At 39.4% G+C, this 283,507-nt stretch overlaps 23 protein-coding genes, 5 long non-coding RNA genes and 2 pseudogenes across 47 annotated transcripts; 16 read left to right on the top strand and 14 right to left on the bottom strand.

Annotated features, from left to right (window-relative positions):
* The first annotated feature begins 5,887 nt into the window (after nucleotides 1-5,887).
* Nucleotides 5,888-12,437, top strand: LOC146480295 (uncharacterized). The gene is made up of 4 exons (XM_085109464.1): nucleotides 5,888-6,115; nucleotides 9,998-10,060; nucleotides 11,027-11,308; nucleotides 11,399-12,437. Exons 2-4 carry the CDS (start codon nucleotides 10,001-10,003, stop codon nucleotides 11,756-11,758), a joined length of 702 nt encoding a protein of 233 aa, XP_084965590.1. The 5' UTR covers nucleotides 5,888-6,115; nucleotides 9,998-10,000; the 3' UTR covers nucleotides 11,759-12,437.
* A 4,345-nt stretch (nucleotides 12,438-16,782) lies between these two features.
* On the top strand, nucleotides 16,783-26,243 carry LOC146480294 (uncharacterized). 2 transcript variants are annotated; one of them, XM_085109458.1, is made up of 7 exons: nucleotides 16,783-16,876; nucleotides 16,983-17,051; nucleotides 17,895-17,960; nucleotides 18,784-18,850; nucleotides 19,430-23,026; nucleotides 23,761-24,156; nucleotides 24,382-26,243. In XM_085109458.1, exons 4-7 carry the CDS (start codon nucleotides 18,791-18,793, stop codon nucleotides 24,832-24,834), a joined length of 4,506 nt encoding a protein of 1,501 aa, XP_084965584.1. In that variant the 5' UTR covers nucleotides 16,783-16,876; nucleotides 16,983-17,051; nucleotides 17,895-17,960; nucleotides 18,784-18,790; the 3' UTR covers nucleotides 24,835-26,243. The 2 variants fall into 2 exon arrangements, with proteins under 2 accessions (XP_084965584.1, XP_084965585.1); XM_085109459.1 differs by lacking the exons at nucleotides 16,783-16,876; nucleotides 16,983-17,051 and adding an exon at nucleotides 17,113-17,262.
* Nucleotides 26,244-29,776: 3,533 nt separating this feature from the next.
* On the bottom strand, nucleotides 29,777-64,984 carry LOC146480293 (protein dachsous-like). 3 transcript variants are annotated; one of them, XM_085109455.1, is made up of 42 exons: nucleotides 64,761-64,984; nucleotides 63,028-63,084; nucleotides 60,746-60,876; nucleotides 58,850-58,909; nucleotides 58,425-58,514; nucleotides 57,611-57,709; nucleotides 56,987-57,094; nucleotides 55,988-56,107; nucleotides 55,017-55,092; nucleotides 54,004-54,110; nucleotides 53,080-53,247; nucleotides 51,998-52,126; nucleotides 51,699-51,857; nucleotides 50,777-50,979; nucleotides 50,163-50,292; nucleotides 49,447-49,538; nucleotides 48,715-48,802; nucleotides 47,594-47,722; nucleotides 46,610-46,680; nucleotides 45,897-46,140; nucleotides 45,226-45,343; nucleotides 45,055-45,119; nucleotides 44,373-44,588; nucleotides 43,616-43,750; nucleotides 42,984-43,108; nucleotides 41,407-41,525; nucleotides 40,958-41,092; nucleotides 40,325-40,420; nucleotides 39,764-39,813; nucleotides 38,840-39,061; nucleotides 38,093-38,181; nucleotides 37,733-37,804; nucleotides 37,542-37,610; nucleotides 36,720-36,920; nucleotides 36,325-36,390; nucleotides 33,688-33,753; nucleotides 33,464-33,512; nucleotides 32,554-32,579; nucleotides 32,387-32,438; nucleotides 31,778-31,809; nucleotides 31,597-31,648; nucleotides 29,777-30,914 (listed from the first exon to the last, which is right to left on the bottom strand). In XM_085109455.1, exons 1-42 carry the CDS (start codon nucleotides 64,864-64,866, stop codon nucleotides 30,324-30,326), a joined length of 5,013 nt encoding a protein of 1,670 aa, XP_084965581.1. In that variant the 5' UTR covers nucleotides 64,867-64,984; the 3' UTR covers nucleotides 29,777-30,323. The 3 variants fall into 3 exon arrangements, with proteins under 3 accessions (XP_084965581.1, XP_084965583.1, XP_084965582.1); XM_085109457.1 differs by lacking the exon at nucleotides 43,616-43,750; XM_085109456.1 differs by lacking the exon at nucleotides 56,987-57,094.
* A 2,266-nt stretch (nucleotides 64,985-67,250) lies between these two features.
* Nucleotides 67,251-78,550, bottom strand: LOC146480292 (uncharacterized). Its single transcript, XM_085109294.1, has 5 exons — nucleotides 78,423-78,550; nucleotides 77,335-77,418; nucleotides 75,674-76,171; nucleotides 75,410-75,545; nucleotides 67,251-67,463 (listed from the first exon to the last, which is right to left on the bottom strand). The coding sequence occupies exons 1-5, from the start codon at nucleotides 78,505-78,507 to the stop codon at nucleotides 67,343-67,345; spliced, it is 924 nt and encodes a 307-aa protein (XP_084965420.1). The 5' UTR covers nucleotides 78,508-78,550; the 3' UTR covers nucleotides 67,251-67,342.
* Nucleotides 78,551-87,903: 9,353 nt separating this feature from the next.
* On the top strand, nucleotides 87,904-91,836 carry LOC146480291 (substance-K receptor-like). The gene is made up of 2 exons (XM_085109291.1): nucleotides 87,904-88,069; nucleotides 90,067-91,836. The coding sequence occupies exon 2, from the start codon at nucleotides 90,225-90,227 to the stop codon at nucleotides 91,341-91,343; it is 1,119 nt and encodes a 372-aa protein (XP_084965417.1). The 5' UTR covers nucleotides 87,904-88,069; nucleotides 90,067-90,224; the 3' UTR covers nucleotides 91,344-91,836.
* Nucleotides 91,837-94,961: 3,125 nt separating this feature from the next.
* Nucleotides 94,962-95,688, top strand: LOC146480290 (uncharacterized; annotated as a pseudogene).
* A 1,892-nt stretch (nucleotides 95,689-97,580) lies between these two features.
* Nucleotides 97,581-101,431, top strand: LOC146480289 (uncharacterized). The gene is made up of 3 exons (XM_085109454.1): nucleotides 97,581-97,898; nucleotides 98,142-98,244; nucleotides 98,662-101,431. The coding sequence occupies exons 1-3, from the start codon at nucleotides 97,677-97,679 to the stop codon at nucleotides 98,823-98,825; spliced, it is 489 nt and encodes a 162-aa protein (XP_084965580.1). The 5' UTR covers nucleotides 97,581-97,676; the 3' UTR covers nucleotides 98,826-101,431.
* LOC146480287 (uncharacterized) lies at nucleotides 98,805-105,536 on the bottom strand. 3 transcript variants are annotated; one of them, XR_014864687.1, is made up of 4 exons: nucleotides 104,648-105,536; nucleotides 102,543-102,629; nucleotides 101,433-101,514; nucleotides 98,805-99,686 (listed from the first exon to the last, which is right to left on the bottom strand). It is a non-coding gene; the product is annotated as an uncharacterized LOC146480287 (long non-coding RNA). The 3 variants fall into 3 exon arrangements; XR_014864688.1 differs by having other exon boundaries at nucleotides 102,543-102,626; XR_014864689.1 differs by lacking the exon at nucleotides 102,543-102,629.
* Nucleotides 102,544-104,554, top strand: LOC146480288 (uncharacterized). Its single transcript, XM_085109452.1, has one exon. It carries the CDS (start codon nucleotides 103,088-103,090, stop codon nucleotides 104,432-104,434), a length of 1,347 nt encoding a protein of 448 aa, XP_084965578.1. The 5' UTR covers nucleotides 102,544-103,087; the 3' UTR covers nucleotides 104,435-104,554.
* Nucleotides 105,537-107,500: 1,964 nt separating the features above from the next.
* Nucleotides 107,501-117,317, bottom strand: LOC146480286 (large ribosomal subunit protein mL38-like). Its single transcript, XM_085109451.1, has 8 exons — nucleotides 117,081-117,317; nucleotides 116,760-116,885; nucleotides 112,826-113,022; nucleotides 112,171-112,243; nucleotides 112,037-112,082; nucleotides 110,022-110,180; nucleotides 108,617-108,750; nucleotides 107,501-107,806 (listed from the first exon to the last, which is right to left on the bottom strand). Exons 1-8 carry the CDS (start codon nucleotides 117,193-117,195, stop codon nucleotides 107,703-107,705), a joined length of 954 nt encoding a protein of 317 aa, XP_084965577.1. The 5' UTR covers nucleotides 117,196-117,317; the 3' UTR covers nucleotides 107,501-107,702.
* On the top strand, nucleotides 117,260-120,805 carry LOC146480285 (uncharacterized). Its single transcript, XR_014864686.1, has 3 exons — nucleotides 117,260-117,389; nucleotides 118,294-118,347; nucleotides 119,747-120,805. It is a non-coding gene; the product is annotated as an uncharacterized LOC146480285 (long non-coding RNA).
* A 137-nt stretch (nucleotides 120,806-120,942) lies between these two features.
* LOC146480284 (uncharacterized) lies at nucleotides 120,943-129,695 on the bottom strand (annotated as a pseudogene). Its single transcript, XR_014864673.1, has 9 exons — nucleotides 129,429-129,695; nucleotides 127,298-127,588; nucleotides 126,060-126,510; nucleotides 124,912-125,516; nucleotides 124,455-124,567; nucleotides 123,870-124,027; nucleotides 122,835-123,117; nucleotides 122,251-122,398; nucleotides 120,943-121,687 (listed from the first exon to the last, which is right to left on the bottom strand). The product of XR_014864673.1 is annotated as an uncharacterized LOC146480284 (transcript).
* Nucleotides 129,696-132,201: 2,506 nt separating this feature from the next.
* LOC146480283 (Golgi-associated plant pathogenesis-related protein 1-like) lies at nucleotides 132,202-134,501 on the top strand. Its single transcript, XM_085109450.1, has 4 exons — nucleotides 132,202-132,335; nucleotides 132,636-132,656; nucleotides 133,124-133,355; nucleotides 134,140-134,501. Exons 1-4 carry the CDS (start codon nucleotides 132,287-132,289, stop codon nucleotides 134,381-134,383), a joined length of 546 nt encoding a protein of 181 aa, XP_084965576.1. The 5' UTR covers nucleotides 132,202-132,286; the 3' UTR covers nucleotides 134,384-134,501.
* A 6,118-nt stretch (nucleotides 134,502-140,619) lies between these two features.
* Nucleotides 140,620-145,188, top strand: LOC146480282 (uncharacterized). Its single transcript, XM_085109449.1, has 5 exons — nucleotides 140,620-140,799; nucleotides 141,103-141,123; nucleotides 141,591-141,822; nucleotides 142,980-143,597; nucleotides 144,351-145,188. The coding sequence occupies exons 1-5, from the start codon at nucleotides 140,751-140,753 to the stop codon at nucleotides 144,742-144,744; spliced, it is 1,314 nt and encodes a 437-aa protein (XP_084965575.1). The 5' UTR covers nucleotides 140,620-140,750; the 3' UTR covers nucleotides 144,745-145,188.
* A 3,445-nt stretch (nucleotides 145,189-148,633) lies between these two features.
* On the top strand, nucleotides 148,634-158,537 carry LOC146480281 (uncharacterized). Its single transcript, XM_085109448.1, has 6 exons — nucleotides 148,634-148,871; nucleotides 151,859-152,137; nucleotides 153,024-154,767; nucleotides 155,355-155,607; nucleotides 155,781-155,951; nucleotides 156,693-158,537. The coding sequence occupies exons 1-4, from the start codon at nucleotides 148,803-148,805 to the stop codon at nucleotides 155,510-155,512; spliced, it is 2,250 nt and encodes a 749-aa protein (XP_084965574.1). The 5' UTR covers nucleotides 148,634-148,802; the 3' UTR covers nucleotides 155,513-155,607; nucleotides 155,781-155,951; nucleotides 156,693-158,537.
* A 2,042-nt stretch (nucleotides 158,538-160,579) lies between these two features.
* LOC146480280 (uncharacterized) lies at nucleotides 160,580-173,278 on the top strand. The gene is made up of 7 exons (XM_085109373.1): nucleotides 160,580-160,756; nucleotides 161,953-162,213; nucleotides 163,317-163,813; nucleotides 164,355-164,871; nucleotides 169,448-169,723; nucleotides 170,322-170,815; nucleotides 171,335-173,278. Exons 1-7 carry the CDS (start codon nucleotides 160,712-160,714, stop codon nucleotides 171,858-171,860), a joined length of 2,616 nt encoding a protein of 871 aa, XP_084965499.1. The 5' UTR covers nucleotides 160,580-160,711; the 3' UTR covers nucleotides 171,861-173,278.
* Nucleotides 173,279-174,001: 723 nt separating this feature from the next.
* Nucleotides 174,002-177,714, top strand: LOC146480279 (xaa-Arg dipeptidase-like). Its single transcript, XM_085109446.1, has 3 exons — nucleotides 174,002-174,375; nucleotides 176,390-176,875; nucleotides 177,338-177,714. Exons 1-3 carry the CDS (start codon nucleotides 174,042-174,044, stop codon nucleotides 177,712-177,714), a joined length of 1,197 nt encoding a protein of 398 aa, XP_084965572.1. The 5' UTR covers nucleotides 174,002-174,041.
* Nucleotides 177,715-179,609: 1,895 nt separating this feature from the next.
* On the top strand, nucleotides 179,610-182,935 carry LOC146480278 (xaa-Arg dipeptidase-like). Its single transcript, XM_085109447.1, has 3 exons — nucleotides 179,610-180,044; nucleotides 181,342-181,827; nucleotides 182,353-182,935. Exons 1-3 carry the CDS (start codon nucleotides 179,711-179,713, stop codon nucleotides 182,715-182,717), a joined length of 1,185 nt encoding a protein of 394 aa, XP_084965573.1. The 5' UTR covers nucleotides 179,610-179,710; the 3' UTR covers nucleotides 182,718-182,935.
* A 2,623-nt stretch (nucleotides 182,936-185,558) lies between these two features.
* On the bottom strand, nucleotides 185,559-186,564 carry LOC146480277 (uncharacterized; the record flags this gene model as incomplete). Its single annotated transcript, XM_085109371.1, has 2 exons — nucleotides 185,559-185,907; nucleotides 186,039-186,564. Coding segments are annotated over 2 exons (693 nt in total), but the record flags the coding sequence as incomplete, so codon positions are not given.
* A 2,326-nt stretch (nucleotides 186,565-188,890) lies between these two features.
* On the top strand, nucleotides 188,891-192,654 carry LOC146480276 (xaa-Arg dipeptidase-like). Its single transcript, XM_085109445.1, has 3 exons — nucleotides 188,891-189,265; nucleotides 190,599-191,084; nucleotides 191,810-192,654. Exons 1-3 carry the CDS (start codon nucleotides 188,932-188,934, stop codon nucleotides 192,190-192,192), a joined length of 1,203 nt encoding a protein of 400 aa, XP_084965571.1. The 5' UTR covers nucleotides 188,891-188,931; the 3' UTR covers nucleotides 192,193-192,654.
* LOC146480275 (uncharacterized) lies at nucleotides 192,254-193,997 on the bottom strand. The gene is made up of 2 exons (XR_014864685.1): nucleotides 193,659-193,997; nucleotides 192,254-193,499 (listed from the first exon to the last, which is right to left on the bottom strand). It is a non-coding gene; the product is annotated as an uncharacterized LOC146480275 (long non-coding RNA).
* A 2,607-nt stretch (nucleotides 193,998-196,604) lies between these two features.
* On the top strand, nucleotides 196,605-230,983 carry LOC146480270 (uncharacterized). Of its 2 annotated transcripts, none has more exons than XR_014864684.1 (2): nucleotides 196,605-196,775; nucleotides 230,452-230,983. It is a non-coding gene; the product is annotated as an uncharacterized LOC146480270 (long non-coding RNA). The 2 variants fall into 2 exon arrangements; XR_014864683.1 differs by lacking the exon at nucleotides 230,452-230,983 and adding an exon at nucleotides 197,887-198,259.
* Nucleotides 203,581-269,740, bottom strand: LOC146480269 (F-actin-uncapping protein LRRC16A-like). 12 transcript variants are annotated; one of them, XM_085109421.1, is made up of 44 exons: nucleotides 269,563-269,739; nucleotides 269,330-269,427; nucleotides 267,397-267,450; nucleotides 265,393-265,452; nucleotides 263,642-263,763; nucleotides 262,265-262,383; nucleotides 261,614-261,684; nucleotides 261,046-261,119; nucleotides 259,210-259,285; nucleotides 258,408-258,496; nucleotides 256,441-256,535; nucleotides 256,139-256,225; nucleotides 255,123-255,183; nucleotides 254,716-254,758; nucleotides 254,398-254,475; nucleotides 253,816-253,892; nucleotides 253,122-253,161; nucleotides 252,735-252,805; nucleotides 251,865-251,934; nucleotides 251,680-251,761; nucleotides 251,024-251,117; nucleotides 250,804-250,858; nucleotides 249,864-249,967; nucleotides 249,406-249,474; nucleotides 248,759-248,827; nucleotides 247,770-247,854; nucleotides 247,553-247,654; nucleotides 246,815-246,943; nucleotides 245,880-245,981; nucleotides 245,372-245,434; nucleotides 245,138-245,250; nucleotides 244,170-244,257; nucleotides 241,169-241,255; nucleotides 240,042-240,279; nucleotides 239,278-239,467; nucleotides 237,657-237,795; nucleotides 237,204-237,235; nucleotides 236,856-236,962; nucleotides 236,225-236,315; nucleotides 236,128-236,146; nucleotides 235,639-236,088; nucleotides 233,767-234,779; nucleotides 233,134-233,306; nucleotides 203,581-203,696 (listed from the first exon to the last, which is right to left on the bottom strand). In XM_085109421.1, exons 1-43 carry the CDS (start codon nucleotides 269,600-269,602, stop codon nucleotides 233,147-233,149), a joined length of 5,106 nt encoding a protein of 1,701 aa, XP_084965547.1. In that variant the 5' UTR covers nucleotides 269,603-269,739; the 3' UTR covers nucleotides 203,581-203,696; nucleotides 233,134-233,146. The 12 variants fall into 12 exon arrangements, with proteins under 12 accessions (XP_084965547.1, XP_084965548.1, XP_084965542.1 ...); XM_085109422.1 differs by having other exon boundaries at nucleotides 236,225-236,312; XM_085109416.1 differs by having other exon boundaries at nucleotides 233,767-234,407; nucleotides 234,447-234,779; nucleotides 235,639-236,315.
* LOC146480274 (uncharacterized) lies at nucleotides 203,711-204,735 on the bottom strand. The gene is made up of 2 exons (XR_014864682.1): nucleotides 204,333-204,735; nucleotides 203,711-203,870 (listed from the first exon to the last, which is right to left on the bottom strand). It is a non-coding gene; the product is annotated as an uncharacterized LOC146480274 (long non-coding RNA).
* On the top strand, nucleotides 210,866-213,950 carry LOC146480273 (uncharacterized). Its single transcript, XM_085109411.1, has one exon. It carries the CDS (start codon nucleotides 211,008-211,010, stop codon nucleotides 212,277-212,279), a length of 1,272 nt encoding a protein of 423 aa, XP_084965537.1. The 5' UTR covers nucleotides 210,866-211,007; the 3' UTR covers nucleotides 212,280-213,950.
* On the bottom strand, nucleotides 217,618-219,541 carry LOC146480272 (uncharacterized). Its single transcript, XM_085109410.1, has one exon. The coding sequence runs from the start codon at nucleotides 219,414-219,416 to the stop codon at nucleotides 218,361-218,363; it is 1,056 nt and encodes a 351-aa protein (XP_084965536.1). The 5' UTR covers nucleotides 219,417-219,541; the 3' UTR covers nucleotides 217,618-218,360.
* LOC146480271 (uncharacterized) lies at nucleotides 222,270-227,007 on the bottom strand. Of its 2 annotated transcripts, none has more exons than XM_085109434.1 (2): nucleotides 224,619-227,007; nucleotides 222,270-224,464 (listed from the first exon to the last, which is right to left on the bottom strand). In XM_085109434.1, exon 1 carries the CDS (start codon nucleotides 226,968-226,970, stop codon nucleotides 225,996-225,998), a length of 975 nt encoding a protein of 324 aa, XP_084965560.1. In that variant the 5' UTR covers nucleotides 226,971-227,007; the 3' UTR covers nucleotides 222,270-224,464; nucleotides 224,619-225,995. The 2 variants fall into 2 exon arrangements, with proteins under 2 accessions (XP_084965560.1, XP_084965561.1); XM_085109435.1 differs by having other exon boundaries at nucleotides 222,270-225,731; nucleotides 225,762-227,007.
* Nucleotides 269,741-271,080: 1,340 nt separating the features above from the next.
* On the bottom strand, nucleotides 271,081-274,121 carry LOC146480268 (uncharacterized). Its single transcript, XM_085109290.1, has 2 exons — nucleotides 273,862-274,121; nucleotides 271,081-272,698 (listed from the first exon to the last, which is right to left on the bottom strand). The coding sequence occupies exons 1-2, from the start codon at nucleotides 274,033-274,035 to the stop codon at nucleotides 272,378-272,380; spliced, it is 495 nt and encodes a 164-aa protein (XP_084965416.1). The 5' UTR covers nucleotides 274,036-274,121; the 3' UTR covers nucleotides 271,081-272,377.
* Nucleotides 274,122-276,310: 2,189 nt separating this feature from the next.
* Nucleotides 276,311-277,306, bottom strand: LOC146480267 (uncharacterized). Its single transcript, XM_085109370.1, has one exon. The coding sequence runs from the start codon at nucleotides 277,304-277,306 to the stop codon at nucleotides 276,311-276,313; it is 996 nt and encodes a 331-aa protein (XP_084965496.1).
* A 1,215-nt stretch (nucleotides 277,307-278,521) lies between these two features.
* On the bottom strand, nucleotides 278,522-279,283 carry LOC146480266 (uncharacterized). The gene has a single exon (XM_085109369.1). The coding sequence runs from the start codon at nucleotides 279,281-279,283 to the stop codon at nucleotides 278,522-278,524; it is 762 nt and encodes a 253-aa protein (XP_084965495.1).
* Nucleotides 279,284-283,507: the final 4,224 nt, after the last annotated feature.

Raw genomic sequence — 283,507 nt, 5'->3', positions numbered from 1 at the left:
GTATGGTTTTTCGCCCAATTTTCGTCCTAAGACTACGCTCTTTGATTTCGGCCTAATTTTCATCATAATAGTAAAGACTATAATTTTCCGCCTAATTTTCATCCTAATACTATACAATCTCATATTTTGCCTAGTTTTCAACCTAATACTATAGACTATGGTTTTTGGCTTAATTTTCGTCCAAAGACTATGCACTTTGAATTTGGCCTAATTTTCATCCTAATACTATAGACTGATCAGGTTCTTGGCCTAGTTTTCAACCTAATACTATAGACTATGGTTTTTGGCTTAATTTTCGTCCTAAGACTATACACTTTGAATTTGGCCTAATTTTTATCCTAATACTATAGACTGATCTGGTTTTTGGCCTAGTTTGCATCCTAATATGATGCACTTTGATTTTGGCCTAATTTTCATCCCAATACTATAGACTATGGTTTTTGGCCTAATTTTCGTCCTAAGACTATACACTTTGAATTTGGCCTAATTTCATCCTAATACTATAGACTGATCAGGTTTTTGGGCTAGTTTGCATCCTAATATTATACACTTTGATTTTAGCCTAATTTTCACCCTAATACTATAGACTTTGGTTTTTGGCCTAGTTTGCATCCTAATATTATACACTTTGATTTTGGCCTAATTTTCATCCTTATACTATAGACTATGGTTTTTGGCCTAATTTTCGTCCTAAGACTATACACTTTGAATTTGGCCTAATTTTCATCCTAATACTATAGACTGATCTGGTTTTTGGCCTAGTTTGCATTATACACTTTGATTTTAGCCTAATTTTCACCCTAATACTATAGATTTTGGTTTTTGGCCTATTTTGCATCCTAATATTATACACTTTGATTTTAGCCTAATTTTCACCCTAATACTATAGACTTTGGTTTTTGGCCTATTTTGCATCCTAATATTATACACTTTGATTTTGGCCTAATTTTCATCCTAATACTATAGACTGATCTGGTTTTTGGCCTAGTTTGCATCCTAATATTATACACTTTGATTTTAGCCTAATTTTCACCCTAATACTATAGATTTTGGTTTTTGGCCTAGTTTGCATCCTAATATTATACACTTTGATTCTGGCCTAATTTTCATCCTAATACTATAGACTGATTCGGTTTTTGGGCTAGTTTGCATCCTAATATTATACACTTTGATTTTAGCCTAATTTTCACCCTAATACTATAGACTTTGGTTTTTGGCCTATTTTGCATCCTAATATTATACACTTTGATTTTGGCCTAATTTTCATCCTAATACTATAGACTGATCTGGTTTTTGGCCTAGTTTGCATCCTAATATTATACACTTTGATTTTAGCCTAATTTTCACCCTAATACTATAGATTTTGGTTTTTGGCCTAGTTTGCATCCTAATATTATACACTTTGATTCTGGCCTAATTTTCATCCTAATACTATAGACTATGGTTTTTGGCCAAATTTTCGTCCTAAGACTAAACACTTTGAATTTGGCCTAATGTTAATCCTAAGGCTATACACTTTGAATTTGGCCTAATTTTCATCCTAATACTATAGACTGATCAGAGTTTTGGCCTAGTTTGCATCCTAATGTGATACACTTTGAGTTTGGCCTAATTTTCACTCTAATACTATAGACTGATCAGGTTTTTGGCCTAGTTTGCATCCTAATATTATACTCTTTGATTTTGGCCTAGTTTTCACCCTAATACTTTAGACTATGGTTTTTGGCCTAATTTTCACCGTAATACTATAGACTGATCAGGTTTTTGGCCTAATTTGCATCCTAATATTATACACTTTGATTTTGGCCTTATTTTCATCCTAATACTATAGACTAAAGTTTTTGGCCTAATTTTCGTCCTAAGACTAAACACTTTGAATTTGGCCTAATGTTAATCCTAAGGCGATACACTTTGAATTTGGCCTAATTTTCATTCTAATACTATAGACTGATCAGATTTTTGGCCTAGTTTGCATCCTAATATTATACACTTTGATTTTGGCCTAATTTTCACCCTAATACTTTATACTATGGTTTTTGGCCTAATTTTCACCGTAATACTATAGACTGATCTGGTTTTTGGCCTAATTTGCATCCTAATATTATACACTTTGATTTTGGCCTAATTTTCACCCTAATACTATAGATTATGGCATTTGGCCTAGTTTGCATCCTAATATTATACACTTTGGCCTAATTTTCACCCTAATATTATAGACTGATCAGGTTTTTGGCCTAGTTTGCATCCTAATATTATACACTTTGACTTTGGCCTAATTTTCACCCTAATACTTTAGACTATGGTTTTTGGCCTAATTTTCACCCTAATACTATAGACTGATCAGGTTTTTGGCCTAGTTTGCATCCTAATATTATACACTTTGATTTTGGCCGAATTTTCACCCTAATACTTTAGATTATGGCAGTTGGCCTAGTTTGCATCCTAATATTATACACTCTTACTTTGGCCTAATTTTCACCCTAATATTATAAACTGATCAGGTTTTTGGCCTAGTTTGCATCCTAATGTTATACACAGTGATTTTGGCCTAATTTTCACCCTAATACTATAGACTTTGGTTTTTGGCCTAGTTTGCATCCTAATATTATACACAGTGATTTTCGCCTAATTTTCATCGTAATACTCAAGAATAAAGTTTTTGGCCTAGTTTGGAACCTTATGCTATAGACAATGGCTTTTTGCCTAATTTCATCGTAATACTATACAATTTGATTTTGGCCTAATTTTCATCGTTATAGTATATACTAGGGTTTTTGGTCTAATTTTCAACTCTAACACTATACACTTCGAGTTCGGCCTAATTTTTATCCTATTATTATATACTATGGTTTTTGGCCGCCTAACTTTAGGCCCAGTGCTGTACACTTTGATTTTGGCCTAATTTTTATCCAAACACTATATACTTCGATTTTGGCAGACTATGACAGACTATGGTATTTGGTCTAATTTTCATCCTAATGCTATACACTCTGATTTTCTCCTTATTTTCATCCAAATACTATGGACTACGGTTTTTCTCCTAATTTTCATCGTAATACTATACACTGTGATAATTTGACCTAATTTACATTCTAATACTATACACTTTGATTATGGCCCATTTTTCATCCTTATGCTATAGACTATGGTTTTTGGCCTAATTTTCATCTTAAGGTTATTCACTTTTATTTTTTGCCTAATTTTCATCCGAATACTATACACTTTGATTTTGGCCTAAAGTTCATCGTAATAGTATAGACTATGCTATTTCGCCTAATTTAAGTCCTTATACTATACACTCTGATTTTTGTGCGTAAGTTTTACACTTATGCTATAGACCATGTTTTTTTGCTTGATTTTCATCCTAATACTATAGAATGTGGTTTTTGGTCTAATTTTCCTTCTAAGACTATAGACTTTGATTTTGGCCTAATTTTCATCGTAATGGTACTGGAAATCAAATTTTGTTTTTATTATCTCATTTGGGATCAAGTACAAATTCTTAAACGTTGCCCTCAGGAAGTTTTTTTTTTTTTTTTTATCATCGACAGAGCCATTTAAAAACACAGACTAACACACAAACACAGGTGGTAAACTTTTGGGAAAACATTTTTTACTGAGAGGTTTTCAAGCAGAATCCAATCCGTGAAAATAATTGGAAAAACACGATCACTTACAGAGCAATTGATAAATGGTTTATTGCCGTGTACCAGTTTTCAAATCGATCTGATACGAGTAAGAAATTTATTGATATTTGGCATTTTAAATAATTTTTATTGTGACGTCAACGCTCAAGTAAGTGCTCAGGCCACAAACATACCTTAAAGGAAAACATATTAGGGAACTTAAGCAACGACGACGGCAACGGCAACGAGAACGTCACTTGAAAATATAACTTCGCGTTACTTCTATTACTTCGCGATTATTACAATTGATTCACCTTCTACAATGTGGCCGAAGTATCCGAGAACTAAATTGGTAAGAACAGCGTTCAAATAAGGAAGGAAAATGAAAAATTCACCGTCGTGTGCTCACGTTCTCCACAAAACCTTGAATTTGGTCATTTCACGTTGTTGTCTTGCTGATGCCGGCAAAGAAATATACAAAAACATATAACGCACGTGCAGAGCGATTGTTTTTGCTCATTAAACCTATTGTTTTGTGGCGTTCTCGTTGCCGTTGCCGTCGCTTAAGTTCCCTATTGACGTCACGACGGCAACAGCAACGATAACGCCTCAAACAATAGGTTTAATGAGCAAAAACAATCACTCTGCACGTGCGTTTTACATTTTGGTACATTTCTTTGCCGTCCTCTGCAAAACAACAACGTGAAATCCCCACATTTAAGGTTTTGTGGAGAACGTCAACGGTCTCAACGGACGACGGTGAATTTTTCAATTTCTCTCTTAACTTGTACGCAGCTCCCACCAATTTGGTTCCTGGATAGTTCGCCATTTTTGTAAACGTCGAGCGAGTTGAAATATTCGCGAAGTAGCACAAATGAAATAAAGTTATATTTTCAGGTGACGTTTTCGATGCCGTTGCCGTTGCCGTCGTCTCTGCTTAAGGTCCTTAATAAATAAAGGCAGTAGGCGACCTCGACCGGAATCGGAATCAATGCAAGAAAAGCCTCTGGTACCCAGGGTGCAATATAGGTGATATAGAGTATTTAGTTTCGATGTCGGCCCAAATACCCCAATCATTTTCCGCGTGCGAAACATGAGAAACAATCCAAGAGAATTTGAGATCCAGTTTCCCTCCTTTTGTCAATGTCGTTTGCAAGCAAAGCAGGCTGCCTGATGAGTGTGTGCTTTGTCTAGTCACTTCCCTCCAATTTTCCCTTCGAACGTTTCTCGCGTGGAAATTTTCTGTGAGGCGTTCGACAAATTTCGACGTGATTATGCTATGTTTTCCGTGCATAATCCGTAAAATCTAAACAAAGCCACCCATCGAGCGTTTGATGATTATAAAACAACCTTCCAGGGTTCCTATTGAGTGTGGCAGTAGGGACTGAATTAGCAAATCCAAAATATTTGCTTCATAGTACAATGCTTGAACGCGTTTAAATAAAACCTTCTGTGCAAACCACTTGATTGCTTCTCTGGGTCAGTGGGTTTTCAAAAATCTCATGATGCGCTCCGAGGCTGAGGATGTAAAAATCAGTTCTGTTCTACAACACAAAAAGCTCGTTTTGCTTGGAAGGCTTTTCTTTCTTTCTCTCAGATTACGGGCTGAGAGAAACAGAGAAACAGTTATATCGAGCAAGAGAATAACAGTAGCCGATTTACAGGTAAGGTAAGAATCAAACAGCGGAGGGTTTTTAATCAGTGATTCAGATTTAGCCGCCTTGGTATAAGAGAACTTCAAGAAATTGAACAAAAATATGATCTTCAAACGAATTCAAAAAACGAGTTTTGTAACGTTAATCAACAATGCGATGTGAACGACAGTTACGTAGGTGTTCTCTAAAATTTCTGTAAGGTAAACGAGTTTTTCCTGCCTGAAAGCGGAATCTGACAGGAAGTGACAAAAAGCACAAAGGAAAAGACCTCTACAAATGGCTTCAAAACTCCTGGTGATCATTGCAAGTTTTCGTCACCAAATTTTACCATGAGGTGACTTTCTACCGTTTAATTATTTGATTTGAAAACGATGTGATCACGATTATTTGGAATAGATACTACGGAAAGATTCCTCTTTTTTTGGCGAGGAAGTCCACATTATCGCATCCAAACGTGATGACTTAAAAAGACCACTTTATGAAGACAAAAAACTCAACACTTCAAGATACTTTATTCATGAAAATTCTCCAGTTTTTGGAAGGTAACAATCGTTGTTTATTTTGTCCAAGGACGGTGACTGAATCACTCAAAAATCACACCGTGTTAACGCAAACTGGTGCCTGGCGCGCACGCTCAGTGACTACATTGTTGGCGGGTAAGTGGCGGTACGTGTCGCGCGCTTGAGGCATGACGTAATCAAGTGACAAGTGGAGCCGCATTACCTAACAGCTCCGACTGCAACGGTGATCAAATTGGACCGGCATATCGGCGTCTATTTTCCATAACTTTTGAATTTTTCCTTGGACTTCCTGGCCTTGGATTCTTGAAAACAGGTAAGAGCCCTTCGAAACCGCGTTTGAAATCGCTGAACTATTTAAATTATCTGAGTTCTTATCTCTGACATTGGAGATTCAAGAGACAACATGAAATAACCCCGAAGTTCACTGAAGCGAAACGGTGTTCTTTTCGTAAAAAAATAACGCAAATCCTCACACTCAGAGAATCAGATGATTTTCTTGATCGCTTTTCTCTGTTTTAGTGTTTATATCTGCTCTGTTATAAAGCAGTCAAGATCTTCTTCGCTGGGAAATGATATCCGAAAACATTACTGTCAAGTCAACCTTGAAAAGGGCGTTTGACTTTCTTTACGTTCATTTAGTTTCTTCTCCGGCCAAAACGATTTGCAAACCTATAAAAGGAAGTCGTTTATTAAAAGACGTTTGCGGCAAAAGAAAATGCATCGTTCTTTCACATTTTCGTGTTCTCTTCTATTATTTTTATCTTAATGTTTGTTTCGAAGGAGACCTGCGTGATTTGATAAACATCATTGAGCAATGACAAATGATATCCACGAGTTCTTCTCAATATTATTACTAATTAGCCTTGTTTTCTTTCAACTTCACAAAACATAACCAATGCGTTATTGCTGGCAAATATGTTTTGCAAACTTTTTCTTTTCGTGGAAACGATGGAGTAGAGCATTTTATTTTTGTCGACGAAGAAGAATTCACTGAACCGAGTGATCTAAGACCCCGTTGTCAATCTACTTTTATTAAGCGAACTGTCAAAGGCTATTAAAACAACCGCTAAACGGATCAGTGATTAAAAATACGTTTCCGACTACAACACCGATTCATATTAGGTAGCAAAGAAATTTAATACGCGAAACGAAAAAGGCACGCGCGAAAACGTTTCACCCAGGTGCATCCAAGTTTCGCGCCCTTAAACCTCTCTCTCGCACGCGATTTTCATCAGTTCTCGTTTGATAAATTCTAAGGCCGGAAACAAAGTATACGCAGATTTTTATATGAACTTTTTGTAGTTTCTTACGTAAATTATATATAGGTATTGACTGTACCAAAAAGTATGCCAGTTTTTGATTTGTTGTGTTTTCCTCGTCCTGGTTTGATATAGCGTATGGAGTTGGTGTCGATTTCCGCCATTTTGACTCCAGAAGGGAAATACGTTTAAGTAATGTTTTCGTTATTTAATAGGGTAGGTAAAGAAGGGTGATGGTCCGTAGCCTAAACTATGTACACAACACAAAATTCAGACGAATACGCTATTTCCTTTGGGAGGTAGGCGGTCAGAGGGAACTTTTTATCTACGTCAAGACTTTTCTGTTTACTGACGGTACCAATAGACTGCTCAAAATTCATTTTTACTGCTATGCTAAGTTTTCAAGGATTTTTCATGCGTTCTTTACGTTGTTAACACACTATCACTGTGTAAAAATTATTCAAAGTTCTGGTGGTGATTAGTTTGTAGCTTGAAGTATGATAATTGGCAACAGTGGCTGAACTCCTAGAGCTTCCTATAAGGCGCGAATTTCGCGCGCCCGGATTAAAAACTTTTCAACTAGAATTTAAAAAAAAAGTGAATTCAAAGTGAAAAAGTTCAATACTGGGGCCCTTGGAAACTGAGAAATAAAGCGTTTAGGGCGTGCAAGATTTGAAGCAAATCTATTTTGCGACCAATTTGGGGTTATATGAGGATCTTAAAAATGCTTTCCAGTCCATATTTTCTCTAAGAATAAGGTGGGGGGCCCTTCCACTAGATCCGACCTTTTCTGCTTTGACGTATTTTGTGTAATAGATAAATTTACTGAAGTGTCCGTTTTATGCTTTCGGATGCAGTGTTTCAGGCTAAATTATGGTGTTACGAACAAATGGAATTAATAAATATGTGCTTAGTTGAAAATGACCCGCTACATTATTTGTGTACCACCTGTTTGGTTCGTTCTGTGCCGGTATGATGATCTGTGAGCTGACTAATTGAGTGGAAAATTCGTCCAGTTATTCTTGAAACCTTCCCGAGGACACCAGAACTAAATTAAAAGAAAAAAAATACCAAATTTGGTTTTGTTCACGGCGGCCATACTGGAAGAGCGAAACAATATAACGATTTTCCTTCGGGAAATAAATTTTATTTTTATGCAAATATCTTTTATCGTTTGGCTCTTCCAACATGGCCGCCACGAACTCACTCTATGAAAAGTCACATGGCAGGTAATGATAAGACTACAACAGAGGAAAGGTATCGTAAGGACCTTTCATTTGAAGGGTCATATCGTATGAGAACCACGTAAACACGACAAATTAAAGGCTTGACAGAAAGTTTGAAAGCGTTACATGGTTAGCAAGCTGTTAGCAGGCATACCTCTAGGTTTACCAGTTCGTTAGATATTTGTAAATCGTGCGGTTTTTTTCATTTTTGTCATTTTTATTTCTTCCGTATCCTTCTGGGAAAATCTGATTGGTAACACCAGCGAAGAGTTTATGAAAAAGTTCCTGACTAGTTTCAGTTGCGTTGAGATTGCGTCTGATAAACGTTCAAATCACTTTTTATAGGTGATGATCTTTTGAAGTTACAGACTGGTCATGCTAACTATAAATATAAAACTGCCAAGACGAAAAACTGATGAAGAAAATTCGAGTGTTTGTACATAAGGGCATCACTGGCTTCCGGTGTGTGGCGAAATTTTGTCTAAATTTCAGAAATCAGTTTTGAATCAGTGACAGGACGATATCTCAAGAAGAAACAAAGAACGGAAGACTAGTATATATTAAAAATTCACACTTTCTTCCTCTCTTAGTCTCAAATCCACTAGCGCTGTAGTGAATTTACTCTATCGAATGTATAAATAGGGCATCTATATTCGAACCTTGCAGATATTTGTATGTTTTCATATTGTTTAAGCCTCTATCTTCTTTACATGCGGACATACATACATACAACCTTTATCTATACACGATAAAAATGTCAAAGCTCACAAGCTTGTGGGGTCGTGTACTAGTAAGATACATAACAAAACTACAATTATTAGATAAAAACAATTCTTACAAAATAAAAATTTTGATAAAAACGAATGAAGTCAATAGTTAAAAAAATTTTAGTTAAAAATCTTTAACAAAGATTATGACTCCAGTAGAACACTAAGCTGTCTTCGATGCTCTCATTCAACTGTCACCGCATCAAAGAAATTCAAGTGAACTCAAAGGGGATAACAAGTTATTGCCATGAACGGATTTGATTATTTATAAGTAGTATGGGTCAAACACTAATTGTAAACAACAATGAAACTTACACTAGTGTCAAATGAATAGCATGTACAGCTTGTTTACTGAAGAGAAAAAGACAATTAAAAGCTATGCAGGCGATCAATTGGCTAGCACCGCAAGAATATACTTTCAGTTTCAAGAAAGGACAAACAAAGTGCTTTAAACAATTCAAATCTGCGTAAGATTTAAAAGTGTTCGACGATTGTTGTGACATTTTTCAGTACAGACGGTAGAGATATCTTGACCCAAAGTTTGGTGTCTTTTTTTAATCGTCTCGATCGCTAACGAATTTTCAACTGTCATGTATTCCATGATAAGAGAACACAGTCGAATAAAAGGATATATTTTTTTTGGTTTCACTGCCAAGGCCAATCTCTGTAAGATTTTCAAATAAAGACAAATCTGAGAAAGTCTACACAAATCTATGCGGATCTTGTTTTTTGACAATTTTATTCCCAATAAAGAGCTATTCCTTGGGTAACGAAAATAAAAAGCCTAACAGAAAACGTTTAAGGCGAGGGCGCCATATTATATTGATGTCTGAATGACGTCAGTTCTTCCCAGGATATAACTGCAGGTACCCGTCACGCGCCATCGACGTAAGTGACTTAACCGGAAACTAACCTTGTTTCTGTCTTTTCTCGTTTTGTTCAGGACATGAAGGCTGATTCAGGCCTGCCGAGGCTGGCTTTTGGCCTCGCCTTATTTTTAGTAGCGGTAAGTACTTTTCAAGCAATTGATACACATTTGCGGGGGACTGTAAGGTTTTGAGATAACATAGTTTGACTAACTAAGGTCATGTTCAATTTACCGTGTGCCAGAATGAAATATTTGTTCAGGTACATTTGCACCGTAAATCTTGCCTATATATCGCTCACTAAGAAAGCGAGTCGAATGTTCAGAGTGTCAGGCGACGGACCGCTCAATTCAACAATAATTCAGTTATGAACTCTTGTAGGACGAGATATTAGAGTGCAATAATTGTTTATAATTTAGGCAACCCATGAAGTGTGTCGTAAAAATACAACTAAGAGAAACATTTGCATAGAAAGAAGTATTTTCACCCTCTTATTTGGGAGGCTTCTTTATTGGTAAAATATTAGCTGTTTCTAACCAACCAGAGCACATGATTGTTCCTATCTAGGTAATGTCTGTTCATCATTGCTGTTATTCTAACACAGAATCATTGGATAATGCATTCTAGAGTTTTGATTGGCTTAGCGGCCATTAAATTGTCTTCTGGTCGTTCTTGCAAAATTAGATCAGCAAGACCAACCTTTTTTTTTTCTTTTGGTTCTTTTTTCATAAAACAATTATTCCACTCGCGCTTGTTGGATATGAGATGATTATGGCCAAGGAGGCGTGCATCGATCATAAACGCGTGCTAGTGTAATAAGCGTAAAATAAACGATATCCAGAGTATCTTAAGTTTTCCCGTGGCTAAAATTTTGATAGTTTTGTTTTTGTTCGTACTCAGTGTGGGATTCTCACTGTGGAACATGTACAACCAACAAAACGTACCCGGGTGTTTTCACGGTAAACTGAAAGGTTTGCGGGAGCTCTATTTCTAGTTTGCGTTTTGATGAGCGCGAAAATGAAATAAACATAGCCTAATACAGGCAAAATCATTTGTGCTGTATGTAGCAGACCGGACAACAAGATTACACTCTATTTTTCTTTCAGCACTGTTCAGTTGTACCACGCAAGCCGCGACTTGTGAAAAGGAGTTCGGAGGCTGCTGATGCCCTACGCTACTACTGGAACCAGCAGCTACCCCTCGGATTTTTTGTGAATGGCCAGGGTGGCTTGATGGGACCTCCGGGTCCTCCTGGACCACCGGGACCTGGTGCTTACTACGGAGGAAGTGGAAGTGGAAGTGGTGACGCTGTTGCCCGTGGGGGAATTCCAGGACCACCGGGTCCGCCTGGACCCCCCGGGCCCCCTGGAGCTGGAGGCTCTCTTAGTGTGAGTAGCGATTGATCTAAATGAGATAATTGAGTTGAAGCTCAATACAATACTGTGATGGAAACTAACTCTTGTTTCTGCCTTACCCAGGGCCCTGAGGAAACTATCACATGCGAAGGAGAGAAGGAGTGGATCGAGTGTCCTCAGTACAGAGTTATCAAAATCAATTCTGCTTTCTGGGGTCGCGATGACGAAGGTACCTGTACTTCAAATGGTGTCCAACACGGCCTGAGCACCAGAGACATGTGCCCACAAGACGAGTCTAACACCATGACCAAAGTGGAAGGACAATGTAAAGACGAACGCGCCTGCGAGTTGGCCGCCACTTCAACTTTCTTCGACAAGACTGACTGTGGAAATGTTTATAAATATCTCCGCGTCAACTATGCCTGTCTACCTAGCGAATCCAGAGTCAAGGCAGCTATTCAAAGATCAAGAATGAACGGCTAATTTGACTGTCTGACTGGTTCATTGATTGACACTGCTTCTATAACGTGTAAAGTCGTAAACGTTTTCACCGCCTAATTTTTGGTCTGCAGCATCCGAGACTTCAGAATCTATGATAGCGTCATCATTGGCAAGCGCAGTGGCTGGCAAATGCTTATTAGATTGCGGGGGTGAAATGCATGAGTGTAAAGCTTCGTAAAGACAGTACAAATTACGTCTCTTTACACGAAGTGCAAACGTCCGAAGCCGGACTTCAAAATTTTTATTCGTCACGTTAGACGGTGGAAAACGTTTTGAGGATAATTGGATTAGAAGGAATTGATTTTGGACATGTTATTCTTGTTCAATTTTTCAAAGAATACTGTGTAAAGCATTTTGTTAAGTAAGAAAGCAGTTCCTTCCCTTCTTTAACGCTACACATAATTTTTAAGTTTGAATGTGTATATAGAAACATTTCTACGATACGTTTCACTTATTTTGCGACAGAAAAAAACCCAGTGAATCCACCAAAACACGCATGCGCGCTGCCTAAGCATTATCGTTGTTAATAAACCCTAACATGTGGATAATGACCAACTAAAAATAGGACTCACTTACATTATTGCAGATGTCGCACGCCCGTGTAAGGAACGCCATTAACAAATATTTGTGACAGTAAAGCATTATGATGTTTTGAAATGTACTGCGTTTGACTGATATGATGAGAAATAACGAATTATTTTTAATTTAACGACAGTAATGGGGAGATGCAACGCTTTCTTCATTCTCTTGCAAGTTGCAAGTTCGAAACTGGGTACAGGTATAGTTTTGAAAAATACGTGAATAGCTTGAAAAAATTGTAACACCAAAAAAGAACAGCCCAACTGATTTGACTGGTTGATGCCGGAACACATGAGAACAGTGGGGGAACGGCGGTAGCGGGGTACTCCTCAGAAGTTTTGGTGGGGGTGTTGGGCTCGGTTCTCCAAACTCTGGCCCTGTTTTTGACCAAAATATGTAAATTTCTGGTACCCCTTTTCCAGACCTGGCCTCTAAAATTCATTCCCATTTTCGGCACTAGTTTCTTGAATCCATACCCATTTCAGTAAAATTCATACCCGTTTTCAGAATTTCAGGTCAAAATTGTTAAAATCTATATCTTAATTCAGACCAAAACGGCTCAAAAACCATAGCCTTTGGAGCTGCACTTACCTATATGCCTTATGTAGGGGATTGCCTCTCCCCCACCCGGACACTTGAGGAAGTTTGGGGACGTTTATCTCAAGCCTTTTTAATCAACCCGCAGGGATTGTGTAAAGTGCAAATTACTCCGCAGGCTTGTACGAGGAGTAATTGTCTCAATTTTTATTTTAGCCTTGAATAGACGCTCAAAAGTAAATAACTGAGTCCCACCAGTTTAAAAAACGAGCAGCAGTGTTTTATCGGGTTTAAAACCACAAGGCGCAGCCGAGTGCTTTTACACCCGATAAAACACGTGCTGCGAGGTTTTTGAACGGCTTCAAAAACATTCCTGGAAAAGCGTGTGTCAAAAGAGTTCATAACAATTATACATTTGTGAACGTTGGAAATTAGCACACGACAAAAACACCGTGTACTAATGAGGAGTGTTTTATCAGCTGATAAAACACCGCATACTAATAAGGAGGAGGTTAATCGATATAAAGTCACTGCACGTGATCTATTATCGACCATTTGATAGGTCAATGGGCTTATGAATTATTAATGAATTTTTGAAGAGCTCATTGCTCACCGAATTGCTTATGAGAAAGTTCATTTAATGAGCAAGAGGAGCAGCTGTCCCGCCTTTCGACTTGGCGACTTCTCTACTCGTGGAATATTTAGTAACCGTAAACATGTTTGGGTGCCTCGGGCAGTATCTTCCGATACACCAGCCAAAGATTGTCTATAAAACGAAGAGCTGACCAGAAAGCGGGGCTTCGTCGCAACTGTAAACAGCTTTGAGTACGATCCCTAAGCCTTGGCATTATCATCCGATATAGCAGTAGGCCGGTTAGGATTATTTCTCCGCCTATAACCCCTGAAACACACGCCTTTATTGTGGAAAAGACAAAACAGCCAGTTGTGGCCACGATGTGATTTCCGGTAAATAAATGCAACCTGGCTAGTTTGCTCGATTTTATTACACTCTGCGTAGATTTAAAAAGTAAAAACCTAGATACATGACTTTTTTTGTAAGTATCTCTTCGACAAATTCGTACGACGGTTATCGTCTGATAACTTCCCTCCGAGTTTGAAGCACCTGCATGACGTGGCTTGCCCATCAATCGGTGAGTTGTGAGAGCTGATAGCTTAGTAGGAAAGGGCCAGCCACAACGCGCGCTTGCGTACTTCGGGGAGCGTCTCCATGTAACAGAAGATACGCATGCGCGCTTAGGCGATAATCAGGCTATATAACGTACTTGAAGTACCATGCAAAAATTCATTTATACTGCATCTGTCGCTTTGGATACAAGATCTCTTCAAACAAACGAACAAAATATGCCTAGGAGGGAATGTACATGAAGCGAGTCCAGAAAATGTTTTTTCTTAACCAGCTATGTACCGTACAACTATTATGTGTTCCGACGTACTCTTATCTCAGTACCATACGTATCATTCCACATTCGGCAAACTTGCCAACTCTCACAAGTTCCACATAGAATCTACCATGATTCATTGGGCCACCAAACGACCTTAAATGTTACTGTTTGTGCCGCCCTTTCAAAACCAGTGTGTATTCCTTGAATAACTTACAAAGTCAACATCTAATGTTTGCTCCAAGTCACATTGCATTTTATAGCTTTTAACTTCGGAAAACGTAGTTTTTAGCCTCTTTTGCACATTGCCTTGCTCGTGGATGCAAAATACTTATAGCCATTATCCAGACCAATGGTTGCTCCAGCTTCTCACTCGAAACCTCATTCACTGTTCATAGAAAGAAGTAACACTCTTGAAGCTATCTAGCACCCATCCCGCTCATCATCCTACAGTCGTAAACAACTTTCAGAAACTTTGGAACTCCGGGACACAAAGACCTCTCAAAGAAAACATCGGACACTGGCACTCCACAAGATGGCTGCGTCTCGCACACGGAACGTAACTTCTTCAAGGCATACTGTGGATCAGTCGGAGGACAAAATGTCAGTGGCTTTGATGGTTTGTCAGGAAGACACGTTTTTAGATCATCCCTTCCCCAGTATGCGGAGTTTATCTTCAGTCCTTCTTCTTGCCCAGCGCAAGAAAGCGATAACATGTTCCCTTCACATCCCAGTGCAGTGGCGTTAGCGAGTCTGACCCAGTTAGTAAGCGTGCTTTCGAAAGGAAGACTAGAAGCAAGCATAAGAAAGGAAAAACAGGAGAATAAAATCCATTCCACCAAGCGACACATTCTGCGCAAAGAAACTTCAAATTGGCACCATAAACTACAGGCAAAAAACAAAAATGGTGATACGCTCTCTAGTTTTTAACGGAACAGTTGTTTACTGAAACAACGGTCAAGGTTTAACAGACACGTTTCATTATTAACTAGTTTTCTAAACGCCACTTAATTTTCGTGTTAAACCACCAGTTGTAGTAAAATAGTGGCCATCACCTCGCTTGGATTCAGTGAAGGGGTTAAGGCTTTGATTCTTATTTGTCCCAGTTTGTCAATTAGGAGACGGGAAGTGATCACTCTTGCACCTCATACAATCAACAAGACGGAGTGAACCAGTGTTGGACTCTTATTTTCAGGACAGAAAAATCAAGAAATCTTTGCATAGGTAGAATAATTTCTTTCAAAGAAAACAATCAGAGAAAAGCGGGGAAAGAACTCGGACAATTGGAAACGTCTCATTTTTTAGTAGTCTTGTGTTGTCCCTAACTCGCAAAATCTTTTTCTTGGTGTTTAATTTTCTTACTCGTTCGGGAGCAATGAGCTCTCTGTAATTATTTGTTCCTTTTGAAATTTTTTTCAAACGCTATTTTTCCTGTTTCCTGTTTGTGTCGCTTGTGTGGGAATTAAAAAGAATAGAGGCATGAGCTTCATCTTTTTATAACGAATCGGTCTGTTGAGTTATGACTTTAAGGTTGTCCCGTAAAACACTACTTCAATCTTGACGTTTCGGTGCTAGTGCATCTAAGATGAATAAAATGTAACAACCACAGATTTTTTGGCAAAAACAGACAGTTTTCAGCCCTCCGATTAATGAGAGAAACCACGAGCCGTATGATGTAGTTATGAAATATATTCAGTCGTGGAAATCTTAATTAACGCCACGAAATGAAAGCTAGTGGACGGTGCTCTCCATTGGTGCCCTTTTTTATGTTGTATAAGCTGTTTGAAGTCCGTGAATTAAATCCTTAAGTGTGAAGATTTAAATGAAACCTATCGAACAATACTTTCCTGTACTACTGTTTGTTACGCTGTGTAAGGTAGTTCTTAGTTTTGAGCCTAAGGATAAAATCCTTAAATGTGACCATTGAAACGAAAGCTGTTGAAATATACTTGCTGCGCTGCTATTTATTATGGAGTACAATGTGGCTCTAACGTTTGAGTCTGTGAATGAAATCCTTAAGTGTAACCATTGAAATGAAAGCTACTGATAAGAACTTTCATGTGCCGCTGTTTGTTTGTAATCAGTTTTCGGAGGCACAATTTTTGAAGAATTCTAAAATTTGTTCGGTGAAAGCAAAAGGTTGAAATAAGAAAGCCCAGGACACTATCACAACAGCGTTCGTGTTCCTTTCCCGACGTCAGATGTATAATGACAGTGTGACCTGTGTTTTTAGAACAACGCGATGATCTGATCACAAACATGGCAGGTGGCGAATTAACCTGCGTAAAATACAACGATGATCGATTATTTTTCGTAAAAAAGAAAATCCTCGCTTATCACGTGAAATTATTAAAAAGATTTTCTCGAAGCTTATTGTCCCTTCGCAATGTCATACGATTTAGACGCCAAACGTTTAACCGAAGGTGAAAGACGAGAAGCGCGCATGTGCACCTCTGACAGCCCGCATACCTTGTAAATGAGATAATTACGTAAGGGAGAGAATGACTTTATGAAAACAGCATTTGCACGCACCGACGATCTGTCATAATTTTGGGAAAAAATTAGGAAATTCTCCCCGTCCAAGGTAACTTTTGATCGATTTTTTAATGCGTTTTTATTCTAAATTTACCGGGAAATCGTTTTATCCTGACATGGGGATTTGATCGTCTTTTTTTGTGTCTTCCTCTTAGCCGACGCGGTTTTGGTCTGCTCGATTTGCTGGTCACCCGGGAAGTCTACCTGTGACTTCATATTACAAGGTAAGGATGGAAATGTTTGTCCATTTTCATGTGATAACCAGGTTTAGAAATCATAGATATCCTTTGGAATTATTACGTTTAAATATAGCTTGGTGCCTTCAACTTAAGTCCTATTTCAGTTTCTGTGGCAGGTTATGTTGATACTGCATTGATCGATTTTAGCTCGCTACCTACGCTTGTCTGATCGTAAGGTTAATTGACTTCTCATACGGTAAGAGGTAGTTATCGTATACGATAGCCACTATAAACGAGACATTCTTATTTACTGGTTAACATGAAAGTCTGTGCGATTCCTCAACTGAGATGAATCAATGTATAGTGAAATTTAGTTTTCGGTTTGATGGTACAGATAATCTGCTATAATTATGCGTCTCTTCGTTGAGTAAGTTTCCGGCCTAGACACCTTTTATTTTCGCTACCATATACCTGTTTTATGTAAAGGAATTAGACTGAGTTTTATCCTTACGATCCTTTAAGGAAACACGAAATTAACAAACTAAACGGAAGTAGATTACATTAGGGCAACCTAAGGATACTTCAGATTGTGTTGGAAGAGCGAAGTACGGAAGCGGAGAGGTTAAGAAAGAATCCGTCTGTTTCTTAACCGCGATATTTTTTCTATTCGCGTTACTTTTCCTCTCCCCTTCTGACTGAGCACTTCCAACAGTCAGTTGTGTTTTGTGCCAGATGGCATTGCTTTGCTTTCTTATTCTACTGCAGTGCAGGTAGCGAAGCTATGCAAGGAGCAGAAGGATGTAATAACCACGAACCATCTTGTGGTGTAACCTGTCTGTTCGTACCTACAAGGAAGCGTTAGTTATGGAGTTTCTCTTTTCTCCGCAGAACTTAAGCGAAACTGGCCAGAGAGCAATAAGCAGACGGCAAAGGGTGCCGAGGGCTTAAGAACAGGTATGATACCAAACATGTAGATTAGGTTATGTAGAGAAATTTGCACTGAGACGAACTTCATCTACAAAAAAAAAAAAAGAAAAAAAAAAACCGATAGAAAAAAGAAAACAAGAAACCTACCAGAGGTATAGGTGTCGTCTGCTTTGACGACCAATACTTAGGGTCTTAAAAAACTGAGAAGGTGCTGCCTTTGCTTTGTCATCTGCAAATGGTTAGATCTTCACGTGGCTAGGATGACCACGTAGAAATGGCGGTCTGGTTCTTTTTCGTCTCTAAATTGGAGACGACTGAGGAGGACCTAACGCATGTTTTTAAAAGCTCCCGCCAGCATGTCTTAGTGAATGAGACCAGAACTGTGTATAACAGCCAGAGGTCAGTGGGATTTGCTGAGGGCTGGGAAAACAGGAAGAACGTAGAACAATCTGGGATGGTAATGCTTTCACATAGCTCAAATACCATATCGTTACGTATAACTTCAAATAGGCCTTACAGTTCTAATAAGGGGGGAGTTCGGATGCAAGCTCATAAAGACACAAAACAAACAAACAAAAAATTCAGTGCAAACAGCGTGTGTCTTGTTATAGGGCTAGATTTAATTTCTGAAGATCGTTTCCACAGATCTTTTAACTGCAGTCATAAATGTCGGTAATTTACCACTAACTTGGAACTAACTTACAAGATAATCGAACCGTCGTTTTAATCTAATCAGTAGACACTGGCATTTGAAACGGACATTTAGATAATTATAACTTCGAACTCTAGAAACTGTTGGAAGAAAAAGGATAAAAACGAGTTGTGTTTTGTCCTATGATTTTCCTTTCAGCCTAATTATGACGCTAGTGCTAACAGCATTGACAACGATTTTACTTGTTACTTTCGCCGAGTGTAAGGTTAGTAAACAAAATGTTGCGTGTTTGGTAACTATGGTAATAGTCCTGAGTCAGTCATGTTGAGGAATACGTTTCTTCCAACGTGGGATACTTTATTTGACCAATTTACCGTTGCCTTTACTTAATACGAAAAATAAGTAAAAAGCCAAGTGAACGCTATTTAGTAATCAGAGTCTCCTTAGCCGCAAATAAGAATATTAAATCTCCTAACTGATTGCTATATATTCCTTGGACTATGCTTTCTTAGAATTTCAAGGTAGACCATGAAAATGCTTCAGTATTGATTTTTTTATTATTACCTCTTCTATACTTATCAATGTAGTTGTATTCTACGAAGAATACTGTTGATCATTATGCAGACCTTGAGAGGAAAATACTGTCATCGGATGAATAGCAAACTTGTGGTCATAGCGTGTTATCTTACCTTTGAAATGGCAACATATTGCGAGACAAGTGCGCCAAACTTTATAGTAAACACTCTAAAACCCCATACAGATTAGCAAGCATAACATATACTGTAGAAACGTTTGCTTTTGTTATGCAAAACTGATTGGTGTTGCATTTGATCCCACGCTACAGCTTAGTGATGTTCCCGACAATGTTCAACTTCAAAAGGATTCAGACATCAACCTAATGGAAGTACTAGAGAGCCTCGCGCCAATCCCCAGCGAGGAAGTGGTAGCTCTAAACCCCAAGGGAGAGGGAATAGAAAGATTTAGGCGAAGAGTGGAGCCCGCTAGTGGAGCTTCCTCCCTTCCGTACCTTCCACCACCTAAAGAAAATAACCCCATCTTCAGTCAGAGACAATTTTCGGATAGCAAAGCTGTACCTTCTTCGGGAGAAGGCGAATGGGACAGCGGGCATGCTGCCTCGACAAACACAAAGAAGAGCGTAATAGCTGGAGAGGATGCTTCCGGTTCTGGCGAAGCATCAGGAGCAGTGGAACAGGCAAATGATAAGCCTGTTAAACCAGATGAACCAGTAGTAGTAAAACCTGCTGAGTCAGTTGCTGAGAGTACAGCTGGCAGTGCGGAAGAGAGTTCTGGAGTTCCTTCTGTTATATCTGCTGCTGCCACCGAAAGGCTGTCGCCTTTATCTCAACCACCACCAGTCGCAATTTCGCACAACTCCGTGGACAAGGAAACTTCTTCCGCTGCTAGTACTGCATCTTTTAATGCAGCAGAGCCCGAGGTAACTGACAAAGCCTTGAGCCAAGCTAACAATGTTAGTAAAGAGACAGAAACAACAAATCCTACTACTCAATCTATGCCTGCAGCTAGTGGATCAGGCGAAGAAGCTCATCCAGTAACCTCTGCTGATGCTAACCAGGAACGTGTAGCTGCCAATTCAGAGGCTAGCGGAAGTGGAGTGAGCGCAGATGAGCTCGCGTTCATTGCTGGTCTTCAAAAAGCAAAGAAACAACAGAGCACCGAGGCAGAAACACAGAAGAAAACTAAACTACCAGGTAGCGTAGGAAACGATGAAGATGATGACAGCGATGATAGTGATGATACTGAAAGTGGAGATGTTAGCGGAGAGGTGTCTGATTCCAGTGCAAGTGGAGACCAGGATGATGAAGCGACATCATCTGGATCAGCGGAGAGGAAAGACGTTGAAGCAAACCAAAGATCGGAAGTGAAGCAATCATCTGAAGAGGAGGCATCGGGAGAAGACGAGGAAGATGATGAGGAATCAGGTTCAGGTTCGGCCTATGACGAAGATGACGAGGACGACGACGATTACTCTGGAGAAACGAGCGGTGATGAATCACAAAAAAGGGACACTATTATAGACGTGGCTAGTGGCTCAGGAGTTAGCTTCATCTCGGGCGTTAGCCAATCAGAAAGCGATGAAGGTTCTTCAGAAAGCTCAGGTGAAGATGATGAGCCTGAGGACGGCATGCCAGGTAGTATTGGTCAAGTAAAAGATATTGAAAAGATTGAGCAGAAGCCTGCAACACCAGCAGCTGCTCCAGGTTTTGCCTTTACGTCCGGATCCGGTGCACCTGTACCAAGCAACGTAGAACCTGCGTCAGGCTCTGGTCAGCCTGCAGTAACTAAAAGCCAGGACTTATTGTCACGGCCAGTACAAGAACAAACAAAAACAGCGCCATCAACAGGATCAGGCGAGGAAGAACTTCCCGGTAGTGTTGGCGGTATAGCTGATATTGCACAACTTGAAGCGCAAAGCCATTCTAATTCAGAAGCATCCGGAAATTCTGTATCTTCTGCTTCTGGGGATTCACCATCAAGCTCCATCCACAGTCACATTACCCCAGGGGAATCATTGTTACAACAGGTATTGTCAGATGCATCGTCAGGGTCCGGAGAATCTGACAAGGAGGAAGAAAGCCTCCCTGGGAGTGTTGGTGGGCAAGTTGACCTGGAAGAACAGCAAGACTCCTCTAACTTGGGATCCGGAAAGGGAGCGGTACAGATAGTAAATCCCACAACAAACATTCAACACGAGGGATCTGGAGTTGTAACAACAGAAGTCGGATCAGGAGAAAGTTCGAAGAATCTTGCTAGTGTTTCTCTTGACTCCATCCTACAGGCGTCTGACAGTTCCGGATCAGAAAGTGAGGAACAGCCAAGCGGCTCTGGAGTCACGGACAACTTTCAGTCTCTAGAGATACCATCCTCCGAAGATGAAACCCTTCCTGGCAGTGTTGGAGCCGTGGGTCCTAATCTCATGACCATGGCTTCTCCAGAAATCAAAGCAGGCTCTGGTATGGTGGACCAGTCTGGTGCCGCTTCTGGAATTGGCTCTGGGATGCAAGAAGAACTAAATACAGTGAAGGCATTTCAGTTTGCTGACAGTTCTGGATCTGGTTCAGGACAAGTCGAAAAGAAGCAGAGCGTAGCAAAGGACACTGTTGTGAGAATGAAAGTTGCAGAACCTGTCGTGGCTCTCAGTCATGAAAATGAAACAGCGGCAAAAGCCAACAAATCTACCATTATTGCTCAGAAGAAAACGAAGGATTTAGAAACCAGTGGAGGATTTGGATTTGGACTTGGATCGGCACTTGCGGATGAATCATTACCAGGTGGATTTGGTTTTGGCGATAGCAGTGACCTTCAGTCTCTCGCAGGATCTGGAGGTGAGGATGCTTCAGGGTTCACATTCCAGTCCGGAGTTGGTTCCAGCCTAATGGATACAGGACTCTCTGCATCGGGATCAGCATTTTCAGATGCTACGTCAGATTCAGGAAGCAGTAGCAGCGGTAGCGGCACATTTTCGGTGGTTGAAATGCCTGACGTTCTGTCGAAAAAGGACTATACACCCGTAGCTTCAGCCTCAGCATCCGCAAGTGCAGAACAAGATAGTGGAATGAGTTCTGGATCTGGCTCGCAAGCACTGCCAGTTGTAAAACACACCTTCCTACCACATCCGAAGAGAGTAGGGACAGGAATTTCGTCTACAGCTTTAGCATCTCCATCGGGATCTTCATCCGCGTCTGGCCAATCAGACTCTGGCGCAAGTGCACTTCCAGGAAGCGTTGGTATCGAGGAGTCGTTTTCAACTTCAGGATCTGCAGTCTTTGATGCCTCTACGTCGCTGAATGAGGGATCGGGTTCCGGTTTCTTGCCCAACATAGCGGAGTTTCCGGCAGAAGATTTGCTTAAAACTGAAGAAAGTTCTGCTTCTGGTGATGAAGTGGTCAATGTGATTGAGTCTGGAGCCGGTGAGGGGTCAGCTGTACAGTCATCTGGTGATGACGGTATTGAAGAGACGAGCCAGCGATCCGATACAGGAAAAGTAAAGACCTTTAGTTTCAACCTGAACTCTGCACTGAAAGCCGATGCTATTTCAGACACCTTAGCAAAAATACCAATCAGCTTGGGTGTCGGATCGGGTAGTAGCTACGGCTTAGGTTCTGGTACTGGAGTCGATTACGGCTCCGCATCAGACTTCTTATCAGGTTCAGCCGGTAGCGGCACACTGGAGCTGACTCCAGCTACAAGTCCCTCAGATGCTATTGTTGATCTGTTTGGCAACGCAATCAGTAACACCGAAAAAGAGAGTGATAGTGAGTCGAGCAGCAGTGCGTCTCTGAGTGGAGAGGGATCAACTGTTAACCATTACAAGAAGGGAAAGAACAGGAACCGAATCCCAGTCAGTGGTGATTTCTCCGATGAGAGTAGCCTTTCTGATGAAAGTGAAGAAAAAGAGCAGGTTAGATTTCTTAATGCGCGACTTTAGTACTGAGCTAAATTAGGTACGTTTAGCTATCAGGCAAAAAAAATCCTTTTTTTCGTTCAAGAAAGTTTGAATTATTGGGAACCAGCGGTGCTTACCATTTACATGGAAATCCAGAAATTTCAGTTGAAAAATCAAATGGTACGCATCACACCATATGAAGTACTTCTGAAATTAAGGCCTCCTGGCCAAACTGATGCATTTTTATTGCTCCTTTTGGGGTTTACAGCTGATGTTTATACATTTTGCATGTTATCGATCTTCTGTTAAGGCAAGCTAAATCATTTCGTATTTATGCCGAAAATTTCCATCCGGGTGGTTTGCGTTAATGGTAAGCACCCCAGATAATAGAAAGCAGAAAATGGAGCTCAGTGCAAGTTAGCGAGATGTTTTAGCGTTGAAAGATTCGAATTATTAAGATTTCACTGTACAGTAGTCCAACCAGATATGTTTCAAGACGCTGTATGCCTCTCTAGCACTAAGCTTGAGCTGCGCAAGAAGTTAAAGGAAACAAAAAGGAATTATTTCCTAATAAGTGCGTACATCCTTGATACATTCCCAGTTATAAAATAATACCCCTGCTCTTAATAACTCATCACTCAAACTACTTGAAAAAATAATACTTTTTTGCTAGAATAATTAAACAAGAAAGTATTCATCATAATACATAAAAAGAAATTAACCCAACAAAGATACTTCCTCACTTTCAGGTTGAATATGATCTGCCCAAGCCAGGAGAGACAGTAGATCAACAGCTGCTGGACCGCTTCATGATCAGTCAAATCTTAGAACAAAATCTAACCTTATTCTACGGTGGCCTTGCTGGTCGCCCTGGAAAACAAGGTCCTGAGGGTCCTGTGGGGGCCCCTGGCCAACGGGGAATGACGGGAGCTCTTGGTCCCCCAGGCCCTCTCGGAGATGTAGGAGCACCCGGTGCTGATGGTGAGTCCGGTATAATTGGTCCCCCGGGACTTCCTGGTGCCCCTGGTTATAAAGGTGAACAGGGTCCACCCGGTCTTATGGGATTAGCTGGAGAACCCGGAGCCCCTGGACTTCCGGGTCCCTTGGGTGGTGAAGGACCTGCTGGTCCGGAAGCAGTAATGCCGGTAAGTGTTTTAACAATTGACCATTTACCTGGGGGGAGTACGTGTTTCAACGACGAACTTTAAACGTTGATTACGCACAGTGCGCCAGGCCATTCTGTGATTTACGTTTCACCACTGACAGTTTTAATGGGGAGCTCCGTTTCTGTCGCTATCGAGGCGATTCCCTTATATATGGCTCAATTTTAACACCACACAATTGTTTTTTTTGTTTTTTTTTTTTCGTAGAACTGCTCCTACATCTGCGAAGGCGAGAAGACTTGGCTCCAGTGCAAACAGTACGAAACCATCAAAGTAAACCGTGCTTTCTGGGGACGTGAAGAAAACGCATTTTGTCCCGAGGCTCCGGTTGGACTTGTCACAGACAAACCGTGTGAGACTGACCCAGAAAATACATTCAGGAAAGTCGAAAGCCAATGTAGACATAACCAGGCGTGCGAAATCGTGGCTTCCAACACTTTTTTCGACGATCCGACGTGCAAGAACACGTTCAAGTATCTTAAGCTTTGTTACGAATGCATCCCAGATGAGGTACATGCTACTGATGTTTTGCTTGACCAGGGGAAACGAAGAAAGAGAGGCACACGTCTAGACGATGTACTCAGAAAGCGAAGGGAAAAATCCAGGGAAAAGCTAATGAACGAACTGTGGGAACATCCATATCATGGCACAGTTGTATAAATGGGTGTTTTCATATTTAGGACTTGATACGTTGTATCAGATAATTAAGAGTTCTGTACATAGCCGATGGTTTTCTGTTTTCGCAAGGCTAGCATAAGTTGGTTTGGCTACTTGACAAAATGATGCGACTTGAAACCCTAATTATTAACCTTGTTAGGGATTAAAAAATGACAAAGCTAGGTTTGGGAAAAAGACTCACTCATAGTTATATGAAATGATACCTATTCCCTTCGTTACATAACAGCTGTTTAGTTAATAAGTGGGTAACTATTGATATTTTCAATGAGTTTCCGGTCTTAATTAGATCATTCTTAAGTAAGGGTGAATATTACACAACAGCTGTTTTGAATTTTACGGGAACGGTAGGACGACATGGTGACATACATTCACACCTGAAGTGTGAACGACGTTTTGAAGGAAGCAAAGAAATACACGATGTAACATGGAATTTTCTACGATGAGATTGACATCTAACATTCCTATCTTATGTGATGGAATATTTTAAGACGGGTGAATAAATGAGAATGATGCATTATTCAGTGAATGACACAGGTGAAAGGTGTTCGTCATCGTCGGTTTGAAATCAGTGATAACTGAGCTTAATCGTTTGTCTCACATAGATGTGGATCGCATCTATGTGACTCAATCGTGAGATAAACGATTAAACTCACCTATCACGACACGGGCATACTCGGAAAAAGGAAATCCGAGTGTTCCTATCAGGAGTCCAATGTAAGGATCCTAAGCATCCGAACTAGTAATCGGAAGGTCTTAGGTTCAACTCCTGATAGGAGCACTTGGATTTCCATTTTCCGAGTTTGCCTGTGTCATTCACTGAATAATACATCATTCTCATTCCTATCTTATGTTATATCTCTTTCCGAGTCAACTAGGACAAGTGTAAAGACATTTTTTCACCAAATATTGAACAACTGAAATATAGTTGCATTCGTACTAAACAAATTACGCGAGAATCAAACAAACAAACAAACAAACAAACGAACGAAAGAATAAAAAATATTCAATCAAATAGAATTGAACAAAAAAAAAATGTTTTTCTTGAAGGTTCTAAACTCCTTCAAACTCTACACATTGAATGCGAAATTCTTTCACTGTTTTCCTTACCGGAAAATACACACAATGATTTAATATGTACAATAAATTGGTTATTTTATATTAAAGACCAAGCTAGATGGCTAAACAGTTAGTATTGTAAATAATGAAGACGTGTCGCCCTTGTGGTAACTGTGAAAAACGGATTCTGTCGAAGTGAAATAATGCATTTGCCACAATGCACTGTAAGACTTGTAATGTTAATGTTGTGTAATTATTACATACATAGGGGCGTTTATGCGTCTAGGGTGTTTTTAAAAGCATTTCCTAGAATAAAAGGTTTCCAAGAAAATAGATCTGTCGTTGTGAGATTTAAATTTGGATTGGTTTGATACATGTTCACGGAGGGTGCGTTCGATCGACCCTATTCCGGAATAAGAATACATACAATGATGACAAGAAATCCTTCAGAAGAGGTTTTTGGGGTCACTGGAGTACAAAATCGATGTTAAATTATCATATGTCAGCGAAAGTTTGCAGAATTGTCTCCCTAAACGTACTTAAAAAGGGAAATCTAACAGCTATTTCGCTTATTCTTATTCCGGAATGCGGTCAATCGAACCCGACCTAAATGAAATGTGATTTGGAGAATTCTCAGCTAAACAAAAGACTACGAAAAAAAGAAGAAGGGTGGACATATGTACATTAAAAATACTCTTCGTACGTCACAGACAAATGCACCATATGGCACCGATTTCGTACAAACTTTCAAACCTACCTGGCCCAAGGTCAGATTTTCACGAACTATTTCCTAATAACGCTCTCTTAAAAAACCACCTTGAAAAATTTATACGTGTCAAACAACTCTCTTGTTGGGAACCCGAGAGGTGACGCACTTTTTTACTCGGCCAAAAACGGGAAGTTCAACTGGAGATGAGCCCTGTATTTATAAATTGTTAGTCTTCGAGCAAGCTCTCTAATCCATGCACCGTACGGAAAATACCTTGCAAGCCTAACACAGCTGATAGGAACACGGTAAGCCATATTCTGGGCGAAATTTGTCCCTATGCTTACATCATTTGTGTATGCTAGGTTTGAAGGTTTTAGAACTTTTCTGTACGTTTTTATGAGCGTTTTTAGGGGTAATTGTAAACTAAGAATTGTGGGTAAATGAAAGGGTCTCGTGCGAGATTTATTTGGGGCGCGAGCGGCAAGCGAGGTAAAAAGCGGTGATCCTCGCGCGGCACGCTTCGCTCGCTTGCGCGCCAAATAAGTGTCGCGTGGGACCAAATTATGGTTTTCAGGATTAACCGTCCTTGATTGAGCACGTAGCTTCAGCATGTGCGGTCTTAAAGCAAACTGATTATAATGGTCACAGATGTTACTTGTTAAAACGTGGATCATTGGATAGTACAGTTCCAGCCTTTTGATTGGCTTAGCGGCCATGGGATATCAGCCATTATACCATTTCCTAGAACTGAATAGTGGTCATCAAACTACCTTCTTGTCTTTCTTGCAACATGAAATCAACAAGATCTACCGATACATAGTGAATGTTTTTAATAAAACAATAATTATTCCATTCGCACTTGTTGGCCTCTTAAGGGTATCTTCTTTACCCGAAAAGCGAACAACAATGAAAATCTTGCGGGAAGTTTTCTTGCAGCCGCAACTCACAGAGTTTAACAAGGCAAATAAACATAATTTGGCGCGGTGATAATTCGGTGAGGAATCAAAGGGTTGTATAGCGGTTTCTCCCGCACGCGCTCTCCGAGTACAATGTCCTAGCTTGAAGAATACCAAAATCGGCTAAATACAAAAAGTCAGCAAATTTTAAAACCTTGAACTCTACAACAAAAAAGAAAAAAAAAGAGAGCAAGTTGAGAACGTGTCATATCTGGTTTTTGGTTTTTACCTGGTCGTCAGCTAATGAAAGCGTTGAGAAATAGGAGCGGGTCGAGCTTGGGTGAGAGCATTTACAATTTGATTTTATAACCCAGTATTTTTTGCATCTCTCTTGCCATGCCAGGCTGCATCGTGCTGCAACATCTTTTCTTATTGGCTGAACGTCCCCGCCATATGCTTGGGGAGATTTTGTACGGCTGCGCGGTGAGAATGAAATGACAGAATAGCTTTCCCAATTATTGCAGTGATCTTTGTGTTTGCCTGAGACGTTGTGATCGATACCATTAACGGAATACACGTGTGATGCAGTTTGTGATAGTCTCGATGCACTCCAGACATCGTCCTTTGTAAAGATGAGTTCGGCAACCGGTGGTGGCTGAATCTTCTTCAACCATTTGCCTTTTCTGCGGGTGGAATTGTTTGTGTCTCCGTTGTTTACTAACCTCGTCTTCCTGGAACAGCTTTGATCAACTTTAAATATGTGAAACTGACACCGTGGTACGTCCTCCTTTTCAACGTCAAAAAGATTACTCCACACTTGTTGCACTGCAAAAATGTCATTTATCCCCTCACGTAAATAATTTAAGTTCAAGCCTCCCCAGTCGCCATGGAGGAAATCAAAAAATTCCCGCACTAAACTGTAACAGTACATTGACCAAAATAACGGCGGACACGTAAACAAGAAAGTAAGAGACGAATAAATGAGGGCTTGTTTGATCGTTTTCTATTTGTTTTTCAATTTACAACGAATCTCTATTACGTCACTTAAACGCCATCAAGCAAGCACACGATATGCGCGCGCAATCCGAGCTCATTCCCAGATTCCTCTCGCAGTTAGAATCGCGCAACGCGACACAACGGATCACCTCGACTTTATGATAGAGGTTTTCGATTGAATGTCGGAAAACCAAAACCAAAGTAATTGCTCCGGCAATCACAACAGCAGCCAGTCAGAATGCGAAGCAAATTCATGTAACCAGCGTAAAGAGCCGGAAAACGCGTGCGAGCAAGTGGCGATAGGTTTTTCTTCTCATTGGTCGAGAAAGTGACGCTAGTTTACTAACCAGTAACACACCGTAGTAAACCAAAACAAAACTGAGTGAGCGAAAAACTATTTTCGACACTGAATTGAAAACCGCTTTAATAGCTTTATTTAATTTGATAAAATGTGAGTTATGTTTGTACTTTTTCGTCTGATTTCCGAATGTGCATTTCGCAACTGGAGGCCAGAGTTTAAGGTCAGTTAGTTTAGAAAAGGTCAATACGCGAATGAAAGAAGAAAATTAGGAAGGAAGAAGGAAAGAAAGAAAGAAAGAAAGAAAGAAAGAAAGAAAGAAAGAAAGAAAGAAAGAAAGAAAGAAAGAAAGAAAGAAAGAAAGAAAAAGAAAGAAAGAAAGAAAGAAAGAAAGAAAGAAAGAAAGAAAGAAAGAAAGAAAGAAAGAAAGAAAGAAAGAAAGAAAGAAAGAAAGAAAGAAAGAAAGAAAGAAAGAAAGAAAGAAAGAAAGAAAGAAAGAAAGAAAGAAAGAAAGAAAGAAAGAAAGAAAGAAAGAAAGAAAGAAAGAAAGAAAGAAAGAAAGAAAGAAAGAAAGAAAGAAAGAAAGAAAGAAAGAAAGAAAGAAAGGAATAACCGCAGGGTGGCTCGCAGTTCCAGCTTCCCGTCCTTTTCACATTTTTGCGTGGAAGCCTGATAACCTTTAAAATGAACAACACAGTTGCAGCCTGTAAAGTTATTTAATAATTACAATGCAAAAACATTCCTTACAAGAGATGAAAAAAGCCATGTTAGCACCGGAACGGTTCTAGGCGGAAAATTTGGAATGAAACAACAACAGCAGCAGCAACAACAACAGAAGACGAACGGTTTGCTATTTGCGATGGGTTAGTGCAATTTATCTTGCCAAATTGATGTTTTTTAACAGACTAAAAATCGTCATCTTCGTGCTAGAACGATAATTTAAGTGCAAACACAATGGTTACAAAGTGCTTATAGAACGTTCTTGTTAAGGTTGATCTTTAATGAGGAAAACTAATAATTTACATCATCATTAAGGGACTGATTGCAAAGATCCACTTGAAATGCATATATTTGCCAAGTACATCCCATCCAAAAAAATTTAATTTTAAAAGTTTAGAAAACGTGAGGAAACTAGCTGTCAAAGTAAAAAAATACTACAAACAAAAAAAAAGGGATACCAGATTTGAAATAAAGCAAGGAAAACGGCTTATGAATTAAGTGCAACAGACTCAACTATTTTCCAATTTTTGTACGGGGTAATAACACGCTGTAAATCAATGGGCAATGGATGAATTCTGCAATCATCTAGACATGTCATGAAGTTGTTATGGGACAATTTTAAATAAGGTACAAGAAAGAAATACTCCATTTCGCTATGAAAATGTCTTGACGACAATTGAACGGTGTGACCACACTACCTCGCTATGAATTACATGAATTACAATAACAAGAAGGTGAACATAAACTTATCTAGGACACAACAAAGCAAACCCCCCTTTGTGATTGACAACGTCTATCATATTTCCACCACTGTTCCTTCTTCGTCGCTCACTGCCGACATGCGCGGAGAACCAGGGCTCTGAGGAGGATTACCCATGCTTGAACCACCATCAAACACAGACGTGATATCAGCTGGTCTATTTCCATCGTCATCATTATTACCATCCTGATCATCCATCGCTTCTCCTCCCTTCTCCCTTTCATCCACCTTCATTTTCGCGCCTCTGGTTCCCTTCTCTGTGATCACTATAATGTCCGGCACATGCCCCATGACTGCTCGTCTCTTTTTTCTCTCTTTCCTGTCTACACTGCCGCGCAAATCAAACCTCACTCTTCGCTCCTTCATACTTGGCTCCTTTTTGGCCGGTTTTTCGTCGTCAGTTTTTGAAATTTCTTCCAGGTCTCCCACATCTACGGCTCTCTCTTCGAACTTTTCCTCTCCCTGGCAGTCATCAAACCCTGCGTTCTCGCGACTTTTAACGTTTTCCTTAACAGCCGTTGCGTTGCTCGTCACACTTTCCACTGTGTTGTATATTTCTTTGGATTCCTTGTGATATGTAGGTGGACTCGGCGCCGAACCGTAATGATTCAAAGCAACTGTTTCCTTCTGTGGAAACAACAAGAAAAGTTGTACCTACAAACCATAATGATCAAAAATTGAGGTGAAGTGCAGAAAAAGTGAGAAGCATTTGTGAGTACAAAACCTTGAGTGCGCAAATTCATCGGTCATCATTCTTGATCTTCTATGTATCTTCGGGTGGTGCTTGTGTTTTTGTCCGCTCCACACAGCGCTTATCATGCATCGTCTAAAGTCATATCGGGTGACTCATATGGAGAAAGGAGACCTTCTGACAGCTGAATTTAATTTGTTGGACGAACTTAGGCTAAGTATTTAGTGCAGCTTTATTCAGTTCATAATGTCTCCACTTAATTACCACTGAGTACAATTATAAACCCTTTCAATCAAGATTGGGTTCGGTGAGATAAAGGTCATAAAGATGATTCATTTTACACAGCCCTCTGCCGAAAGGTTAAGAAAGCAGTATTCGAAACGTTTTAGTCGTGTGCACCAAGTGTCGATGCTGCGGTGTTGATATCCGTTGAAGCGTTTTTGTGACAGTGGAGCTCTAAAATTAAATTTTCGGTTACAACTTCGCGTTTCAGGCAAATTTATGGCGCTATCAAAAGAATGTGGCCATAGCTGATGGGTCTCAGTTCAGATTGATAATATGTTGATCTTGTAAATAGAAATACGATCTTAATCACTTGAAACCTAAACTGATACATACCTCTGCCTCTTTCTTGGGGCCGTTTGTCAATTTGTAGGTTTTACTTGATCTTCTGTTACAAAAATTGAGATATCCAAACGTTACACAAAGTGACATAAATCCATTTAATTTACACAAGACCAAAAGGGATTGTTTTATAAGAATTAAGAAACAACAAACAGATCACAACAAAAATACTTACAATGGAGTGCGAAGTAAGGATATGGACGGAATCTGAAAGAAAGGACGTCAGATAAAATCGCCATTTTATCAAATTCACCAAGGTATCCTCTACAACTACACTGCACATTCAACACTAACTAAATTGAACTGACTCAGTCCTCAATATCATTCATTTGTACCTTCTTTTCAGTCGATCAGTCACAACCACCGTCTTTCCGCCAGCAATTCAATCATTCAGACAGAGAGACCTTAAGCCATCAAGCTTGTCAGTCTGTACAGTTTGTAAATTATTGAGAAATTAGTGAGTCGTTCAGTCAACTGGTCACTCAGTTGGCGTGCCTGTCAGCCACGCACGTAGTTTAAGACGCCTGTGGTAGTCGGAAAATTCCCGGATGTTCAGACTCCATCCTGTAAGCTGATATCATTTTGATTTTTTTTTTTGCGATAGTTGGGACCTCCAAACAATACTCCTACTTTCTTTCAGTAATTCCAGCTCTGGTATATCAAGGTTACATGGCCCTACTTGATAACTTTCTTTGTTCTTTCCACCTGGCCTCGATGACAACTTGTTGCTCTAATTAAGAGTAATTACAAGTTGGTCACTCTTTAGAATCAAACTGATAAGTACCTCTACTTCTTTCTTCGGCCTGTCTGTCACCTTGTAAGTTTTGCTCGATCTCCTGTTAAAAAACGAATTGAGATACCAGCATGTTACACTAGTAAATGGTGACACGGCTCATTGTAATTTACACCAGAAATGAATTTTCCAGAAGAATTGAGCGTTTCGAAACTTACAATGACGTGCGAAGTATGGACTGACCCTGAAAAAAAAAAATTAAAAACATCAGATAAAAATAGTCATTTAATCATATCCGCCAGCAAGCCGGTCGAACAGTCTGTCATTTGTCAGTCCGTCCGCTCATTCATCATTCAGCCCGCCAGCCTGCAGTTTAGAAAACTTTCCACTCTTGAGTACTACATTCAACCTTTATTGTCTTACGACCCAATAACAATCGTTTCTCTCACAAACTTGGGTTTACAATCCTTTTGCGCCCGTACAATGCACTCACAACCTCGTACAATCTGTACTGCGGTCAGTCAGTCAGTCAGTTATTTTATAAAACTTTCCATTCTTGACGACTGTACTCAATCATCACTGTTTAATGATCCAACAATAATCGTTGTTCCCACAAACTTGTGTTTACAATCCTTTTCCACTCGCACATTGCACTCGTAACCTTGTCCAATCTGTACAACACTAACAAGCGCGACTTAAAGTTTCAAACGATACAACTGTTTAAAAATGAAACATACCGAGATCGCACATGTTTGCAGTGGATAATACAACCTTTATATTTCCTAAAGTTAGTAAACCAATCAGTTATGTTAGTCAGTCGGTCTGTCACTTCTCCACTCTCACAGAGTCTTTCAAGCCAATAATAACGTCACACAATCCACCCTACCGAAAAAGGTGGCGATTGGTCCATTTACCCATGATTCTAGCGAACGAAAACCCTAAAAACGCTCATAAAAAGGTACTTAAAAGTTATAAAAACTTCAAATCTAGAATACACAATGTTGTTAGTACTGGGACGAATTTTGCCAAAAAACACGGCTTTCTATGTGTTATTTGCGTAAGGTATTGTGGTAAAATGTAACAGCCCCCATCTTTTCCCTTTTTCCGTACGGAGGATTAACAACATACCGAAATACCAGGCTGTTCCTTTCGAACCGTATACTTGGTATGTGATCTCCTGTAACGAAACAAACATTGAAAGTTCAGCTTTACGGCTTTACCGAAGTGCATTAAGAAATAACGAGTACGGAAGTTTCAAATTGTTTTGCTAAACTGACAAACTCGTTTCCAGGGAAATCGTTGTTCAGTGGTGGAGAGGAGAGGGTAGGCTGGGAACGAGTTTGTCAACTTACAGAGATTGTGGAGTTCCTTCTGCTTTGGAGTCAATAAATGCTTCTATCCCAGGAATATCCACAGAGCTGAATAAAAAAGTAAAAATAATATCATTAAGGACGGTGCCTACTAACAATGAAGTATTTTTGTGTGGTTAAGGGACCGTTCATTTTTTATGAGCATGGGGGGGCTGGTGGGATTTGGTTAATTGCCACTACGAAACTGTATGACCCCCCCCTAGCATGCAATTTTTTTCCACATGGCCCCCCCCCCCCAGCAGAACTATTTTTGTCTGGTGACCCCCCCCCCCCCCTCCCGCCCAACCAGAAACAAATCATACTCCTAACTTTAACAAAACGCTTATGTACTGTTTATATCAAAGATAAACGTAATTGTTACTGTGATTTCTTTACAGTACTATTAACAAGTAACCGTTCTCTACTTAGGTAAAGATTTCTCTTGTTTAAAAAAACGTTTTATAGATAGCAACACGTTTACGGCAACGACAAACCCTAAATTTCCATTTAGATTCTCAAAGAAACTATAAAAAATAATCAAGCAAATGGTTAACGTGAAATTACTCCCCTTCGAGTAGAAACAATTAATACACGTACAGATCTGACTAACAAAATACGGATCGAAGCATACCAATCAACGATTACGAGTCATATTAAACAGAAAAAAACAGCGGACGCACAGATATCAGTCACGTAGGTAAGGGTTAGATAGGGGTGTTCGTTGAGCCCCAAATCTTGCTTACTAGGGGGGTCCGGGGGCATGCTCCCCCGGAAATTTTTGAAAATCTAGGTTCCCAGAAACCTCATTTCCTGCATTTTGAGACCCATTTTAGGCAAATCACAGATTTGTTTTACAGCAGCTTTTTGAGCTATATACATCATTCCTACGGCATAATTGTTTCAACTTAAACAAGAAAGTTCAATGTACATTCCGCGCCCTGTCGAGTTCTGATAGCTATTCGATCTACTGATAGTCATACACCAAGCTGGTAAACTGCATCATTCTCGGGTGTAGGCCTTCGAACAAATTGACTATCTCGTCAAAATTGACAGGCATATCATATTTGATATGCATTAGAACCAGGGCAGACATTCTACTCTCTCGCATGGTACACCTCATGTAATTGTTCAACCTCCTCATTAAGTGCTTTTTCTTCCGCCATTACTGATCTGTAAAAGGGGTTCGTTCGAACCCCTCGAACCCCCCCTCCTACGCACCTGGATATTAAAGTACTGCTATTAAAAATGACAGTTACAAGCTTTTCTGAAGATGGCTTACGGCTCAGATTTACCGTCAACTGAAGTCACCAACAACAGTTCTATTATTAAAACTAATCTGGATGTTCACACTAGGCATACTACTGAGTCTACTGATACTCCTGGGTTCAAATGATTTACTAATCAACAGTCTTTATAAAAGTGAGTACTATTAAAAAGAACATTAAACAATCTATTGATGTAGTTCAGAGTACAACCACTTTGTAGAAAACTACTCCCCCAAGGATGATTCAATAGTGAGACTGATAGGTTTTTATATTAATTTGAACTTGTACAAACATAGGTGTCTACCTCAGTTTATATTCATTATTGCTTTTCCAACAGATATGCTTCATTTCCTCAGTTGTTGTTAATATAAAATGCAGATTTCGACCTCAGTATGTAAAACAAATTAAAAGTGGTTTGGAAAATCGCATTAAATAAAATTGAAATAATATTCAATTTCTTCATCTGTTTCTGTGTTGAGCCACTTTCAATTTTCCCTACTAGCCAATTATTTCTGGTGACCCCCCCCCCCCCCCTCTTTCACTCATTTTTTTTTGGTAGCCCCCCCCTTTAGTGCCATTTTTTTTCTCGTGGCCCCCCCCTAAATCCCACCAGCCCCCCCATGCTCATAAAAAATGAACGGTCCCTAATGACTATGCACATGCTAAGTTCTGCTTTCTCCGTATAGTTTTAAACCGCGCAAAAATATCCCTGTATTAGTAGGCACCACCTATAGGAAACCCGACTATATCGAGATGCGCAGAAGCGCAGTAACAAAAGCAGGCACCGTCCTTAAAAAAACAAAAAAATAACATTGTAGGTTAGCAATGTAATAACGACAACTTTAAATCGTATTTCACCTTGCAGAAGACAAACAAATTTTGCAGAATTTTGCAGAGCAATGATCGGTCCAAACGTTTTATTCGCCACCCACAGCACTGATTTCTGTGTGCCAAGTGCGATGTCCTCCATTTTCTATACCATCAAAATTCAAGATTTTTCCACAGTGAATAGAAATCCTGCTACATCCTCGCTAATAAAGCCAGTCAGAGTTTTACGTTACCACCATGACCTGACATTAAGAGCGGTTTTATTCGATCGATTATTTGTTGATATTGTTATTTTTATCATGAAATTTGTGATACAAACTCTAGAGTGCAATCGCGTTATAACTCTTCTTCGCGCGGCAACTCAAACAAAATTCGAGCCTGTCGCAAGAATCATCATTGGAAGACCTACACTGAAGTTCAGTGGGCTAAGTTATGCATTGTAGCAACCGAAGAGTAGTTATGACATCAGTTGGAAATAGAAACGTAATAAATGGGTCATTTATGCCACGTTTTTACTCAGTACAATGTATGACAACGTCCTACTTACTACCAGGCTGTGGCATGTGGGAACGAAGATTCTCTAGTGTCAGTGGTCTTGTAAATGGTCTTGTCACTGCAAAAAAGAAAAAGAAAAAAAAAAGGTCAGAGAAGACGTCAAGGTTCTTTATAAGAGGCATTCAATCCCAGAGAACGTAAGATTATAGTTTGAGCTTTGGTCGAAAAAGTTAAAACTAACAAAACTACCACAACAGGAGCAGCAGCAGCAGCAACAACAACAACAAACAAACAAACAAGCAATCAAATGAGCACAAATAACATCACAACGTGATAATTTAACACACGTCTGTTGGAAAAATAGGATCTTCACAGCCCTTCCGTTAAAATAGAATCAAGACTGGAGAAGCTTACGATTACTTGCTCCAGGCGAAGATATGATCTTACCGTTTTCTTTTGCGGCAGGCGACTACGATGCCGATAATTCCCGCCACACCAACACCGACCGACAGAACCAACATGGCGGCTACCAAAGCATTGAACTCCTGGGTTGAGCTTCTGGCTTGAGCCGCTGGCCCTTTAGATGGCGTGTGTATATTCCACTTTTTAAAGACGCCGTTGATAAGGTCAGTCTCGTTCAGCAGGCGGCTATAAGTTATCACATAAGTATTGTTATAAGGTTATAAAAATCAAGAGAAGACCGTTAGGGGCTCAGGGCACTAGTACGAGATTGAAAATTTGTTTGTAGTCGCTTTGATATAAGCAGTAAAACTAAAATTAACATGGCAACCGGCCAGTGAAAGTTACATAATGACTACAAGCAATTGCAAAAAGAGTTGAGAGGCACTCTCTGTTATTGGGTACTTTTAGACTTTTAGACACTCACCATTGCCCTCCCCCCCTCCCCTCCACTGACGTATCAATGTTGAACGGAATTCGCAATGGCATTCAACCAAGCAAGCGTCAACATTGAAAGGGGGAAGGTGGCGGGGAGGGGGGGGGGGGGGAGCTGGAAGTGTTTTACATTGTTCATCGGCCTTTTAGAGTGTGTTATTTGCAGGAAATAGGAAAAATGCTGAGTGTGTCTCAACCTTTTTAGAGCTGCTTGTAGTTTTACATACATCCAGAAACTGGACCGTCTTGTTCTGCCAGAGTAGGGCATTTTTTTTACATAAATAGCGGAAAACGACATCACTTTAGAATCTTGGCCTCTTAAAATACATTTACATTCCATTTTTGGACTGAAAATATTCTCTTCTTGTGATTTACCTTAAGAAATCTTCTTGCTTTAACACATGCAATGAATCATCGTCAACGGCATGGAAATAGATTATTGACCTGAAAAATAATTCAAACAAGGAAACGTTCTTGTCATAAGGAAACCAGGAACCGGATATGAACACTTTCAGGTAACGGAGAAAACAAACAAGCTTCTACATCCTCGTGCAGTAAACACTTACTTTCCATCACCAATTTCTTGAATGTCTTTCATATGCATTATTACGGTCGCTCCAGTAAGATTGTGCAGCATACTAAAGACAAATTAAAGATAATTTAGTTTGAGAAAAAAATGCCTTACGTACAAAGAATGTAAACCAGTTTTCAAATCGGAACACGTTCCCTTTTTTAGCGAATGCACGAGTGTCATTAGACTTGCTACAAGAGCACTTCCTACGGCGCCGGAAGAGAGCATTGCGGGGAACGGAGTCGCGAGGAGACTGGCTTGAAGAAAGTCTAGAGTGTCAGTTTCAGTCAACGCTCGAGTGATACACTCGTACGAACCCCAAACAGGAGTATATGTTACGAGTGAAGTAACATACCTGTTAATCTCGTTTATTTTCTCTTGAGCGAATTCAGGACGGACACCAATCACAAATGATAACTTATTCGAATCTGAAATAACAAAAATCTGAAAGAAAGAAAGACAATTTGGGGCTGGGTTTAATAGGCAAAGAAACAAGCCACTCTTGAAGACAAACTAAGTACGATAAAAGGGGATAGTATTTGCTTCACATCAGCCTCTGGGGTGTGTTCAAAGTGAAAATCAAGACGTCTTTCAATCGTGGCGCGGGGTTTACTCGAGCCACCATTCTGTAAACTACGTATGCTTTGAAATCTCATGAAACCAAGTGCAACTGTGGTATAATCCTTTTGTCACAAAAGTGTTAAAAGCTCAAGCCCTGTTCAGACTAGGTGATGGTGCCAGGTGCAGGTGCCCTGTAGCCAGGCATTGAGAAGGACGTTGTTCAGACTCATTGGTACCCAAGGAGCAATCGCGTTCTCGTTCGTCAATTTAGTGCCCGCCATTTTGTTTAATGTATTGCAGGGAGACATGAGGAAAAAGCGCGGGAACTGGCCAAGTCCTGTTCAGACCAGTGCCTGTGCCAAAGACCGGTGCCCGAGTACTACCCTGTGAGGTAGTGACCGTGGTCGGGAGGTTGCCAAGATTTTTGCTCGGGTACCAAAAAAACAAGCCATGTTCAGACTAGTGCCCATGCCCCGAGCACCGGACCTGGGCACCTACTCAGAACGGACAGTAATACGTTGTTTCAATGCTAAAAACTCACGTGAACAGAAGCGTTTTGTTTGGCGCTGTTATATGGAGCTTCACCCAGGTTATCTGCGGCCGAAACTGCCAGGGTGTATTTGCGTTTTCCGGAGACTAGTGCTGAAAGATTGAACAACGTAACTTCACCGGTGATCGGAGCGAGAGAAAAAAGCCCGGGATTCTCTGTCTGCATAATGGAGTACTGCACGGATCCGTAAGCAGCCAAATCTTTATCATACGCCTATGTCAGAAAAAACAGATTAACGCTTTGAGTTTGAATCTACCTTCTCAAACTCATCAATAATTCATCAAGCCAAAACAAAGCAAATCACTACCGTGAAGGAGGTTTAGAAATGTGATCTTAATTATCATAAAATTTTGTGAAATTTTGCTTCGAATTTCTCCAAGAATTATCAATGATTTGAGAAGCTATATCAAACACTCGAAAGAGTGTTTCCTCCTATTTCCAAACACCTCGAAGTTGGTTAAAAAAAACTCGGCTACGCCTCGTGTTTCCAACCTACTTCTCGGTGTTTGGAAATCGGAGGAAACACTCTTCCTCATGTTGGATCCTGAACTTTTAACAGACTGTTAATTAATTACATATTCCTGCCAAAACTGCTGAAGAAGAGTTAAACAAGAAAATTGCGTTAGGAAAAACACCGGACACTTTTGAGTTTTGAAGCCATTTTTCGGACGAGGAACATCCGTGCCATAAGCAGCCTGTGCTTACGTTTGGCTGACCCGTCTGTAAAATACAGGAAAAATTCCAAAGATACAGCAAAACAGAGAATCATCAAATTTCTGGAGTTACAGATTTGAAATTCTGCTATGTATGCCATGGAGATGTTGGTGTTAAATGCAAGAACTTGTCAAATTGGCAACCGTAAACAGTAACAGGATGACAAAATAGACCGTATACGAAGAGCTTAATTTAAATTACCTGAACTTTTGCCACGACAGTCGTCTCATTGGCTTCTGCTTCATAAAAAGCTAAAACGAAAGAAAGAAAAATAAATAACAAATAAAATGAGTTAGTGAGTCACCAAAGCAACATTAGTTACAATAATCTACCAATAAATGAATATGAATATATGAGCTCACAATATGGCCAGCTCCCAGTTGGCTTGATAGCCCAGATGGTAGAGCACTCCACCGGTATCACAGAGGTCATGGGTTCGAATCTCGTTCAAGCCTGAATTTTGGAATTCCTTATCAAACGATTTCAGACTAGGTGCCCGTTCCCGGTTATAGGGCACGGGCACTAGTCTGAACAAAGCTTTTTGTCGGTGCCCGAGGAAAAATCTGGGCACCGTGCCCGGGCACGGGCACTACCTCCAAAGGTAGTATACAGGCAAAAGTAGGCATCGTCCTTAAGTTATGTAAATAACTGCGACGGTCTTTCTTCTACTTAATCTACTATTAGTACCATATTTAAAACATGCCCAAACTAAAACAAGCAACTAGAAATATCAGTTCTTTTGCCAAGTAAACACATGTTCACCTCCAATGAAGAACTCTCGAGTGAAGACAGGGGCATTGTTGTTTTCATCCTGGACGTCAATTGTCACTGTGACCTCGTCATAATCTTCATCCTCGGCTTGATAGAACGGAGGAAACAATATAAAATGCATTGGTTAGAGAGTTTCTATACAACCTGGTGAATTAACTTGATGGAACGATAAAACACAGTCAGCAGACGATTTTCTTTCTTTTTTTTTAGCATTCGGCATATGATTTCGTTCGCGTTCTTTTTGGCTTCATATCTGAACCTGCCATGCGGCAATATTAAGATGATGGCTCTGATAAAATGGAGTCGAAGGTCCATGAAACTTGGAGCGTTCGGTCGGACATGATTCAGTGTAATTGCGTTCACTCTGATAGAACGAAAACTGACGCAAGTGTTGTTGTCTTTGCTAGGAGCGCGCGCATGGCCATTTTAATTTATTTTTACTTGTGCCCAACTAGTGCCTACTAGCGGGTCCGTTTTCTAGTTTAAATAGTTGACATTTCCAACTTTGCCTTGTCTCGCGTCTCCGTTTGGCTAATCATGTCTTACACACTGCGTGGAAGAAAACGAGCTGGGCTCTGCCGCTAGGTAAGCCAATCAAAGTGGGTAAAAAGAGCTATCATTCACCTCTTCGTTTTCTGCTACCGAGGCCCACGCGTGTATCACGTGCTGTTATAACCAGAAGGTAGGTTGCATTGGTGTTTTGTTCCAAAGTCCGATTGAGGTATATTGTCCCCAGATCCTCACTGATATTGAAAAGACCTGGAACGAGCCAAACATAGAGACAGCAGTGAAAAGCATCGACTCTCAAAGAAAATGATAAGGAATATAATAATCAAGGAGGAAAAGCAAGATTGACTTTGTAGAACGCAAAAGGAAACAGTCCCTTTCTGTTTATCGTTTTAAGAGAAAAAATAATGTGAACTACCTTTTAAACAACGACAGAAATGAAGAGGCAAACAATGAACAAAGGATAAAAAAATTGGAAAGGAATTAACCTGAGGAATAAAACATATCAGTGCATTTGCAAAATTTCATTGGTTCGTGCCGTAAAAGATTCGACATTTATAGCACACCTTTCTCGTTACCGCCTGTTACCGAGTAAAATACGTTTGCCTGGCTGTTCGTATCTTTGTCCACAGCTTTCACTTGTCCAATGACGTCACCAACATGTGAGAGTTCACTCGTGGTAAACCTGAATACAAAACAAGGTGGAGTTGATGCGCTCAGAAGGTTCAATATACCTGCCTTAGTAACTCTCTGATACACATTGCAGCCAGCACACTGCAAAGTCCTTTGTTTTGCAGCCAGCCCGTTTCAGACCAACTGGACTACCCTTTACTTTAATTTTATCTTTAGCAATAACACTATCGCAGTTTTCGAAAAATGTTTTTAATACTGAGATTACTTTGAACCACAAAATGTGCCTGTTGGTCTTAAGGCAATTCAGCTAAATAAACCGAAACTGCTGAAGCGCGCGCCACCATGCAATCGGCATATATGTCTTGTTCGAATACGGAATTATCTTATTTAGAGATTAACTTTAGGGATTAGCTCAACTTAGAATCAAGCAAGTGAATAGGCCAGCACTAAGCGGGTCCTTAAAGATCTTGGTCCAATGACCTCTAGACCTTAACACTGGTGTATGACAATTCCCTGAGCTCTATGCGTGAGTAAGGGGCTGTTTACATGGAGGGAGGAAGATCCTAGAAGGCGTATCATCCTAGCGCCATATGTTTTCTGTATTCAGTTTACATGCAAAAAGTTGTACTTGGCCCTAGTGCTAGGATCTTCCTAGAGATGGGATCTTCCTAGCTGAGAGATAGGAAGATCCTAGTACTAGGAAGATCCTAGCTCCATGTAAACTACCTTTGCTCGGAAGATCCTAGTACTAGGAACAAAAAAGAACAAAATGGCGGCAGCCGAGCGTTAACCTTCTGAAGGCCGACAATTTTTCTTCTTTTCCTTCTCCTCTTGGTAACCACTCCGATCGAAATTTCTGCATGTAAACCAAATGAAAAGTTGTTTCGCCTTCTAGGATCTTCCTAGTGCTAGGATCTTCCTCCCTACATGTAAGCAGCCCCTGAGTTTTAAAGTGAAGTTATACTGGGGTCCACATGGGAAATTTTGATGAGACACGTGCAGTACAGCTGGACCATGGCTCCTGGATACTTGAAATGTGTAACGTAATCCCGCACGAGTGCCTTAAACGTGATGAAGTCGGAGGGCGATTTTTTAATCACTTTCATTTTGCAAGAGAGAGATCAATGGGACTGGTACTGGGCATTGAATAGTTACCATATATTTATATTTTTGGGCAACAAAATAAACAAATAGAGTTCCACGGTCTTTCAGTCACTTTAATTTCCTATACGGCTATTTTAAGTTCATTATGCCGTAGAAGGTGGTTCTAAGTTTTGAGTGTGTGGTTCAAATACTCATGTGGGACCATTCAAATGAAAGCTGTCGAGCAGTCCTGTGGTGGTGTGTATTATGTATTAACCCTTAAAGTGTGAAGATCGATTACTTGTAAGTAATTAAAAGCGCTACTTCTCAGAGCTATCGAAAAGCAGTGGTAGTGGTGCGATGTCTCTTATTTTATCTAAGCAATTGATAGATAAAACCAGATTTGACATTGTTCTGATCAACTTACCGGTAACTTCTCAGTAGAAAACGTGGCGGATTGTCATCCACGTCAGTAACATTAATAAACACGGGCACGCTGTTGGAAAACACTTCTGGGAGACCCGTGTTCAGCACTTTGGCTTGTACCATTAACTGCCAAAATGACAAACAGAACAAGAACAAAAAGAAAAGAAAAAAGAAACAAGATGTTACAAAAAAATTGTGAAACTGTCATTTGAAGAAGTAAACGCTGCAAGGTAAAGTTATGCAGCAAATCCACATCAAGGGTTGCCACCCAAAAGGCAACAAAATGTGGCCGACTAGAAGAGACGGACGATAACAATAGTTTTCAAACACATTACTTTCACGGAAAATGGCAAGATTTGGTATCGTGTGCAATAGGCCATTTTCACGATGGCGTCATTAACTAAAACTACCAGAATCCTTCAGTTTGTTGTTTTTTCTTGCAAATTAGCGAAATTGTTTTCTAAACCTCACTACGATTATAAAATTTAAATAAGAAAGGAAAACTCTCTCGGGTAGTTGTAGTAAAATAACTTCATCGTGAAAATCGCCTAATGGTTGCTTAAGATAGGCGCTCGCTCTGGTCAGCTGTCTGGCTTAGATTGAGTTTGGTGGGTCGAGACTTGAACAACTTACAGTGTAGTTAGCAGTGGTTTCTCGGTCCAGCTGTCCTTGTGTTGTGATGAGTCCTGTTTCAGGTTCTATCACAAATTTTCTTGAACCCGCACTGCTTTCATCGTACAAAATTTTGAACACAAACCTAGAGGCCGCCTACAAAACAGATTTACACAGACATTAACATGAAAAGGGATCGACTAAATTGGGGAAATATTGCAGCTTAGAAACGTTAGCTTTTGTAACCAATTACCTGTCAGCTGTGATATTAAATTCTAACTGAATGTGTTCAGAGGCTTAGCTGGGATATAACATGCACATGGAAATGTTTTAAGCTCACAGCTAAGATTTACGAACTCTCTGTCTAACCTATGAGAGCAGACGCCAACGTTTTCTGGCTCTTGTATCACGGGCTAACCGTTCTCTTAAACGTTCGTTCCCTGTATCGATTCAATTCACAGCGCAAACTAGGAGATATAACTAGACTATAGAGCGGTTTTCAATTGAGTGTCAAAGGCAATTCGCATCTGCTTTAATTTTGCTTTACTACTTTGTAATTGGTTAGTAAAGCTCGCGCCCCTTTCTCAACGAATTTGCTTGCACGCGTTCCCCCATGCTTTACGCCAGCTACAAGTCTTCTCTTCGAATTCTGATTGGTTCATTGTGTTGTTTACGTCTGCTGTGGTTTTCCAGAGAAATTACTTTGGTTTTGGTTTTGGTTTTACGACACTAAGTTAAACACTCTATTGACAACTTTTGTTTTTCTAAATTCTAATACCTGTTCGCTATTGGTGACGTTAATTTGAATCACCGATGTCCCGGATGCCACCGACTCCGCAACCTCGGCTTTGTATTCACTCCCGGTGAACTGCGGTCTGTGATCACTCACATCATATACAATGACATGAAGCGTGACGTTCGACGACAACTTAGGAGAGGCCAAAGAGTTCTCGGCGATCACAGTCAGGTTGTAGGTCGATTTCTCTTCTCGTTTCTGTAAAGAAATTTGATAATGAGGTGACATTTTTGTTGAAAAATTAATTTCAATTTACGTTTAAATTTTTGCAGATTGAGCTGAAGGCCGACGACAGTTATGTTAGATCTATTTTTTCAGTCAGTGACACAAGCATACTCGGAAAAAGAAAATCCGAGTTCTCCTACCAGGAGTCGAACCTATGATGTTGTAGGATGCTTGCTATTGCTTTAGAGGGCGTGAGAAACTAAACGTTATCCACTCTTAGAACCGGGGCCAGGTGAAAAGCGGTGGACTAACATTTCATTGAAGGGGGAGCAGTTAAACTCCCTAGTTGCTTGCTCTGCTCTGATCCCAGTGCTGCGATCCTCTTGGCATCCGAGGCGCTGGCCAAAAGGATGGCATCTCTGGGGAAGACAACGGGAACGTTTTTGACCTGAAAGTAACTTTACCTTTTTCCTTATCCTGGTAGTAGTCAAACACTCACCAGTTGCCGATTTGTTCGAATTATCCCAGTCTGACTTGCAATGGAGAATACCTCAGAACTATTACCTGGTAAAATTTAACAATAAGAAAATAAAAATAGTTTTAAAATTGCTGGCCGGGCTCTCAAAAATGAATACAATGAAGCCACAGTAACAAACGAGTATCTAACTACCTTGAATGCGATAAAATATCTTGGCGTTCACAGCATCTTCGTCTTTGTCAAAGGATTTTACCCTGCCGATCTCGGTATTGGCTGGCGTGAAGTCTTGAACACGGATAACAATGGAATCCTGTTTAGAGAAAACGAGAAATAAAAAATACATCAATAAATGGCGCTTTTCCACATTTTGTATCCATTAGTTTTTAACGTATTAGGAGCGAGGTTAGTTAGTGCCTTTAGGGTAAAAAATATTTCTCCGAAAAACAATACGAGCTTTGGTTTCTATTACACGGCCTTCAACGAGTTCTGAGGTTTTTTTCTTCTCTGAAGACGGAAGTGCGCTTTTGCCCAACATTATACCAGTTTCTCAAAAAGTTATTTTTATTAATCAACGGCCACATTGCCAAAAGTAGTCAACGTTAAGTCGATTTTCTTTGTTTAGCATTTAATAACAGGGAAAACCGTACGTAACTCACACAGCCCGCCTCGATTAGCTCTGCTATATGCGGGCTGTGTGTATTCCTGTAAAAGATATGAACATTTAATAAAGTTGTTGTTGTTGTTGTTGTTGGTTGCAAGACTGATGTACAGTAACGAAATACAAAGCCTTCTCGAGACAACTAAGTTGAAGTTTGAAGCTAGCCTGTTGGTAACAAAAAAGCTGGAAAAGATCAACTACAAACCGTTACGTTGTAAGTTCCACACAATAAATTATTTTCTACTGTGTCCAGGTCAGGTTGGCCCTCGAAGAATTTTGGTGCGTTGTCATTGACATCAGTGACATTGATTGACACTGGGACCGCTGTTCTTATTGATTGCGGGACGCCTTTGTCTTCGGCTTGTATAATCAGCAGATGAGACCGGGAGGTTTCATGATCCAATGCTTCAGCTGTGGAAATGACGCCAGATGAAGAATTTATCCTAAAACTAAAGAAACGCAAAGCATCTGGTGAAAATCAGGAACACAGAGGAACCTTAACTAACAGCCATTTCTCTCACTGGCATTTAATGAGAGCTTCTCGATTCACTCAACTACAGTAGAACATTTCTGTAACAGCTAATCTTGGACAGAATCGTATGGTGTTTCTGCAGAGTGCAGGTTGAACTGCAGTGTTAATGAAACCTTTCCACTACAGCACCTCTCTACAACTTACTTACTTTGGCTCTTTGCGCATGTGGCGTACATAAGGCCTCCCAACAAAGGCGCCGTTTTTATTCCCGCGGACTTCCTCTTCTATTCATTAAAATACTGTTATTAAAAAACCTGTAAATTCTGTCCGCGAGTGGTCATTTGCGGAAGGTTCGACCGTAGTGTAAAAAGGTTTTGACAGCGAAAAAAAAAAAAAATTGGGCACCATTGATTTGCTTTTAATTTTATTGCCTCACAAGAGTGTACCTGTTAAACGCTGGTGTTGGCATCAACGAGTAGCTGATTTCCGCATTTTTTCCCGCGTCGATGTCCGTCGCCTTAAAGAGATTAATAATGAATACACACGCTGTCATGTGAAAGTTCTGAAATATGTAATAAAACCTTAAATATTTTTGATATTAGCCGATCCATCAAGCCACTTTTTGCTGAATAGGCCATGTCCGAGTTGCTTTGAACCTCATCATGGAAGCGAGGCTTCGTGCATAGTTTTTGTCATGAACATTAGTTTTCATTCATATTCAAGCAAAACTAATTTCACGTTCAAAGCTTTGCACTTAGCCTCGTTTCGAAAAAAGGTTCAAAGCAACTCGGAAATGCATGCATGGCGTATTGTCATTTCATAAAACAGACAACAGGGAATATTCTTACTAAGAGAACCAGCCAAATTTTCACATAGGATCACTATAATGACCTGTTATATCAAAGGAACAAAATAAGTTGTTACTTTATTCCATAAAGGAAATAGAAACGTTGTGCCCCCTAAGGAAAACTTGGTGTAAGAAGAATTACTATAGGAAACTACACAAGTTTGTGCTAGAAGAAATTGAATTTCAGGCGATTAAATATAAGTTGCTACGAATATTAATTATCCTGCAATTTTGTATTTCTGCAACACGAGAGCGTCCTGTTTATTACTGGCCGTGGGGCATTATGGGTAGTGCTGTGGTATATAAGCCTTGTACGGATAGCATGTGTTGAATAATTCTAGGCCGAAACCGTTTTTCCCTAGTCGAACCCTAAGCCTTTTTTTTTTAATTTATAGCCTTGTGAGATGGGTTGCTTTGAACGTAAGCTTCGTTCCTACTCAAGTTGACTTTCCGACAGTTTTTCTGTTATATGCAGTCTTGGTGTACGGCCAAAACATACCGAAATAAACCTAAATGGTAAATATTTACTGTTTTTTGCATGGTAATTCTAAAAGGGAACACATATTTGAGTTGCAAATTTCACCTTGACAGTGCCCACAGTCAATCCAGCGGTCCCCTCCAAAACAGAAAACTGGTAGCCATCGGGTGAAGTGAACTGGGGCGAGTTATCGTTGACGTCGCTGACATAAACAGTGACATTTACAGTTGTACTCTGCAAGGAAATTCGATGGTAAGACGACAACAAGTTCAAATACAGTTGAGCCTTCCGTAAACGGACAGCCTTGGGGCCAGAAAAAGTGTCTGCTTAAGAGAGGTGTCCGCCTATGGGAGGTGTTCGTTACCGGAGGTTCGACTGTAGTCCTTGTTTCAATCTTGAGGAGGAAACAATCGACAAGACGTTTTGCTTTACTGGTTTTCAAATCTCTCAAGTTCTTTTTCTCGTTGCCTAAGCACTTTTCTATGGATTGATGTTCTGGTGAACGTAAGCACAATAGCCTGTTCCAGGCGTTCAGATAGTGTGGAGCGGCGCGAAGAAAATTGCGATGCGTGCGAATAGCAACGGCGACGAAAAATATGGCGAGAAGGACCAAAAAACCCATCAAAATTGTCAGTTGGCTCCCCTCTATCCGAACAGGCTATAAATACAAAGTCGACCCCTTTCTAATAAGGAGATCCGAGGGATTATGCCAGGTTTCTCTATTATGAAGTTGTCAGCGGTATTGAGAGTCCGCTTTAAAGTAAAAGAGTTCGTGACTCTCTAGGTTGCACGCATAAAAAAATGCTTTTACACTAACAGCTTATAAATACATGCATTATGAACATCACTGTCAAACTTCTATTCTTTTTACTCACACTTAGTACAGTTACTTTTAGTGTTAAAACAAAAATAAGAAATAAGCCACTTCCGAGTTGCTTTGAACCTCATTACGAAAGCGAGGCTATGTGCAAAACTTTTCAATCGAGAATCAGTTTTGTTTGCTGATGAATGAAAACTAATTTTGATAATATCAACTATACACTATATAAAAACTATGAAGCGTCGCTTTCAAAATGAGGTTCAAATCAGCTCGAAAAATGGCCTATTCGTTTCCAATATTGATTTGAAAAACCGAGAGAGTTACTCGGCGTTACCCTTCCGATCTAAAATTCAACTCAAATTTGTCTGATGGGATGGTATGTTCGAAATAAAACAGCAGCACGCACCTTGTTTCCTCCATCCTTAGCTGTGACAACCAAACTGTAATTGCTTAATTTTTCCCTGTCAAGGTATTCTGCAACACGTATGGTACCCCTGAAACAATATTGAGAATTATGGTAAAGTAAAGTGAGACGGAATCGAACCTGTAGTTTAACGGACTCTGAAGATGGAGGGGGCGTCGTTCAAGTTATTTAGAGTACAGAATTGATTATGAGTGCCATTTTTTAATTTTAAGCCATTTTAAGTCACCTTTCCGGGACCCTAGTAGTAATAAGGGCCCAGTTTTCAAAGCCCGATTAAGCTAATCCTGGATTAACCTGAACTTTGTTTCGAGCTTAATTACTAATCAACAAAGATTCTCCAAAAACATTTTTGTCCCTCACTTTTTACTGAGACTTTACTTTACCATTAGCTTCAAATTAGCCTTTAAAAACATTTTTAACGAGCGTTAATCGGCTTTCGGACAACCTAGCCCGGTACTGTAAAGGGGAAAGTGCTGAAAAAGGGAATGAAGCATGTGCGCATTAAGTATACGCTCCATCTTTGAAATGTTGTGTTTTTACTCTCTCTCCTACCAGTACACTGATATACATCCTCAGGGGAACGGAACATAAGACCAGGTGAATTTCAAAAGAAGAATGCAAGTTGCTGCAAGTTAAAAGTATGACCCGGGCCACACTGGTGGGAGGCGAGTGCACCACCACTGCACCACCCCTGCTCCTCACAACTTTGCATACCTTAAGTAGTCAATGTTGAAGGTATTTCCGATGTTCCCGTCATCCAGGGTGTAAGTTACCTCGCCATTTGTTCCAGCATCTCTGTCAGTAGCCTTGAAAATGAAAAAAGTACAGCAGGCCTATTAACACTGCATCCAGAAATCCCACCATCCGTTGTGTCCAAATATGTTATTATTCGAAAAATTGTGCCCGGTGTCGTCTTCTTTTTAAAAAGAACTTTGCAACTTTATCTTCCGGCTTTGGCAATCAGTATCCTCGAAGAGCTATTGAACTAACACATATCGTGTAATAAATCATTAAGAAACAATCAAAATGCAGTCTACACTTCTTACATAAGGTGATCGAAACGCAACCTAAGATAAATGCGGATCTCAACTGATTGACTGATTTATTTGTTGACTTACTTTTTGAGATGATACTATCAGTTCGTGTCATTTTTCATCGTGTTACGTACAACAATACTAAAATATAAAAGTTTATTATTATCTGTTTCACGATGCAAGGGGTAGATCACGACTATTTGACTATCCTTACTCAGCTGTCCTCCAGTCTTCAAAAACCACCAATCACAGTCAACCTTGGTCATAAAAATGGCGACGCAAAACCAGTCGACCTCATCGCCTGATGAATTCTAGCAGCAAGCAGTTGAAACGTGACGACGTCGTAACGGGAACTATAACACGTTTCATCATTCTTTGCGTTATTTTATCATTTACCTTAACTGCTAAAATAGATGTGTTCAGGGTCGTAGCTTCTGAAACCATGACAGTGTAGAACTGTTGGTCAAATGTAGGGACATTGTCATTGATGTCTTGCAAGGTAACCTTCACTGAAACGGTACTCGACCTAAGAAGCAAAAATACAACTGAGAATGATGTATTATTCAGTGAATGACACCGACATACTCGGAAAAAGGAAATCCGAGTGCTCCTATCAGGAGTCGAACCTAAGATCTTCCGATTACTAGTTCGGATGTTCTACCACTGAACTACAGGAGACTCGTGGGAGCTAAGGCCATTAAACTAGGTTCATAGGACAAACATCCTGCATACTGCTAGGATTGGAATGTCAATGTGTGACATATACGCAATGGAATAAATGTAATGGTATATTTTAAGCCTGGTGAATGAACGAGAACGATGTATTATTCAGTGAATGACAGATACAACTGTTGTCCCTGATAGCTGAGCACAGGCATATTCTCCATACAAAGCATACACAACTATTCTAGCTACATCAGATGATATGTGTTCATTCTCTGAGGGTAACACTCTCCTCAAAGATTTATCAATTTGTAAGACTCCATTTAACGCCTTCACAACATACAAACCTCCTCTGGTCTTTGGAGGCCCCGTCCTCTGCTTTAACTGTCAAGAGGTATTCACCGATGTTCTCACGATCAACCTGCTTTGCGGTTGTTATTGATCCGTTTGTTGGATTAATATGAAAACCCAAATAATGATCATTGACGTCTGGAACGAAACTGTAAGTGACATCAGCGTTCGATGAAGAGTCACTGTCATTGGCGAAAACCTGGAACGAAAAATAGCAACCCTAAATATAAAAAACAGAAGACGAAACAAGGCATTTAAAAAGATCAGCATTAGCACTCATAGCAGTTACTGCGTTCGACGTATAAAGAACGCACTCCTAATACACATTGGAGTCGAGATTGTATGGGACGCACAACGTTGATTGTCGTGAATGAAAGGATCTTGGGACGCGTATCTGGGATCCCCCTGCAGATCATGCAGGGGTGGATGACATCATCACCAACTTGGCAAAGGAGAGGAGAGGCAAAGGAAAGATCGAGATAATCGAACGCACTCCTAATCCTGGATTATTTCTAGTAAAGATATTTTATTGATTTAAGTGTCCTACTTAAACATACATCTTGTGGAGGCGTTGTTGTGTAGTGGTTAGCACGAGAGACTTTACATGTAGGTGGGAAGATTGGAGGGTCAGTGGTTCGAGGCTAGGTTGATATCTGGATTCGCTTTGACAAAGGGATACCGCTCGAAATGTATGTCAAATTACGTTGTTAACTCAGTTGAAAAAAAAAATCAAATATTCCTTTTCACTGAACCACAGACGCAGCACACAGTTTCTTTTGGAGCTAACCCCCTTATCTACCCGTATGACAAGAAACTATAATCCAAGCAATCTCTCTCTCTTTAACGTGGTGTATAAATGACTAATGGCGACAAATGCTGAGGGTTACCCTACGATGGACTAGCATAAACTTGTCATACCTGTACAACTGGTGTTCCGCTGGGTTGTTCTTCCTTCAATGTCACGTTGTAGAAACTTTGAACAAAGTGAGGAGCATTGTCATTTCTGTCTTCCACTTTGATCGTCATGGTAACATTGCTGCTGTACCGCTCAACTGTTTGTGTTTCTTTGGCAAAAATCTAAAATAAATTTATTGCAAAGAGACAAATTATGCTTTCGAGAGTCTTAATCTTACTGAGGCAGCTCAGATTTCGCCAATGCCATCTACAAACGGTTAATAAATAATCATAACTGATAGCGGAGAATACTTTTTCCTCACCACAATGCTGAAGGTTTCTTGTTTTTCGCGGTCTAACAAACCGCTCACGGTGATTACACCAGTAAGTGGATCAACAACAAAACGCTCTTCACAGCCCAGCATAGAATACACAAAAGTGGCATTGTCTCCCTGCGGCAAAGTACAAAACATATGTTGGCATGCCGTATCTATAAGAATAAATCCCCCCACCTTTTGAGATGTATTCTTTAAATTAAAATAAAATTTTTAAATTTGTATTGCGCATAATTCCACAAGGAGATGATCAAATGCGCTTTACAGTATGGGGACACTCTTCAGATCGAATTGGAATTGGAAATGTTGGTTTTTGAGGAGAGGGAAAACCGGAGTACCCAGAGAAAAACCGCTCGGAGCAAAGATAAGAGTCAGCAACAAACTCAACCCACAAATGACGCCGAGTCCGGGAATGGAACCCGGGCCAATTGGTGAAAGGCGAGTGCTGTCATTACTGCCCTATCACTGCTCCCCGTTTTCGTATCATTCTTTTCTACAAAAAAAAAAACCCTTGCCTGCAATACGGAGAAGTAAAAAAAGGCTTATGACATGATTGAAAAAGAAAAATGCTTATTCAGACCATTCAGATATTTCCACCATAAACAACAATTTCTGTTTGCCTAACTTTTCAGTCTTTAGTATATCCCCCTCCCCTCCCACCCCAGAAGGAAATCTGTTTTTATTAAAAGCATTGGGCGAAAATACGTTGCCAGTTTAGGAATGTTATTGAAGCGTACAGTCTACTGATGCAGTATTCTTATAATGAGGTAAAGCAAAAGCGTTAATGTACAATACACAGGCATGACATACCAAGTTCTGACAGAAATACTCCTAAATAGTAATAATTATTATATAATACAATTTAAGTTGATGTTTGTTATCCCTTTGATTTTGTCTAGTTTCTTGTCTAGTATTTCTTAACTTGACTTGTTTAAATTATTCTCAGCCCGTTTTCTCCCAAAAGGACCAAAAGTGCGTGTACTTGCAAAGAAAAATTTTAATACTCTGCAAGTAATGACAGATGGCGGACATTTACCACCAACATAGCTAAGCGTGCCTCGGTTACTAACTTGGTCAGCATCAGTGGCCTTTACTTGATCAACAATGGAGCCAGTCCCAGCATTCTCCACAATTGCAAACGAATATGATTGGTTGCTGAAAAGTGGCCGGTTGTCATTGACGTCACCAATATGAATTACAACTGTCACATGATCAGGAAGATGAAAAGTTGAATGAGCCTAAGAGTTAGAAGAAGGGCAATACAAAATTAACAAAGACAAGAAACAAGTTATCAATAGAGTCCTAAAGTGTGACGTCACAAATATTTGAATTTCTGAAATTATGGGATTTGTTAGTATATTCGGAAAGAACATGATTAAAAATGCCTACTTGCCAAAACTCAGCATCTTATTGCAAATGTTAAGAACTGAGACATAATTAGAAGGATTTGTATGGGGCATAACGGGAGCTAATATCTCAGCCCCCAATTGCAATAAGATGACGTCATCACTTTAGGACTCTATTGGGGCAAGTGTTTATTGCGACAGCAAAATAAGCACACATGGGCCAGATTCACGTATCCTTCTTAAGTTACGATGTATGCTATGCATTTTACCTTAACAATAGACTAACAATAGGCTATTGTTAAGAAACAATACTTTGGATAAGAAAAAATATATACCATCACATTCACTCCGATACTTTGGAAGGTAGGAAGGTTCCTAGATGCTAATCTTAAATGACTGTAAGCTATACCATCATGAGCAGCGTTTTTGCCAATCAGATCCATTTTCATTATGGAATTTAAATACAGCAAAGACAATTATTGACGAACTCTGAAGGGAGTCACCGCGTCATCACGAGACGTAAGGAATTGCAAGTCACGCCAATATTACATGAGTTTCAATTTATAAGATGCAATGCTCTTTATAACATTAACTCTGCCGGTCGTAAACCGCAGATTTACTCGGATGTAAAGCCGCTTTCACACTTACCAATACTCGCAGCTTGTACTCCTGTCTGGACTCTCTGTCAAGCGTACCATTTAAGATGATCATACCAGTAGAGGCATTGATAACAAACAAAGCTTGTTTGTCGCTAGCTGAAATAGTAAGTTTAAAAGCAAGAGCAAAGTTAAATAGCAACTGTCAAGGCCGATAGGTAGGTAAGTAGGTAGGAACTTTATCTCGATTTGGATTATAGAGTATCAAGACAATGCTAGTATGATATCTCGATCAGCTGGCAGCCCAAGAAACACTGATGACATTTTTGATAAGGTGTCTGTTTTTCTGTACCATCACGTGATCGGCGGTACATGGTTTCTTTGGGCGTGAAAGGAGTAATGAGCGTGTTGCACTTAAAGGTTGCTACTTGCTACCCACACAGAGTTCACCAAAGCGTTTCATATCCGATTTGATTTGAATACTACAGATACTGGCAGTTTTTCCCTCAGTTCAGGTTATCATAAAGAGGTGAATTTGACTCACGCCCATATCCCATGTTCGCCAAATCATAAAAAAGGAACAGGCCAATAAAAAATGAAGGCAGTTGAACCAAAAAAAGAAGAAAAAAAAAATTCGTCAGATATAGATTCAAACCATAGTGGTACAATCAGTGATGTGTGCTCAGCATGCACCTACCATGCTTTGTCAACAAACTTGTCCAAACAGACAAAATATAAGTATTATTAGTAATTGATGGTGTAGAAAAAATCTGAAAGTGTGTCAGTCAGCAATCAGAACTCAAGTCAAACACAAATGTTGGTAGGTGAACGGAACATTACAAAACACAAAAGGCATGACACGCTGGTTTTCGTTTTTGCTGGAAAAGGCGTAAAATTAAAGCAGAAGGAAAAGCAACACCAGAACTTATACCTTGTTCGACAAAGGCGTGAAAGCTTTCGAGTTACTGACCGAGGCTCCTTCTACAAGTACCCTTGATTTCTAAATTTCCAATTAATGACTTTGTTCAATGATTGTCTTCATGTACAAATGCTTTTGGTACTTACAATCCACTATCTCATACGTGACTGGAGCATTGAGTTTGTCTTGATCAGTTGCAGTGACTCTAAGAACGGAGGTTCCCTGTTGAAAACGAATCGGCAAAAAACAAAGTAACAACAAATATTGAGGAGGTGGGAAATTGGAGCAGAGACGGGGAGACTTTTAAATGCTTTTCAGGTAATTTGTTCAACGTTTCAGTTAAGTGTGGTTAATTCTGCTGACCAAAAAGTGACTACAATGAATAATTTTTTTTTTTCACAACTGCCATGGATCTAAGATCTAATGATGTACTTTAATTAACAAGTTCCAAACTAAAAGAGACTTTAGCGGATCGCACTGTGGTCCCTAACCTCTGAAGCCAGCTGCCTGTGGACATTCGTGAGGAGGGCAATTTTAACAAGTTTAAAAGTTTATTTTTAGGCGTTTTTTCAATTCCTACTATTTTTTTCTTCCCTTTTGAGGTATTGAATTTAGTTTTGTTTAATTTTGTTTTGTAATAACTTTTTGTAATTTTACTTGGGTTTTAACCATAATGCGCTTCTGATTATATTCATATACATGTAGAATTAGCATATTATAAATTTTAATGATTAATGACCAAATTAATTGTGTAGCAAATGTTTGATGAAGTTATGGAAACTTCAAACATTGGTAAAATGTCACGTATCAATTCTTTAAATCCGCTGATGTTGCGCCCCTTCTTACTCCATTCCCAGGTTATGTAAGCATATGCACCATTTTATATCCTTCTCATGTGAAAGAATAATGTAGTGAATAGACATGGTCATTGTGTTCTTTGGTGAGTCTGGCCAATTCGTGCTGGTTTGAATTGAAATGTGTCCAATTCCGGTAATGTTTGTAATAAGACAGCTGGTCACCACCATCTAAACTTCAATGCAAACTTACCAATAAATGCATGTTATTTGTCTTCATTCTATACATCATCATGTAAAGGATAAGCTTACATGACTCTTACCACAGCCGCATCTTCTCTAACCAATGCACTGTAATCATAGGTGGAAAACCTGGCGGGAAGGTCATCCTCGTCTGACACTGATATTGCAAGTACTGTCCAATTGGAAAAGCTGCTTTTATACTGTGATGAAGAACAGAACAACATTTTGTAAATACGCAACAGACTAGAAAACATGTACAAACCCAATGACATAGTCTTGGCAAACAAAAATAAGACATTGAGAGGGCAAACAGTGGAACCTCAAACCAAATGAACAACCAAGTTAATACAACCACTTGACTGATAGCCAGGCGCAGTGTTTTGGCTTGAACTAAGGATCTAAAAGCTTGACTATTCATAGTTATATTTCTGGTCTGTAATTATAAAAGATATCTAGAACAGTATCTACTATCATGGTTCAGATGACATGCTGTTTTCAAACTACACTCACAACTATTCCCAAACCTTAAGGCTGAAGATAAATGAAAATAATCTTTGAGTAGACCACAAGCAACTCGAAATGTTGGTTCAAGCTCAATTCAGTGGTCTGTCTCAAAGCAAGGTGGGCTTTAAACCTGGGCCTCATGCCCTTTAAGACATTTGAAAGTCAATATTGACTGGCAGGCATTTTTTGTTTATCAAAGGGATTTGTTTCTACAGTTGCTGTGGAGAAGATATTGCTAACATAAAAAATGAAAGAACAGAAATTAGACATTTAAGAAAACTACGACATTTTTTAGTTTTGAAAACATGTTTCAGATATACAACATATCCATCGTCAGTTCAAGGATGTTATACAAAATAACAGTAATTTTTTCACACACTTATATTATTGTTGTATTTGCCAACAAATTTTTATATATACATTCTGATTTGTATAGCATTTTACCTTGAACTGATAATGATACAGTGTATCCAAAATATGTTTTCAAAACTCAAAAATGTCTTAGTTTTTCCGAAAATACCTTAAAAATAAAACAAAACGAAAAAATTTAAATTAGGAAGTGAATTCATGCTAACATTTGAGGCCGTAATGTTCAACAGATATGAAGACCTAGACTCAAAGTCCAGAGCCTTTGCCACTAACACATTGCAGCGATAAGCATCTTGCAACTTAAACATTCCATCCTTGCAAATGAAAAATGAAACAGTGTTACAGACATTTGTCAAATTGTGTAACTCTAAATGATTTACCAGAAAATAACAAGTCACATTGTTTCTTTAATTTTCATATACTACTTTCATTTTCAATTTGTTTGGTGTAATAATAACCATTATTTTTAAGGAGAACAACTATACAATCAGAATTCCAGGAACGGTTTTAAATTTACAACTTTAGTCCTGGCTTAACTTGAGTTAGTAACGAGTTCTCTCGAGTTCTAAATTTTGTTTCAACAAGTGGAAAGAGCATTCAAGTGTACAAAAAAAAAATTGCATAATTAAGGTTATTACCTCTTTTCACTATTAAATTTCCTGCATGTTACATGGTTAACACTATTGTCTCAGGAGGTAGAAGATGTTTAGAGTGGCAACCACACCCACCTCACCCTGGGTATTGTTTATTTGATATTCACAGTAATTTCAAACAAGCACACATTCAATAACTTTTTTGTATTTGAAACAGTGGTTATATAATTTATACACCTCATTTCCATCAGTTATCTCATAGAGAATTTCTGCATTTGCCTCCAGATCCTCATCTTGAGCTGTTACAGAGAATATCTGTTGATTGATGTCAATGCTCTGATGGAACGTCATACAAAAGAAAAATGTATTAGATAGACTATGGGCAGTCCCCTATTTTTCTTTGAGATAGTAAAGCGAGCAAACAACACGAACGAGCGTGAAAATTGCCTCCCATGAGGGGACATGACACACTGTATACTGAAAGAAATGCCTCACATCTCCTTGTGGGACACAACTTCTGTGCAAGCTCATGTGGTTTGCTTACTTTACTATCCCTAAGAAAAATAAGGGACTGCTCGTAGTCTATGTATTAGATCTCTTCTTTTGGCTCCGTACTGTATAACATTTATCACAGGCAATCCCAAGAATAACAATTTATAGGGCTTGATCAAAAGCTAATTGTATTGGCAAGAGTAAACTTAAAATATCTTGACCTAGACTTGCTTACAAGTCGAGCTTAGAATGAGAAGCGAGCGAACGACTTTGAGAAAGTGTTATCTTGACCTAACTGATGTATTCGATGGTTGAAATATGCTAAACAAAGAGAGCCAATATTTAAGGTTAAATTTCCCCTACTCAAAACTTTGTGAAAGGACTAAATAGAACTTTAAGACCTGGAAATAAATGCTCCACTTTATTTAGGCTAATGAAAGTTAAAGAAAATATAGTGAAGTTTATGAATATGTGGTTTTATAGACTTTGTGTGCTTTGTGACCTGGAAGTGGGGCTGGAGTTGCCTTTGCTTTTCGGTGGGAGTTTACATTACACTTACTTCTCCAACTGTTATATTGAAGTACTGGCGTGGAAAGCGTGGCAAGTGGTCATTGATGTCAATGATCCAATAATGAACACTTGCTGAAGCCTGTTGGAAATAAACAAAGAAAAATCAATTAGCCTTATGGACTCAGTAGCAGAAACGTTGTGTGATATTGCACTGAGGCAGGAAAACATGATGACTGAAAACACACTGACTATATTACTGACATAACTTTGTGGCATATACATGTAGATTGTTGAACTTTCCATAGCATATGGTCAGTGGACTAACATGATTATATTATTCTCCCAAATGTTTGTTCTTATTTTGGGACTTAGGTCACACTCTAAAATGCATGCTATAAAATATAATAAATTATAGATGTATAGTAACATAAAAGAGTATTCAACAAAATAAAACAACGTCAACAAACTGTTTACCTTGTCACCAACATCATCAAAGGCAAATACTGTAAATTGACCATCAGTAGAATTCAGCACCTTAAAAATTCAGTTGACATCATAAGAAATTACTAAGAGTTTTACAGACTGTAACATTTCTTGCACCCATTTGGCTGAAAAGAAGTACATAAAATGACATGTATATGTACGAGATCATGAATTTAAAGCCACCTAACAGTTAGCATGTGGGAAGTGCAAATTCTGTTGTCAAGATGAAATATACACTTAGGCCTGTTCCAAATGTAGCACTACTATTACTATTACTATTACTATTACTATTACTATTACTATTACTATTACTATTACTATTACTATTACTATTACTATTACTATTACTATTACTATTACTATTATTACTATTACTATTACTATTACTATAATTACTATTGCTATTACTATTATATTACTATTACTATTACTATTACTATTACTATTACTATTACTATTACTATTACTATTACTATTACTATTACTATTACTATTACTATTACTATTACTATTACTACTACTATTATTCATAAATTATTTTAATGTGTTTTGGGTTAATTTGCTTGTTCTGCACATTTCTATATTTTAGGATTTGGCGCGACTGAATTAAATTTCATGTTTGAAACCACTGCTGTAATACTGCCGTGCCACTGCCAGGTCAAATTGATTTAAGTTTGGTATGGCAGTAGCACAACGTTTGGAACAGGCCTTTGCTCATGTTTGGTTGACAAAACATTGGCACATTCTTGAAAATGGATTTATTATGTAGCTACGGTCAGGGGGCATGGTCATACAACAGTGAGGTTTTCAAAGATGCTCTTGTGTGATGATTTCTGGGGGGCGGGGGCGGGGGTGGGGTGGAGGCAGCCACATTGCCAATTGCAAGTGAGAACAACAAATATACAAGTACATTGCAAGCATATCCACCAGGGGTCCTTAGGGTACCAGTCTGTAGAGTATGGTAAAACTTGATGAGATCTCATGTGTGCAGATGCATTTTCTACAAGCAATGAACCGAGGATTTTCTGAAAACTTGCGCATGCACTTACCATGCTCTGCAAGACTGGTTGGGGTATGCTTCTACAGAAAATTGTAAAATATTACAGACTGTAAATGAGTCATTCCCTTTGTTTTAAGCTTCTTATGGGTGGGGTTTGCAAGGAGATACAGCCCCCCTCAACCATTGAGATAAGGGAGAGGGAGCAGTGTAGTGATCAGAGTTGAAATTGAGCACATATCATTGCACATGCACAGGGACTATCCATTACATGCTTAAATTGTTTTCAACCTGACGTTGTTAATCTATATTTCAAAAACTCATTAATAATTCATAAGCCCATTGACCTATCAAATGGCCGATAATACATCATGTGCAGTGACTTGATATCGACAAACCTCCTCCTTATTAGTATGCGGTGTTTTATCAGCTGACAAATGTTCACTCCTCATTAGAGTGTGGTGTTTCTCTCCTATGCCAATTTCCAACGTTCACAAAAGCATAATAATTATTATGAACTCTATTGACACACGCTTTTCCAGGAATGTTTTTGAAGCCGTTCAAAAAACTTGCAGCACCTGTTTTATCGGGTTAAAACCACTCTGCTGCGCCTCGTGGTTTTAAACTGGATAAAACACGCCTGCTCGTTTTTTAAACATTTCTTAAAATTGCCATCATCGCCAGCATGAAACTACAAAGGATTAATTATAAAATTAATGTTCAACGCGCGCTGCTTGTCTCAGTATTAATGATTGATATAGTCTTGCTGTACATGTATCGCCTAGATTACTCGCCGTGCTCTTATTTAATGCAACAGGGAGGGAGCAAAGCTAAATCGTGGCATTCTTTCCAAGGAGGTAAATTATTACTCATTAATATACGATACAAACCTCTCGGTCAAGATGAGCTTGTACTGTAATGTTCCCTGTTGCGCTGTTGATAGCGAAGTTTTCTCCTGCATCAGAGCCGAGCTTGTATGTGACGTTTCCTGGACCTGCACGGGCTCGCGCTACAAACGATCCTAAAGAACGAGAAACACGACGCTAAAAACGATTGACAAGCAAGCACTTCAACACAAATCTCTCAAATGTGCACAATTGTCCGCCATGTTGTAGCTTAGTGGCCACGGCTTCATGAAAATGTGGCGAGAAGTCTGAGTCTCAACTTGATCCCCAAGAATGCAGCCAATCAGAAGGCCGAAAATCTGCTTCACCCGTTCGTTTTCTCTTCACTTCAAACACAAACAACTAGCCCTCTACGACATTTGTACTCCCTGGCGAAACATTATTGTTTCGCCTAGTCAAATTTTCGGCCTGTTTCATCAGTTTTTGGGGAAACTGAACAATGGTATCGTTTGTTCAGATTACATCACGGTGACGTGAAATCTATTGATTGGCACGAGAGTGGTTAAACATATTTATAGGTCATGAAAACAGCGTCCTTCCCAGAGTCTTTCTTCCATGCAAGGGGCCAGTTCAGTCAAAGTCCGATTAAGCTAGCCCTGGGTTAACATAAACTTTGATTCAAGTTTAATTACTGAATAAATGAAGATTCTCCAAACGAGTTTTTTTCCTCAGTTTTGACTTACAATTTTTCTTTATCGCTAGCTTAAAATGGGCTTTTAAAACATTTTTAATGAACGAGATGACAACCTCGGTTAATTAGTAATCGGGGATTAGCGTTAATCTGCTTTCGAACAATCATCCCCAGGGCTCTGTGAACGAGATTGCTGTAATCAGTTTTTCTTCATATTCGAGTAACGTCCTTACTCCACAACGGGAGATCCGAAAACTATACCATTAAAAGTTACAGTCGAACTTGTATATAACGGCCACCCTCGGGACTTGAGTAACTGGCCGCTTAATACAGGATCACTAAAAATACTCACTGGGCGTGGTCTAATGTCAATTTTAATAGCGTATCATACAAAAACACTTCATGCAAGGAAACAATAGGACAATCAACACTCTTTCAAGCGATCAATACTTTAAAGTTCAGTGCCAACTTCTAACTTAACGATATAATATACGTAACATTGTGTAAAAGTACTATGCAATAAATTGTCCTCTACTCTCCTACGGTATACAGTGCTCTATTTCTGTGACTTACAGTTCACAACAAAATACCTCATTCCGTCATTTCATAGTTCTTACGCTCAAGGTTCAATGTCACATGGCTGAAGAACAAGTTAATTAAAGAGGAATTTCTTGCTAAAGAGTGAAGCATATTCAAAACAAACTTTTTTTTAGCGTTCGTAATATGGTATTGTACTTCAGCACATTGCGGACATCTGAAAAGCGTTAACTATATTAAACGGCCGAGTATCAGCTTACAGTAGCTTTGTACTTGTTATTTCTTTATAGTGATGCTTGATCGCATTTTAAACACAATAAAATACCGCATAAAATAACATATGGCTTAGTTTCCATTCAAGGGTGGCCGCTTAATACAGGTGAAAATAACAAAGAAAGACAAACATACGACTGCTACAGGGTGGCCGCGGCCGCTTAATAGAGGTGGCCGCCTAATACAGGTAACAAATACCGCGTTTTTATGAGCAAACAATCGGGACTTTGAAAACTGGCCGCCTAATAGAGGGTGGCCGCTTAATACAGGGCCGTTATATACAGGTTTGACTGTAGTTACAAGAGACGAGATGTACTGATGTGTTTTATATCGTGTCCCCAGTTAGTAGAGGGTGGTACCCGCATTTATGTACTTCCTGTCACTTCACATCAGCTAGGCAGTAGCACAGCGCAAATGAAAAGTCCCTAAAAGTCATAACTCTTACAGTGACATTAATAAACCCATTAATAATTCATAAACCCATTGACCTATCAAATGGTCGATAATACATCACGTGCAGTGACTTAATATCGATAAACCTCCTCCTTAATTATTATGCGGTCTTTTATCACCTGATAAAACACTCCCCATTAGTATACGGTGCTTTTCTCGTATGCTAATTTCCAAAGTTCACAAAAGCATAATAAATTATTGCTATGAACTCTATTGACACACGCTTTTCCAGGAATGTTTTTGAAGCCGTTCATAAAACTCGCAGCACGTGTTTTATCGGGTCTTAAACCACTCGGCGTTTTAAGCCCGATAAAAACACTGCTGCTCGTTTTTTTTAAACATTACCTAAAATACTAGAAAATAAACTACCTACCTGCCGGTTCCTCTTCATAGATTGTAACATAAATGAATTCTCTCCAAAAGTTGAGCCCTATAGTTTTTTGAGAAATAAAACAGAATTCATTAATCACTTCAGTGGTGTTTTCATAATGAGTTGCCTGATATTTTTAATAACCTTGAACGTATTATTGTCTTATCTTTATTTATTGGTCCTTTAACTTTGTTTGACTGGTTGAAACTAGAATTATTTTTTTCCTCTTGAAATTTAAACCAATCGAGATCGTTCGGTGATTCAGTTTTTTTTAACAAAGAATTAAAATTCTTTCATTTTCCCGCAAATCCTCCAACCATATATAATTACAGCCAAAATTGTGATCCTGCTAAAACGCTGTAAACTCTCGCAACTTTTCAGTGGTCTTGAACAATAACGTTAAGGAGATGAGATGTTTCAAAGTGGTGTAGACTACTGAGAAAATAATCTAAGCTTTCTAAGTTTTTATGATTAAGGATTTCCTTAACTCCCGCAGCACAGTCAAACATGGATTCAAACCGTGTCATTTAAAGTTTTAAAGTTTGATTCTGTGGACTTAGAAATCAGCCCAAGCTAAGGTTTGAACATGATGTGTTGCAACGGAATGATTGTATTACAATATATATATTCTTTTTTTCAAAACAAAATTTTTAGTGGTTTCGTGCCGTCCCGCGCTATTCAGACTCTCAATACAGCCAGGGGGACCCCGCTTAAATTTTTGATCTGCTTGCCTGCGTAGCCTAAATCAAAAGAAAAATATTTGTTTTCTAATTTTGTTGTCACTTAGGTGGCGTTGTTTTCAGTCTGAGAGACGCCAAATTTCGCGGAAAAGTATTTAATGTTCAGCACAAAAATAACTGCATGTATCATCTTCGGGAGTTTATCTTATTGTTGAAGGGAATTTAAATTGTCATTCTTTTAATAATTCCAATGAATACAGAACTAGAATACTGCGCTTAAAAATTCAAATCTTTACAAAGTGGTTAATATTTAATGATGTGAAACAATTATACTACAGCTGAATTATCTAGCGGACAAAGGCAAAAATTAAAAGAATAGGAAGGATATTCTCTTTGCAGCTTATTCTGCTGAGCAATATTAGAAGAGGTTTCGATTCATGTATCAGAGCATAAAAAGTTAGTTCTTGTATTGTCTTTTCAAGGAAAAATTAAAGAAAGGCGAAAATATGTGAAAGGGAGCGAGTTGATATCCATTTGTGCAAATTTAATGACAGCCATCAGATCACAAGCGAACCAGCAAAGATTACAATTGAAATTACACTTCACAATTGACTTCAGTTTAATCTTAAAATCTCGGTTAGTGAAAGCTAGGCTTGTCTGTTGAAGAAACTTATTTTAAAAAAAAAGATTTCTGTACTTTTTTCAGTTTTCTTTTAACAGATATATGTAAATATGAATTCCAAGATCATTGTCCGTAAGACCGGATTTGTGAATTAGATAAATGGTTAAGAAAAATTTGTGAATTAACGGAACGGCAGATTAAAAATTTGCAAGTTGAAGAAATTCTGGTAAAACGGTAAAAGTTTTTTGACTTTTATAAGGAAATGTCTTTAAAAAGAAATATCTATATAGTTTTCATTACTTTCTCAAAATATCACTGATGAAGAAACGGTTGTACCTAGGTGTGTTATTAAGTTGGCAACACTTTTGAGTGAAATCACTGTGTATAATAAAAAAAAACTGAACCTCACACATTGCATGTAAGAGAGAACCTACCTTGACAAACTTCAACGAGGCACAGAAGTAAAGAAAAAGTTATCACTTTCTTCATATTTGACAAATTATCATCTCTGTTCCATGACTTGATCTCAAACACTGCCATTTGCCATTTTAGTTGCCTAATTCTCTCATGCAACTGTTAAATCATCTCAGAAGGTTATTTACTCTTTTCTGTATCGACTCAATAATAGAGTACAATTTCACAAAAATATTTCACAAAGTTAGATACGTTAATCGAAAGCCCGATAAGTCGAATTAAAAATTTATAACTCTGCTGCATTCATTCACTCAGCAGGACCTTAATTACAATTTTACCTTGGGGCTTTCATAGCAACCCCGCCGAGGTTATGCTACTGCTTTTGTGGCACAACGTTCGTGACCTTTTGTGTGTTTCGTTACTCTTCTACGGTTCTTGGACATTCCTAAGGGGGGAAAGTGATTGTAATTTCTGGCAAATGCAGATAGTTCGTTAGGGGAATCATGGGAGGGAGAAGGGGTGTGTTCTTCATGAGATCAGGGGGTGGGGAAACTGCGATCCTACGGTTTTACTTCTCGGCAATTTGGAACAGAGGTGGAAGTCGCAGAGGACAAGGCCGAAGTTTGATCTATAATAACTCATCACACTAGTGGTCTAAAGTGTTTCAGCACTGAAAACGTTGGGAATCAGGGCGATGCTTACAAGATTTCTTGGCTTCTCAAAGTTTGTGTACTTATTTCAATTATATTTCCGGGAAACGTATGTTTTAATTAAAAATACCCTCGTGGACTATTTGGTTTATGGTGACCTATATTGGCCTGTGATGACCCATATAAGTCAATATTGGCCCATGATTACTATATTGGCCAATACGAACCACAGCATGTTTTAGCTTAGTTTTTTTTTTTTTTTTTACTTTTTCTTGTCCGTTTTGGGCTTTTGTAATGTTTCTGTTGTTTTATATGATGAACAGGAAAACTTAGAAACTGTTCACACAAGCCAGAAAACTTCACATTAAAATAATTAAAGACAACTTGGTCACCAACAAAGACAAAAGCAAACTAATTTTTTTGAAAGAAATGACCTGCGAGTGTGCATCACGCTCGTGGCTGTCTTTGCTACTGGGGATTCCTGTAGACATGTACAAATGAAGATTCATCCCGGCCATGGGCTACACATTTCCAGCATGTTTTCAGTATCATTTTGAAAACCGTCTCGCTGTTCTCTAGTATTATTATTAAAGAGAAGGTCACAGCAACACTGCCGCATGTACTATCGCTAGTAAGCAAACGTCAAAAATACACCCTCCTCTCGGTTTAGTTTTGGTTGTCAATGATTCACTGAAAATGTAAGAGCTGTTATAAGGGACATACAAATCATTTATTTTCCACAACAGATTCCTTCATTAAGCCGTGTTGATGTTCATTTAGCGAGTCAAGCGCAGAAGATCTACTGCGCGCACTTGATTGCAAGGGTGAGCCTTTACTAAAACGTCTAAAACGTAACTAAGACCTTTAGTCTGCAAAGTATATAGAAACCCACTCAACACTAAACAACAAAAACAGGATAACAAAAATTACTTATCGTACTGTGAAATGCTGATTCAAAGAAGTTGAAACGCGGTGGACTCGAATGCACTGGTGTCTTGTAGCTTTGTGAATCAAGCAGCATTCACTTTCAATCAAGCCAAGATCAGAAGTTACCGCTAGTGAAAACGAATAACTTGTCATCCCGAATACTGCTTTATTAGTGAATGTATGATATACTATAAACTTCATTCTTCGCGCATTCCTACGAGCCAGGCTAATTTTTCTTTTTGTTGGACTGACTGTAACAATGGACAAGTGATGTGACCAAAGTTATCAGATGATAATTTGGTAACCTTTACCAAGGAAACTTGTGGAATGACAGATATTACGATTGACTGAAAGAATGATCAAAAGGCGGCAAGTGACACTAATTATAAAGAAACGACTCACAATAATGATGACAATTTGGAATATACGGATATGATTTAATGCGGGCGTTTTCCTTGACTTTTATCGAAGAGGAGCTGAATGGGTACTAGTCATAGTGAATTGAGGGACTGGTTATGAACTTTGCCATGAACAGAATGGTGTTGAAATTTATGTTGGAAGGGCCATGACAGTGCACAATCCTTTGTTTGAATGTTCACACTACAATTGAATATCTTAACACGAACGTTTCTATTGGTCAGTTGCTCCAACACATTTCACCTGGGGATCGAGGTTGGGGCGATTTATGGGCGACACTCCATGACGGGATTATCAACGGTCCCTTTCATAACCGAAACGGCATTCCCTTTTGCTCAAACCAAGATCTGAACCAAAGCGTTAAATACAGCTGGGATGTTTGAATAGGATAGACGTCTCTAATGAGATTTATCAGACCGAAATACAGGAAAGGATTTGTTGAATAAAGGAGTGCTCAGTACAAATCCTGGTATTTCTCCTCGTGATACAAGCAAAACAGGCTAATTTAGTAAGGCAACAAGTTTTATTAATAAGAAAAGTTACAAAACAGACATCTCAAGCAGATTGCAATAATCTTGCAAAACAATGTTTAGTTCCATCAGCGATCCTTAAAGTAGTTTCTTCTTGTGTCTGTTTTTCTGGTTGAGGATTGACGCCCGTTTTCGTTTTCTCGCAGCAGCAGCTAAACGTTCAGCGGTTTCCTTGGCTAACTGAGCCTCTCTTTCCATTCTGTAAAGACTAAACCAGAAAAGATTTAAATAATAAATTATTTTTACCAAGAAAGCTGCTTTCAGCGAAGACGTTTTCGCGAGTTCAGTTCGTCGAAAAACGTGAAACTTCTCAGTTTATTGATGTTATGGCATGGCAATTTGGCTTGGCAATATACGGTGGTTATCAATGTACTCGGAATTTTACACAGTTTTCCTAAACCTACTCTCCACTTCAGCTGTAAACCTGTCGTCCCACGCTGCCCACATTAATTAAAAGACACAGCTGTAACGGCTGAACAGCTTGTCAAGCTCAAGTAATAAAGGTGATTCTTTCGAAATTGATTGACGTACATCTTTTTCAGAGTCACTGATTGTTCACTAGCGTTTAGTATCAGTTCGAAATATGCAATATAATGAATAGATCATCATGCCCATGCAAGGGAAAAGAGAGGCTATCCACTCACCCCGTAATTGCTTGCGATCTAGAATTCAAATATTGGTCTATTTGGTCAGTTCTTAGCTATGTCTTGTTTGAACAGGAGTAACATATATGAAAGAGAGCTTCTGAAGCAACATTATACATTGCGTTGAGTATATACGAAACAATTTAAGATATTATTCTTGGCCGAAATGCACAGCAATGATCAAGAAAAACTACCTTAAAAGGTATCTGGCGTGCGCCTATCATGCTTAAGATCATGATTTTATGCCTACGAGCAATGGGCGAGCTCGCGTTTCTAGCGATAATTCATTCTCCTGACGAATCACTTTTTAAAATATCTTTCACTAAGAAAGCGAGGCTGATGCGTATTCACTGGGTTAAACTAAAACTAATAGTTATACCACCGTACTTGTTTCAGGGGCACCCAACGACAGTTTTCTATGAAATATCTGTTCGGAGAAGCAAGGTTGCCTAGAATTTTCGATGGCTCGAGAACAGCTAAAATTTTCGATATGTCCTGCTGTGGCTGTTTCAAACATCTATGATTTTCGGAAACTTTCCCCTTACTTCGCCTACGATTTTCGAGACACTGGAACTTTCTGGAATTATGAACAGTTTAGAGCTAGCATTTTCTAACTTTTATGGGCAAGATTAGTTCTCTAAAATTTTCTGCGTCTTTTGTCTGGAGGCAAAGCCGGCGCCAGCGACCGAAGGCATCTGTATCCTTGTACAAACGTAGCAAGCAAGTGTTGGGTCTTAATACTTTAACTTTAACTTTAAAAACCTAGCGTCTAGCATCCTCTCTTCCGCTTCCTCACAAGGGATTCTTAATTAGGGTACCTGACCGCAGGTTATGGTGAGGGAAGCGAACATGACGCCATTTTTAACCCGTCTACCACGCTCAGAAAGCACGACCTTTAAATTTTTAGGTAGGGTTAGGTGATTTTACAGCGCTTTGTTTTCTGCAATGGGCAGGACGCAATAAAAGTGTTATCACACCATGTGTTATCAAGAATCCTTCAAAACGTTATAAAATGTCTATGGCCTTTTTTGGAAAGAAATATATATATTTTTTTCCAGATTTCTACTGCTTCCCAAAATAGGTGACGTCACCCTATTTTTAAGTTGTACCCTATCATGTGACCCAGGTCACCCCCAAACAGATCCAACCAACTACGTTTAAAAAGATGAAGTACTTCTTCTAGACTAACAAATAGACCATTTTACAGCTGTGGCTGTATTACCTGGCTAATGGTTGGAAGCGAGGCTGCTGGTGACCTTGTTTTAATAAAAACCTCTTTGCTAGTTAACGTCACAACAAAAATGATATCTGTATCAGTACAAGGTCACCGGCAGCCTTGCAGCCATTCACAGGCCGGGTCATTGGGTAAAAAGCTGTAAAATGGCTTTATTGGCGCCTAACGAAATGGGCTGAAGTACGACGTTTAGCCCGTTTTTAACTACGGTGAAGATTCAGCGCAACACTTTACCCTTTCAATCTCACTGGGCATTCTTCTACTGATCTTAATGTTGTAATCCAACATGAATGGGTCATCTTCAGTGAAAAAAAAACGGACAAGATTTCCTTAATAATTTCATTATGCAAGCTGTGATTTGTTTTACAGATTTTGCCTTTTTTTTCCGACTTCAACAATGTCCCCAATTAGTGTTCTGTGCTAAATACATTGACCCTTAAGAAAGTGAATTATTTTAATTATTTATTTTATACGTGACCCTCGAGCTCCCCAGGTTGTTCAGCTTAGGTAGCCGATGAACAACTTTTCCAACTGCCGCTACAAGTATTTTGTTCCTTGGAATTCGAGGTTTAAAGTGCAACGAACTCAACCGGGGCCACCCAATCACAGGTCACGTTTACAATAAAGGAGTCTGGCTTTGGTAGTTTGTAAACCAATCAAAAACGAGACATTTGTCTAAATTTCAAACTGTCGGTTTTATCGGTGGCCCTGGTTGAGTTTGCTGCACTGTAATAAGCTTAGATTCCGAGTATAGTGTTACAGTGCAATCATAAACAGTTGTTAATTACAGAGAGTTTTATTTTCTCAGCAAAATATACTCCTCAGTTATACACACTGTTTGCCACTTTAAGGTATTTGTGTCAAATGAGTCTAACAGTAAACAACAATTTGAAAAATGACTATTACAAGTCATTTCAGATTAAGAAACAAAAAAGATGTTCCAAGTATACAAGTCAAATGGTATATGGTGAGGAAATTTTTCCTCCCTTTTAAAAGCGTCTCTTAAACAATGAAGGACCATTTCTGTGCCACAAACCCCGGACGTTGAACTTTATTTTAACGCAAAACCTAACTGATGTTTAAGAAGATAAACCCGATAAACATGAAAAATGCTCTAGTCACAGAATACTCTTGACATAAAAATGATCTTTTCAGGGCTGCATATTCGTTCCCATTTTTACTCTCCGAAATTCTTTTTTTTTTTTTTTTTTTTTTACATTAAATTTAACACCAGTGTGATAAGGATCTCCATACTGCTATTTCGATGGACGTTGTTGGATGAAACCTTCCATCTTAAATGACAAGAACGCAAGGTGAGATTCTGATGCAAAAGCACCTTTCCTTCTGAAAACTTATGCTACATTTCAGAAGCTTAGAAATGAATATGCTATAAAAATGTTGCAGATGTTGGTTTTCTTGTTAAATGCTTATTTTTTTGGCAATCACCATTTTATCTACTTGGCTGAAACAGCCAAATAAAAATTAAAATACGCGGTTGGATGTGCATGATACAGTACTCTATTTACAAGTTAGAAAACTAATTTCAGAGAAATTACTGAAAATCAAATGATGATTAACACTGCGAAGCAGATGATTCCTATTCATCACTAAGTCATTCCTAACAGGTTTGACCAACAGGTGGATAATTCATAGGCGCTGTCAAACTTCTGACAGCCGCGAAATAGTAGAATGTTTTGCAGCCACCCATAATTATTACCTTGCAGCCTTTCCATGACTGCCTGAAGCTTTTATCTATTAAGTCCTAAAATCTCAAAAACTGCTTTTGGCTAGGGTAATTCTATGCACATTCCTGATTCGTTTTAGGGCCTTTTTTCGCTCACGTTTCGTTCCTTCCTGGAAAATCCACTTTACTTCACCTATTAAGCACCGGTAATCATTTGACTCATGACCGACCCAACGAGGGCACGTGGGGTAAAAGTGAATTTACCAAAAAAAAAAAGAAGTATATCTTTACAACCTGAGCAGATTTAGATTTTATCTCAAGACATATTTTGAGATTAGGTGCGCTTACTCCCTACTTAATTTCATTGTAACATGCATTTTAAAATTTTTCTTGTAATCACAAAATGGCTAGCTTTTGATAGTAAAACCAACATAAACAAAAGAATTGGATCGCGCGAGTATCCCATTCAATCAACAATTTCTTCACACGATCTCTCAAGCCACATCCTGTGCTTAAGTAACATAAAATTAAAGGGACTGTGTCACGGTAGTTTGGGTGCTTCGAAGAAATTTTTAATTGACCACAAGTTAATAATGGCGAAAATGGTAATGTTGAATTCCTTGACCAGTACAATCATTGTGCATGACAAGAATGAGTCTGAGGAATACAAATAAATATCCAGGAGAATTTTACGTATCTTGAACAAAGTCGGACCGCCATTTCATTGAGTGTTACCCACAAGCAATCAGTTTTTGGCCAATATACCTCTTTCCTGCTCTTGGCTTTGTTGTATTTCTTTGATGTTGCTCTATAGTTTAAATTGATTATTGTGATGTTTTATTCCATTATCTTGACACCTTGCGATTATTACCCGCACATTGCGTGACATAGCCCCTTCAACGATTTACTAGGCCCCTTCATATCAGAGTACGAGTACAAGATTGAATGCAACTTTTAAATTTCAAATCAGTCACATCCCCAGAACTCTCGCTCCTTCACGTTGTTTACTAGCAGATACGAAGACCCAAGAAACAAGATTGGTGTGACAAGCTGTTATCTAAACCACGCAAACTAGTTTTGAAAAGTTGTAATCGTACTCAATCTCGTACTCATTCATATCTGAAGGTCCCTATTTTTTATTAAATTATGATTAACTTATCATTATTGACTGCCTGTAAGTTAATCCTGCGAAGCAAGTTCTTGTATTCGGAACATAATGTCAGTGCGCAGTTGCATAACTGCATCATGACCGAACTTCGGTGTCCAATGGGGCCACTGCTTTGACGGAAGATCTTTCAAAAATTCCACAAAAACCTTCATAGCGTAAACGCCACAGTCCGTTGAATTTGGCTGCTGGGGGCAATTAGGGTACCGCACTTCATCAAATGTAATTTTTCTTGACTTCGGCTGTTGTTTTGATTTTGCAGCCCATTCATCTTGTAGGTAATTTTTAACCATGCGCTCAACAGATGGATGCCGTGTCAAACCTGACCTTTTTGATGATTGATTTGCCGAGTCAAATATCACCACGGAGACATCGATTCCGTTGTTCATTTTTACGATCAACAATAACCAGTGACATCCCGTACAAACTGGAATAACAACAAAATCCTTGTGGAATATATTTACACGCTTGGTCCAGTTTCTGATCCCATTAGGATCAAAGTCTGTGAGCTTTTTGTAAAAGCAAGAGCTAAAAATGTAAACGGAATTATCGGGAAAGTCGGCACTCTTTTCCTCAGCTTTGGACAACAATACAAAGTCCATGAGGTTGTCATCATGATCAATTAGGTAACCATGTTCTAAGTTTTGTAGATTGCCACTGTCAAGTTCGACATATCCAAACTTAGAAGTGTACCTAACAAGCACGACAGAAGGTACAAATGTGACGCGCATTTCATCTTGGCTGCTGGTGGTTTTTCTGGACATCTTCCTCAACACCAATGCTTCGAATGATGTGTCAGCCGTGTTACTTTGGAATTCACTTATGTGTGCTGCAAGTGCTGCAGAATTAGGAAAGTTTAATAGGATGGCCTTCCCATTTCCGCAAACCATACCGTTACTGTTCCTTGCATGCGAATCAAAAAGAAACCATTCACTAAAACTGTTAACACAAGCAACACAGTAATCTTGGAATCGAAGAACAATCCCAAAGGCATTGTTCTGGACGCAGTCATCAAGGACCGTCTCCAGCACGAGTAAGCCATTTTCGTTTCCTTTCGCTTCTCGACTTGTTGTACCATTGCTTTATGCTGTTTATGGTCCGATGGAGGTGTTGCTGGTGTTGGCCAGGAATTACAATGTACTGTGTTCTAAGGCGACAACGAGTAACTGAGGGTTGATAATCATAACTACGAAATCTACAAAAGTACGTAAGCAAAACTGACAACATTTCAAACATTTGGAGGTGTTTTTGTGTCGTAAGATATCTCAGGGGCACCCAACGACAGTTTTCTCTCAAATCCTCTGAAACGCAATTTTAGGCTATCTGGAGTGCTTTTAAAGCTCTGTAGGTTCAATTCAAGCCGCGCTATAATATTTTTATCTGTTCGGTCATTCTAGGGGAACTTGAGTCTTTTCGAAATTATTAGGGCATTTTTGTCCATTTTCCGAAAACCTTAGGTAAAACATCCCGAAACAGCTAATCCGGGTGTGACTAATTATAATAATTAAATTGTTTATTTCTATTTATTTAACTAGGGTACAGAACAGTTAAAGCTATTAAAATAAAATGATACATAAAAGCAAGATCAATTCGAATCGTTTAAAAAAACATCCTACTAGTATAAAATACTTATTAAAATTCTCCTAACGTTTACCGGATATTCAGCGAGACATGAAGCAGATGAAGACACAAAAAGGACTCTTAAAACAAGAACATGAAGTATAAAACAGAGTTATTGCTCTTTAAGAGATTTACCAGTTACGACGCAGAGCGTTTAGAACTAAAAGATCTAACTGTGAACACGCTGTGAACAGGTGCTTGTTTTTTGCGTTTTATATTCTGCTGGTAAAGTGTTCCTTCCTCCCTTATCTGACTTATTTTACTGTTGTAGCGTGGCATTAAAAAATTAAGACCTGAGAACCTATTCAGCATAGTATCATAGTATCTTTATTATTTCTTGAATTCTTATATACAATGTTGAGTACTTTGAAATGTGACTACGGATCTAAATACATTCTGTACAATGGCATTCTATTTTGTTGAGTTAACAGTGAATTAAGGCACGGAAGGCGCTCTACAGGCTGTAGACTGTCTAGACTCCGCAGACTCCGTTTTAGACTCTGCATTAAAATCTGATTAAGTAACACCCTGAACACTCCCGCTGCTGTAAGATCCTGTGGATCCTCAGGACAGACATCAAAATCATTCTGATCATTCCTGATTCCTTAGAACCTGTAGGTACCCAAAAAACACAGTCACTGCACAGTGAAAACACTTGCTGATGTATTTATGAAAAATAGTATGAGCATCGCGTTATAGTAAGTTATCTGAGTTATAGTGTTATAATTCCTGATAACTGACTATAACTGTTAAAGTGAAACATTCTTTGGCAGACATCTGACACCTGATCTGAGACATGCCTCCAAATTCACATCCCTTTTCGCTGGCATACTTTACTCATTAATTTTTTTTTTTTTTTACTGTTTTTTTTTTTTACATTCTACTGATTCTATCTGCATTAGCATGATCCTGATGATCACTGATCATTTTGAAAGAACGTTGAGTATCAGTTCCTAGTCCCACTGCAAAATTCTAGCCGAGTCCACTCCGAGTAGGTACTTTATGTTGAAGGCGCATCAACCAACAAGCTGGACAAGATCTGAGATCTTGAATTAAGACTGATAACTGTCAGACTGTAATTATCGGTTATTTGTCAGATTTGTTACTGTTGTTACACAGTTCAGATAGTTCTGAGATATCAGCTGAGAAAGACAGATTCGAAGACAGAGATCGATAGTTGATGTCCGTTAAGATCAACAACGTTACTTTTATTTTTCTGATTTATGGCGTTACTCAGACCATTTATCGGTTACTTTTTTGCTACAGCTGAGCATCCCTGTGTATTAAGCGGTGATTGGGAGAAATGCGAAATTGGGTTCTAAGGAGCGTATAATTTCATCCCCTAAGATTTTCGGATGAACAGGTTGTAGGCCTATAATATTCGGATGGGCATTTATATTGCCTAAGATTTTCGTAAGTTTTCATAGTCGGCAGTCCAAGAAAAAAACGTCCCCTAAAATTTTCTAATTACAGTGTGGCTTCTCTGTCTCCTCGAACTTTCGGCAAGACCCATCAGGATAGCTATAACTTTCGGATGAGACAAAAAAGTCCCCTCAAACTTTCGACACGACCAAAGCTCCCCTATGAAATCCGAACAGATTATTATTTCTCAGGGCAGCTCCAAATTAACCAAACACGCTTCTAAAGCATACAAAAATCCATTTTAGGCACTTCTGACGTATTTGGGAAGATTTGGTCGTTGGGTGCCCCTGTTGTTTAGGAAACAAGGAAACAATAACGACACCAAGTGTCTAAAAGAGAATATTAACGTAACCGGGTGTTGTCAAATACAACTCACCTTCTTTGTCGAATGACCTTCATAGCCCTTGTTAACAGCAAGAGAGAGATCCACACAACAAAACCAGCGATCAGGAAGCATTTGCCATCTTGCCAGGTCAAACCAGCAAAGCAGGCTTTAACATATGTCACGTGACCTGTAACAAAGGATTACAAAGTTGAATGTGTCACTATCAGGCAGTTGGAAGGCATGCGCACATCTGAATTGTCATCAGATCCGGCAACCACGATACATTGTAGAATACAGGTCATAATCTTCACTTACTGTCTAGATTTCCAGCATAAAATTCTGCAATAACATTTCCAGACCATGTAGTAAAATCCCATATTTGACTAGCCAGCCACGACAATCCACACCAAACTCTCGCAGCGAGCCAAGTGACTCCATCCCAAGTCCACTGTCCCATCAAAATCACTCCGTCCCATGCCTTCTCAACCAGCCATGTCATTATGTCCACTGCCCACTCGGCTCCCCAGATCACCCCGTTTGATGTCTTCTTTGCCAGCGAGATCATTCTGTCCCAAGTCCAGTTAGTGACAGATGTCACTCCACTGTAGACTTTATCAGCCATCATCAATGCACCGTTAAGAATTACGTTCCATGCCCATGTTGCTCCGTTCCTTCCCCAGTTTACCACCGTCACTGCGGTTGTTTGGCAGGTGATGAATGTCCTCTTCATGAAACCAAGGGGTCGAGGCTTGCAAGTTCCGTTGTTCATTGGGCGCGTTCCATTTGCGGCACATGTTTGGAAATTGTAGGGCTGAATAAGAAATCAAAAAGCAGAAGACTGACTGTCAATACTTTCAATTGTTGGACGTCAGATGCAAAGGCCTTTGCAGGCGCTTAAATTCTGGGAAAGGTAGCGGGCGAACAAAAGGAGAGTTTAGCACAGAAGTTTAACCGCGATTTATATATAGACTCTTTTGCTGAGTGTCATGCGTTTATCTTCTTGACGATCCGTCAAGTTTAATTCAGAAAACCACGGCCAGTGACGGGAGCATCCTGACTAAATATTATCGTTACCATTATCATTATTATTTTTGTTATTTTTTAGTCCATTCCTGTGGCGATATGATCTCTTAGTCCCAATCAAACAAAATTCAAATTACGACCCTCAGTTCGGTGTTTTGTTTAATCGTTGCTACCCGGTTTCATGGTGACATTTCCAGAGACTTTCTTATCTTTCACCAGCTGTACTGTTTCGTATTCAGTTTAAGGTTCAGAAAGTTGATCTTCATCATAATTACGTAATCCTGTCACAGGATTACGTAGTTACGATGAAGATCAACTTTTGTTAGTAACACAAAAGTAAGCTAACAACAGGCTATCGCGCTTGCCAGAGAGACGTACGTCTCAGCGTAAAAAAAGCAGATGATTTTTGACAGAAAATATAGTATTTTCTGTTACTATATTTATGATAATTTGATGTTAGCTAACTCGGAATACTGCTTCTTCCAATTAAGATGATATTCATTTTCTCAATTTCTCAGCGACGCCAACGTGCCGAAACAGATTCTAAAATAGAGCGAGGAGTTGGGCGTTAACCTCGGTGTATGCAGTGTAGCCGGCTAGATGGCAATGTTGGACGGCGACTAAACGGTACATTTCCGACTTTGGTACCACAAATTCAACAAAACTGTAATAGGAAACATGTTTAAACGCCAGAGATAAAAAAAATCCATTCAAGAAGCTATATGGGCTCAACATCATCCAACATGTAAAGCTAGCTGCGCTTCAACTTTGTTAGACCCTCAAAATTAAATGTTGCTGATTTAACATCCTAATGTTGTAAGGCACGGCCTATTGCTTTAAGTGCTACCATCTGTAGAATGAAACTGATTCTAAGCAGTATTCTCCTGTGGTGCTTATAGTTTGGGATACTGGTTTTCTTAGTGTTAAAAAGCATATACACATGTTACTCATCTTTAAAGCCCAGTCTCCAGCCATACTGGTGTCAAGTTTGTAGTCATTAATGAAGAAAGCTTTCTTCTCAACCGCAATTTCAATCTCTGAGAGAACAATTTTATAATTGCCATGTATTGCATTGCGCTTAAAATCTGAAGTAAGTATCTTATAAACCAAAACTGAGTAAAGAATATAACTGTATTATTTTTCATACTGCAGTAAGTGGAATTTGCTTTGAAAACTGTAAAATTAAGTAAACAACCGTCAAAGCGCGCGCGTTTTTACGTGTGTAGCTAGAAGAGAATGTACACTGTCACGCGAGCGTCCTTAATTGTTTAGAAAAGAATGTACGTTGTCACGCAAGCGTTTTTACATGTGTAAAGGGCGATTTAGACGGAACGATTTCGCCTACGATTTGTCGCATGCGACACGCTTACGCCACGCCTACAACACGAACCGCGTCGTGTAAATCAACCTACAACATCCTTACGACAGACGCACACGACACGAAAAATGTCGTAGGATTTTAAAACATGATTTAAAATCCTACGACAATCGTAGGTAAAGGCAATGTTGAGTGGCGAAAGTTGTATACGATTTTTACATGACGCAAGCAGCGCGCGCTCTAGAAATCGCATGCGACAGTCGTAAGAGAAAATCGTACCGTCACGCGAGCGTTTTTGCGTGTGTAAAAGTAAATGTACACTGTCACGCGAGCGCTTTTACGTGTGTACAAAAGAATGTACACTGTCACGCGCGCGCTTTTTCAGGTGTGTAAAAAAAGAATGTACACTATCACGCGGCGCGCGCTCATAACTCCTGTTTACACAGACTACCATGGTTACCTAAACTTGTTTTGTTTTCTAAAAAAATCTTCAACCTGGCAAAGTTTGCTAAAACGTGCCGCCAGTATAAAATTCCTTATTCACTGAAAGAGGATCATATTCTTTTTTTTACCAACTTAACAATGTTAACATTTAACGGGAAACTACTTCTTTTGATAATGAAGAAAACAAAACAAAAAAAAACTGCCTTTCTCAAGTTCTCTATTGAGATGTTTTCAAGTAAAAAGTTTCATCTCTTAAAAGGGAACTAGCTTATCCCTTACCTTCTTGTTTAGCTGTAAGCGTTGCATTTGATAACAGTAAGAAAAGTGCTACCACAGTCATCAATACAATCACCTTCTCGCTCATGGCGAGACTTTTTTCTTCATGCGCGAAATACACAACTGATCTATTCCGCGAAAAAGAGCAAAGTAAATGTTGACGTCACAATAAGATTTTATGACGCAGGGTGCGCGCGATAAGACTCATTCCCAGATTTCCCGTCCAAAAGCTCATTCACGTGACCAACTCGTGCCAGTAAAGTCAAAAGTGTTAAACTCATGTTTGAGCTCATGTTTGAGCTCGGTAGTTCATTATCCCTGAAAAGCCTCTCAAGGAAAGAGGATATTTAGGTATTTCATTATAATTATTATTATTTCGATTGGCCACTTTTCAAAGCGTTAGAGCAACAACGTACATGTAATGGTAATGGTAACTTTATTTATACACGGTATTTCCTTCAGGTATATTTACATTCAAGTATGGCGTCGAATCGCTCTTATTCTTTCTTTTCTGTTTCTTTCGCAGCCGGATTGCCATGCCTTCTTTCAACTCTCCACATTATTTTTAATGATTAAGAACCATCAAGAGAGGATCCTCTCTTGGAACCATCAATGACTAGTTTTTCTTTCCGCGACGTTCAGCTTGAAATCTAGCGAAACATCTAACGAAATCAGCAACATCCAATGAAATATAACGGTGTTTAGTATAAATCTACCAGTGTTCTATCACGAATGCCGTTCTCTGATTGGCTACGCTACTCGCTATCTATTCTGTGATAGATATTGAGTAGCGATTTTCAACAAAATGGCGCCCGCTTCTTCGCGTTTTCGAAGTGTCTGCGATGAGGATATAGACAATTTACTTGTTTAGTTTGGAACGACTAGTAGATTTATACTAAAACAATTAGATTATTCGTTCTCGATTTCTATGCGTGATAACTGATTCGGGCTACGCCCTCATCAGCTATCACGCGATAGAAATCTCGGGCTCGTAATCTAATTGTTAATTAGAACTGCTATATGTTTCAGAGCGGAAAAACGCAAAAAGCATGCGCGAACTCTGCGTGAGGGCTGGGCACCAAAAGTTTCAAAAATGGCGGCAATTTTAATTTTCTTATTTTCAACAATTTACTATGCTACCGCAGATATCTTGGTAAGTATTGATAATTATCCCACACAAGAAGATAGCTGCAGATGTAACCTTGCTGTGGTTCGATTTTCTCAGGGCTTCTTAGACTTAAAGAAAGATTTTCGAACCTTCATTGTTCCCGCGGCGTGTAAACAAATCGCCTCTACGTGTCTGTTATTGTCATGGACCTTTTTACAAAAAGCGACTATATAAGCAAACCCCTGAATATTTAAGGTCGAGAGCTCAACCCTGAGTAAAAAAATAGTTAATCGTTAATTCCTGAGTTTGCCAAAGTATATAATTGTTTGCCAGAGTGGATTTTTAATATTTTCGCAAGGATCTAATTGTTGGTGTCGAGGGAGCAATTTCATGCGATGCGTCTACTGCTTTCGATCATTAGTATATTGTGCTGTTTTATTTCCTTTAGTTTAGTTTATGTCTCTTCAATGTATTGACGATTAGCTTTCGCTACTTGCGGTCCAGTATAATTAGCTAAAAGTTGATCATGATAAACAATATAAAAAAGTTTGTTTTTGACACGGTGTGTGGTGCATCTATCTGGTAGGCTCAGGTCAATTACACAATTGATGTGTAACAATATTTATCTGCACAGGTCAACTGACGGCAGGAAAAATATCTTTAGTTACGGAAACTTCGCAAATAATCCGTTTTGTCACTGTGCTTAGCGGGGATTTTGAATTTGTTTCACAAAGCCTTCTGTGGCCGCACTCTTGCCTTCATTCACTCGTCGCGCAATTTTGTTTTAGAAACGAAAAAAATAAATAAATGCATCCAGTGAGCAGAGGTTGACCAGCTGCAACTTTTGAAATAGAATTTTATTTCAATTTCAGTTGTGCTGACTTCAAATATGAATTGTCTTGTAATGAGAAACATAGAGAATAAAATAGAGATAAAGCTCGGGTAGCATAGTTACGAAAGAAGTGTCCCTTTACTGTGTTTATAGTCATGTACCGGAACCTGAACCGCAAGTCCAGTTTTCGTTCTTGTCCTTACACGGTGTTGGTAAAATGCCCGGTCCAATTTTATAGCATATTTGATGAAATTGGACAAAACGTAGATGGTAAAATGTATTTTTACCACAAAAGCCACTACTCAACAATACAACAGAATCGAACGGCAGGGTTTTCATTTTACTTGCGCCCGCGAACGGATATGCGCAGAAAAATTGCGCAGAACGTTTTTCCGCTCTGAAGTCGCAGTTACACGTGAACGCTAACTACAGTTATGATATTAACCGAAAACAATTCACTGCGTTTACTGATCTGAAATGAGTTACAGAAATGGTTTTCGCTTAGGTTATTATTATTATTATTATTATTATTATTATTATTATTATTATTATTATTATTATTATTATTATTATTATGTTAGAAACTATGCGATTCTAAGAGGTTTTTTCAGCTTTACATCTGCTGCAATTATGAATGAAGACCTGGATAACATGGATTCAAATGAAAGAAGGCCTACGCGTAAAAGACAACGTGATAATGGCTCTCAAACTGACGAGGAATCTATCGTGGACAGCGGCCATTGTTGCGACGCCTCGATGAACATGCAGAGAATGGAGGCCAAAATCGATCAACTTTTGGCCTTACTGCCCGAATTTGAAGCTCTGAAAACCCGTTTAACAGAGGTAGAACTTGAAAACAAGGAATTGAGAAATACGTTGGATTTTAATGGAAGAGAGCTAGCTGAATTGAAAGCTACTGTGGCCTACACGTGCTCCCAGATAGCAGTAAACCGAGAGGATCAAAAGAAGCTGAAGGCTGAAGTCCATCAGCAAAAATGCCGGAATATCAAATTGGAGGCGTACACACGTAGAGAGAATATAAAGATCTTCAACCTTCCGGAAATTAGAGGTGAGACACCCAGTCATACAGAAGAATTAGTAAGATCAATGTTTGAAGAAAAAATGAATATCTCGAAAGAAGATGTAGATGACATCCAATTTGAGCGTGTCCACCGTTTGCCGACTCGCAAAAACTCCGTTAATCCTGCCAAGCCTCGACCAATAATTGCTAAATTCAGCTTTTACCAAGACAAACAGTTTGTTTGGTCTTCAGTCAAAAATTTGAAAAATACTGGAATTGGACTTTCTAATGATTATCCCAAAGAAATAGATGACATTCATGGAAAGTTATACCCGGTTCTGAAAAATGCTAAGCGAGAGAAACAACAAGCCTTCTTCAAGGTTGACAAATTAATAATAAATGGTCAAGTTTACAGAGGAAAGGAAACAGAAAATCTTCCCTACTACGGTGAAATAATGAGCAGTGCTCACGCAGATGGAGAGCTGTAGTGACTAAATGCGCGCCAGATGTTTGATTTCTGTATCTGTGTCTCCTTTTTTTGTATTTTACTCAGCTCGTTTAATTAGTGTCGTACCATTCTCGCTTTTGTTAGTTGTACTTATTTTTAGGTGGAGTCTGTTCTATCAAGTGTTCGGGTTTAGTTGCATCTGTGAGGCATTTTTTTTCGTATCTGATTTGTTTTTGATCTTTCAACGTCCCCTGTTCTATGTTTTTGGATTTGCATTTACATTTACCACTTCGAATACTTCATTAGCACTTTTCCCTTTTTTTCCTTCTTCTGCGGTCTCATTAGTAACACCTTTGGGATTATAAAATGACTGAGGCGCTCAAATTACTATCGCTAAATGTAAGGGGCATAAGTAATTTTAAAAAAAGAAGAACAATTTTTACTTGGTGCCGGAAACGCGCAGACATTTCTTTTCTGCAAGAAACCCATTCTACAGCAACAGCAGAAAATCAGTGGAAAAACGAATGGGGTGCAGAGCTCATTACTTGTCATGGCAGTTCAAATTCCTGTGGTGTTGCAATTCTAATTAAGAAAGATGTTGATTGTACTATACACCAAAAATTTTTTGACCCTTTGGGACGCTATATTGTTCTAAAAGCTGAAATCAAAGATAAGATGTATGTGCTCATAAACGTATACGCGCCAAACAAGGATAAAGATATTGTTGCCTTCCTCAACAAACTACTTATTACAGCACAAAATGAGGATCTAGATTGTGAAAGTAACATCATTATTGGAGGCGATTTTAACTGCCCCCTAAATCCTGCTATTGATAAGAAAGGTGGCATTCTCATTGAACGAAAATCCGTGACATCCTGTATCGATTGCTTGAAAAGTGAACTTGATTTAGTAGATATTTGGAGAATTAAAAACCCAGATACTAAGAGCTTCACATGGAGTAAAAAATCTCCTCGAATCTTTTGTCGTCTTGACTATTGGTTAATTTCGAATAACTTAACCGATTCGGTACAACTGACGGATATAATTCCAGCAATTAGAACAGATCATGATGCGATCTTTTTAGAGATTGGCGGAAATCTTGATCATGTGGGTAGAGGACCAAGTTACTGGAAGTTGAATTGCTCTTTACTAGACGATGAAGAATATATTAACAGTACAACCGAAATGATTCCAGTGTGGATTGCAGAAGGACGGGAAGAATTTTCCGACGATCGGTGTGTGTGGGACTGGGTTAAATATAATATACGAGCTCATGCTATCCGTCACTCCAGTAGAAAGGCAAAGCAAAGAAAGGAAACGGAAACAAAACTCCAAAATGAACTAAACGCAACAAAGCAAGCTTTCGAAAGCAACCCTAGTGATTCTAATGCTACTTTGTTTGATGTTGCTCAGAAAGAACTAGAATATTTTTATGAAGAAAAAACCAAAGGAATCATTGTACGCGCACGTGCTAGATGGCACGAATACGGCGAGAAGAGTACAAAGTACTTCTTAAATTTAGAAAAGAGAAATCACGTCAAGAAGCACATACGTAAATTGTATGTAAACGACGAAATTAAAACAAATCCACTCTGCATACTAAATGAGGTAGAACAATTTTACTGCGACTTGTACAAGAGTAAAAACAATCGTCCGGATATTGAAAATGAAATCGATTCCTTTTTAAATAATTTAAATATACCCAAACTCTCTGAAGAACAGAAAATCTCCTGTGAAGGTAAAATCACTTCAGAGGAATGTTTTCGTCTTCTTGATACCTTTCAAACTAACAAATCTCCAGGAAACGATGGAATTCCAATTGAATTTTATAAAAAATTCTGGCCTTTAATCAATGATTGCTTCATAAGGAGTGCAAATGAATGTTTTGAGAAAGGGGAGTTGTCCCATTCTCAAAAGCATGCGATTATCACGCTTATTGAGAAAAAAGGAAAAGATCGTTCTCTTATTGAAAACTGGCGCCCCATTTCTCTTGTGAACGTTGATGCAAAAATATTGTCTAAGGTAATTGCATCGAGATTAAAAAATGTTTTGCCTTATATCATTCATCATAATCAAACAGGGTATATTAAAGATCGTTTCATAGGTGAAACCATCCGTTCCATCTTTGACATTATGGATTGGACTGCCAACGAAGACATTCCCGGCTCAATGATCTTCATTGATTTCCAAAAGGCATTTGATAGCATTGAATGGGATTTCCTTTTTAAATGTATTGAAGCCTTCAATTTTGGTTCTGATTTTCTTCGCTGGGTAAAACTGTTCTACAACAACGTGCAAAGCTGTATTATGAACAACGGCATAACTTCAAAATCCTTTCAACTTGAGCGAGGTGTCAGACAGGGTGATCCTCTTTCTCCCTATCTTTTCATTGTAGCGGTGGAAACGTTAGCTATTGCCATTCGTCAAAATCCAGCTATAAAGGGTATTACCATTGGGAAAGAAGAGACAAAATTGTTACAATACGCAGATGACACAACAGCAGTACTCGCTGACACCAACTCAGCCACGGTACTTTTTCAACTACTGGATTTATTCAAAAATATCTCAGGACTCAAGATCAATAGCACAAAAACCGAGGGTTTGTGGATTGGCTCTTCTAAAGGAAATAAAGCAAAACCGTTAGGCATTAAATGGCCAAATGAGCCGATAAAAGCCCTGGGGGTGTATTTCACGTATGATCCAAAATTACTGAAAGAAAAGAATTTTATTGAGCGATTAGATAGCATTAAAAAACTTATTAATATTTGGTCCTCAAGAGGTTTATCTGTCTATGGTAAGGTGACAATAATCAAATCCTTCCTTATTCCAAAGTTTGTTTATGTGTGCTCGGTACTACCTACACCTAACGAATTAGTGAAACAATTGAATCAACTGCTATTTAAATTCCTTTGGAATGGCACGGATAAGGTAACACGTGTTTCGGTAATAAATGAATACGAGGAAGGTGGATTAAAAATGATCAATTTAGATTGCATGATAAAGTCCTTAAGGCTGGCATGGTTAAAGCGTATTTTTGAAGGTCAGAATGGAACGTGGAAAACCTACCTACAGCACTTGCTAGAACCGATGGGAGGTTTTTTCTTCTTAAATTGTAACTATGATATTAAGGATTACAAAATCTCTTCTAAGTTTTATTGTGAACTACTTTCTTGGTGGTCAGATTTTCGTGACTCTTTTGCCTCTCAGAGAGACTGGCAAAATGTTATTTGGAATAATAAAGAAATTCGCATTGACAAGAGACCAGTTTTCTACAAAAATTATTTCATGGCAGGATTGATCTTTACTCAAGATCTACTTTTCAGTTTAAATATAGAAGACTCTTTTTGCTACTGGTCGCATAAGATTTCCAAAACTAACTTTTTGCAATGGGCTGGCCTTCGACATTCAATACCTTCTTCTTTAAAAATTACTTCTCCCTGTCCATCTACAGCCTCTCCATTATTTTCAATTGATGACAACATCTTTGATGTCACAAAAAAGAAATCAAAGGACTATTACTCATTACTTGCACGCGAAAAAGCACAGCCTCCTAATATCGTTCGTAAATTGCAGAATGATTTTTAATTTTTCGTTTGATCAGCTGAGAGAAATCTTCACTCTGCCACATTCTGTTGTGCTTGAATCATACGTAAAAGGTTTTCAGTTCAAAGTGATCAACTCTATTTTATACACAAATTCTAAATTATATAAAATAGGCTTCAAAACGGATGATCTGTGCTCGTTTTGCAAGGCAGAATCTGAAACCTTACACCACCTTTTGTATCAGTGTCCCTTTGTTAGACAGTTTTGGAATGATTTTCAAGATTACTGGCACCAACTCTCAAATCAGCAAATTCGTCTTACTCTTCAAGATGTTTTATTTGGAATTATAACTAAACCATGCCCTTTACTTAACCTACTTGAATTATTTTATAATAATTGGGAAACTGTTTCTATGGGACTGCAGAAGAACCCAGATTCGACCCAAAATCCAAGGATTTCAAAGTAAAATAGTCATAAAATATGAAACCGAAAGAAAGATCAATAACACAAAATTCTTTAAGAAAAAGTGGGTACTATCCCCAGTTTAATGTGAAGAATTACATTACACATAAACTTTTGTGTGGTATTTTCATTCATAATTGCAACTGTAACCTATTGTAAGTCTCTTTTTTTTTCTTACTTCGTTAGTAACAACTTTTAATTTAATTTTAATATTGCAACTATTGTGTAACTGCATATTGTAAGTGTTAGTAGAAGTATTTAAGTATTGTTTCTATTATGATAGTATTAGTAGTAAATTTGAGTGAATTGTAATTCGTTGTAAGTCTAAAAAATAGTCATACCTTGTCAGTAGAAGAATTTAATTTAATATTGTAACTATTATTATTATTATTATAATTATTATTATTATTATTATTATTATTATTATTACTTTTTTGTAATTTAAGTTAGTATCTTAAGTTGGTATTGTTAGTATTGTAAGTAAAGTTTAGTATTCTATAGTTAATAAAAAAAAAAAAACTTTAAAAAAAAAAAAAAAAAAACATTATTATTATTATTATTATTATTATTATTACGTGCAATTAAAAAACGAACGCATGCTAAAATAGAACCACATAGGGCGCGCAGCGTAATCTATGCGATGTTAAAGAACTATAAAAAGAAAACTGTTGAGTTAAAAAAAATAGCGATAAAATATGAAAATCTCATAAAATATAAAAGTTCTCCGACACAAAAACTATATGGAGCTTCTACGCTATTCTCTAAAGGAAAGTCAATTGACGGTAGCTTTGAAAGTTCTCACTATGTTGAGAGAGCTCGAGATGGTAGCCTTCTGCATCCTTCTCATTCTTCTTATTATTATTCCTATTCTTATTATTATTATTCTTATTCTTATTCTTATTATTATTATTATTATTATTATTATTATTATTATTATTATTATTATTATTATTATTATTATTATTATTTTTAACAGCGAAACCTAAGCAAACAAAGTAGTCATAATTTTCTTCCCTCATGATATTTTCCGGGATACTTTTCCAGCGCTCGAAGCATTGAGTATGAGCAGAAGTCCATTGCTTACGGTGGCATATTTTCCCGAGCTTGTGATCGGTGAACTAGCCACGACACCTTTTCAGTTAGCAAGGTTCTCTGTTGCAGTCATTTTTCCTCAGAAATACATAAATTACCATATTTTATTCACTCTTCGGTTCGCAAGAGCGAGCACAGTGACCTCTCCTCTCATTTCAACTTTGAACAAATTCACATTTGGACAAAAGCCCATTGCTGCCGTTCTTTTTCAGAGAAGTGTCCTAGTGTTGTTCTATTCTTGGAATAGCATGTCTTGTGCTTCGATTACAATGATAGCTCGTGAACAAGACCAATGGTTCCGTGTTGTAGTTTAAGACAACAAAAATGCAGGTTGGGTTTGAAAACCGTTCAATTTGCGAATTGTTTACTGTGATGGCAGGTGCCTTCCTTTATTTGGTGAACTCGCTTTAAATATGATTAAATTGAATTCACACTCTGTCTGTTCGGCTTTTAGCCGGATCATTCAAAGTAGAGTGTATTGCTTACTGTTTTTTTTTTTTTTTTTGCGACTTCGCCATTAATTATATGCGGTTTGAATTTCGATCGATACGAATGAAATTGGACGTTTACTCGACTTCAAATGCGATTCAGCTGAGGCCAGCGAAACGGGCATTGACATCTTGTCAGTAACTTCACTTTCGTCTTTTAAACTTAAACAAAAGGCTTGATGTTTGTTTTCACTGATACTTTGATATACTAAAAACATATTAAAGGTGTGGAAATTAGGATTTCAGGATTGTCTGTCAATTCACTGGGTCTGTTGAAATTGGTCTTCAATGCTGTTCACATGTTCTATACTTGTGTGTTTATACAGAGGCCAATTATTATTTTCATATTTCCTCCTTCCACAGCCATAAAAGGGAAAAGGAAAAAGAAACGCCATTAATATATCATACAAGCTTGAAGTCAAGAAATTAAATCAATACTTTTGCTAAAATTGAAGACACAGTTTTCTTTTTTAATTTCCGGTCGCCCCATTTTCCTTGAAACAACAATTTTGGATTTGCATTTTAAAAAAAGTGCAAACCCACGGAAAATTCTCAGATAAATTATTGGCTATCCTGTTTCATTTTCGCCAACTGTTTACTTTTTTGTTCTATCAGTCTGGCTCAGTTGAAGCGAAAAAAACCCAGTTTATGTCAAGGTGAGTAATATTTGTTTGTTTCAACATCAGCATTTTGACACTTATTAAATTACTTCGTTTCGTTTCGTAGTCAGTTCTCGCAAAAACATTACAATACAATACAATACAATACAAACTTTATTAATTCGCCAACGCTACTATCTTTTAGATCAAAATGAGCATTTTGGCAATCATTGAATTACTGCGTTTCGTTTAGTCAGTTTTCGCAAAAACATTCGCCAAACGTTACTACCTTTTAGATCAGGACAGTCCAGAAGGATTAAATGTTTTATGTTTTCGAGCGAGATCACAAAAGCGTTAGATTTTTTCATTTGCAAGGTCTGCCTACTGCAACATCCGAACAGCAATTTTCAAGGAAGAAACCTTTGAAAAACAAAGGCTGCCCCCCCCCCCCCCATCCCACCATACTGCAAGCATTTAGATTATTAAACCTTTTTCAATGCTAAAAGAACACGAAAAAGTAGAAACAGATCAAGCTGTATACGTGAGGCCGCAAGTAGCCTTGTAGAAAATGAACGTCGCTTTGCTTCGTGGCCGGGGGGAGACAAGTCTGTTTACTCAGCCGGCCACAAAGAATAATACATTTCAGTTCCCATCTCAGTGGCCGAAAATTTTGTTAGTAATTCCTAAAATAACGAGACAGCTAAAGAGGCTTGAACATTAGCGAAACTTGAGTGCTTCAAAGCTATGGAGAGTAAAGTATATTGTGACGAAATTTTGTGTTCTTACTTTTTGAAGACGGTTCAGGTAATAAATGCAAAAAGCTTCCGGCAATAAGCAAACATACTGAACCAACCAGGAACAGTTATCTTTCCTTAATTCATGTAATCTTACTGCTCTGTGAAGAGGATAACGGTGTCTGGAGAATAAAGTATTATATCATTCCAAAGGGAGGAGAAACAAATTGGGGATAGGTGTTAAAAAATTGATTTAGACAATAGCAAACGCCTAGGTAGACGCAGTTCCATCTACCCCCTCCCCCCTCCCCCCACCGAAATAACTATCAAAGGAGAACTCAAAAGTAAAGAAACGGCAGCTGCTTTTTTTGAGGATGCAGTGTGTTTAATTGTGATGACACTGTTGGCACAATTATCTTTTAAAAATTGCGAAGGGATGTTCCTTCTCTTAGGTCTATGGGGAAGCTTTTCCATAATACTGCTTCACTGTAATTCTATAAAGCTTTTCTTAAAATGATCAGTGCATGCGTCGTTTAACAGTGAACTGTCCCTGCATGGCACACGCAGGCAACAGACAAATTTGTGAACCGGTCAGGATGCGTTGGCCAGAATTGATATTACGATTCTTACGATGTTTGTTTTATATGTCGATATAAGAATTTACATGTAATTGTGCTCTACAAAATAGTTTGAAAGACGGCCCAACTGGCAAAGAACACGCATTGCCTTGAATAAACAAAGCAAATGTGGCTCGATTAGCTCGATATTAATAAACATTTCGGGCTACTGGCTGAGTCCCTCTTAGGTTTAGCCAGGTGAAGTTTATAGAAGTAGCTGAAAATGCGAGAAATTTTAAAATTAACGTTCCAATTGGTCGAGAAATCAATTCCAGTGACAGGCAAGCACCTTAAGTAAACCTAACGTCAAAATGAGTTGCGCATCTGCCGTCATCAGAAATTGGCCACCAAGTCTTTAATAACCTGAAAATCGGTAAAAATGGCTAGCATTTAAGACGTCAAGGAGACTCAGGATATAATTTCCAGTGCAGCAAAAAAGCTTTCATGTTATCAACTCAAAATATTTCATATTAGGTGCGTTTTACTGGTACGGACCCAATTTTTCAATCCAATTTGTTAAGCCTTGCGTCTTTTGAAAACGTCTAGATCTGAGAGTTAAATTTAAGCATGCTTTCGATGTAATTCAGTTGATTGGCATATGTATCCTGTGAATATATTGAAGATTTATAAGCGCAAAAAATTGCCATGCAATCATTACATGTAATTTAGTACAGATATTAAATTTTACCATTATTCTTTGTAGATACGAGGTACGTAAGCAAGACAAGAGACAAATAGAACAGTGGGGAGCCGACTCAGCGTAATAAATTACCGCTGCTTACAATCCCACAGCAAAGGAGTTTTTCTTTCTGTTTAAAGCTCGAAAGGGTACTCTCTGAAGTAAAGCGACAAAGAAGTGAAATGTCTTGGCTGAACATTACGACCGGTGCAAATGAAACTGAACGTAGCGGCGTCGGGTTTAACAACACGACCATCACAGATGAGCCTAATGGTTATGAGCAGTACAGAGAACCAACATGGCTGCATATTTTGCGTCTTGTTCTTTTCTCGTTTATAATCCTGGCCGGTCTCATTGGTAACTCGGTAATCTGTAAAGCAGTATGGAGCATGCCTTTCCAAAAACCGTTCTCATACTACCTCGTTGCTAACATGGCCTTTGCAGAAATCCTTAGTAACCTGTGCTCGACTTTCATGCTGGCGGACTGGGAAATCGACTATTCTGACGTGATCCTCGGTAACATCACATGCATTTTGAATCCACTACAAGTTCTTTCACTCATGGTCGTCACTTATTCAATGGCTGCCATCGCGTTCTATCGTTACAGAGTTCTCATAAACCCTTTTTCACAAGCTCCGGGAAGGAAAGCAAAAACTTTGATCATTTCCTGTTTGTGGCTAATGCCTGCAGCCATCTGCGTCCCAACGTTCTTAGGATTTAAGTTCGAACAAGGCAAATGTGCTCTACAGTCTGTGTTATCCAATAAGACACATGTGATTACTAGGTTTGTGTTGAATTTTGCCGTGCCTTACTTTGCTATTTTAGTTTCTTATGGAACAGTGGCTTTAACCTTACGGAAGCGAATCATAAAAAGAACTGCACGAGGGAAGAGTTCAATCAATCAGTCTTCAACAACTGTTGTTGAAATTGAAGGGCCAGTTGAACTCCAAAACAGGCAAAGAGAAGGAAACTTTGGAGAACGTCAAAGGAGTGTTTTGAATGTTGCATGTAACCGCAGATTCAGTAAACCGGAAAACACCAACCTTGAGAAAGATCTGCTAAAGATGATCTATGCTATTATTCTCATCTTTATGATATGTTACTTTCCATACCAAGCTGTTTTTCTTTGGGAGAAAATTGTCGAAGCAGATTCGTGGCAATTTTATTATCACTTGCTGTTGCAGAAATATGGGTTTCTTTTGACATGCCTGCCTAGCGCATTGCACCCTCTGTGTTACGGAACAATGAACAGGTTTTACGCCAATGCATTCACAAGGATTTTTCTTTGCAAGAAGACTTGAAATACACATCGCACAGAAAACAATTTGCGTTTTTTTAGTCCGCTAGTGTATTAGTTTGGTGCAAATTGAGTATAGCTAAGTTTTAGTTCCTGTGTTTTGCGGTACAATTTTCATCCTCTTGCCGTCTCACTTAATTCTGTTGCGACGGAAATCCCCCATTGTAAAGAAAGCGCGCGACAATCGTTTTTGTAAATATGTTTTGTGTGTGTATTAAATTTGCATGGTTACCTTACACTACGTTTTCATACTGCTGTGTATCTTTCTTAACAATGACCTAGTCGATGGTTAAGTTGCGTGTCGTTTAGGAAGCAATTATATTCTCTTGTACACTTTTTGTTGTTTACGAAGAAGTATTGTATTTCTTCAAAGAGCGGACTTTACTGAGAGTAAAAATCATATGCAAGCATGAACGATTTAGCTAGTCAGTCACATAGATGTATGCAAGAAAGTAGCCCATAGTTTTTGTAAGTGAAGTCTTTCGCCAATCATGAAGTGGTGAAGTATGTACGCTCGGAAACCTGAATAAAGAAAGTGCGACAATTGTTAAATGTATGTAAACAGTATCCTTGAGCTCACGCTAAATTTCAGACTGCTTGAAAAGCTGTGTAAATCTTTCCCCCAACAGCTAAGGGACTCCAATACCGCCACTCAAAAAGTCTTTTTTTGGACGGGCGAAAGCCCGGGAAGCTTGCCTATTAGAAATTAATTCAAAGAAAGGCAATAACTCCAAAGGCAAGTCAAGAGAAATGGCTTAAAGACTGTAACATTCCCGAGAATCAACCAGTTCACTGGGGACAAGTCTATAGCTATATAGCTGTCCTTAAAAAAAATGCATGAAGCCCATCTCTTTCCATTTTAAACTCATACACAGGCGGATAGCAACCAACACTTTTTTGAACAAAATTGGAATAAAGGATTCTGACAAGTGTAGCTTCTGTGTAAACGAACCAGAACACTTACTGCACTTATTTTGGAACTGTCTGAAGACTAGCGCCTTTGGAACAAACTAATCACGTGGCTCTCCCTTTTCAGTGTTATTGAAAAAGATTTCAATCTTACCTCCGCAGTCCGGCACTTTAGGATTGAGGCCAAAAGTTATGGGGCTCATAAATTAAATCCGTCTGCTAATTGCAAGATATTTCATTTGTACGGAAGCTTATAGGTGCCATCTGAGTTGTTGAAAATACGACAGCGAAGCTTTTGAAAATCCGACATTTGACTTGTGAAAATCCGAGATCTGAGTTGTTAAAATCCGATATCCGAGTTGTGGAAATCCGACATCTGAGTTGTGAAAATCCGATATCCGAGTTGTTAAAATCCGACATCCGAGTTGTAAAAATACGACATCTGAGTTTAAAAATCCTACATCCGATTTGTTAAAATCTGACATCCGAGTTGTAAAAATGAGGGCGAGAAACAATTGGCCACTATATTTACAAAAGTCGATTAGCACTGGTGTCTTTCCAACTGAGTGGAAATTAGCAAGAGTGTCTCCCATATTCAAGAAGGGGAAAAGGGATGACCCAAACAACTATTGACCAATATCTATTATTCCAACAGTCGCAAAAATCTTTGAAAAAATTGTATACGACCAGCTTTGCGAGTATCTTAATGACAACAACTTACTTAGGCCATTGTCAGTCTGGATTCCGATCATTGCACAGTACGCTCACTGCGTTGATCGAAACCACAAATTGCTGGTCGGTCAACATTGGCAATGGCCTTGTTAATGGTGTAATCTTCATTGATCTCAAAAAAGCCTTTGACACCATTGACCACGGTGGTCTTATACGAAAGCTTCACAAATACGGTGTTGACAGGAGTAGTCTCAAATGTTTTGAATCATATCTTTGCGACCGAAGCCAAAAATGCGGTATAAATGGCCATTTGTCAAAAATTGCCCCAGTTTCTTGTGGCGCCCCGGCACAGGGAAGCTATCTTGGACCACTTTTATTCTTTATAGTCTGTGGTTTAAGATGTAAATTTTAATTCATTTTTATAATTTTTTAGAATTTTTAGAATTTAGTTAGGTGTCCACTATTAGTAGAGGGGACTTCTCCCCTCAGCTACATTTCTTGACACGTTAATAAAGTTATTATTATTAATGATCTGCCCAATTGCCTAAGTTTAGCCTCTCCGAGGATGTTTGCCGACGACCGATATAACCTTCGCTGGCAGTACTATGGCTGACCTCGAAAATGTCATAAACTCAGAGCTAAGAAACCTTAATTGCTGGCTTTTAACCAACAAGCTAAGCCTCAATATATTGCTAAGAATGAATTAATGGTGATTGGATCTAATCAGCGTGTACATGTTCTTTCGAATAATCACTGATTAATATCGAGATCGACGGCAAATCGATCAAAAGAGTTAACGAGGCCAAATCACTGGGCTTGTTAATTGACGAACACCTTTCATGGACAAAGCTTATAGATGAAAAAAGTAAGACAATATCTTCAGCTATAGGCGCCCGTAAACGCATAAGACCATTCATTTCCGAAAGCTCCGCTCTCCAAATCTACCAAGCATTAATTTTACCCCACTTTGACTATTGTAGCTCCGTTTGGGATGAACTAAACGTTACCTTGGGTAAACTCTAAAAACTCCAAAAATAGGGCTCCTAGGGTCATTACCAGATCCAGGTACGAAACAAGTACCAGTTTCCTCCTAAAGAGGCTCCACTGAGACAATCTCTCCACGCGCCGAAAGAAGTTGAAGGCGACGTTAATGTTTAAAACAATTTAAGGGCTTTCCCCGATGTACTTAAAAAATTTGTTTAGCATCCGCAGTACATCGTATAATCTAAGGGATTCCGAGATCAAACTAGACTTGCAAAAGCCACTCACGAACTATCGCAAGCGTAGCTTTAGCTACAGCGGGGCGCTATTATGGAACAGTCTACCCGTCAATTTACGGAAAATAGACTCTCTCGGTCGCTTTAAAAGGGAAATTGATCGACTTCACAACAATTGTCAGTCAGGCTCCCACACGGCAATCTTGTAAAACAGTATTTTTATTTTAACTTGTGAAGTTTTTAATACTTTCTCTTTATAATGTAATACTGAAGATTTTACCGTGGATAAATAAAAATAAAGTAAGTAAGTAAGCAAGCAAGCAAGCAAGCAAGCAAGCAAGTAAGTAAGTAAGACAAACCAATGGTTAGATATACATCCCAGAGAGTTAAACAGCTCATTAATGCCCTTCAACAAGCAAGGTGCACAGACGAAATGACGGTTAAATGGTTGACCCAAACACCATATGATCCTCCTCGCATTCCAGTGTTTTAGATCCTCACAAAAATTCACAAACCGACATTTTTTTTTTTTGTCTTTTTTATTTCAATTCCAATGAAACCGACATTAGTCGGAAGACCTATCACATCTGGGTGTGATGGCCCAACAGAACGCCTATCATCATTCGTAGGGAAACTACTTCAGCCAATAGCACAAATACAGGACTCGTGTCTTAAAGATACGACACGTTTCGTGCGCGGGTTTATTGAAAGCACTAGGGTGCCTAGAAACGCTTTTCTAGTCTCAATGGATGTCACTAGCCTTTACACGAATATCACACAGGAGGTAGGAATCACTATAGTATGCAACGCATACAAAAACGTCCATGAAAAAACCTTTTTGTAGCTTTTGCCAACCGATCTCTATGGCATCAATAGAAAAGGAGATCTTAAGGCAGCACATTAACAAACCACTAACGCGGAAAAGGTTTATTGACGATTTGTGATGAAAACAAAGAAGAAATAGAACATTTCATTGAGCACGCAAATTCTTACCATCCTACTACAAAGTTTACCGCTGAAGTCTCACAATTAGGAACAACATTCTTGGATACAACAGTCTATAAGGGAGAGAGATTCGAGAAAGAATCGATTCTCGAAGTGCGCACGCATTACAGACCTACTGAAACACTTCAGTACACAAATTACAACAGTTGCCACCCAGCAGAAGGAAAAAAAAAAGGCTTCGTGAAAGGAGAAGCTCTTAGGATTCTAAGGACAAACTCTTCTAAAGTTACGTTTGAGGAGGACATTAACAAATTTATAACACGGCTGATCTCAAGAGGTTATCTCTATAGTCTGGTGGACAAAATCCTTTCAGAAGTATACTTCGCAGATAGCAAAAAAGCTCTAACGCAAAAACAGAAAGCGTACAAGAAAATTCTACCCTTTGTGACACAATTTCAACCATCACTGTCATGTTTGAAAAACATTCTAATGGAGAAATGGCATTTAATATAAAACCAGCCATTACTATGAGAGGTATATAAGGAACCTCCCTTGATCTCTTATAACAAGGGAAAATCGCTTAATAAGGAAAACTTAATTATCTGAAGACTGTTATCAACGCAATGGACACACAGCGGGAGTCGCGCATGTCTGTCAACCCAGCATGCTAGCTCTGAACTCGGATGTCAGATTTTAACAACTCGCGGATGTCGGATTTTCACAACTCGGATGTCGGATTTTCACAACACGAATGTCGGATTTTTACAACTCGGATGTCGGATTTTCAAAGACTTCAGTATGTCGGATTTTCAACAACTCAGATGTCTCAGTTGGCACCTACAAGCTTCCGTACCGTTGGTAATGTAAACTCAATCAACGCACTCCAGATCTACAAGGCTACCTTTGCCCACCGAAAAGATACAAAGATCTATATCTTGAATCTAATAAGCTATACTTTATAGTAATCAGCATCATTCTCGTTCCCGAGCCTCCTGTCTCCCTGTTAGTCGGCGGGAGGGGCGGCGGATTCAGAGCGGAAAAACGTTCTGCGCAATTTTTCTGCGCATATCCGTTCGCGGGCGCAAGTAAACTGAAAACGCTGCCGTTCGATTCTGTTGTATTGTTGAGCAGTGGCTTTTGTGGTAAAAATACATTTTATCATCTACGTTTTGTCCAATTTCATCAAATATGCTATAAAATCGGACCGGGCATTTTACCAACACCGTGTAAGGACAAGAACGGAAACTGGACTTGCGGTTCAGGTTCCGGTGCATGACTATAAACACAGCAAAGGGACACTTCTTTCGTAACTATGCTACACGACCTTCATCTCTATTTAATTCTCTCTGTCTGTTTCTCTGATTACAAGACAATTCATATTTGGCGTCAGCACAACTGAAATTGAAGTAAGATTCTATTTAAAAAGTTGCAGCTGGTCAACCTCTGCTCACTGGATGCATTTATTTATTTATTTATTTATTTATTTATTTTTTGTTTCTAAAACAAAATTGTGCGACGAGTGAATGATGGCAAGAGTGCGACCACGGAAGGCTTTGTGAAACAAATTCAAATCCCCGCTAAGCACAGTGACAAAAGGGATTATTTGCGAAGTTTCCGTAACTAAAGATAGTTTTCCTGCCTTCAGTTGACCTGTGCAGATAGACATTGTTACACATCAGTTGTGTAATTGATCTGAGCCTACTAGATAGATACACACACACCGTGTCAAAAACAACTTTTTTATTGTGTTTATCAGGATCAACTTTTAGCTAATTATACTGGACCGCAAGTCGCGAGAGCTAATCGTGGCGGGCAGTGAAAGACAAAAGAAATATACGATATATTGGAGAGACATAAACTAAACTAAAGGAAATAAAACAGTACAATATACTAAGAGATCGAAAGTATCTGAAGTATTAGACGCATCGCATGAAATTGTTCCCTCGACACCGATATAAATTAGATCCTTGCGAAAAAATTAAAAATCCACTCTGGCAAACAATTATATACTTTGGCAAACTCAGGAATTAACGATTAACTATTTTTCTACTCAGGGTTGAGCTCTCGACCTTAAATATTCAGGAGTTTGCTTATATAGTTGCTTTTTGTAAAAAGATCCATGACAATAACAGACCCGTAGAGGCGATTTGTTTACACGCCGCGGGAACAATGAAGGTTTGAAAATCTTTATTTAAGTCTAAGAAGCCCTAAGAAAATCGAACCACAGCAAGGTTACATCTGCAGCTATCTTCTTGTGTGGGATAATTATCGCTACTTACCGAGATATCTGCGGTAGCATAGTAAATTGTTGAAAATAAGACAATTAAAATTGCCGCCATTTTTGAAACTTTTGGTGCCCTTTTGGTGCCCAGCCCTCACGCAGAGTTCTCGCATGCTTTTTGCGTTTTTCCGCTCTGAAGCTATATGTACTCATTGCGTGCCTATTTTAGCGTCCCCCCAGTCCTCCCTCCATTGTTGTCTCTTGTACTCAGGGTCTCTCGGACAACTACATCTGCGAAGAGATGATTGTGATGTAAATATTGAAGTGAAACTAAACGTTCTAAGTGTCCGATTTACTGGACGAAAAACGCGTAATGCCCCCACAGATTTCTCCCAAAGACATTCCTGGCGGTGGAGAGTATTCAGATTCGGAAGAAGACGAGCCAGTGCCGCCAGTAATCATGGAAAATTCATCGAGTAGCGACGACGAAGCTGACAATATGGAGGACGAAGGTGAAGATGCGAACCTTGGATATGTTCAACTCGCTCAAGATGAAGGAGATGGCGAACAAACTACAGACCAGGGGTCATCTCAAGTGCGTATAGAGTTATATTCGTCTAAAGCAGAAGGATTATTTTAATATTTGGTTTGTACGTGTGTACGCACGTGAGCTAACATGTCAACACATCAGTGTTTTAGAGGGTATCTGCATGTTTATATCAAAACACGAGATTGAGTCATGCCATAAAGGTTTGATTTGCCGTGCAGGCCCTTATTTTATTTTGAGAGCTCAAAAGCACTTATTGGAGAGGTACTTTATATTTATTATTATTTTTAGGCAGAACAAGGCTCAGAAGTTGACAGTGAATCAATTGCTGATAATGCTGCAAGCAGCAGTTCATCTTCCCCTGCCAGACGTACAGACACAGAAATGAAGCAAGGCAAGTATAGTGAAAAAAGGGGGACATCCTGGAATGTTACCGGTATGTTTCCCAAACACTGACCGTCATCGGGGCTCTTTTTAGGTTCAAACCACATGTTGCATTGGGCTTCACACCTGTACATAGTAAACTTTGTTGAGCACTTTGTTACTAAAGTGAAGCTTAAGACAGTAACAATCCCCCTTAACATTAAGGTCTCATCAAAGGTATTCAAGCATAACACCTGTTATGGGTATTGTCCCTTAATGAGGCCACTCAGTGTTCAGTAGGTCGTCTTCCTTGTAGGATGTTACTTTCATCATAAATTGACAAATTTATGCTTTTTGGTGTTTTAGTCTACCTGTCACTAGACTCACTGAATTGGAAGCCCAGTGACTGAAACTTCGCTCAAAGAATTTCTGTTCTTTTTCCATTCAGAACAAGTGGATCTTATCAGACAAGTTATGGCAGGTATTACACTTCCATCATCAGCCATTCCAGAGTGGGCCAAAGTTGTACCAGAAGAAAAGTGGAAATCATCTCTAGTATCAAGTATAACAAATAGAACTTCATCACCTCCAGACAGTGCGAAAAAAGACTGAGAAATTTATTGTTATTAGATAGGAAATTAATGAACTTTGTGTGAAGACTATTATTGACAATTGACAAAAGAAGAGCAAGGTGGGAAATCAATGAATCAATGGCTGTCTTCCATCCAGGATGGAGCTGCTTTGGTTGCTGTGAGTGTATAAATGGCAGCTTAAGGGTCACAACAACTTGCATGAAGAAAGAATGTGAAGGGTCCCATTTTCTGCAAGGAGAGAACAGGCAAAAATTATTGCAAACAATACTGGCTTTACAAAATCAATGTCAAATCCTTTTTAGTCAGCTATTCTCTGATATTATTGCAGCTGACAAGCCCACAATATAGTCTGTGGTACTACCTGGGATATTGTTCCTGCATATCAGAACATGGGCTCCTGACATTAGAGGATACAGTCTCCGGTCTAATTGCCACTAACTTGCCTGCAAAGTTGGTTCAAAGTCATCTTTGAGGGCAATTCTTCTGGCATGCTGGTGATCAAATTAATATTTTATTCTGAACAGTTTTTTGGTGATACACCAATTAAAAGATCTACATGTATGCTAGAAATCATTTAATTCCGAAATGACAGAGCATGGAGCACCTTTTATGATGGTGTGAAGCAATAATTTTGTTGGTGCAGAGATACCTGGGGCTTCACTGGGACTGAAAGATATTATTGCCGTCAATAATTTATGGCTCAGTTACTTCACTCAGTGTTACGTCAGAATCAAGCTTAAATGTTTACACATCAGTTGAACTGTACCTGATAGCAACCTCCCTGAAAATAAATGTAGATGGCGGCTGTGGGAGATTGGTTTTTTTATGAGATGACAGATTACACCAAGCCTTGGGGTCTATGCCTTGTTACATTTTGAGCCTGCAATCATACGTTGTTGTACAGGGTATTAACTTGAGCAGTTAATGCTATAAGTGAAAATTTGTCAACTTCAACTTTCAACTTTGTTTAGAACTTAGATTTTATTGTACATGTATATAATTAAAAAACCAGGAAAAATTTATTGCTTCTCAACGTTTCGGGGTCATCGTGACTCCATTATCAAGAGACTAGTTAAATAGCATGCAAAAAAGGAAAGGTACAAGGTAAGCAAAAATTACAATAAATGGCCTAAACAAACACCTGGGCGCGGATGGAGGTGTAGTCCTTGAAAAGCAATAAATCTTTCCTGGTTTTTTATATGCCTTTGCTTCAGCAAATCCCTGCTGATCAAATGTATATACTAGTTATTACTAACAAGTATTCAGACAAGGTTACTCCTTGAGAGTTTTAGTGGGGGATGTGCCATGCACTTCTCCAAACCCTGGCCCTATATAATAGTCAGACCAAAATATCTAATTTTTTACACGGAATGCCCGCAGGGCAGGCCGTGTCTAGGTTTCGGTTGGGTATCTTTTTTTTTTCTTCGTCGTAGTCAGAAATCGCCAAATTAATTTATGCATTAAAATATGTCCTCCCCTAGTAGGGATGTATTGTTCTGATTGTCTTTAACAAAAGCAGGCCAATCAAAATCTATTATTCGGGCACACATGACGAGAGAGGGGACCCACTCATCCCTTCCTGTGTGACGTCAAATCATTATTTGATTTATTCATTAAACCTTGATTAAATTCTACCCTCTCCCAGAAGGGATTTATTGTTCTAATTGTCTTGAACAAAAACAGCCCAATCAAAATCTATTATCGGCGCGTATATCACGAGGGAGGGGACCCACTTAATTATCTCTATCTGTGTGATGTCATTTTAAGCAAGTCATCATTTCAAAGAGTTGTTTTTGTTCAATGGCAGCCACATGTGTGAATTTAAGACTCTGATCTGCCGTTTTCAGAGAGAAAACAAACCTTTTTCAAGCGGTAAATCGAAATAGTAACTTCTAGGTAGTACTCGACAGTTGAAACGGTGGAAATTGGGAGAGTTCACAGCAAAGAAACTCTGCTTTCAAAAACAGATCGAATAATCAAAGCGAAGGATTAGAGCTAGAGGAGGCCAGACCAGTTCAGCGGGGTCATGACGTTATTGCAGAGTTATTTCTGGTATGATTTCTAGTAGCACAACGATAAGTATCACGCAATATATCTGAATAAAACCATTCGGACAATTATTTCAATTGCCAAGGGAGGATAGTTTTTAACTATCTGCGAAACATACAATGGGGAATAATTGGGGCTACATTAAGCATTCCGTGTAATGCCATTAGCCGGGCATCTTGTTAATACCAGTTTTCAGACCTGGCCTCTAAAATCCATACCCAGTTTTAGACCTAGTCTATGAAATCCATACTTCTGGACAAAAATGGTGAAAATCTACACCTAATTTTACACCAAAACAGCTTGAAAAGAACATAACCGTTGTCATGGCATATACTGGAATAGCTTACTTTGTGAAGGAGTAGTACTCCCCCAAACTCCCTGGGCTCAAAGTGGATGAGTATTGAACCTATTTTACCATATAAAAAGTTAGCTGTTGAAAACTAATATTAGGTTTATTGGGCAGGTCAACTAATTACTAATGATATTGTAAAACATAAATTGAATTTGGTTATCGGGGAATTAAATTTATAATTTTAAGAAATAAACTTTGAAAGTGGGGACTTGTTCCTCCAAGCACCTGTATGTTCAGTTCATTTTTCTACAGCTGTGTTCTTTTCTTAAAATGCTGAAGCTGGTCTCTTCTTCACAGATCAGATAACCTGCAAACACAAACCCTGCCATCAAACCCTTTCTCTCTCCCACAAACGACCTGCAGTACAATTCTTTCACTTTGTCAAATCTCATGTAAAAACGGGTTAAATTCTGGATTTTCCTTCAGAAAGGGTCCTGTTTTCAAGTAATAGATCAAACACGAGGAAGAGTGTTTCCTCCAATTACCAAACACCGAGAAGTAGGTTGCAAAAACGAGGCGCAGCCGACTTTTTTTAACCAACTTCGAGGTGTTTAGAAATAGGAGGAAACACTCTTTCGAGTGTTTGATATAGCTTCTCAAACTTTTTTTCATTCTTGGAGAAATTCAAAGCAAAGGTTCACAAAATTTTATGATAATTAAGATCACATTTCCAAACCTCCTTCACAGTAGTGATTTCCTTTGTTTTCTCTTCATGAATTATTAATGAGTTTGAGAAGTTAAGTTACATGTGTGTTACAAGGATGTTATAGTTGGCTCCAAATTAGTCCTATTTTGGCCTACAGACTGATGGTCGTACAAGAAAGGCCCTTCCTTGTTAAGAAATCCTGGGGCCAGATATTTCATGAAGCCATGCAAAGTTAAGATGTGTCCTAGGCATTGTTACTATATAAACAATGGAATTGGAATAACTACTTAGGACACATCTTACCTTAGCTTGGCTTCAGAAATCTGGTCACTGAATGGTGCCCAAAGTTTTCTTTAGTTTTCCAATCAGCAAAATTAAGGGTAGCTGAGGCAAGGTTATGGAAGTCGTGTATTTCAGTCTGACATGATCTCTAGAGTTTGGATACTTTACAGCACTAGTTTTGGGACTGTTATAACGGGGCTCAGTGCTAGGTGGATGATCTCCCCTCTCCCATTTTGAGCCTCCTCTCCCTTGAATTAGTTGGGATGAGGGAGGGAGGGGCAAGGAGATGAGTTTCTTTACTGATGTTGTGGGATTTGTAACAATTCCCTGTCCCCCCCCCCCCCCTCCCCCAAAAAAGTTTGATTTTCACTATCTTATTTTATGATCACTCCACCCCTTTGGCTGACCTTATGTTCCACTGGGGGTGAAGAGAATGAGTGAGTGAGATCCCCACCCATTTTGTTTTCTAACCAATCTCTCAACTTCCTGATCTGCTGAGGAAAGAAGCAGATATTTCTAGTCAACTAGTGGTCCAAAATGCCTGCTTTCGATGCTTTTTACACCAGCTTGCCCACTGGTCCTCCTTTATACACCTGAGGAGGTCCTCTAAAGATGTTATACCTCCAAGCCTTCCCCGACCGTTTTGTTTTCCCGTTTTTTTTTTTCTGTTTTTTTTTTTTTTTTTTTTTGAGCGAGGACTCTGGGAACGAGAACAAGGATGACAACATCCTGTACAGCGGAGTTTCTTTAAAAAATCGCCATTACACGACCATTACACTTTGTTGACAACAACTTATCTTCAGTGCAGGATATATATGTTTCCTGTTTCCACTGTGGACGTCAATTACTGCGATGAAAGCAACATTACTGTTAAAATGAAATGAGCATCTTGATAATTGGGCAGTTCACGGAGGTACGAGAAGATATGCCCTAATTAGCTCGCCGATATCAAATGGGAAATAGGTTGATAAAGTCACGTACGAAAGTCGACAAGCCTTCAACTGGGGTATTTCCCTGTCGACCAGTGCAGCCTTTGAGAAGGACAATCGATGGAGCTACGAGCTTAGAATTTTCTAATTTCCCCCGAGCTATCGCTCAGCTGCGGCACAATCGCAGTTCTGGTACGAATGAAGACGGATTCATTAGCGAATTAGAAGAGGAGATCCACTGTTGTGCTTTCTTTCCTGATGACGAATCGTTTCTTGTGACTTGCTCAACACCTTGCGGACCGGCGTTCAGACCTGACGAAGGTCTTGGCCATTTAAGAGTATTCGATATCAATTCAGGTTGTTGTAGGAAGGAAATCCTCACACATAACTCACAAGAATGCGATATATCTGCGGATGGCGATCTGATCACTTTTACTACGAACTCTGGCACAGGAGAAGTGGCTCTGGTGAAACGAAGCAGAGATTCCCAGAGCGGAATCGAAGAAAGAGTCGACAAATTTCAGCCTAGTTGTACTGGAATTACAGGCCAAACTCTTTCTTGTAAGTTTTCACCGGATGCCACACACATTGTCAGCGCGTCATCATTGGATTTTCACAGTATCAGAGAAACAAACGAGTTGCGACTGTGGAACGTGAAATCCATGCAGACGGTCAAGAAGGTCGTCTTACGCGATGTAACTGATTTTTGTGGTTTCGTTACAAGTTGCGAATTTTCTCCCGATGGTCAGTATATCGCTGTCGCCACTTCCCAGGAGCAGCTATGTATTTTGAAGAGCAAGAACTTTGACATTGTGGCCGTGTTGAGAAAGAGATGCCGAGGAAACAGGTGTTGGAGTGTTTTCAATCCAAGATGGAAATGCGAAGTGCTCGCGTGTTGTTTACAAGATGGACGCGTGGAGATCTGGCAAAAACTCGAACATGCTTCCAGCTGCGAAGTGCGGTACGTTTGTGAAAAAGAGCGCAAAGTTTCGTTTTCAAGGCGACTGTACTCTTGTAGGTATTCACCTGATGGTCTGATGCTAGCTGTGGGAACATCAGATGCGAATATTATCGTCCTCGATGCTGATACTTTGGACGCTCTATTCTGTCTTGACTGCAAATCAGTTCCAGATCCGTACAGGCCAAGAACTCAAAACACTACTGTCCACTGTATCGCATTCTCTAAATCACAGCAGTACCTAGCAGCAGGCTATAGTGATGGTTTGGCAAGGATTTGGGCCATGCCTGTTAGGTTTGACTTGAAGCATTTGTGTCGAGTTGTCATCTTGCATAATGTGCCGGCCAATAAAATCACTTCCCTTCCAATCCCCATTGGTATTAAGACATACCTTCTCAACAGGTGCAATTAACAGATCTGCACTCTGCCAGAGCTGGATTAAAGTGAGAATTTGGCGGGATATTACCGACATCAGGGCACCACAACAGTAATGGTATTGAGAATGTCACAGAAGAAAAGGTTTGACCCACAACTGATGGATGTACAATTTCTTTGTTGCTCACAAATTACAACATCATGTACAGTACCAAAGGACAAATTACAAGCTTGAGAAAACAACTCTCACTTGTTTTATGTTATTGGCCTCAGGAGTCATTCCTGTCAGTTCCTGGATAGTTCCAGCCACATAGACTTTTTTCCATGGATGCTGCTTTAAAGATCACCTTAAAGGGGAAGTATCATGAAAATTTGCTGTCATTTCAAAACCCAATAATGTTTGACTGTCAGCAGGAACAACGAAATAATTGTCAAGTTTGTTAAAAATTATCACCCCAGTGCAATAAAACTGTCGATTAGTGCCTCTGGCCTGAGACAGAGTAGGCCCGGTTTGGACTGAAACTTGAAAAATATTAGGCTAATGTTTTTCAAGTTCTCGCATTTTTGTTTCCAAAATGCGCTAGAACAGATCACAAGTTGTTTCTTTCAAGAATTGAGTTGATTTTGTTCCTCTCGTCGTTCTAGAATTATTTGGCAGGTGATTGAGGGTCTTATTTCATCATTTTTAACAAAAGATATCAAAAACCCCATGATACTTCCCCTTTAAAATAATTTTAAATATAATTATTAAAATGGCAAAGTTTGAGAGTCTTGTCTTTTGGAACTATGAAGATGTGGTTCTGTAAATTTGTGAAGTTTTACAAATGTTTCATACAAACATTTGTAAAAATCTCAGACATTATAATAAACTTTAGGGCTAACCAACTGACTGACAGTCATGGGTCATTTTGATTCCACAGATACATGTAAGATGTGTCTCTGAGTCATTGCTAGATGGATTCTTGTTTTACAGTTGACAATGTTAACTATTTGGTTTGGCCAGGTTTGGCTTGCAAGCAGAGTTCCCCTTGATCTTCCTTAACAAAATTATAGGCAAGAGCAAAGCAAGAGGAAGGGATCCCTGCTACCTGCCTTGGCTATCTCTGATTTAGGAAGATAGAAGGTATAAACTCTGCTTGAAGGGTCAATCAACAATCAACAACTTTATTTAAGTCTCAATCTGAATAGCCGAGCCAAGTGCCCTACTAATTGGGGAGACTAACAAAAAATGTAAAGTAAAATCTATTCAACTAAGATTAAGTAAAGTTAAGAAAACCTAATAATTAATTATCATTAATTAACACCTAAAAAATTATTTATTTGACAATTAACTAGATAGATGAACAGCAAGAACAACGCATACATCCGTCGTCCAACAGAGAGCTGACGTCAAATTTTCAGAGGCCAGATTTAACTGTCTGATAGCCTTCAATGCAGGCGTTTTATTTTGGGTGTGCACTTTTGCCACCATCTTGGATTTTAAAAGCAGGGTGGATTGGGGAGAGTAGAAAGTTCGACCAAGGGGGTGGGGTATTAGGCTGAGATTGGCCCTCCCCAACCCACCCTTCCCTGAAAATGCCTGCATCACAGGATACATGTAACTGTCTGAACTTTGTTTAAACAACTGGATGTTAATTCCCAGCTGCTGTTTGATACTGATTTTGCAGTGCTCCTCATTGAATTCAAGGCACCTTCTATTATCTTGATCATCAAGTGGGTAAGCCACTAAAACAAGCAAGCAAGCAAAGAAGCACATTCAAATTAGCTTGGCGAGGGGAGGACCAACCTCTCTCCAGTTCCCACTCAGCAGATTCTCTTGCCCTAGCTTACTCTGGTACTTTGCTTGACCTTTAAGCCCTAACAGTGGTCAACATCACATTTCTCCTTGTACAGTTGCAGTATCAATGCTTTTTCAACCCCTGAGGTCGTTAGAATTTAGGATATGGTCACCCAAGGTGACTTTTCTTGATATTTTAATAACCTTTCCCCAGTACTTTTATAAGAAAAGTATGGAGACAAGATAGGAGAATTTGTTCTTTGATATTAGGGTTTTAAGAAAGGGACCACTTGTAGTCTGTGCTGATGGCAATGGAAATCAAGCCTTAAAATAATTTAAAAATAGAGGTATGCATGGCAATATTCTGTATTTAAAGGTTTCAGTCACACAAGTTAGGCCAAATGGAACCTTAAAACACAGAATATTATAATGATAATGGTAATAATGGATAAACATTCCTCTCAGCTGTCGTAGCTACATTGGACAATAATATGGTAATTTACAAATGTCATGTAATGGTAAATGCACATATGTACTGTCCGAACTGCAAAGTTGTCAAAGTAAATACATTTTCATGTACTCTGGCTACTGGCTGGCTTGAATTGTTTGAAATTAAGGTATCTGTTTTAACATTTTATGTTAGCATTAAGTAAAATATTGTACTTTGAAATAAATTCAACTTCAACAGAATTGCCCATCTTATTCAATTTTACAATCACAGGGGAATGGGCAAGGAGGAGTCTGTTCTGTTGGATGAGGGTAACATTGGAACAAGATTGATTGTCACAAGTGAGCTATTTCAATTCAGACATTAATTTTCTATCTGCAACCCTTCAAGTTTTTTTTTCTTCAGTGGCTATAAATAAATTTAGAGGGAGCATGTTGTGTGACGAGCCCAAGCGACAGCTGCGGAGAAGACTACTATAAATTTGGTGACTAACTCTTTAGTTTAGTAACAAGGTTGGTAACTCTTGGAATTTCTCAGCTTGGCATGAGCAAGGGGACAGTGAAATATCATTGTGTGACCAACATGACATCTAAGTACCTTCACATTTTCAGGGGATTTTCGACTAAAAGTGGTGTTCTCTCATCTGTGACAACCTGAAAACCACGACCTGTAGGAATGTTACAATCTAGAGTCATAAATACTTGGCCGTCACGTTGGTCACACAAGCGCAATTTGCCGTCCCACCACATCAGCCGTCCTGTTGCGTAAACTCGCTAAACTTACATACATTGCAGAGTTAAATCTCTGATCCATCATTTGCATTATTAGTGGTAGTGGCACAACATTCATTTGTGCCCTTCATGACTCCACAGCACTGGCAAAAAAATGATTTTAATTACAAACATTGAAAAGTTTGAAAGGTAATCTTGGTTGAAGTTGTTTTATTTACATCATGACATATTTGACATAAAATGCATAGAGATGCAGCAATGTATTTGGTCTGCCTGTACCACTATCACAACAGAGAACACATTACAGAAAATTGGAGTGAGTTATTAATTGTGTAATAAACTGCCGAGGTCACATATTTCTGTACTTGCTCTCAAACCAATTGCTTATAAGTATTTTCCTAGCCTTGGTGGGAGTAACAAACTTTTGCTCTTTGTAAGCTGGTTCTGTCATACCTGGACATTAAACAAAATAATAATTATGTCAGTCAGTTAAACCTGAAAAACTGCATGTACTTTGCTATGGACTGAAATTTGACGACAGCTACTCTCTACCAAGCACGCACTTGGTCAGCGGAAATATCTGTATTTACTCATTGCCAACAACTTTTTAAAACACTCAGTCCATTTCTTAATTTGAATTCTCTTCTCAGTTCAATCTGAGTCATGTACTAAAGGTGTGTGTCTGGTGGGGAAGGGGGGGGGGGGGGGGGTGGAGATCGGGGATAAAATGACCAAAGAGGGAACTTGGAAAAAGTTGGAAGAAAACTGGGAGAAAAAGGGCACAAATATGGAATGCAGGACAAAAGCATTTGTGAGGCGACAGGGAGTATCAGCAGTAAAGGAGAACATTTTATTTGCCTCAGCATTCTGTCTCTCAAGCAAGAGGGTGGAAAGTCAAAATTAAGGGTCTAAGAGTTAGAATGTTAAGTCCCCAGCACTCCCATGTAACAAAGTCACAAAGCCGATGTGTGATTCCACAAAATATCCATAACCAGCACATAGATTAGAAGGTCATCACAAATTCCAAGGGGAAGGGATGACTCAAAAGCCAATAATTTCAAAGCAAAGTATGAAACTAAACTGGAATTTCCAAAGGGGGTAGGCTTCTAATAAAAAAAATCTCTGAGGGAGGCTTGTGGATATTTCTGGAACAATGCAATGTACTGTCTTTTACTAACACTGGCTGTCTCTTATCTCTCACTTTTTAAACATTTCTTCATATTGCTTCCTTGATTGTTAAGTCTTTGTACTTGACTGTTTTACCTAATATTTCCATGAATGATTGAGTGACACTGTTATCCCAAGTAGCTTGGAAGAAGCATAAACCAGCAGGGGTCAGATCTTCCCTGTGCTTAGACAGAAACTCAGCCAATGAGAATGTCCGGCTGGTTATATCTCTGTCGAGTGATGTAAACATTAACTAGTCAGTAGTAATTATTAGGGCTTTTAACATACATCACCTGGTTACCTGACCTTAGTACTCAGACATCCAATTACTTATATTAAAAACAACCATCTCAAAATAGGAAGATAATCATACAACAATAATTATTATTAGTGCCAGTTTAGGTTAGAGATCTCTAACTTGGACATAGTACTGTTATATTATTTTTCACTTTTGATAAACCTCAGACCTTTCCAACTTACTGTTAGGTTTCCCATCCAGTTAATCTTTGTTCCAAAAAGGTTAAATGTTTCTAAATTTATTTAATGTTAAATCTGTCGGCTTTTTTTTTCTTAAAATAAATTTTCCACCATTAAAACCCTGGCCTGGGCCTTTGAATTGGTACACTTTAATTCTCATACTCCTCCTTCCCACTTGGAGTTTTTCAAACTTCGGCAATAAAATTATTCAAAATTGATACTTTTGTTCAACCACCCCTTATGGTCAACCTGGGACATTCTCCCCTTCAATTAACTTTAGTCCTGTCATGTGTTAAAAATAAAACCATTGTTTAAAACTTAACTCTGTAATAACTACATGTACTCTGACTAACAAAAGAAAGACAGATGGGTCTAGTTGCTACCTAAAAGTTTCTTTTGATGCTCATACTGGTGTTCTTTTTAAAGAACAGGAGATTTTAAAATTCTCTGACATTTATTTATACCAAATAGGTAAATTTATGTATCTTTTTAAAAAAAGCTTACTTCCAAATTATTTTCGAGATATGTTTACTCTTGCAAGCCAAATACATTCATATAAAACAAGGAATTCCAACCTTTTCTATATACCTTATTGTCGAACTAATCTTCGAAAATTCTCAATTCGGTTTCAAGGTCCTACGTTTTTCAACTCGCTAAGTCGTGAAATTCAAAGCAGTGAAAGTATCAGTTTGTTTGGCAAAAGACTTAAAAAATTCCTTCTTTCTAAGTTAAATTGACTCTTTGTTGAGCTACACACCTTTTATTTACCTTTTCTTTTTTTTCTTCTTTTAAAAAAAAATTAATTGGAATTTTCAATCAGTACCATTAACTTCTATGGTTTATCCTATAGTTCTAGGAAGCCTATAGTTAATAAGCCCCCGGCTTCTATATAGGCTTCCTAGCCTTTAACACTTTTAATATTGTAAATAGTTAAGTATGAACATTGTAATAGTAAGAATATTGTGTGTCGTCTATAATGTATTCATGTTGTACTTTTTTGGTTAATGGCAAAATAAACGAATACCTTGGTTTTGTGTTGACGTAACTGCTAAGATCCAGCTCACCACTTTGTTTAAGCAAGCAGAAGACAAATCTGTGGAATCCCGTTCCTTGGACAGGTACAGGAGGGAGGTATTCAGACAGGATTTGACCATCAGATATTCTTGAGCCTGGGATATTGCCTCTGGACACAGAAAAAAGATCAAAAAAGGTGATTTACACAGTACAACTTTGGCACATGTGACTTGAGCTTACGACAGGCCTACGACACAAATTGTCTCGTGTAAATCAAACCTACAACTCGCTTACGACTGCCGTGTACGTCACAAAACCTATAACAATCGTAAGTATAGGCAATGCTGAATGACGAGAGTTGTGTGCGAGTTTTTGTATGACACAAGCAGCGTGCACTCTAGAGATCGCATGTGACAGTCTTAAGCAGAAGTTGTACCATCTAAATCGGCCTTAAGAAAGAAATGAAAGGGTTGGGGAGGAGGGAAGGGGGCAACAGCAGTGCAAACCTTTTATTAATTTAAGTTATTTCCTGAACCAATTTGACTTTGTTCCAAATCATAGTAATGGATCTGAGACAAAGGGAATCAGAACACTCTGACTGTTAACACAATAATAATTGCATCCCAAATCACTAAAGACTTTTTGGTTTTCCTGCTTTCCATACTGTTTCATGAATTTTTTTGTTTTGTCAAATACACCACAGCTACAGATTCAAAGACAATGTATGTACATCTAAAGTACAGTAGATTATTTTACAGTGTACACTGTACTTCTTTGTGTACTTATTGACTTATTACTTTTCTTCAAAACACCAGCAACCCCATTACACAGAAGAGGAAAAAACTCAGTAATAAGCTAAATTCTTGGGGTTTTTTAGCCTTTAATGTCACTGTTCCGTTTAGAGTATCCAAACACACAAGCTTTAATGAAACGTAGAGTAATAAACTAAAGTAAGGACCACAAGACATGTTTGGCATTAATTTGGGGGACACCGCTCGGCGATTGGCGTGACTGGCGACTTCTATTGCGTGACCATTTTAAGGCCTCACTTCTCTGGCACTTCCAGCTGCACCTAGGCCAACAACAACAAAACACAACAACGCACTGCAACAGCAGCACAGCTAGGCCAGCAGCGCCACTCCAAGAAGAGTATTGGCAGGTCGCAAAACTAGAGCGCTACGAGCTGCCATCTAGGCCAGCAACGCGCAAACCTAATTAACTGAATGACCTATCATGCCTCACCTATCTAACCAGCGCTGCTGGGTCGGACCGGAGTATTGGCAGGTCAATATTACCAAAAGTCATTGAAATGAACTAGAGAACTTAGCTTGGGGAAGTCGCTACGCAGACTTAACCGAAGCGCAAACGCCGATAGGCATCCCCAAGTTTATTTGTTATATCACAGATCAACCCCCAAAGGGAGGGAGGGAGGGTACATTTTTTACAGCATAACAGTAGATAAAACCACGTCGTAACCAAGTGTGACTTAGAACCTTCTATCACACATTTAAAGCTAGACAGCGTTCAGTGTCAGGGCCAATGGCCAGGGTTGTACTATGCTTATGATAGACTTTACATCATAGCAAACGCGACATGAATGAACCATTCACTGGTTTAGCCATTCAGAAAAAGCGAACTAACTTGTCTCCAGACAATGTCGCAACATATTACCATGTGACTATTGACTAACGTGACAATGATACAGTGATAAGTCTAAAGTACAGTACGTAGAGATGCCACCCGGGGCTAAGGGCATCACGTTCCATTAACTGCGTTTTACAATTGTATTGTAAAACTTTCTTTGCTTATTAACTAAATACAGAAATAACTATGATATGATAATCACAATTTGATTTCAATGCAAAAAAGAACTTCTGATTCTTTTGTAGAACCCTTCAACTTCTGTTGATGAAGTGTAATAATTTATTGTTATTATTATTAATAGAACATTAATTAAAAATATGTGTACAGTACATAGCTGCTGCATTAAAATATTAATAAATAAATGAGATTCTTACTACTTACATCATCCAGTGTAAAATTTCTTTTTCTTTTTCCAACAAGTTGCCATCTACATGTACAATGGAGCAACCATATTAGGCAGGATATTTCTTATACTGTATGTTTATTTAATATTTAATTTAGTAACAGTTCCATACCTGGATTAGCCAGTATAAGTGTCCAATGGCTGTCCTCTGGTGAATCATAATCAACAGTTGGTGCATGAGATGCCTGTGTTAAACAAATGATGACATGCAAGTTTTAACCACAAATTAACACTAGTCTAATTCAAAATTTATATATATTTTTTTGATCTACAGTATTTACTAGATGCAGTCGAACCTGTATATAACGGCCCTGTATTAAGCGGCCACCCTCTATTAAGCGGCCAGTTTTCAAAGTCCCGATTGTTCGCTCATATAAACGCTGCATTAGTTACCTGTATTAGGCGGCCACCTCTATTAAGCGGCCGCGGCCACCCTGTAGCAGTCCTATGTTTGTCTTTCTTTGTTATTTTTACCTGTATTAAGCGGCCACCCTTGAATAAAAACTAAGCCATATGTTATTTTATGCGTTGTTTTATTGTGTTTTAAATGCGATCCAGCATCACTATAAAGAAACACAGCTACTGTAAGCTGATACTCGGCCGTTTAATATCGTTAACGCTTTTAAAAGGTCAATTTTGAAGCCAATATCCCTTACTTTAATTAAACATTAAAATGTTTATGGTAGTTTGAGTTTTCAAAATAAAAAAAGAGGATTTGTATGACAGTCACGTTGGGGACACAATGATCAACTCTAACATGTGTGTACCTGAGATGGTGTCAAGAAGTTGCCGTAATGGACCTGATCTGTTTCTCCAAATGTCACTAACATTCTAACTGATGGTGTAAACTCCTTCTTTTGGAACATGTGCTCGAAAATGCCATAGTGCCTGGCTAGCTTTGTTGTTGTTGAAAATTCATTCTTCGCCATCCATTCCTTCCTGACTGTTTCTAGTGGTAAAAGTACTATTGAAAGAATTCAAAATTCAAGCAGTTAGGGAAGTGCTCAAAACTACTATACAGGTATCAAACAAGACCCACAAAATAGACGGTGGTCTCTGCCTACACCCCCATTCCTCATATCTCGACAAACGGTGTCTTTACTGCATAACCACCCCTCTATAAAGCAGTAAGAGGTGACAGTGAGATTCAAACCTCTCTTTCCTTGTATTGACTCTTGCTACATGAAGCTGAATATTTCTATGCCAACTCATATTTCAAATTTAATAATGTATTTATTTAGCCAAGCCTAAAAGCAGTGCTCCAAAATTACTTAATAGCACTTCTGCTTATAGTTTTTGTATGAACGTAATTTAAGTGCTATTTATTTTAGCCACCATTATATTAAAGGGACACAGTCAGCTTTGTGACTGCGCTGACCTGGACACTAGTTTTGTCAGTTTGAAAAGCATCTACCGTACCTCAACCTGAAATCAAAAATACGAATCAAATACATCTAGAAATCCGCTTCAATCTTCCCAGTGTTTTATTGGATTTTCAATCTTTTACTGAAAACCTGTTTCTGAGTATGCTTTTGTTCATCCTATGATATTACCTTATTTATTCGTCTACAAGCCAAGCTTGGCTATAAGCCGAGACCCTAACCTTGTGAGACATGATAGTGGGCAAAAGCTTACAGAAAAAAATCGAAAAAATATCGGCTATAAGCCGAGACCAAGGTTTCTAAACAAAAAGTTACTTGAGCGTTCGTTCAAGAAACCTTTCCTCTCAGGAAACATGTTGAAAAATATTGTTTAGAATAAAATCACATCTTTTAGAAACAATGAAAAGCTTTTTAATTGATTCTAACTGCACTATAAAGCAGAAAACTTAAAACGAATGCCACCAGATTGATTTTTATCGTCACAAACTACCAACTGCTTACCAAAGCCAATAATCAATCGCTTGCCGTCATCATGCCGAAAGCACGCCGTTCATCGTACAATATGGCTTTCAAGCTTAAAGTTGTTGCAGAAGCGGAAGCAGTCGAGAACAACTCCGAGATTGCTCGAGAGTATGGACTTAGTGAGTCCATGGTCCGTCGTTGGCGCAGAGATCAGGCCAAACTCTTTAACGGTGAGCTGAAGATGTCGGCGAAACATACAACTATGGGTCGCTTTACCCCAAAGGATCCTGAGCTAGACCAGCAGATATTAGAGTGGTTCACCGAGCAAAGAGATCAAGGTGAGTAAATGTTTGACGCTGATTTGTTTTGAAATTGTTTCAAAAGGAGCGTTAAATGAAGAATTGATAAAAAACAACAGGCACGTTCACAAGGATGAACGCACGTGAGTTTGTTTTTCAAAGCGTGGGAATTGACACTTCCCATTGGTCGGATTTGCTAATCGTCATAACAAATTAACAATGCTTGTCAGCTCAAAGTAAACAAACTCTCGAGTCGCTTGAATTTTATTCATTTACATGGTTTTTCATTTATTTTCATAGGTTTTGCTGTGAGTGAATTGATGCTACGCCTGAAGGCAAAATAATTTTCAACTGATCCCGCATTCAAAGCTTCCCTTGGCTGGTATCAGAACTGGAAACGACGACACTCGGTGAGCTTGCGTGCGAAGACAACCCTCGCCCAGCGACTGCCAGAAGACATGGAGGAGAAAATTGCGCAGTTTCACCGCTTCATCATAGCAGCCAGGCAACGAGCTGGGTATCCTTTATCCAGAATCTACAACATGGATGAGACACTGTTGCGCTTCGAACTTCCATCAACGCGTTCGCTGGAGTTCACCGGCAGCCGAACGGTTCCCATAAAAACCTGCGGAGCAGAAAAGCGGAGCTTCACTGTCACACTTGCCGTCGCTGCGGATGGAACAAAACTTCCACCCAAGGTCATCTTCAAAGGCGTCTGGTTTCCGAGAGATCTTGTCATTCCAGATTCCCTCCGTGTTTCTTTCCACAAGAAAGGGTGGATGGATGAATAAGGTGTGAAGGAGTGGATTCGCCAGTGTTTGTCGCGGACCCCTCGTAATGAACAGTCGCTGTTAGTGTGGGACTCATTCCGAGCTCACTTGACCAATGAAGTGAAAGAAGACCTCAACCAGCGGAAAATTGATGTAGCAGTTATCCCTGGAGGCCTGACCCCTGTTTTACAGCCGTTAGACAACTGTTTGAACAAGCCGTTCAAGGACAACGTCCGAAGAAAGTACTTGGCCCGGATGATCAGCGGCAAGTTCGAGTATACTCCGGCTGGAAAGAAGAAGGCACCATCGAGAAATCTTGTACTTCGATGGGTGCACAAAGCATGGCGAGAGATTCCGGCGGAGATGGTTACTAAGTCCTTCAAGACCTGTGGAATCTCCAACTCTTTGGATGGAACTGAGGATGACGTCGTGTACACTGAAGAGGTGCAGGAAATCGACGACGATGAAGAAGACAACAAGTTCGACACGGAAAGTGAAGGCGAGAGCGATGGCGAGTAAACTGTTGGTCAGTTGAAAGCTCTTTAACAAACAGCTCCTTTAGGAGCCACCACATATATAAAAGTCAATGACCAACTTCAATTTGTTTTTTCATATATTTCTGTATGCAGTACTATCTCAGCTTATAGACAAATAAATCTATCTTTCCCATGAATTTGCTGTTTCGGAAAAATTTTGTTTCGAAAAACACTCGGCTATAAGCCGAGGACCCTTTTCTAGTTCAAATTTTCGAGATTTTGGTAAAGTTTTGTGAAAAAATTGCTCTGCTTGTAGACGAATAAATACAGTATCTTATCATATTTTGGTTAAAAACAGAATGGATTGTGTTTCCAAAGGAAGATGAAAAGAAGAGGTGGGAAACGTGGAGGCCCCAGGAGAAGAAATCGCCTGCGTTGACTAAAATAATAAGAGAAATCAATCCAAAACATTGGAGAGCAAATCACCATTATATATGTTTGGAAAATCGCATGTCCTCAATCTGGTGTAAGGTTCGTGCAGAGGGAATCTTCGTAAACGACTCAAACTTCACGTCATGGGTGCTTGGTTTGGAGCAGTTAGACGAAGGCAAGCTTCGGTACACAGTTGATTATCTCCTCAACAAGGACAACCTCTAGTAGAACCTTGTTTTCTATGGGTCGCGCAAGGGCTTTTGACTGGCAAATACTTCGACTCGACAAGGTTTGTTTAGATTCTTCCAATGGATGCACTTCTCAGCGCGAGACTTGTGATGAAGTGTGATATACAAATCAGCTAAGAAATGGTATCTACATGTAATGCGCATGTGCACTAGCTGACTGTGTTCCTTTAAAAACCACCGAAAACTGTTTTATTTTAACCACCATATTAAAGGCCCATTTCCACCCTTGATTCAATGCAGTCATTTGTTTTTGTTTTGAAATTGCGCTATTGTTTTTTTAATATACTGGTACCTACTGGAGTAATGTGGAAGGGGTGGGTGGGGGGAGTGTCCATTAAATATCCTTCAAAAAGTAAATGATGTATGTACTAACATGTGTTATTTCTAGCTGCTCTTTCCAAGTCTAAATCCTGCCTGTTTTTCTTGTTGATTTCCACCTTCAATCTTCTGAATTCTTTCCTTTTTCTTGGCCGGTCAAAAGTCTCTAAGGTGACCGTAATTCGTCCATGCACTTGTGGTTCAATTTTACTGTATTAACGTTATACTGGTACCTACTGGAGTAATGTGGAAGGGGTGGGTGGGGGGAGTGTCCATTAAATATCCTTCAAAAAGTAAATGATGTATGTACTAACATGTGTTATTTCTAGCTGCTCTTTCCAAGTCTAAATCCTGCCTGTTTTTCTTGTTGATTTCCGCCTTCAATCTTCTGAATTCTTTCCTTTTTCTTGGCCGGTCGAAAGTCTCTAAGGTCCCTGAGGCTAAAAAAGAAAGAAATAAATCTTATCCCCAATAGTGATCTATGTAACAGTTCCTTTTAAATGGTCGGTAAGCTTAAGTGAAATCTGCAATCCCGGTTCATGCCTCAGGCGAGGGAGTCAACATATTCTTGAGGAACGGTTTCGTAATTTCTCATTTCAAATCAGCATGAAACTAAAGGAAAAGAAGCCACTTACCTTCCGTGCACATATTTGTTGTTCTTATAAGAAGATTTTGCCTCACAAGACACAAGGAAATCATACTTTTTGAAAATCGTAGAACGCACCAACTTTTCGCCATGTTGGCCGCCATATTGAAAATGTCCGCTGGTTTTGTGTATGGTGGGCTCAGTACCTTCACCAAAGTGTGACCTAGTCTCCCATAAAATCAACACGGTCATGATAGTCAACCATCTTGTTTTCTTTTTTTCTCTTTCAAAACAATTGATGAGCCATTAATTCGTTTAAGATACCATGCCAAATACGTCTCAACTGGCTTCTCTTGTGGTAAGCATATTTCATATCGACTTTTAACCTTCTGATTACTATAAAAAGTTTTTTGTTCAAAGAAAATAATAAGAATATATTTCATACACGAATGACACGTCTGAGCTTGTATTAACCTAAGGAATTTCTGGCATACTGATTACATACTACATAGATCTGGCTATGGTAGAATTTCAAAGCTTTTCAGATTGTCGCTCAAGTATATTTTGCTCACGTGGAAGATAATTTTTTTGAGAACAGCATACTTTTCTTAGTGAGTCTAAGGTATTTGCTAGGCAGGGTTCCATTTCAGTCCTTGGCAGTCATCTGGTGCAAGTATCTATTTTTGAATATATCCCAAATGCAAATCACATTGAAAGTGTGGTTTTAGAATAAGTATATCCATACTCCAGCTTTTGTTACTTTTAAGGGTGCCGTGTTCTATTAAACACAAAGTTAATGATGCAATCGTATGAGGTAAAAAAACGTTTCATTCCGAGAGAAAAAGAGAAAAATATTTGATCCAGTGTTAGAACATGTAGAAAAAGTAAAATAACTAAAACTTCTTAGTTTTTTTTTCATGAAAATGAAGAGAACAAGACGGAGCAAACAATTGATCTACATGTATGAAAAGTGAAAACACACACCAGCACTGTTTTTGTCTACATTTCTTTTTCATCATACACCCTTGATGTGTGACATGGTGTGACACTGCAACATGAATTGCATGCTCAGTAAGGATGTGCAAAAACAATAGTTAGTGCAAACATCCTGACTACAAAGAAATGCTGATTTCATTAAAGACAGATTGCAAGTTTTTTTTAAAAAAAGTTAAGATTAACATTTAGTCGTGCATGATGTTCAAACCCTAAATGGGTGTTGGTTTCCCCAGCATGTTTACCTTGCTTTTTGTCGCTCAAAACAGGTTGGTCTTACAGCAGGCAATGTCTTTGGGATATATTTAGCACAGACGTATGAGGTAAATGACTAAAAATTTCACTTGTTTGATGTTTATTGAATTATGCAGCAATAGTTGGGTAATTCAAATAAAAATTATTTCTCTTGCAAGTGAGTGGAGGCACATTAGTGTAGTACCAAGCACACTGCATATTTAATCAAACAATTAGACTAGAGAGTTCACTAGGTTGGTCTTTGTGTGGTTGTGCCATTATGCTGCTGGGGATGGCGGTCTGTCATGTCATTTTAAATCAAAGTCATTCAATGTGGTAACACTTACATGTAGTAATGCAGCCGTGGCAAAATGTTTTCTAGTGGGTACATGTAGGTGAGAAAAAAAGACAGCAAGTAGTAGACAGCAAGTGCATAAAATAATGGCTCTTTTGCATTTGCGAGTAAACTGTGCCCCAGTCATTTTTCACCAGTAAGTATTAAGCAAGTACTTGAAAGCATTGTAAAGTGCAAAACAATAAAAATTGAGCATTTCAGACAGAATCTGTGCACCTCCATTATTGAGTTGACTCAACCTAATTTGGTGACATTTTAAAATGGGCGTATTGTAGCTAGAGTTTTTGGTAAAAATTCAGTTGACCTAGTATACCTCATGTTTCTTATTAATAAGTGTAAGAGCAGGCGGAAAATAATCTGACCACTGTAGGTGACAAAACTGCCACTGCTGGCACATTTTGACAGGACTGGTAATACTTTCAGTACATGTTACTTTATGCTGTCAGAAGCTGTTGAGCTACTGCTCAGTTACTAAGCACCAGCATTCACAAACTCATTCAGTCCATCAAGTTGGAAACAGAGCAGAGGAGTGATGGACATTGTGTAGGGAAGGAGTACTTGTGTACATTAAGTTGGTCCACAAAACATCCATCCCCTTCCAAGAAGATGATCTTTTTGGTTTGGACCCCTCACACCTTTGGAAATAAAACATCAACCTCATACTTCCCTTTAAAATGTTTACCTTGCAAGACCACCCTGGAGCTCTCTTAGAATTTCCAATGACCTCAGGGGGGGGGGGGGGGGGGGTAAAAAGGAAAAGTCACACTACAAGCCTAAGTAGCTTGAAACAACTAGGAGCATTGCTACTCCCCCCCTCGATGGAATGCTAGTCCATCACAGGGTAACCCCCAGCAGTATGGCGCCGGTACCAATATATTTATACACCAGGATAAATAGAGATGACGTTTAGCAAAGTTTTTGGTCTAAGGAAACAACACACCAATGGAGAGACCAACCTGGTTTCGAATCACCAACCTTCTGATCTTCCTACTATCCAATCGAAAGTTTGACATACTAATTACCACACCACCTCCATTCCTCCTTCTATGGGAAGGGGAGAGGTATGGGTATTTTGTGGAAAAACAATTGTGATTCTTAGCCAGCTGACTGGAGGTCTTTTCTCTCCACTACAGTTACCAGACATTCATTCATTTATGGAAACACTCTTTTCCAAGGCAAAGGAATATGAAAAATCAACAAAAAAGTCAAATTCAGATGGTGGGAAAGATTGAGGGAAGATGAAAGCAACAAAGAAACAGAAAACTGAAGCTGTGCTGGACCTGGACAGACATCTGATGATGTAATCAATGAAATATATGGCAGAGGAGATCAATGTGCAGGTGGTCTTAGGATGCACAAGTTTCATTTATAAATTTAAAATGGAATGGACTCAGGACTGAGTTAATGAATGTACAGAGGACTCTTGCTGTGCCATGCACTGGCTATCTCAAATGTATTCTGTTGTATTGTATTGAGTGGAATCATGTTTTCTTTGAATACTGTGTACAGCAAGATACTACTGGCTAAATTATTTGATCGTTAAGATGATGATCAATGCTAACAAAAGAATCTTAGAATAAGGTTTATTTGGGGTAAAATTCCTTTTTATGAGCAAGATTGTCATTTTTATCACAAAATGAAATGCAAAGCAGCCAATAAAGCATTGAGACAACGTTTCCTGAAGGAATTGAAGACCACACGCCAAAAAAAAAAAAGCGGCAAATCTGACTTAAGGACGGTGCCTACTAATAAGGAAGTATATTTGTGTGGTTTATGACTATGCAGAAATTTAAAAAGAAAGTTAGGGGTAACCATGCATTTTTTGGAGATAATGAAGCAACAATTATTAAAAAAAAAAATAAAATATAAAATAGTGTAAGGCGTTTTTTGTTTTTGTTTGTTGTTGTTGTTGTTTTTTTTTTCAAATTGAAGCTTTGTTATCTCTGAAAAATGCATGGCTACCCCAAATTTTATTTTTGGATACCAAGAGCACTTGCTAAGTTCTGCTTTCTCCGCATAGTTTTAAACCGCGCACAAATATCCCTGTATTAGTAGGCACCACCCATAGGAAACCCAAGTAGCTCGAGATGCGCAGAACGTATGCACAGTGTTAAAAGTAAGCACCGTCCTGACAATAAAAAGCGAATCGACGAAGAGCTAATGCTCGAAACATAAGTGTTCAAATATCTTTACTTACTGAGCTGTTGCTTTTATCCCTTGAAATGATTACAATCACCTCTTTTGTGATCCTTTCCACTGAATTAGTCGACTTCGAAGACCTCATTACATGTATATCTTCGAAATTAAAGAACAAACGTTTACCGTTGAAAAACAAGCCTGAATGCGTGAATTTGGCAATTTTTGAGCAGTTGCTTTCGAGCAAAATCGTCAGCTACACCTTTTTCCACTGGACCCTTCAATTGTCACAAAGTTAAATAACATTTTTAATAATTACAATTACTCCATGAAATCTAGTAACGGTGTAGTTGTTCGAATTGTTTTCTCGCCATTTTTCATTTTTTTCTTGTTCTTATTGATGGTTTAGCAAAATATTTTGTCGCGTTTCCTCTGTAACGTAAAAGAAGAATCGTAAGTGAAGGGATCACTTTCTTTTGTTTCCCCCATCGTGTCATACATAACGCATGTCAGCTTTCCAAACTGCGCTCTAGGATGCCAATGCATTAAATCTTCGAGGATTCCCGGCTTTTCCAATGTCTCCAGGGAAACCGGGGTTTAACAAGTGCCGTCATCTTGTGGCAAATTCTCGTAGATCTACCGACGAGCTGTCCAATCAGAAATAACCCGAGGGCACGAAAAATTGTCGCGTGATTTGGGCGCTAGTAGAACAATCATACTGATACTTCGGTCAATTCTCGGAGACGTGATTTCGTCAGAAGAAAGTCGTTGTCGCTCCGACAGCTGTTATCGGTATCTTCTTCTTGACTCGACTTCGAATCGAACTCAATCAAGTCTCGAAGGCGAGATTGCGACCGAAAGAGGTATATGTACTTGTTTTTCCTTCGACTGATATCAGGGTTGGCACTTGAGGAGTTTAGATCAGTTAGATGGTAACCCTGTGGAACAGAGACAAGTCTAAAGTTTACAAGCTATAGTTTCTACCAAAGTTGGATGAATGGTGAAAAAGTGCCCAAAATTTTCACATTTTTTTTCACACTCTTTTTTCACATTTCTCGACCATTTACCCAACTTTTACAGATTTTATATGAGTGCCACGCAGCTGACGAATATTATAGTTTCTATCTACTTTGAAACAGGCCGACGTCATCATTTCTAGTGAATCCGTCAATTGAGTTAAGGGTAAATATAACTGATGATCTTTGTGAAGAGAAAAAGTAAGCTCTACTTTTCTCAATGATTGAGTGCACAGAAAAAAAGCGATATTTCTCCGTTAGTGAGTCACTCTCCCAGAGGAGCCTGAGTAGATCGCAGGGTGTTACAGAGTATGTTACATAACAGACATTTTTTCGTGTACCTTGTCATTTGTGTCGCAACTTTGTTTCGAGACAAGTTGCTATACGACACGTTAAGAACGAGATGATTGAAAGTGCACAAATTAAATAGTTATGGTAATCGTTCCCTTTTTGTACCCTTCTTTCAGTCTGTTACGAAGGCTCACCGTTCTACTGGTGTCTTCCGGAGCTGAACGGGGTCTCAAGGGTCTTGTATTTGTTGAAGATTTCTGTGACGACAAGGTTATTCATTCCTCCGCTGATTTATTTGAATCGGGCGTAGGCAGGATTCCTGTTTCACGCAACTTGCTTCTCCTTTGAAGAGAAACAGTGAGAGTCAAACTAGAAAGATCTGAGGGGTTTATCAGGACGGGGTTCCAGTTCTGAAATTACAATCATGGTACACTTTGAGGTTCATAAAAAAAAAAGAACACACAAAACTGATACCACCATGCTGCGTTCGGGGTTTGGGATTTCAGTATAGGATGCCAGTCTATGGCAGTAGGTTTACCCATCACACACCTCCGTTCAATAAAAGGGGAATGTGGAGGAAACCGAAGCAATCAAAGCGAATTTTACAAGCTCACGAAGAATGCTTGCTTAGCCTCAGTGATTTAGAACTCTAGACCTGTCATGGTGGTCTGCACGAGTTATTAATTCAGACAATCAATTTTGTAGGCTAACCGCGGTCGGCAGTGCTTGTATGAAGTGCATGGAAAGCAATAATAGATTTGGGGTTTATAATTTTTACCTGTAAAAAGCAAAACCAATAATAAAAGCAGCGGTGAGGCACAGGGCAACAAGCACGTAGGGAATGATTATGTTGGAGTAATAGTCTTGAAGGGTGGTTGGTAGGCCTGTGAAAACGACAGTCATCGACGGGGAAGTCATGCTGACAGATGATTGTATCGGGGGTAGGGTGGTTTGGTCCCAGGCGACCTCTTTGACGTTTACAATATCAGCTTCAAGTTTCTTCTCCAGAGTTATTTTGTTCTCCAACACTGTTTTTTTTTAGTAAGACGGACGACAGGTGTCTTAGGAATCAGAAACGGGAAAGGGAGCAGTTAGAATTCTCCAAACTGTTCTCCGTATATTTCTTATGGTAGATAGATATATATATATATATATATATATATATATATAGATAGATACGTTTATTAAGACACTACATGGCAGTATAAACTGAATTGCGTAGAGAAAAAATTACAGACTATTTACAAATGTATATACTAAAAATCAATAATCAAAAAATATGGTAGTGGCGGTAGTAGTTGAGAGAATTTGTTCAAACATCAAGACGGAGTTTTATCTTCGATGATCACTTTTCTATATTATTTTCTTACATAGTTAAAAAAGGTTTGGTTTTTGAATTGGTTTGAAATATGGTATAAACCGGCTAAAATATTTTAGTTTAGTATAGATTTTTTTATTCACTGAAGGATCGAGAAAGAGGTTTGGTGTTGATCTGAAATGGTGTTAAAAATCCAAAAATATTTAGCGTGAAATGGAACTAGTGTTCAGTTATGGGTGCACACTTACCAGTTACCATATTTTCTCTTGGGTATTCCAGTGTCACAATGACATAACAGATGTTGCAAAAGGCCATTTCCGAGTTGGTTTGTACCTCATTATGAAAGCGAGGCTTAGTGCAAAGTTTTCATTATGAAAATTAGTTTTCGTTCATATGCCAAAAATCTAATTTTCATGTGAAAAGCTTTACACTTAGCTTTGCTCTCATAATGAGGTTCACAGCAACTCGGAAATGGCCTATTAATAAATCACTCACCTGAGCCGGGAAAGAGTGGTACAGTGGATGGAGGTTTCACTTTCACTCGAACCCAGACCTTCCCGTTTGAGCTGTTTGTGATCTTCATAATCAGCATAATGACAAGCGACGTGTTGAAAATCGTTCTTGAAGAAAAAAATGAGACCTTACAAAACTTGCTTTATGAAAACTATCATTGTCTAAATTGGAATTCTGAGGGAAAGAAACGAGAGGGGAGAGGAGGGCGAGGGATAGAAAGAACTGAAGTCGAAAAATGCGAGCCTGCAAAGTGATGGGAAGGAGCTTCACGGCTTCTTTTAATTCCAAGAAGAAGAAGAAGACGTATGATTTGGATTTGTTTTGTTACATTATATCACATTACATTAGTCACAGGGAACATATAAAATCCATTGTCAATCCCAGTGTTCCTAGCACCGGTGTTTTTTCATAACTGTTTTCTCTCCCCAGTCTTCGAGTGGTCAGCCAGTTAGTACAAGGTCATACAACGCGTAAACGGCATGAATTAAATGAACATTTTGACATTGAAGCAAAGGTGCTAACGGAAATCAACAATTAACGTCACATGCATACGATTCTTTTTCTTACCAGTTAATAGTCGTGTTTGGTGTAATCAGGCAGAACAGAGGACACTTGGCACAAAATTCATTGAATTTGTTGGCTAGCTCCTTTTGAACATGTTGCTCTTTTCCGTTTGTCCACTGTAAAAGAAAAAAAAATGACACCACACTTGTGCATTTGCTTCACAAACGTTTTTAGCTACCCGTGATTTATTCTTATATCAGTTTCATACTGCAATATTAATGTCGAGCGTAGAAGCACAAGCAACAAGCCTTTAGACACTTAGGAAGGAAACGCTAACAGTGTCAATCAGTGAAGATTCTTAGGGGCGAGTTCTTGGTCAATGGAACAGCTGGGATACTCTCTGCTTCTCTTCTCTGCGAGGCATAGGAATGGTCGTATCGCGGCCTTTGGGGTCTCTCCTTCCTAGCACCCCTCCCCTACAAAACACTATGGATATTAGATAATTGAAGGCATCATTTACATTGTGGTAAGGTTTGATATCTATGCCGCCTGTTTGGCGCACAGGAGTGGGACTGGGTAACAATGAGGATCCATCAACGGTTCTTGTCAAGGATGGAGTGAGAGGCGATAAAGTGGCATGCGTACATGATTGATGGCGCTGAAAGGGGGACGAGTACAACAGCCATGATGTTATTGGTAAAGTTGACGAGGAGAATAATGTTGATGATGAAGATAATGAGGACGAAGAAGGAGATGATGATAATGATGATGATGACAACGACGACGTCGACGACGACGATGATGATAATGTTTTTGGTGAATCTATTGACCGTAGCGTTTGGGTTTGGAAGCCGTATAGAAGAGTCGACGAATGTGGTGTGAAGTAAAGTAAACTGTGGGGCTTTGTTTCAGAAAATGTCCTTAAAACCGAGCTAATAGATGAAGATGTCATAAAGTAATGCGCGGTAGACTGACTTGTAGGGAAATCAATGGTTGACGGATTTGTTGACGATATCGCAACGTCTACATGTGGTGTGGAAACTGGTGTAACTGTCGTTGCCAATACCACAATAGTACTTTCGTGGGTATGGATTGTCGGTTGATGACAAGGTGAATAAGAACAAGCTGAAAAGTAAATGAAAATCTTATTTAACCTTTTGGTCGGTTTGTTAGAGAGTGTTGAAAATTATTTCAACCTTCACGGCTGTTACATAGAATTTCAGTCTCTATTAAACATTGACCTTTGCACTGAAATTGAAGAGCTACTTAAACAACAAAACCCACAGTTCTTCGCTACCGAGGCCTTTTTTGTCTGCCTTATTGATCCCTGTACGCGTTTGAGTGCGTTCAGCGAAGCATTTTTTGCGAAAGGAAAATTTGCTTTAGGACGTGCGCGAGCAATCAGATGAAAATTATAAGGAGCAGTAAGCAGCAAAGTTTCTTTGTTTGCGGAGGCTGTTACGTCAATGAATTCACGTCCATCAGCCAAAAAGTGAAAAACTTGCGTTTTTGTATGTGTAGCTTCAATGGACGTCTTTTTTGAACAAACATGCGCACATGCAGTGTGATTCAAAACAAACAGATAAATAAACAATGACGCCGGTAACCTTGGCTTAGCAAAGAGCACAATATGCTAACTGTATCGTGACGTTAACAAGTGCTACACACCTTCCGTGCAATTATCCCCTGTCCACCCGTCTTAACACAACTTTTCTCCGCTGGAAGAATCGCAGTTATAATGTCACAAGGAGTCATTCCTGGGAGTACAAAGCTTACGTCTCTTTAAACAATTTGTGATGGGATCGTACCACCCTTCATTACATATTTTACGTCCAGCAGTGTAGTTACACTGCTAGTGACCAAAACTATCGTTGCGTGACACACAATACGTACGGCAGTCCGGCACCAGATAGTGAGGACCACAGTATAGCGTGACACTTATGGTCATGCATGATCGTTTGCCACAGAGCTTTTCTGTACCGTCAATCGACGATTTTGCATAAGAATAAACAGATTGTAACTGATTTAGCGTTAAAGTATACTTGTCGACGAAATCGTGGAGGGCTCCTATAATATGACAGCCGTCATCATCCCCCACCTCCACCACAACAGTGCTTCCCTGGAAAATAGGAACGGATTAAGTTATACATATGTTAGAGCTAGCGGTTATCATTTGAATGCCGACAATTCGTGCTTACTTTAGGTTTATCTTTATCCCAAAGAACTCGAACTCGCTTTCTCTATCCGCTTACAAGTAAAATCAAAACTAATGGCAGACTCACTCTCACGCGTTTTCCAGCTGATCCTGGCACCTGTTATATGACATGCATTTATTTCGTATTTAGATTCATTGGCTTATTGTGTAGTTGGTGTTTGTTGTAATTGGCCAGGGTCAACTTTGATTGAATTTTTTTCACGACACTCAGTTGCCACCAAAACCCCCACAAGGCAAATGAAAAATTCAAGCCCTTTTAAAAATCACCAAAGCAAGAACTACTTAGTGTCATCACTGCGTTAGGGCTCTTTTGAGAGCAGTTTCTAAGATCAATCTAAGATCAATCATCCTTTTATATAGTAACCAGCCATGGCATCCCAAAACTCTTCAATTATTAAAATAATACAATGAACTAATCACAGGTCGAAAACCCATTGCCAAATGTAGGTTTAGTCTTGCCGATTGTTTTAGTTGGTAATGCTTTACTCGGCCGTTGAAACATGGAAGAAGACATGTTTGCTCTGAATGTATCAAGATTGAACCAGTCAGTCCAATCAAAGTTGTAGAGCTACGTAAACTAGATTTATTATTATTATTATTATTATTATTATTATTATCATTATTATTATTATTATTATTATTATTATTATTATTATTATTATTGTTATTATCATTATTATCTTATACCTACCTGCCAGTAAGAGAAGTTGTAAGTCAGTGGATTTAACAAATTAGTCCCCAGGCTGGCGCCAACTTCAGGAAACCGGAAGTCATCATCGCCAAGCACTTTGGTCTTTCTGTAACCCAGGTGACACGGTTTCAAGGAACCCAGTGACGTCACACAGAATTTAAAATAATTCTCACACGGACTTACGCCACACCACGAAGGTGTATCACAACATTCACCATTGAACAGTTTACTCTCTGGGTTTTTGTAGCTAACCAGTTTTAGCGATAACATCCCCCAGCCTTTGCAGCGGTCCTGAAATTGAATGTCACAAATTGAAAAACAGTTTAAGAGAACGTCACACTTACATGACATCACAATTTCTCGGACAGTTTAGTTATGAACACCAAATGAAGATGCTTGATCATTAATAGTGTGTATTCCGATTACTCGGAATAAACACTTCAAAAAGATTAATTAGCATCATGCCTTTCCAGACTTTCCAATGTTCCAAGAGCTCAAATCATGTCAGGTTTAGGGGAGCACTTTGTCCTTTCTCCAATTTTTCCCTCATTATATTATAGTTTCTTTTAAGGTTTATTTACACGTACCGATTAATTGGGCCAATTTGGCTCCATTTGACAAAGAAAATGAGTGAGCTCATGAAAATATAATCGGTCCGATTTATAAACAAGATGAAAAACCTGGCGCAACAGATTTTTTGAATTGGGCGGATAAATAGTTACTGGTAAGTTAGCCTTTAGCACCTTTTAGTTTCCCAAATCGGAACGTGACAAGCCTTATTTTGGGAATGATGTATTATTCAGTAAGAGACACAGGCATACTTGAAAAAAAAGAGTATGCCTGTGTCACTTGACATCATTCTCATTTATTCACCAGGCTTAAAATACTCCATCACATTTATTCCATCGCGCATAGGCCACACATGACATTCCAATCCTTGCAGTATGCAGGATGTTTATCCCATGAACCTAGTTTAATGGCCTTAGCTCCCACGAGTCTCCTGTAGCTCAGCCGTAGAGCGTCCGAACTAGTAATCGGAGGGTCTTAGGTTCGACTCCTGATAGGAGCACTCGGATTTTTTTTTTGCAAGTATGCCTGTGTCACTTACTGAATAATACATCATTCTCATTTATTCACCAGGCTTAAACTGATATTCCATCACATTTATTCCAAGCCTTATATTGTTGACCAAGTTCCCGGTCAGTACTACCCCTTCCATTACAACGGTTAGCCGTGAATGTCAAACACTGGCTAGGAACGAGAAATCCAAACTTTCAGTGGGTTGGACTCGTGGAAACTAAAATGGTACCCACCATGCAGAGAGGGCATTGTTACAGAAATCAGAAGAAAATTGAAATATCAGTGGGAAAAAGTGGTCATGGAAATGACTAGTACATAGACTGGGATAATTTCACGCAATATCACGACAAATTCACTCCTGTTCACTTTTAATTTCTTGCAATTATGTTGTTTATCTACACAGTAATGACGTTATCTATACGATACCATGTGGTAACGCTACATCATTATATGAAGGGCAGTGAGATGAATTTTTCAGTCCGTTCTCGTTCTAAGCAAATGGTAAAGCAACAGTATTGTAGAATTGATGAATAGTAAAGAACAGGTGTAAAACAATGATGTCGTTTCTAAATTAGATGATGAAGTTTCATGGTGTGTTTGCTTTAAAACATGTTTAATAATTTAAATACCTCAATTGATCGTCTCTAGATCCAGTGCTACATCGCCCATATAGCTCTCATAAAGGTTTTAATCGAGACTCAAACATTACGCAAAGAAGACAGCTAGTTTTATGGACAAAAATCTATACTACGTAATTTCTGCTTTCATTTACTGTCACACTCGGGGCTGTACCCTGGAAGCCAGCTTGTAAAACTAAGCCTGCTGATAGATGTTGTGCTCAGCCTATTTAACGCAAAAAACAAACGATATGAAGATTTGCAGTAATTATAACTGTAAAATTAAAAACCTGACATTGAAATGATCCCAAGTCAGCAATAGGTTTTGCAATTTTCTCAGTGATTGTGAGCTCATGGCATTCGGAAATGAAAATGTTAGTTTTTGAGTTCAACCTGACATATATCTTTGGAACAATACGATTTTTCAAACTCACCGAGATAAGTAGAATAAGAACAGGTATGTATGCTATGAACATCTTGATCCGTGATTACAGAGGCTCTGGATACAAGGCGTCAATATTTCTTTCAGTTTTCACATTCAGTAAGCAAACAAGAGTCATCCTAGGAATTTTGAGTTGCTAAACAGCAAACACGAGTCGATAAAAATCATCCTGCTGGTGAAATGTTGAAGGATTGTTCTTTTGTGTAATAACTTGTTTGCATGTAAAACATGCATGCGTTTTGATTGACATCAATCTGAGCAAAATCCGGGTGAAGTTACAATGCAATGTTTTCATTTTACGCGAACTCACAAACAAGGAAAAAAATGGACTATTTTTGTTCCGAGTGCTTTTGACATCTAACTTACGATCATGTTTTCTCATTCTTTCCTCCAAATGATGAAGTAACAAGGAGTTAATTCCCTTCATTATTGCCTCAATAAATTTGTTGTATTTAGGGCTCAATTTGGATTGAACACATAAATACAGATATCAAATGAATTTGACTCGTGATCTGCGTCATGCCATTTCAGACTTTTCTTTCTGTCACTTAACACAAAATAGTCTTAGAACTTTTAAACATGGAATAAAACTTTACGATAAAAACCTCACGCAAGATGTCGTGCTCCCTTCAGCCCAAAAAATTTGAAGAAAAATTGTTTTAAAAGAGATTGAAAACAAAAACACCACAGAATAAATAAAAAATAAATCAACTCGAATCCTCTGTATATCAGCTCAGCGGTTGCCATCCAAGGACTAAAAGGTTAAAATCACTTCGCATAGCACAACAAAACACCGTTTATTTATGTTGAAGTACCAGGGCTAAAATGAAGTAAAGCTTCAAAACAATGTAGTTAACTAATTAAGTAAACGGACAGCAGTCGCAGAATTGCAGAAAACATAAATTGATTACTTTTGACTTTTACCTCGTTTGAAAATAGTTAGGTTTACGATTTGTAATTGTTCCGTCTGATTAGCTAAATGCAAGAAATTGAAGGGCAGTCGCCAGCCACAATACACTTGTCTAATCACAAACAAACTGCGTACAACATAGACAACGAAATGAGCCAATCACAACGTGAAGAAGAAGAAACAGGAACCTCATGCAAAGCGAGGCGGGGAAAAGAGGCCACTCGCCAAGTAAAGTCGCTGGATTTCTCCTGAATGGTTGAAAATAAAACGCCAAAATGTTTGCCTTGCTAGTGGCTAGAGCGCGTTGCCTTTTGTGAAGCCACTATATTTAAAGCTTTAACAACCAGAATCAAAGCAAACGCGCGATTAATTCGAGGTTTTCGAGGATCAGTCGAGAAAGAATCACTGTTCTGTATGACATGATTAGCTCTAGTACAAAAAATATTGCCCCGTGCGTTTAAAAGCAATATTTAATTGAACCGTTACGTGGCCGGATGAATCTTACAAATTCACGAAATCGTAATAAGTTACCTTTAACAGTCAGAATTGCTCTAAATGCCTGATGTTTGTATTTGTGATGAGTACATGTATGATTCCCAAGGGCATCGTGGATAAATATCAGGATATATTACCTCTATTCTGTCCATTGAACCCCAAAGGAGGGGGCTTATTAACTAGTACTTATGGTTTCCCAAAAAGGGACAAAAAACGGGAGCTTTTAGAGTAAAAGTAGAAGCAGATCAAAGGCGCAATGTTATCAAACATGATCAAAACCTGAAAAAAGGGTTTATTAGAGAGGGGGGTTTACTATAACAGGAAAGACAATAAGGTCTGAGTTAAAGATTATGGATTTCTAAACCCCCCTTCCAGAAGGTTTTGAATTGTTAACTGAGAATCACTTGTTAAGTATCAGGCGGAGTCTTATTTCAGCAGATATCGTATGCGATTATTTGTTTCTGTATTCTGACCATGCGTGGGCAAGCTAAACAAACATTATAGTGAATCACGTGGTTTAGTCCGCTGTCCACCTGAACAGCTGAACATAACACTTCAGTTCTGGAACTGAGAAAGCAAATATTTGTAGCTCCAACGTATAACTTTAATTGCTAACAAAACGCAATTTTCTCTTTACTTAGTCCCACATCAATAATGCTTGGTTTGAATTTTATTGCTATATGTCAATTTCTATGTATGAGTGATGTTTCTGTCTTTTTCGCTAAGACATAAATAACCAAACGTAGCTCTGAGCTGTAAGTTGATAGATAGAACGGCCAAGCGTCTAGCCATGTCTTTCTCATGAAGTAATGTTCATTTAATTCTCTAAATAGATTTTTGAGGTGAGAATTTAAGAAATTTTGGAAAAATGTTTTTGGCAGATTCTAAGCGACTCGGATTAAAGTGGTCAGGTAGCAGAATGCTATTGTAAAATTCACTATACTTCAAAAACGATATCATAGCCTTGGATTGAATATATTTTTACCGTTATCCAATTGTTAATACAGATTGAACCTGAGTATAATTAACAATTATAATCATCTCATGCCAACAAGCGCGAGTGGGATAATTTTTTTTATTAAAAACAATCAAGAAATATTGCTAGATCTTGCTGATTTCGCTTGGCAAGAACAACCAGAAGACAATTTAATGGTCGCTATTTCTCGGGCATGGTATAATGGCTCATATACCATGGCCGCTAAACCAATCAAATCCCTGAAATTGCATTATACGACGATCCAGATTTTAATAAGTAGGAATATGACACTTTCTTTGCCTTGCTTTGATATGTTTGAACACCTTTCATCTCACCTGCTGTAACTACAAACAATCTCTTAGAATCGACTCCACCCCGGACTTTAAAAACGATAGGTCATGAAGTTAAGCGTACGCGTTAGAGAAGCTTGACCAATACGCGGTGTAAATTATTTGATCATTTTCTCGATATGTGTTCTAATGTTACCCTTCTGTTTTTGGGGATGCTGTGCATCTTTGGTGAGACGAGATTCTGATTTTAAATTAGCACTTAATTGTGACACATTTTTGGTCAGTAAGGGTATGTTTGTACGTAAATTTAAAAAGAAAACGAAACGGTAAATTGGTCAGTCGGTGTGGAAATCGGTTTCTAACACTGAGAGAGAAAGGAGAAACAACTTTCTTCATTGATTTGTTTTCATCTTGAATGCATGAGACGAGGGTTATTTTTCAATTTCATTGTCATAATGTCGGAGTCATTTTTATGAAAGAAATTGGTTTCTGATGATCATGACGCATGCACATCTCTTTCTTTTTCAGGAGGATTGGACAAAGTTCATGGTAAGATAAAGTACACGTATTTTTGGAGGATGCCTTTTGAATCAGTTTTCCTTTTAGGAATAGAGCATTGCACATCATTTGCTTTAGTCATTTACTCGCTGGTGCAGCCAGTTTCTTTGTGTCCCGGAGTCACTTAACAGCAACCGTAAATCGCTAGATTTAACAGTGAATGACTTAGTCCAGAAGTGCTCCTTCTGCCTAGACGAAAGCGTTTTTCGCCAGCTTCCCTAACAGTTTTCTGGCATAAACTATAATTCATGTATACGTAAAAAGTACAATTCCGAAATCTGGAGCTAGGCAAATACATACAACAAAAATGATAATAAATAAATGAATAGTTTGTCTCACGATGTAGTCACTTAAGAAATAAAGATTATTCTGTTCTCAACTGATATAAAGAAGGGCATTTGTAGTGGCATGACTATGATATGAAACCTTTTTTTTTTGGAACCCTTTTTTTTGTTCAGGATCTTTCGACGAAGATGGCTTAGCTGCACATAATAAGTACCGCAGGATACACAATGCCCCGCGTATGAGTTTGGATTCTGGTATGAGCCGGCAGGCAGCAGCTTATGCCAAGCGCCTGGCACGCAGAGGAAATCTTCAGCACTCGAGGCCCAGTCAGAGACCAGGTCAGGGGGAGAATCTCGCTATGTTGTGCGGTCGTGACTTTTCGGCCCAGCAGGCTGTAGAGATGTGGTGAGTACTATAGCCTTGCATGCACTGGATAGAAAAAACCAGGAACCCATGACATGGGCTCTTAAAAAAGTCAATTGGAAAAAGGATTTAAAGTTTACTGACAGTGTACAGCCAGACAGCTAATTGGGTAACAATTTCCAAGCTTGTGATATTCAAAGTACTTGGAGTTTGCTTAAATGAAAGTTAAGACTATCTGATGGATTAAAAAAAGAACAAAAGACATATACACAGAGATTTTAGCCATCCTTAGCCATCGTCCGCTTGTTTGATTGATTGGAAGGAATTCTAACCTCATTGATTGATCCTGTCTTCGATCTACGTGCGGTAGATGATGAGTATTAAATTAAATCGCATTTGTTCGTGTTTACGTTTATTTGTTTGTTTATTGTCTTGTTTCCACTTTAAGTTAACAAAAACAATTATAATATCTGGTATTTTTTTCGCCTTTACTATTATTTTAGTCTGAAATGTCAGCCGTCTCCTACCCCTAACCCACAGGGGCTCGCCCCCTGTGGGTTAGGTGGAGGAGACGGCTGACATTTCAGACTACTATTATTTGCATTTTTTTTTCTGCCTGTTTCTACTACTTCAATGTGACGGGATGAAAACTCATCTTCATATGAGACTGTTGTATACCACACATTTGAAACAGAATGAGAAAAGAGGGTAAATTCAGAATAGGTGTGCTAAGATATCTCCTTTTGTCAATCTAACAGGATTAGAACACAGGGTAAATTCATAAGAGAGGTGCGAAGATATCTCCTTTTGTTCATCTTTCCCTCAGGTATGAAGAAGTTTGCAAGTTCAATTTCAACAATCCCGGATGGGGATCCGGCACAGGACACTTTACCCAGGTGGTGTGGAAGAAGAGTGTAAAACTGGGGATGGGAAAAGCTACCTCCAGAGGGTGTACCTACGTAGTGGGCCGGTATCGTCCGGCAGGAAACATGATGAACGACTTCAGGAATAATGTCGCTAAGGGAAGTTTCAATAAGAGCTCGTATTGTAATGGCGTCCAGGAGGCGTAGGTGGTTGGAGGCCAGTAGGGAAATAACTGGGGCCGACACCAACACTAGGTCACCAATGTGAACCAAGGTTAATCTGTTGCTTGTAATGAGAAACAAATAAAGCGGACTGTTAAGAGTTTGTTTCTGTAGTTTGTTAGAGACTCGGACTAGCATCGCTTACCAGTTTATCGGCCAGACATATGCCAATCACTTGCGAAGCTCGTAAGCATTTCGTCCTTCCATAAAGTGCGCGAAAACTTTCCCCCGACAGTGGGTAGATAATAGTAAATTGCAGTTGCAGCCAGATAGACAACGTCTTCACGAACCAAGCACGTGGCTGTGCACTCGACATCCAACCAATGGTGCCTAAGGGATGAATCTACCAGGGGTATCTTACTATACTCCCTCTGGACGAGACAATATATCAACGGAGGGTTTATTCCTCGACATTTTGTTAGCCTCTCCTCTTTGTGGGGAAGAGGGTAATGCACTCCCCTAAAAACAGCTTCCTGGGAGGCTTCTTGATCTTCATCTTGAGCTACTTGATTGGGTCTTGTCTAAAGGTTCAGTGATGACCAAATTCGTACCGTTCGGGCAGAGATAGACAAATTATGTGGAAAAGCGATGACGAAAGGCAAAGCAAGTGCGATAGGTTCGTCATCATATCTTTATCTACCCTCCAATTTAAGAGTAGCTTATGCAGCTAATATCTCCAAGCATCTACCCACCCAATCATGAGAGTATACACAAGAAGACCAGACCACAACACCGGGAACTACGTTCCCTAATCTTTGCGAACAGTGTGTGGGTTCTTTAACGTCCCACAGAGTTCTTTATAAACGAGGGTTGTGAGACGGGGCCTATGGTTTATCGTCCTTCTCCGAGAAAACTAGAAAGTCTAACCATTTGCAGATGTTAGAACAAAAGCAGCACTTTCTCCTCAGTTATTTGAAAGACCCCGAGTGGTGGTGCGGCCGGGGTTTGAACCCGCGACCTCCCGCACGGTTAGTAATCAGTTTATCACCCCGAATCCACAGTCAAAGGCCCTGAGATCCAACTGGTTGTCACAGATGCAGTAAATAATTTTTGGCGCCTTTTTGACTTTACTGTGAGAGTCATGTAATCAATAGGCCGCTCATTCCAACTTTCCCCCTCTTCTTTTAATTGTTACCTTTTCTTTGTGAGAGTATAATTCCTTAAATGTGGGCACAGAGGAGATATTCCATGGCAGAATTTTAAAATTTGGACGCCATTTTGAACGCGTAGAAAAAAATTTCAATTTCTCCACGCGCGATCCTGGCCGTTTACACGCGTGCTCGCACGCGCGTATGGCGCCATTTTTTCTAAAAATAGATTTTTTGGTACAACAGAAGGGGACAAGCCCACAAGTCAAAATGGCATCTCGTTACGGTCTCTATCCCTGATTATGGCTCCTGGTAAATGACACTTCATAGAAAATCAACCTCTGCGAAGAGAGATCTACAAAGACCCTTCTCTACTTTCGTACAGAAAAGGGAGATCTTTGAGAGACGTACTCGTAAGAGCAAATTAGCTTTGAAGGTCATGTTCTTCCTATCTCGACCAGTAGGAGCCGTGTTTGGCCTGTCTTTATTATTTTACCAAACAAGCTCATTCATCTTTCCCGCCATTTTGAATCTTGTTGAGTAAAAACAACAGCCGCTGACCATGACTCACTTTAGCTTTAATTAAGTGCGACTTCAGTTAGGTTCGACGTCTGAATCAACTGCCGAACCTAATTATTTGGGTCGACCTTAATAGGTATTAGATTCGGCTCATGTAAAGTTCGACGTATGAACCGGGATCTCATGTAAAGTTCGACGTATGAACCGGGCTTAAGGATATGAATGTTTTTACTGGGATGATACTTATTTAGATTTGTCGATTTTCACTGTATTGTAAAACACATGTTTTATAATAATGCGTCAACATTTGTTGTCGAAAGGTAGTATTGCATCAGTGACATGTAGCTGGCCCAGCTTGAACGCTACCCTTTCACAGTGGGTAAAATCAAGATCTACTTTAATTCTTTGAAAAATTGTACTTAGCTAACGTTAATGAAACTGTGTGAGCACTGCCCTCAGCTTTCAGCGGTATCTTTAATTGATAAACAGCAAAACGAAGCGATTTTGCTGTTGTCTCTGTGTGCAGGCTGGGTCCGTGATCGGCAAAATTAGTGAGCTGGTTGGTTGCGGTTTCCTTTTACGCGGTTTTCTTTGTAGTTTTCATTTTACGCGAACTCAGAAACAAGGAAAAAAATTGAATATTTTTGTTCCGAGTGCTTTTGACAACTAACCTACGATCATGTTTTCTCATTCTTTCCACCAAATGATGAAGTAATAAGGAGTTAATTCCCTTCATTATTGCCTCAATAAATTTGTTGTATTTAGGGCTCAATTTGGATTGAATATACCCATAAATACACATATCAAATGAATTTAACTCGCGATCTGCGTCATGCCATTTCAAACTTTCTGTCACTTAACACAAAATAGTCTTGGAACTTTTAAACATGGAATAAAACTTTACAATAAAAACCTCACGCAAGATGACGTGCTCCCTTTGGCTCAAAAAGTTTGAAGAAAAATTGTTTTAAAAGAGATTGAAAACAAAAACACCACAGAATAAATAAAAAATAAATCAACTCGAATCCTCTGTATATCAGCTCAGCGGTTGCCTTCCAAGGACTAAAAGGTTAAAAGGACTTTGCATAGCGCAACAAAACACAGTTTATTTATGTTGTAGTACCTGGACTAAATTGAAGTAAAGCTTCAAAACAATGTATAGGACGAAATAACAAAAACTTCAAAAGAGTGTGAATTAAGTAAACGGACAGCAGTCGCAGAATTGCAAAAAACATAAATTGATTACTTTTGACTTTTACCTCGTTTGAAAATAGTTAGGTTGACGATTTGTAATTGTTCCGTCTGATTAGCTAAATGCAAGAAATCGAAGGGCAGTCAAAAGCCACAATACACCTGCGCACAACATAGACACCGAAATGAGCCAATCACAACGTGAAGAAGGAGAAACAGGAACTCGATCCATGCAAAGCGAAGCGGGAAAAAGAGGCCACTCGCCAGGTCAGGTCAAGTGGCTAGAGCGCGTTGCCTTTTGTGAAGCCACTATATTAAAAGCTTTAACAACCAGAATCAAAGCAAACGCGCGATTGATCCGAGGGTTGGGAAGTAAAAGAATCACTGTTTTGTATAACATGATTAGCTCTAGTACAAGAAAATATTGCCCCGTCCGTTTAAAAGGAATATTTAATTGAACCATTAAGTGGCCGGATGAATCTTACCAATTCACGCCGAACTCGTAATAAGTTATTTGAAATAAATGTGATATTGTGTCTTATAGGGGGCCAACGGTCGATATGTCGGTCGAATGACGGTCGACTGACGGTCGATATCTCGGTCGAGCCTCGGTCGCAACTCGGTCGATAATTGGGGATGACTCGGTCGATGTTGTACCGCTATGGCGGTCGTCGTATCGACCGAGGTGGCTGTCGGCCGATATAGATAGCAACACACCGACACTTCACCGACACATCACCAATACTTTATCGGTATTTCACCGCTTCCCGGCCGATATATCGGTCAATATTCTATCGATGTGTTTTTTCGACACTTCGTCCTTATCTCGATCGACATTCCTGTGCATAGCGCACCGCTATATCGGTCGTCATATCAATAACGACCGATAGTCGGTCGATAGTCTGTCGTTATCTCATTTTATTCTTCCACTATTGAATCATTTTACCATATTAGGTCAAGAGAACGCGCAAAAATTTGCCAGCGTATTACACTGTAGTGTCCCGCTTTAACCGGTTTAGAACAAAGCAAAATCCTCGTTCCTTTTTCGTGTCGACCGAGTATCGGCCGATGCATCGACCGATACTTAACCGATACTTGACCGACGGTTCACCGATGTATTGCCGACACACTGCCGATGCTATCGCGACCGACTGTCGGTCGATCTCCCGACCGAAGGTGATCCAATGATCGGTCGATACGTCGCCTATATAGCGGCCGATGCTCGACCGACACTCGCTCGCTACTCGACCGACAATCGACCGATGCTCGGTGGATACATCGACCGAGATATCGACCGTGAGTCGACCGTGAGTCGACCGACAATCCGACCGTTACCATCGATCGAAGCCCCCTATAAGACACAAGATCCGGTATATTTCCAGCCTGGTAAATGAATGAGAGTGATGTATTATTCCAGAAAGTGACACAGGCATACTCGAAAAAAAGAAATCCGAGTACTCCTATCAGGAGTCGAACCTAAGACCTTCCGATTACTAGTTCGGATGCTCTACCACTGAGCTACAGGAGACTCGTGGGAGCTAAGGCCATTAAACTAGGTTCATGGGACAAATATCCTGCATACTGCTAGGATTTAAATGTCGAACGTGTGGTAAATGAAATAAATGTGATGGTATATTTCCAGCCTGGTAAATGAATAAGAATGATGTATTATTCCAGAAAGTGACACAGGCATACTCGGAACTGTCAGAGTTGTTCTAAATACCTGATGTTTGTATTTATGATGAGTACACTATGATTCCCAAGGGCAATCGATCGCATCGTGGATAAATATCAGGATATGTTACATCTATTCTGTCCATTAAACTCCAAGTGAGGGGACTTCTTAACTAGTACTTAAGGTTTCCCAAAAAGGGACAAAAAAGGGGAGCTTTTTAGAGTAATAGCAGAAGCAGACCGAAAGCGCAATTTTGTGAAACATGATCAAAACCTAAACCGGAAGGGTTTATTAGAGAGGGGGGTTAACTAAAACAGGAAAGGTAATAAGGTATGAGATAAAAATTATGAATTTGTAAACCCTACTACCAGTAGCTATAGGTTTTGAATTGTTAACTGAGAATCACTTGTTAAGTATCAGGCGGAGTCTTATTTCAGCAGATATCGTATGCGATTATTTGTTTCTGTATTCTGACCATGCGTGGGCAAGCTAAACAAACATTATAGTGAATCACGTGGTTTAGTCCGCTGTCCACCTGAACAGCTGAACATAACACTTCAGTTCTGGAACTGAGAAAGCAAATATTTGTAGCTCCAACGTATAACTTTAGTTGCTAACAAAACGCAATTTTCTCTTTACTTAGTCCCACATCAATAATGCTTAGTTTGAATTTTATTGCTATATGTCAATTTCTATGTATGAGTGATGTTTCTGTCTTTTTCGCTAAGACATAAATAACCAAACGTAGCTCTGAGTTGTAAGTAGATAGATAGAACGGCCTAGCGTCTAGCCATGTCTTTCTCATGAAGTGGTGTTCATTTAATTCTCTAAATAGATTTCTGAGGTGAGAATTTAAGAAATTTTGGAAAAAGTTTTTGGCAGATTCTAAGCGACTCGGATTAAAGTGGTAGCAGAATGCTATTGTAAAATTCACTATTATAGTTCAAAAACGATATCATAGCTTTGGATTGAATATATTTTTACCGTTGTCCAATCGTTAATACAGATTGAACCTGAGTATAATTAACAATTATAATCATCTCATGTCCAACAAGCGCGAGTGGGATAATTTTTTTTATTAAAAACAATCAAGAAATATTGCTAGATCTTGCTGATTTTGCTTGGCAAGAACAACCAGAAGACAATTTACAGGCATGGCCTAATGGCTCATATACTATCAGTGTTCTCAACTGTTTTGTTAAGTAGCGGACATACTTCTGAAAGCACCGGACGTGAATGTTTTCTTGGCGCCGTAAGGCGCCTCGCGAGCGCCGAAGTGGCAAGCACCTAGGGGGGTTTGGGGGCATGCTCCCCCAGGAAATTTTTAAAATAGAATATTCAGAAACGCCATTTCCAGCGTTTCTGGAACCAAGGAAACAGTTTCCTAGGCAATGCTGGCGCTCACTAAAATTCTCTTTAAAAAGTAAATTACTGAATGAAAATGGTCAGTTGGTAGGGGGAGGGGGAGGGAGAATGGCAACAACAGAATTTTCAGTGGCTTATCATTGCGAATTCATTTGATTTTCAAAAATGTTTGGTAACTTGATCTCAAAGTACCGGACGTGGAATGGCAAACGACCGGACGAAACGTCCGGCCTCCGGCCTCAAATGAAAACCCTGATACTATGGCCGCTAAGCCAATCAAATCCCTGGAATTGCATTATACAACGATCCAGGTTTTAATAAGTAGGAATATTGCACTTTCTTTGCCTTGCTTTGATATGTTTGAACACCTTTCATCTCACCTGCTGTAACTACAAACAATCCCTTAGAATCGACTCCACCCCAGACTTTAAAAGCGATAGGTCATGAAGTTAAGCGTACACGTTAGAGAAGCTTGACTAATACGCGGCGTAAATTATTTGATCATTTTCTCGCTATGTGTTCTCATCTCTCCCCTCTGTTGTTGGGGCTGCTGTGCATCGTTGGTGAGACGAGACTCTGATTTTAATTTAGCACTTTTAAGCACAATTAAAATTGTGACACATTTTTGGTCAGTAAGGGTATGATTATCCGTAAATTCGCAAAGAAAACGCTGTATTGGTCAGTCGGTGTGGAAATCGGTTTCTAATACTGAATAATAGAGAAAGAAAAAACGAAAGATTTGTTTTCATCTTGCATGCAGGAAACGAGAATTATTTTTAATTTTATTGCCATAACGTCGGAGTCATTGTTACGAAAGAAATTCGTTTCTGATGATCATGACGCATACGCATCTCTTTCTTTTTCAGGAGGGTTGCACAAAGTTCACGGTAAGATAAAGTACACGTATTATGGGAGGATGCCTTTTCAATTTTTTCCTTTTAGGACTTAAACATTGAACATCATTTACTTTAGTCATTTACTCGCTGGTAAAGCCAGTTTCTTTGTGTTCCAAAGTCACTTAACAGCAACCGTGAATCGCTAGATTTAACAGTGAATGACTTAGTCCAGAAGTGCTTTTTCTCCCTAGACGCAAGCGTTTTTCTTCAGTTTTCCTAACAGTTTTCTGGCATAAACTATAATTCATGTGTACAAAGTTACAAACTCATTTTCGAGATCTGGAGCTAGGCAAATATATATGACAAAAATGATAATAAAAAATGAATAGTTTGTCTCATGATGTAGTCACTTAAGTAAAAAAGATTATTCTGTTCTCGACTGATGTAAGGAAGGGCATTTTTTAGTGGCATGACTATGATATGAAACCTATTGTTTTGGGACCCTTTCTTTTGTTCAGGATCTTTCGACGAAGATGGTTTGGCAGCACATAACAAGTATCGCAGGATACACGTTGCCCCGGATATGAGTTTGGATTCTGGTATGAGCCAGCAGGCAGCAGCTTATGCCCAGCGGCTAGCACGCAGGGGAAGTCTTCAGCACTCGAGCTCCAGTCAGAGACCAGGTCAGGGGGAGAATCTCGCTATGTCGTGCGGTCGTGACCTTTCGGCCCAGCAGGCTGTTGAAATGTGGTGAGTACTATAGCCTTGCATGCACTGAATAAGAAAAAACTCAACGGGATAACGGATTTAAAGTTTACTGACAGTGGACAATCAGGCCCATAGTTAGCAATAGCCAGCATATGGGGTAACCGAAGCAGCTGATTGGGTAAACATTTCCAAGTTCATGACAGTGTACAACCAGGCCCCTAGCCAGCATAGAGGCAACCGAGGCAGCTGATTGGGCAAATATTTTCAAGTTCACGATCAGTTGCAAGAACTTGGAATTTAGTTAAATGAAAATTTAAAGTTAAGACTATTTGATGGATTTAAAAGACATGTACACAGAGATTTCAGCCACCGTAAGCCATCGTACTTTGGAACAGGAACACAGGATAAATTCAGAAGAAGACTAATAATAATAATAATAATAATAATAATAATAATAATAATAATAATAATAATAATAATAATAATAATAATAATAATAATAATAATAATAAATAATTTATTTCTATTGCGCATTTTCCTAACGCTCAAATGCGCTTTACAGTGCCGAACATATAATCTATACACTAAAAGAATGTAAAAAAAGATCTAAGAATCAAAAAATCAAAAGTCAATTAAAGGTCTAAAAATATGCTTGTCGAAAAAGATAGGTCTTAAGCTTAGCTTTAAAGATAGAGAGAAATGCGCTGCTTTTAATCTCAAATGGAAGCGGGTTTCAGAGGTAAGGCGCACACACTGAAAAAGCCCTAAAGCCAGTCAATTTGAGCTTGTGCGTTGGCTGCTTCAGTAGAGGTTGGTCAGCAGACCTAAGAGCTCGCCTGGGAACATAAGGACTGATGAGCTCAGTCAAGTACATTGGAGTTGGAGTGCCTTAAAGGTCTACAATAAGATCTTAAGTACAATACGCTGACGGACGGGGAGCCAATGTAGCTCAATAAGTAGTGGCGTGACATGATCAAACTTCCGCTTGCAAGTGATCACTTTAGCAGCAGCGTTCAAAACATATTGTAGTCTTTGAATAAGATAATCAGGTAGGCCATAGAGAAGCGCATTAATTACAATGATCTAAGCGAGACGTTACTAATGATGCAATAGTGTTTTGGTTGAGTCAATACTAAGGTATGGGCGTATACGACTAATATTTCTGATGTGATATCTCCTTTTGTTAATCTTTCACTCAGGTATAAAGAAGTTTGCAAGTTCAATTTCAACAATCCTGGATGGGGGTACGGCACAGGACACTTTACCCAGGTTGTGTGGAAAAAGAGTGTAGAGCTGGGGATGGGAAAAGCTACCTCCAGAGGGTGTACCTACGTAGTGGGCCGGTATCGTCCGGCAGGAAACATGATGAACAACTTCAGGAATAATGTCGCTAAGGGAAGTTTCGATAAGAACTCATATTGTTATGGCGGAGGGGGTGGTGGTGGCGGAAATGGGGGTGGTGGAGGAGGCAACGGGGGCGGTGGCGGTGGCAATGGGGGTGGTGGCGGCGGCAATGGCGGTGGTGGCGGCGGAAACGGGGGTGGTGGGGGCGGAAACGGGGGTGGCGGAGGTAACGGTGGGGATGGATCTTTTGACGAAGATGGCTTGGCTGCACATAACAAGTATCGCAGGATACACGATGCCCCGGATATGAGTTTGGATTCTGGTATGAGCCAGCAGGCAGCAGCTTATGCCCAGCGGCTAGCACGCAGGGGAAGTCTTCAGCACTCGAGCTCCAGTCAGAGACCAGGTCAGGGGGAGAATCTCGCTATGTCGTGCGGTCGTGACCTTTCGGCCCAGCAGGCTGTTGAAATGTGGTGAGTACTATATGCACTGGATAAGAAAAAAACTCAATAGACCATTTCCGAGTTGCTTTGAACCTCATTATGAAAGCGAGGCTAAGTGCAAAGTTTTTGTTATGAAAATCAGTTTTCATTCATATGCAAACAAAACTCATTTTCGTATGAAAAGTCTTGCACTTAGCCTCGCTTTCATAGTGAGGTTCTCAGCAACTCGGAAATGGCCTATTGGATAAGGGATTTAAAATTTACCGTCAGTGTACAGCCAGACAGCTGATTGGGTAATATTTTCCAAGTTTGTGATATTCAAAGCACTTGGAGTTTGCTTAAATGAAAGTTAAGACTATTCGATTGATTAAAAAAAGACATATACACAGAGATTTTAGCCACCCAGTTAGCCATCGTCGGCTTGTTTGATTGATTGGAAGGAATTCTGACCTCATTTAATTGATTCTGTCTTCGATCTACGTGCGGTATATGATGAGTATTAAATTAAATCGCGTTTGTTCGTGTTTACGTTTATTTGTTTGTTTATTGTCTTGTTTCAACTTTAAGTTAACAAAAACAATTATAATCTCTAGTATTTTTTTCGCCTTTACTATTATTTGCATTTTTTTCTTCTGCATTTTTTTACTACTTAAAATGTGACGGGATGAAAACTCATCTTCATATGAGACTGTTGTATACCAAACATTTAAAACAGGATTAGAACACAGGGTAAATTCAGAAGAGGGGTGCTAAGATATCTCCTTTTGTCAATCTTTCACTCAGGTATAAAGAAGTTTGCAAGTTCAATTTCAACAATCCCGGATGGGGATCCGGCACGGGACACTTTACCCAGGTGGTGTGGAAGAAGAGTGTAGAGCTGGGGATGGGAAAAGCTACCTCCAGAGGGTGTACCTACGTGGTAGGCCGCTATCGTCCCGCAGGAAACATGATGAACGACTTCAGGAATAATGTCGCGAAGGGAAGTTTCGATAAGAGCTCGTATTGTAATGGCGGAGGGGGTGGTGGAGGCGGAAATGGTGGTGGAGGTGGAGGTGGAGGTGGCTGGCGTCCAGGAGGCGGAGGTGGTGGGGGAGGTTGGAGACCTGTTGGAGGCGGTGGTGGAGGCTGGAGACCCGTAGGGGGAGGCGGAGGTGGTTGGAGGCCAGTAGGGAAATAACTGGGGCCGACGCCGAGTCGCCGACGCTAGGTCATCAATGTGCGTCAAGTTTAATCTGTTGCTTGTATTGAGAATCAAATAAAGCGGGCTGTTAAGAGTTTGTTTCTGTAGTTTGTTTAAGACCCGGACTTGCATCGCTTATCAGTTTATCGGTCAGACATATGCCAATCACTTGCGAAGTTTGTAAGCACAGATTTCGTCCTTCGATAAAGTGCGCGTTTACTTTCCCCCGACAGTACGTAGATAATAGTAAATTGCCGTTGCAACTAGATAGATAACGTCTTCACGAGTCAAGCGCTTAACTGTGCACTAGACATCCAACCAATGGTGCCTAAGGGATGAATCTACCAGGGATATCTTACTATACTCCCTCTGGACGAGACGATACTCCATCGCAGGGTTTATCCCTCGACATTTTGTTAGCCTCTCCTCTTTGTGGGGAAGAGGGTAAAGCGACTCCCCTAAAAACAGCTCCATGGGAGGCTACTTGATCTTGAGCTATTTGATTGGTTCTTGTCTAAAGGTTCAGTGACGACCAAATTCGTAAATTCGGGCAGAGATAGAGAGACAATGTGAAGAAGCGATGACGAAAGGCAAAGCAAGCTGTGCGATAGGTTCATCATCATATCTTATTCTACCCTCCAATTTAAGAGTAGCTTACACAGTTAATATCTCCGAGCATTTACCCACCCAATCATGAGAATATACACACAAAGTCCAGACCACAAAACCGGGAACTACGTTCCCTAATCTTTGCGAACAGTGAGTGGGTTCTTTAACGTCCCACAGAGTTCTTTACAAACGAGGGTTGTGAGACGGGGCCTACGGTTTATCGTCCTCATCCGAGAAAACTAGAAAGTCTAACCATTTGCAGATGTTAGAACAAAAACAGCACTTTCTCCTCAGTTATTTAAAAGACCCCGAGTGGTGGTGCGGCCGAGGTTTGAACCCGCGACCTCCCGCACGGTTAGTAATCAGTTTATCACCCCGAATCCACGTTCAAAGGCCCTGAGATCCAACTGGTTGTCACAGATGCAGTAAATAATTTTCGTTGTCACTATAATCATTCACAGCCCAAATTATGAGTGACAAAACTTTGCCCAGGGAGAGGATCGCGCGGTGAAAGCGATATCGAAATAGCTAGTCGTCACCACGTTCTTAAATCTATTCAAAGAAGTTTGGTCCAGGACATTTTGGTAAGTGCTCAGTGTTGATATTTCACTGGAGCAGATGTATTACACTTCCCAATACTTACACGACCTACACGGCGCTAACACAATTGTAATCTCGATATCGACTTCCACAAAATGTCAAATATTCGTAAATACTGAGGATTTGAAAACTGCTATCGATCAAAAGAGTAGCAATGCAAGGCAATTAGCATACGCATGGCTAACACTTGATTTAACTAAGTGGAGCTAAGATGTGGTTTCTGACAGCTGATCATGCAGTTGCGTGCTTGATGCTGATATGTTTTTGTTTGTTTGTTTGTTTGTTTTTTCAGATTTCTTTTTATGTCGCTTTAAGGAAAATGTGTAAAAGTTGCATTTCAAGTTCTGTGGACATAACTCAATAGGAGATTTGCTTCTCTCTCCTGAATTGGATGTTAGTCCATTGTAGGGTTTTCCCCTGGTATCCATTTATGGGCGAAGAGAGACAATGTGGAGTAAAGTTTGTTAATTACAATTTCAAGTGTGGAGAAGATTCGAACTTTCCAGAGTAAAATGGGTCTACCACAGGTTGACTTTTACTTGGAGGTTCACAGAAACTGACTTGCAAGCATCAGTAAAATCTCATCTCTATTGATTTTGAAAACAAAACTGAGTGAGTCGCAACGTTATTGGTGCAAAATAAATCACCGTTTGCCGTTTCTCGTAATTCGTTTGTGAAGCTTTTAGACTATTTATTCGAGGTATGTATTTTTAAAGTTGTGCGCTTCTATGCGAGCTTCTTCGTAATATTGGACATGCGATTCTGATGAAAGATAACTGCAAAAGATTTTTGTAATTAATCTCTGTCACGACCTTTTCCAAGAGCGACTTGTGCCCTTCAAGTGCCTTCCATCAGTGAAATATTGATCTATGTAATCTTTACATTTTGAAATGAGTTGGCAACACAATTTAAGACGCGTTCAAACGGCTCTCAAAGCGACGATCGTAAACATCACGAAATGGAATATCAAATAAAGATCTCGTGTTTCTGTGGATCTTTATGGATGACGACTGATTAGTGTATTCTGGATAGTTTTATCCAACGGCTTTTTAGAACGTAAAAAGTAAATTAAAATTAAAAGATAGATATTTGTTTGCAGGGGGCTGGTTGTAACTAATTTTTTAATCCACTTAAAAATATATAAAGTTGGTCTGTTTAGGCGGAGAACGGTCAATGACCTTTGTCGGACAGAAATAAGATTGCGAAACGGTACTGAGATGCGTGGTTAATTTAATTTTTGATGGTGTTTCTGTAATTTATAAAAGCCGTCTACCAGTTGGAATCACTCATGTTGCGAAATAACAATTTTTTTTATTATAACAATTGAAATATCACTTTTAAAGTTATTTTATTTAACAAGGGAAAATAACTGGTAAGAGAAAGTGGGTAATGCGTAGAGGCGTACAAACAAGATCCACTTGTAACTTAGAAAGATAACGTTTTGTTTGGCGTGATTTCAAACACTGAGTGATTCTTTCGAGTTTTAAAATTTTTACATGTTACAGAGTTTTGATCTTTGATTTTCGATATGATATGACGAGCACTTTTTAAGTGTGAGGTAATAAAGATTGGTAAAACTCGGATTGATTTCAACTAGGGATTCAAAAAAATTGCCTCCGGGCCGTCAAATCAGGGTCAAGTGCCCGTAAAAAACGCAAACGTAGGATTTGTTCTCGTGTTTTGCTAGCTGCAGATGATGGTGACAAAAGAGTATGCGGATTGCGCTAAGAGGGCAAACCATTTTCTTACGATTTCGCCACAAACAGCGTCATTGCTTGATATTGCGCCCCCTTCAAAGCAAATCATCACCTGCAATGACAAAATGACCTTTCCGAGAAACGTCACGAAATTTTGATGTACCAACTGAATGAAATATCGATGCTTTGAGATGCTACATCATTGCAATGCGTTGAACAACTCTTCTATTGACACACCAATCGAGTACCGATCTTTGCGATTGCATGTCATCGAACTGTATCGAGATGTGAAATCTATTTGAGTCCATGATCACTAATCATGACTGACATGGTGTAATGATGCTCAGAACTTAGTCCCAAGGAGGAGGTGGGCCCGGTCTTGCTAGTCAAGCTGCGTTGTTTTCAAACCCCTATTTACTAATTCAGACGAAATATTATGCCCAGATGAAACTTATGCACTCCGTTCAATAAACTTGGTGATGGCTTTAAATCTGTGTTATGACGACTATCGGCTTATTCCCAATCCTTCCTCTCCTCTTCCCAGGGGATATAAGTACAGTCATTTCATGACGTAAGGTAAAAGTGACAAAATTAACTTACCTTGCACAACTTTTCATGATGCTGTATTTCCTAACTTCCGCACCTCTTTATGACTAAGTAAAAACAAGAGCTTAGCGTTGAACCTATCAGCTCCTAAACTCGTAACCAGAAGGGAAGATATATTCATTCAAACTGGACTCCATTTTTTAGTACAAATACACAGCGTCCTTTCTGTTCTCTTTCTGGTAAAAATAAAAGCAAACCAGCCATAACATTGACCTACTAATTGTTAAGCAATCGATGTGTCACCGTTTCGAAACAACGATCCTTTTGATCATTGCGTTGCTGGGGTCGGCGGACACCATGTAGATAGTTTTACGCGCGTTTGATAAGCTGATCACGTGCGCTATGAGTACAACCCAATGTCAACATATCGGTTTGTTATTTTAGCGGTACGCAGAGTTAACTAGTTTGTGTTGGCATTCGTGCAGACCTCGACTGTGCGTGCCCTTTGGTTTAGAGTGGTGCTTTTTCGTGTACGTGTTTTCACCGAATATTCAATTAGCAGAGCTCTGATTTACAAATTCAAGCAACGTCACACTGGCCTCGATGGCACTCTTCGCGCCTTCATACTCCGCTGTTTTTCTACTCTCTTTATCTCTGCTCATCAGTTTCCAGGTACGTCAGCAAGAATAAGTATTATAGACAGTAGCCGTTTAGAAAAGGGAATGTTAATGTTAGCAGTTCACTGAAACCAGTTACACTTTGATAAACAATGTTTGCAGACTGCCTCTGCAGATTTTAAACTTGGCCGAAAAAAAAAAGATTCAAAGTTAACATCCAGTACGCATTGCTAAGGATATGAATGTTTTTACTGGGATCATACTAACAGTATTTAGATTTGTCGATTTTCACTGTATTGTAAAACACATATTTTATAATGATCCGTCAACATTTGTTGTCGAAAGGTAATATTGCATCAGTGACATGTAGCTGGCCCAGCTTGAACGCTACCCTTTCACAAGGAGTTAAATCAAGATTTTCTTTAATTCTTTGAAAAATTGTACTTAGCTAACGTAAATGAAACTGTCTGAGCACTGCCCCCAGCTTTCAGCTGTATCTTTACTTGATAAACGGCAAAACGAAGCAATTTTTCTGTTGTCTCTGTGTGCGGGCTGGGTCCGTGATCGGCAAAATTATTTAGCTGGTTGGTTGCGCGGGTTTCCTGTTCTGTGACCGGGTCAATGCCAGGGCCATATCCTAAATCAATTTAATAGTTACATTCTTTTCATGGCCCGCGAAAGAAGCCCAGATGTTTTTGTTGATTTAGCAACTTTTCTAACAAACTGCTCTTCAAGACTAGAGAATTTTATTTTGCAAACAAGTCGTTGCTGATCCGCCAGATTTGACCCGTGCATGTCAAAGCGTGGAGGCTGAGCTCTGCTATTGAAGGCTCATTCCCACGGCTGCAATTCAAGTTAAGTCCGCTTTTCAACACTGAACTAGTAAACAAGAACATTTTGTTTTCTTTTCATTTCTGCTTGGATTTCGACCCTATCAAATTTTCAAATTGCTCTCTGAAACAAAGTTTTCACCGACGGAGCATCGATTACATTTGTTTGCATATATCCAAAATGGAAATGAAGAGTAAAAATTAAAGTGCACTTGTGTTACACGCCTCAATGAAGATCGGTCACTGGTCATAACATACGGGTGAAACGATACGAAGGAGACACACGCGACTGGTACGAGATTAGGGGTGGGGGGGGGGGGGGTTAAATTATGGAAAACGCAACATTATAACATGCATGAGGAAAAGGTCTATAAAACTTTTCCTGATCATTTGCGCGGACACGAACCGGGTATTGTTTGACAAACGTGTCTGAACTATTTGAGATACTCAAAGTCTTTTGGGGAAACAAATAGTTCATGTCGGCACAAACGGGAAAAGATGTTTTGGAAAACAATTTTCTCTCGTTGCAGAGCTCCCTTCTTTAGTTTTGCGTTTATAATCAAGTTACATTACTATTTCAGCCCCTCAAAATATAGATTACCGAAAAGCAAAAAGGTCGTACCGGACTGCTGAAGGCAAGGAACTCACTGATTTGCAAATACAGTCGTATTAAAAATTGTTTAATTCTTTCTGCTACTCTTTACATGACTTGCGCACAACTAAGGACCGAAACCGGGATAACCGACAGTTCTTAACCAAATCAAATACGTTGTCTCAAGGCTTTAACTTTTCACCAGTTTCAAGTTTTCGCGGTTCAAGTTGTCTGCAGCCATTTAACGGATTCGTAAACCCTGACCTATCTCAGTTGTTTCGAAACCAACTTTGGAAAAACTGTTAATCGCTTAAGTAAAAGTTAAGAAGATTAATTTTGGGTCGAGTGGCCACAGAGTTTGTTTCCACAAAACAGGATCATCGTGATCCTCTTTCGTTTTCTATGACAAATGAGAAGATCAGTGACGCTAAGTTTCAGCAGTGACAAAAACCGATCTCGGAGACAAAAAAAATTACAGTCAAATTACGGCAAGTGTTCCATAAAATAAATTAAAGGTGAAACGGATCAGTATCTCCGATCTACTGGAAATAACTTGGAAGTTCTACTCAGACGTTCGGTTGAGCAACGTGCAGAGGTAGATAATTCAATGAAATTGCGTTCCGGTCAGGGCCTCATTGTTCAATATAATACTTCAAAGAGTCGGCCAAAAACAGCGATACCATTAGTCAATGCAATAGTTCGACAGTGTGAGGTGGATAATGTTGTTATTTATTTTACGTATTTGATTGGCAGACATCCGCCTCCTTGGTCATACAGGTAGTTCAAAAAGTCAGAGAAACAATTAAGGTTTCGAAATCGCATTGCCGCACGCTCTTGATAATTCGCAGTAATAATATCTTGGCAGGGGTTGTTTTCCTGTGACCTTCCTAATAGTAATACCTAAAATCATCAGTTAAGAATAAAAACAAAATGAAAAGAATTACATTGAAATGTGGGATTGACACATAGCAGAGTATACTCTGCAAGTTTAGACATTGCATGAAATTTTGTATGTAACTTTTTTTGAACGAAGGAACGAAAAGTTCTTATTTCGCCTTTTCAAATTCAAGAGACAATCGCCATGGGCCTAGAAAATCTATGAAATAACAGAAAAAAGCTCACTGTTGCATGCCTCCGGGTATAAGTGCGTGAAGAACTGCATGGGCCAAATGAGCAATTAGCAAGGTTCGTTCATTCATTCTGCCAGCCAGCCAGCCAGCCAGCCAGCCAGTCAGTCAGTCAGTCAGTCAGTCAGTCAGTCAGTCAGTCAAGCACTTAGGCCGAGACAATCCGCCATCCATCCCAACCTCGTTCCCAGGGTCTCTCATCTTCCCAGCCAAGCTTGGGCGGAAAGTTGAGAGACCCTGGGAACGAGGTTGCATCCATCCGGATTCATCCATCCATCTATCCATCCATCCATCCATCCATCCATCCATCCATTCATCCATCCATCCATCCATCCATCCATCCATCCATCCATACAGTTAGTCAGCCACCTAGTCAGTCGGGACTCAGTGTGTCGTTTCAACGCCGTTTCAGACAGCTGTGTCAGAGACCATCCAAAACCCCAGTTTAATTTTGAAGTTAAATTTTATAAAGTCTTGCATTTTGCGCCAACAGGTTCCCATATCAGCCGGCCCAGGAGGAAAACTGTCCGTCCTTTTGAAGAGCTTTTCAAATCCCTCCAATTTAGACTTAAACGGAAACTGCTGTGAGTCACCATGCAGGAGTTGCGACTATTATTTAAAGATATGCCTGAAAGAAAATGCCGGTGGATCTTGTGTCAAATCTGTAACGACAAAGACCTACGATAACACAAAGTACGTTGTCTTTAAGCTAAACGAGGCCTTCAAAAGCGGTGGAAGAAATCCTCTCGTGTGGACGTTTTCTTCATGGAAGGTAACGTTTTTACGAGTTATTATGAACTTTCTTTGACTTACCCTGAAGAGCTGAGGACATTGTTTGTCATACATACATACATACTTTATTACCACTTCCCCAAAGAGGATTTTTTTTGTCGTTCATTATCAGTTCATGCCACGCCGTGCAGATGACATCAAGACACGCGAAGTGTAATTTAGGTTTAATTGGTTGAAGTAAGCAGCATGTACCTGTTGCACGATAGCTACACACATACTCACACTGACTACAAGTTTCCAGCGCAGAAAGGTTATTGAAAAAGTTACTTATAGAGATTTGCTCTACTTCGGTCAACAAGTAACCAACATGTCTGCCTTCAACTGTTTCTGTGAAGTGCACAGGACCGTCAACTTACATTTACCAACACAAATTGGAAAACTTTAGTTTTGTGTCAAGTTTGGCGATCTAAAATTTGATCAATAGCAGAAGCCCAGGACTAGGAGCCTCCATCTTTATTAATTCCTTAATTCAACCCTTTACCAGGAAAAGCAGTTCTAAAAATAGATTTACACGGGAAACGAATGACATATGAAAACTGACTGTTCCATTGTCTTTTTATCTTTTTTGATTGGGTATTTGAACTGCAGGGGTTCCAAAGGTCCTCTAAGACTTCCTCAAAAAATAAATCTTTTTCGGGAAAGGGTTCACTCCAAGGCTTAGAATGAGAGATAGAGGTTATGGGCTTCTGTTAATAGAAATTCTTCTTTGTGTGCTGCATGACAGAATTTTTTTTGTTTTAAAGTTGTTTCCTTTGTTGATCATTTATTTAATTCTCGCCAACTATATGTTACACTTTGAATTAGAATCAAGAAGAACGTAGATGTTGATCACCGTTGGGTTTACAATTGTAATCTCATATTGCTAGGGTTCATTCGCTGTAAGTATCCAGGCTATGGATGAAGATGGAATATCTGCAGATGATCTCATCGACAAATATCAACGCCAAATCACCGTCACCCCGACATCGTGGGCATCGCAAGCAAAATGGGTGCAAGTATCTCTGGGAGGTAATCCTTCTACAACGGTGCTACAATACTCCGTTCAATGCAATCAAGATTATTATGGTCCTAGTTGTACTACGTATTGTGTAGCACGCGATGACGATACCGCAGGACATTACACTTGTAATAAAGCCACTGGTGAGTGGATCTGTCGAGCCGGATGGTACGGTGCAAGCTGTAAAGTGTATTGTGTCCCTCATGATGATGACACGCATGGACACTACTCATGTGAGTCTGGCACAGGGAGAAAGGTGTGTCTAAAAGGATGGTATGGGCCCAGTTGTAAAGTGCACTGTATGCCTAGGAATGACTCCCTTGCGGGGTATACCTGCGATTCACAGGGACAAAAGATTTGTTTGCAGAACTGGTACGGTAAAAGCCAGTGCAACGTTTATTGCAAACAAACCAATGACACCATTGCAGGTTACAACTGCGGCTCAAACGGAAACAAAATATGTTTAAAAGGCTGGTTTGGTCCATCGTGTGATTGCACACCAAAGAATGATTCCTCTATGGGTTTCACGTGTAATTCCACTACTGGGAAACGAGAGTGTCTGGTAGGATGGTTCGGAGGTGACTGTGATATTTTTTGTTCACCGAGAAATGATTCCTCAGGTCATTATCTTTGTCACAGTGGCACTGGAGCGAAGGAGTGTCTTCCAAACTGGTTTGGCGAAAACTGTACCGTGCACTGCAAAGCCAGGAATGATTCCATGGGTCAACACGAGTGTGCAATAAATGGAAGCATATTATGTTCCCACAACTGGTATGGTCCGAACTGCAAAGTTTATTGTGCTGCCAGACATGATGATGTTGGCCACTTCACTTGCCATCCACAGTCGGGTCAAAGGATCTGCAACCCAGACTGGTATGGCGAGAATTGTAGTACACATTGTGTTCCTCAGGACACCGACTGGTTTGGCCATTACAACTGCAATAAAATCGATGGTGGCAAAAAGTGTCATAGCAACTGGTACGGAGCTAGTTGCACTTTATTCTGTGCCCCGCACGATGACTCCCATGGACATTACACGTGTGGTAAAATTAATGGTAGCAAAGTTTGCTTGGACAACTGGTTTGGAAGTGAATGCAAAACGTACTGCAAATCAATGAACAATTCACGAGGGCACTACCATTGTAGTGTCGGGGATGGCACCAAGATATGTCATCACGACTGGTTTGGCCCAAATTGCACAGTGTATTGCACACCGAGAAATGACTCTCACGGGCAATACCAATGCGATGGCAATGATGGTAGAAAGCTATGCCACCAGCATTGGTTTGGACCCAATTGTTCCACGCATTGCGTCGCTAGGAATGACTCCAGGGGACATTATGATTGTGAGCCCTCGGACGGGTCCATAATTTGTCACCAAGCCTGGTATGGCCCTACCTGCTCCGTGATGTGCATCCCTAGAGATGATTCTTCTGGGCACTTCACTTGTGATGTCGCGGATGGAAGCAAATTATGTTACAAGCATTGGTACGGACCTAACTGCACTGTGTTTTGCAGATCACAGAACAGTTACCTAGGACATTACACATGTCATAAAGAGACGGGTCAAAAAGTGTGCCTGGAAGGTTGGGAAGGAGAAAGCTGTCTTCACAGTAAGTACAAGTACCAGATACACTTTGTCGAGCGCTATCGCTTACCCCAGACTTCTATTTCTGACAATTCAAATTATAGACCGAATACACTGATTTATTTTTAAAAATTCAAGCGTTCTATGGCGTGGTCGTTGCTTAAGACTTAATAACAAATAATTATCGGTCATAAAGCACTGGGAAGAAATGAGGAAGTTAACGTGGGCTCCTTGAAAAAACGGACAATTGTCATAATGTAATTATTGTTACCGTCAGTTTCAAGTTATTAGAGCCACGATCAGTAGAAGACAAAAAAAACCGTTTTCGTTTTGAATGTACACGTAACCATGCGATTCAGTTATTTGCCCAAAAAATAATGATTACGATTTTTTTGAAGTTTCTTTTGTTTAGTGCTTGTGAAACGCGTAATGCAGTGATTTCTAAAGGTCTTTTGGACTCAATCGAATGCAGAGATAAAGTTTTAAACAGAACGGCTGGGCATCGGTCAGAGGCGACTCTTTGAAATAAGGCATCTAACAGGTTTATTCCATTCAGCTGTAACTAAAGGAACTTCTTTTTGTAATGATTCTCTTTATTTGTTCATTATTCAGGAGTTACAACCCACTCGCCAGAAACATCGTCCACGCCGTCAACATCTTCCACGGCTTCCACCGAATCAGAACATATTACAGAATACATCATACCGGCTGAGCCACCAACTGAGAGTGGAATGCTACCCATAGAGAAACAAAGTAAAAAGGCGCCTTAAGAAAAATGGCTGACAAAAACGCGCATGGGATTGATAACTGGAGGTTTTGCGCTTCTGTTGGTCCTATGTGCTGGAGGTATGATAGCTTTGCTGAGGTGAGTTGCTAACATTTTAAAGCCATTTCGACTACAACTCGGGTCCACTCATAGTGCAAGATGGTCGAGTCATAGTGCAAGTTGAATCAAGTCCGTAGTGCAAGATGAAAACAGAGAAAAGTCTTGAACACCTGATTTACTTTATAAACCTCTCTTTTTTACGGCATGTACAGTTGCAGATCCCGATCCAAGCCAGTCCCTTATAAGAGACAACGGAACGACAAAGGAAATGAGAAAGGCAGCTCAATGGACAGGACTCTACACTGCAAGGTTAACCCTGCAGCTGATGTTCTCTCCCAGTACGAGATGAACGAGATGATGTGTGAAGTTCAAGAGATCTCGTGGTAAGTGTCTCTTAGGGCGCCTTCTCCTTAAATCAAACAAATAAAACAAAGACACGAACACAAAAAAAAATCCCCTGGTTTTTTTTTTGCCACAAACTTCCCATTACTGCATAAATCTATTCATTACCTTTCAGGTGTTTAAAGTTTCGAGTTAAAATGAAAATTTTCCAACACAATAGAATTTTCTAAAACATTGGTAAGAGTAGTAACAAGTTCTAACAAGAGAATTATTTTCTGTTGGTTCTAATTGCTCGCCACCAGTTTGCCAATTGTTGTTGCAGCATTTTCAGTCTCATTGTTTTTATTTGCCATCACAAGATGTAATAGCAACTTCATTTTGTGGGTTGCTGAGGCAAGCACAAGTATTTCAAGCCTAACATTGTTTGGAAGTTATCGTGTCTTAAAGTGCCCCTGGGACGAAAATTTCATTTTCCATCTTTTTGCATTTTCTTGTAGAATATGACCTTCTTACTCATGTTCTACATGTAAATGCAAAAAGATGGAAAATGAAATTTTCGTCCCAGGGGCACTTTAAGTCTTTACTCTTACCATTCAGTTCATTGTGGCAGTTTTATATAGGCTATTCCTCGTTTGGCACATCATTTTCACGTTTGGTATGGTAGAGTCAAAATTACATTCATAAACCTGGTACATAATCGAATGAAAACAAAGGGTACCCCCGATTATTTTGGGAGGCTATTTTGAATCGAAACAACGAAAGGTCGTTTTCTTAATTCGTAGGGGTGAAGACGGTTCAAGACAGATAGACGATCACTTAGTAATGTACAACAACCCGCTGTTTAGCAAACGAAATCAACCCAAGCGCGCTGCTAGCAGCCGACAGCTGACCGTGGACAGTGACTGGAATGTGGTGTTTGATATATGAGGGAGCATACACTTGCGTCCTTGCTACCACCAATTTGGGGGACGTTTTCACCCGGGGGGGGGGGGGGGGGGGGTACTTGGGTTCAGTTTTGCTGGGTATGTGCCGCTGGCTTCTCAGAGCCCCTGCCCCATTATAGTCTCTTTTGTGGCCAGTTATAGACCCCATCTTAGTCACTTTTGGGAAAATGTAATTTTCGCGATCCCAACTAAGTCACTTTCTATTTATGCATCTACTTTGTTCTGGACCGGTGGTTTTGTGCTATTGTGAAACTGGTTTATTGAAGTTGTGGTTTCAAGAACGAAATATAATGCGAGGTGATTGTTAGATTTAATAAACATCAACTTTCTGACATTTTTAACTTAGACTATTTTGAATCCTTACGTAATAGAATTTTCTTACCCCAAAAATCCGAAAATGTGCGACCCCATTGTAGTAACTCTATTGAAAATGCAACCCCATTATAGTCAATCCAGTCATGAAAATGCGACCCCATCCAGCGGCACATCCCCATTAGCCTCTTATAAGGAAGTAGCCCCCCCGACTGCCTTCAAATTTCTGAGGGGCAGCTACCAGCCGATAGTTTCATGACAGAAACATTCTTGTTTAAATAGTGCCTCTCTGAGGATGAACACTATCGCGATCATGCTAAATCAGCAAGACTAGGAGAAAATTTAGTTAAGAACTCTAAGTAGCAGTAGGATAGAACAACTTTATACTCTCAGTTATTCAAAGAGAAGGCTGGTCGCCTGTAAATTTTATATTTTAGATAAATGAGTCTCTTTAGTTCAGTGCTAAGTTTAGAATTATTCTTACTGATAAATCGTGACTGAAAAAAATGGCAAAGAGAAATTAATTGGTTTCAGAATTATCGAAATTTTAACACGAAATTAGATAGGTACGGTAATAATGACAAAGAATATTGACAAAGACATCACAAGGAAAAACTTGGCTTTTAAAATTTTTAAGTTTTAGTTAAAAGTACTTGTAAATACTTCTGAGCCAAAACATGCAAGAAAAACAAGAATGAAAGGAAGAAAGAATAATTTGTTGAGGAAAAAATAAAAATGTTATTCACCGGCCTAGGTCAGTCCGTGTTAGGAAAAATGTGCCCTCTATCTTGAGCACGGCCCCGTCAACCGCATACTCAAGGTCTTGGCCACAGTTTTTCCCGATACAGACCTCCGGCATATATGTATAATTAGACGTTACGAAATTAAAATTTCAAAATGCATCTAATCCAATCCAGCTATCAATGGGCTATTTTGATTGAGCATTTACATAAATCAAAATGGGAGAAAATGGCAAAGAGAAAATTGGCTTTAAAGATTATTGAAATATCAAGTTGTAATTAATAAGTTTTCAAATTATGTAGCTTCATGGCCGAAAAGTTATGCGCATGAAAAAAATCTTGACAAGACCATTTACTAGAGATTAGTTTTTTAAATATCTAGGTAAAATTGCCTGAGTGATATTTGTATATTTTGTGTAATGAGAATCTGAAGAAAACTGGTTACATGAATGAGAAATGGTTCTCAACAAAGCCCTAGCTTACTTTAAAACATGCAGTAAATAAGTTATTACGTACCTAAGACAAATTTCTCTTTCAGAAATCGTTGTTTTTCTCTAGTAAACTTTATGCTGTACAAACTTACATATACTTTTAACCTCAGGTGGACCATATTACATTATTAAATCTAACAGAATCTAACAACAATATGAGTGCATCAATGACTCTATCACATAACCGAGTTAATTCCCGGGTGAAATACCTTTCTAGTTCAGTGTAAAAAGCCCGCTAGTGTGATTAGTAATTAAAATGAAAGCTGCCGAGTTGGGTACTTTTCTCTGGTTCTACTATTTGTTATATTGTTCCAGAGGGTTCTATTTTTGATTAGCTTATACAGCCGTTCTTTTGATATTTTCTCTTAAGGGACTGTGTGAACATTACAAATTGTTGGTTGTGGGAAAGTCTAAGGGACTGATATATTCAGGGAAATATGATCTATTGCGTTGCTATTGTTAGCACAACAAATGCATTTTTAAATAGATTAAACCTAGGTGTAATTAGGAACAAATTATCAGCTTATTGACACATGAAGCGCATGTGTCACGAACAAGAACCAGATAATACAGTCAGTTCTGTAACCAGCCGAATTTGGAATTAGTTTATCTTCAATAAGGCAGGCATCCGACTTGAATCCGCTTGAATTCCATCACACAAGTATGGTAAGTTGGTTAGTTTTTTTTTGCTGGGTGTGTTCCGCTGCAAGACCGAGATGCATTTCAGCTGGGGTTCGTGGTATTTCAAGCTCTTTCATTTTCCAATGTGCCAGTCTTGTTGCAATTTTTCAACCCCATTCTAGTGGGAATCCCGAATCATCGAGTTTGGATTCGAGTTCGAGTTCGAGTTGGACTTCGAGTTAGACTTCGAGTTGGACTTCGAGTTGAAGTTCGAGTTGGAATCGGAGTTGTACTACTAGAAAAAAAACAAAAAGCTAAATATTTCGTTATTTTTTTTACTAATATAAAAATACAAAAAGCAAAATACTTCGTTATTTTCGAGAGCGCGCTCTGGAATCGGACCCCCCATCCCAAACGAATTATACGAAAAATGTAGATACTAAGCATGGTCTATACGAAAAAGAAAATGGTGTACAACAGAAGAAAACAGTTTCGATCTGTTCAATACCACCCATTAGTTACAAACTTGAAACAAATACTAATGGAAAACTGGCATTTAATAGAACGACAAACATTGTTCAGAGAAATTTACAAGGAACCCCCTCTAATTTTATACAAAAGAGGTAGGTCTCTCAAGGATATACTCGTGAGAGCAAAACTCTAAAAACGGCTAAAACACGCACGTGAGAGTCGCACAGGCCTGTCACTATTTATAAAATAGAGAAGCTCGGCGGTTCGCCAGTCAAATAGACTGACAAGTTTTATTCAAGCGGCTCAGCGGCTCGCCAGTCAAATTGAGTTTGTTGATACAACGTGATTGAACAAAGGGTCTGATTATTACGCGTCTGTTGAAATAATACAAGCGGCGGTGGTCCCCTGTGAGAAAACGATCGTCGCACGAAGGGAAGAAAGAGACGTAAGCGATTTTTACGGATGATTTTTACCGATTGATAACGGAAATCGGTGAAAATCGATAAATTGATTTCGTGTGTCAAATCGATATTATCGATTTGTCATGAAGTCCAACTCGAAGTCTAACTCGAAGTCCAACTCGAACTCGAACTCGAATCCCAACTCGATGATTCCCTACTCCCCATTCTAGTAACTATGTTGAAATTGCAGACCTATCCATTGGGATATCCCAGTTAGTCTGTTACTAGGAAGTTCCCCCCGGGGGTGACATTCACTGGATAACAACAAAACTTTCAAACGCGCTAACAATCTTATCACAACATCGTGCCACCTTCAGACAGCCCCTTCAGTCACGCTCTTTTCACGTGCAACAGCGATCAACATCCGTGGGTAACGGTGAACTGTCACCCTTTAGCGTCACACGTTTCGCACTGTTCACGCGCACATGGACTTTTCGCAGGAAACAGTGTCATGTGACCATAACTAGCCAATGAATGCGCACGCTGTGGCGGGAAAAACTCCTGCTTTGTAACAAGTTGGATTATGACCACCGCCAGCGTCATTCTGCCACAACCCTTGTAAAGACCTTAATACAATCGATATAAGAAAGGTAGTATTACGTGGTGTACGTACTGTTCTGTACGGTGGGCTTTACGAGAGATCAGATCAAGTGGCGGTGCGTTCGAGTTTCGTCTGCTTTTTTGACTATTTCAAACCACACGAGTCCGAAGGCCTCCGTAGAGTTATTTTCAATTCTGCATACAAGGCGTATAGCATAAGGATGTGGTCATTTGTCACCTCAGCTGCTATTTTGCTGTTCTTTGTGGTAAGTGTATTCGGTTACCTGCTTCGGTCTGTCTAAAGTCCAATTTTTTATGAAAAGTGTTTTTTTCCCTTCAGTTAGAAGTTGAACGCTGCTCTTGAAAAGAGATTGAGCGGGTTAAAGTTCCTGCACCTTTAATTTCCAGTTAAAACATTCAATGATCACTTTTAATAAACCGAGAGAGTATAAAGCTTTCAATTGTTCTCACTCGTTCCAAAAATGCTGGAATTTTCTGGGGGAGTGAGTGATTTAAGAATTGGGGGTGGGTAGGGGACTTGGCGGCAATTACAAGGCTAACAGATAGGCAGGCAAGGTTGGCAATGCCCTATGTAATTGCACACTGAAATCAAAATTTTTGCAGTTAGGAAGATGATTGCCGATCCTCAATGACTTAAATGCAGTAACATAACCACTTTGAAATATTACCGCCATTTTCCTTTGGGCCATATCCTGCAAAATATGGCAATACCAGCCTAGTAGTGCAAAGCTAGCCAGGCCTACTGCACTGGTTTGGCTCAACAGATGTCACGCATTTGAGGATAAAAGAGGATAAAAGAAGAAAGTATGTTAATTTTAGATCATGTTTAATACTTAAATAAGATTGTTCTAGCATGAAGCATGAAGAATTTTCTTGATCTGTCTTGTTTTCCATTGGTAGTTATTGAATGTAACTCTGGATTTAAAAAATATACAATGAATGTTGTGCCGCTAGAACTAATGACACAATGAAACAGATAATTAACTCTGCAGTGTATGTTTAAGTGAACCCATGAAATTCCTTCTGAGCGTTAGGCCTAGTAAGGAAATTTAGGATCGCACAAGGCAAAAAAAAAATCTTGGCGGGAATCGGGACTACCTAGTGGGGTGGGGTCCAGCAGGCACTCTTGAATACTCTAGAGACGGGTCTCTTCCCGCGGGGTAATTTAGTCCGTTCCTCGAATAGTGGAAAACGTGGATTCTCGCGCGTCAGCCTCTCAAATCCACAGTCCAACTCTCCTTAGTCACTCCACACGTTTTATTTGCAATACCGCGCGTGTTCTTCACGAGCTTGTAATACAGGCGCTTGAGTTTCTGTCGGGCCGATTGATACGCAGGCTTGTCCTTTTTCTAAGCTTTAATTCCTTGTGTCGGAATTTGTGGAGGCTAACTGTCCTGACTCGTGTAACAACTTACTTGACCACTGTTCTGAATCTCAACAGGTGAGCTGTGAAGGCACGGGGCACGTAGTCGTCACGTTCAAAAGTTACAGCAATCCGACACATCGTAAAAGCAACGGAGATTGCTGTGACTTCAAATTCATTGGCTGCTCAGCGTGTGACGCTTACTTTAAACTGTGCGTGACGGACTCAGCATCACGCTCCGACTGCAATATTGGACGAGCTACGACCGGGGTAATTGGAAAAGAGGACAATCACAACTCAATTAACATCAGGAAGGACTTTGCTTTCAAATCGTTTGCTGTAAGTACATTCCAGTTCCTATCCTTAGCGTGGTTACGACCTTTGTTCAGGCGGCATGCAGCATGCCATGTATACATATGCAGACGCTTCCAACCAATTTTTCAATTTAATGATAAGCCTTTCTCAACCCTGTCTTTAGCTCGTCTCATAAATGCTTCATCTAAAAGAAGGACAAATGAGTAATGTACTGAACGTTTCTTGACGTGGTCAACATTAACTACTAATCTGAACAGATACTCCAGACACGAGTTGTACAAGTTATCTCTCACCCTGAATTCTTAGCACACACTCGGTCCCTTTTTAACTCGTGAATGCGCGCATGCGCAATGAACGAGTTATCGTAATGTGGGCTGAATTCACTCCCTCGCTAAATCAGCTGTAAACTTTATATTAATTTACTCAGAATTTAATTCAAATTATAAATTATTCATGAGTCAAGGTATAGTGCATCAGCTGCCATTACGGGACAAAAAACAAGGACGTAAAATCAACTCAACGAATAACTTATTCTTAAAAGAAAACACTGGTAGGTGCGTTGTCTTTTATTAATAAGTAAAAAAATATAATAATTAACATAACAAAACTGATGAAGTTCCTCGCTTCACTTCGTGAGACACTTGCACGAGTCTTGCATGTAAATTGATTTCATTCGCAGTGCACAGAAAAGATCGTTTCATTAATAATTATATAACAACAATTGAGCTTGTTATCATGGTAAAATCAAACCCCAAAATATTTTCTCTGGTCAATCACGAAAGAAGCAAGTCAGCGCATTGGACCAATCAAAATTTTGAGCTAGAACATGTAACGCGGGAAAATACATATGACAATCCACTATTGGGTTTCAGTTTGTTTTGCTTCTCATTGGTTAAGGAACTGAATGGTGTTTAACCAATCACAATGTGTAGTAAAGTAAAACCAAAGCAAATGCAAAATCAGTTTTAACAATCAATTGCAAACCACTCTTTTTTCTACATCATGCTGACAAAATATTTGTTCTTGCATCCGAGCAAGGCCGAGTAAATCGTTCTCGTTATAAGAAAACAGAAACTACCTACGGACCTCTAAAAGCCCCCATAAATTTTTGTTAAATTTTGCTTCAGGGCAACATCAAGTTACGGCTGGAAGTTTGGGACAAGGACAGAATTTTTAACGATGAGTTTGTGGAGCGCGTCGAGAAGTACGTGACGCTTCCTTCTGTAAGACCCGGCGTATCGTCCCACTACCGAAGCCGTCAAGAGCTGAGAGGAAGACGCGTTAGACTAACCCTTGATCTAGAGGTGTACTGCGACGAAAACTTTTACGGTGATTCATGCACTGTTAAGTGTATCCCGAGGGATGACTCGAGCGGGCACTACACTTGCGATTATCTGGGAAGAAAGATTTGCAGGGATGGTTGGTATGGAAGCAGCTGCACCCGATACTGCGTCCCGCGGGATGACCCTTGGAATGGACACTTCAACTGTGATAAATGGGGAAATAAGCAATGTTTGCGAAACTGGCAAGGGCCATCTTGCAAGAGCTGTGTAAAAAACTGGTTTGGTCCACGCTGTTCTACATACTGTGTACCTCAGGATGGTGAAGAGCAAGGACATTACAAGTAAGTGAGAGCGCATTAACTTAATGATCAGTTTACAGTTTAAAGCATGCGTAGAGAAGAACGCACGCGAGCTAATGGAAACAGTGGCTCAACTAGAGCGAATTTGTACTGCCATCGATACTAATGAAACTCTGAGGTGTTTAAAATTAGATCTAGAGTCTTCGACTCTTGGAGGGTCTTCTCAAGTGGTCTAACGTTTGTCACTAATTTTGGCATTCAAACTGTCCTTCCTCAGCTGTCGCTCAAGATAATTCTGACAGCGTAACAGAAGCCAATGTTGTGTTTACATACGCTATGAGCAATTACCATTTTTTTTTTCGATAAGCTTTGAAAACTACATGAAATGTTTACGCCGATTAGTCAATGTATGGAAATGATGATCATGGGTCTGATGTTAGAAAAACGACAGGCCAGTCACTTTGGTCATCACGATCAGTTTGGGCTTGGAAAATAATGATTTCTCACTACTGGGAAATTAGGACAACCCATGATATTTTGAACCCCTTTTTGACATTTTTGGTGCATTTTTTTGGGGTGACAGATGCAGGCCCGCCGATGGCAAGAAAGATTGCTTACCGTGGTGGTTTGGGGCCGAATGCCGTTCGCACTGCATTCCTCACGAGGATGATGACAACGGATACTACACCTGTGCGCATGACGGAAGTAAGATGTGCAAAGATGGGTGGTATGGTGAGAACTGCACGGTGTTCTGTGTTCCCCGAGATGATGACATGCGAGGGCATTACACCTGTGATATCCATGGCAACAAAGTGTGCTTAGATGGATACCGACCCCCGGACTGCAGAGATTGTCTGCTAGGTCGATACGGAGCCAATTGTTCACTGACGTGCAATAACTCCACCCAGCTAGGTAACTTCGATTGCACTGAGGATGGATTCATGCAATGCAAGCCGTGGTGGTATGGACCCGAGTGTCGGCAGTACTGTGTGCCTCATGACGACAACATGCACGGGCATTACACGTGTGATACACGTGATGGGAGCAGAGTGTGCAAGGCCGGCTGGGAAGGGCTAAATTGTCTGATTAAAAGTAAGAACTGAGTGGTTGTAGTGCATCTCTATCTCTCTGTCTTATTTTAGATTCTGTTGCCGTATATAATCACATATATCAATTTTTGGCAAACTACAATTGCCACTGATTTTTTGGCAATGTCTAGGGGCACGACCCTTGTGCACGACATCATAAATCACTGATGTAACAATAGCGTCAATCAGCCAACACTATTCTCTCATTAACAACCTACAACCTATTTTTTTTTTTAAAGCTTTGAACTTGCAATCAGAAGAGACCAATCGTTCCCTTACCCAACATTATACGGTTTTTGTAGCAGAGTGTAATATCGCATCAGAATTAACATGTAACGAATAAAGTTTATTAGATTAAAGAATATGTTTATGCATCGAGTTGATTCAGTTTGTCTGGCTTCCTTCCATACCGCATCGCAGTATTTGTGACCGAGCTAAAAACAATCCGCTATACATAGATGTGCCAATGAATCATGATATTTCTCAATGTGTGCGGCGCTAGCATTATGGAAGCTGCCCGTGAGACTGTCAGGGACAACATTTCCAACATCAGGCGCTTTTCCCAATGTAAGTTTGAGACAAATGTACAGGTTCACCATCGCGCACCCAGACTGCTATTTTAGCTGTATTTTACTCAACCGGCTTTAGGCTGTGTAGCAGGTGCAAGTGTTAAATATGGGGTGCGTGTTTTGGAGAGACGCGAGTACTCTACGCATGTCTGCAAGTCCGCGAGAACTTGCGACTTGGAGTAAACATGGAGATATGCTGTATAACGCGGAGTGGCGTTTCTACACTTTCTCTAAGGAAACGTGTGGCGTAAGCAGGCTAGTCCCGGTTGTTACCAGGTAGATTTTCGGCGAGCTGCACACCGTATTTCCTCTATTTAGTTCCTTACCACTATCAGTTTTAAAAGTCCCATCCCCCAACCACCCTTGTAATAAGTCCCCCCTCCCCCTCAGGTATAAAAATGCCCGTGAGCCTCCTCCCTCTATTTAAAATTCCCCTTCCACTTCTGTTACAATCTGAAATGAGTTTTCGCATCGCGCACTGCCTGTCTTAGCCTTTGCACTGGTTTTGTCCGTTATGGCTACGCCAAAGGGTTAAAAAGGCTGACGTGAAGGACGGTGCCATGCAGTAAAAAAATAAATAATAAATAATTCTATAAAGCTTTAAAGAACAAAATAATATATTTTTCCAAATTGAGGCTTAATTATCTCTAAAATATGCTTTGTTACCCCCAATTTTCTTTTAGGATTTCAATAATCCTTTTTATTAAAGTTTTTTTTTCCGGCATAGTCATAATCCGCGCAAAAATGCTCTGGAGGTATGCGCAGTAGCATTAGGAGACATTCACAAAAATCTTGTAAACCGCTTTTATTCGTCATTGCATATGGTAGTGCCTCTTGCTTTTGGTTCAAATATCGAAAATCAGTCCAGGACTGTGTGGAAATGTTTGATAAGTCTCGTCCCACGTCTAAGAAGCTCCCCTCTGTGAGAGGAAATACGGTACTAATCGGACTAATGCTCCCCCCCCCCCCCAAAAAAAAAATGCAAAAGCACCGCACGCGCACGCGCTGCCGTTTTCAAGACTGTGTTTTTGTTTCACCTTTGCAGAGCTATCTTCTCTCTTGCTTTGATATTATATTCAGTTGTGGAACAATTTTGTTCTCGGGTCTTCTCGAGAATTGTCCTTGTTCACTCGGGATCATAAATATAATGATGGGAAGGGATGAGTGAACTTTTAACGTGTAAATCGTGCGGAGTGCGTGATGCGTGGCATAGATATATCTATCTGGAATGATCTAGGAACGGGGCCAAACTTCAAATGCCTCGCCCATTGGATAACACGTAATACAACTTGTCAACACCTATATATATATACATGAACGAATCGTAAGGTCATCAAGACTGTGAAGGAAGTCAGACCGAGAAACCGATATTGTAGTAACGTTTACTTAAACTTAAACGTTTTCGACGCCAACCGATTTAGAGCCAGTCGACTACACGGATCAAAATGCTTCTGTCGCTCGTCAGCGCAACTGTTCTCTCCATGTGCTTCATGGTAAGTACGTCTCGCTTTTAACCCTTGTGATCGTTCAAATGAAAGCAATCGAGACGAAGTATGCTCCCTTGCCTTAACGCATGTTAGCTGGTCTTAATTTTTCTGTTTTATCAGAAGAAGAAACCGCCAAATTTCTCAGTTTCGTTCCCTAGCCCGCATACACTATACGTATAACTTGGTAAAAAGAAAATACGTAACAAACCTCGGTATTGAATACGTAAGCCATTGTCACACTCTATTCACGATTTCTACTTATCAACGGTGCAGATATTTTTCAACCCGACGGTGCCTAATCTGCTCAATATGCATGTCACCAGCTGAGCAAGTTTAGAGGCAATATTGTCTTTATTTTTCCAAATAAAAAACAAATTTATCTTAGAGCTTCCTTCACCATTACCGGACCTACGGGAATTTGATGGTAGAGATCGTGGGGGTGGGGGTGGAGGTTCCTAGTGAGGAGATTTGCTGAGACTACAGGGTGAATCAGGGGATGGGTATTAGGGACCAAGGCATGTCTTCGGCTATTACTTGGGCGCAGGAAAAGAAACCCTTTCCTCATTTTACTTACTGGTTCTACAAATGTTTCAAGTGGGGTAGGTATACGTAGGACACGAGTTTTTGTTTACTTTGATAGAGGTGCACAAGCTTATCGGCCTCTATTGTTTGCATGCGGCGGTCACGAAAAGTTTATAAAGTGGTCATAAGAGTGTTTGATTCATCTAAGTGCTATTGTTCCCAATAAGAACAAAGCAAGAGATTGGAAAGTGAAAGGTTTTTCATAAAATTTACTGACAAACGTTATATGTACGTTTCCGGCCCACTTCCCCCCTTGGGGACAAGGAAATAAGTGAAGTTTAAATATCTGTACGTGATCGGATAGCTGTAGTCACCACGAACATGTAATTTTTTTTTCATTGCTCAAATCCGTCATACCTGGTCTGGCGTCTAAGCGAAACGAGGTAATTTTTCTCCGACCCTAACAGTAAGCCTTTTTTTTTTCCAGATTAGATTGACCGGTAGTTATTAATAAAAACTAATTTGAAAATTATACGGGGATACACTACCCATGCATAGAAAAAGAAAGAGAAGATAAAAAAAATCAAATACAAATGCAACATTACTAGCAGAAACTGAGAAGGAGCTTTCTGTAAATGGTCACAAACTCGAACGTTAGATTCACGAGTCTTTTTGAAAAGCATAATGAACAGCACCACAGGAGAGTGATGCTGAAAAGTTTTCACTTGAATGATCGCGCTCTAGGATTTCAACTACAGACTCAAAAGTTAGAACCACCTTGCACAGCATAATAAACAGCACCACAGGAAAGTACTGTTCAGTAGCTTTTATTTGAATGGTCAAACTTTAGGATTTCATCCACAGTCTCAAACGTTAGAGTCATCTTGTATAGCACAATAAACAGCACCATAGGAAAGCACTGCTCAGTAGCTTTCATTTGAATGGTCACACTTTAGGATTTCATCCACAGACTCGGAAGTTAGAGCCACCTTGTACAATATAATAAACACGGCACAACAGGGAAGTGCTGCTCAGCAGCTTTCATTTGAATGGTCATATTTTAGGATTTCATCCAAGTTAGCACAGGAACTGAGTAATGCTCAATAGTTCATTTGAATTGTCATACTCGTACTCAAAGGTTACAAACACATCTTCAAGTTACCTGTCTTTCGGCGATTTCGAAAACCAGCCTCAGCATGTACTAGACAAAATACATGCTGTCTACCATTTACCTAAGAATTATCACAAGAGCATGTTGTTCCTATTGTTAAAAGAAAAACAGGAGGAGGAGGAGGCATTTTTCAAACAAAGCGAAGGCGGATAAGGTTATCTTAAAATTTGCTCGGAATCGCGTGATTTCCCAGAAAAGGGGCAGGGTAAAACATATTACAAATTTTTACTCGTGTTAAATCCCAAGCTAACACTTTTTTAAGATTAAAAGCTAACAAGGTTTCTGTTTCCTTTATTCAAAATCGTTTTGCACTGAAAAAAACTTCAGTAAAGAATGGCAGAAGATCTTCCGCCCTCTTCGTTACCCGAGCTTTTAACACCCGTCTTTGAATTGGTTATCGAGGCACTGTCAGACGATTAGAAAAACCGCAGTCACATTTGTTTACGAGTCTTGCAAAATGTGACCATTGTACTTTACGATTGTTTTTCTTTAATATACTGAAAAATTCTAAATAACAATTGTTCTTTTGTTTTAAACAAAAGACAATGGAGAGGAAAATGTTCGGATTAACCCTAAGAAGCTGAAGGTTCCAAATATTAATTAAACTGGTAACTTCGTTGAGGGATTTTTGAAACTCGGAAAATAGGAGGAATCCAAAGCAACGAGGATAGAAAATGGTAAAAAATAACATCCAAAGGGTAGAAGCCAAGAGGAACATGGCGGAGAGATAATAAAGTATTAAAAGATTTACCCGACCGTCCGTCCAACGTGCGTGGCGAAAGCAGCGCACGCGTGGAGCGTGGATGGACATCTCAAACGTTTATCTTTGTGCTTAACAGGTACCTTGTGAAGGAACGGGGCGAGCAGTGATCACCCTCAAAAGCTACAGAAACCCGACCCATCGTATGAGCAATGGAAAATGCTGCGACCACTTGATGTTTAACTTTGGCCGCTGCTATCCGTGCGACGCCTACTTTAAGCTGTGCGTGACGCAGTCAGGGTCCGGCTCTACACGCAGATGTAACTTGGGAAGAAGCCAGACAGGGGTGGTTGGACATAATGACAACCATCACAACATTAATATCAGGAGAGAGTTTGCCTTTGATTCTTTTCAGGTGATTGCGTGCATAGAGCGGTTTTGTTTGTTCATAAACGCTTTTGATTTAACTCTGCTTCGTAGTGTGATTGGCTAATGAACGTAAAATCTCGCACACTTTCTCAACCGATGGCAAGTGTTCTGAAAACAACACAAACTAAAGTCCGGGTTCGCGTTTGGATTTGATCTCCCAAATAGAAATCCTGACTACAAATTCAGATTAAAGACCCAGATTTGAGATTCACAGGGCTTGAATACGTTTCCTGTCCTTTTCATCTGTTACGTGGTGTAGAAATTTTGCCTTGCCGGTTTTGATTGGTTCGTCGCGTTGTTTGAGTCTGTTCATGCTGTCCCTGTCTCAAGTGCCTTCTGTCGGTCTCAAGTGCCTTCTGTCGAGAGAAACAGCTTCCCACGAGACGGTAAGTAACATAATTTCGGAAGCACACGCGAAAATCTTACCGCAACCGGAAACTTTCAAGCGGCGTGCTTGTTCAGGTTTTTACTCGACTGTACATGTGTCTAAGACAACAGAAGGGCTAGCCGTTAAGTCTGCTCAAAATGCTCTCGAATATAATTTTAAATCACGCAGCTTAAGTAAAAAGTTTTTCGTCTTTCAGGGCACCATTACCATAGGCGTGCAAGTCTGGGATAAAGACAAATACACAAGAGATGACTTCGTGGAAAGCACGCACATCAAAGTAGCTTCCGTCAGACCAGGGCCATCTCATAGTCCACTGAGGAAAAACCTGATGCTCACTGCAAGTCGCATTAGCGTAGGACTTGAGCTGGAGTTGTACTGTGACAAGAATTACTACGGTGCAGCTTGCAATGTGAAGTGTATCCCGCGGGATGACTCGAGCGGGCACTACACTTGTGATCAAGAGGGAAGAAAGGTTTGCAGGCCTGGTTGGTTTGGAAGCAGCTGCACTCGATACTGCGTCCCGCGGGATGACCCGCAGAGTGGACACTTCTCCTGTGATACGGAAGGAAACAAGAGATGCCTGCGAAACTGGCAAGGGCCATTTTGTAAGAGCTGCGTAAAAAACTGGTTTGGCTCGCGGTGCTCTACGTATTGCGCGCCTCAGGACAGCGACGAGCTGGGTCATTACAAGTAAGTCATTAGATTTTGATCCATCCCGCCATCCTGTGTCAGTGACAATCCTTATCCCGATTTGAGTTAGAGAATTGACTGGGGTCGAGATATGTGAAGCCTTTAGCCCCACCTCCTCCCTCCCTGAGATTCTGACACCCTTTAAATTCATTAATCAATTAATCTCCTTTCCATATTCCCCCAAATGTCTGTTGGACTGTCACACAGGCTACCCCTCGCATGCGGCTCTGGTTCACGGCATACATGTTCTGATTCTGCCAGATTCCTGTACGTCTTTTGTTTGCACCAGTACTAAAACGCATGCCTGGCCTTCACTACTACACGAAGTATTTTATACGTGTCAGTCGTACTCCGAAAAGAATTTCGGATTTGTTATTATTCAAAATAATTTTGGGCAGACCTTCCCACCGCAGGAAAGCAAACTCGTGCACACGCTGCTAATAAGTGCTCTTAGTTTGTCCGCGAACTCTTACAGAGATTCACGCGCATACTGAAGCGACGTTTTGTTTCTCGCAACAGATGTAGACTCTCAGATGGAATGAAAAAGTGCCTACCGTCGTGGTTTGGCAGCGACTGTCGTGCGCAATGCATTCCTCGCGACGACGATGGCGGACATTACAACTGTGCTCCTGACGGAAGTAAGACGTGCATGCACGGCTGGCATGGCGAGAAGTGCACGGTATTTTGTGTCCCACAAGACGATGAAGAACTCGGCCATTACGCGTGCGATAACGACGGCAACAAAGTCTGCTTTGATGGCTTTCACGGATTCAGTCCCAACTGTTCTTTGACATGCTTGCACGAGGATAGAAGCGTGGAAGAAGCACAGTACATATGCACCGACAATGGAATCAAAGTGTGTAATCCCTGGTGGTATGGGCCCGACTGCAGTGAATACTGCGTTCCGCATAACGACACCGTCCACGGGCATTACACGTGCGATCCACGTGACGGAAGGAAAGTGTGCTTGGAAGGCTGGGAAGGACCGAACTGCCGTATCCCTATAAAGCCGTTGTTTTCGATCGAGTGTAGTGACCGTTGTTGACTTTTACTTTATTTTCTGTATTAACCACCATCACGCATCCGATCCGACCTACAAACCTATATTGGAGAGTACATGAAAAGCACAGTTAATAAAAAGGCAATGGTTATGAAGCCTGACAAATTTCTTTGTTATAAGTTTTTTGTTAGCATTTTTGGCCTTGACCGCGCACAAACCACAATAGATTTTGAAATGTGTTGGAGCAACTGACCAATTGAAACGTTCCTGCTGAGATATTCAACTGTAGTGTGAACGTTAAAACAAAGGATTTTGCTCGGTCGCAGCCCTTCCAACATAAATTGCAGCACCATAGTTTTCATGGCAAGGTTTCATAACCAGTCCCTCAGTTAACTATGATGAAAAATGAAAAACTAACAACCAAAATACCCAAACTGTGGTTAGGCTGGGTTTTACTACTTGCTTAAGCAGAAATGCAAGCATAAGCAAAGCACAAAGGCGCTCTTTTCTATCGTGAAAACAAGGAACAAAAGGGTGAGGGGGTGCGAAACACATCTCCTCATTTTCTTGCCCGGTTTCTACTACAAATCACTGCGACATTAGCATAACAGAATGCAAACGGAAGAGAAAAATGTTTTATCTATCGACTTGTGCATGCGTTGAGCCCATTTTTACGTTGACGTAAGTGTTATGTTTGTGCTTATACTCGCGCATGTGGGCAAGTAATTCATGGTTAGTTGCCATATAGTCACCCACATAACCCTAACCCTAACTCTACATATAGTCACCCAACCCTCAGTATAGTCACCCTTACCTTACCATGAATTACATGCTCGCTTGGCTTGCTTTGGTAGTAAATACCAGGCTTTAATAGACCGTATTCGAATTCTCGATAGTGTACTGGAAATAGCATGCAGACAAGGCTTAAGCAGAGGAATCTTTTCACTTGCAATTTTTTTTTAATATATTCCCCCACAAGAACCTCCATTGCTCAATACCTAGAATACGAATATGGTCTATTTACTTTATAAAGACCAAAATGATTAGAATCTATGCAGGTTGAAACTATGGTTTAACTTTAAAAAAACGTGGCGCGTTGTGAAGGAAAATAGTCAAAGAATATTGGCAATGACATTTGAATGATTACAGTAGCATGTTGCCTTGATTTTCGCAAGTATCTCGGTAAAAGACAGTTACGATGTATTGTAGGCTGATGCTGATGCTACAACAATGCTTTCTGTTCACTAAATTAAAAAAAATGAACACATTTACACCTATAGTTAGCACAGTATGGCCTGTCGTGAATGACAACAGTGTATGAGTATTTACGATAATGAATGAGCTAGAAGAGTAAATTAAGTTTGACAAACAGCTAAAAACTGGTTCTATCAGAAAATTCAGAAGTTGTGCAAAAATGGAACATAGATTGATGATGCAATAAAATTCAAATTAAGTTGTGCTCATTTGTTTGCATTATATTCGCGTGAAGCACACTTGTTACAGCTCCGTTTTTTTCTTTTCCATTTTTTGCGTTGGAGACGTCGTCCGAGTACCATTTTATCATTTATCATCATATCTAATATCTGGTTGGTGGGAGGCTGCAATTGGGGAAGCAAGGGGATTAAAGAGAGGAGTCCACAATTTGTAACAATTTGGGGGGAGGGGAGGCTGTCCAAAATATTTTTCAATAACTGGGAAAGGAGGGAGGTCATCAAAAAAAAAATGATAATAATAAAATAGAAAATCAAAACGTGTCGACGCTTCTTAAACTCATACTTTCACTTTCAGTTTTACTGTATGATTCTTATCAATCAGTTTTAACGTTTCCCTCAGTATGGATATTTTTTTTGGGGGGAGGGGGGATTGAGAGATGAATAGCCTAAAAGGAGCATCTAAAATTTGAATGGAACGCGGATTCTATCCTTGAGTGAAAACTGAATACTCTGGATTTCTCATACTGCCAACTTGTTATGTTATTGATTCTTTTTTGATTTTTGGAAAAGCTAAAACTCCTCCGTGACAGAGAATTATACCAGACGGGGTTTTCTGTGGTCGTCACGCAATGCTCCTTCCCACAAGTAGCGTTGCGTGACGACACAAAGAACGAAGAGGAATGACCCTATGAAAAGGGTTTAGATTAGGGTTAGGAATTAGGGTTAGGGTTAGGGGAGGGGGGGGGGGGGGTTGGGGTCACCAAAGAACGGTAGCAGGAGGCGCAAAACCAAAATGGCGGACAATCAGGTTATGGTGCTAAAACAAAAAGCACAAGAAACGATCGACCAACTTTCTGCTGAGCTGTACAGTCTAAACCAAAGGATTTTAAAAAACCCAGAGCTATCTTTCAAGGAGACATATGCTCACGGTCAACTCACGGAGTTTTTCGCTGCGAACGGTTTCGATGTGACCCCTCATTACACTTTGGATACCGCTTTTCGTGCTGAAACTGGTGAAGATGGAGGTCTGAAAGTTGGTTTGATTTGTGAATATGACGCTTTACCAGAAGTGGGACATGCGTGTGGACACAATCTCATCGCTGAATCAGGTGTAGCAGCTGCTTTAGGTAAACTGGGCCATCATACTGAAGATTATAATCATTATGGTCGTAACAAGTTTGTTGAAGAGGACCTGCCTTGTCTGGGGGTTCATCGAGGACACCCCCTATCTCATAGACATTACCGGTAGAGTTGACACAGAAATGTTCAGCTAACAAGAGTCAGCATTGCTAGCTATGGCTACAGATACCAAGAAAAGCCATGGCTGGATAGAGGGGTGGCTCAGTCAATAAAGACACCAACTTTTGAGGTTGAGCAAGGGGGGTGCAGGCAGAAACCACCATCTATTTTGAGGTTTGGTGGGTCCTGTTCGAGTATTAATAGTAGTTTTGAACCGGTGTATGACATTTGCAGACTGCAGACTGCAGACTGCAGACCGCAGACCGCAGACCGCAGAGTCTGCAGACCGCAGACCGCAGACCGCAGACTGTACATTGTTTTCACCAGTGGTAATTTCTCTGTGGTAAGTGTATACATAACACTGTATACTTCCGAAAATTCTCAGACCACCACAATAATTTATTTAGGGGCCAGATATTATAAGCTTAATAAATCTCTAAGATTTTGGTTCTCACACTGTGCATTACTCATAAATAACCAGCATCACTTTAAGAATTATACTAAAACTACCCACTAGAGCCTTTATATAATGTTATTTCCTTCGCGAAAAAACATTGTTTCGGTGCGTGTTAACACGAAATGGTTCTGCCAGCGGTGTTCATATTATTAATTGCGGATCGAGCGGATAGCATCTATTACATATGGTTTCTCATTCACAGTATTTAGATTCCTTCCACATCACAAATACGGCCGACGATTTATTTGTATTCCAGGCTTTAGTTCATTTCTGCTATATTCTAACAATCCACAGACAAATATTCGCTTCCCACGCGCCGTACAAACAACGGGTTAGACATTCTTGTACAATATCCTACCGCATTCCGAACTTTCTTTGCTGAAGAATTACTTAATAGACAAGTATTTGTTGGCTACTTGTTATTATCATACAACAATAACCTTTACAGCATAAGACAACTTGAGAAAGAGGCTGTTGTAACTTTACGCGGGAAAAATCAACCTCGTACCCAGAGCCCAGGCCAAGGCTGATTTCCAATTTTTTTTGATGTTGCTTTATTGATGATGACGTCACCTTTATTCTTATGTTTCAATGTGTATTATTTTACAATTAACAGTCTGGCCAGTCTGCAGTCTGTAGTCTGCAGTCTGCGGTCTGCAGTCTGCAGTCTGCAAATGTCATACACCGCGTATATTGTCCCCAGCCACACCCCATTCTGTACCCATAGCACAGTATAATACTGTGAACATCAGTACTCACCATGCAGCATTGTGGGTTACTTTAAATATCTCTTATTCTCTTATTGGTCATGAATTGATAGACCAAAATCCACCACAACTACTGAGCCTTTCTCACATTTTGGGTGAAATGCAGTGTGTACAAATTACCGAGCTTGAGATAGAGAAATAAGCAAACACTCCACACCTGCCTACAACCTCAGTCCCATTAGATGAAAAGCTTAATATATCCAGGTGTATACTCGTCTTTGGCCATTTGTGCATGGCGCTGACCCTTCCCCTCAATGTTGAGCCAAAATTATAGTCTAAATCAGTTTTTGGTGTTGAGTCACTGACTGTTGCCAACATTTGAGGAAGGTACAGAGAAAAGTGATCCAACAAGAATGACTGGGGCTTTAGTTTGCAGGACCCCACTGTAGCTCAATTGCAGTAATTAGGATGTGATTTTTTATTACCCCAGTTGATTCCCTCATCTGGTGTGCCACTTAGACAGTCAAGTGTGTCTGCCTGAAGCCTACCTCTCAATTTTGAGGACATTGGCCTTCTGGCTGGAAAAACTAACTCCCTTTTGAAAGGTTGAGAAAGTATTGGGCTCACAGAAAAAAAAATGCTAGTCTTACTGTCTCACAAAGTCTCAAAATAGATTTAATGACCATATTTTGCTGCCTTCATTCCCTCTAACTTGGCATATTGATTTCTCACTTAAAGGTCTCAAGAATGCATTGGAATCGATAACTCACAGGGCCAAAGTCAAAATAGTAGTTATTGGAACTCCTGCTGAGGAGCTTGGAGCAGGCAAAGCTTTGATGATCAACAATGGTTGCTTTAAAGATGTTGACTTTTGTATGATGGTTCATCCTTGCCCTGTTGATGTGCTGAAGGCAACAGTTTTAACTGAGAAAAGTGTTACTGTAACCTTCAAAGGCCATGCAGCTCATGCTGCCGCATATCCCTGGAAGGGAATCAATGCCCTGGATGCAGCAGTCATGGCGTATACCAGCATAAGTGTATTACGACAGCAGATGAAGCCCACATGGCGTGTACATGGCATCATTTCTGAAGGGGGTGTAAAGCCCAACATCATTCCTGACCGTGCTCAGTTGCTGTTTGAGTTGAGAGCTCCAAATGAGGTGGAGTTCAATGAATTGAGTGAAAAGGTTAAAAACTGCTTCACAAGTGCTGCATTGGCGACAGGTTAGCTAACATTAATGCCAAACACTTTAGGACTGTGTTTACTGGAATGGCCCAGGATGGTAACAGAATGAATTGGATTGAAACAGAATGACACAGCTGGAATGACCTAAAATTCTTTCATTGTCATAGCTTGTCATGTACATTGTACATACATTACAATGTTTGTAAGTAACCCTAGAACAAAGTCACATCATGTTTAAGGTTAAACACAGAAAATTAGATCCTGAATCTATTATGACTGACAGCTCTTACTGACATTCTGTAATTCCAGAGTAAGCCTTCCTAGCAAATCATCAACATGATACTACATGTACATGTATATACACACTGTGATTTGGTTTGCAGGGTCAAATGGCGCAAGCTGTTCTAACATGCTCTTTAACTTTTCAGTTCCAATCTTGTAAATTTTGAAAAAGTATGCAGCTTAACATTGTGTCTGATTTTATCTCTTTGTGTTGTTAGGGTGTGAGGTATCTTTGGAATGGTTAACACCCCATTATGCAAACATGGATCACAACAACATTCTAGCCGAACTATACCAAGCAAATGCAGAGGATCTTGGAGTAATATTTCCTCCTCGAGAAGACTGTGTTATCTCCACTGACATGGGCAATGTTTCGCATGTAGTTCCTTCAATACATCCCATGTATGCTATCGGTACAAGGGCTGCCAATCATTCACATGCATTCACAACAGCAGCAGGAACAGAGAACGCTCATCAGAAAACCTTGATTGCCAGCAAAGCGATGGCTTTGACAGCTATTGATGTGCTGTGCAATCCTGATAGGATTGGCCAAGTGCGGGATGACTTTGAAAAATCCCACCCGCCAACAAAGTAACAACAAGTGACAACAGTTACTCATTAGCAAAGTATGGATTTGATAAACAGGTAGCAGCTTAAATTATGGGATGTACATAGGTGCCAGCACATTTCTTAATATTTTTAATTAATGATGATTTTTAATTAATAATTTTTGATGATGGGGCTGTGCATATTTTTCTATGTTAACTATTTATTTTATAGATGTTGCAGGAGTACCAAAAGAACATTTACAACACAACAGCTTAATTTTAATTAGAGATTTTTCAACAGAAGAGTGAACTTTATAAACGCCACTATAAGATAACCATTTACTTATTAAGGTTGGCAAACATATTATCTTTCTTTCTTTATAGTCCCATAGAATGGCTTCAACATTGCTGATCCCAGCAGAATGCAGCGTTGTTTTGCACTTTTATTTTTTTCCTGTTTCTCAGTCATATAGTTATGTTTAATGTCTACACCAGTTAATTGCAAGTGGCACTGACCAACCCAAAAGCCTAGGCTACTTTGGTCACAGCGCACATCTTACCTTTTCATTATTTTGTGTATTTTTAGCTTGTTAATATATTGTAATGTTCATAGTTAGACTGTTATGATGAAAAAAGTGCAAAACAATTTAAAAATAAATGAAAAAAATAAAAATAATAAAACACAAGTTGATGTCACTGGTTTGAAGTTGGTAAATGGCCTGATTATTGTAGCCCACCATGAGTCAGTATGGCTTTACAGTTAGAGCATCTGAGCAGTATGCGGAAGGTCAGTCAAGAGTCAGATTTCCTCTTATTAATTCCACAATAAAAATATTGTTATATAACTGCACTCAATTTTAAAAAGAAAAAAAAAATAAGAAAAGACTGTTAAAATGTAGCATTTTTACTAAATGAGAGCTCAAAACTGATAGGTTTTGTTAGTCTGTGAGTTTACTAATTCAATTTATGATTTACTTAAAATGTTTCAAGTTTTTTTAAAACATGAGACTGGTCAACACTGTGGGTCTGTGTATACTGTTTGAATGGGTGATGTCATACTTAACTTTAAAAAACTTGAAACTTTTTTTGTAAAAAAGATGATTTACCCATTCAACAGTAAACACAGACTCACAATGTCAATCAGTCACCATGCTTTAAAAAAAATTGAAACTTGTTTTGGTAATCATAAATTCCCAATAATTCGAGGAGTACCACTCCCCCCTCCCCGGGACAACAAGTAAGTTTAAAACACCTTGTTTCATATTGACACTGAATACTTACTATTTTCTGTTCTGTTTGCAGTCCTGACCAGTTAAATCAAACCATACAGCCCGATTGCTTTCAGGATTATTCGTTGAGTGGATGTACTATACTACCCATGCATGTAATTAGCATAATTCCAAAACTGGTGTTTTTCGTTTTCATGTTGCAAAAAAAAGTTATCTGGTCCACATGCTGATCCATTGTTCCTCCTTGCTGTTAGTTCACATGTGATGTCCACTTTGTCTCACTCCATCTGTAAACTAAGAACAGAAGGCGATTGTGAAGAACAACTCCCCTCATTAATTGACTGTTAATTACAGACATTACAGACCAACTGTCAAATGAAAATCAACCAACACTTGATAACTGGATGCCTTTTTAAAAAGGGGCATTTAAAAAATGATGTTTTCTTCTGCTATAAATATTAATATCTCCAAAAAAGCTGTATAAAGCTGGCTAGAACTTCAAAAAAAAAAAAAAAAAAGAATGAGGAATGAGCTTGTTTAAGGCCTGTAAATACTTAACTGATTGCATAATTTAAACTGTAGCCATGAAAAATCATCATGCTAAATTGCAAACAAAGATACTTTAAAGATCTTTTAATTAGAACATACCTCTGGACCAGCCAGTCCACCGTGTGTTCAATATTTTGCATGTATTACAACAGCGGAGATAATGAGCCGCGTCCCTTCTGGTTAGCGCCACGGAACGAGAACGCGGCTTTTCACGTGGGGTCACGTGAGGTCACCCAATGGCCCCCAAGGGCCTCTTTCGATAAAAATGGCGGATAATCAGGTGAAAATACTGAAGCAGAAAGCAAAAGAAGCGATCGATATTTATTCTTCTGAACTGTATGCTCTTAACAGATGCATATGGGAGAATCCAGAGCTAGCTTTCAAGGAGACATATGCTCACGATCGACTCACGGAGTTTTTAGCTGCGAACGGTTTCGAGGTGACCCCCCATTACACTATGGATACCGCTTTTCGTGCTGAAACTGGTGAAGATGGGGGTCTGAAAGTTGGTTTGATTTGTGAATATGATGCTTTACCAGAGGTGGGACATGCGTGTGGACACAATCTCATCGCTGAGTCAGGTGTAGCAGCTGCTTTAGGTAAACACCTTCCTTGCTTTGAAAACTCGAGGGTAAAATGATCTGCTTGGTCTTTTAAAATACAGGTACCTCAGGGTTTTAATAAACCCTGGTCAAACGACGCATTATAGTCAATGACAGTTGATGATAGTCGATGAAAGTTAAAACTCGCGCACTCGTTTGACCACCAACTATATCAAGTGCTATCATCGACTATCATTTACTTTGAGCGTGTTCAACTTCTTCATGATAGTTGATGATAGTTTTTCGGTCAGCTGTTTTCGCCACCAGAACTCTCAAGATTCATTTTCCGCTAGTTCTTCCAACAACTGATGGAAAATGAAGCGGGCTGCCACCCTCTTCCGCCACAAAAATTCATCCGTGTAAAGTTTTGTAAGTTGACGCAATGCAATGTTTGTGATGTTTACACTCAGCAGGTGCCCAACACGAGATGCTCATGGAAAACTGTTATCGGCTCAGCATGAGTTTTTTAAGCCATTTGACTTCCTGCTTGATAGTTGATAGTAGTCGATGATGCTTGTGACTATGATCAACTTTCATCAACTATCATACGCTGTTTGACCAGGGCTTTAGGAGTGGCTTTTAAATAATAAATAATGCATCATTCAAATCCAGCATGGCCCTTCTTCCCCCTTGGGCATTTGTGGGGTATTTTTCGACACCGTCTGCCCCAGGGATCAGGCATTAGACTACCCCAGGGCATTCAACTTCCTCATGATTTTCACCTCACAATACTGTCACTTTGTTTCAATGATAAGTTCATCAGCAAAGACACTAAATATCTTGATTAACTTCATCTGAGGAGGATGTAAATGAGATGGAAGATCCACAAAATGAAAGGCCACTGCCAAATTTCAGACAAACAGGACTTATCTGAGACTGCTGTAGTTTGGTGTGAATAAGCTTTTATTGAAATAACAGTAAACCCTGAAATGAAGAAGTCAATGTATTTTTTTTTTAAACTGCACCATGGGTCATTAGACCAGCTTGTTTGTCCATGCTCTGGGGTATTTGCCAATATAATTTTTTTCAAAAAATACTAATGCCGTGAGGTCAGCCTGGAGATGGATGATGCATAACCATTATTTTTATTGTAATAGGATCTGTACAGAGACATATGGTTATCTTTACATGTGAAAATTCAAAGGATTTTTTTCTTAAATAAAAGTTGCTTACTAATCACTAAGCATTAGAAAGCTTCCACAAATTGTCTCTGTTCAGAAGACTGAAATCCCTTTTTTTGTTAGGTTCTCATCAGCTCTTTACTTGTTTTCCTTGACCTAGTTTATCTTTGCAGGTCTTAAGATTGCTTTGGAGGCAGTCAATGAGAAGCCAAAAATGAAAATCGTTGTTTTTGGGACTCCTGCAGAGGAAGGAGGAGGGGGCAAGATTTTGATGATTAACAATGGCTGCTTCAAAGATATAGATTTCTGTATGATGGTTCATGCTTCTCCAGTAGATGTTCTAAAACCAACAATTTTAGCTCGTGACAAAGTCACCGTCACCTACAAAGGCCATTCTTCCCATGCTGCTGCATTTCCCTGGGAAGGAATCAATGCCTTGGATGCAGTAGTCATAGCGTATACCAGCATAAGTGTATTACGACAACAGATGAAGCCCACATGGCGTGTACATGGTGTCATCTCAGAGGGGGGTGTGAAGCCTAACATAATTCCTGATCGTGCTCAGCTCATTTATTATCTCAGAGCGCCAACTGACAAGGAGCTTAAAGAATTACGTGAAAAGGTCACAGGTTGCTTTGAAGCAGCAGCAACAGCTACTGGTAAGAAGTAAAATAATGTTGATTGTTTCATTACATCTCATGGAATCTTTTTACATCTATTGGGTGCGGGTTTAGCTACATAGGTAGGTACAGTGTAGGTTGGTTAAGGTAGGTACATGGGGGTGGACAAATAATAGGTACAAAGTAAGAGAAAAATAATAATACACTAAGAAATAACGTGTCACTCAGTGGCTTGACAGGGCAATATTTGTTGGGTTGGTAGTGCTGGGTGTACTCCACCCCTTTTGAACAGATAAGAAGAAATGACTCTAGACCATGTTTGATCTATTTTATATCTTTGTTGTGCTATATAACAAATAACTTAATGACTGTTCCCTTGAGGGAAACAGTTAATTTTGTTTCCCTCAAGGGACCAGTCATGATAAGTGTTTAACAAAAAATCTATTGATAATATTTTGAAAAACTCATTTGAACCTGAAAGGAGGTCATTGACTCATATAGACAAGTGTGTTTATGGTATGGTGACTATTTTACTATGTAATGCCTTTTTCCTGATTCTTTCAGGTTGTAAAGTCAGTATTGAATGGGGTCCAAACAGTTACTCAAACCTGGATTCCAACAACACCCTGGCAGATCTATACCAAGCAAATGCAGAAATGTTGGGAGTCAAATTTGTTCCTGGCACAGATCTAGTAGCCTCTACTGATATGGGTAATGTTTCACACGTGGTTCCTTCAATCCATCCCATGTATTCTATTGGAACGACAGCTCCCAATCATTCGCATTCGTTCACAACAGCTGCAGCAACAGAACTGGCTAACAAGAAGACTCTGATTGCTAGCAAGGCATTGGCTATGACAGCTATTGATGTGCTGTGTAATCCTAATTTGATTGGCAAAGTGCGGAATGACTTTAAAAATAATGAGTGACAGATTAACTCTCACAAAAAATAAAATTCAGGCTTCAAACTTTCCTTGAGCAGAGTAATGAACTTTGCTGTGACAGGTTGCCAGCAAAAGAGAGACTACTCACAGTCTATAATCTAATTAAGGATGGTGCCTACTAACAAAGAAGTATTTTTGTTTGGTTTATGACTATGAGGGGAAAGCAGATCTTAGCAATGGCTATTGAAATCCAAAAAGAAATTTGGGGGTAACCACGCATTAAAACAGTAAAACACAAAGAAATGTATAGCGTTTTGTTCAAAATTGAAGCTTTTTTATCTCTGAAAAATGCATGGCTATCCCCAATTTTCTTTTTGGATACCAAGAGCACTTGCTATATTCTGCTTTCTCCGCATAGTTTTAAACCATGCAAAAATATCCCTGTATTAGTAGGCACCACCCATAGGAAACCCGAGTATCTCGAGATGCACAAAACGTATGCACAGTAACAAAAATAGGCAACGTCCTTAAATGCTTTGGAACTTTGGGTTGTTGTATGTCCCCAAGTTTAAAAAGGATTTTTAGGAAACTTTGTAATTTCACTAAACCTGATATGATTTTCTTTTTTATAAAGAACAAACCAAACTGGGGGCAGTTTTTAAGATTTTGTATGGTAGGTAGGTAGGTAGGTAGGTTTGAAGCCTAGGGGTGGTGATGTGCAGCTTGGGCTTCAAACCCTGACCCTATTTGAGATTAAAATATGTCATTTACTAGTACCCTCTTTCAGACCAGGGGCCCGTTTCTCGAAAGTCCCGGTAACTTATTGGGCCCGATAAGTGTCTTTGGTGATAAAAGTTTCTTGACAGAAGTTAATATTTCTTAGCTTTGAATACTAAATTTTAAAATCTTATAATTCTGTGAAAACATTGGCCAAGTACCACGTCTGTAATCACTGTGTAATCGGCGAAAAAACATTAAAAAAGTATACTTATCGGGCCCGGTAAGTTACCGGGACTTTCGAGAAACTTGCCCCTGGCCTCTAAAATTTGTACCCATTTTCAGGGCTGGTTTCTAAAGTCCATAGCCATTTCTATGAAATCCATGCTTATTTTTCAGACTAAAGACCAAAATTGTTAAAATTTATACCCCTTTAGAGACCAAAATGGCTTGAAAACTAAACCCTTTTAAACCCCTGTCTCCACTACCCCTTTTGGTATAAAGCCAATGGAAAATATGGCAAAGTCCTTCAAACCAGGCCTTCAAAGGTCCTGCAGAGTTTTTTTTTTTCTGTGAAAGGGAACAAACCCTGATTAGATATTTAAATGCATATACATGTAAGTGCACACAACAATATTATGCTTTCTATTTGCCTAGTGTAGCACATGCCTTAAATTCTGAACTCAACACCAAAAGCATTATTAGTCACTACAGTAGGTACATAACAGACATAATGACAATGTTTTAAAAATAAAAAAATAATGAATAATAATAAAAATGTGTGGAATGTTCTCTGATATACGTTTATACAGTGCCTCAGTGGTACTTTCGAGTGTCAAGCCTCTGAGTTTGTACATACGTTGGGTAGTGTAGTGAGTACCTGGGCTTGGGGATGCACGTGTTTACGGAGAAAGGCCGCATTGCATAGAGCAGGAATGACCAGGGGGCAATTTCTTGAATGTTTCATGGATGTTGAGTAAAAGTTTAAATCATTTTAAAGTCGATTCAACACGCTTTCAACAAGTTTTCATTTTTTTTTACACTTTCAACAATGTTGAACGACCTGTTCAAAAGGGGCCGTTGGGGGGGGGGGGGGCGCTCCTTCGAACGGTTCACGCCTATTAAATAATCTAAAAAAGAGAGCAAGGCTGATTTCACGGTCAGGGAAGTATATTTTCCAATATTTCGAAAGGCGCGGCCTTTCTTCTTCAGGGTATGTTTGAGTCTCAAACATACCCTGAAGAAGAAAGGCCGTGCCTTTCGAAATATTGGAAAATATACTTCCCTGACCGTGAAATCAGCCTTGCAGGGGCGTAGCGTGGGATTTTGAAGATGTACGCACGAGAATAAATTTTTCGTAAGCGCCTTTGGCGCTTACAACTAGGGGGGTCTGGGGGCATGCTCCCCCCGAAAATTTTGAAATTTAGGGTTTCAGAAATGCCATCTCCTGGTTGTTCTGCGGGGCATTTTCAATAAATATTGCGACAAAACTGAAGTAGAAAGTTGTTTATTTTCACCATTTCCCTAGTGTTTTCTGTAAGCTACAGTGTGCCGAAAAGAAAAAAAAAATACAAAAACAATGAAGACAGGTCACAAGCAGAGGGCGAGGCGTCGACCCTTAAGACGGGCAAACTCCTTTACCAACCTGTTAAGATCCACGTTCTTATGTTTATGTATATGAAGGTTAGCTAGGAAGCTATATCTTTCGTCCGTCATCGTAATAGTTATTAGTTGCCAGCACTGAATGATTAATGCTTGGATAATGGGAATTCTAATAAAAAACGCCAGTATAATGTGAAAATATGAAATTATTACCCAGCAAATTTAAAGAGAAAATTTTTTTTCTCAGGTCTCAGCTGTACGCACGGGCGTACGTGTGTATATGGACGCTACGCCCCTGCCTTGCTCTCTTTTTTTAGATTATTTGCTTTACAATTGTTTTGCTGATTAGATCCTTCACTACAGGACCCGGTACTTTTATTTTGTCACGGTGGTCCTTGCAAACACAGTTTATCACTGGTTTTTACTGAACACGCCTATTAAATATGTTAAAGAACGCATCACCGTAATTAATATTCCCATTTCATGCTTCACGGTGATTAACGTGAAAGTTAAAAAGATCTTGCGGTTTTTGAAAACCTTAACATTGTGAATTTCCCAACCTCGTTCCCAGGGTCTCTTCTCTCACTCCCTGGGACGTGCAGAGGAGAGACCCTGGGAACGAGGTTGTGAATTTCCTTCCTATTTCATGCAATGTTTTCATCCAATGTTTTATTTACTCGATGACACCTTTTTGTAAAAAGGAGATCAAAGGACTAAAAAGAAATAAGGTGCATTCATCACGGATACACCTAAAAGAGTTTTGATGTTACTTTAACAGTTCTTCCACTGCGAGTTGTTACGGCGTGGAGAAACACCGTCTCATCATCATGGTCACTCACAGGGAGAAGCTCACTATCAGAGTCGGTGTCGTACTCATCAGTCTGGTGATTGATTTCCAAGTCCTCGTTACCTTGCTCTGATGTTTGGCACTCTAACTCCATCTCACCTCCTTTTGGAAAAGTCTGGTTCAGTTGCTTCTTGTTTTTTCAGAATGCGTCTCTGAAGGACTTTCCGTATCGCTGGCAGGACAATCCAGAACTTTTTTGCCAAACCTACTCTTCTCCGTTGGTTTCCATGAGGCGGCATAAATGTTGAGCGGGAGGGTACCTGCCTTGAACTTGGTGGTTTTCTGGTGCACTGTTCTTTGCCTGACAGCTTTACCGTTGTTTGCTGCCCAGTCTAATATGATTTCCCGCTCTCTTTCATTCAATTTTCTGGCCGGACCAAGGTGACTTATCCGTGGAAGGGCATTGAGTGGAGGTGCTTGAGGGGCAATGGGATAGTAAGACTTCTGGTGTGTGAAGTAGTATGCGGCCCACTGTACAGCCCTCTTGGTACTCTCATAGACAATATTTGCCAAATTTCGCGCATACTGTAGCAAAGTGGAAAACTGTTCCTTAAAGTGACCCACTGCGTGTAAATTTTCTACTTGAACGGTGAGGCAAGCGTGCAGGTCAATTTCGTGGCTTGGAGTCAACTCCTGTAACAGCTGTTTAAGAGCTTTCAAACTATCGAGAATCATTTTTATTGATAATAATGTTTGACTGGACACAGTTCCAACTGTACCCGAGGGTTAGCATGGCTTGCAAAAGTTTTCCATTACATTTTCAACGGTCTTCTTCAAGAATCAGTCGAGGGTTTCCAGGCGGGAGGTTTTGAACGGCTTCACCTAGGTGAACAGGAAATGCGATGAGGTGCGCCTTTTTCAAACTCTTTACTCAGAAGGATGCGGCAAAGTCTGCAAAGTAGAACTTGAAGGGGCACTGTAACGGCGATTCTGTGAGGGTCACCCAACGACAGTTTTCTCTTAAATCCTTTGAAACACCATTTTAGGCTATGTGGAGTGCTTTTAAAGCTCTCTAGGTTCATTTCAGGCCGCGCTATAATATTTTTATCTGTTCGGTCATTTTAGCGAAACTTGAGTCTTTTCGAAATAACCAGGGGCCCGTTTCTCGAAAGTCCCGGTAACTTACCGGGCCCGATAAGTGTCTTAAGTGAAAAATTTGACTTAACAGAAGCCAATTTTTGTTAGCTTTAATACTAAATTTAAAATTTCATAATTCTATAAACACATTGGCCAAGTGCCATGTCTGTAATAGCTGTGTAATTGGCGAAAAAAACATTTTAAAATATACTTACCGGGCCGATAAGTTACCGGGACTTTCGAGAAACAGGCCCCCGGGCATTTTTATCCATTCCCTGAAAACCTTATCGGAACCTTAGGTCTTATTTCCTTTCCGAAAATCTCAGCTGACCTTTCTTCGGTACCTGTAACCACATTTTTATCATTCCGAAAAAAACAAGCCTTCAATTTCCCATATCACAAACGATGGACTTGAAAATTCTCTTTAGAAAATTGTAGGGGATTAAGGGCCTTCTGAACAGGCCCCAGTTGTTCAAAGGACGGATAACTTTATCCACTGGATAAGGCACTATTCAGGGTCTAAAATATACTTCACGTTAAACGTTGTCCAAGGTTTTGGTACACTACCAAACTTAACTGAGGTTGGAGTATGCATACTCGCTTGTACAAGAGGAAACACTGAAATATTTGCATAGATTGAAACTCTCGAATAGTGACTTATCCACTGGATAAAGTTATCCGGCCTTTGAACAACTGGAGCCAGATAATTTACCGAAACGATCCGTTGCCTGGGTGCCCCTGCGCCGATTTTGCTGTATTTTGGTCAAAACTGCTCATTATATTTGACAAAGAACCCTTTTTTCTGACATGAAATTGCTGTTAGAGCACCATGAAGAAAACAGTAAAGAATTTATCCGAGGAAGAACAAGTGCTAATCAGTTTTTAGAGACTTTTCTGGGATACTCAGGAAGAACTTGAAAAAGTTAGCCATTTTTTCAAGTTGCAATCTATTCCCGATCCCGTCCTAGCAATTTCAGCCAAACATATTAAATTAATGCTAGTTTCTGTGCATGAGTAAGGCTATTAGGGGGCTTCACACTAGAGCTTGTAAGTATAATCTAAGTGCACTTGAAACCTACTTTGAGTGTGAAGGGGTAAAACCTACCAACTTGAACTTTACTTAGTGACCATGGAAACTTTCGCAGTTCAAAGAAGCCGAAGTACGCCGCCAAGTATGGCCAACACCACACTTGAGAACGTACTTGACCAATAGGGAAAGGGAAACCAATTGAAAGCCACGTGCTGCGGTGCCAGGACAGATAAACATTTTGCCGTGAACTAAAATTAATTAAAAAAAAAAAAATCAAAATGGATGGTTGGAAATACGCCTCGCATTTTGAGGACTCCATGGAACAGTCTTTTTTGTAAGTAAACATAAAAAAGAAGGAAAAGCCGATTTAAACTTACGATCTTATTTGAATTTCATCTTTATGGACAGCCTGAACCATCGATTTTCAGTTCAGAAGATGTCGCTTGTTCTTTTGTTTTGTCGCCAAGTACTCGTAAACAATGAAGTACCTATGCATTTCCTGTAATGTTAAAACTCTCTGAGTTAAAATTAAAGACAAAATAAAGAGTTAACAACACAAAACGTTTTTCCGTTGTAAAGGATTCATGATTTTCCGGCGAGCAGTCCCATTTCTGATTTTACCGCGAACGATGATTGACAGCTTGTGCTTCACGTGTATACTTTGTCACCAGGTGTGAAGCCAAGTTTTCTATAAAGTGCGACTTGAGATTTTCAAGTGCACTTGAATCAAGTGCGTACTTGAAACTAACTTAGCTTGTAGTGTGAAGCCAACAATTGTTAACAAAACTGAGCCATTATTTTGACGATTCCATCAATTCAAATATGTCTTTTGGCTATTAAAAGCAACTGTGGGCCTAAGCCAAACTTGTCATTGCGTGCACGAAGTTTGTCACGCGATTGTCATGCGTCTAGAAGCCATAAATATCCAACCAATCAGAAGAGCGCATTTATGCCAAGGGTCACGGGTGCCAAGTATTTCGGAGAAAATGGCGAGTAGTCAGGCCGAGATCTTGAAACAGAAAGCAAAAGAAGGGATCGATGCTTATTCTACAAATTTGTATGATCTCAACAAAAGAATATGGGCGAACCCAGAGTTGTGTTTCAAAGAGAAATATGCTCACGATCAACTCACGGAGTTTTTAGCCGCGAACGGTTTCGATGTGACGCCCCATTACACTTTGGATACCGCTTTTCGTGCTGAAACTGGTGAAGATGGAGGCCTGAAAGTTGGTTTGATTTGTGAATATGACGCTTTACCAGATGTGGGACATGCGTGTGGACACAATCTCATCGCTGAATCAGGTGTAGCAGCTGCTTTAGGTAAACTATCTTTCTTCAAGTCATGTAAGCTTTTTGAATTTACATAAGGCAGCATAGAAGCTCAGCCTTGTTTTATTTATTAGTTTTTATCACGTAGTGTTCTATTTTTATTGAATTTTATGTGATATATTTTTATCTCACACTTAATGCCCTTCGTGGCCGTCTCCCTTCGTAGGAACATAAAATTTTGAATAAAAGACTGTAGACTGTACATGCGAAGACTTATGATCAATTGGGCGCCAATTTGAATTGGGCAAAACGTGGCGCAAGAAGCTTATGAAAATACGATGAAAACAAATTCTGCACAACATTGATTTCAGAGAATTTTTAACTCGGAGAGCTGAAGGCACTAGGCAAGAGATTTTGTCAACGAAAGAGGACATGTCAGGAGCATGTCATGTGTACAGTGGGTCTCGTGCCGGAAGTGGGTTGCCACTCACGTTTTACCGGGGGCCAAACTGCAGAGTATGAAATTCTCACGCGTGCAAAAGCAATAAATAAATGAATAAAAGAGTAAAAAAGCTTCTGAAAACACTGGTGGCACTTGCCATGTTCCTGGTGGTGTTGGTGGTGGGGAGTTATGCCCCCAGCCCCTCAATAACAGGCTTTCATCTGTTTTCTCTTAGCCAAGATGAGATATATTTCCTTTTATCTATTAGTAATCCTCAAATGGTGACATGAGCTGTAGAAAATATCCAACCTATACCTAATTACTGTAAAAGCACCAAGGAACAAAATATTAATCTATTATTATTATTATTATTATTATTATTATTATTATTATTATTATTATTATTATTATTTTATTATTTTTTTTTTATTTTTTTTTTTATTATTATTACTATTGATGTTGACACTGGCTTTAGAAATATAAAATGAGACATTTCGGTTGTTGTTACAACTTTCTTCAGCTTTAGTGATTTGCTTTACGTACTAGGCTGCATGTATACTAGGCAATATTACCAGCTGCTTCTCAGGAAATAAGCCCTTGCTCATCCCGCCCCCCCCTCCCCAAAGAGGAGGGATTGAAAAGAGGACCCAGGTAAGCAATGGAAATCAAGCCAACTTATGTACTGGAGACAGATGAAGTGAATGGCGTGGACAGCTTGTATCTAAATGGATGAGGGTAGAGCAAGGGACTAGGGTAGGACGTAGAAATTGTTTTGAATTTTCTGATTAAAGGGGATGGCAGCTGCCCCTGGGGTCCCCTGAAAATTTGTCACTTTACAGCATAATCCAGGAATAGAGAGCAATAAGATTCAGCTATTCAGCTTTTCAAACTTGAACTCTTCTTTTCTTTCATTTTCCTTTCCTTTGTTTTGTCTAATGTCAGGTCTTAAAATTGCATTGGAGGCAGTCAATCAGAAACCAAAGGTCAAAGTGGTGTTGTTTGGAACTCCTGCAGAGGAAGGAGGAGGAGGCAAGGTTTTTATGATCGACAATGGCTGCTTCAAAGATATAGATTTCTGTATGATGGTTCATCCTACCTCAGAAGACATACTCAAGCCTAACACTTTAGCTATTGACACCCTCACAGTCACCTACAAGGGCCATGCTACCCACGCTTCAGCGTACCCCTGGAAAGGAATCAATGCCCTGGATGCAGCAGTCATGGCCTACACCAATATAAGCATGTTTCGGCAGCAGATGAAGCCCAGATGGCGTGTACATGGCATCATCTCTGAAGGGGGTGTTAAGCCCAACATCATTCCTGACCGTGCCCAGCTCAAGTATTATATCAGGGCACCAACTGAAGAGGAACTGGAAGTACTGAAAGAGAAGGTTGTGAGTTGCTTTCAAGCTGCAGCAACAGCCACTGGTAAGAAGTCAAAATGTGTATGCTTGGAGTAACAAAAGGGCAAAAAGTTAACCAATAATAATATGATATTTTAATTTCACCCTCACTAGCCCTTTTAATGATTATTTTTGATATTTTCTCTTATGACCTTCACCACTTGTAATGTTTGTGCTGTAGTCAGGATACCAGCTAGTTAACTATATGTACATGCACATGCCAATTAACCCTTGTGAAATTCTTCCAGTGCACAACAGTGAGTCTAAACAATATATCTTGCTATGTGCCTACATGTAAGTCAGCAAAGGCACAGATGCTTAAAATACTCAAACTCCTGATCATTCAGCAATGCATTTGCTAGAGTTATCAACAAACAAGAAAATAACACTGAAAGGTACCAGTGAAAATCAGGCAGAATAGTACAACAGTGGCCAACAAAACATGCAGTTCTTTAAGGAAGAATTCTTCTAGCTTAGTGTATCATCAAGAGGTCTTCTCTCTGTCTGGCATCTGCCCTTTGACCTCTATGTCATTGGTGGCCCTGCCAGGAGTGAAAAATCCCACAGCATAACTCTACAGGCCATAGTGCCATGCAATCCACCCCACAACTGCAAGGAAGTGATCCCATTGAAGTATATATTTATGGTGGTTTTTTTTTTTTTGTGCTCATTTTTACTTTTGTACCATTTACCTAAAGTCTATATTTGATGCAGTGCTTTGATCGTTTTGTGTCATTTTTGTTTTTAAAGGATGCAAAGTGTCCATAGAATGGGATGCAATGCATTATTCCAACGTGGATACAAACTCCACTGTAGCAGACCTCTACCAAGCTAATGCTGAGTCCTTAGGAGTGAAGTTTGATACCCCAGGAGCAGATGAAGCACGGGGATCAACAGATATGGGCAATGTGTCTCATGTGGTACCTTCAATTCATGTCATGTACTCTATTGATTGTACAGCTGGAAATCATTCCCGTGAATTCACAACAGCAGCAGCAACAGAAGTTGCTCACAAGAAAACCCTAATTGCGAGCAAGGCAATGGCCATGACTGCAATTGATGTAATGTGCAGTCTCGACTTGATGGAGAAAATTAAGAAGGACTTTGAAAAATCAAACCCAACACTCAAATGATGGCAAAGATTAGACAGAACTGGTGACGTATTTGATATGCTGCCAGGGAAATATATTGGTGGTGAAATCTGTATTAACTGGATTCTATTTAAGTGGACCCACCCCAGCTTGGGTCCCTAAATTTTGTTCCCACATATGTAGTGTAAAGTGAGCCTGTTATTAGCAGACCTGGATATTAACTAAATACACATTTTGTGTGACAAAATGGCAAAATTATGCCATTTTGTCACACAAAATGTGTATTTAGTTGACACTTCAAGTATTTCTAGAATGCACTTTTTAAGATAGTGGGATTACTGTCTACTTTTAAGAGTAAGATTGCTTTACATATTTCTGAAAATCGTATCTTTTAGAATATTGCAATTCGGTAGTAATGATTACAAATTAATATATATTTGATTAGAATGTAATAAAAATGTAGTTATAACAAGGAAGGAAAAATAAAGTAGTTTATGAGCTTAACCAATGGGCTTGCACAATTTATTAAGATCCTGGTGTCGCTAAACCCCTGCCTAAACCCTGCTAATTTTTTTTAACTTTCCAAAACGTTCTATCTGAATATGTTAATCACGGTTCCCCAATAAAAATGAGCTTTTGAGTTAAAATCACTTATAGCTAAAATTATTAGTGTTTTAAACCCGGGTTATGCCATTGCCATGGTAACCTATTATGTCAAGAAAATGACCATGACCATGACTTGTTCGTCAATAATTAGGCATCATTTTGTTTGATACCATTATCGTTTTATCTACTGGAAAAGGGTGGTAGTATTGACCCGTCAAAGTATAAGTTATGAAATTTTCTGGAAAACGGTGCCAGCCACCTGAAGAGCAACTATCCCTCAGAACCATTTTTATCTGAAAAATTTATTTCGTTGATGACTCTTCCCTCAACTTCTCTTGGCATTTGTAGGCAACAAATATAAAAAAGGACGGCGGAGAAATTTAATTTCCTAAAAATTTTGTGATTCGAGCTTTTGGAATCCCGGGCTGTGCTCGAAACCCACTGGCGAGATCCTGAATTTTGCATGACTTGCAGCTGTAAGTTCTGGAGAATGGAAATAATTCAAAATCTCCTAATTCGGTAGTTATAAACGATGACCCTTCAAGTTTATAATATGATGAATTGCAATCATAAGCTTTAATTACTGTTATAAATCTGAAGGCACAAAGTACATCTACTTTGAGCACTCACCGCAACATGAGACTTAACCCAAGTTCAAAGGAATAAATTGCAAAAGTGGCTCAGTCGTATTCACAGGCTCTTTTACAAATCAGTGGAAAGTTCCATCCATCGTCTGTGAAAATCTGTTGAAACATTTGGCCGCAAATCAGTTTCTGTTCCACAAGTGAGGAGTGAAAGTTGTGACAATCGACTAACACGACCAAATTTCCATCGAACATGTCATCAACACATGAGCATCGCTTTCAGAATTACTCCACGAAGCAAGATTAAACATTTCTTACCAATTTGATCGTAATAAAAACGCTGAAAGAGTTTCATAAAAGCTGTCGTGTAACGAAATACTGCACCAACACATTAAAACGAATTCACTGTGGTCCAGTATGTTTTTTTATTCCTTAGCCGCTGATCAGTTCGTTTACTGGCTGGAAGAGTTGTCATACAGTGAATATCAGCGAAATATATTTTTTAGATGAAAATTGAATATGAGGTTCTTAGAGAGAGTCGCTCTTAATTTAGGTTTTTGTGAATTGAATTGAAGTTTATGGGAAAGAAACTTAAACTGCATCACCCAATCAAGCACTTAGTTGGAGATAGAATACCTGCAAATTGAAGGATTGTTCGCAAATGTAGCAAAGAAACACCGCTGTGGCCATCCTAATCAGTCAACATATTTGTTAAGAGCATAATCACCCCAACTACCCGCCAGTATGCACTCAGCCGCTATCTCCAGTGTATGTCGAGCACTCGTAGATCTCTCTCGGGAGTTTCAGATTCTGATGAACACAAAAACCGGCTGTTTTTCGCTTCGGAACTAACGATAAACATCGCCGGCTCAGGAAATTTCACTGATAAATGCAAATTGTACAAGTACATGGTCCATATGCACTATAAATTAATTTCCATTTTTCTTACGGTGCCGTATTAAAATTGCACTTGCTATACACCGCATGGCCACAGCTGAAAGATTTTTCTGTTGCAGGCGACCGAAAGAAAAAAGATTTTAAAAAAGGAAGAAAAGAAAAGAGAAAAACAAACAAATGTAATAAAAATTAGACTTCCAAGTAGTTTTAAACTACGAGGTAGTCCCTCAATTTTCTTAGGGATAGTAAAGCGGAGAAACATTGCTTCCCGCGTGGAGTCGCGCGCTACGCACTGGCCCGGGGAAGGATGGCGGCACCCTGTGTTGGTGTTTGAACTGTGTATGCCGTGGCGTGCCTTTCTTTCTATGTCAGCAGCCTTGCGTGCCGTGTGGAAGACGCATAATTGAACCTCACAGCACGGGACCTTGAGACTACTACAAGTCTGACAAAATTTTAAATTTTTGGCGCCGTTGGAGAGTATTACAGCCAGGTGGACGCAATTTAAAATACTACTCACGACTCAGGATTCAAATGACTCGCGAGTAACAATTTGTCAAAAAGTTGGGATTGTGTTAGAGTCCATTAACTGTTTAGAAAATTCCAAAGTTTGTATTTAGCGAACAAATAAGTTAAAAAAGAGCCAATAATATATTTTGAAATTTGTCAAAGGGTTAGGATTTCTTTTTTAAAAATAATCCAAGCCTTAATTGTTAAGTTCATATTTAATTGTTTTGGTCACTAAAGCCATTTAGCTTACAAATAAGTAAGAAAAGAAAAGCAATGATCTTAAAATTATAATCAAACTGAGTATTTTGCCGACCTGTCTACAGAAATGGACTAAAAGGCTATGTTTCAATCAAACATTTACACGATGCTCGTTTTGCTCGACTCTAACTTTATGATGATCAGCGTGTCATAGAGAATGCATACTGAAAAGTTGCGCATGATTTTCTCATCGCGGCCTCACCAAAAATTGAAGTATTTTGGATAAATGATTCTTGATTGCTCCTGAGACTTTGTATTTTTGACAGCTGTCAGCTAAAGTTACTTGTTAAAACTGTCTAGATGCAAATGCGCTCTTTTCTCTTCTGTGTGCGTCCATTTGAGGCTTTGCTCCATCCAAACCCTCTGTCGACGGTTACAATATTAAGCAAGAGTTAAGACTCTCACAGAAAGGGTGATATCGGCATTTTATTAAGACCTGGATCATAGGCTTAGGGCCATGGAATATCAGCGAGAAAGGGCGGTTATTTAATCGTCCTTCTGCAATATATATATATATATTTTTTTTGCAAAATAAAATAACAAAGATATAGCAATTAGTGTCTTGGCAACCTCGGAGACCCACGACAAGGGCAGATAGAACGAGGGTTCATTCTTGTAAACTTACCCGTTTTGACTTCGTTCTGACCCAACTATCTACCCCTGGGTCCAAGGATGGTGTCTGGGTTGTTTTTAAAGAAACCATTATTCTACTCTCGTTTGTTGGGTTTGGGATGATAATATAACCTACGAGGCGCGATCTATTATTTCGTATCCAACGCGCTTTCATATTCTTCATCCATATCAGATTCCAAATCGCTTTCATCTCTTTTAATTTTGGTCAAAAATGAAACTTTCAAGAAAAGAATATTAAACTTTAAACTTCCATAAATGCCAAATTAAAGTTTGAAGGTTGAAGTTTTTGTATGTACACTAACAGTATATATCTCAGGCAAGTTTCTTCCATACCTTCATTTGAATAGCTTGAAAGTTTAAAAGGTTTCATCTACATTTTCTTGAAAACGCCATAGAAACCACATTAATTTAATAGGAAAACGTTTTACCTTGGATTAAAATTTATAATGTTGCATCACGAAAAGTAAAACGCTGTTTAGCACTCAGTTAATTGCAGTTTAAATGCCTGAATACTCAGTTTTTTCATAACTCAGTGAAAAATTTATGTCTTCAGCTAAATTAAAAGTTTATTTATAAGCGTTTACATCAGTGTAAGAGAACCAGTTATACCCTAAAAATCAGAAAAACATTACCGGTTCATCAAGCAAATATAGGGCGGAAATAATCCATTCAGTGCGCTTTAATTCATCCAACAAACATGTATAAATAAAACGTTAGACGGACGTTAGAAGCCGGGTTTAAACTATTTAATTTGCGGATTCTTTATTTGAAACTTTTTTTTTTTTGTTATCCTCCGTATAAAAATCTCATCTATACGATAACTCTGATAAAAGCCCACCGCCGTTGATATGCCAAACTGAACTTGATAATCGATAGGATAAAATAATTATAATTTCTTTTTTTCTATAGACCATTTAAAAATTAAGCCGTCAAAATTAAGGGTTATTAATTCAAAGGACATACGTTTTATTCCCAGCTGTTCTACAGCAAAAAGCATTTAGTTATAAAAGCATAAAGTTCATCATTTTAAACGACAGTTGTAGAGATCAAGACGCACAAAGATGTTAAAACTGCTTGTTCTTTTGTTATCACTGACCCTGATCCAAGTGGAATCCGCTCCCAGTTTCATGGGGAGAAAAGGTAAGGGCAGTGTGGCATATAACAGTTATGCCAGTGTTATTATCAATCATTTATAGGCCTTCTTTCTATCGTTGGTTCGGTTTATTTTTCCTTAAACCTTTCACTACTGGATACAAATGTGATTTCACGTTTGTGGTTGCAACCTCTCATTGTGTGTTCTAAGTGGCTCGTTGCAAACTGCACAGCACTCAAATCATACCAAATGAAAGCTGCAGAGCAGAGTTCCTCAGTTAAAGCACTGTTAGTTTTTGCGAGGCACATTGTGGTTCTGTGGACAAACTCTGCTCCTGAACTCAAACGCTGTTCAAGTGCGCATGCATCCAACAGCGGCACTCACTGGCAACGATTCATCTTGATGGATCATCGTTCAGAAGGCCTCAATCGCCACAGAAATCCAGATTTAGTTTTAAAGAAAATCTGAAATTTTCTTCAGCATGGTGCAAGCTCAAATTTTCTTAACTGGAAAACTGATTCCTTTCGTTTTCCGGCGAACGAACTGGATCTTTGAATTGCTCGTTTGGCCACTGTATGCTTGATCTTACTCTGCCGGCCCCACCTTAAATATTAAAGCAAGATCGATATTTTTGAATGTCGGCTTAAAATGTTTATATATTACTTGAGACTGAAGCATCAAGACCGATATGTCTTTGTATGCTCCATAGTGGTAACACTTTTCTAATATAACAATCAATTGTTCACCAATAAATACTTGAAGTGGTGGATATTTTCGAGCCGCGAAACGGCGAGGTAAACATCTCACTACCACCATTTAACTACACTAAGGGAACTGTTGCTTTAGAAGTTACAAAAGTAATGGCAAATGCCAGCCCAAAATTGGCCAAGTTATTTGCGCATGAGAACCAGGACAATGCTAATCTGCGTGGAGGCTTGCAAAGTCGAAAAAAAATTGGTAGGGGCGTGGAAGCGCGAGAAACGAACGAAAGCTTCGATAGAAGGGCGTGGCCTTGGTTCTGGTTTTGCTTCTCACTGGTTGAGAAATTGGCGCGATTTTTTTTTAACCACAACAAAGCCGAACTAAAGCAAACACGAATTACTTTCGACATTCAACAACTCTAACTGCTAACTAATCACCTTGTGTTTTTTCCATCAGCTAAATCGGATTTGAGAGTTCAGCGACAGAGTTCTGACTGCTTCGATTTCAAGCCCCTGGAGTGTCAGCAGTTACCCATGGGATCCTGTGCAACCTCTTCTGCTGTCCGGATGGACTGCCCGAGATCCTGCCATGTGTGCGACACCTTTGTCTAGGCGCAGCAAGAGCGACTAATGCTAAGATTAAAAAATATTAAAATTTGATCATAGTGTGTCGCATTTGGTGGTCTTGCTTGATAAGTTGCGCGACCTCCAATCCTGTCCGGATGGACTTTCTGAGAACTTGCCATGTGTGCGATACCTTTGTCTAGGTGCAGCAAGAGTGACTATCGCTAAGATTAAAAAATATTAAAATGTGATCATAGTGTGTCGCATTTGGTGGTCTTGCTTGATAAGTTGCGCGACCTCCAATCCTGTCCGGATGGACTGCCTGAGAACTTGCCACTTTGTCTAGGTGCAACAAGGGCAATTTAATAACGCTAAGATTAAAGGGGAAGTATCATGGGGTTTTTGACCTCTTTGGTTAAAAATGGTGATATAAGACCTTGACATAGCTACAAAATAATTTTAAAATAACGAAACGGAAAGAAATCAACTCAATTCTTGAAAGGAACAACTCGTGATCTGTTCTAGCACGTTTTGGAAACAAAAATGCGAAACTTCAGTAAAAAACGTTAGCCTAACATTTATTACATGTAAGTTTCAATCCATTCCGACCTACTCTGTCTCTGGCCAGAGGGATAAATGGACAGTTTTATTGCACTGGGATAATAATTTATAACAAAACAAGAGATGTTTTTTGTTTCTATTGACAGACAAACATTTCAGTCGGATTTTGAAATGACATCAAATTCGCGTGATACTTCCCCTTGTGTGTTGAATTGGTCGTCTTGCTAGTCAAGTTTGCATGACCGAGTTAACAACGATGGGAAGACAAAACTGTTCCCAAGAAGTTGTTTGTTTGGTTAGCGCTTGATTCCCGTAAGTATTTCGACTCCCCAGTTAAACGGGACAAACCAAACATTACATTCAGGTTGTTATCGCGCCTTTCCTGCCAATATGATACCAAGACTTAGAAGACAACAGATCCTTACTGAAAACCCTGAAGCAAGGCTACTATTAAAAAGACAAAACGCCGTGGACAAAATTTCACAATGTCTTTCAGAAGATGCCTCCAAACGACGAAAACTACAAAGCATCCTAAGGACTAAAAAGCATGAGTTAAATCTTCAATAGTTCTGAAGTGTACACGATAAGTTTTCGGCAGTAATAACAGGGATGTCCTTGGCGGGGCAAGTGTAGAGCGGGGCTCCCACTGCACTTTTTGCCTCATTAGATCAAAGAGTGTACATGTCTCACTGACTTGCTTGAAGCCCAGTTAAGAACCTATGTAGAGATTTAGATGAAAACCACCAGCCCTTGGAGCATAATGGCCCACACGGCCTGGATTTAGCTCCGGTTTATCAACTGTACGAGTACTTCTTCCAAATGTTACTGAGCGCCGGAGGCGCTCTTACTAGGGGGGTCCGGGGGCATGCTCCCCCGGAAATTTTTGAAAATCTAGGTTCCCAGAAACCTCATTTCCTGCATTTTGAGACCCATTTTAGGCAAATCACAACTTTGTTTTACAGCAGCTTTTTAAGCTATATACATCATTTCGACGGCATAATTGTTTCTACTTAAACAAGAAAGTTCAATGTACATTCCGCACCCTGTCGACGTCAAGTTCTTATAGTTATTCGATCTGCTGATAGTCACACACCAAGCTAGTAAACTGCATCATTCTCGGGTGTAGGCCTTCGAACAAATTGACTATCTCGTCAAGATTGGTAGGCATATCATATTTGATATGCATTAGAGCCAGGGCGGACAGCCTACTCTCTCCCAATCGTACACCTCATGTAGTTGTTCAACCTCCACATTGCGCTTATGGAACGTTCACATTCACAAGAGAATGTTCTCAGGCGAACTTGTACGTAATTGCGCGTGAAACTCAACAAGGCTTGAACTATAAAGTTTGAAGTGAATCGCATTCAGAGAACAAAACGTATCGCAAAGCATGCTTTCCTATGGCTTTTTCGGGCGGATGCGGTTTTACCGCAAAAATTGAAACGTCATTAAAATTAATCTCCAAGGGTTCTTGACAATTTTTATTTTTACTGAGGATAAGACATAAGGCCTAAAGAACGGGTTTATATCTCTATTTTTCTTTGGTTGATGTATTTCGACCAGAGGAACTCTATTTAAAAAGTTTTTCTTCCGCCATTATTGATCTTTAAAGGGGGTTCGTTCGAACCCCTAGAACCCCCCCCCCCCCCCCTCCTACGCGCCTGCATGTGAATAAGGCATATTGCCAAAAAGCACCGATTTGATTACATCAAATCACCGTGGTGTGTTGGTCACACGTGGAAATTATAAACCATCTTTACAGAATCTTCGACCGTAAAATGAACTAAATGTAAGATACTGATATTTGTCACAGCAACAAACAAAAATATAAATTTATCATTGATGCTAATACTTACATTGAATCCTATCTAGTAGATACACTTCATTGCAGTTTATAAAAGCATGTATTATACAATTATTGACTAGTATTCATATCCCCTATGAACCCTAAATAGCTGTGAGGTGTATATCTAATGATTTTTTTTGTCTAATATATAGCAAACTTTTCAAAGCAATTGCCCTACAGAAATCATTCATCTATAAATGTTTCAAGATTACGTTAGAGAAAAACCATCAGGTCTTGTTAGAATACACTTTAAAAGTTTGAAGGGAATTTGGCGCGAATATACTGCGTATCAAAGCGAGCTTTTATGAGTAAAAAATATAGTAATGTAAAATAATCTCTAGACACACGAAATATGACATGTACACCTTCCTGGCAGCATTGATTACCAAATTAAATTGAAAACCTTTTCAAAAGACTCTCAATGACCACTTCACAAATAAGCTCAGTACTCAGATAAACCTTTGTTTCGCGCAATCACGCGCGAAAATGCACACTTTCACGTGGGGTCTCTGTAAAACGCAGACCGGATGGCGGCGGATGGCGGATGATAAAATGCGGATGACGAAATGCGGATAATAAAATGCGTATGGAAAAATGCGGACGACAAAAAAATAATAATAATAAATAAATAAATAAATAAATAATTTCTTACGCCCAAATACTTACAGAAAATTATGTAAAAATTACGTGAAATTTAAGTACTGATTCATGCCGAAAGACTTACGCTATGGCTTGACTTTTGTTACATGTTATGAAGTTGCACTAGGAAATAGCCGGAACAAATTTTTCTACCCGCTTTGCTTCACTTAAGGAGTGTACATCTGAAAGCTGTTTCCACGCCGCTTAAATTCGATTAATTTAACGGAAATATCTCGTTCGCGTTTCAAGCGATACAAGAACCCTTAGCTCATAACACAAATCAATATTTGGGGGTATTTTATAGATTTTTTGGGGATTTTTAGGTATATTTGGGAGGAGATAGTTTTTCTCGAAAGAGTAGTAAAATTTGGAGAAATAAGAAAAAGTTAAGATTTTATGTAGTTTAAAAATTAGAATTTGAAGTTAAAAAATTGATATATGGACACTCAAACAGTCCCCTACCAACCTGGTGTGCTCTTGGGTTGGGGGCAACTGTCTGTTGGTGTTCCAAATGTAATTTTCTTTCTTTTATCCCTTCTTTAAACTTCTTAAAATTCCATCCAAATTCACGTTTACCTTCACCTTAAGAGAAGTAACCGAACTGGCAAATAGTCTCCTACGTAGACGTTCTTTGGGATCGTCACGCAATGTTTCCTTCCCCACGAACGGAAATATGAGGCTAACCGGCAAATCGAGTAAGTTATTTTGCTTAAGATATACACTGTCTACGTGCGGGTCTAGGGGTAAGCTAAGCCTTCAGTGGCTGTAAAACAATGATAGTGAGATTTACCTCGACAGAAGCCGGAAGACATTGGTCAAAGCTATAACTATAATGCTACTATCGCAATTTTGTAACATGTATTAAAACGCAAAAGCTATAAATAATCCCTACCATTGTGGGCTGGCCCGGACTACATTTTCACCATACATGTACAGTGAACACAAAAAAAGGTTAACAAAAATTGCCTCACATTAAAAAAAGGTTGAAGATCGATTGAGTTTAATCAATTCATTAACTTAACTCACCTCTTCCAAACAAAAGTTGGCTGGCCCAAATCAGCGTCGCTTTCCGACAACTCAGACATCGGTTAACCCAGGTGCGCGGTTCATTCACTCAAGCCTTTCTACAGGTGCCGTGCAGGTACAAACGCTCGGTGCAAAATTGACAACTATTTAGGGTATGGTGGTGTGTCGATCAAGTACTGCAGTGGTAGTAGTGTAAATTTCTTTGTTAAATGTCAGTTACTAATAAAGATGGGGAAAAAAAGGACTGTAGTCAGGGTGTAGTGCATGGTGATGGTACATTGAAAAAAAGTATGGATCACGCGCGATGATAAAGTACGACTTCTTCTATGAAAGTTCTTTCTTTTTTTGGGATCCGACGATACATAAAGAAAAAATGTGGGAAATCTGTGATTAATTAATTTATCAATGTATTTCTTATTTTAATTTTTTTGTCATCCGCATTTTTCCATCCGCCTTTTATTATCCGCATTTTATCATCCGCCATCCGCCGCCATCCGGTCTTCATTTTACAGAGACCTGTGCACGTGCGTGCTTCAGCTAATTTATATTCTGCTTTAGTTGTTAATTTCACCAGTCGATTCAGTTTTCCTTACAGTTCCGGGGGGGGGGGGGTACTCCCTTATATGGGCTATATAGGTATGTGCGGCGCCAAAGGGTATGGTTTTTCGGCTGTTTTGATCATAAATAGGGTATCGCTTTTAGCCATTTTGCCACCATTTTGGTAATAAATAGGGTATAGATTTTTGCACTCTAGTCCTGGGTTCGATTTTTTTTAGAAGAAGCTACTTCAGGTCATAAATAGGATAGGGAAAATCGCAGATTTTAGTCATAAATAGGGTAAGGGTTTTAAGAAGCGGGCCGCACATCCCTACCTAATTTTTTTTGGAGTACCCCCCCCCCCCCCCTCCCCCGGGACTACAGTTTAGTTTTGTATTTCGCTAGCGCCGTTTACGCAGAGAGACAGCACCGGGTAATTATCTTTGATTTACGCACTTGTGTTAGTTATACCATTACTGTATTATTTAGCTTTCTATCTGTATTTTATTTATAGGTTTCGAAATGACTTTGATAACGGTGTGTTAAATACGTTCTGACAATCTTCTAGCGAAACAACCTTCAAGTTATCAAATTCCTGCTCCCAGGGAAATGGGAACGAGGTAAACGGGTAAAGTATTTTGGGACCACATTTCTACAGCGTTTTTTTCTTCCCTTGTTTCTCAAATCCATGTGTGTTTCAAGTTTTCAACTAGATTTCTAGCCAACAGCCGGAAGTCTAAAGGCGCTGTTACGTGTTACACTAGGCCATTTTTCTTGCAACTTGTCTCGTAACTTCGCTGCGTCATTTCAACACAAGCTGCACGAAATGGTGCGTAGTGTTAACACGCCCTGAAATGAACATGCCTTGCAACGTTTCTGTTGCAGTCACCGTTGCACCAAATAGAACCGACTTCTCACAAAGATTACGGCAAATCAGTGCTAAAGGCCAAATGCTCTAGGCCTCATTGTAGCCAGAGCTGGTCTTTCAAGTCTAATTTTGGCCTGCACTGTTACCAGGCTCGCAGCTGAAGTGGTCCCAAAAACTCTCCCAGCGTTGCTGCTGAAACGTTGAACCGCAGACTCGACTGCCATAATAGCACTGAAATTAAGTCTATAATGGTGTATCGCCATTGGAAGCTAAAATGTTCTCTAAGGTTGCCTTGTCAGGTCTCTTCGTCATTGCGCCATTTTCTTTCGCGTTATTAGCTTTGTCTTTGCTTTCTTCCTGTTCAACTGTTTTCTCTTCTTCCTTGGAGGCAGCAGTCGGCCTAAACACGAACAGACGTATTATATCATATGCGTGCCTTCTGTTTAAAAGTATCAAACTAATAACTGAGAGGGGGCGGTATTTAGCTACAAGCCACTGGACTAAACGTATTTCTTACCAAAGACGGGCACAGAGAACTGACGGCAATATAAAACGTTTTACGAATATTTTCTGAAAACTCCACTCCCATTCTTCAGATTGTTTCAAACTGGAGACTAACCACGAGTTACCAATTGCTTACACATACTTTGTAAGAGGGAAACAGTGTCAAACAAAACGAGAGAACCCAATAAGTGAATTTTTTAATTAATCTAATCAAGAGCCATGAGAGGTCCCATGGCTAAAGATTAAATGAATAAATGTACCAACAAACGAACAAAGAAATAAACAAACAAATAAACAGCAAACACAAAAAACTTAAAAGCAGGTCAACCAAAAAGGGCAAAAGGATAGAGATACTCACTCCTCAGAATCCTCCTGTATGGTTTCCTCTCCTCTACTTTCACTTCGTTCCATCTTTCCCCTCGCGCTCTCTTCACGTCCGACCTTAGGCAGTTCCCAGCTAAGCTTTCTTGACAGCATGCTTGACGGTCCCTGCCCCGGAGACCAGGGTCTCGGCAGAGTTGCTGACCGATGAGGTGCTTCGTTGTACCTTAAGGGATTTGGACCGACCCCCAGGTCGGAGAGCTTCTTTACCTGTCTCCTGTTTCAACCACAAGTCGTCCACTGAACCTTCTTGTTTCGGTCCGGCAGCTGGTTTATTTGTTTTCCGCATTTCAATCTTCTTTATCGTTCCATCCACGTTATCTTTGCCTTCAATAGCTTTTACCTCTTTCTTTTCCTCTGGCTTTACCTGTTCCAAATTTTCAGCTCTTGCTCTGATTCCCTTTCCCTTTCTTTTTCCTCGAATATCTTCGGTTTAATTTCTTCTTCTTTTTCTTTCTCAGCTTGCTCCTCCTGCACGTCTTTCTTTTTTAATTTCCTTCTCCGAACGTTTCTATTTCTTTCTTTGCCTCTTTCTTTATATTCTCCTCCTCCTGTTTTTCCTCCGGCTTTCTTTTCTTCTGGTTTCTCTACCTTTGCTTCTTCCGCTTTCTTTTCTACTGGTTTTTCTTCCTTACTCTCTTCCGTTTTCTTGTCTTCCTGTGTATCGACCTTCCTCTCTTCCGGTTTCTTGTCTTCCGGTTTTTCCTCCGCTTTCTTCTCATGTACTTTATCTTCCTTCTTTTCTTCTTTGGCTCTTTTTTTCGGCGACCGCGGGAAGCGGGTTTGGGCGGTGTACAAGACGGTAGCCTGGGTCTCTATTAAACAACGACGGTTTCCATGCCTTTCCTTAGCCACTTCCGATTTAGGACCTCTAACTTTCAGTTCAGTGCAAAATACCTTAAAAACTATTTCGGTGAGTTACCGTTTTTGTAGCTACTGCGCATGCGCTAGTAGCTACTATGTTATCGGTTTGATGGATAGAGTCGATTTTACCGTTTGATGGATAGAGTAGATTTTACCACAGGCTAGCCACCCTCTGTTTGTGTGGTGTAAAGACTGTTTGCAACTTGAGACTTGCGACTCTAGTGCCGGCCGAAATAGAGCCGGCAAAACTGTTGAACAGTAAACACGCCAGAGAAGGGTTTCTACGGCTCGGAATGGCAAAGAAACACCACGCGTGATTAAATCAACATTTCCTTTCCTTGAAACGTTTTTTCAACATAAAGGTAAAAGGCGTCTTTAAAGGGAGGGGTTCACGGTTCTGCGCATGTCCATGAATCAAATACTTTTTCGCCTTTGCTCGCTATGACGCAAGCCTGTTTAATTTAATTCGTTTATGAACCATTCGGAAGGCGGAATAGGTAACTCGGGTGGTAATTTTTTTCATATGATTGCGTTATTTCGCATGCAAATAACTGTAAACACATCAACCGTAGAATAAATCCTACGGGTCAACGCTAAATTCAATATCGACAATATGAGTACAATCCACTAGCATTTTCTGTGAATTTTGGTCATCAGCCATTTTGCTTGGACTAATTATGGAATGTGATTACTGAAGTACATGTGAGTGGGATTTTTAAGGCCATAAAGTTGATAAGAAAGGGAATAAAGCATTTAGATTCATGCACATGCGCTGAAATGTGAACCCCTCCCTTTAAATCAGTCTCTACTCAGTCGTGTCGCGTGAATATAAAGTATCGAGTTGCAAGCAGTCATTACACGACACAAACAGAGGGTGGTCCGCTTGTGATTTTACAAGCATGCCGAAGCGGCTTTCGGAGACCTTGGGATCACGATCGATTTTCTTGGCGCACGATAACGCCGGTAGTAAATTTGATAAGCGTCCAATTTCGATAGACTTTACAGGTTATACAAACAAACTTATTGTTTAGAGCTTTTCTTACTTTGAATCTGGTAGTACGTCTTTTTGTCTCAAATACAAATACTAGTGTAATTACTACCACAAACAGACTCAGCAGATGGGGTAAACGGATGCTTATTCAAATGTGATACTACTGAAGAGACAACACCCTAAACCCGGGTGAGGTGGGTGGGTTGCTCTTGCTTTCACAAAGGATAACACAGGAATGAATGATCTTTGACACGCACGACATCTAAAGGTCTTATCTGAAGACAAAGATTTCAGAGATATCCATTACGGAAACTAAAAAGTAATGTAGTAATTTACCCTTTTAACATATCTATTTTAAAAAAGCAAACCAGACACCAGTTACACAAGAATTATATCTTGATGAGAAAACAATGCTTCATTTTTTTGTTATTGTTAGCCGCATCTACGGCAGTTACACAAGGAGTTATATCTTGATGAGAAAACAATGCCTCATGTTTATATTATTGTTAGCGGCATCTACATCAGATTATTTTTGTACCTCATGAACAGCAAAGCAGACGCCACTTACACAATAGCCTGAGTATCAGGCTTTTCGGGGGGGGGGGGGGGGGGGGGGAAGGGGGAAGAGAGGAAGGGGAAAAGGAAAGAAAAGCCTGACACAAAAGCATTGAGCCGAGTATTCCGCCCCCTCGATGAGCATGACGCTTCGCCGTAAACAGTAGCCAATCCAAATAACTTCCGGTCATGCAACTGTCATGTCAGCGATGACCGCTGTGAGAGATATGAATTGAAGTTACACAGACAGCTCCATTACAAAAGACTCTCCAAACAAAATATTTTCTGTTGAGCACCACTGAGCAGAATTCGCGACTAAATACAGCTTCATTACAGGAGGAAAATACAAATCTCACAGTTCAGGATGGCAAGAAGTGATGATCAAAAGACAAATAGCCGTGATAAGAAACACAAGATCTCAGCTATGAAAACAAATAGGCGGCCGGATAAAGATTATTAAACAGTTCAAATCCTAACTTGAGAGGCTGTACCGTCACCGGCCGCACTGAAACAAGCCAAACGTACCAAACCCAAATAAAATGCCTCAACGGGTATAAGAACGACGGTTGCTCAACAGGCGATAAACGCAGCACTCGTAACCCAGAAATGACAGAAATGACCTTTGATATCAAAATACAAAACATGCGTTGCATTGTTTAGTCTATCATGATAATTTTTGTTTCCGGCGGTGTGACGTAACCTTTTGTGTTTCGTCCAATCAGCGCCAACGTCCAAAATTCGGACGTTCGACACAAACTTCTGAAAGGTTTTGTGTCAGGCCTTCCTTTCCTCTTCTCCCCCTTCCCCTCCCCCTCCCCCTCCCCTTCCCCCCTCCCCTTAGGAAGGCCTGATACTCAGGCTACTTACACAAGGACTTTTATCTCTTGATGAGAAAACAATGTCTCATGTTTATGTCATTGTTAGCTGCATCTGAGCGTTCTGAGAAAAATCCATTGAAAATAAAATTTCGAAAAGATATTGTCGAGTCATACAAAGCTATTGTTTGGGCTGAGCCCCGACCAATTTCTATCTTGCAGTATGTCAATCATTTGTCGAATAACCACTTATTTTGACTTTTTACCTCACATGCTCCTTTGCGGTCTGGGTGTGTACACTTGAGCCGCGACAACCTTAGATGAAATAGCTGTATACAGCTAATTCAAAAAAGGTTGTCGCTCTATGAGTACCCAAGCGTACGCGTACGACAACCTTTTCTAAAATAGCTGTCCATACTAAACAGCACCGTATTCACATAACAATGGAAACAAGAATGCAGTAGCTACACGCACGCATCGCGGTCTATTTTTATTACTTTGTTGGAAATCACCCCAAATTCTTTAACTTCTTTGGAGATATGACGAAACATTCTTTAGTGGATTTTTTCACCTAAAAAAGTTTCTACTTGATAATTTCTGCCAAAATTTCTATTTAAAGTGGCATACTGAATGTTGTATGCATAGAAAAAATCAACATAGGTCACCGCGCAAAATTTCGAGATAAAATCAAAATGTTTCCTGCAGCTTTTTTTTCCGGTTCGCCCGATTTTACACTGCATTTCCACTTCCAGTATTCAGGGGCACCCAACGGAAAATTTTGGTAAAATATCTGTTCGCATGGAAGGTCCTCTAAACATTTGGCGATGCCCTATACTTCTGGAGGTTTTTCGGAAAACCATTAAACCTCCCTAGAATTTTCGGAAATGATGTGCACATCGTTCTGATCCCTGGCCTTTTTTTCAGCATTGCAACGATAAAGATACGGAATTTTTAATAAGGTTAAAAGAACACGCAAAATACAAGACCGTAATACACTGTAGTGTCCCGGTTTGACCGGTTTACAAGAGAGCGAAAGCGGGCAACAACATTTCACGGCTTTCTGTGTTGTTTACGACAGTTAATGCTGGGTGTATTTCATCATTCTTACCAGAAAAGAGAAACCATGTTTCTGTAGTGCTCGTATTTTTCCTCGCCCTTTCAGGGCTCGAACAAATACTACGCAACTCGCAAAATATCCGCTTCGCGGCTCGGTAAATATCCATATTGTTAATTGTTAAAAAGTTAAACTAAATTATTGTATAATGCAATTCGAGGGATTTGATTGGCTTAGCGGCCATGGTTTATGAGCCATTATACCATGACCGAGAAATGACGGCCATTAAATTGTCTGCTGGTTGTTCTTGAACAGCGGAATCAGTAATATCTTGCAATATTCCTTGATTGTTTTAAATAAAACAATTATTGCACTTACGCTGGTTGGATATGAGAAGATTATAGCCAACTCCGCGCTACGCGCCTCGTTGGCTATCTAATTGTTAAATATTTGGATTTTCGCTTAATTTTCGTAGTCACAGGTAGAGCGGAAAACGTCCCCTAAAATTTTCCAAATTTATCGCTACTACATGTCCTCGAACTAGCTTCAGCAAGACCCATCAGGATAGCTAAAATTTTCGGATGAGATAAAAAACAAGCCCCCTCAAACTTTCGACACGACCAAAGTGTATTACACCTTAGAAGTGAGGTATGTCATTTTTATTAAGAACTTTCCAGTATCTGTACCTCCTAAACCCGATCGTAAATATTCCCATACAAATTCTTATATTTGTGCTGTGACCGCGATTATGCAAGATGCAAGATTATCATCGCTCACAGCACAGGGAACCCACAAAAGTTGTGAAAAGGAAATAAATTAATAAATTATCGACTTACGTTGTTCGAAGGGTTGTTCGTTTCTTGTGGTTTTCTTAGTAAAACCACAAGAAACAAACAACCCCTCGAACAACGAAAGTCGACAATTTATTAATTTATTTCTTTTTCACAACTTTTGTGGACTACATGTGCTCACAGCTTGAGCTTGGGATACCTGTGTCTTTACCGGAACTTCTTTCGTTACAACCTCGTTCCCAGGGTCTCTCTTCTTCCCGCCCCAGCGAGAGAGAGAGAGACCCTGGGTGAAGCTGGTCACGTGGCACCCAAAATCTGGGTGCTTGACACAATTAGCCGTTAGGGAGGGTTAGTAAAGTATGTAGTTGTTGCTTTCTCAGAAGGACGGAGAAGCCAGCTACGAACTTTACGACAACAAGCGATTTTGCAACCAAGCATTTTTACATCGCACACCCACTTGAGACCTGGAAGAGGTTCACGTTTCTTCCACTCAGGTAGAGTGTTGTTAATCCAAAAGAATTATTTTAAAAACAGTCGTTTCGGGACGCCAGAGGGAAACCGTCAGACGATGGGGGACGCTTGAGTCAAAACCTAAACAGGCATGGTGATTAGAACAGAAGTATCGCTGGCTTTACGCCTTTTAACAGAGCTCCAAATGGGGTGAAATGGGAAAGAAGATCAATTTTAGTATTGCCGAATGGAACACCAAGAATTTTCGGCAATAGAATGTGAGCAGGCGAAGTGCTCAGAAATACCAACGGACTGAAGCAAGCCGCGTGTGAATATAATTCAAAGGTACTTTTCATCTTAGTTTATTCCCTATGTCCTTGACTTAAAGACGTAGTTGAACGGAAAATATTGAGCTCAGAGCGCTGATTGTGATCGAAAACAATGTATTTATTCACAGGAAATCGGTGACCAAATATATATTCAATATTGTGCTTCGCAAATTACATGTAAATAAACAGAATACTGAACAAGAAGAATGTATTTGTATTTTCTTGGGTGATGAATTATTATGAACTAAATTTCATTTTATAGAGCAAAAGATGTACTCATTACCTCATTTTAAGCTCGAATAAATGCTATTTCTGGTACAATTCATGGAATCAGTTCCAACTAGTGTAGAGTTGTAGAGTTTATGATCAACCTCTGCTTCATTGACCGTTTGAAATTCCCTAGATTGTACTTAATATACGATTTTTGCAGACGGAATGAAACTGCACCAAATCTCTCGCATTTTGCTTGCTTAAAATCGCATCCGCTTGAAAATCTCTGATCGACTCTTGCGAATAAAATAATTGAGCGAGTATACCCCGACTGGGGAGAAGTTTGTCGTGTGCTGTCACGTGACCAGGTTCAACCTCTCTCGCTGGGGCGGGAAGAAGAGAGACCCTGGGAACGAGGTTGCTTTCGTTATCACGTTATTCAAATTTATCTCTGACGTCATTGGTAAATTGATGCCTTTCGTTGAATATCATAAAGCGCGGGCATCTTGCGAGCGTTTAGCTTCTTTTCTCGCAAATTTATAGAAGAGAAGTCTCTTCATACGTATGTAAAGTACTCCAAGGATCATCTCGCCATGGGTAAAGTAGCTGACTGCCCCGTGAAAGATCTCATTTCATTCGCCGCTCTGGAAAATCCGCCATGGCGCACAACAACAAACGCTTCACAACGGAAAACGGTTGAAGAAATGATCACTGGTATTACTGAGTATCGCAAGCGTTGGGAACAGGCAACCAAGGGCAATATCTACAGCCAAGAACTGGTTAAGAAGGTAAAGGAGCAGTTTCTTGTAAATTTTATTTTCCATGTTAACTTGGAGGAGGAGCACGGGATAAGCACACTCCCTGAGACCGAAAATTTCCTCAGAAATAGTTCCTTCCAGAAAAACCTCGATAGTTCTTTCTCGATAGAGGAACAAGAAACTATGAACTTGAAAAATGCGTATCAAAATCTGGCGGACAAAGTTAAGCGAGAAGAACGGCCGTGTGATTACGGACTTTTGGAAGTGAGTTTGCTTCAAGAGACACATCGCCTGATACTACACGACGTACCTTTGCCAAGGGGTTTCACTCCACCAGGAAAGATGAGCAACAAACCTCGAGTAACCGAATTTAGAGGAGAAATTTACCATTATGCAAATCCTGAAGATATGGAAAGTGCAGTAAGTAACTTACTTGACAAGTACAATTTTCTGTTTGATCACTGCACCAGAGATGAACTGAAGAATTCTTATGACATCTATGATCTTTTCAAAACATGTGCCTGGATGCTAATGGAGCTTCTGGATCTTCACCCATTTTCAGATGGAAATGGAAGACTTTGTCGTATTCTTTGCAGCTATTCATTGTCAAAACTGAATCCTTTCCCCACACCAATCTACAATGTGTGGACTGATTCCAGTAAAGGTGATTACATTCAAGCGTTGGTTGACGCCCGGATGTCACCAGGTAGACATCCTTGTGCATTAACAATGATCATAGAATGCAGTTACTATGGATGGGAAAAATTTTTTAGAACCTTGGATGATGAAATTGCAGTGAACTCTAGTACTAAGAACAACAAAACTGTAAGTGGTCCAGACAATTATTTGCCAGTGCCAACTCTGAACGGGTTGCATAGTGTGGATAGTTACAAAACTCCAGTTGCAATTGTCACTTTGCCCTGTTTGGCAAATATTAAAATGTTTTGTTGTGGTAGGTTCAAAGCTTCTAACAGTATATTTTTGAGGCCAGAGAAATTTTTAAATGTATGCCGTGGATGTTATTATTTTTTGTTGTGTGTTATTTTCATTTGTCTGCTCAAGTTTAATGTGTTTGATGTTGTACAAACATTTGATCAAACTGCATGAGCATCAATGCTCAGTTGTTACTTGGGATGTTACCCTAGGTTAGCAGTGTTCAATTGTCTATCAGAAATGATTAGACCAGATTCTTTGGATGATTGGTCGCATAGAATGATGGACTCTTACAAAGCTTGTACAAGAGTAAGTGCTTCAAATGTGGGAACCTGATCTACACTTAGTTCTTGTTTGTATGGTTTGAATATCAATCAAAGCTTTTGCCTACCAACATTGTTTTTAAGATCAGGGAAATAATGTGAACTGTCCCTCGCAACTCTTAAACTACTTTCATTTAGGCTGATTTCTATGGTACAACTTTTGCTTACCATATGCATGCGATTTCTAGAGCGTGGCTGCTTGTGTCATGCAAAAAGTCGCACACAACTCTTGTTATTCAACATTGCCATTGAATTTGAAAATAAAAATTCAAGGCCTTAAAAGTCCTTGAAAATTGCACTCAATACTGGAAATTCCTTGAAATATGTAGCTAATTTCATGTGACCCTGATTCTCGAGTGCCTGATATGAAAATATATGCCATTGCCAGAACAGTTTAAGATTGCAGTAGCAACACATAATAGTAAAAAAACAAATAAAAATGATCATTACACCTCTTCGAACATCCATCAAGCATCCTGCGCTCAACTATTGATTATTCCTGTTCTTGGCTATAATCAATGCTCTGATTGGTTCAATATCTGCAATGCTAAGAGTCAATAAAATGTTTTGTACTATTCCCTCTTTCTGTGAAAAGCATGCGCTTCGCCTTCAAGTGCTTCATTGTTTGCGTGGGTGTCTCTGGACAGATTGATTTAAAACAATGGGCAAGTGTGTTTTCAGCGGCTTATGGCTTCAGAAACCGCTGTATAAAGAGTGGTTACATAAATCAAGGGTGACAAGCGCAAGGCGCGATGCATTGTGTGCATGAAGGATGTTGACATTTTGAGCATTAGACATCACAGAAAAGGCCATTACCTGTCTAGCAGGCACACTCCCTACTATGAGTAGCTGATTTGGTATTATATTGGCTTGATTTTGCACTGCATGGAGTGCTTGAAAAACGGAAAATGCGTCCTTGAAAGTCCTTGAATTTTGAGTCCAAAAACGGCTATGAACCCTGCCTACGATTGTCCTAGCATTTTAAAACATGTTTCAAAGTCCTAGGACAATGGTAGGTATAGGCAATGTTGGGTGATGAGAGTTGCGTATGACTTTTTTCATGACACAAACAGTGCAAGGTCTAGAAATCCTGTGCGACAGTGGTAAGGAAAAGTTGTACCATCTAAATTGGCCTTTAGAGGTCCAGTTTCCACTGTAGATCCCTTTTAAAAGTATAAGACTTTACTTGACTCATCAGGTGTAAACTCAGCAGTTGGCGATCTTCCTTTAAATTTGCTGCAGCTATGGTTTGGAACAGTCTCCCCAAGGATCTTCACATGCTCAAGTCTTTAATTCTTTTCAAATTCAAGACTTTTAAGTTATTTTTGAAATCTTGGTAATACTCTACACCATTGTTCTACTCAATGATCAATCTGAACTACGTTTTATCTCATTTTGTATTGTTTTGTATATAGAGATGTACATGTATTTTTTATTGCATGTCAACAGTTGATACCAGCTGATCCTTTGATCAGCTGACTGGTATTCCAGAATAAATTAAGTAAATGAAATTATTATCTGATCATGCAGTAGTATAAAATATTTGGATGCTTAATAAAAAAGCTACTTGGGCACGCAGCGTAACCCATGTTTCCAAGAGGAATGTAATCCTTTCCAAACAAGATGCCCCTAATTGGAATTTTCATGGGATGCTTAATGTGGCCAGCCTCATTTATTCCCATTGTATGCTTCGCAGATGTTAAAAACTATCCTCCCTTCACAATTGAAATAATTGAATAGTTTTATTCAGAAAGACTGTGTGATATTTTATCGTTGTGTTACAGGAAATCATACTGGAAACTACTTTCTGATAACGTCATGACCCCTCTGGGCGCTGGCAACACTGACAGACTCAGATAAGGGGATCTGACTCACGTTTTCTATTGAAAAATAGTCAATGTCTCCAAATTTATAGGTGAAAACAAGGATCAAAGCATTTGTATAATGCTTTTCCCTGTATAGTAGTTAGGTTCTCACTGAGCAATCTGACAACCCAGGTACAAAGAGAAACAAAGTTTTCCTAGATGAAAAGTTTTAGTAAAAGTTGACAATCAAACCTTTTACTTGTTTTGCTAGGTCGATTAGTCAATTACCAGTAGCGCTTAGGCATCAGTTCAACAAAGTTTACAGCATCAGGCACCAGTAATCACTGTACTGTGACTGGAGTCACTGGAGTCTAGAAAGCAGTTTCTTACAGGGGTTACCAATAACACGCGACCTATCGCCTTCAAAAGACTCCGATAAAGCTGCGTTTTGGTGGACATCAATCAAAGAAAAGCTGTTGAAATTGTTTTGAATTCTGAGAACATTTCAAGGCAACAGAACGAAGAAATTGGCAGTTTTATCCGCTGATGGATGGTAAACTTTATGAAAGTTTATTTCCAAGACAGGTTATCTAAAAAATGGGCATTGTTTAGACGAAGCCGTATTTTTTTATGAAACATTTGAAATCGCTACACCTGACAATTAAATCAGCGATGCGTGCAAGTGAGCAAATTATCACGTGCAGTGAAAATCGAATTTTTTTTTTAAATTCAAAAATACCTTTTATTTGCGCTTGATCTGGCTGGAGAATGAATTTAAATAAAGTTTGCTATTACGTAGCGAGGTAAAATTCTTAGTTTCTTGCAGGGTTACCTGCTAATTTACCGGTTAATTTCAACCGCTTTTCTTTGATTGACGTCCACCAAAACGCAACTATTTCCGACTCTTTTGAATGCCGTAGGTCGCGTATTATTGGTAACCGCTGTAAAAAGGGGACCAGAAAATTATGTAGAGTTTGGTCTCAAATATGGTCAGGGTTTGAAGAACTGAGTTGCACAACACCACCAAAAATTCCAAGTGGTACCCCCCCACCCCCTCCCCTTTTTGGAAAAGAAACAAAAAAGACCTAACTGGAGAAGGTCTGGTTGGGGAATTAAAGATTGATATTCAGTGCCAAGTAAACTGTTTTGGTCAAAACTTTAATTGTGTAGCATTTTTATAAGTCTTAACTTTCCTTAATTTCCCTAAAATTTCTATAACCCTCCCCTAGCCCCTCTCACTACTTCTTCTCCTTAAAAAATATTCCTGCTTGCAAAAGCAGACACCGTTTTGCCTCTGGTAATGCATGTCGAGAAGAGACTGTCCGCAAACGCAAGGTGACATTGATTTCTGTGACATCAGACCTTGTGCTTTGTTGTTGACCAATTAAACTGGCTGACTCTTTTCCCAGTGGTTGAAACACTGACTAAAACCTCAATGAGAAAAAATATATTGTAAGAAGAGCAGGTTTTAGGAGTGCTCCCCAAGTTACTTTGACCTTCAAGGGAATCTATATTAGACAAGATACCCCACATGGCATTTTCGGGGGATGCTTAATGTGGCCCCATTTATTCCCAATGTATGCGTCACAGATTTTCAAACTATCCTAGCTAATGGAATAGTTTGAGTCACAAAGATAGCATGACGTTGTTTCTGTATTTCCTGGCCATGTGTTACGCTGCTATTTTCAAATAGTGACTACTCATCGTTATACTGGAAATTTTATTACGATAGCGTAAGACCAGACACATGGCCTGACTCATGTTTTCTATTCTTTTTTTTTTAAATTTTTTTTTTTATTTAACATTGCTCTACATACAACAATAGTAATACAGGTTACATATGCTATTAACAAACCAAAGACTCTACTCACAATTCTGATATTTACCTGGCTAGCAAAAAAAAAAAAAAACAAAAGAAGAAGAAAATACAATATTGTTTACATTACTTACAGTACGGGTTATGCAATACTGACAATACAGTAGTCTTCATATAGCACAGTTTTCACTATTGAATTAGAGGCATGAACTGAAAGGAAGCATTGCTTTCCATTTCGCATTATGAATACCTGTGGTGTTATTTTGCTTAGCTATGAAAAACTCTAAATGTAAGGCATTTTTTAATTTCATCTTAAGAAGTCAAAGGGAGGATTTATATTGAGATGTCAGCTTTGATAAATTACTTGTTTACCCAATATTATAATATGGTTGAGTAACGGCATATCTTTTCTAAAGAATCCAAACATTATATTAGTGCTTGTTAAAACATCAATTGTAGTAAAGAAACTCTTCAACCATTTAGCTACAGAAAGCCAAACAACGCTTGATGTTGGAAAGTGTAAGAATAGATGCTCCAGGGATTTGTCTGATACTTGACAAAAGGTACACGCAAGTGAATTTACAATGCCCATTCTGTGGAGGGCTTTGTTTGCATAAAGAATTCTGCTTAAGACTTTATACTAAAATTCTCTCAAATTAGAGTCTAGCATAGCACTTCTAGGGAGAAGATAAATATCCTTCCAAGGTAGGTCGTGTGTCGGAAATAATTGTTCATGTTTTGATTTTGAAACCGGGGGTTTCTCAATTTTCCTAATAAGATCCCAATATACCTCTTTAGAGGAGATGGGAAAAATGTTATCGTGGCATTCATTATTTCTTGGCGGGTTATTTGGCATGTCCTTTAAAAGGGTCTTCCACTTGAATGGGATAGTGTCAAAAACACTCACAAGGACAAAGTACTCCGCACCTGTTAAGTTTTTGTTTTGTAATGTGCACCATGATTTCAGTTTACCTTCATCAGACAATATGTCATGCACAGTGAGGAAACCTTTCTTGAGAACCTTGTTCCTGAACAAAGGTTTTCCATTTATACACATAAACTTAGTTCCAAATAATTTCTTTTTGCACATCAGGTAAAGTGACAACTAGTGATTTTTTGTAATCTGCCCACTCGCTTAAGCATTCCTTATAAGATATAGGAAGTGTCTTTGGCAGGAAATGTACATCGTAGTTGCATTAAATTGGAAAGGAGCCACCAAAATCAGCAAGACAACAATCAAGAAATATTTTCCATGTGCCATTCTGGCTGTCCAGGTATTTCTTCATGCACACAATTCTTTGAGTCTTAATGAGAGTTTTTAAATGTGGCATTCGCAATCCACCATTCTTATAGTCGCTTATGAGGGTTAATCGTAAATATTTTATCTTTACCGGAATTCCAAATGAAGTTATGACGAACTGAGTTTACCTGCTTGACAATATCTTTAGTTAGTGATATTAGTGAGGCGCGGAACATAAATTAAGGGATTGGGAAGGTCTTGATAATTTGAATTCTACTGATCAATGTAAGGTTTCTCCATTGCCATGCATTGAAAGACTTTTGAATAGACTTAATTATATTTTCAAAGTTTAGTTCCTGAAACTTCTGCCAGTTGTACGTAAAATAAATGCCCAAAAATTTTCATTGGCTTGTTAACCTTATCAATTCCAATATCCTCTGGCAAATCGTGAATGCTGCCAAGCTTTTGAATGACAAGAGTTGTGTGTGACTTTTTGCATGACACCAGCAGCCACGCTCTAGAAATCGCATGCATATGGTAAGCAAAAGTTGTACCATAGAAATCAGCCTAAATGAAAGTAGTTTAACAGTTGCGAGGCACAGTTCACATTATTTCCCTGATCTTAAAAACAATGTTGGTACGCAAAAGCTTTGATTGATATTCAAACAAGAACTAAGCGTAGATCAGGTTGACACATTTGAAGCACTTACTCTTGTGCAAGCTTTGTAAGAGTCCATCATTCTATGCGACCAGTTATCCAAAGAATCTGGTCTAATCATTTCTGATGGAAAATTGTACACTGCTAACCTAAGGTAACATCCCAAGTAACAACTGAGCATTGACGCTCATGCAGTTTGATCAAATGTTTGTACAACATCAAACACATTAAACTTGAGCAGATAAATGAAAATAAAACACAACAAAAAACAGTAACATCCACGGCATACATTTAAAAATTTCTCTCAGTCTGGCTTTAAAAATATACTGTTAGAAGCCTTGAACCTATCACAACAAAACATTTTAATATTTGCCACACAGGGCAAAGTAACAATTGCAAGTGGAGTTTTGTAACTATCCACACTGTGAAACCCTTTCAGAGTTGGCACTAGCATTATAATTGTCTGGACCACTTACAGTTTTGTTGTTCTTAGTACTAGAGTTCACTGCAGTTTCTTCATCCAAGGTTCTAAAAAATTTTTCCCATCCATAGTAACTGCATTCTATGATCATTGTAGTTAATGCACAAGGATGTCTACCTGGTGACATCCTGGCTTCAACCAACGCTTGAATGTAATCACCTTTACTGGAATCAGTCCACACATTGTAGATTGGTGTGGGGAAAGGATTCAGTTTTGACAGTGAATAGCTGCAAAGAATACGACAAAGTCTTCCATTTCCATCTGAAAATGGGTGAAGATCCAGAAGCTCCATTAGCATCCAGGCACATGTTTTGAAAAGATCATAGATGTCATTAGAATTCTTCAGTTCATCTCTGGTGCAGTGATCAAACAGAAAATTGTACTTGTCAAGTAAGTTACTTACTGCGCTTTCCATATCTTCAGGATTTGCATAATGGTAAATTTCTCCTCTAAATTCGGTTACTCGAGGTTTGTTGCTCATCTTTCCTGGTGGAGTGAAACCCCTTGGCAAAGGTACGTCGTGTAGTATCTGGCGATGTGTCTCTTGAAGCAAACTCACTTCCAAAAGTCCGTAATCACACGGCCGTTCTTCTCGCTTTACTTTGTCCGCCAGATTTTGATACGCATTTTTCAAGTTCATAGTTTCTTGTTCCTCTATCGAGAAAGAAGTATCGAGGTTTTTCTGGAAGGAACTATTTCTGAGGAAATTTTCCGTCTCAGGGAGTGTGCTTATCCCGTGCTCCTCTTCCAAGTTAACATGGAAAATAAAATTTACAAGAAACTGCTCCGTTACTTTCTTAATCAGTTCTTGGCTGTAGATATTGCCCTTGGTTGCCTGTTCCCAACGCTTGCGATACTCAGTAATACCAGTGATCATTTCTTCAACCGTTTTCCGTTGAGATGCGTTTGTTGTTTTGTGCCATGGCGGATTTTCCAGAGCGGCGAATGAAATGAGATCTTTCACGGGGCAGTCAGCTACTTTACCCATGGCGAATTAATCCTAGGAGAACTTTACATAGGTATGAAGAGGTCTGAAGAGACTTCTATTTTAAAATTTACGAGAATTTGATTTTGAAAACTTAAATACGCATGATATTAACAGACATGACGTCATGACGTCAGAGATAAATATATCGGGTGACAGCTGGCTTCACTTGGTGCGGAATGGCATAATTATAAATTAATTGAAGAGCGCGTCTTTTTTTTGCGCCAATTTTATAAGACAGTATAAGAGTAGTTTTTTGGTGTTGCGGACCCAAGCCGACTATTAAACAATAGGAAATAGAAAAGATCGAGGATAAGAAAATACAATCCTGGGAAGCAACGTGTCTGATCGCTGGCAAGGAAAAAGTGAGAGAAGAAATCGATGAATAGAATACTGTTTATAGTTTTCGCATTTAAGACATGTTCTTTCCCAGGCTTGTATTTTCTAATCCTCGATCTGTTCTATTTTCTAATCATATGCTTTAATTTTCGGCTTAAGTCCGGAACATCAAAAAGTGAGTTCTAAAAAGGACGCCGCTCTTCAGTATTTATTCTGCATAAATTGTATTTCGCATAATTATGCAATTCCGCACGTGATGCCCGCATGCCATTTCGCAAAGTCATTCCCCGTTTTCCCCTTACCGGATTTCACTAGCCTTCCACGCAGTCATTTTTAGGGGAATTGTATGGGGCAATATGAACGACTGCGTGGGAGGCTATGTTATCAGGGACGATATCAGGTAAAATGTCAACCCCATTCCTCCGTCGAGATTAGGCCCTGGTTGCTTCTGACTGGACTGCGCCCAGGAAGCTTCTTTCCTGTCGGGCTACACTCGCTCTATTACTTTGTTGGCAAGATAGTTTCAACTGGGGTGGGAACGAAAGGTTTGGTGCGATCCAACGAGCGCTGAACGAGGAGACGGACCAAACTTGCGCCGGAGGCGCGAGCTATTAAGGGGGTCCGGGGGCACGCGCCTCCGGCAAATTTTGAAAACTAGGTTGTCTGAGAGTGCATTTCGTGCGTAGGTAGTATAATATGAAAACAGGCGGCCAAAAGCAAAGTTGAAAACGTGGATATTACTCAAACTCAGCACAGGTGCAGAGACTACTTTACATACGTTTTTTACAATTTTAGAGAATAATGTCACTATTAAAAAAAACGAAAATACTAAGGGGTGGGGGGGGGGGGGGGGGGAACAGGAATAGCACAGTGGTGAGAGCACTTGCCTTCCACTGATGTGGCCCGGGTTCGATTCCCAGACTTGAAGTCATATGTGGGTTGAGTTTGTTGTTGGTTCTCGCCTCTCTCCGGGATCTCTGGTTTTCCTCCCTCCACAGAAACCAACCAAGGGCCACAGGTTTGTCAGTCGTCAGACTGTTAAGTGTCACCCTTGCTAAACAAAGTTGACTTTGTTTATTCACTGGGTTTGCTGCAGCAAACCATGATGATCTGTTCAGCAGTGCTGATCATCATGATCTTTCAGTAGTGTGCCAAGCGAAAGCCCCCCCCCCCCGGGGGGGGCACTTGACCCAAGTTTGGGTATAGGGGTGCCGCTGGGGGTTTGAAACCCTGACCCTCTTTAGGACGAAAATAACCTTAAATACCTACCCTGTGTAGGACAGCGCCCTCTATTTTTAGACCCTATTTAGGACAAAGGACAACATCTATCTCTTGTGTTACAAAAGTGTTTATTAGCAATAGTAATAACAAAGGCCCACTGCACTTACCGGACGTGATGTTCCACGCATTGAAAGGCGAATACCAATCACAACAGATAAAATAATACACTTCCTAGAAGCGATGGCGAAAAATCCCAAAATTTCGCATTAACAGCGGTGAAACTTTAAGTGGAAACTAAATTGACGTGAAGCATTGTTCACTAAACTAAATACAGACTAACGTCTCTGATTTCGGATTGCCAAATACAAGACGACAGTCTTGCAACCATACCCTGTGTGGGACGGGTCCAGGACAGACTCGCTTGAAATTATACACCCCGTTCAGGGCAGAGACGCCAAAAACCATACCCTATCCAGCGGCAAGTCCCCGTATAGCCCATATAGGGAAGTACCCCCCTGGGGCTAAAGCCTCCTAATGGGTACTTCTTAGCAAACGGACCAACTGCTTCTTCCAGATCAATGTCTGTTAGATAGTAGATGTGTATAAGGGCCAGTAAAGAGAGACTCTCTTGTCTTATGCTGGCTCTGTTGTATGCCATTGTGTTCACAGATAGATGCAATGGACGGTGCATATTTTTTGCATATTTAATTCATTTTTACTACAATTGAATCAGAACAGAACTATACTATCTATATTTTTTATCAATTCACTTTCTTTAAATCGTTGGTCAACAAAAAAATGGACCTCTGCAGCCTGTGTGTGTGTGCAGGTGGGGGGTGAGTGGGGGTTACCCGTCGCACCCCACTTCCCTACGGGCCTGCTTTCGTAGACTGAGGTGCTGCCTCAGTTGCAGCCCCATTACTTTAATTTAATCACATTTGGTTGATTCTCTTTGATAAGCCGGGTTATTCTTGATTATTTAAACACCTCAAGCAACAACCCTTCCCTCAACAGCTCGTTCCTTTTTGACAGCAAATGGTTCCACAACGGGAACATAAAAGGAAGGTATGACCCGGCATGTAAAATCTATTAAATTGATCATCAATTACAATAGATATCAATCGATATCAGTTAATTGATTGATATTGGAAATCTATGATCTATCGATAACGCACGTCAGTTTTGTGATAATTCGATTTCCAATATCCATCAATTTCCAATATCCATCAATCAATAAATTGAGATTGATTGTCATCGATATTACATTTTACTCATGTGCAAGATGTGACACTCGAATTGGCAATGAAATTATTTTACTTTGGTAACTATAGCACCTTATTATTATTATTGACTTTACAGTATCTTCAACTTAAAGAATTCAGCTCTACAACACACAAATATGTACTAAATTTCTAAATAATAACAAACTAACAGCTAACTCTTAAAAAATCAAATTCTGCTCAATGTCACTTGGATGCAGTAAAACAGTTTAAAAAAAGCTAGCACCATAAAATTCAACAACATAAAACTATGATTTGTTGAAAAGAGATGAGGGGGTGCATTACATCAAAAAGTGACATTAACAGAACAGAAGAGTAACAAAACAGTTGTAAATGTGATTATAAAAACATCAACTAGCAGTGTACAAGAGGAACATCATGCTGATTGCCATCATTCAAAAGCACGGGAAGATTTACACCAGCAAATAAAAAAACTAGATATCAATTTGAAAAGCCATGCTAGAGCAATAACTAATTAATTCGAATAAATGGCTTTATGGACGGCGACAACACTGAGTCTTACACTGAAATCGGTTATGGGATTTAGCTTTTGCCAAAGCTAAATCCCATTTTTTGTGGGATGCTGTAGTTTAAAATTAGTTCCTGTCAAACACAACAAATCTCTTAATCGCAAAATAAAATTCTACATCAATATATTACACAATGGTGACATCAGCCATAAAAGGATGAAAATGCATTAAAAGAAAATTGTTCATTAAGTTACGTATTAAGCATCTTTATTTGATAATCTTATGATGTAATAATTTTAACAAGGCTATTTTAAAGTGTTTCACTTCACTTTGGCAATAAAAATATTTACTTGTTGCCATATTTGTTGTTATTATTATTATTATTATTATTATATAATATAATTATAATTATAATAACAAATATGGCAACAAATTTACACTATTATGAGTCTGTTATAGCATTTTGCCCAAATTTCCTTTCAATTCGCTTCCTACAAAATCCTTTGTACTAAACACTTCCTCCAACTAGAGAAAAAGCTGCATATTTTCAAATTTCTAACCATGATACTCATACAGTTAATTTTACACTGATGCCTGGGGTTCCACTAAGGCCCTTGAAGGCACTGTTACAGTACTAAGAATATAGTGCTGTTTTCTGTGGCATTTTCATAATATCAGTATCAGTTTTAATTAAGTTGTGTAACTTAATCAAAATAATTCCCATCTAGTTAAACGAAAAATCTACAATTTATAAGTATTAATTATTCTACTATTACTTAGGTGAGTACTAGATTCAAAATTTTTGCAGCCAAATAATTTTATACCACTGTGCCTGTGCATGTTGCAAGCACTTATGCTTATCTCAAACACAAACCTCCTTGGACTGATGCATTTCTAAATTTTTTCATCATACATAAAAATCAGCATATTTGACACTCCATGAAAAAAGTAGGAACCAGATGCTATACTTGGTGTAGCAGTACACAGAAACCCCGGCAATATAAGTAATGTACAGATTCTATTATGATTTCACTGGCGAGAGCAACTTTTTATACAAATTCCAGGGTTCTGATTATTTAAGTGCAGGCAGCAAGTTAAAAAAATGGCTACTTAACAATGTAACTTTGGATTTTGAGATCCCTCTTTGTCGCTGCATGAAGAGGCTGATGTGTGAAGTGCCATTCACTAAGTTGCTGAAATTACTGATAAACATACTGCTATACAAGAATGGTAAGGGTATGCGGCAATACCAAAGATGATTTGCCCATTAAATTTTTATTACACAAACGGTCAGGCATGTCTCTGAGATCAAAACCCTTCTGTTGTCATATTAGAAATAATAGTAATTACATAATTATTAAAAAGATTAAAAAAGTAGGCTCTGCATTGTAAATGGTAAAAAATTTAGTGACAAGAGATAACTAGTTAAAAAATATGATCAAAAAGAGAGAATGAATTTGAATTGCCACAAAGAAATCTACCACATTTTTAAGGGTTGGAAACCTTCTATGAGAATGCTCACCAGTAGCCTCCCTTGCAGACACTCTTTTGACTCATGCATGATGAGCCAAAAGAGCGTCTGCGAGGGAGGCTAGCTCACCATTGAGGCAAATGACTTAAGGGGGGACTTAACCTAAATTTGAATGAAATTTGAAGTGGTTTTAAGAAGGGATAGAAGAAAGAAAATGATTTTTGGAACACTAACAGACAGTTGATACCCACGCAAGAGCACCCCAGGTTGCTAGTGGTCTAACTAGGTATCCGTCTATTAATTATTAACTACAAATTCTTATTTTAAAACTTCACTAATTCTTCAATATTTCTTATTTCTCTTAATTTAACCAATCCTTCTAGAAAAACTCCCAAATATACCCAAAAATCACCCCAAAATTCACAAAACACCCCACAACATAGATTTACGGGATGAACATAGAGTTTTTGCATCGCTTGAAACTTGAATGAGATATTTCCATTAAAGCCCATGTAAATTTCGGTAAAATGGCCTTTACGTTAAGTCCCCCCTTGCACTTATCTAAAGTGGTTTTCATGTGACATTGCTGTGTGAGACATCACAAAATGTATTTTCTAAAAAAGTACTGAAATTGTAAAATGAGGCATCTGTAAAAATTTTTTATTCTGCTTTGCATTGCAGACTTATGTTTTCTGAGCTTCTGTTTCCATATTATATCTGGTAGGCTATTACAATATCTCTGTGAATTTTTTGATTAATATGTGAAATGACCTGTAAATATTGGTGACTGAAATTTCAGGATGATTGTAAAACATAAAGGATGCTGCTTTTTAATACAGAGGTATTTTTGTCCAGTTTATAACTAAATGGGAAAACAAATCTTAGTAACGGCTTTTGAAACCCAAAAAGAAAATTGGGGAGAAAGATATTAAATAACAAGAATTCTAAGAAGATGTAAAATACATAACACTGTCTAGCATTTTTTTCCAAATTGAAGCTTGATTATCTATAATCTTGGTCACCCCTAGTTTCCCTTTTGGATTCCAACAACCCTTGCTAAGATGTGCTTTTCCACTATAGTTTTAAACAGCACAAAAATATATTTTTTGGTACGAACCATCCTTAAAGGGCGGTCCCTACTAATACAGAGGTAAGAGCTATTGGAATTCAAAAAGAAAGCTTGATTTATGTGTTGAGTGATAATAACTGCATGTGACAACTTCAGTGGGGAAACTTTTTACTCCCACTGGGGTAGTTTGTTTTGTTCATTTCAATGACATCCATTATGATTGACATGTACTGCATACCTTGCGAATAGTGATCTACACAAGCAAGCCAAGTAGCTTCAGAGGTGCAAGGGTGTCATAATGGCACAGGTGGACAAAGGAGTACCTTTTCTTTTCATGAGCTACATACTTTAAAACATGACGGGAAGGAAAATACCATTGCATGGTGGGGCTGGGATGGAGGGCAGTTGAGTGGGTTGGGGGTATTGCCGCATACACTTTCATTAAAGCTTCTACTACATGTATATAACCTCCTTTTTAAACAAATCTATATTGAATACAAGTAAATATACATGTAGTTTACTACTCAAGAAAATAAAAAAATGTGCAAACCTGTTTACCCTGAGGCCGATAAGTTAATTGCCAGACTAAGCTACCACAGTTGATGGGTAGTACAAGTCAAGTTTAAGCTTTCGAAATAAAAAGCACTTCATTGGGCAGGTATCCCCATCAGGCTGGTATTGCACCAGTGATTTACGAAAGTGATCTCTCAAGTATTGCTTTTTTAACAAGTTTTACTTTTCCTCTCCACATGTCGACCGCTCATCAAGTTTTTTAAAAAACTCCCCCCAGCCATGATAACTGCACTCGATTATCATCGTCGTTAAAGCTTTGGGGAATCTCCCATGTTCTCTTGCATCAACCAGTGCCTGCCTGTAATCATCTTTGCAGGAATCTGTCCAGACATTGTAGACTAGGGTGGGGAATGGCGTAAAGATTGACAACATATAGCTACTGAAAATACGGCAAAGTCTTCCATTTCCATCTCGAAACGGGTGAAGATCTAAGAGTTCCATCAACATCCAAGCGCATAACTTGAATAGATAGTAAAGGTCATCAAAGTCCTTCAGTCCACCTTTGGTACAACGATCAAACATGCCATTGCATTGATCGAGCAACTCCATAACAGCAGCTTCCATGTCAGGCGGGTTTTTATACTCGTATTCTTTTCCTTTAAAAACTGTAAATCTACGCTTTTTGCTAAATTCACCGTGCTTCGTTGAATCACTCTGAGGTAAGGGAATATCTTTCATCAAAATACGATGTGTTTCTTGAAGCAAACTTGCCTCCATAAGTCCATAATCACTGGGACGTTCCTCGTTCATGACTTTTTCAAGCAAGAACTGATATGCAGTTTTCAAGTTTATAGTCTCTTGTTCTTTGATCGAGAACGAACGCTTTAGTTTTCGAGAGTAACAACTTCTCAGGAAACTCTCGGTCTCTTCAAAAGTCGAAAAACCACTTTCTTCCTCCATGTTCACGTGGAATATAAACTGAATGAGAAATTCTTCGCGAACTCTTTCAACTAGCTGCTGATCGTAAGCATCCTTTTTCTCTTCCCATTCTTTGCGATACTGCATTATTGCAGTGATCATCTCCTCAACAGATACTTCCTTCTTTTTGCGCCACTCAGGGGTTTCCAAGGCGTCGAATGGCAAAGAAACTGCGAGAATCCTCTTTCTTTCTTCTAAACCGATATCATTAGCCATATTAGAATCTTTCGATCATAGAGCAGCTGTCTCGTTTCCCGTTAGTAAGGGCAACGTGGAACACACGTGGACTCCCCCCTCCCCCCCTTGTAGTGGATCATGGGAGACATAAACAAGCTCACGTGACAAAGAGAACGAACTTTCTTTGCGCGTTTTTTCAAGTATGAGTCAGGCCTGCGAAGGCTCCCAATTACAAGTGGGGTATAGGGCGAAAAGAAAAATCGAGTCCCCGTACCGCACTCCGCTCGCCCGGCTCGCCAATTTTTCTTTTCGCCCTATACCCCACTTGGGAGCCTGTTCACAGCCTGTGTCTCGTCACGCAACGCTCCTCCCGAGACACAGAACGGCTACGAGGGAGACTAGTACGAGTATTGTCAAGTCTTTCCTGTTTTAATACCGTTTAGAATACAAAGTTGCGTTTTCTACAATCTGCAACGTTTTGCGATATTAACCTCGTTCCCAAGACCCTGGCTACGAGGTTGAAAGAATAATAATAAGAAGAAGCTTATAGCAGCTTAAACTCGGGCCCCCAGGGGCCCCACTCACATATTTTAATGACGGGGGGGGGGGGGGGGGGAGGGCCGAAGGATTTTTTTGGGTCTGACATTTTGACCAAATTAAGAGGGATTTTTTTGGGTCTATGAAAGACGCCGGGATTTTTTTGGGTCGCGAAAACAACACAGGGATTTTTTGGGTATTGTATTTTTCATCAGCTCAAATCAACAATAACATAAGCGCAATTTACCGCTTGTGTGGTATTACGCGATATTTCTGAGAATTTAATCTATTTGAAAAGTAATTACCGGCACTCCACGCGCATCTTATCCAGAGAGAAATATTCATATAACAGTCATGCGAGCTTTTTGTATTTGTTTTTGTATAGTTTTGTTTTTGACCAAAACCAAAGTTGAAGTTCGCATGTTCTAGCTTTCCAGAAGATAAATAATAAAATTTGCTGATGCAAAAACACTGAGGGATTTTTTTGGGTAGACAAATTCTGAAGTTGGGATTTTTCGGGGTATAAAATATGAACCTCTGTCGGACCCCCCCCCCCCCCCCCCCTGTTAACGTGGACAAAACGTAGTTAGCGAATTATGACATGTATGAAAAGAATTTATGACTAAGGAACTTGCGGTAGCTTCGCACACGCCCAAACGGAAGCGTAAACTAGTATGTTTAGTCTGTTTAGCTCAACTTTAATTAAGTAATTTAGTTTTACCTGAGATCTGTATTGGACACGTTTACTGTATTTGACTGCTCACCCGTTACACAGTTTCATGGTTATCCCGATCAAGAAAGATTAAGAAAACTCGCCATAGAAGTAAGTTTGTGAACATTGTTTTTTACTGTCTTATCAATTATTTCAGTTTTGCTAGTTCAGAATTTGTAAGCCTTTGAACAATGAGAACATTGAGGAATCGACCGCATGGCCCGATAATTGTTACAGCCTTATTTCAGCTATTTTCGCTTCGCTTGTTTTGCTTGTTACGTTTTTCTTATTAATTGATTTAGTTAAGTAAATTATATTGTACAATTTGATTTCAGATCGAATAAAACACTGTTATAATTATACGGTTTGCGAGTATTCTTCGGAAACGGATCGTCTCAGTTTTCTTGCGAAACCCCTCCCCCCCCCCCCCCCCCCCTTGTCATTAAAATATGTGAGTGTGGCCCCTGGGCTCGGGCCATATTTGACTAAACGCCGCGTAAGCTCACGATCAAAGCGATAACAATTAGCCTCTCGGGGGTCACGTGACTTTAGTTTGCTTAATGTGAGCATGATTGGCCGTTACATCAATAAGAGGTAACGATATCAGAAGATTTTCTTCATAAACAACTTAAGGTACAGCCGTAAACAGTAGTTACCTGACTGAGCCTCGTTTTCATATTGATCCGTAGACGGACAAAAATGGTTCAGTAAAAACCAGTGACAAACTGTGTTGGCAAGGACCACCGTGAGAAAATAAAAGTACCGGATCCTGTAGTGAAGGATCTAATCAGCAAAAAAATTGTAAAGGAAATAATGGTAATTGGTAAATGGTAATTTTTTTTTTATTGTTTCAGGCTAAATAAGCTAGAATTTGACTGAAACTGTAGAACATACGATCTGTTCATAAAAATAGCAGAAAATCAATTGATAATTGATAAATTTTATTGATGGAAGTGCAGGCGGTTAAATATGCTATTTATAGCTCTAAAATGCTAGTTTTGGCCTCTAGGCTGTCACGTCCTCAGTCACGTGACCTTGTTTTGCATGTTTTGAGCATGATTGGGATTCGTATGACAAAAATGTAACTATATCTGAAGATTCCAGGCATAATAAACGTTAAATTTAGGCATTATCAGTGGTCAAATGGTTGAGCCTCGTTTCTATGAATTTAAGGGGTGGCGGATAAAAATACTCCCTTAACTCGTGACCTATACCACAATTCCACTCTACAAACTACCTGACATTGATCATCAGGTCTTATTCTATCAAAATCCGCTATCAAACCTTTTCTGACCCCATATCATTGTACGAAACCCTAATTTTGGGGTCTTGGCTTCCGGACTATCAAATCATACTAAATGAAAGCTGTAGAGCAGACTTCCTCAGTTAAATCACTGTCAGTTTTCGCGAGGCACATTGTGGTTCTGTGGACAAAATCCGTTTCCAAACTTAAATGCTGTTCAAGTGCGCATGCATCCAACAGCGGCACTCAACGGTTTATTTTGGTGGATCTCCGTTCAGAATGCCTCAATCGCCTCAGAAATTCGGATTTAGTTTCAAAGAAAATCTGAAGTTTTCTTCAGCATAGTGCAAGCTCAAATTTTCTTAGCACTGGAAAACTGATTCCTTTCGTTTACCGGCGAACGAACTGGATCTTTGTTTTCAGTGCTCGTTTGGCCACTGTATGCTTGATCCCATTCCGCCGGCCCACCAGCTATTTTAAACATTAAAGCAATATATTTTTGAATTTCGATCAAAAATGTTTATATGTTACTCGAAAAGCGTCAAGACCTATATGCTTTTATATGATTCATAGTGGAACCACTTTTCTAATATAACAATCAATTGTTCACCAATAAATACTTAAAGCGGTGGATATTTTCGAGCCGCGAAACGGCGAGGTAAACTTCTTACCATTACCATTTAACGACACTAAGGGAACTGTTGTGTTAGTATGTACAAAAGTAATGCCAAATGCCAGCCCAAAATTGGCCAAGTAATTTGCACACGAGAACCAGGACAATGCTAGTCTACGTGGAGGCTTGCAAAGTCGAAAAAAAATTGGTAGGCGCGTGGGAGCGCGAGAAACGAAAGCTTCGACAGAAGGGCGTGGTCTTGGTTCTGGTCTTGCTTCTCACCGGTTGAGAAACTGGCGCGATATTTTTTAACCAACCGCAAAGCGTAGTAAAGCCAAACCAAAGCAAACACGAATTACTTTCGACACTCAACAACTCTAACTGCTAACTAATCACCTTGTGTTTTTTCCATCAGCTAAATCGGATGCGAAAGTTCAGCGACAGAGTTCTGACTGCTTCGATTTCAAGCCTCTCGAGTGTCAGCAGTTACCCATGGGATCCTGTGCAACCTCTTCTGCTGTCCGGATGGACTGCCCGAGAACCTGCCATGTGTGCCACACCTTTGTCTAGGTGCAACAAGCGCGATTTAAGCTAAGATTAAAAAAAATAATAAAATGTGATCATAGTGTGTCGCATTTGGTGGTCTTGCTTGATAAGTTGCGCGACCTCCAGTCCTGTCCGGATGGACTGTCTGAGAACTCGCCAATGTGCGATACCTTTGTCTAGGTGCAACAAGGGCAATTAACGCTAAGATTAAAGGGGAAGTATCATGGGGTTTTTGATCTCTTTGGTTAAAAACAGTGATATAAGACCTTGACATAGCTACAAAATAATTCTAGAACAACGAAAGGAAAGAAATCAACTCACTTCTTGAAAGGAACAACTCGTGATCTGTTCTAGCGCGTTTTGGAAACAAAAATGCGAAAACTTGAAAACAGTTAGCTTAACATTTTTTTTTTCTTTCAATCCATTCCGACCTTCTCTGTCTCTGGCCAGAAGCATTAATCAACAGTTCTATTGCACTGGGAACAAGACAATTGTTTTTTGTTTCTACTAACAGACAAACATTTTAGGGTTTTGAAATGACATCAAATTCGCGTGATACTTCCCCTTGTGTGTTGAAATGGTGGTCTTGCTTGACAAGTTTGCATGACCGAGTTAACAACGATGGGAAGACAAAACTGTTCCCAAGAAGTTGTTTGTTAGGTTAGCGCTTGATTCCCGTAAGTATTTCGACTCCCAAGTTAAACGGAACAAACCAAACATTACATCCAGGTTGTTATCGCGCCTTTCCTGCCAATATGATACCAAGATTTAAAAGACAACAGATCCTTAATGAAAACCCTGAAGCAAGGCTTCTATTAAAAAGACAAACGCCGTGGACAAACTTTGACAATATCTTTCAGGTGATGCCTCCAAACGACGAAAACTACAAAGCATCCTATGGACTAAAAACCATGAGTTAAATCTTCAATAGTTCTGAAGTGTACACGATAAGTTTGCGGCCGTAATAACAGGGATGTCCTTGGCGGGGGAGGTGTAGGGCGGGGCTCCCACTGAACTTTTTGCCTCATTAGATCAAAGAGTGTACATGTCTCACTTGCTTGAAGCCCAGTAAAGAACCTATGTAGAGGTTTAGATGAAAACCACCAGCCCTTGGAGCATAGTGGCCCACACGGCCTGGATTTAGCTCCGGTTTATCAACTGTTCGAGTACTTCCAGTTACTCTCCCTCCCCACCCTTGCTGAATGGAATGCTCGTCCATTTTAGAGTTACCCTCCCCTCCCCTCAGTACTTTGTTAGGATTCCCTAACGATCCTGGCCTTGGTTGTTCAAAAGGTGGATGGCATTATCCACTAGATGGAGAGGAAAGAAAACAGCTAAAAAGTAACTCAAAGTTGCATATTTTCTTGGCACGCAATCACAACTTGGGCTTTACAAGGTCACTTTATGTTTAATTTACCCAAAACATCCAAACGAGACTACACGTGAATAAGGCATATTGCCAAAAAGCACAGATTTGATTACATCAAATCACCGTGGTGTGTTGGTCACACGTGGAAATTATGAACCATCTTTACAGAATCTTCGACCGTAAAATGGACTAAATGTAAGATACTGATGTTTGTCACAGCAACAAACAAAAATATAAATTTATCATTGATGCTAATACTTATATTAAATCCTATCTAGTAGATACACTTTATTGCAGTTTATAAAAGCATGTGTTATACAATTATTGACTAGCATTCATATCCCCCATGAACCCTAAATAGCTGTGAGGTGTATACTTAACGCATTTTTTTTGTCTAATATATAGCAATTTTTTCAAAACAATTGCCCTACAGAAATCATTCATCTATGAATGTTTCAAGATTACGCTAAGGAAAATCCACCAGGTCTTGCTAGAATACATTTAAGTTTGAAGCGAATTTGGCGCGAATATACTGCGTATCAAAGCGAACTTTTATGAGTAAAAAATATAGTAATGTAAAATAATCTCTAGACACAAGAAATATGACATTTACACCTTCTTGGCAGCATTCATTACCAAATTAAATTGAAAACCTTTTCAAATGACTCTCAATGCCCAGTTTACAAATGAGCTCAATATTCAGATAAACCTTCAAGTTATCAAATTCCTGCTCCCAGGGGAATGGGAACGAGGTAAATGGGTTAAGTATTTTGGGACCACATTCCTACAGGTTTTTTCCCTTCCCTTGTTTCTTAAATGTTTGTAACAAGTTTTCAACTAGATTTCTAGCCAACAGCCGGAAGTCTAAAGGCGCTGTTACGTGTTACACTAGGCCATTTTTCTTGCAACTTGTTTCGCAACTTCGCTGCGCCATTTTAACACAAGCTGCACGAAACGATGCGTAATGTAACATGCCCTGAAATGAACATGCCTCGCAACGTTTCTGTTGCAGTCACCGTTGCCCCAAATAGAACCGACTTCTCACAAAAGTTGCGGCAAATCAGTGCTTAAGGCCAAATGCTCTAGGCCTAATTTCGGCCTGGACTGTTACCAGGCTCGCAGCTTAAGTGGTCCCAAAAACTCTCCCAGCGTTGTTGCTGACCGAAGACTCGACTGCCATAAAAGCAAATTGAGTCTACAACGGTGTTTCGCCATCGGAAGCTAAAATGTTCTCTAAGGTTGCCTTGTCAGGTCTATTCGTTATCGCGCCATTTTCTTTTGTATCATTAGTAGCTTCGTCTTTGCGTTCTTCTTGTTTCAGTGTTTTCTCTTCTTCCGTGGTGGCAGCAGTAGGCCTAAACACGAATAGACGTATTATATCATATGCGTGCCTTCTGTTTTAAAGTATCAAACTAATTACTGAGAGGGGAGGGTATTAAGCTACAAAATCACTGGACTAAACCTATTTCTTACCAAAGACGGACGCAGAGATAACTGACGGCAATATTAAACGTTTCACGAATAATTTCTGAAGACTACACCCCCATTCTTTATATTATTTCAAACTGGAGACTAACCACAAAAAACTAATTGCTTACACAGCCTTTGTAAGCATGAAACAGTGTCAAACAAAATGAGAGAAACCAATAAGTAAATTGTTTAATTAATTTAATCAAGAGCCATGAGAGGTCCCATGGCTCTAGATCAAATGAATAAATGTACCAACAACGAACAAACAAAAAAACAAATTAACAGCAAACACAAAAAACTCAAAAGCAGGTCAACCAAAAAGGGCAAAAGGATAGAGATACTCACTCCTCAGAATCCTCCTGTATAGTTTCCTCTCCTCTGCTTTCACTTCGTTCCAACTTTCCCCTCGCGCTCTCTTCACTACTGACCTTAGGCAGTTCCCAGCTAAGCTTTCTTGACAGCATGCTTGACGGCCCCTGCCCGGGAGACCAGGGTTTCGGCAGAGTTGCTGACCGAACAGAGGGTGTTTTGTCCGTTGAGGTGCTTCGTTGTACCTTAAGAGAGTTGGACCGACCCCCAGGTCTGAGAGCTTCTTTACCTGTCTCTCGTTTCAACCACAAGTCGTCCACTGAACCTTCTTGTTTCGGTTCGGCAGCTGGTTTATATGTTTTCCGCATTTCAATCTTCTCTGTCGTTCCATCCACGTTATTTTTGCCTTCAATAGTTTTTACTTCTTTCTTTTCCTCTGGCTTTTCCTGTTCCAATTTTTCAGCGTCTTGCTCTGATTCCTTTTCACTTGGCTTCCTTCCTTTTACATCGACTATCTTCGGTTGCGTTTCTTCTTCTTTGACTTTCTCAACTTGTTCCTCCTGCACGTCTTTCTTTTTTTCTTCTTCGTTCTTTTCTACTTCTTTCTTATTCTCTTTCTTTTCTTCTGGTTTTTCTACCTTACCCTCTTCCGGTTTCTTTTCTTCCGGTTTATCCACCTTAATCTCTTCCGGTTTCTTGTCTTCCGGTTTATCCACCTTCGTCTCTTCCGGTTTCTTTTCTTCCGGTTTATCGACCTTCTTCTCTTCCGGTTTCTTGTTTTCCGGTTTATCCATCTTAATCTCTTCCGGTCTTTCCTCCGCTTTTTTCTCTTGTACTTTATCTTCCTTCTTTTCCTCTTTGTTCGCTTCTTTTGGCTCTTTCTTCGGCCGGGGAGCGGGTTTGGGCGGAGTACCAGACGGTAGCCTGGGTCTCTTAAACGACGACGGTTTCACAAGCCTTTCCTTAGCCACTTCCGATCCAGCCTCTTTATTTCCGGTGTCTCTTTCGTCTGCTGGTTTGTCCTCAGCTGGCTTTTCAGCGGCTTTGTTCTGTAGAAGTTGAAACAGCGTAAACTGAATTAAAATAATAAGAGTGTGTTGCTAAGGCAAAGCAAAGCGAGGAAAATTTCGACAGGGTGTTCGTAAGTTTTGTCTGTTTCAGGCACTCAGATTGTGGAGAACGAAGACAAGGTTACGAGTCCAACTAGAACCAGTTGTCTAAGAGTGCTTTCCATTTGTCGGAACTGGCCGGCCTGGCCGGCCAGTCTGTAAATCGAATGCATCAGTTTGAACGGATGGTGCTGCAAAATCTTGAAAAATAACCACTCCGAAAATGGTACGTGCTACTTCGAAGAAATTCGAAGGACTAAGATAAACCTTATCCTTCAAATTGGTACATTCCGTTTACGAACTGAACGATCTGGCCGGACGGTTCTGAGAAATGGAAAGCGGCGGAAGTCTTACATTTATAGGACGCATGGGTTTATGGGAAGGACCCTCACACGCCCTTGTTACGCCAAGACTACCATATTTTTCGGCGCTGCCCAAACTCTGAACGCCGTTAGCATTAACGATTCACTGACGCAGCAATGAAAACTCTGTCGCTTCCTTTTTTGAGCCATTGAACGGGGCAAAACTGGGCGTCATTACATTTTATGAAAGCAATGAAATGGAGCCTCGAATTGCTGTTTTTAACAAGATTGGTTTTGGTTTGGATTCCCATTGGTTAAGAGAGTGGCGCGAGTTTTGTTGAGCGATCACAGAGCGTAGTAATGCAAACCGAAGCAAACGCGAAATTACTTTCGACACTCAATTGAAAACCACTCTACAGCACGTGATGATTGCTGTGAGGCACAATGAGTTTTACAAAGACGCCTGATCAGAGTGTGTATGTCCTTTATTAACTCACCCTTCCCAAGCTGGCAGCCCTCTCCTGTCTCAGCTTTATTTCAGCTAATAGCCCTCCGCCTGCTGCCCCGCCTATCCCAATTCCAAATTTGGGCGGTTTTTTAGCAGTTACTGGTGCAGGTGCTGGTGCGGGCTCTTCAGCGGTAGGCTTCGTAGCTTGATCACCTGTAGTTGCCCTGTCACGTGGCTGAGCGGCTACAGGACGGTGGCCAGTATCCGTAGTGGCCCTATCACGAGGAAGAGAAAACGGCTTCACGCCCATTATAGGCCTCACCACTTCTGGTTTCTTATCGGAGTGTCTCCTTTCCATCGGCATTTCCGCTTTCTTCTCAGTTGGTGTTACTTCCGGCTTTATCTCAGCTGGTGGATCCTTCGGTTTGTTCTCAGAGGGAACTTTCTCTTTGGGCACTTCCGGTTTCTTTACTGAGGGGACCCTCTCTTTGGATACTTCTGGTTTCTTTTCTGAGGAGGCCCTCTCTTTCGATACTTCCGGTTTCTTGTCAGACAACCTCCTTTCTATTTTCACTTCCGGTTTCTTTTCTGAGGAGGCTCTTTCTTTGGATACTTCCGGTTTCTTGTCCGTCGACCTCTTTTCTATTTTCACTTCCGGTTTCCTCTCAGAAGCAGCCCTTTTTCTACTTTCTTTGGGCGAATCACCTTTTTTCTTCTTTTCATCTACTGAAACACAAAAACAAGCCTCAGGTAGGCAAGGAAGATCTGTACCTAAGTCTTGAAATAAATACTTTATGAAGATGCCTCCTAATACAGTAATGCTTCTTCGCTGTTTTTGACTATGCTGCGCGGGAAAAGCAGATCTTAGCAAGGGCTATTGGAATCCAAACAGAAAACTGGGGAGAAACCACGCATTCTATTTATAATTAGGATTTGCAAAAGGCGTTAAAACACATAACACTGTATGCCATAAGTTTTTTTTTTTTTTCAAATTAAAGGCTGATTATTTCTAAAAAAAATGCGTGGTTACCCTCGATTTGAGGGGGAACATAACATTTTCTAAAACCGGTTCCAAAACGCTCAAAGACAAATAACAAATAATCAAACATCATTGCAACGGAACCTCGAACAAAACTACATGAAATGTTTTAAGAATTGGAACAATTTCTTTCGTATCGGTTTTATTTGCATTGAAAGCAACATTTGGCTGATTATTTCTAGTGAAGCCAAAAAAAAAGTATACTGACAAATTATTGTTTTGTTTACCATCATTTGTGTACCAAGCAGCGGAAGCTTCTGTTGTGTCCGTCGCCGTTGAAGAGCGATCCCTGTGCTTCTGTTTCAGAAATCCGGGAAAGCCGAGCTTGATTCCCCTAAAAAGACAATTCAAAACCCATTTAGCAGTTTCCTATCCACTCTCGCAAAACATAAGCCGACATATAGACGTATAAACATGCTCGATATATTGCACTGAAAACAGCGCTGTTCAAATTAAGTGCGCTTGTCTCCCTTCTCCGCAACGGTTGCACCTTTCCCGCGCTTGTCACCCGTTGCATATTTCCCGCGCTTTTAATTTCAAAATGGAAAAACTACGATAACGAAATGTATCCTTACCCTTTAGGTATCCAACCAGACTTTTTATTTTCCTGTTTCAAACAAAAAATTGCGAGGATGAAACAAATTAAAATGCCGTTGTTAATTAATTGTTAAACAATTAATTGTTTTGTGTCATTGCTTTATAGTGACAAAAAAAAAACGTAATCAGCCGAAATAACCTTCATAACGCCAGTGACGCCCCCTCAACTACATAAACCCTGACGAAAACAGCAACGCCTTGTACGAACTACATGTAGCAACCAACAGATTTTCAGCAAATGTTAAGGGGACTAAGCTAACCATGAAAACGTGAGTTCTAGGTTTTCAGATTTGTCCTTATAAAACATCACTTCCTAACTACCATTTACAGAGGTGTCCAACCCGATGAAACAACAATCGCTATCTTTCCTACCATTTTAGCATGCTCACTTGACGTTCATATGCAAAAAAACATGTCACGTGTCCGTTTACCTCACTGTCCTTTGTTTTGGGTGACGGTTTGGGTTTGGGTGCGGGTTTTGGTGGAGGGGTTTTGCTGGGTGCGGTCGTGTCAGGAGGAGTCTTGGACACCGATGTCTTCTTAGCGGGCGGTGTAACTTGCACAGCCGGTCTGAAATAAGAAAATGACTTCACTTTATTGCGTTCGTCGTAAAAAGAACGTACTCCTAATACAGATTGGAGTAGAGATTGTATGGGACAATGAATTTTGGGACACCTATCTTGCATCCTCCGCACATTTTGCAGGGGTGGATGACATCATCACCAACTTGGCAAAGGAGAACGAGCCTGGAATCGAGATAACCGAACGCACTCCCTAACCTTTGATAATTGCTAGTAATATTAACGAATATTTGGTTCTATCAACTGAGTCGAAAAGGTAATTTGGCCACCGTAAAGGAATTCGAGCGCTGACGTTTCGAGCGTTAGCCTTTCGTCCCAGAGTGAAACCAATATTCCTTTCCACTCCCCAACCAATGCAGCACCACAGTTTCTTTAGAAATTGAGCCCTATGTAGACTGCGAGCAGTCTCTCTTTTGCTCGAGAATGTGCAGAGAAGAACGCAAAAAACTGAGCGAGCACGACATTTCGGAGTCGCGCGCGCGCGGGTCTCGCGCTACTCGCAGCTTTGCCGCTCGTGCGCGCGACATGTCCCTCGAATATCTTGCGTTCTTCCCCGCAGATTCTCTACAGTCTAACCCTGGCCTTTGTATAATAACAACGTACTATACTGGGTAACAGGAATGGTGGTGTTACGAGAAATGGCATCCAAACGATGTTTATAGAGCTAGACGCCTTGGTCTAAAGATTTTTCGCCGGGTTATGTGGACTTTTTTGTCTATCTACCCTGAAGAACCAACTTTTCATATTTTCAATCCGATCTGGATGCATGGACCAGCCGGCATGAAAACCGTTTTGTGATGAGTTGGATTTTGACTCTAAATATCACAACATTATTCAACTGGCGTGTTGTTGTGTCTTTGACACCGAACAACAAGACCGTTTCGTATCAGATAGAGCCTTTGTTCTAAGACCAACTTTGCAGATGGCAAAAATGTGAATCGTTTCAGTGTGTCCTGAATTTAACATGCTCGTTGTAGAATATCTCCGAGGCCGCGTTCAGACTAGGCGCCCGGCTCCGCTTCTCGGTTACGGACACTAGTCTGAATATGGCGTTTTCAGTTTTTGGTGCCCAACCACGGGCACTATCTCCAAGGGTAGAACTCAGGTACCGGTCCTTGGCATAGACACTGGTCTGAACAGGAATTTGTGAGTTCCCGAGCTTTTTCCTCATGCCTCCCTGCTATACATTAAACAAAATGGCGGGCGCTAAATTGACGAACTAGGAAACGATTGCTCCTTGGACACAAAGGAGTCTGAACGTCCTTCTCAGTGCACGGGCACAGGGTCCTAGCACGGGTACCTAGTTTGAACAGGACCAGACTCGGAAACGTCGAGGAAACGCATGCTACAAAAGCCTCGTGGTTTCTTTGGGCTTCCTCGCCATTTTCCTTTATTTCTTTAAGATTCTGTAAATTACATTTGGGGGCAAACTAGAAATTAATAAATGGTAAACGTTTGTAACGATACTCACGCAGCTTCAACTGTGTTGTGCCAAAACGCTTCGATATCCTCCTGTTGGTTTTCTTCGTCTTTGCTAGAGCCATTGGCAACAGCTGGTCTGTTAGAGGGTCGGGTGGGTAGGCGCCTTTTTTGAGGGGGCCGAGCTCGGCCCTTAACCAAATGCGTCAGCTCTGATGGCTTGGTTTCCATAGCAGCGAAGTCTGAAAAAAAAAATCAGTAGCAACTTCTCATAATCTCTTTACAGAAGGTTAAATTAAGTATTTCGTTTGCAAGATGAAATAAAAAGGCCACAATGTCGGACACGCTAAAGGAGTTTTTGCATCATTTCCAAAGAATCCCAGAGAGAGTTATCGACTCACTTGGTTCGCACCGAGACAAGAGAGGGAATGTGGAGCCAAGTTTGTTGTCTAACGAAACAATACGAAGACAGAGGCTGGGCCTTGAGACAACTAACCACAAGTATCAAGTTACAGCAAACCGACCATTATCAACTAGCTTCCTGTGAACAAAAACTTTGCACAGGCCAGTTTAAATATCATATAATTTGCGCAATTTTTTAAACCGCTTAGCAATGGTGATTTAAACAAAATGTTCAAATGAATTAAAGATACCTTACAGGCGCCAAATGAACGGAGATATTCGGAGAGAGTAGTGGGGGGGGGGGGGGGGGGGGTCAGCTTAAGCTGCGAATACTGGGTTTGTGGCAGCGGTGAGGACTTTTTCAACTCTCACAAACCATCAGCGACATTGCCTTTCTGTGTAATCATAGCTAACCTGTTTTAATGACAAGCTGAGGAGCCGGCTTTCTGTCGACCTGATCTTGTTTCGCGACTTTAGCTTCTTCCTTGTCCTCCTTTTCCTTTTCTCCTTCTTCTTCCGTTACTCTGCCGTGTGTTGGACGCCTGCTGACCGTGGGCCGTCTCTTGTGGCTCCTCCCACCCGCGTCTACCGCGTCCATCGTGGGCACCGCAAGCTGGGAAGAGCTGAGGCGGTTACGAGCTTTACGCGCCACCTTGGAAACGAAGAATAAATAGATGTTCGAAGGAGAAAAGAAAGCGACATTTGTCTGAATGGCTTTCGAAAGCAATAGGCCATTTTCGAGTTGCTTTAAACCTCATTACGAAAGCGAGTTTTGGTGCAAAGCTTTTCATGTGAAAATTAGTTTTGTTTTCATAAGAATGAAAACTAATTTTCATAATAAAAGCTTTGCACTTAGCCTCGCTTTCATAATGAGGTTCAAAGCAACTCGGAAACGACCTATTACAGTAATTTCTGATTAGCTGTTTCAGATGACACAGAGGAAAAATATTGTGAGGGGACAAGGAGAGACCCCATGGAAAAGCTGATGCTTTTCCTTCGCTTCCCATGAGGTTCTCTAAGATTCGCTGTTGAGAGAGAGAGAGACGATGCTCACTTTTCTATCGCTTGCTCTTGTTACTTTGTATTCTACTGATTTGTTTATTTTGATGGTGTAACACAGTAATGAGCTTTCTTCAGATTCACACGAGGTAGTGAGAAATGGGCCCGGGCCGCAGACGAAAAACGTACTTCATCAAGCACTATCCAAAGTTTCTCAAAGTAGTTGAAGAAACAACCGAAACGAACTCTAACCAGTCACCAATAACATGTCCTTCTGCCCAACCACACAGAGTTTTCTTCTATTTGTAAGGGTGCCATGACCATTAACACTGGCGTTTCATAAAATGGGAACAAAATGAAATCGGAATGTTGCTTACGTGAAAGTTAAATACTTCACAGCAATATACTTTCGCTGCGAGAGCCGAGCGCTTTTGGTCAGTGATTTGGCTACTAGGTGCTGACCAAACCGAACGCGGTCTCTCGAACAACTTTAAATTATTGAACGACATTCGTCACTTGCGCATGTACAAGGGATGTCTTACCGCTGCCACATCATCCTCGTCTGCGCTCTTTTCAGTTTCTCTCTCTGCCTCCTCCATCTTGTTACGATGGTCTTTCAAAAGAAGATCCTACACCACAAAAGGAATTGCACTTGCTGATTATTATAAGAAACATTTCCTGCTGTGTTAATGAAACGTAATTTGCCAGTACAAAAAATATCAGACAAAGAGAGAAATTTAGAATCAGGTTTACGGCAAACGGTAGATATGACCACGTGACCATGTTTATCCTTGATTCACCTCTCGCTGTTTTCAGTTTCTCAGTAAAATTGAGTAGTTTTGCGTTAGCATCAAAAGCCAAAATTAAGCATTATTCCCATTCATGAGCCAATTTTTTGAAGAAAATAAACGCGAATCTCACGTTTGCCGTTTACCGTAAACGCGATTCTAAATCTCTAACTCAGAGATAAAGATGTTCTTTAAAACGATCACCCATCATTGCTTGGCACCGTGCTGCCACATTGAATGCGAATTCGAGTTGAAAACATTGAATTCCTGTTCGTTACTTCCGCTGTCTTGGTTTCTTGTTCGCTGTTCAAAGCCTATGCTTTCACTTAACTATTAGGGACCTTAAAGTGCTACTATGACGAAATTCGTGTCTTTCTAATCTGAGCCATTTTAAAACATAAACAAGTAGTCTGTACGTGAAGAAGAATGCTGTTTTCTATTAATTTTTCAAATATCTCTTTTTGTTCCAGAGATATTCAAGTTTTTAAAATATGCAAATTAGCCAAGTGATGACGTCACAAACTCAACCGAATTTTGGTTAAATACTGTGAAAAAAGATATCTCAGGCAATTTGTATCAGAAATGCTTGATTCTTTGCACTGACATTGTTCTAGTATAGGTGCACTCCATAATATCAGCTTATCAGTTTTGTTACCATGGCAACATACTGGGTTCCAGTCCTCCCTGATACTTAAGGCTTTGCTGGCCACCTTTGGCGTTCTATTGTGATATTTGCCAATGGTGCCTCATCTGCATGATCCAGCAAGCGTATAAATTTGTTAGGTCGAGTTCGTGGCCTTGTTAAATGTTTTTCAAGCTGAAATATATTGAAATCAGGTTGGAGGGGACTGGAAAAGAGTGAGTTGCCATGGGAACCAAATTTTTTTTATAGCCGTAGGTGTATTGCCTTTAGAACTATTAGCCTGCCAGGTTTCAATGGTCTCTGCTGTAAATTGACTGAGATAGCTCTATTTATATACTTGATGTTATATTGAATTGATACTTTGACGTCATCAGTCCTCTCATTTACATATTTTACACATTTTTCAAACGTGAATATCTCTGGAACCAATGCAGATATTTAGAAACGGTAAACGGCGTTTTTAATCTTTCCTAGGATTCTATGTGATAAACCTTAAAATTCAAGAGGTAAAAATTTGATCATAGTAGCACTTTAAGGCCCCTTTAAACGGTTTCAACATTTGGTTCAACATGCGTTCAACACTTTGTTGATCCAAATGTTGGGGGCGTTTGAACAGGTCGTTCAACGTTGTCCAAAGCGTAAAAAAATGGTGAAAGCTTGTTGAAAGCGTGCTGAATCAAATTTTAAACTTTCATTCAACGTTGAATAGTGCTGAAGCCGTTTGAACACTCCGTTCAACAATTGTCCAACATTTGCCCAACATCCGTTGTTGAACGAATGTTGCTCAAATGTTGAAAGCCTCGGCGTTTAAACGGGCCTTTAAGTAGCAACAGAAAACAACAGTTTTAATTAGCAAAACACTGGCCCTTCACGTGCGTTGTTTGGGACATCTTTGCCGTCCTCTACAAAACAACAACGTGAAATGACCAAATTCAAGGTTTTATGGAGAACGTAAAAACACGAGGGTAGATTCGCTTTCTCTTTCTGAACTTAAAAACCGCCCCTACGAATTGAGTTCTTGGTTACGTCGGTCGCATTATGCAAATTAAATTAGTTGGAATTATAGCAATTTAGTTCAAAGAACGCGAATTTAACTTTTAGGTTACGTTTTGGGTGGTGACGTCTTCCTCGTTGCTCAAGGTCCCTACTACATTTGCTGTTTCTTTGATATGCGAATCTTTGATTACTTCCTGAATTTCACGTTCAATATCTTTGCTTGACTAATTATTATTTTCAGTTCAGAACTTTTGCTTGTGCGAAGATTTCGTTATTTTCATTATTCCACTATCTCTAAATTTAGAAATTCGTCACTAGTGCCCAGAATTAAAACAGACTCTTTACAGAGGGCAAAGCTGAATATATCTTTTGCCTGCCCGTATCATTTCCATTCTCTTGGATCATTAAGGATAAATGAAGGTTGAGGAGTAAAAACAATTCTCATAAAATACTTCCGTTTTTTACAAACTGTCAAATTTCTCGCTTGTCCATTGGATAACTTTTGTCGCTGGCAATGGGTGAGGCACAGCTCAAAAACACGCTCTTTGGCTTAAATCTTCACGTGAAATTCACGGTCCGAACGGCGCTAAACAGTACCCTCGTTTGACCTTATGGCCGAAATTCTGCCGTTTGGAAAAACGAAAATAACGTTGCGGTTTAACATGGAAATAGCTGTACAGAGAGAAACAGATATTGTGCATATGTCACGTCACGCATGTCACAACAAAACTGTCACGTTTTTTCGCTTTCACTGTCCTTTTTACGATCTGTACGGACTCTGTCCGTAAAGACTTGTACAAATCTAACAGCTCGTCAAAATACTTAACGATTCACTCAGTCTGAAAAGAAAAATAAAGTTCCAAGTAACCATAAAGACCGAGATGCCATTTTAACGGCTGTACGGCCAATAAAGATGAGGTTAAACTGTTTCATCCCTAGTCTACAGGCCGACTTCAAATGTCTCCTTCGGAACAAGTTGTGCTTATTATGCTGTTTTGCCAGATCATATTTATTCATCTTTGTTGAACCTGTTTATTAACATGTTCGTGTTTTCAAATAATCTTGGGGTCTCCTGGTCTAGAACAAGACAATTTGTCGGAATCAAGCGAGACTCACCAGTTTATTGACACAGTTCTCCAGTTGATGAATCACCACCTCCATGATCGTATCCACCATAAATGAAGCGACAGTAAGTTTGTCTTCGCTACAAAGAAACAACATGGAAGTTAGTCAAACCTTAGTTATCAGTACACGGTAAATCCTTCAGGGCGTTACAAATATAGGAAGTATAGGATGTGAAAGGTAATTAGCTGAAGCTAAAAAGGTGCTTCTAACACTGGAATAGTAAACGAAGTAGATTTTCCTAGAATGACAATAAACGCTTGCTGACACACTATCTAGAGGAAATCACTTACATTGTTGCAAATATAATGGGCCCCATTTGTTCTGTAAGCCGGTTCTATTAGACAAGTTCTACAGAAAACCCCCACCGGAAAAGCAGTTTGTTTTCGTCAAATGACGGGTATACTTGCTTGTAACGAAACCCAGCCAAACGTCGCCGATACAAAAAAATAATAATAATAATAATAAAAAACCGACTAGCGTTGAGGGCATTTAATTAACACTAAAACAGTTTTAGTTGGCTTTTGTTTGTTTTCGCATTTGCTGAAGCCCGTGGTAATCTGATTGGTTGGAGTCCGCAATGACCCAAACCTCCCCTATCTACTACTATTGTCCCAAAATTCAGCACGGCAAATTTATTTCTGAAATCGCTTTTCAACTGACCTATGGAACGACCGAGCGAATGACATTTTCCCACGTTGCAGTCAAAAAATGTCATGCTAACCACGAGTTGGTTAGTTCTGTACTTCCCGCTCGCGTTTGGAGAAGATCACAAAGAGACTTCACATTTTTGTGACAATCTTAGAGCGAATCTAATCATGAACTCAGTTATTTATCTAATTCCGTGCTTATAAATGCCACACAAAGCACGAATTGTGCTATTTTCCGTCAATGTCTCTGATCTGCTGGCTCTGTGTAAGGTGATTTCCTGCTCGTCAAACAAATGCTAGCTATAGTCTCACCTTAGCCTATTGGCGATTCCTGCAGCGGCTTGAGTAAGAATGAGTTCTTCCACAAATGTTTCACTTAGCTGAGGCTTGCCCTGTACAACTGCTTCAAGACGGCTTTTCACGTCCTAACGACACCAAAGAAATGTCAGTTTCTTCGTTAGCTACATGAAAGCAATCAGAACTGATATATCTGGCACAAGTGGCCTCTAAGCTCTTTTAACACTAACTATGATGTGAGCGACTTACGTCTGCAGATGTGATGTAAGGACAGACTTCTTTGACACACTCAACCATCTTGTCCATGTTACTCTGAGAATAAATGATTAATAGGTTTAAGTGAGTACATCGTTGACTACTCGACAAATCGACGGCAGTTTTCTGTTGTCTTTACTCTTACAGACCATAAAATGACGGCATAAAATGTTCAAAACTGAAGTGCGGCTCGTGGTTTCACTGCCAAGTTTTGAACATTTTATGGCGCCATTCTATGTCTGTAAGAGTTTAGACAATACAAAACGGCCGTCGATTTGTTTTTTACAATAACACGGAAAGTACGAGCGAAATTGGCTTTATTTTCTTTTCAAAAAGCGCGCGTTACATCTGACGTCATTTTGATTGTCTGTACTCTTATAGACAATAACTACGAACCAATAAGCAAGCGGAAAATTTGACAGTTACTGTAAAAAATAATTTATATGTTTGGCCCCTTCTAACACGATCTGTAACAGCTGACAGAGACGTACTGGCTTCTTACCTTCATTTTATCTTCAGCTGCTTTATGAAACTCAGTAGCAAGCTCAGCAAACCGTGCCTCAAGATCACTGTCATTGGTACAAAGATGGAACTTCAGCAGAAGCTGTCAAAACAATCGTACAAATTTTAAGACCACAAAAACCGAGAAAAGAATTGCACATGCATCACCGGAAACTTTCGAGCTTCCGTGTTTATTTCTTTGTTTGCTTGTTGAAGTCGTTGTTGTGATTGAAATCTTTGAAAGGGAGACAAATTACTTGTCGCGTTTCAAGAACGCAATCCTAGTTGCGTGTTAATTGCTTTGTGTCTTTCATTCAGAAAAATATGAAAATATTTGGTGCCAGGAATGCTTCCAAATATTCTTTTGTTTCTTGCAGGGGCAGAGTCACGCATTCGCCAAGGTTTTGACTCGTGTCACGCTTACATTTGTGTCAAAAGTCGTATATGTCGTCGAACGCACTCCCCTGGTCTCTGATTACTACTAGTTTATATATAAGTTTAAGGTTTCCATCAATTCTGAACAATGTCTGAATGTTACAAGCGAATGTTAAATCTCCTTTCTAAAATCGCTACATCATTGGCGGAACATAGGTAGGTAGGTAGCCTTTATTTATACACGATGCATATAGAAGGTGAAAGCTTGTGGGGTCATGTACAATACATTACTACCAAATTAAATACGAGTAGAACTAATAATATGTGAAAGTTTCCAGTAGTAGGTTAGGTTTATCTTTTTTAATGGACCATCCTAGGCTAAGACGAGTGAGTGGAAAGGAACGCAAACAGAAGTATTGAAAATCGAGAACTGCAGTGGATTTTCAGCAAGTTAAAAGGCGAAAATAAAAAACAACAACGACAACAACCAACGGACAGGGTACTTTTTCCAGTCTATGTCTAGCCATCAGTATTATTATCAGCAATCTACATTTTGCGCACCTGTTTGAGCTTGTCTGCATCCTGTATGTAATTTTTCGCTGTCTTCATCTCGTTCTTGACATCTGTGTCCTTGGAGAGTCGGAGGTCACTGATGAGGTCCTGTAACTGAACCACCAGCCGGTCCACCATCTGAAGGTTAGGGACAAAGAAGAGCCAAGTAAAGCTTAAAGTAAGATGCACCATAGGATGCATCACAGCCAGTAACCTGTATAACCTGTACAGTAACCTGCACCCTCGCCTGTAAAACCTGTATAATAGCTAATGATCCTGTTCGTGTGAGAGCAGCGTTTGAAATGCAGAGGCACAAAAACAACTTCACGACTCACTTATGAACAAAGCTGAAAAGGGCTCCATACTGCAAAGTACTTGTAACAAGACTAGTACCTGTACCCGACACACCCTCATACAAAGAGATGAAAGCTAAGTAGGGTAACGTGAAATCCTGCAATGATTGTTATGGCATACTTTTTTACCTTCCATTCTTTTCAGCCCCTTAAATACAATTCAATATCACGACAACCCTTTCTATTTTGAGTTCAGCAAATTCAGATTTCACGAAATCTACTTTAAACGTGCTAACCTGTGGAGATTGCATGCAAGCAACTGGCTACGTTTACTAGCCCAAAGCAAACGTCCTTAGCCCCAAGAACTGGAGCTTAGGCTAGTGGACTGTACAGGACCAGCCAATTCACTAACGCCAGCTGTGCAGAACTGTGTAGAGCTGTTTCAACAATTTACCTGTTGCTGGGTGGACGCCAGCAAGAGACCCTGCTGTAGCCTGTACGCCTGATCTGTTACAACTTTGTGAGGAGACTGATTCCTAAGCAACAACTTCTCAATCTGAAACAAACAGACATCCATCTTCAAACAAGCAACTTGAACAATCTTGTAACTTCCACTCTCCCTGATGTAGTTTGAGATAGCACAGGGTTCTACTGTGTATAAATGTACTTGCCTCTCTTAGGTGTTGCTCTGTTTGAGGTTTGAGTGATTGAGCAGCATCATGTAGTGGCATTGGCATGGATAACAGAGTGTGGTTACTGCAAAAAAACAAAAAAGGAAAAAAAATCAAAGCATGGTCCGCGATATAAAATAATACAATCCATAATGTATACCCCCAAACTCTCTAAGAGGATTATACCTTCTGCATTTACAAGTCTTCTAAGCTGACAAAGCTGTGCCGATTTCTTAAATACTATCTACACTGTACTAATCTCATGCTTACGGGTTTTGTTTATTTGGACACCTGTTTGTTTGCCCATTTCTCTTCTCTATCACTTCATATAGCTAATATTTGTGTTTCCTAATGGTTCAACTCAGATGGCACAGGGGATATGTGCTTGGAAATGTCTGCATTTTATGTATACTTCTAAAAATAATCTTGTTTAAAAACTTTCTTTCTTCCACCTTTCATTTGTTTTCTTTTATCCTGAGACTGTACTACGTAACATGGTAGAACAAGCCCTTTGAACCATGGTTAAAATAATGTAAATCCCACAACAAAAGAATAAAACTGAGAGTTGATTTTCCTGTTTCCTGTCACCAGATCTGGGCAGTGGAAACAAGAACTAGAAAGCCCCTCTCTTCTCGCTGTCGTCTTCACCTTTGTTTTCTAAATACAGTCCAACCTCTGCTAACAAACACCTTCCATAGCTGGACACCTCTCATCCGTGGACACTTGGTCATGTTCTCAGCTACACATAAACATTACATTTTCAACCTCCCATAAGTGAACACCCCTCTTGAGCGGACACTTTTTCTGGTCCCAAGGTTGTTCACTTTTGGGAGGTTCGACTGTAGTTACCGGTATGCTATTCAGAGTTGTAAAAGGCTTTTTTCCGAGGCTTCATCAAATTAAGTATCTCAAAATGTTAACCTTTGAATACACTGCATAGAAAAGCCGGCATATATGTTCATTTCTACGATAAACTTAGTTTAACTCACCACTTCAATGCAGCAGTAATGTCTGCAAAACCTCTGTAAGTTGTACCATTCTTATCCCAGCTCAGCGTTCTGAAATAATAAAAGACTTCAAATTCACTCTCACAGTGTAACTGATGATGACAGGTGGTTCTGTCGAAACATGTTTTCTAAACTTAAAAGTGTCGTCTAGCTTTTTCTTAAATCTTATTAGTAGCCTGCTGCTAGCGAGACCTTTTGGTAAAAGACTTCTCAAACAACAACAACAACAACAACAACAGCAACATTGAAAGTTTGCTCTTAAGAATATAGCACTGAATAAGCTACATACTGTAATTCATGCTGATCGACTTCTGCCAATGTAAAATATTACTTAAACATGTGGTATTTTAGGTAATTAAAACTATCTCACTTCTTTTTCTCTCTTTTCTGTTAATATGTTCCCTTCTGAGTGATAAGATTTCAACCACTTTTTAAGAAAAAAATTTACATCAAGGAAGATATGATTCAAGTTGTTTTGGAAGGTGTGTTTTGATATGATCTCACTTGGAAAAATATGATATTGTCTAGAAGCAGGAATGATTAGGGATCCATGGAAAAATAACCATTTCCCTTCTTCTTCCCTGCAAAACCCAATGAACTGTACTATGGACACTGTTAGTATGGCTTACCTAAGTTTGCTGTTGATCTGAAGAGCCTTGGCCAGAATACGTGCTCCTTCATCACCCATATGATTTCCACTGGAAAATAAACAGATCATCATACTATCACCAGAACAGGGCACCAAAAGTTAAAGTGAAATATGAATTAATGTTTGTGAACAAAAACCATATCTGCTTTAGCCAATAAACTGTTGACCAGGAAGGCCATGTAATCCCACATCGATCATCTGATGTCATCATCTCACCCCACCCACTTTCAGCTATGAAGGGAAGAACTAGAATCTCCTCCACTCCCAACCCCCTAGGCCAAGACGACCAAGAAAACCCTAGCCTAGATCTCCATGCTTCTACCCTTGTAGATCTTAATTGAGGCTTTCACCGGTGACCACCAAGTTCCATGTTCTTTAAACACTGTATCATATCAAGCCCATTAGTGATGTATTTTAAGCAAACATTATTTTTCTAACCTAATGTCAAGTTCTTTCAAACTTTCATTTGTACCAAGAGCATCCAGTAGTGGGATGATGTCATCTTTTAGTTTGGACTCAGCTAAGGAAACAGACTCGAGATGCTAAAAACAAATACAAAAGAATTACTTACTAACTATAAAATTATAAGACATTCTTTCATTTGATCAAGGCACACCCTCCTTAAACACGGACCTGCACTAAAAGGAACCTTGGCCTGGCCAAGCTGCCAGTCATTTCATTGTAGGCACTTAGCTGTAAAGCAGAGTTTGTGCGGCAAGATACAATAGAATATTTTTTTTTTTCTCTTTTTTTTTTATTAGCATAATGTAACACTACTAATACAATACTAAAAACTGTAATACTGATTTACACTAATAGCGTTATTACAGTTCTAACTGTACTTACAATATAAGCATACTGTACTATACTATGGCACTAACAAAAAAACACTATTTACAATAATAACACTGTATCTTCACTACCAACTTTTTTTTATACAATATTATAACTGACATTATTTACATTACTGTACAAAAGCCACTTACATTGCACTACTAATACAATAGAATATTGATGGAATAAATTTGAAATTCATATGCATATTTTCCTTGTGAATAAAGCTAGGGATTTGCTAATTTGTTTTTGCAGCTCAATTGCAACATACAGTGTATTTTGTCCAAAATATTCTTTTAACAGCTTGGGTTATTTTTTTCAAGACACGTTTGGCTTTATTTCTTGAAATACCGATTCCACAACATTTCCTCCCTACTTGCTCACTTTGTCCGCCATCCCTAATGTGACGTTGAAGCGGTGACTGTGTGGCAAAGGTGGGAGGAGCTATCCCTTTTATAGTGCAGGTCCGTGTTTAAGGGCAATAACATGCTGTAACTGGAAGACAAAGGAAGTCCAAAAATGCTTTAAATTAGCAATGTCTTACCGAGTTTTCCTGTGATATTAGCTGAACCAATGCTTCCATGACGACAGCTGAACTTCTGCAAGAAACAAAGAACATTTAAAGGGAAAAAATCTTCCATGGGCAAAGTTTGAGAATGTTGATTTAGCCTTTGACTTCAACACTCGCAGCTTGTCACAACACCGTATTTTCATGCATTATACACAGTCATTCAAAAACACTGAATTAATTATACATTGCTTACTTGGAATTTTTTGTATTCTGCCCCAGGTTCAAATACTTCACGGACTTGTTTGAAGACATCTTCTCGAGTATCTTGACTAAATCCGCTTCAAAACCTAACATAAGAAGAGGAACCATTATGTTTCCATAACACTTGTGAATGGTGGTTTTTACTAACCTTTTAAAATTTCATTTTATGCATGTTTTTGAGTTCCCTTGTTGCAATGTAAATTGATTTCGTAACATCAACAGCAATTGGAAGTATTTTTTTTGTTGTTGTTAATTTTTATTGATTATTAAATATTCAAGAATACAATTTCAACAATTACAAAAGAAAGAAAAACACGTAATAAAGTGGAAGTATTTACAACGACTGATACATTTTTTAAGAACAGAAAAAGATCTTTCCATTCATTTCCATGTCTAGATTGACAAGTGATCTCCTGGAGAGATATAAGGTCAAATATACCATTTTTCCCCTTATTAAAACTAGGAGAAAATACATTGGCTGTAGCTTGAGAATTCAATTCAATCACTCTATATTGTATATGATAAAAAAATTCCATTCTTAGTACGGTGTATATGCTCTTGATACAGCTGAGGCCTAATGCGTCAAAGGTTAGTGATCGAGCATGTTTCCTTTACTGCATATGTATTATGTATCAAAATGATACTCACCGTTATCACTAATATTCAATCTGCTCACACTTTTGAGTTTGCCTATATTTTCAGCAATGGCCTTAGCTCCAGGAGCCCTAAGCTACAATAACATAAAAATTACATTGGGACATTAGCATGTGCTAAAACAATGGACAAACAAAATTAATTAAAACATTCAGCTAAATGTACAAGAGCCAACTCACCTCATTGTTGCTGATGTTCAGTTCAATATCACTAAGTACATTGTTCTCGGTTAATCCTTTGAGGATTGCTCTATAAGAACAATCAAAATTAACTATATTTATTCAGGGCTGCGCTGTCAATAAGAGGCGGGGGCCGGGGATTTCCCCCGGTTACTAAGAACGTGGCTCCCAGCTATTTTCATTGGAAAATAGAAGAAAAATAGAACCAAAAGAAATTCGTAGCTGTTCGATTCCCCGCCTACTTGTTGTATTTAACCAGCAACTTGAAATCTTAGTGACAGCCCTGTTATTAATATCCACAAAGTATTTTTCACCATGAATGAGCACTTACAGTCTGTAACTTAAACTCAGAAGCTAATTTGGAGGCTAGGGTTAGCTAATACCTTATAAACTGCATAAAGGTACACACATGTTCAAGGACTAATGATATGAGATTTTACTACACTGACACTATTTTGATATGAAATACAAGTACATGTAGTCTTCCTTGGATTTGAACCATTAATTTTTAATCTGAATATTTCACTTTGCTGGTCTAAAACAAATTGCAAGGTATATACATACCCCTCATGTCATTATGTAGTTCTGGAAAATATCCATCTCTCTCCCCCACACAAAAAGTGATTGGAAACTCTGGGGGTGGGGCCAACAGTGTTAAAGTATGAAGCTTGAAGCTAAATTGGAATTTCTACAGGGTACAAGGGTAGACGGGTCTTGGGAAAAATTCCTTCTCTGGGGGTATGGACATTTTCTGAATCTACAGGATTCTCTTCAGCTGAATAAAGTGAAAAAAAAAAATGGATTATCATAATAAAAAAAACCCTGCCAGTTTAAGTAATTATAAGTGTGGAAGATGAACAATCTTCTCACCTGACAGCTTCAGCATGTAGTTTACAGTCTGATACATCTAACAGTTTTAGAGCTTGGGAACTACTGAAAAACTAACAGCAGTAAACAAAAAAATAAAATTGAGAAAAACATCAACTGTTCCACTGCTTGACCATTTGCCCATTTCTCACATAACATTGTACTGTATGTGTGCAATAGCATGAATCGTTTTTACGGTGTTATGATCCATACTGCACAAACCAAGTTAAATCTATTTCAATCTGTTATAGCTGTTTACATTATTTTACCTGTAACTTTCTTCACAAAATGGTAACAAAAAAAACTTGCACAAAACATAGCCACATGTACTAGATGCAGGCTTCACAGCCTAAGGCATGATGATAATAATTATTATATATGGAAACTCACCTGTTGAAATGATGGTGGAACGACTGCATCTTTAGTTTTTCTGTAAAATATGAAAATGAGAAACACTTAATATGCTGTGAGCACATGAAATAAGAAAATAGGAAAGGGCAGGTAACTACAAAACAATGTAAACTGTAAGGATGACTCAGAACATCAGCCAATGTGACCAACAACAGTCTCTTTCAAAACAACTCTCTCATGGACAATCCTATCAGGTACTAAACTACAGGTCTACTGCCCTGGGTTCAAACCTTTTTTCATGATTATGCTATATATATGTAGTGTTATACAATGAACAGTGTAAAACTCGCGTTTTGATTGGTCTAGAGGAGTGTGTGATTAGAGTATAGACGCAGGAGTGGTGTGACCAGCGCACGTGATCAGAGTGTAGAGTCCAGCCAGAGTGACTGGTCAACAAAGTTTTGCAAACTGTTTTTGCGAGTAGCCAACAAACACAGGCAAATTTTCGCAGAAAAGTAAAACTGCTCAATCTCCATTTTGCCATGGGTCTGTACTCTGATAACGCACAGAGGACGTCAAAACGTGGTGAGAACATCAGTCACCCTACTTGCCACATACTTCTTTGTTCTCAACACATTTTGACGTCATCTGTGCGTTATCAGAGTACAGACGCACGGCAAAATGGAATCTATTTGTTATATAATATTAAAACAATCATTTATGGTCCTCTTACTTTGAGGTAAAGCTGTTTCCAGCAAGGTTGATAGAAGCTAACTGCTGAACGCAGCCTCGAATTAGAGCACCAAATAACTGCAGAAGCAAAAATAAACACTTTTAGTTACTGATGAAAAGCACGGCCATTTACTAGATAGTTATTGTTGCTTGATCAACTGTTTATGATCAAGTACATGTAGAAATAAACTTTTGAAAGTTTGTAGCAACAAAACTTAAAGTCATGAAAGGCCCAAGCTTTTGGTGTAGATGTACATGCAACTTTCCTATTTGTGAATGATTGTCAATAACACTCACCCACACTGCCTAGTAACATGACCCAAAATGTAGAGTAGGTGGTCAGAGTCAACTAAACTACATGAACCGTGGGCTGATCGATGCACAAAGATAGCACCAAAAGCTAGCATGAATCTCCTGAAAAGGTGACTTGTTTCGGCAGTTCACAAAATGGTACGATACTTTCACTACCTGCATGATTGTGCTGTAACTGCCAAAAAGCATTGCTGTCAGTGACTTTATACAGTAGCATGTGTGTCACTGAAAATGAACTTATGTGTGATTAAAATGCATATTAACTAGTTACCAAGTCAAGTGGACATTCAGTTGCAGACAGATCCAGATGGGTCAGCATGTTTGGCTTCGCTAGGAAATCACACAAACCCTGGAAAAAAAAAAAACAGATTTTATTGGTTTGTCTGGAGCATGCATTCAAGTAATAAATTATTGCTCTGGGTGCCTATATTTTTTGCTGCAACATGTAACATTTCATAGCTTGGGCTCCTAATGTGTCAGCTTTTGCTTTATGGGCTCCCTCAAATTTTCTATAGGCAGCACCCTTGCAATCTTTTAACACAACATTTTCTGTGCGTAGAATAAAATTATTTATCAAAAGGTAACTTACAGCAACTCCGTCTCCTTTGAAAGGGTTTTTACTAAGATCCAATCTGGAAGAAAAATATTACCAAATTATTGAGAAAAAAAATAGAACAAATTAATTTTAGTTCATTAGGTTTAATGGATTGTAGTTTTAGATCGTATTTTGACCGCACCTATCTTGTAACGGATCATATTCTCCTTGAGGTCGTGCATTCTTGATGTGTATGTATTGTTACTTACCCATCCCGCCTGTCCCGGGCAGTGTATACTGTAGGTTGTCCTACTTTTTTGTCATAGCCCAACTTGTGTGTGTTGTTTGTGTTGTTATTTAGATAAAATACTTTGGCATTAATTAACTTTAATTGTTTAGTATATCCAACAGGTCGGTTAACGCCTACCTTAATTGTAAAGTATATATCATGTGCTGCTTACCTCTGCAGTGAGCTTTCGTTGTACTTATTTGATTTTAAGGCCTGACCAAGTGAACTGGCTCCTGAAATGGCGGATTAGGAACATAGTTAATTATTTAATATTTACAATCTTTTATGACTTTACAACAGTATTAAATAATAATTTAAAATAATTTTATTTTGAATGTTTTAAAACCATAAGCATTGTATGTAAATACTTTATCATCAAGCTTAAGTCAGCCTTTCCTGTCAAGTCTGCTGCAAACAAAAATTTTCAAGGAGACTGCACAGAAACCCCATGGACCCCACCCCCATAACAGCATTGTCACACATCGACCCATGAACACCAGTTTGACCATAGTATAGATTTTGACTAATCCACCAATGCCAACAAGGCGCATGATTACCACAGGAGACTTTACCTTGAGGCCTGGTATTCTCAGCGAGACCGAAATGTGGGCAATGAACATAATGACAGTCCAGAAATTTTTAGCTCACTCACGTCATTTGTTCTCTCACGTTGTGATCATTTGTTACACGTCATCACTGTAGCATGTGCAAACTGTGATCCATAGGTTAAGCATTTCTTTTCTTTATTTGTCATTTTTTACTTTCGACTGAAACGTATTTTCTAAGCTTTTTGATAAACATTTTGTTTTTAACCTTTTTACAAGTCAGAGTCATACACGTTTTAGATTGTATTAATTAGTCCATTAGTACATTGTTGTGTTATGTTTATTAGGGCTTTTGTCGGATAAACTCTTCAACTTTGTCATGTTTGAAGTTAGGTTTATTGGGGATTGTGAAACCCGTTAGGATAGCCTAGGTTATTGCTGGTGTCAAAAATGCAGGTTCAAATTCTCTACAGAGCCCAAGTTATGGAAGTTAGAAGAAATGATAGCTGGACCAGCCACAAATTAGGCACTCGTTTCACCATGCTAATTTATTTTTGTTTTGGGATCATGCATCAGCTTTGCCTGACAACAATTGAGAGGCCAAAGGCTATTTTAAACTGATATTATAAGGCTCCATGCATACCTTTTGATGTGATTCCATTGTCAGCCAAAGAAAGAGACACCAAACCATGAGGAAGCTTACTAAATATACCAGCTAGATGCACCGCACCTTGAGAACAAAACAAAAAGACAAGTTACCACAAAGAAGAATATCAAGTCTCACTAGCTACAAAGTGAGTGATCAACAACAAAACTACAAAGCTTAAGGCCAGACAGGTACATTAGATATTGAGCTGGAATTTTAAACAGGGTCATGCATAGAGTAAAACAATGTAACAAGAAGTTATATACATTGTACAGTCATTCAAAGGGTGCAAGACATACCTCTATCTTCCATGGAGTTGCCATTCAAACTTAGCGAATGCAAGGATGTTTTGGGGTTTGACGTGAGAGCCAGTGCAAGTTTCTGACAGTAATCTCTGCAAGGAATTAATGCATATGTTTCAAGTTTAACAAGACTTACGGTATGAAAAAATAAATAGAAGCACAAAGACCCAAGCTGAAACAAGAACTATACCGTCTATTCATGGCAGAATTAAAGATTACTTCACACACACAAAAAAGAAATAACTCATGTGGCCCTTAAAGGTGGGTTGCTACTTTTCAGCATGCCACTTACGTTAAATATGTATTTTAATAAAAATATTGATTCATTACAGCAAACCACAACTTATATAATAAAAAGTACAGTCAACAGTGCTCTCTGATGTTTATGTAATATTACTGGTTTCCTTCATGTACACTGTACACTGTACACTGTACATATTGATCATTCAATAGGTATTTATAAATATAGTACATTGATTGAAGTAATGTATCAAGCATGAGGGAGAATTTAATTTACTTGCATTCAAGCTGTTAAATGTTTTATCCTGTGTATTACATGTATTTATACTTTTTACCTAGAATAGTTCACTTTGTTCATCATAATCCTATATAATAACTATAATAATATTTATAATTGTCACAGATTTGACTGTTCTTGCATATACATGGTACAGTGTACATGAAGGAAACCAGTAATATTACATAAACATCAGAAAGCACTGTTGACTGTACATGTCTTCTTTTATAATAATAATTTATTATATAAGTTGTGGTTTGCTGTAATGAATCAATATTTTTATAGTTCACTTTGTTCATCATAATCCTATATAATAACTATAATAATATTTATAATTGTCACAGATTTGACTGTTCTTGCATATACATGTATATGTAGTATTTGTATGATATTAACCCGTTCGTTGGCAGTTTCCTGGGGAACAATTTGTTTCCCGCAAACCCGGTTTAAAAATCTGGCTGTAAGTCCTCAGCATTAAAATAATGTTACCCCCCCCCCCCCCCCCATAAACTATACATCATTTTACTCAGGATAACATATCCTTTCATTTAGAATACATTTAATTGGCCATTGATGCTAACATAAATATTTTGAGCTGATTAAAATTTGAATGAAAAATCTGCCTTATGTGTTGTTTGTTAGTCTCACTCTTATAACCCACCATATCTTTACAAAGGGACCATAATGATATCATTTGGATAAAGAACGATATATGAGGATTCAGAAACTTTTTATTTCATCTAAATATCATCATCACAACCAAAGTTATGGCCATCTTGTCCCTGGCGGTCGGGTTTCAAGAAATTTGAACTTCCTCACCACATAAAAAAAATCATAACAAAACTTTAATTTGTAAAAGCACAATGTACCGCTGGGAATGACTATTTGAAACCCTGAGCTTCTGTAAAGCAAAAAATATCACTCAAGACATTTGAATCTGGTGCTAAGACAAACAAACAGAAAAACACATGCCGTTGCTATCACTCTCAGCATTCGATTCCCCAGAATTGCTTGAAGGGATGTTGTTTTCCTCATAAATATCATCCACACTCTCACTCTCATGGTGGTCTGAAATATCCTTCTTCACTTTCATCCGAAACATCGGGAAAAAACTTCCCCAGAAACATCGCTGCTTTCACTTCATCGAATGGAATGTACGCCGACGCCATTTTTAAATAGCATACAAATCGAAGATGCGAATTTTTTGGCGAAGAAACGGTGCAAATCGAGCGAAAACATCCAGCGAAGAACACAACGAAGGAAAAACGTGACTGGACATCCTATAATAATCTTTAGTGACCATGAAAAGACATAGGAGGGGTCCCCACGGATACCTAAACGGGTAAGGGTAAGTAGCGGACCAATTCGTCCATTTGCCAACGAAAGGGTTAATAATAATTTATTCATTTAACTATTAATGATTAATAATTACTTAAAAGTTAATTACCTGCCAAAACTGACATTGTCAAGGACTAGTTCTTCTACTGTGGATGACTTTTTGATGACTCTTAGAATTGCATCACAGACTTCTGATCCCTTGTGTGCAATAAAGAAAAAAATATTAAGGTGGACATAAAATCAAAAATGTCAGGTTGCAGAATCTCAATTTTTTCCTTATGAATTAAAAACAATCACAGGCAGATTACCTCATAGGGGGCCCACACAATGTGTCTGTGTAGCCAATTGTTATTATATAGTAAATGCACTGGATTTACCGTTTGCTTCACCTACAGCGATATATCGCTAACTATGTATATAGTTGGATAAATAAATGATAAAAGATAAATAAACGTTGAATTACCTTATCTGTGGTATATAATTGTCCTTTTACCTCAAAAGCGGTTTTTTGAGTGATTTTGAAGGAGTTTGAGTTTGCTGTTGACTGTTCCATATATTCCTCCCTTCTCCTTCTTATATATGGAACAGTCAACAGCGAACTCAAACTCCTTCAAAATCACTCAAAAAACCGCTTTTGAGGTAAAAGGACGACTATATACCACAGATAAGGTAATTCAACATTTATTTATCACTGATTTATATACATAGTTAGCGATATATCGCTGTAGGTGAAGCAAACGGTAAATCCAGTGCATTTACTATATAATAACAATTGGCTACACAGACACATTGTGTGGGCCCCCTATGATTACCTGTCACTTGACCAATACACCAAACTTATACATCATTATAACACTATTTTTTTTTACACTAAAGCAAAATAACTTAAGTTCATAAAGAATGTCACATACCAGTTTAAATGAATCACAGGTAAGTTTAGTGAACCAGTCATTGTACTCCAGCGTTGAAATAATAGGAACCAAATCCCTGAAAGGGCAAACAAATACTTTTAAATATTTTCATTAATTATATTAGCAGTTAATGAATTAAAATGTGTAACCAATATTATTAAAATCATGACAAATTTAGATACAAATAGTTTTAAAAGAAAAAAAAACAGCATATGATCCATTTATAACATGACTAAGGATGACTTTAATAGTAATAGTAATAATAATAATAATGATAATAATAGTTTTATTTCTATAGCCCTCATATCCTAAGCTCATGGCTACAATGTAATAAACAAATAAATAAATAAAAATGATTTACATATCTCGAGCAAGAAATAAAATGGGTTATTCCAGAAAAAATCCACACCTCCCCGACGGATGGGATTCTGGAAATTCTCACCGGAGGGGGGGGTCAGAGACTCTGGAAATCCAGGCGGGAGGGGGGGTTGAACTTAAGAAAGTCTTCTGCAGGAGTCATTTCGACCGATAGTTCACGCGATTCGAACGTTTAGTACGGTGACACTTCAGCGCTCTCAGACCCTGAAAATAATAAATATTTTGTTCACATATTTCTCACCTAAAATAAATGATAATCTAAGTTTCTTCGTAGGTCCTTTTATAGCAGAAAACGCGAACTACAAGATAGTAAAGAACGAGCCATCACAACATTGTTGCAACGAAGAGTTTGAAACGCCTGACACATTTCTACTCGTACCAGACCCAGCGCGCCACCGTTGTGTAATTTCACGTCCGCCATTGCATGCATTCTTAGCGTGGATTCCACTGCGTCAGGCAGAAGAATTTTTTACTTGTACAAGCAAGGATGCAGAGCTATTAGCTGAAGAAGATAATTTCAAAGAATTTTGGTCCAAACATTCCCTCTTCGTTGAAAATACTCGAGAGGAACTTGTTGTAGCCATCTGTACCTCCAAAAAACCGTTTGGAAAGGTAAGTTATTGCTAAAGCAACAGAAGGAGAAAGTTCTTGGACAGGCTCCTGCAACATATACAGTGGTAACCTCTCTGAAATCCCATCGTCCGTAGCACAGTTGAACAAGCAGCCAGTGTGTTTTCTGCGTGCAGTTTTAAGATTCCATGGGTGTTGTCCATTGGGCACAAAGGATGAACTCCTTCGCTTTTTCGCATTGTTGCTCCTTTCTTTTTTTAGTTCCATGCGATAGAGTTTCTAATATTAGCCGAAGCTTTAGAAATTAAAAAAGAACATCTTCTAGACGTGATTGTGCGTATTTTCTATTAAAAATAAATTAAATTTAAGCCTACCAGCAATATTTGTTTCCGGAAATCCAGGCGGGAGGGGGGGTCTTTTGTTTTGGAAATCCAGACAGGAGGGGGGGGTCTTGTGCCTCAGGAAATCCAGGTGAGAGGGGGGGTTAAAAAACGACCCCATCCGTCGGGGGGGGTGTGGATTTTTTCTGGAATAACCCAATATATCAAAATCTATGTACAACTCACAAAGTAAAGGAAAAGAAAACAAAAATTCACATGTTAATTATTTAAAATAAAAGGGGTGCCAAATCATTGGTCCCTTGAAAATTCTAGAGCCTCAGAATCTTGGAATTTGTAGACAGGGTATTGAAATCCCATTTTCTGAGCCAGCTATAGCTGCGTTAATTTTATAGCGGATTTTATACAGTTTTGGTCTCAGATTCTGAATCTCTTGGCAGGTTTCAAAGTATTATTCAACACCCTTAATTAATATTATCAAGGAAATTGATCAATGAAGATCCATTCAACAATGTAAGTGACAACAATACTTACTTAGAATATGACTTACTTTTGGTCTAAATGATCGAAGTCCTGGATGTTCAATTCTTTTGTATTGAGTGATAAATAGATTGTGTCAACATCCTAAAGTTGAAAACATAAAGAAGATTTATCATAGCAAGATATCTTTGAGGGATTTTCACTGCAGGGATCTGATTGCCTTCACCGTAAGGCAACTACACTGTAGCAGGCCATTGCGCTACGCTGATTTCCATGTTTTAAATTTTACATAAATTATGCTAATTTTCAATTGCTTTCTCATAACTTGAAAATGACCTCAGAAGGGTCGAAACATCATTCCTTTTTATCACTAGTTTTAATCATCAAACATTTCACTTTTCACTGTGACAATGGGCTCAACAATGACACATGGGCTTACACTAAAATTTGTATTGTGACGTTTGAGAGTGAAAACTAGAAAAAAGAATGACTTATTTTTCTTTGTTTCTACCCATGCTTTTGATGTAGCCATTTTTACTGCCCAGGCCTCCATGCTGTTTTAAACTTGTGCTTGTTAATCTCTGGTGAAAACCAGGCTTCAGAGAATTTTTTTTTAAACAACATTATGATGTACATACCCAAACAACTTCCTCCAAATGGGGATGTCCATAGTAATCACTCAACGAAACATAAACTTTCGAAAATCCACCTAGCAATGGAGGGAAAAAATAATGAAGCACCATCAAACCTCTTTATTACGGACACCAAGGGGACAGGAATACATGTAAGTGTCCGTATCATTATAATAGAGGTGTCCGTTTTAGAGAAGTAGGCTTTATATGGATTTCGGTCTCTCAGAGACCCAAGTCAACTGTCCATAACAGAGAGGTGTCCGTAAGGAGAGGTTTCACTGTAAATCCCTTCAGCATTTAGATAAAATATTGTAAATTTGCTGTAATTAATATTCACCGTAATTTTGCCTCAGATGATAAAATTCAAGCCTAGGCTACAATGTAGTTTACTAGTTTTTGACAAACTCCCACACGTTATTTTTTAGCAATGACTTCACTGGCCTGCATGCAAGGACAGTGTGATACACAACCTTGGATGGCTTATACATGTAGTACCACAAATCAAAAAAGTCAGTGATGAGGTTAATTAATAATACAGAGAAATCGTGCCAAAACTTTGCCGGTTTAATTTGACTTGTGTTCAAGCCACTAACAACAACTTTCTCAGCATCTGAACTTAGTGTCACTCAATGTACTGACAGGGAATGTAACACTCACCACAAGGCCCAGTCTCTACATCTCCTTCTGTGTTCCGTAGATTATTGACAAGTGTCGTCACATGTGCTTGCCTCTCATCACTTTCCTCTGGTGGCCCATACACCACCCTCAAAAAACGGCTATTGAAGATGAAAAGGAAAGAAAGTTACACTACAGAAAAAAACAGCCATGTACATCAATAGTGCTCTATATAAAAGTACTTCTAATAATCAAAGATTAAGGAGTGCGTTCGATGATCTCGATCCCAGGCTCTCTCTCTCCTTTACCAAGTTGGTGATGATGTCATCCGCCCCTGCAAAATCTATGGGGGATGCCAGATACGTGTCCCAAGATCCATTCATTCATTCATTCATTCATTCGTTCATTGTCCCATACAATAGATCTTGACTCCAATTTGTATTAGGGGTGAGTTCTTACTGCGTTAAACACAATTGTAAGGTATCTGGCATAGACCGACACCCTCTAAGAGGACTATTTAATACCCAAGAAGAAAGTATCGACTTAGCATTTAAGGAATCAAACAAGTCAGTATCCGAAAGTTAATACAGATAGATTCAAGAACTCTTATGTTAATAATCCCCTATTTTTTAAATACAATTAATTAACTATGTGAGCGTATTTTAAATGTAAATAACTTAGATGTAGGTACTTTTTACTCAAATATTGTGACATGAGATATGTATTTTTTATCTTGTGAGGAAATAAAGACTTATATATACTTATTATTATTATTATTATTATTATTATTATTATTATTATTATTATTATTATTTTGATGATGATGACGATGATGATGATGATGAATAAAGTATTGCAAATGAGTGATCCAGGCAAGTTAATAGTCAGCCGGCAAGTGTGTTCAGTATCTTGAGATCTGTGAAGTGTCATTCTGTGAACAACAGACTAACTTTTTGTCCGTATTCCACCCTCTCAAATGTATCAGCAGTTGGTATTTTTTTTCTGCCTACAGTCTAATTAACTAGTAACTAACCACACTGGACTATTGAATGTCTTTTTTCCCTAACGGACAAGTGGGCATGGACACTGCTCCTCAAAGACATTATTTCACTAAACTTTTATAACAGTAAAGCAAAATAATATAATTTTGAGACAGCTGTAATTTACACTGTGTAAATTAATCAATTAATGCTAACTAAAGGTAAGATTGGACTCCAGTATACCTAGGGCTCTCCTAGCTATAGTAGCCACCATCAGTTCATTTGTGACCTTCCATATAATTTTGATGTAAAAAGGTGATTGCATACTAACAATAGACCGACATTGCTATGTTGGTGTCTTCTTAAGACATAGAAGTTTATGTGCATATTAAAATTTGTACAACATGCATAAAGCTACGTGCACACATTAGATACTTACTCTGGGCTACCAGACGGAAAGTTAGATTTCAGTGAGGCCAAAATATGGGCAATAATCTCTGTAGTGTCCTTGGGCTGGGCAGCTCGGAAATAATATGACTTGTCACCGCATAATAGTGTTAACTAGCAAGAAAAATAAATAATTGTCAACTTGAGACCTTCTTTTGTTATCAGCAAAAATAACATCTTAACTGTAAAGTACATGTACAATAATAAGACAAATAACTTTTAAATAATACATCTATGTACTGAGTTAAATAGCAGGAAGCTGAAAGACGCTCTTGACTATGAACTTTGATAAAAAAAAAAGGGGTTCTATTCTGTTTAGAAATTTTAGAGGAGGAACTCAAATTCCTATACAGTCGAACCTTGATTATCTGAACTCGTTGGGACTTGAATAAAAAGTCCGGATAATTGAGAGTCCAAAATAAAAGCTACCAGTTAACACATTAAAGACAAATTCCAAGTCACCTTTTTTTGCCAGACATGGTGTCAATGCAAACTTAAGAATTAGCAGAAATTTTAGAAAAATAATTTAACAAAGTCTGATAACCAACTGTCATTTCCAGCTGGGCTGTAAGTTTACATTACGAAATCGCGCCCATTGAAACACGTCGCTCGTAAAATGCAAATGAGCTTCATTTTGCACGTCAATCACAGCAGTCTTTTGTGTATGGTATTGTTAAAGTGACAATTCGCGGAACGCATCTATTCATTGAAAGACAATAGAAAAATAACGCAGCACAAAAGAACGGAAGGTGAAGTTTATCAGCAGAAGTTGCGTGACTAAACTAAAATGAATAAAAAATTGCCCTGTGCTATCAAGGAAGCGATGATTTTTAGGTTATTCGATGACAAACGACAGTTCCCAATAAGAATGGGCATTATGTACGCTATCATTGCGATAAAAAGGGAGGAAAACAGATAATCACTGTCTCCAGTGAATTGAAAGTAATTTGCATAATCGAGCGGTACGGCGGAATCAAGTAAATGTAATTTTCAATCAACAAAGTGTGTTTTTATGGCAATATACTGCGATTCCAAGCAAAAATTTTGATTTAAAGGATCCCAAATCAACCACATTCGATGTTAGAACTTTAATACGTTCCTTTCAAAGGGCGCTGCTACGTTTCCATACGTAAACGCCTTCTTCTTGTGCAAACAAATAAACGAACACTCTTCAGAATTCATGCTGCGAGACAAAAGATACCGCCACTAGCGGCACGCTTTGTAATGTTCGCAAAGCATCATGGTACCCCACTTTTATCGGGCGACGTGTTTCAATGGGCGCGATTTCGTAATGAATTCTTGGTTTTTGCCACTACATTGACAATGGTGTTGGACAGGGGGTTAGTGGGAGCGTCAGGACAAGCTGACTTTAAAAAACTGCAATTTAAATTCAATGCCAATATGAGGCAAGATTAGGCTTTTTAATAACAAGATCAATTGGGAATTAAATATTAAATGTGTTCGGAGTTTTCACCCACAGTAAATAAACACTCACAATCAAGTAGCAATTAAAAAAAGGCTTTGCCCTACGAAGGGAATAAATTATTTATTCCACATGTAAATATCATTACTTCAACCTTACTACCCCAGTCCAAAAACAACAATTTTCATGATTACCATGCCCAATACGTTTTACACCATATACATCAAGATTGGTACTTGGCTAGACTGAACTATTGAAAAGTTAAGATCACACACTAACTGTACCCACAGAATAACTGTACAATATGGAAGTTGACTTACCAAAAGAGGTTTACTGCTTTCAATTTTCTGTATTTCCAAAATATGCATGCTGAAGTCCACCTACAATCGGACAACAAGAACTGATGCAATTTAAGGTTTGCAGGGGGAATGTGGATGTAGATCATGTACATGTAAAAAGAAACTAGAAGTGTTGATTTAGAGCTGACCAAATAAGAAACCTACATCTGATCAGACCTATACTTATCTACATTCATGGGAACAAAACAGCATTTTAATCACAGCTAAATCTTTCATATTACATGTACATGCAAGTCATCACCATCGAAAAAGTGTTAAGGCTTTGTTTTTCTGTCAAAGTATCCAGGCTTCCCACTCATAACAACCAGAGAAAATCCTGACCCCCAGTCCTTACTGACAGAACTATATTATATCTCAATAACTGAAACACTGCATGGTGTTGACAGAGTGGATTGGCGACAGAAAGTGGAAAGTGGAAAGAACTGACATGGCCTCACGTATCCTCAGACTTGGTGCTTTGACAAGGACGATGATGACAATGATGACAATGATAATGATGTTAATGAGAATGATGTATTATTCAGTAAGTGACACAGGCATACTCGGAAATCAGGAGTCGAACCTAAGACCTTCCGATTACTAGTTCGGATGCTCTACCACTGAGATACAGGAGACTCATGGGATCTAAGGCCATTAAACTAGGTTCATGAGACAAACATCCTGCATACTGCTAGGATTGTAATGTCATGTGTATGCAGGATGTTGGCCTTAGATCCCATGAGTCTCCTGTAGCTCAGTGGTAGAGCATCCTAACTAGTAATCGGAAGGTCTTAGGTTCGTCTCCTGATTTCCGAGTATGCCTGTGTCACTTACTGAATAATACATCGTTCTCATTTACTCAGCTCGCAGCTCACGCATGGGCACTGTATGTGTCAATCAAGTCAAAGCATGTTGATCATGAAGACCAAGCAAGTTTCAAAAACATAAAAAAAACAGCTTGTTCTTGAGTCTCGATCATTGATTCTCGATCCTTGATTCTCTTGTTTCAAAACTCAAGCTTCTTGAATTTCAAGATATGAGAATCAAGTTTTAAGGATAGAGCCAAGGTTGTATTAGTGTCAACTTACATTTGAACTGTACTGTAAGAGATTCATGAAGACATTTTCATTGCTGTTAGTTTGTTGGTATATAATTAAGCTGAGTGTGAGCAAAAAGATTTCATTACACTATAGTAACAACTTAAGAAACAAAAATAATAAAAACATTATAGTTTAGAATCCCTTTAAGCCCCAATATCAAGAAACATCTCCTCAATGTTCTCCATTTATTTTTTATAGTAATAGTTGGGAAAATTTATAAGAATATCAAGACATCTTATCGGCAGTAATCATTTTCTTTACCAAGTTGTGATATTAGGGAGTTTAAGGAGCTACTATGGCCATGGCAACGAGAATGTCAAGGCAATAGGATTAAATGAGAAAAATAAAAACCCTACACGTGTTATAAATTTTGATACATTTCTTTGCTGTACTCAGCCAAACAACATGAAATGACCAAATTCAAGGTTTTATGGAGAATGTGAGCACACAACAGTTAGTAATTTTTTCATTTTCCATCCCAACTCGGACCTTGTTTTCCATCTGTTCTGTTACTGTATAGTTTGGCCACATTAGGAAAGTCAAACGAATTGGAACAACCGCAATTAAAGTAGTATGTACAAGTAATACTTAGTAAGATTTTCAAGTGACATTTTCGTTGCCGTTGCCATCATAGTTTCTTAAAGTCCCACAACTTGGTAAAGGAAATGATCTTTCTGGCAGTAAAGGAGAAATAAATGCTGACCACAATTGAAGGGGTGCCTGGAAAAAAGCCCTAAGTGACTTCTGATCATTTGCTAGATTCTCCTTCCAAACTGCCTTGTATTCACTTGTGGAACAAAAGGAGAATTTGATCTTACATCAAAAGTCACTAAGGGCCTTATTCCGCGCACCCCTTCAATTGGAACTTAAAGTTATATATTTAGACCTTGCATCCATTCTTGGAACAGGTAAGAACATAGAACCTGTGTGCAGAGAGGGCCTGAAATTTAAAGCATAGGTCCTGTCAGTAACATGTATTTATTGTATCTCTCAGTATTGGTCAATTTTGCAAGCCGTATGTCACTCCCCACTAAATTTGAAAGTTTTCCTTTCCCGTGGACCCAGTTAACCTCAGAGATATAATAAATTACCTTACTAACCCCATTTTCTCAGTCCATACTGTATGTTATGGTTTTTTCCCGTTGATTTATGGCCCGTGCACTAAATGCACTTGGAAAAAAACGAGGATCCATAACTTACAGTATGGACTTCGAACTCGGTTAGTAAGAGGTAATCATAATAAAAATTGTAATAATTTTATTGCGCAGGTGTCAACATTGCTGTTTTCAACAGCACATTACAATCTTAAAGAAAATGAAAGTAACAGTAAATGAATCAATTTTACATGAATATCAGCAATAAAATATTATGCATAAGTATACATAAATAGATATTTTCCAAAATTCAAAAGTTAATATTTCTATTAAATAATATGAACTGAAAACATGAACATCTAAGAAAATGTACATGTAACTAGTCAGTGCCATCAATAAGAAGTCATATATCGACTGCAATGTGCCGCACACGGTTGGTGCGTTAACCCTTGGTTTTTGGGTAGAGAAAGCCAATGTAGACTACAGTTTCTTGTCTGAGGAAACAAAGACCAAATACCAACCATCTTCTCTTCCAGATGAAAGTCAAAACTCTTATGCACTAACTACTAACAATGAACAGTTCCAGAAAATATCCAAACCCAATTATTTTTAACTACTAATTTTTATTAGTCTGGGCATGTATTTGTTATTTCAAAGAAATCCCTCTCTAAGCCAAATACAAGCCCTCCTTTGATGTAAATTACGAAATTTAATGCCAGAGGTGTTTTAGCTCTGCATGAATTCTTCACCCCGGGGTAAGACTCATCACAATAGAAACAGTAGTATTTGGTCACAGATACGCAGTTAGTCAATTTTCCCCATAAGTGACTCTGTTTACAACTGATTTAACAGTAACTTAACATTTTAAAAAGCACAAATAAATTCATTAACATAAAAAAATTACTGGATATAAATATTTGCACCTTGAATATTTAATCTCATCAACGAGCTTTATTTTATTTCCCGACACATTAGACATAATTTGTCAATATATTGTTCACGTTGGTGCAGCGCCCCTTTCAATATTTTTAAAAGAAGATATGACATCAATTCACACTTTTGAACAATGCAAGATATAATTTGATGATTGAGCATTAAATCAAATAAACATCGAAGAACTACTTTTCAGGTAAGAAAACACAACAGATAATTAACAAAGTACAAATAAATGAATTCAAGCGAAACAAGGAGTTATGTGAGCTTTCGAAAGAAATAATCTTGACAAATCCCACACACCCAAAACCAACCTCTCGTAATATTGTTAGCTTAGCAGGTTAGCATGAAGATCAAAGCTAATGATCTCTAAAATAACATCTAATACAGACATTATATAATTCCCCGGTAAACCTAGGCTTACGCTTTAATAGACATAGCTGAAATAGTACAAAAACAAAAAGGTCTTAGAATAAGATGGGTTTTTATTTTAACAGCGCTTTCCCGGTGATCGATTGGTCTCGGCGAAGAGTTTAAGCACGTTACCCATAGCGTTGTTTTGTTTGACGATACAATGAATAGCAGCGGAATGTTTTGACTCGACAGAAAGGTAGACCAAAGACGCCAAAAACAAACAACTGGTATCGAAATCAAGATTCCTGGAGCACGAAACCTTTCACATGTCATCTTTTATAAAAAATGAAAGCTTAATATTACTTTTCAACAGATAACAAAGATAACTTTCTAGATCAAAAATCGAACACAAAACTCGATCAATGGAATTGTACTCACCAAAATTCGGGCTTCAGAACGATCACCCTTGAACTCTATTTTCGCTTTCTTGACAAAGGCCAATTCTATATTTCGTCTTATGGCCACCTGTACATTTTCTGTGGACATGATAGCATAAACGAGAGAAAATTTCACAAACTTGGGCCTCGATGAAGAATCGAAGTGATATAAAATTTTTGACGGAAGCACGAGGGATGGATGCTGAAGAAACCGTGTGAAAATACTTCAATTACCTAAGAGGCCAGACTCTACCTCCACGGAATCATCTGCCATGGCTTCCGGGACGATATGCGCGGTTTATTTCAGGGGAGTGAGGCTTCTTGGTTCCGCAAAAGTCACTGCAAATCTCCCAAAACCCTTCCGTACGTTCCTGTCACAAACTCTATCATACCTTTCATGTGCCTTCCTTGCTCGGTCGGAGTGATTACCATATTAGGTGTGGACCGCGTGACTTGTGGGGGTAGGGTAGGGCATAGGATGGGAGAGATCGGGGGAGGTCTCTATTTCCTTTAGAAAAGTTACCCTTTTAAGGCATCATATTTTCCCGGCGTTTTTTGTCAACAAAAAGTAACTAAAAGTTTTCTTCTGATTCGCTTAACTAGTCACTTATGAATGTTTTAAATTTTCTGAAAACTTTTTATTAATTATCGTTGCTATTTCTGTAGCTTTTTGAGCTTTTCAAAAGTTTGTTTAAAGCTAATCCTCCCACGGTCAGGCAGAAGAATACAAAATAATACAGCTACATAAACCTAGTGCATGGAATGGCATCTAGTCTGCTTCTTAAACTCACTGAATTCATTACTATTTCTTATTCTTGATGGAAGCAAATGAAATATTTGTACACAAGCTCTGTTTACACATGAAAACTGCCCTAAAGAGACAAGCAGTGTTAAATGTAAATCATAAATGGGTATTTTCTGGAATAACTCAATGGTATTGAAAGTAGTTAGACCATGCAGCAAAATGTAACGAACATCTCTGATATTTTAATTTATAGCTTGAGAAGTCAACTGTTTCTTCTCCCTACCCCTCAATGATTCAGTGCAGATTTTTGGGGTCAAGGAAGGGGAGACTAGGGACAGAGCTGGCATGAGGCAAGACATAGCTAGACTGCAAGCAGTCCCTTTCTGGTTAGTCGAGAGGGTACGCTCTATTTCTCGCGACCTCCTGACTATCCAGAAAGGGACTGCTTGCAGTCTAGCCAAGACAAGGCACTTGCCACATATTGGATATGGTGTATAAGAATGGATATGGATATGGATTAGAGGCCAAAAAAATTCTGGGTGCTCGCATAACTTACCTTCCCTATCATGAAAGCCTGGTTACCGCCCTGGAGACCCTGGGAACAAAGTCATCTAACCACCTGCGACTGTAGGTGATTAAAGTCAGATATTTAATGGAATGAGAATTCATTGTGGTTCAAAGACTTGCCGTTTCAAGTTTGAGGTTATTTCCCAAATTGAAGAAGAGTAAAATGGCACTTAAAAACATACTAGCCTCAATGACAGACAAAACCATTAATAAAATATTATTAGCAAGCTTTGCCAAGTAACTTTATTATCTCCAGATCCAAATCAGGGAATATTGGACCCTAAAAATTCAATAGAAACTGATGTTGTGCTATGCAATTTAAGTTAGGGCCTCTGATCAGTTACCGTAAACTCAATTTGAGTCACTTGGGACCCTGTCAGACTGGCTAATCTCATCAGGATCGAGGCTTAGAGGCATTAAAAGCACACCTTTAACTACTATTTGGATGAAAATATAAGCTTTTATTTGTGGTTTAATTAATGTTGTGGGCAGCCTCTTCAGTCACAAGTACAAGCATCATAGTGTTCTTACACTTTCTCTTTTAAATCAAATAGCATTCTTGTCTTCAGAATTATCATTAATTGGCACAAACAAGGAATTTGAGTTTGATGTTTTACCCACAAGAAGGTCCAAAAATCAGGATTCTATAGTTTCCACTTTGCATACATGTACTCAGTTGTGAAGCCAAATGTTTGCAAATAAAAATGAGCTGTTAGTGAAGAGAGAAAAAATAAATTATGAGACGAGCCTGTGATCAAGGCTTTCACTGACCTCTAAAAGAGATGTCAGAGCTGGCCAAAGTAATCAAAAGTCTGAGGCAATTCTTATCGATGGCAAAAACGAATGAAACAGGTCTTAAAAAAGCATCATGTAACGAGACACGTTGCATCAATAGTAATTGCAATATTTAGTGTAAGGTTTTTTGATTGTTTTCAATAATTACAGTAAATATGTAGAAAGTGAATATGAAATGGATCAAGTGGAGCATCTCGAAACCTTAGTTTGTTTTTCCTAAATTATGTCAAAGAACAAATACTCCTATCTTGCGCGGCAATACTCTTCTAATAAAATTACTGGGGAGAAGTCATTAAAATATCAATGCAAATTCACCTTAAGTGATCAATTCCTTAATTCGCATGACCTCAGGGGTTGAATAAGCAATGGTATTTCAAGGAGAAACTTGACGCTTATCACTGTTAGGGCTTAAAGGGTTAAGTTCTAGCTTACTTGTCATCGTTAAGCCTTGTTCTCGTGTGCCCCTGAAGAACCTGCAACATTGCTGGCAACATTCATTTTCATTTACAGTGGAGCCCCAAGTATCCCTGCAACATACTGCCAACGAATTTGGAAAGCTTGCTTCACAACTTCGTATTTGGGCTCAATGCTTTTTTTTATTATTTACACAATATTCAATCAATGCTTTCTGTGAATTTGATATTTAGTTAATTCTGGCATAGATTTCACCACATGGGTATTGCCAAGTACATTCTCATTTGGCATGCCAGAAGAATTGCTGATGTACCTGCAAAGTTGAACTTGAACCAACTTCGCAGGCACGTCAGAGACTAAGGCCTGGAATATCTCCTGGTGTCATTGGCTCTTGTTCTCATATGCTTCAATGTTTAGTATCCCAGCATGTGGTAGTATTGCAGGCTTTGTTGCATGTTTATCAGTGGCATATAAATTATATGAAAACTAGGCTTTAGAGACAGACTGTCTGATAACCAGGCACAGGCCTCACAACTTTGGTGGAGGGAGTGTTAGTTCTTTGGGTGAAACAATGATACCATCAGGATCACAGTAAACATAGTGTCCAGGCATAAAGGTAACTCCTCCAAACCGCACTGGGATGTCTCTATCCCCTTGACCTTTCTTAATAGACTTCAACGGCATTGTTCCTAGAGCTGCAACACCCAGCTCCATTTTCCCAATCTCTTCTGAGTCTCTTATACAGCCATACATTAGTACTCCTGTCCAGTTATTCTTGACAGCCATTGCAGCAAGATTGTCACCTAACATGCCACGTCGCAAAGACCCTCCAGCATCAACAACAAGGACCTAAAAGAAAAACCAATAAATTATCAATATCAAGGTAGGTAATAGTACATATACATGGAACATATTGTTGCATCTAAAAACAAAAAGCCAAAGAGGGAAAGAGAAATAACCAAACTACGTAAGTACACTTTGTGTAGTTCTAGAAAATATCCATACCCCCCCCCCCTTCCACCACCACCCCCAATGGAAGGAATAATTATTCTTTCTGTATGTAAGACCCCACCAACCCAAACCCCCACCCATCTGGAAAATTCCAATTTACATCTACCTTCATACATTACTTTAAATGTTTCAGCAAAAATGGCACCCGATTTGAAATGAACTTTGTTTTCAACGAAGGCCTGTGTCTCAATAAATGAACTCCTCCATAAATGAGCTACCCAGGAGGGACCGCACATCATCCTTCTTGCCATATGGTGAGGCAGGTAAGCGAGAGCTTAAGTTTCAAGCAAATTTTAGCGAGGTTTTCGAAGCGCTCTCCTTAAATGACGGGCCATATTTCATTGAAATTCGCCTTGTACTTTCCTACCTTTCAATTAACATAATACAGTGATGCACATGGACCAGCTGCTGAGAGATAAACTGCTCAAAACAGCATTTGGAAGCACTGAAGAGCATTGAAAACACAGCAAAACACAGCGGGTAAGCTTTTTCAGACTTAAGTATATTTCTGGTGGGTTTTTCAGGGAAAATTGTTGCCTAAATTTCGATTTAATTTATAACTCCATACAAACTCTTAAATCACGCTTGCATGGTAACCTGTGTCACATATGCTTTGGTGACCTGTGATTACACATTCTAAACTGTGACTCAAGCATCTCAGATACAAACATCAGGTTTGAGAACATGTATGTATGGCAGCACACTCCTTAAAATATTTCCAGGGGTTTCAAAATATGCCACTCCCCTCTTCACTTCCCCGACATGCACTTCAGTTGGACTTTGCCCCTATGTGACTAAAAACTATTCGTTACGCGGTCAGAAACCCATTTGGTAAGATTTACGCACAGCTCCAAACATTAATTATGCATACATGGCTTTTCTTACTCATAAGCTTATCAAATATGCTCGTTGTTTGTGTATGTTTGATAGTGACGCACTTGTCACTATATAAACATAAGGCTGTGCGGAAATCTTTCCATCTTTCCTCCCAATCTTCTCACCCTTTTGTTTCCTTCCTCGCTCAAAGCTTTTTTCACTAAAACGTTGTCTTCGTGGCATTTCACTGTTGAAATCATTCCACCAAATTTCGTGTTCCCTCCATAGTTTCTGAAGAGGTTTGGCTCCACATATTGCAATATATCGTTGTACGCGTCGCTCAGATCGGCTGTGTTCATCGTGTTATTACTATCGCTCAAACAGCGCCTACAGGTAGCGACAAGAGAAGGAAGAAAGGCTTCTTTACGGACTTTAGTAGCGTAATTTATGGGTATATACTCCATGGGAGAATGCCATGGTTCCACCGGTATATATAATATATTATAATATATTCCATACTATAGACACCTTTACAGGACTATACACATATAGGAGAATGCCATGGATGCACCAGTATAATATATTACACACCTTTACAGGGCTATACACACCTATAGAGAGATATACACACCTTTACAGAGCCATACACACCCATACAGCGCTATAAAGGTCTATACACACCTATAAAGAGATATGCACACCTTTACAGGGCTATACACACCTACACAGTGCTATACAGGGCTATACACACCTAAAAGAGATATACACAACTTTTGAATGCCTTTACAGGGCTAAACACACCTATACAGCGCTATACAGAGCTACACACACCTATAAAGAGATATACACACCTTTACAGGGCTAAACACACCTATACAGCGCTTTACAGGGCTATACACACCTATAAAGAGATATACACATCTTTACAGGGCTATACACACCTATACAACGCTATACAGGGCTATACACACCTATAAAGAGATATACACACCTTTACAGGGCTATACACACTTTTACAGGGCTATACACACCTATAAAGAGATATACACACCTTTACAGGGTTATACACACCTATACAGTGCTATACAGGGCTATACACACCTTTACAGAGCTATACACACCTATACAGCGCTATACAGGGCTATACACACCTTTACAGGGCTATACACATCTATACAACGCTATACAGGGCTATACACACCTAAAAGGAGATATACACACCTTTACAGTGCTATATACACCAATACAGCGCTATGCACACTTATAAAGTGAGATACACACCTTTACAGAGCTATACACACCTATACAGCACTATACAGGGCTATACACACCTATAAAGAGATATACACATCTTTACAAGGCTATACACACCTATACAGCGCTATACAGGGCTATACACACCTATAAAGAGATATACACACCTTTACAGGGCTATACACACCTATACAGCACTATACAGGGCTATACACACCTTTACAGGGCTATACACACCTTTAGAGGGCTATACACACCAATACAGCGCTATACAGGGCTATGCACACCTATAAAGTGATATACACACCTTTACAGAGCTATACACACCTATACAGCGCTATACACAGCTATACCCACCTATAAAGAGATATACACACCTTTACAGGGCTATACACACCTATACAGTGCTGTACACAGCCATACAGTGCTATACAGAGCTATACAAGGCTATACACAGCCATACTGTGCAATACACAGCTTAATACAGGATCATACACAGCTTTACAGGGCTACACGTACCTTTACCGGGCTTTACACACCTATACAGTGCTATACACACCTATACAGACCTATACAAGGCTATATACAGCTATACAGAGCTATACACAGCTATAGAGAGCTATACACAGCTACACAGAGTTATACACAGCTATACAGGGCTACTCACAGCTATACAGAGCTATACACAGCTATGCAGAGCTATACACAGTGTCGTGTACGCAGTCAGCGGACACGGGGTGTTGCGCACTGGAGATCGGGAAGTGTCAACCACAGTATAAAATTCAACAGCACAAGTTGACTCAACAGCATTTGAATACGATCACCAACTCGTCTTAATTATTGTACACATGCGGTGAAAACTAAAAGGGGAAATTGCAATGTACAAGATTAAAAAGGGGGCCGAGACTAATTACAAAAGAAGCAAAATTGAAAGGAAAACGAAAACTGAATACAACAAGCTAAAACTTACGTCTGTTCCTGACTAATGGGCATAAGAAAGTTCAACGTTACGTAACTCCGAAAAAGATAAATCTGCTCTGAAACTCCGATGTTGCTCCGTAGATCTCCTAACTCCAATTCCACAAAAACTTAAGGGGCGTTCTCTGATAAGGGTACAATTGACGTGTACAGTTGTAAAACCAATTAGAAAACAGGAATGGCTACATTGGCTGGCAACATATTGATTGAAACTGTGAACAATAGTACATGAAAATAGGGGCGTAAAAACTCGATAAATGAAACAACAAAAACGTATCTTATATAAATCAAAACAAAACTAAGCTTAATCACGTAATCAAGTTCTCTTTGATTAAATGTTCATTTTTCATCATACTCCTCGCCCAAGGATTCTTATCCTTGCTACTTATATTGTCTTGGCGTTTACTGCTGGTTTGGATCAGCTGTGTCGGTCAGGAGTAGAACTAGCTCCTTAATTGGTCTAAGGTAGGTTTTCCTTTCTCCATCTCTGACCACGTTTACTTTGACTTTCCTCACTCTACCGCCGTCGCTCCTCAGGACTTCCGACACTCGTCCCAGTGGCCAATCGTTACGGTGTTGTGATTCGTCTCGCACAAGAAAGATATCTCCTACGCACAGGTCTCGCCGCGTCTCCGTCCACTTTTGCCGCGGCTGTAGGCTCTGCAAGTACTTTCTCCTCCACCTAGTCCAAAATTGTTCCGCAAGGAACTGGACTCGTCTCCATCGATGGTGAGCGTAGATATCTGTGCGCATGAACTGGCCTGGAGGGGGTCTGGCTGGGCGTGTCTTCATAGTGAGTAACATCGCAGGGGACAGGGGCTGTGGGTCATCGGCGTCAGACGGCAGTGCTGCTATCGTCCTGGCGTTTACAATGGCCACCACTTCGGCCATCAGTGTCACCAGCAATTTGTGTGAAAGCTGACTCTGACCTAACTCAGTGAACATGGCATCCAATACACGGCAAATCGTATTAATCTGCCTCTCCCACACACCGCCAAAATGTGACGCATGGGGAGGGTTAAACTCCCACTTGCAACCGCACTCTGTTATGAACTTCTCCACTTTCTTCTCATCTAACTCAGATGCTGCTGCGTCAAGCTCCGTCTTAGCTCCAATGAAATTTGTACCCCGATCGCCTCTGAGGAATTTAGCATGGCCTCGTAATGCGAAGAGCCTCCTCAATGCACAGATAAAGACACTGGAGTCCATGGCTTCTAAGACTTCGATGTGAATGGCTTTGCTGCTCTGGCACGTGAACACTAGGCCCCAACGCTTGGCGTTTACCCCTCCTCGTCTAGTCTTACGTGTTTGCACTGCCCAGGGGCCAAAGACATCAAATCCTACATTAGTAAAGGGGGGGGGACAGACTTCGGTTCTATCTGACGGGAAGTCGGCCATACGCTGTTCTAGGTGTGGTCCTCTCAGTTATCTTTTTACATAGGACACAAGCTCCGATGACCTTCGTGACTACGTCATGGCGGCCTCCAACAAGCCAGAAACCTGCTTGTCTAATTGCACCTCTTGTGATCTGTCTCCCTTGGTGGTGTACTTCATGATGATAGAGTTTAGCTATTAGCTGTGAGTCATAGTGACACTTCGGTAGTACGATTAGGTGTTTTTTCATTATACTCCATCTGTGCTCTTTTTAATCTGCCTCCGACGCAGAGGATCCTGTGGCTGTCTAGAAACGGATCGAGACGGTACAGCTGCGAGCCTTTGAGAGCCTTCTTGGCGCTACTTTGGATTTCTCTCGGTAGCTCGGGTTCTTTTCTGGCGTCGCTTAACAACCCACTGAACGCTTCTCTCTGCGTGCTGCTGATTATGACGCGCAGGGCCTGATCCCATTCCTCGACTGTCGGGGATCTGAGTTTGCCTTGTGTATTACGCGCTTTACTCCTGAGGTTAACTCTTTCTGCGTCTCTCCGGTGTTTGAACTCTCTGACAACGACAATAAGGTTAGCGACTGTTCGCTGCAGAGACTTAAGTGACGAAAATTTCTTGAACCTCTCTGCTCCAACGTCTGGTTCTTCCTCTTCGTGCGTATTTACACTGGCGCTGAACACTGCTTATCGGACTTCAGTGTCGCTTGCGACGAGCGCGAACGTTTCATCGGTTGTGGGAGTTCTCTTCAGTTTGCGCAGAAACTCCGGGCCTAATAGCCAGCTTGTCTTCATTAACTTGCTTGAGGGGACTTGGCGCGTTGCTAGGTCTGCTGGGTTCAAATCAGTCTCCACATATCTCCACTGTTCCGGGGTAGACATGCTCCTAATCAGCTCGACTCGATTGGCTACGTACACATAGAACCGTTGACTCTCGTTGGTTATGTAGCCAAGTACCACTTTTGAATCGGTGTAGTATATCACGTCAGAGATCTTCAGATCAATTTCTTTTATGACTCTCTGGGCTGCTTAAACAGCTAGGACCGCTCCGCACAGTTCTAGACGCGGTATACTCGTCGGATTTAACGGGGCGACTCTTGTTTGGCCGTAGACAAGAGCCATAGACACCTCGTTTGCTTCATTGAACTGGCGAAGTTAGACTGCGGCTCCAATAGCGTCCTGGCTTGCGTCGGAAAAGGCGTATAACTCCGGTCTAGTCACGCTACCGAAGTCTTTAGGGCGGTAACAGTGAGGCACGGAAAGGTTCTGCAACTCTATGAGAGAGTCTCTCCAACGTGTCCACCGATTTATCACCGCGGTAGGGAGGGGGTCGTCCCAAGCTAGGGGGGTATTGTTCTCCTTTGTCTGTTCTCCCATATGGACAAGCTGCTTGACCCTTGGAGCATAACGGTACTGCAAAGCCGAGCGGGTCGTAGACGGAGTTGACGATGGACAATACTCCTCTCCTTGTGAACGGCTTCTCCGGCAAAGAGACCTTAAAGGTAACGGCATCTGTTTCCAGGTCCCAGAATACCCCGAGCGAAAGTTGAGCTGGCAAGCTGTCGTGGCGTAAATCCAGGTCACGCACGTCTTTTGCCCGATCTTTGGCCGGGAAGGCTTCCATGACCTCCACAGAATTAGAAACTACTTTGTGAAGTCGGAGGTTAGCTGTGGCTAGGGTAGCTTGCGCACTCTTAATCAGGTCTGTCGCTCCTTGAGTAGATGGAAGCGAGGTCAAGCCATTATCGACGTAAAAGTTACGGCTAATGAACTTTTTGGCCTCCTCGCCATACTCCTCCTCGCTGTCAATGGCTGTTCTGCGTAGGCCGTAGGTAGCGACTGTGGGACTGGGTCCATTACCAAATAAGTGTACATTCATCTGATATTTGATAATGGGCTTTGACGGATCGTTACCTTTGAACCATAGGAAACGAAGGAAGTCTCTATGGGATGGATCAACATAGAATGAATGAAACATTTGCTCGATACCACACATTACTGCTATATTCTATTTGCGAAAGCGCATGAGGACACCAATGAGGTTATTCATCAGGTCAGGGCCTGGTAAAAGTACTTAGTTCAATGAAATTCCTTCAAACTCGCAACTGGAATCAAATACGACGCGAATGGTGCGCTGTGTATTGTGATAAGTTGACAAAATGTGTAGAGGCGCGGATAATTTAACTAACAGACATTGTGATAAAAAGTTGCATGCAAGTGGCGATACTTTCGTTCAACAATGACCCACGAACGCTCTATTAACCTGACGATACTTAAAACAGTTATAAAGCTTAGAGAGAACAGACAGACCTTCTCTTCTTGACATTGCTAATGAATTTTCCGATCACAACAGTAACGGAAAGCGAAATTTCAAATTTTTTAAACGATATGATATTGCACATGCAGTAAATATCCGCCACCCCCTCATTAGCCCTCACCATCTTCCTCTAATTTTTGGTATAATTTAACAGCAGCTCCGAGAAAATCCTTGGATTTCTGGATTATTTATAATTAAGGTTGATGTCAGTAGTACTACAGTGGGGGATATCCCAATGTATTGATGGTAAATTTAAAGAACTGATAAAAGGAGCTCGTGAAGATGGTTGCAATTACTAATTTGTAGGCACTAGATAAATCCTGGCCTGGGTTCCTGCAGGTGAGAGCATTATTGGTAGTGGTCCTGAGTTATAACTTAGTCGTATAGTCATAATTTTTTCTGTCTTTAGCTATTTTGGTTTAGCACCTCAATGCTCATGGTTGGTCGTTCTTCTTCTCTCAAAGCCTTAGAAGGATGGGCTGCTAAAATTGGCTAGAACAAAGCTCATTGGTTCCCACCCAGATTTCATTTAAATTTTTGCACTTTCCGGTTGTATTAGTACTTGCTTGGTAAAAAAAGCATTAAGAGTACCTAAAGTACTACCTAAGTGGTGCAGGGACCTCAACTAGTGCAAGAACCTTTAGTAGTACAAGCGCTATAGCTGTTTATAGTCCTGTATAGCGGCGTATACCGCTGTATAGCTATATATAGCACTGTATAACTGCGTATAGCCCTGCATAGCTGTGTATAGCACTGTATAGGTGTATATAGCACTGTATAGCTGCGCATAGCCCTGCATAGCTGTGTATAGCCCTGTATAGCTGTGTATAGCTCTCTCTATATAGCTGTGTATAACTGTGTATAGCTCTCTATAGCTGTCTATAGCTCTGTATAGCTGTGTATATCCTTGTATAGGTCTGTATAGGTGTGTATAGCACTGTATAGGTGTGTAAAGCCAGGTAAAGGTATGTATAGCCCTGTATAGCTGTGTGATTGCTCTGTATAGCTGTGTATAGCCTTTTATAGCTCTGTATAGTACTGTGAAGCTGCGTATAGCAACGCACAGGTGTGTATAGCTCTGTAAAGGTGTGTATAGCCCCGTGTAGCTGTGTATGGTCCTGTATAGATGTGTATTGCACTGTATAGCTGTGTATAGCCTTGTATATAGTCGTGTGTAGCTCTGTATAGCCCTGTATAGCGCTGAATAGGTGTGTATAACCCTGTATACTATGTATAGCCTTGTATAGCTCTGTATAGCCCTGTATATATGTGTATAGCCCTGTACAGGAGTGTATAGCCCTGTATAGCTGTGTATGGTCCTGTATAGCTGTGTATTTCACTGTATAGCTGTGCATAGCCATGTATAGGAGTGTATAACCCTGTAAAGGCGTGTATAGCGCTGAATAGCTGTGTATAGCGCTGTATAGGTGTGTTTATCTCTGTTTAGGTGTGTAGAGCCCTGTAAAGGTGCATATAGTACTGTATAGCTGTGTATAGCAATGTATAGGTGTGTATAGCCCTGTATAGCGCTGTATAGGTGTGTATAGCCCTGTAAAGGTGTGTATATCTCTTTATAGGTGTGTATAGCCCTGTATAGCACTGTATAGGTGTGTATAGCTTTTTAAAGGTGTGTATATCTCTTTATAGGTGTGTATAGTGCTGTATAGATGTGTATAGCCCTGTAAAGGTGTGTATATCCCTTTATAGGTGTGTATAGCCCTGTAAAGGTGTGTATATCCCTTTATAGATATGTATATATAGGCCTGTATAGCTGTGTATAGCGTTGTATAGGTGTGTATAGCTCTGTAAAGGTGTGTATATCCCTTTATAGGTGTGTATAGCCCTGTATAGCGCTGTATAGGTGTGTATAGCCCTGTAAAGGTGTTTATATCTCTTTATAGGTGTGTATAGCCCTGTATAGCTGTGTATAGCGCTGTATAGGTGTGTATAGCTCTTTAAAGGTGTGTATATCTCTTTATAGGTGTGTATAGCACTGTATAGGTGTGTATAGCCCTGTAAAGGTGTGTATATCTCTTTATAGGTGTGTATAGCCCTGTAAAGTTGTGTATAGCGCTGTATAGGTGTGTATAGCCAGGAGCTTATGCTCCTGGTATAGCACTGTAAAGGTGTGTATAGCCCTGTATAGCGCTGTATAGGTGTGTATAGCCCTGTAAAGGTGTGTATATCTCTTTATAGGTGTGTATAGCCCTGTATAGCGCTGTATAGGTGTGTATAGCCCTGTAAATGTGTGTATATCTCTTTATAGGTGTGTATAGCCCTTTAAAGGTGTGTATATCTCTTTATAGGTGTGTATAGCCCTGTATAGCTGTGTATAGCGCTGTATAGTTGTCTATAGCTCTGTAAAGGTGTGTATATCTCTTTATAGATGTGTGTAGCGCTGTATAGGTGTGTGTAGCCCTGTAAAGGTGTGTATATCCCTTTATAGATGTGTATAGCCCTCTATAGCTGTGTATAGCGCTGTATAGGTGTGTATAGCTCTGTAAAGGTGTGTATATCCCTTTATAGGTGTGTATAGCCCTGTATAGCGCTGTTTAGGTGTGTATAGCTTTTTAAAGGTGTGTATATCTCTTTATAGGTGTGTATAGTGCTGTATAGATGTGTATAGCCCTGTAAAGGTGTGTAATATATTATACTGGTGCATCCATGGCATTCTCCTATATGTGTATAGTCCTGTAAAGGTGTTTATAGTATGGAATACATTATAATATATTATATATACCGGTGGAACCATGGCATTCTCCCATGGAGTATATACCAATTTATGAATGCCACGCGTCGAAGGTAAAAAGCCATTACTTTTGTCCGAGAGGGGGCTGTTGCGAGTTGTTTCTTTTTCAGTTCAATGAGAAGAACTGGGACTAGCAAAAAATTGCACCACAAGTTTCCCAGGAAAATGTTTGGTAACGCTTCCGCAAATAAGATCGAAGTTTAAGTGAACACGCACACCTAGGTAGAGAACACTAGTTCCTTCTCAAGTGGAATTACGTAAGCTGAGATTACGTAATCGAGGATTGCTCTCCATGAGTCATCCGGCCGTATCATATCAAGGCCCTTTTCCGGCATCAATAATCTACTTATGCAAACTTAGTCGGAAAGCTGGAGTTATAGACAAAAAAAACTGTACAGTTTAAAAAGTCAACAAAACTCCTTTCAGAACTCCTTCCTCCACAAGAGGTTGATGCCCCCGACGAACCTATGATTTAATCCTTCCTACTTTTGAAATGTGAATGACTTTTCCATATTTGGAAGAGAAAGCATCGAACTGCTTAGAAATTCCTAGCCGCTTAAGAGTTTCCTCCGACATAGCAAAACCTCTCGAAAGTCACAAATACGTTTCACAGCAAGAAAAACGGAAACAGGGTAAAAGGACACTCCTAACGTACTCCTCTTGACGATTCAAAATAGTTCACGATGAATTTAATTACCATTCAATACAGAGCTTTTAAGATCTCCGAAAACAAACACTTCCAAGGTACAGTACTGAACCTGTTAATTTGTCACAAGCATTTCACTACAAGGATAAAAATCATCATGATTTTCCATTTTTACGATCTTTCTTCCTTATAAGAACCCTTTTTACATAATAAAGTGGAAGTTGAGTTTGATCAAAATGTTTAGAATTAACGTGCATGTTGCACACTGTCACGAAGATGCTGTCGTATTTTAGTCAAGACTTCTCAAATACCCATTGACTCCTGTTAATACTAGTTTCTGTGGGCTGTTAGGGTCGTTGTTAGCTAAACGGAACCATAATTTTAACGTTTCTAGGCCTGATACAAATATATATTTGGCTATTCAAAGTAGGGTACTGAAACTAAGTAGGTGACACTGTCCCTTTAAGATTTTGATCACGGTCAGGAACACATGAGATCCTACTACGGT

The sequence above is a fragment of the Pavona decussata genome, unplaced genomic scaffold, assembly GCF_977016875.1.
Source record: "Pavona decussata unplaced genomic scaffold, jaPavDecu1.1 SCAFFOLD_53, whole genome shotgun sequence".
Lineage (NCBI taxonomy): Eukaryota > Metazoa > Cnidaria > Anthozoa > Scleractinia > Agariciidae > Pavona > Pavona decussata.
The sequence above is the reverse complement of the archived record's forward strand: the minus strand, read 5'-3'. Positions and strand labels throughout refer to the sequence as shown.

What these genes read in the sequence shown, in the direction of transcription:
- LOC146480295 (XM_085109464.1), top strand. Translation starts at nt 10,001, where the DNA reads ATGAAGGCTGATTCAGGCCTGCCGAGGCTGGCTTTTGGCCTCGCCTTA. An exon ending in TCGCCTTATTTTTAGTAGCG is followed by an intron (nt 10,061 to 11,026) that starts GTAAGTACTTTT and finishes TTTTTCTTTCAG; the next exon opens with CACTGTTCAGTTGTACCACG. An exon ending in GAGCTGGAGGCTCTCTTAGT is followed by an intron (nt 11,309 to 11,398) that starts GTGAGTAGCGAT and finishes TGCCTTACCCAG; the next exon opens with GGCCCTGAGGAAACTATCAC.
- LOC146480279 (XM_085109446.1), top strand. Translation starts at nt 174,042, where the DNA reads ATGGCGGACAATCAGGTTATGGTGCTAAAACAAAAAGCACAAGAAACG. An exon ending in AGGTGTAGCAGCTGCTTTAG is followed by an intron (nt 174,376 to 176,389) that starts GTAAACTGGGCC and finishes TCTCACTTAAAG; the next exon opens with GTCTCAAGAATGCATTGGAA. An exon ending in AAGTGCTGCATTGGCGACAG is followed by an intron (nt 176,876 to 177,337) that starts GTTAGCTAACAT and finishes TTGTGTTGTTAG; the next exon opens with GGTGTGAGGTATCTTTGGAA.
- LOC146480288 (XM_085109452.1), top strand. Translation starts at nt 103,088, where the DNA reads ATGGGAAATAGGTTGATAAAGTCACGTACGAAAGTCGACAAGCCTTCA.
- LOC146480267 (XM_085109370.1), bottom strand. Translation starts at nt 277,306, where the DNA reads ATGGCCGACTTCCCGTCAGATAGAACCGAAGTCTGTCCCCCCCCCTTT.
- LOC146480283 (XM_085109450.1), top strand. Translation starts at nt 132,287, where the DNA reads ATGTGTTCTAATGTTACCCTTCTGTTTTTGGGGATGCTGTGCATCTTT. An exon ending in GGGGATGCTGTGCATCTTTG is followed by an intron (nt 132,336 to 132,635) that starts GTGAGACGAGAT and finishes TTTCTTTTTCAG; the next exon opens with GAGGATTGGACAAAGTTCAT. An exon ending in CAGCAGGCTGTAGAGATGTG is followed by an intron (nt 133,356 to 134,139) that starts GTGAGTACTATA and finishes TCTTTCCCTCAG; the next exon opens with GTATGAAGAAGTTTGCAAGT.
- LOC146480266 (XM_085109369.1), bottom strand. Translation starts at nt 279,283, where the DNA reads ATGTGTGGTATCGAGCAAATGTTTCATTCATTCTATGTTGATCCATCC.
- LOC146480269 (XM_085109412.1), bottom strand. Translation starts at nt 269,602, where the DNA reads ATGGCAGATGATTCCGTGGAGGTAGAGTCTGGCCTCTTAG. An exon ending in ATTACTGCTGCATTGAAGTG is followed by an intron (nt 247,855 to 248,758) that starts GTGAGTTAAACT and finishes GTTTTTTTGCAG; the next exon opens with TAACCACACTCTGTTATCCA. An exon ending in CTTACATCACATCTGCAGAC is followed by an intron (nt 245,251 to 245,371) that starts GTAAGTCGCTCA and finishes TGGTGTCGTTAG; the next exon opens with GACGTGAAAAGCCGTCTTGA.
- LOC146480291 (XM_085109291.1), top strand. Translation starts at nt 90,225, where the DNA reads ATGTCTTGGCTGAACATTACGACCGGTGCAAATGAAACTGAACGTAGC.
- LOC146480282 (XM_085109449.1), top strand. Translation starts at nt 140,751, where the DNA reads ATGTGTTCTCATCTCTCCCCTCTGTTGTTGGGGCTGCTGTGCATCGTT. An exon ending in GGGGCTGCTGTGCATCGTTG is followed by an intron (nt 140,800 to 141,102) that starts GTGAGACGAGAC and finishes TTTCTTTTTCAG; the next exon opens with GAGGGTTGCACAAAGTTCAC. An exon ending in CAGCAGGCTGTTGAAATGTG is followed by an intron (nt 143,598 to 144,350) that starts GTGAGTACTATA and finishes TCTTTCACTCAG; the next exon opens with GTATAAAGAAGTTTGCAAGT.
- LOC146480278 (XM_085109447.1), top strand. Translation starts at nt 179,711, where the DNA reads ATGGCGGATAATCAGGTGAAAATACTGAAGCAGAAAGCAAAAGAAGCG. An exon ending in AGGTGTAGCAGCTGCTTTAG is followed by an intron (nt 180,045 to 181,341) that starts GTAAACACCTTC and finishes TTATCTTTGCAG; the next exon opens with GTCTTAAGATTGCTTTGGAG. An exon ending in AGCAGCAGCAACAGCTACTG is followed by an intron (nt 181,828 to 182,352) that starts GTAAGAAGTAAA and finishes TGATTCTTTCAG; the next exon opens with GTTGTAAAGTCAGTATTGAA.
- LOC146480281 (XM_085109448.1), top strand. Translation starts at nt 148,803, where the DNA reads ATGGCACTCTTCGCGCCTTCATACTCCGCTGTTTTTCTACTCTCTTTA. An exon ending in CTCTGCTCATCAGTTTCCAG is followed by an intron (nt 148,872 to 151,858) that starts GTACGTCAGCAA and finishes TTGCGCCAACAG; the next exon opens with GTTCCCATATCAGCCGGCCC. An exon ending in GGACGTTTTCTTCATGGAAG is followed by an intron (nt 152,138 to 153,023) that starts GTAACGTTTTTA and finishes TCATATTGCTAG; the next exon opens with GGTTCATTCGCTGTAAGTAT.
- LOC146480268 (XM_085109290.1), bottom strand. Translation starts at nt 274,035, where the DNA reads ATGAACACAGCCGATCTGAGCGACGCGTACAACGATATATTGCAATAT. An exon ending in GCGAGGAAGGAAACAAAAGG is followed by an intron (nt 272,699 to 273,861) that starts GTGAGAAGATTG and finishes TTTTTCTTTTAG; the next exon opens with GTCCTTGTTGTTGATGCTGG.
- LOC146480293 (XM_085109455.1), bottom strand. Translation starts at nt 64,866, where the DNA reads ATGGCAGTGTTTGAGATCAAGTCATGGAACAGAGATGATAATTTGTCA. An exon ending in CCAACACCAGCGTTTAACAG is followed by an intron (nt 46,141 to 46,609) that starts GTACACTCTTGT and finishes GCGTTTCTTTAG; the next exon opens with TTTTAGGATAAATTCTTCAT. An exon ending in TCCATACTTCGCACGTCATT is followed by an intron (nt 32,439 to 32,553) that starts GTAAGTTTCGAA and finishes GTTTTTTAACAG; the next exon opens with GAGATCGAGCAAAACTTACA.
- LOC146480271 (XM_085109434.1), bottom strand. Translation starts at nt 226,970, where the DNA reads ATGGCTAATGATATCGGTTTAGAAGAAAGAAAGAGGATTCTCGCAGTT.
- LOC146480286 (XM_085109451.1), bottom strand. Translation starts at nt 117,195, where the DNA reads ATGGCGGCCAACATGGCGAAAAGTTGGTGCGTTCTACGATTTTCAAAA. An exon ending in ACTTATACTGGCTAATCCAG is followed by an intron (nt 112,083 to 112,170) that starts GTATGGAACTGT and finishes TTGTACATGTAG; the next exon opens with ATGGCAACTTGTTGGAAAAA. An exon ending in TACGTCAACACAAAACCAAG is followed by an intron (nt 108,751 to 110,021) that starts GTATTCGTTTAT and finishes ATCACTCGACAG; the next exon opens with AGATATAACCAGCCGGACAT.
- LOC146480273 (XM_085109411.1), top strand. Translation starts at nt 211,008, where the DNA reads ATGGGTAAAGTAGCTGACTGCCCCGTGAAAGATCTCATTTCATTCGCC.
- LOC146480272 (XM_085109410.1), bottom strand. Translation starts at nt 219,416, where the DNA reads ATGGGTAAAGTAGCTGACTGCCCCGTGAAAGATCTCATTTCATTCGCC.
- LOC146480276 (XM_085109445.1), top strand. Translation starts at nt 188,932, where the DNA reads ATGGCGAGTAGTCAGGCCGAGATCTTGAAACAGAAAGCAAAAGAAGGG. An exon ending in AGGTGTAGCAGCTGCTTTAG is followed by an intron (nt 189,266 to 190,598) that starts GTAAACTATCTT and finishes GTCTAATGTCAG; the next exon opens with GTCTTAAAATTGCATTGGAG. An exon ending in AGCTGCAGCAACAGCCACTG is followed by an intron (nt 191,085 to 191,809) that starts GTAAGAAGTCAA and finishes TTGTTTTTAAAG; the next exon opens with GATGCAAAGTGTCCATAGAA.
- LOC146480280 (XM_085109373.1), top strand. Translation starts at nt 160,712, where the DNA reads ATGTGGTCATTTGTCACCTCAGCTGCTATTTTGCTGTTCTTTGTG. An exon ending in CTATTTTGCTGTTCTTTGTG is followed by an intron (nt 160,757 to 161,952) that starts GTAAGTGTATTC and finishes GAATCTCAACAG; the next exon opens with GTGAGCTGTGAAGGCACGGG. An exon ending in GAAGAGCAAGGACATTACAA is followed by an intron (nt 163,814 to 164,354) that starts GTAAGTGAGAGC and finishes TTGGGGTGACAG; the next exon opens with ATGCAGGCCCGCCGATGGCA.
- LOC146480294 (XM_085109458.1), top strand. Translation starts at nt 18,791, where the DNA reads ATGACGCTAGTGCTAACAGCATTGACAACGATTTTACTTGTTACTTTC. An exon ending in TTACTTTCGCCGAGTGTAAG is followed by an intron (nt 18,851 to 19,429) that starts GTTAGTAAACAA and finishes CCCACGCTACAG; the next exon opens with CTTAGTGATGTTCCCGACAA. An exon ending in GTCCGGAAGCAGTAATGCCG is followed by an intron (nt 24,157 to 24,381) that starts GTAAGTGTTTTA and finishes TTTTTTTCGTAG; the next exon opens with AACTGCTCCTACATCTGCGA.
- LOC146480292 (XM_085109294.1), bottom strand. Translation starts at nt 78,507, where the DNA reads ATGAGCGAGAAGGTGATTGTATTGATGACTGTGGTAGCACTTTTCTTA. An exon ending in GGCTGGAGACTGGGCTTTAA is followed by an intron (nt 76,172 to 77,334) that starts AGATGAGTAACA and finishes GATTTCTTATTC; the next exon opens with AGCCCTACAATTTCCAAACA. An exon ending in AAGGTCATTCGACAAAGAAG is followed by an intron (nt 67,464 to 75,409) that starts GTGAGTTGTATT and finishes TAGTCTTTACAG; the next exon opens with AATGGAAAGAGAGGCTCAGT.
- LOC146480289 (XM_085109454.1), top strand. Translation starts at nt 97,677, where the DNA reads ATGCCCCCACAGATTTCTCCCAAAGACATTCCTGGCGGTGGAGAGTAT. An exon ending in CAGACCAGGGGTCATCTCAA is followed by an intron (nt 97,899 to 98,141) that starts GTGCGTATAGAG and finishes TATTATTTTTAG; the next exon opens with GCAGAACAAGGCTCAGAAGT. An exon ending in AGACACAGAAATGAAGCAAG is followed by an intron (nt 98,245 to 98,661) that starts GCAAGTATAGTG and finishes TTTTCCATTCAG; the next exon opens with AACAAGTGGATCTTATCAGA.